This window comes from Rhineura floridana, chromosome 1, assembly GCF_030035675.1.
Source record: "Rhineura floridana isolate rRhiFlo1 chromosome 1, rRhiFlo1.hap2, whole genome shotgun sequence".
NCBI lineage: Eukaryota > Metazoa > Chordata > Lepidosauria > Squamata > Rhineuridae > Rhineura > Rhineura floridana.
Window position 1 is genome coordinate 147,177,176 of NC_084480.1, and position 210,972 is coordinate 147,388,147.

Below are 210,972 nucleotides of genomic sequence, written 5' to 3' on the forward strand. Positions count from 1 at the left end.
CTCCTCTCTCCATCCCCTGTGGTCAGTTTCACCTATCCTAAGCATGATTACAGGGGAGTAAATCCCATTGAACTCAATAAGCATGCAAATGATCGATCCATTCTCAGCAAACTTGCACAGGATCCCATTTCTTACCTCACAGATTAAAAAGCAGAGAAATTCACTAATAGGCAAAAAATCTTGCGGTTTAAAAACGTACCTAGGGCCAACAGATATTTCTGTCAAACTTTAAAAAGCAGGGAAATTGGGCAGCTATAGTGAATGCACCAGGGGAGCAGGAGACCTGACCTCCTCTCTGATATATTGTACTACCTTACACATTTGAAAAAATGCAAACACCATTTGGGTTGGTCTTTCACAGTCCAATCCACTTGCTGTGCAGTTTGGAAGAATTTCATAATGTGCTTCTGAGCATTATTTAATAGGGGTATGTTTTTCATATATGCAAAACTTGGTTGATGGTAAAATTGATAGTATTGTAGAGGAAAAATGGTTCTGAAGATCTATTCAGGCCCTAGCTCCAAGGGCCTGGAATCTTCTGTGTGTAAGGAATTTTAGCCCATATTTTTCAGATTATGGTAAACCATGAGTCCCAAATTGGAGAAATCAGGACATCCTGCTTACGGTTGCCAGATGTCTGTTTTCCCCCCAGATACTCTGGTTTTGGGGGGGCTCTCTAGGTCTCCGGGTGAGTCACCTTAATCTCTGGACTCTTAGCTTTCATTTAAAAAAAAAACACATTTCTAGGTGGTCTGGGTCAAAAGATACAAACCAAAATGTCAGCCCCCACCCCCGTAACTTCTGTTAGTACCAGCTGCTCTAATCCCTGCCCTTTCAGGTTTTTAGCCAATAAGTGAAGTCAGGGTTGTGATTTGCAATAGCTAAACCTCATTTCAGGTTCTGATAACAGTTTCCTTTTCCTGCTTGTCTCACATCAGGAATTCAGTAAATATATAGCTTTCAGCAGCATAAAGAGTACTTTCTCTATACAGAATTTGAACTTGCTTCTGAGTAAACACACATAGGATTGCACTACAACAGATCACAGCAGGATCTTGGTAGGCATAAATGTGTACATGCAGGTTTTTTTAATTACTTGCAAAAAAGGCATATTATACTTTTTATGTTTCAAATAATTTTTGAACAGAAGTTTTAAAAAGTACGTGCTGCAAAGTTACACATTTCTAATTAAGGAATTAAACAAGTTTAAATTTTACTGGACTGTTGAAGAGGGCAGTTTATTTGTCTTCTTCATAACTTGTTTTGAAAACCTTCCCAATATGGGAGATATAGATGTTCAGGGATGCAAACATGGTCAGTGATGCAATAGGACACACAAACAAGAACGTTTGTTTGTCTAGTTGTACATAATGTTTGCAAATGTCAGGAAATGTCACCTGTGGACTTTCAAATGAGAGCACATGGAACAAAGTATTGCCTATAAATAATAGGTTTTTCTACTGTGCAACTGGGCAGAAAATCATTAGGATTCTTGCCAGCCAGCAATATTTCTCAAGTAATGACCTGAAATGTATTAGGTTTGGCAGGGACACACAGATCTAGATCCAACAAGCAAGCCAGAGCATGTTACAGGCAGATCAAAGCACACTCTTGGTTATTTATGGCAAAATTGAACAGCCATCCTTGTACAGACTATCAGAAGAATGCATGTTCTTATTCTGTCCATGGTTGTCTGTATATAGCAAATCTTCTATATGATCTTTCTACACTTTTGCAAAATCAAATGTTTTTCGGTGCCAACCACCACATTTCAATGATGTAGTTACAAAGACTGTTCAGTCTGTGATAGGCAGCCATTTAGCCAGCCTCTCCTGAGGAGGTATCACAATATTGGCTATGTATTAACTGTTGTTGCTGTTAGATTTTCTTCTGGTTTAGAAAATCTGTGATGTTACACTTTTCATGGTCTTTTGTTCAACATGCCTGCTGATGGGATACCAGTCCTCAATATCTGTGAACAGAAAATATTGATGTATTGTTAAAAAGTTAGACACGCAACCGTAATGGGTTTTGATAAAATTGTTTGGATTTATTTTAAGATTATGCTGTATTTCAAATGTTTGCATGTTGTATTTTTTTTAATCTGTATATTTTCTATTTTCATTATTTAAAAAGAAAGAAAATCAGCAACCTTTAAAATATAGCCATATCGGCTCTGGAGGTGATCTAGTCTTGTTAACCAAGCAGAAAAACAACATCTAGGCCAGGGTTTATTTGTTTATTTTTAAATCTGCTCCAGTTCCATGTGGTATGTGTAAAAGGGAAAAAAATTGTCCTGGTTGCCAGAATTTCCTGAATAAAAGTCAACATCATTTTAATTCTTGCTTAAACTGTAAAAGGTAAAGGTAAAGGTGTCCCCGCACTTGTAGTGTGAGTTGTTTCCGACTCTTAGGGTGACGTCTTGCGACATTTACTAGGCAGACCGTATATATGGGGTGGGCTTGCCAGTTCCTTCCCCAGCCTTTCTTTACCCCCCAGCGTGTGCTGGGTACTCATTTTACCGACCACAGATGGATGGAAGGCTGAGTGGACCTCGACCCCTTTTACCGGAGATTCGACTTCCTCCTTCCGTTGGAATCAAACTCCAGCTGTGAGCAGAGTGTTCGGCTGCGTTACCGCCGCTTACCACTCAGCAGAAGACTGTTGATCTCAGCTGCTGTGGGTGAGACTACAAAATGCATGTGTACATGTAGGTTGCTCCACAGGCATCCTCTACAGCAGGGGTGGGGAATCTTTTTCAGTCTGAGGGCCAGATTCCATCATGGACAACCTTCTGGGGCTGCATACGGGGGGGGGGGTGCAGAGGGGAAAAAGTGGGCAGGGCAATGGGTGAGGCTCTTTGTATAGTAGACTACATTCTAGACAAGTAAAGTCAGAGGTTTCTACACATACACATCTCTCTCCATCCAGGTAAGAAAGAGGCATCATCAAAGTTCAAAGACACATTCCAGCCAGGTAAAAGCACTCAAGAAGGGAACTGAGCAGGGCTAATGAGGGGCGTAGCTAAGGAATAGGCATGGTCTGGGGACAGTCCTGAGGGCCAAAGAGAGACAGGCACCTGGCCCCCAGCCCTGTTGTCGAGCAGGGTGAGGGCACAGAAGCCTGACAGCACCAGCTGAGGAGACTGTTTTCACCTCTGTGACTTTGTGTGGACCCTCCCTATAGCCTGCCCTCTGCCCCCACACACACGTACATACATTTTAACATTTTCCTGAAATATTTGTTGCTTTCTGTTATACAGAATTAGTCAACAGCTTGTAAGTTTGACAAGCCATATGTAGTTTAGTCTCTGGGTATTTCCTCCCTTGTCCTCTGGGATGTCCCATGGCAAAATCACCAGTCTGTCTTGTCAGGCTAGGCTACAGCCAGCAGTGAAGAAAAAGAATAATTACTACTGCTACACTTTCTATGTACTTAAAGTGCTTCAGATACATGATTACTATAATCCTTATAACAATATGGTAGATTAGTATTATTATCCTCATACCACAAATAGGGAGCCAGAACTAATAGATCGTGAAGCATCCTCCTTCTCTCCAAATAGATTAATCTGTCTATGGACTGCCTTCAAGTCAATCCTGATTTATGGCTACATTATGAATAGGGTGTTCAGTATTCAGAGGGGGTTTACCATTGCCTCCCTCTGAGGCTAGTCCTCCCCAGCTGGCTAGGGCCTGCTCAGCTTGCCACAGCTGCACAAGCCAGCCCCTTCCTTGTCCACAACTGCCAGCTGGGGGGCAACTGGGCTCCTTGGGACTATGCAGCTTGCCCACGGCTGCATAGGTGGCAGGGCACATAACCCCTGAGCCACTCACTGTGGGGCTGATCTTTAGCTGGCCCTTGACACCCAGGAGATGGAGACACGAGCGGGGATTTGAACTCACAGACTCTGGACTCCCAGCCAGGCTCTCCTCCCCACTGTGCTATACACTGTGCTGTGTCTATATGGTCTGCTTAATCAGGAATGTAGGCTACACACACCAGGTTTGAGGGAGCTCTCAGAAAAAATGCCCTATGGGCCTCCTCTTCCTTGATAGACCCTGGTTGCAGCAACAGTGGCAGGCAGTAATAGCACTCTGAATATATATATAAAACACACACACACAGACACACACACAGAGAGAGAGAGCTATTTTTGTTTCCCATAATGCACCAGACATACTTTTGGTCTAGGGTATTATGGGAGATTAAAATATATTTGCCTAATACTGACAAAGCATTAGCTGCGGGTGGAGGGAGTTAAAATGGGTAGTGCCCAGAGCAAGTATCAGCAGTGGACTTTTCCAGATGGTGAGGCCTTGGCTACTGCCTGGTTCCAGTCCAAAGTATATTATTATTCATTATCATTTTATTATTTTTCTGGAAAAAATGAGGTGCTGGTACTCATGCCTTGATAAAAATACCAGGGGTGCCAGAACAAAATGACTGGCGTGGGCAGCAAAATGAGGTGAGGGTACTCCATAGTAGTGAGTAGTGTCACAAAAAAAGCACTAATTATTATTATCCTGCTTTTCCTCCCAAAAGGAGCCCAGATGACCACTGTCTTGATTCCCCAAAATGCCGTGGGTAGCGTTATACTCAGATAAAATCCTTTGAAATTAATGGGCCTTTATTAGTCATGTCCATTAATTTCTATGGGTCTGCTCTGAGTCGGATATCATGTTGAACTGTTGGATATAATGTTGACTAAAGCCTGGCACCACTCCTGGTCAAAGTGCAACAGTATCTGCTACAACAGACTGGTTCAATGGTTCACAGACTAAAATGGAAATTATTTCTCTACACAAATTAACAAATAAATACTGGTAATCATGTACCGTCCAGTCTCAGCAATTTCCTGCAATTCTAGTAAAGAGCTTATCAAATACCAGGACCTTGGGGAGAAACTTTGAACCCTTCAGGAGAGGACACTTTGAGGCAGAGACAGATTTATGTGAGTTTTGCAAGTTTTAACAGAACATACTTGGTGCAGTTGTATTTAAAATTGGCAGGGCATGCCCAGTCCTGGCTGCTGAGACTGAAGGCAGATGCAAATCTCCTAAAAGGCTTACCTCAGTGAGAACCAGATTAAGCTTTACATTTGACAGGGTTGTAATTAAAATGAGATTAAAAGTGGACTGTGTAATACCAACCAAATTAAAGTTTTATCTGAAGCAGAGGTGGGGAATCCCAGCCCGCTGGCTGGAATACCTTGCAGCTAGATTTCATTCAGCCTTCTGGGTCCCCTTCTGACCATTATTGGTTCAGGAGGGAGTGGCTGAGAGGGCAAAGGGTTTTGACCTTGCACAAAGTTTGCAATTGCAACTCTCTCACTGAAAAAAGATGTGCTGCAAGAAGATCAAAGGAGAGAATTATAGTTCATGAAAGAGGTAGTTTTTTCTTCCTTGCAAATATGCAAAAATTCATCCATGCATTTTGAAAATGCATGCATGCAATTTTGGGGATGCAATTGCATTTCAAAAATTTGAGGCTTGTCATAGCTGTAAGGCTCAGTTTCTTGAAGTTCAGCTGTGCATTCATTCTTCTGCTGGGATTGCTGAGCTGTTTTTACCTTTTGCATAGTCAGGATATACAAGTGGTGTAAGATTGTCTTTTTTTTTTTTAACAGACAAGTCCAGAGCCTAGGGAGGTGAAACTTCAGAAGAGTTATTAAAAATTAAATATATGCCTTTGTTTCTGCCTATGTTACAGGCATGTGATTGTGTGGGTGCCTGGCTCCACCAACTTCTGCAAGGCAGTCCCTAATAGGGTAATGTACCCCCAAAACAGGGTAATTTCCCTAGGGTAATGCACCCCCAAAACAGTTCTCCATCCTTGCTGTAAAGAAACACGTACTCTGTGACTTGCCAATTAAGTTGTATAAATTAAGCATTTTTTCATGAGTTGACTTTACATACTTCATTCTGCTTCCAACATCTTAGGTTTCAACTATCCCACCATTCTTACTTTGCCGTTTTTTTTAGTCCAGCCTCTTGACACCCTCCAGAGCCAACCCCGATTGTCAAATAATTCCTGCAAGTTTTTGAAAACTCTGATGTTTTAAACAGAGCAAAATGGGTAAAGTAAACTTAACATGGGGTGGATCCTAGTGAATTGCTGTCAGTCATGGGGCAGAGCTTGGTGGGTTTTTGGGTGATGAAGGGACAGTGTCTGTGGGGTTTGGTTGGGGGCTGGGGTCAATAGGGGGAAAATATCCTCTGGCGCAAAAATGTATGTTATTACACAAAATGCTCAATACTGAATCTGAGGCAAAATTTAGTTTCCTTTCAGTTTCTCTAACTGTCAGCATTGATACTTGATTCTGTAACATTTTAATTTGATTTACAATAGAAACTTTAGTTGGATTCTTTTTCAATTCTTCCTCTTTTTGTTTTATTTCTTCCAAAATTAATTGCATTTTCTGTTGTTTCTTTTTTTTTTAATTCAGAGTTACATTTAATAAAATATCCCCTCATAAATGCCTTACTTGTATCCCAAACAATATTTTCATTTGTTCCTTTATGTAAATTATGTTCAAAAAACTCTTTTAATTTCTTCTTACATTCTTGTACTACTTTGTCATTCTGTAATAAAGATTCATTTAGTCTCCATCTAAATCCAAGATTTTTTTAAAAAAAAGTTAATATCACAGGATTGTGGTCCGAAAAAGTTTTTGGTAATATATCCATTTTAAAAATATCTTTCACTAGATTTTTAGACATCCAAATCATATCAATCCTCGAGAATGTTTTATGTCTTTCTGAAAAATAAGTAAATTCCTTTGCGTTATCATTTATATATCTCCAGGTATCCACCAATTCTAAATTTTCCATCAGTTCAAAGCAAATCTTCGGTAATTTACCCTGTGTCTCTTTAATATTTTTTTCAGAAAGTCTATCAATTTTTGGTGAGATTACCCCATTCCAATCACCCATGACACACCAATGATCATATGAAAACTCTGACAATTTTTCCATAAGTCCTGCAAGCAGCTTTGATTTTCTTAGATGCTGAGAAAGTATTTGATAATTTGAATTGGAAATTTATGTTTCAGGTTTTGGAGCAAATGGATTTTGGAAACAATTTTATAAAATGGATTAGATCGATTTATACATCTCAGAAGGCTCAGATAATTGTTAATGGAGATTTAACGGATTCATGTGAAATACAAAAGGGTACAAGACAGGGATGTCCATTATCTCCCCTTCTATTTATTCTGGTCTTAGAAGTGCTGCTTAGAGATATAAGGCAAGATAAAAGGATTTCAGGATTAAAGATAAAAAAAGAATATAAACTGAGAGCATTTGCTGATGATTTGATAATTGTATTAGAAAACCCTTTGGAAGGAATTAATGTATTGATGGACAAATTAAAAGAATTTGGACCGTTAGCAGGATTTAAGATCAACAATCAAAAAACAAAGATGTTGGTGAAAAATTTAACTTTAAGGGAACAGAAAGAGTTAATGGACAAGACAGATTTTACAATAGAGAAAAAGTTGAAATATTTAGGTATCATTATGACAAATAAAAATTCAAAGTTGTTTCATAATAATTATGAAAAATTATGGACAGAGATTAAGAAAGATCTGCTAAGATGGGATAAACTACAATTGTCATTAATGGGTAGAATATCTGTGATAAAAATGAATGTATTACCGAGAATGATGTTTTTGTTTCAAACAATACCTGTAATATCCTCTGATTTACCTTTTAAACAATGGCAAAAAGATATCTCTAAATTTGTATGGCAAGGAAAAAAACCAAGAGTTAAATTTAAATTACTACAAGACGCCAAAGAAAGAGGACTGGGATTACCAAATCTGAGACTTTATTTTGCTGCCTGCTGTTTAGTCTGGATAAAGGAATGGATTTTATTGAGGAATAAAAGACTATTGGATTTGGAGGGCCATAACCTGAAGTGGGGATGGCATGGATATCTATGGTATGACAAAGTAAAAGTAAATGTAGACTTTAATAATCATTTTATAAGACGTCCTCTGTTGAAAATATGGAATAGATATAAACCAAGGTTCTATTCGAAAATACCATTATGTGTCTCAAGTCAAGAAGCGTTTTACAGAAGAGAAATGGCTGGAAAAGAGAAATGGTTAACTTATCAAGAACTATTAGAAAATGTACATGGAGAATATATAATGAAAGAGAGAGAACAACTGATAAAGGAAGGATATAGTTCTCAATGGTTTGCCTATTTACAATTGTTAGAAAGATATAAAATGGACAAGAAAATGTATGGGTTTGAAATAAGTAAATCTGATTTTGAAATAGGTTTGTGTACAAATGATGAAAATACAATTGCGAAAATGTATAAACTCTTGCTGAAAATGGATATGGAAGAAGAACAAGTAAAAGAGTGTATGGTAAAGTGGGCAAAAAATTTTGGTTATAACATACAAATGGATCAATGGGAAAATATGTGGAAAAAAGGCTTGAGATTTACATTATGCTATAATCTTAAAGAAAATTTCTATAAAATGATGTATCGTTGGTACATTACTCCAGAAAAGTTGTCAAAAATGTATAGTAATGTTTCTAATGTTTGTTGGAAATGTAAACAACAAGAAGGATCATTTTATCATATGTGGTGGCTGTGTAAAAAGGCAAAATCATTTTGGGCACAGATAAGTAGGATGATGCAAAAAATTCTAAAGATAAATATTCAGTCAAAACCAGAATTTTTTTTATTGGGTTTTATGGATAAACAAATAGAAAAGAAATATGGAAGAATAATATTATATATGATTACGGCAGCAAGATTATTATATGCACAAAAGTGGAAAATGGAATCAACACCAACAACGGAAGAATGGCTATTGAAATTAATGGACTTAGTAGAGATGGATAAATTGACATGTTTACTTAGAGAAAAATCGACAGATACATTTCTTAAGGAATGGAAGCCTCTCTTAGACTTTTTGTTGAAAGATCAAAATAAAATGATATTGGGATTTGACGATTAACTAAGATAGCCTATGGAGAAAAGTGATCCTGTATGTATATATTAAGGGACAGGTTTGATATATATTATATACTTATAGCTGAGCTGCGACAAATCGGAAGTCAACTATTTTATTTTGTTTTCTTTTGTTGTATTGTTATGTTTTTGTTGTTTGACTTTGTTTTGTTTGTCTTTTGAAAAATTTGAATAAAAATTATTAAAAAAAAAATACTGAATCTGAGGCAAAAATGCCTTGTGGTGGTAAGCCTACCAAACTAAAGCATTTGGGGGAAAAGAGCACAGGCAACTGTGTCCACTTTTCTGGGCACCCACCTCTCCCTTTTGTCTTCAGGCAGACCTCCCATTTGAGTTTGTTATTCAGTGAGCACAGGGCACCAAAAGAAAGCATGCCTGTTGTGCCTGCTTGAGGCAGAAACTATACAAAATCACTGAGTTTCCTGTATGGGACAGCAATTTGTATCAGTACCAGCTCTCCCTGACCCCTGAAAGTACTGTTCTGATTACTGTGTGAGGTCTCACAACCGCACCTGCTTTTCTGGTTTCACAGAGACCTATAACAGAGACCTGTATTGGGGTTTTGTTCAGTTTTCATATTTAATCCTCCAGTCAGCAACTAATTTTTAACAAGAGCCATTTTTTTAATTGGGCAAGGGCTGAAGGGTCAGTCACATTTACTCTGTCTACTGTCTTCCTCCCGCTGTAACGTGAGCATTTCACAAAAACTGACCACTTTCTTTGTTCGCTATTTGATTTATATCCTGCCTTTCCTCCTAGTAGGAGCCCAGAGAGACATTAGAGGAGGAAAACTGGACAGCTAAGGGTCTGTATAGACTCAGAGACTTTATGTAAATAATAGGCCACTATCCTGTGAAGAGATTGAGAATCAACTGAACCCACATGGAGCGGATTGGTTTGCATGGGCACAATTGCGACATTTTAAGCCCAGCCAACTACCTCTGAAATTGCCTCCAGGCCCCTGACAATGTTTGAAAGGCAGATTCTGCATTATGATGGAGCTATCAGAGGATTGGTTTCTAGAATATATGTTTGGCTAAAGACACCAGGAGATACTTCTAGTGAGGCTGTCAAAGTGTTATGGGAACAAGAGCTGGGCTTTACAGTGGACCTGGAGGACTGGGATCCAATGTGGTTGAAGTACCCCTATAAATAAATTTTTACCAGGGGTTAGAGAACAATCCTTGCAGGTGATTCATAAATAGTACCTCACCCCCAGGAGGCTTTCATTAATGTGCCCTAGAGCAACTATGAGGTGCTGGAGGTATTGTGGTTCAATTGGCACATATGTGTGTATGTGATGGAATTGCCCAGTAGTGCAAGCTTCTGGATGGAAGTATTTCAGGAGGCAAATTCAATAATTGGACAGTGGATAAGATCTACTCCACAACTAGCACTTTGGGGGTTGTTTGAGGGCATACCTACAGACAGACTTAAAATGTATGGAATTGCTCAGTCAGTTATTTTCAGCTGTGAGAACAGTGATAGCATGGAACTGAAAGGAGTTCAAACAGGTAACTGTGGAACAATGGTATAAAAGAGTTTGGCAGGTTGTATTATTGAAGAAGCTTATGCAAAATCTGAGGGTGGTGAAAGCACAGAAAAAAAACTTTTACAACAGTTTGGATGCCCTTTATTAGGTTTGTTTACAATTATGAAAATCAGCATTCACCCCCAAGTGCCTCTATACATCTGTCGTATGTTTGAGCAGCAATTTAGTCTTATCCTGCTGCAGCCTGGAACATCTGGAAAGAAAATTAGGTTAGAATGAGATGAAAATAGAATCATTAGTTAATAGGTGGCAGTTGTTGCTTGGTCTTATTTACCTGAGCTGAATTTTGATAGAAAGAGAAAGGGTTAGAGTTGTTATGCCCTAGTGCCACCCAACAGGTGCTAGGTGCATTTCCAGGACCCAGTTCCCAACCCAGGGCAATTGATCCTGGCAAACTATCCCCCCTTGCCAAGGTTGAGCAAACCAACACCAACCCTTCAAGGTAGGAACTAAGGGCTCATCCAGACGACTGCAAAATGTGTGACACACCCGCTATGTGTGTTCATTATTTTTCGGTTGTCCAAATGACGTCTCGCGCTGTTACGCATTTTCCCGGGTTAAATCCGCTCCTTGCAATACCGGCAAAAATGCGATTTGCTGTTTAAAATCAGGAATCATCCACTGTGCCTTCAGGAGTTAGGATGCAATACCGTGGACTTTACAGCTGATGGGCGGTTCTTGGGCATTTCCCCTTGCCCCTTCTCCTCATTCCAGCCAATCATGTATCTGCACTTTTGCGCATGTGCGAGAATAAGCCCGGGAAAATTGAACCAATCATGCAATGGTGGGGTGTTGGGGGGTGTCTGCAACTACTGCGCAGTTGCATTTTATTTTTTGCCAGCCTGCAAAATAGGCAGCCGCTGTGGGTGAGATCTGCAATGCACAGCAAGCGAGAAAGGGGTGGCGGTCGGTTTCAGCCTGCCTCCCAAAAGCTTTGTCAATTTCATTGTACTTGTTGGGGTTTTTGCTTCAAATCAGAAAAGCATACATTCACTTGAGTGTAATATCACAAATACAAACTTAGAAAAGGGCTTCTAGTCGGTTTCAAGCCTGCTCCAGAAAGCTTTGTCAATTTCATTCACCTGGGAAGGAAAGGGAGAAGGAGGGTGTATGACACGTTTCTTGCTTTTTTGGAGAAATAAGTGCAATTGCCAGCGTGTGTATCTCCTTAAATATCAATAAAGGCAGAAAGCATACATTCATCTAAGTGTAATATGGCAAATACAAACTTAGAAAAGGGCTTCTGGTCGGTTTCAAGCCTGCTCCAAAAGTTTTGTCAATTTCATTCTCTGCCAGAAGGAAAGGGAGAAGAAGGGGGGGTGACACTTCCTTGCTTTTTTGAGAAATAAGTGCAATTGCCAGCGTGTGTATCTCCTTAAATATCAATAAAGGCAGAAAAGCATACATTCATTTAAGCATAATATCGCAAATACAAACAAGGCAGGCGTGAAACCGACCAGCAGCCTTTCCTTCCAAGGCGAGAACTCCTTTACAGCCATATTGTGCTTAGTTGCAAAGGGGGAGAGGAGCATACGTAATTTTTTTGCTTACCAATTGGTTGATAGGGGGAGGTTTTAGAGGCGGAGCTTGGAAAAGGCGAAAAGAATGTAGGGGTTTTACCGCTGTGGGTGCGGGTGCAAACAAGTGTTTTTTTTAATTGGGAAAGAGCGAACTAAAAGGCAAAGTGAGGACTATCAGATGACAAACCGAATATGGAAACCGTGGATTATCCCGCTCCGTTTGGATAAGCCCTAAATTGCCACCACCCCTTAATCTGAGTAACCACTCTGAGTCAGGGGAAACCCAGAGCACAGAAATAGTTCTGCCAGGGATTTCCAAGGACAAGAGCCAAACTGGCGCTCCTCGTCCTGGAGTCCTAAGCAACCCCAAAACACAGTAGTCAGTGGCCAAGCTACCAGGTTCAGAGCCAAATTTCCCCTCCTGCAAAGAACACACATGGTAAATAAGAAGTAGCTTTATTGAGTAAAATATAAGTGCACCATTAATAGCAGCAAAACAATTCCTTAAAACCCATACCCAAACAGGGGCTTAGGTAAAACATACAAGAGAGTCCAGACACAAACCAAAATAACAAAACTAACTAGCCTACTCTACTTACTTGAAGAGGTAGTTATTGAAAGTGTCGCCTCTCCCGAGAGAGGCATAAGTTGGGTAGTGAAAGGCAGTGGAACCCAACTCAGGTAACCACCCCTGTAGATGGAACCCAGGGGAACAGAAGCTATAGGTTTCACCCCCTATACTTAAGGAAAAGATCCTAGCAACAGACCATACTATTTTAGCCAATCAGGGGGCTTTCTAATGAGGTAATGCTTCTTGAGGCTTCTCCAGTCTTCCCTCCGTTCCCAGGCCTGCTTGACCTTGGTACCAGGCTGTCATCAGATAAACAGGTATCTCTTCTCAGGCCTCCTATTTAACTGCAGCTGAGAAATGAAACTTGGATTTTTCCACTGACTCAGAGGCCCATCTCTGCACAAGATGAAATCCCCACAATTCACTGCATCAGAGCCATGTTACATCGAACCATTCTGAACCATTCTGACAAGTTCATGACAAGGGTGAGATCAAATTGGATTAGTTCTTCTGTGTACTGTCAATCCCATATGGGAGGGGTGGACTGCAAATGTGATGCTATATGTATATTTTGTGTAATTCTGAAATTAATAAAAATAATTAAATTTAAAAATACCGACCACCCAAACAAATGTTTGAAAGTTCGCCAAAGAGGCCGCCCACTGCAGCACTGCATGATTTCCTGCTCTGGCCTTTCCTCCCTTGATTCAGCCTCAGTTAACAGCAGGAATAATTCTGTTGCAACTTCACACAGGATGTAAGTGGATCATTTAGTCATTCCTCCTCATGTAGATAAGCTGCAGAATTCCTTGTACTCAGACCAACATCCTGAAAGTTATCCATTTTACCCATCACTCAACATATAAAGAGACTCTCTTAGATCAGGGATGGGGAACCTTTTTCAGCCTAACAGCTGCAGTCCCTCATGGGCAACCTTCCAGGGGTTGCATGTCAGTGGTAGGCAGGGCCGGTGGCAAACTTGGATGTGGCCAGGGGAAAAAGTAGGCAGGACTACAGAAGAAAGTGGGTGGTGCAACATATATGACTCTTGCCTTTGTACAGTAGGTTCCATTACAGCTATACAAAAAGTTTTTTTCTACACCCACATCTCTCCATCCATGCAAGCAGAAAAGGCATGATCACAGTTCAAGGGCACATTCCAGCCAGCAAAAGCACTAATGGAAGTCACTAAACAGCAGCAACAAGTGGTGTGGCCTGGGGAAGAGTCCTGAGTGCCAGATATAGCCGCCTGGGGGGCCACATTCTGCCCCAAGGCCTGACATTCCCTACTTCTGGCTTAAGCAGGTAGATTTGGGAAATATATACTGCTGGTGATCACAGTTGGGTGTGATGTCCTGCTTATGGGCTCCCTATAGGCATCAGGTTGGCCACTGTGGGAAACAGAATGGTGGACTGGATGGGCCTTTGGCCTGATCCAGCAGGGCTCTCCTTATCTGCAATAAATGCGTAACTGAGAGAAGGAGTAATATGTGAAATATAATAATCCTGTAACTTCTGTACTGGCAAGAAAAGAGGTGCTGCTTGGCATACACACAGTAAGTGGTAGACTGAAGGTTAAGATGACGCACAAACGTCTCCTTTATTAGCATAATGACTAACAAGGAAATACAGGGTTGCAAAACAAATAATGTAACATCAGGCTAACAAAGAATTTCAGTTCCTGGGTAAAGAGAAAAAGAAGCAGCCTGAACGTCATGCAGAATTGCTAGTAAGATTCCATACATCACACGTGAGGCAATTCGACCAGTTGAGAAATGTTCAGAGGTAACAAGTATAAACAGTGAGGAAGTGAGTGTGGTATAGTGGCTAGAGTGTTGGGCTAGGACTTGAGAGACCATGGTTCAAATCTCCACTTGGGCACTTGAAGCTCACCAAATAACCCGGCACTGTCTCTTAGCCTAACCGACCTCATAGGGTTGTTTTGAGGATAAAATGGGGAGGGGAAGAACCACTCCTGAAGGAAAGATGGAAACTAAACATAAGAACAATAATAATACAAACAACAACACAGGTTTACGTGCATTCTGCATGATAACAAACCTAGGTACTTTGCAGAATGCTCCAACCAATGTACATAATGCAAATCATGTCAATTTGCATACTTTTATTTTGCATAATCTGCTTTCACAGTCTGCTACTCACAGGGAGATGAAAGGAGTTTAGGAAGCATGGAAGTCAGCCCTTCAACCACCGGAAAGCTTATTAATTTAGCCACTGCTCTGGCTTTTTCCTGTTATTTCCACAGCATTGCTCATGTACAATTGTTTTAAGAGATTTCTCAGTTATTATGGCCAAGTTCTTACAGTCTGAGTAAGTATGTCTCCCCGCTTCCATACTGGCCACTAATTTCTGTGTATGCCCTTGTCTGCCCAGCTCTAGACCAGTATACAAGTGGTACTTTTCGTCACTGGTACTTAATGTTTTTAGGGGTGTTGTACTGCAGTGTTCAAATTTTGGTTGTGCAAGTTGTTGGGATCAAGCCATAACCCTCAAAAATGGTACCAGAAAACCAGCATATGTTTTTTTCATAATCATACATATATTCATCACCATGGTCATGATTATTATTATAGGTTTCCTATCAGATTTCTCTGACTACTCAGTGGCTTCCCCTGAAGCAGTACCTGTCCAGAATCTTGGACTTGACGAAGAAGTGTTAGTAGCTAGGATATTCTGATGAAATGTTTATATAGGAACTAATATTTAGATTATCTGCCCTAAATCCTATGCATGGGGGGAAAGCAGAACTTCTCTCCCGCATTCACACTGATGTAATATAGATGTCTGTGAGGGACGTTTTCGAGTGGGACCTACTAAGGCCTAGTTGACATGCAATTTTAAACCACAAACCTAACTATGGTTTAAATGTAAATATGCAATGTGCTAGTAACCAGGTGACAATCATAGCCGCTTTTTTTATTCTCCTGCTCCTGCCACACTGTTGGGAGCTAAGCCATGGTTTGGTTTAGTGTTATGTCCAAAGCCAGGCTCATGGTTTGTCTCTCTCCAAACAAAGCACAAGCTGAAAGACTATTTTATCCCTTATATACCCAGTCGATCTCTGCAATCTGCAGGTGAGGGCCTCCTGCAGATACCATCTTATCAGGAGGTCCGTTCTGCACAACATAGGAAATGGACCTTTAGTGTGGCGGCACCTACCCTGTGGAATTCCCTCCCCTTGAATATTAGACAGGCGCCATCTCTGTTATCTTTTCGGCACCTATTAAAGATCTTCCTCTTTCAACAAGCCTTTTGAATTGAGACCTTATCCCATTCTGTGTCTTTGTTGGAATTGCTTTTTAAATGTTTTATAACCTTTTTTTTTTACGTTTTAAACTTTTTAAACAGCTTTAAAAAAAAAGTTTTTAAAGATGTTTTGTTTTAATGTATTTTGAAGTCTGTTGTTAACATGTTTTAAAGTGTTTTTAGTGCTTTTGTTTGCTGCCCTGTGCTCCTGCTGGGAGAAAGGGCGGGGTATAAATAAAATAATAAATAAATAAGCTGTAACCAAGGTTTGTTCTTGGCATGGACTGTTTGGGGGAAGCAAATCAAAGCTCAAGTTTGGACATAATGCTAAGCTGGACCATGGATTAGTTCCCAGTGGAAACAGGAGGAGTGAAGCAGTCGTGATTTTCTCACAGGGCACCAGCGCTCTGCATACTCACCCTCACACCCTAGCTTACCTGTGGTTTAAAGTCATGTGCAAACACTGCCAATGAGAGGCATAGAGAGGGATGATTTGGGTTTTGCAAGGTAACAGGCGAGATGCCACCTGTGAAGATCTGAATATGGGGGAGCAGCAGACACTAGCTGGCTGGCTGGTTGGTTGTTGAAATGTTGAAACTGTGACTCCACCTATGCTCAACTGGTATATATTCATAAATAAGGTCAAACAGAAAACACCAAAAGCCTCCAGTGACTTCCTTCCAAAGGAAACTAAACCTGGGTAATCTCTGTGCCCTGGTAGCAGTTGGGTGTGGTGGAGCAGAGCCAGTAATTGCACCTGGCAGGAGGTGTTATTCATAAGGAAGTTGGTGAAGTGGTTGACGATGCCCGGCCTTTATGCTTTGCCATTTCCTGGTTGAAATATAGTGTTCCCTTCCCCCATTTCAAACACTTGGAGTTTGGCAATGCAATGCAAATAATCCCTGTTCTGCTCCATCGCAAGTGCATAATAAAAATCATTTCCCCCCATTTCCATTGATGAATTGCTATGCCACGGTGGCTTTCAAAAACAATGACCTTTGCAACATGGGAAGAAATTAATAAATTAAGATCCAATGGATGGCAGTATTCTGGATCTGGTGGGTGTGCTGAGATTGGAGAGGTGCAACTATGGCAACCTTCCCCAACCTGGTGCCCTCCAGATATGTTGGGACTACAACTCCAATTATCTCTTGACTAATGGTTATGCTGGCCAGGAAGAATGAACTAGGGCAAGAGAAGGTACAAGACAATGTCAGACCTGCTGTCCAGGAGTAGAAATGGGAGTGCCAGAGCTGGGTTCTTCTCCTAGCCAGAATCTGGCCCTGGGGGTGGATGTTTGTGTTTATTCTGATGCAGCCAGACAAAATCAGGAGGTAGAGAAATGATAGCTGGTCATGGGAAGGAAGGATTTAGGCAGGCAGGCAGGCATCTTGGTGCACTGGGCAAGGCTAGGCACGGAGGAAACCTGGCAAGATTAGAAGCCGTTGAGGTCAAAGCTGTTCAGGTTTTCAACAGAAAAAAACATAATGATTCAATCAATCATTTATTACAGTCAAAGAGCAGCACTATAACATAATTATTTGCTGAGGCCTCTTCTAGAGATTAAAGCTACAACAACTGACAATCAGAGGCTGCGGTCCTGGGTCAGCAATGCCTGGATGCTTGATAATCAGGTTTTCACAATAATCTGACCACAAACAGGACATGTATGGATCTCAAGGCCACCAACTGAATATGGAAAATGTGGATTTTGCGGTTAGGTATAGATGGGCCCTAAGAGTGCCTCTAGACAGGGGCTTAATTTGCAAACAGCCCATTGACATATCACAAATCTCAATGGCAATTAAAAAAAACATATTGGATTTTCCCTGGAAAGTGTAAATTTGGATTAAATGGGGGGAAATGCACAGGCTGGTATTTTGATGCCAATGCTGTGTGGAGCCTGTAGAAAACTTGCATGCATGAGGAGCACCAATTGCACAATAAAACACCTGTCTGGATGCATCCTAAATGGCTCTAGTGTGAAAGCAACCTATGCCTGAACTGATCCATCATATAAATTAATACAACAGGGAGGATTATGCAGTGTTGGTTCCAGTTTTGCAGGACCCTTAGACAAATGACCTTGGTGGGGGCCCCTTCCCAGAGTAGACCCCTTTCCTTGCCATTGTTACTTTCCCCATTTTCTTGCCCCCTCGCTCTGGCCCCCCTCTGCACTTGCCCCAAAGGAGAGGGCAAGACAGACAAGGGCTACTGTTCCTTCTCCTTACTCTTGCCACGGCTGGCATGGCTTAAGAGACAAGGTGAACAGGTAGCAACAGCAAGAAGGAACAGCAGAACCAGGGAGCTTGGAGGCAGGGGGAGAGAGCATCAGTGGCCCCTTACTGGAGTGTATGGGCCTCGGCAATTCCTGACTATGCCAACCCATAATGCCAGCCCTGAAATTATGTGAAATGAACTACAAGTGATCAAATAACTCTTGGATTATTCCTTCTTTCCTTGTTTATGCCCCAGCATGGAAATAATAGATACATGGTAATATTACCATGGAAATATGTAATCATGGAAATAATAGATCCATGGTAATAATAATAATAATACCATGGAAATGCATAGAAACATTCAATATACACCTCAATTCCAAAGAAAGGGGATCCCAGGGAATGCAGTAATTACCGAACTATTGCCTTAATATCCCATGCAAGTAAAGTAATGCTCAAGATTCTACAACAAAGGCTCTTACCATATATGGAGCGAGAAATGCCAGACGTCCAAGCTGGATTTAGAAAGGGAAGAGGCACCAGAGATCGTATCGTAAACATATGTTGGATAATGGAGTGGACCAAGGCATTTCAGAAGAAAATCACCCTGTGCTTTATAGATTACAGCAAAGTCTTTGACTGTGTAGATCATGAAAAACTATGGAATACTTTAAAAGAAATGGGGGTGCCACAGCATCTGATGGTCCTGATGCACAACCTATACTCTGCACAAGAGGCTACTCTAAGGACAGAATACAGAGAAACCGATTGATTCCCAATCAGAAAGGTGTGAGACAGGGGTGTATTTTATCACCCTGCTTGTTTAATCTATATGCAGAATGTATCATACGGAAAGCAGGATTGGACCAACATGAAGGGTGAAAATTGAAGGGAGAAATACATTGAAGGTACATGCCCTGGTCACCTCTCGATTGGATTACTGTAATGCGCTCTACGTGGGGTTACCCTTGAAAACGGTCCGGAAATCACAACTTATACAAAACATGGCGGCTCGACTACTTATGAATAGTCGCCGCCGGGATCACATCACACCAGTGTTGTTTGAACTACACTGGCTTCCAGTTGTTTTCCGGGCCCAATTCAAGGTGTTGGTATTAACCTTTAAATCCCTATATGGTTCTGGCCCAGTTTATCTAAAGGAGCACCTTCAATGCCACCAATTATGCCGCCCGACATGATCAGACACACAGGGTCTTCTCTCAATCCCGCCGACAAAAACAGCTAGATTGGCGGGAACTAGAGAGAGGGCATTCTCAGTGGCGGCTCCCACCTTTTGGAACTCCCTCCCACAAGATCTACGGCATGCCTCTTCCCTTAATGTATTCCGTAAAGCCTTGAAGACCTGGCTTTTTCAACAGGCCTTTGGGACTACCGGGGAGGGTTAACTGCTATGATTAAAATGCCTCTTACCCTGTTTAGTATTGCTTTTGCTGCTGCTTTATTGTATTATAGTGTTTATTGTATTGTATTTTAATGGTTTACATGTACGTCGCCTAGAGTGGCCACCGGCCAGATAGGCGACACATAAATTAAATTTATTATTATTATTATTATTATTATTAATTGAAGATATGCAGACGATACCATACTACTAGCAGAAACCAGTAATGATTTGAAACGAATGCTGATGAAAGTTAAAGAGGAAAGCACAAAAGCAGGACTACAGCTGAACGTCAAGAAGACTAAAGTAATGACAGCAGAAGTGTTATGTAACTTTAAAGTTGACAACGAGGATATTGAACTTGTCAAGGATTATCAATACCTTGGCACAATCATTAACTAAAATGGAGACAATAGTCAAGACATCAGAAGACTGCTAGGACTGGGGAGGGCAGCTATGAGAGAACTAGAAAATGTCCTCAAATGCAAAGATGTATAACTGAACACCCAATCTCTATGTATGGATGTGAAAGTTGGACAGTGAAAAAAGTGGATAACAGAATAATCAACTCATTTGAAATGTGGTGTTAGAGGAGAGCTTTGCAGATACCATGGAACACAAAAAAGAAAAATAATTGGGTGTTAGAACAAATTAAACCAGAACTATCACTAGAAGCTAAAATGACAAAACTGAGGTTATCATACTTTGGACACAAAATGCGAAGACATGATTCACTAGAAAAGACAATAATGCTGGGAAAAACAGAAGGGAGTAGAAAAAGAGGAAGGCCAAACCAGAGATGGATTGATTCCATAAAGGAAGCCACAGACCTGAACTTACAAGATCTGAACAGGGTGGTTTATAACATGCTATTGGAAGCTGCTGATTTATAGGGTCGCCATAAGTCGAAATCGACTTGAAGGCACATAACAAGAATAATAATACTTAACATTTAGCTAGTACTTTGCAGTATGCAAAACAATATAACATAGGTTATCTTGGGAATGCTCACAGCAGTCCTGTAAGATAGACCAATACTATTGGTCGCAATTAGGGTTGCCAGCTTTTCAGCTGGCCTCTGTAGATGTGCTTCTTCTGCTGATCAACCTTTTAAAAATATGAGTGAGACCCACTAGCTGAGCACCTGAGATAAAGTTGCCCCTAGCCTTTCAGCACTGCAGCAGTCCTTCTAACCAATTATTACTACATTTTATGCTTAAGAGGAAGAAAAACTCTTCTTTTTAAAAAAAATCCTCAGTGCTAACTACTGAAGCATAACTTTTTTTAAAAAATACAATAAAATGGAGATGGTGGAAAGCCCCGAATACAGTTTGCCACCTGTGTTTCTGGTCTTGTTCCTATATGCCTTTAACAGCTGCCTGAACCTTAGCAAGTAAACATGGCCTGGGGAACCTCTGGCCCTCTGGGTGCTGTTGAACTCCCATCAGCCCCAGCCAGTGCCTAGGGATGACAGTAGCAGAAGTCCAACAACAAGTGAAGAGCGATTAGATTCCACACCCCTGAAGTAAAGGTTTCTCATAATTTTATCTCAATGCCAGAAAAGGTCTCACCTGCTTAATTTCTGTGTGTCAGGCTGCTGTTAAAGCATAGGAGCAGAAGAGAGTGGCTAGGTGACAAAGAGAGCATTTCAATAAGTGTTCCTTGCATGTCAAGGTACACTTGTTGAAATCCCCTTTTCTACAAACTGTTAAAGGTGCAGGAGCCTTCGCATTTTTTGCATCTGCCCAATGTAGGGCAGAGGCAATAAAATAAAGATGGCAAGCCTAGAGATGGCTGTTCATACTGGTTCAGAATCTCAGGTGGCTCTTAATGTTCTTAGATACCTAATTATCTTCCAAGGTACCTATAATGCCAATCACCATTTCAAAAGTATTGTGTAATGTTTTTTATTTGGTGTATAATTCCTTACCGACTGGGAAAAGGGAAAATCTCAATGGAGACAGCTTAATGGAACCTCCATGTTTAGAGGTAGTTTACCACAAAATCCAAAATGATGGGAACAGCAACACACCCTGTTTGTGAGTTTCCAAAACCCATCTCTCTGGCCATTAAGAGAAACAGAATAGTGGACTAAATGGCCCTTTGATCTGATCCAGGAAGGCCTTTCTTATATTCTAAAGGACAATGTCAGTTTTTTTCTTGTTAACGTTTTGATGTTTGATATCTGATCCAAGCTGTCACTCAATTTTGTGCTTTCAACAGTTATGTGACAGGCAGAAATCTAACAGGCAAAGGTTTCCCCAATGTGGTGGAGGTATGGTTAAGGTGCTGGACTACGACCTGGGAGACCAGGGTTCGAATCCCCACACAGCCATGAAGCTCACTGGGTGACCTTGGGCCAGTCACTGCCTCTCAGCCTCATGAAAACCCTATTCATACGGTCGCCATAAGTCGGAATCGACTTGAAGGCAGTACATTTTTTAAAAACGTCTGCCTGTCATGCGGCTGTTAAAGGATGAGGGATTCTGGCAGAACAGAGAGGGGGTGAGTGAGCAAAGGTGGCAACCTTATATTTGATTTGCTTAACTGGAACCTTGAATATTTTGTGGGTAAGGAAATTTGTTCTCTTTTGGTATTTGACATCACAGCAAAATCGTCTGGAGAGAAAAATGTAGTGCTGCATGTTTGGGACATCCTGTGCCACAGGGTATGAAATACACCAGGAACGTAGGCAGTTCCTGGTATCAGTTCTTTTATCTGGACCATTCAAGGTTCCCATATTATTCAGAATGTACCCTTGGAGCCTTTTTTTTCAAAGTCCCTTTGCATAATCAGCCAGGTTATCAGACACTAAGATTGATACCATTGACACCACCACTGGATTAGTTGGGTGATGTCATGGTGTGTGGGGGGGTTAAAGGGAGAATCAACTGGCAAGAGGTAGATGCTCAACTCTTACTCTGTCCACCAATTCTCCACTTTAATCCCCCCCAGCCATTTTAGCTCATTTCCCCCCACAACTGGGATCTGCTAGTGAGTCAGGCCGGGAATGGCCATGGAGGTGCATCACTGGGGAAGTACCTCCTATTCCCACCCAATTATTCCTTTCAAAATATCTCACCACCAATGCATTTGCATTGCTTTGATAAACATGTGGTTGGAATGTTTTTGCCAAGCATGATCTATACTTAGCGAAGATTGTGGAAGGTTTTCCGTTCCTCAAGAAAACTAATATGGACTTCAATTTACTGTAATCTTTTACTTAAATCTCATCATGCCCTGTGCTGAACATTTAATAGAAATAAATATGTGGAGAAAATAGTATAGAAAATGCAGCCTATATTTCTTCAGAAGTGGTATAAGTGTGATCAGAGCTAATCACAAACATGAAATATAGGCCTAAAGCAATTTCTTGGATCACAGTAACACCAAGCCTAGGTTTGTTTTGTTTTACTTATTAAAGCTGCCAGGCAAAAGAGCCATCAGCTTCTCCCCCACATTCATAACATGTCTAGTTCAGTTAATCAAAGCATTCCCCATCTGAATGGTATCCAAAAGAGCTAACTTTTCTCCTCACAAATATTGTTTTGGAGGTGTAAGATTTTTTTTCTGCTCCAAAGCACTGAGCTCATTGGCTGATAGTTTTGGATCCTGCTTATTTTGTTTATTGTGTAAAGCCATATAGATAAAATGCTCCCTAAACACTAGTTAGAATGCATCCCTGATAGCCTGTACAGCTATATCAAGCCCCAAATCCCTTTTAATTCCTTTCATTAATTCCGTCTCTATATACAAGGTTTGAATGAAAGAGTCTTATTATATCCTTGGGTGCTTTTAGACTATACATAGTTCTTATCTTAGTGAACTGGCGTATAGAAGCCTTTAATCAATCATAGGACTGATTGTCTGGTGTTATCCTCATTGGGTCAAGGCACTTCCAGACAACCAGTTTATTGATATGTTTGCATAAAGTTTGTGGGGAGATTAGAAGATGGCAGCTATTTATTGAGCATTCATTCTGTTTTGTTTGTGGGGAAGTTGTAAGATGTTGCCTCACACACTTCCGTTATCACAAAAAGGCCAATTTTTGGAGGAAGTGGGTTTGTTGTGCAAGAGCAGCAAATCAACTTTAATTGTGCAACCTGAATTTCCTGGTGTGTGATTGAATCTCACTGATAAACAGTCATGTCTAAAAGTGCCTGAAGGTAAAGAAAGGATCTATTGGCACAGTCAGAATGAGAGCTACAACTGTTACTGCTGGGAGATGTGTGTGTGGGTAATTTACACACATATGCACCTGGAAGTTTTACTGCAGCTGCTGGTCGTGGTGGGAAGGAGAGAGGAGGGCAGTGTGTTCAGATCACTGGGGAGAGGAGGAGGGGACAGAACAGCTGAAGCCTTTTGGGGATGGAAGCCTGCTAGTTTTGACCTATAAAGCCTTACACGGCTTGGGACCACAATACCTGATGGAATGCCTCTCCCGATACGAACCCACCCGTACACTACGTTCAAGATCAAAGGCCCTCCTCCGGGTGCCTACTCCGAGGGAAGCTCGGAGAATGGCAACTAGGGAGAGGGCCTTCTCAGTGGTGGCCCCCAAATTATGGAATGATATTTCTGATGAGATGCGCCTGGCACCAACACTGTTATCTTTTTGGCACCAGGTCAAGACTTTCCTCTTCTCCCAGGCATTTTAGCATGTGTTTTATATTGTTTTAAATTTTTTAATTGTGTTTTAAATTGTTTTTTAAAAGATGTATTTTAAATTGTATTTGTTTTTAGTTACTGTAAACCGCCCAGAGAGCTTCGGCTATGGGGCGGTATACAAGTATAATAAATAAATAAATAAATGAATAAAAGGACAGGAGAGGCACAGAGTCCTCCTCCTTCACCCGCCTTCTTACCCTCCCCCCACATCTGGCTTCTCAATCTTGATCATTAGGACAATGGAAATATTTTTTAAAAATACATTACTGCATTTGCAAAAATGTTTTTTTTAAAAAAGGAAGAGGGAACACCTTTGGGGGATGTGTAGTAGCAGAAAATGGTGAGACAGCAATGATGAAAGAGAAGCACTACATCTTTCATGGTTATACTGCTAGCCATTTTCCTGCCCAGAAAGTCTGAGCTCTTAAAAAAGACAGAAGTAGTATGGGGAAAACACAGGAGAACAATTATTTAATGATGTCAAATGTAAATGTCATATGTAACAACCGAGTGACTGGCAATTCTAGAGTAAACACCCAGTGGAAGGATACAAGAAAGGATCGTTCCCCTATGCCAGGCCTGCAAGCTCTCAAAAAATCAAAATCACACTTTGGTGGATTCTGTTCACCTCTGAGAGCCTGGGAGTGCTTAGTGTTCCTCCATGCTGGTCACTGATCAAAACTGAACACTCCACAAAAATGAGATGATTGTTGTGGAATTGACATATTGCAGTAAAAATATGTCAGAGAAAGCATCCTGACCCACATGAGGGTGTAAAGAGAGCACAAAGTTAAAAGCTAGCCAAAAAAAAAATATCTACTCTTATTGATTGATTGATGATTATTTAATTTATATCCTGCCCTTCCTCCCAGCAGGAGCCCAGGGTGGCAAAAGGTCTTAAAGGTCTTTAATAGACAATGGATTATAGCGCAATCCAATACATGGCTACTCAATTCCATTGGGTTCAGTGGGACTTACTCCCAAGTAAGTGTGTATTAGTTTGCAACCTAACCCTCCCTTTTTTGGATGCTCCATGAGAAGTTAATTATTTCCCAAACCTAGGAGAATTTAGAAGTTTTCCTCTGTCCTCTTCTTGATGCTTCTTGCAGGAACATAAGAACAGGTCATTCTAGTCTTAAAATATAAAAAGCCTTTTTGTACCAGCTTGTTCAGATCATTAATACTGAAGGTTAGTTGTGTAAATGCAGTAATCAGTGCTTATTGTAAAATCCTTTATACTGGAGAAGATTGCTGAAAGAGGCTGGAATATCAGTAGAGGTACAGAGAAAAATACTGTGGTGCCATTTTGGGGGCTAGCAGAAGATACAGATTCAGGCCATGGAGGGGGGGGGGGGAAAGAGCTTGCAACAGCAATACCAGAGCATGAATGCCACTTAGTGGCAAAAATCATGATAACAATTATTGCTCTAAAGGATCAGCTATACATAGCAGGAAGTAAAGAGAAGTTCCATGGAAACCAGCCCAACCTACTCTCTACAAAATAAGTGATGAGGATTTCTCTTCATTCTCACATTTCAGCGTCAGTCTCCTCATTGCATCAATTGCACATTCACTAGTTAAACAATAATAATCTCTGCAACTGTTGTGGTGTTTTATGACAATGTGTTTTAAAGTTTGCCTGGAAACAGTAAAATACTCCTTATCTGGCTGACATGATTATGACATCACTGGTGTGTTCCTCCAACCACTGCTATACTTTAGAGCTACTGACCTAGGTTATCAATCTCTCTGCTGCCTGTGTGTGTGTGTGAGAGAGAGAGAGACCTTTTCTGCATGAGGGCTTCACTGTCTCATGGCAATCCATCTGGGGGCCACATGCCAAAAGTGGGTGTGGTCAAGGCAAGAACTCTTCCTACTTCCTTATGCCCCACACACATAAACAGCAAACATCACACACACTCTCTCACATGAATTTACACATGCTCACAGTCACAGCACCAGAGGTGCAGCTAATCTGTGCGAGTCTCTCAGTTAATGGTTGAGAGTAACTAAGAAACAAGATATTAATCGATGGGTGGGGGAGGAAAATGGAGGAGAGAGGGAATGGAGGAAATTGACCTGTACTCCACCACTCATTAATTGGTTCATACATACCCATTCATTCATTCATTCTTGTTATCTCTCTCTCTGTCTCTGCCCCCACCCCATGTTCAAAGTAATGCTCCCCTGCCACAATTATGCTTGAAAAAGCCTTCTGTTGGAGTCCATAGTTTCCCTCCAAACCTAACTGTGGCATTGTGTGGGGTGTTTTAGGTGGGAGGGTCACAGCTAGACTTAACTCCCCAGCTGTGAACCTCCTTCAAATGACCCCCTGAACTACATTTAGGTTTCAAAAGCCCACCTTTTGGAGCCAATGAATGGGTGCTTTGAAGCTTAAAGGCAGTGCTGAAGGTACCCCCCCCCGCTCTCAAATAAGAGGATTTTTTTTTAAAAAAAAAGATGATTCTATGTACACACAGAGAGAGAACACACATGCTTTGCATGTGGAAGGTGTCAGGTGCAATCTCTGGCATCTCCAGTTAAAAAAGGATGAAGACACTCACTGCCAGTCAGACTAGACAATTTTGGACTAAATGGATACATAGCCTAACCTGGTACAAGGTAGCTTCCTAGTTACTGCATTGTTACATAGGGCTCATCCAGACAACTGTAAAATGTGTGACATGACCGCTTTGTGTTTTCATTATTTTTCGTTTGTCCATATGACACTGTGCACTTTTGCGCATTTTCGCATGGTTAAATCCGCACCTGCAACACCACAAATCATGCGATTTGCTTTTTTAAACCGGGAATCATCTGCTGTACCTTCAGGCGCTCGGATGCAATACCGCGGACTTTACAGCTGTGGGTGTTTGATGGGCGGTTCTTGGACAATTCCCCATATCCCTTCCCTCATTCTCAGCCAATCACGTATTTCCACTGTTGCGCATGTGTGCGAATGTGCAGGGAAAGCCCGGGAAAAAGGAACCTATCAGTGAAATGGTGTGGTGTTGCCCCCCCCCCTGCAATTTCTACTGCGCAGATGCAAAAAAGCGCATTTGTGCAGAAGCAGCAACAGCGGTTAATTTTTAGCCAGCCTGCAAACTGGGCAGCCGCTCAGGGTGAGATCGGCAATTGTGGTTGTTTGTAAACCTTTTCAAGAGAGAAAATATTTATCTTTGCCTAACCTCCAGCTCCCACCCCTCACCCCCGCATCAAATGCCCTTCTTGAACGTATTGGTCTTTGCTACCAGGCATCCAGAGTCAAGGGAGAGGGGGGGAGAAGAGAAATAGAGGCTTTCCTCTTGGATTACAGACACTCAGGCACCCTTAGTCAATTTTGCTTTCCTGCCTGCAAGGCTACTCTCTTTGAGTCTTGTCAATTTCAACCACAGCCTGCAGGTTCTCCAGCCCAGCTGAACTGAAAAGCATACAGTCGCTTTTGCAAATATCCCAAAAACAAGTAAAAAACCCACAAGAATTATTGGCATACAAGTGGTTTTGCTAGAGCATCTCAGCCACCCGCAACCATAGAGATTGGTGGTCTACCTTCCTAGACATGACACATGCTACTTGCTGTTCTGGAGAAATAAGTGGAATTGCAATCATGTGTATCTCCAGAAACGTTAAAGGTAGAAAAGCATACAGTTGGTTTTGCGAAATATCGCAAATACAAACAAACAAAAATACAGGAATTATAGGCATATATGTGGTTTGCATGTTTCTTTTATCAGAGGGGACAACGCAAAGCCTGTGCTGGTCGCTTCAGCGCAGATTGCAAAAGCAGCACGCAGGGCTGTTTGCCCGCATTCCCTGCCCGAGCCAAGAGCAGCCACCCGTGGGGGGGCTGTTTGATTCCCTCAGGGGCAGCATTCCTGCCGCCAAGCCACATAACGGTCCGGGGCTGAACCCTGCAGTAAATGAGCCCAAGGGCTTCGGAGGGATTCGCCCGGCGATTACAAGCGCTGATCCCTTGCACTGCCCACAATCCCCCTGGATGGTCAGGGGCACCTGGAGACACACACCCCGGCTGGCACTGCTCCAGAGTGATGAGCAACAAGGAACTCCATTACAGCCACTACTACCAAACCATCAGGAAATTAAACTTTCGCACTCATACGTTTGTTAGGTCCAAACCCAACACGCAAGCCGCCCTGTCTCCCCAACTCTCTTATTACACCCGGGAAGAGTGCGGAGCTGGGTGCAAATGAACCCACTGTCAGAGACCAAGTAACACACAAAAGAAAGCCTTTGCAAAGGGGACCCAATACTTACACGCCAAAGCCTGCGAGCATGGGAACCCCGTTTAATTGGAAGTCAGAGATTATATAGGCTTACCCCGAGGTTTACAATATCGGGTTCACGTCATAATAACAAAAGAAGCAGTTGTCCATAATTACAGTTTCAGGAGCATATGAAAGGAGGTAAAGGGGTACAGGAAAGGGGCACAATTGGAAACATCAAAAACTATCTTCCAGACTTCGTGTCTGCCTATTTCGCATGTCCTTGAGATAAGCACTATGCAGGGATAGACAAAGACAACTATGGAGAGGAGGTCCAGTTGCAACCGGGCGCCCCCTATAAACCAGAGACAGTCATGATATTGCTGTGCTTGCATATCAAAGGAGTAGGACAAGTCAAGGATATGAGGGGCATAGAAACAGTATTTGACATTTTTGTGTAAGGCACATTTGCAACAATAAGCGAGGTTACATGTTTGTGATAAAGAGATGCATAGCAGGGAAGTTTCCAGCTTAAACCGGCTTTTATTATGCGAGCCGCTGGAATGTAGGTAAGGGTCAGGTCACCAGGAAATAAACCGACATTTTATATCAAAAGTCAAGTAAAGGCCACTTTGGTTCTATTTCCCATAAAGCCCAAGTTAATGTTGGCCTAGGTGAACTGTAGTACGATAAAGGAAGCAGAAGATCACAATTATCCTTAACAATTCCCCCCTTTCAGCCCTGAGAGACTGACTAGTCTCTCAGGCAGCTGCATTCTCTTACTTGGGCTGCCAGATCGGTCTCAGCGCCATTTCCACATAAGTTGGTTGTGCCTTTTGAGAATAGGCCAAAGTTAATTTGTTCACACAGGTTGAACCCAACTGTACCAGGTTGGGGATACATTGTAAGCAACAACACACTGTTATTAACAGGGCAATCACTATGCCTATGTACAGTAAGATCTTATGCCAATCGGGCCATGCAGAAAACCAATCAGAGAATCCTGAGAACAAAGAATAATTCCCAATGCGTTCCACCTCTTGGTAAATATTTCCAATATCATTAATATGTTTAATTACATCGGCCTTACTGTCCGTGATGTGAGTACAACATTCGCTCCCTATCAGCGAACAGACCCCCCCGTGAGAGCTTAATAAAAAGTCCAGGGCGAGCCGATTTTGCAGGACTACGGTTCTAATTTGGCCTTGTTCGTTTGTAAGATCTGCAAATGAAATGGCCGAGTCATTCATAAAACGCTCAAAGGCTTGAGACAATTCTATGAGCTCTTGGTAAGTTTTGGCTGCTCCGTACATGGGAAAAAAACCTCTCAGTACTGCCTCTCCTGCGCTTCTTCTGTTGCGACGGCGCAGGGTGGGCAAAGTGGGGGAAACCCGTAGGCCTGGGACCACCCTTCCCAACGTGCAGGTCCAAGAACCTGAAATTGGCAATTTCCTTACCGCTGAGTGTCCACAAAGCCACCAGAGTCCAGCTGGGGTTTGATGATCCACTAAATCCGTAAGGAAAGGCACTAAGTGGTGATCTGCAAAAGTCAACTGCAACAACAGTTGCCAGATGGATAGCCAAGTCAGGCCTTCCACCCTACGCGTTCCATTTATGAAAGTCCAATTGCCCGGGTGTGTTGAATAAATCAAGCCATCGCACAGCATTCCCCCTGTTGGTTGGCTGCCACTGCTTACACAAATGGATTTGGCGATGGGTCCGCTTAGAACCAACCCTCCCTCTAATTCCTGTGAGCTAGAATGCGAGGCGAAGGAGAGATACTCTTTCAACGGCAAAGGGGCCCCTGTTAAGGGGACTCCGGCCTGTCCATGCGGTGGTGTGTGTGCGCATACATAACAGGTGCCCTTTTTGGGGGCTGTTTCTTCCATTAATGCTACAAAGGTGTTACCATCCCACCCATCGCCTATTTTGGTGTTTCTTTGTTTAAACCCACCCATCTTTTTCTCTTTGGGAGGGGCTGGGGTTGCCTGAACGCTTCCGGATTTTTGAACATTTAGCCTGTCTGTTAACCAAGCATAACAGGATGGCATACCTATGCCTACACAAAACTTTGGTCTTACCGCTGACTTGGATTGGACCTTGTTGTTCTGCACCTGAAAAGTAATCATATTATACTCTGTTCTGATGGTATTCACATCTAAATTCGAGGGGCAGCCGTGATTAGGCATGGGGCGGTATTGCCTGCACCGGAGCGCTAGTCTGATGGGCCACTCAATTTCCACCCGGGTGCATTGTGCTACCCAGTTGCCTGTATAGTTATGTTGCAATACAACGGCCGCTTTGTGACACAAACGTCCAGCAATGTCAGCCTTCACTGTTCCATCTTCAATGCCTTGCACAGCGTATAAGAAAGGGTCCGGACAGTCTCGTGTATTAGGTATGGTTCGCCCAAAGTCTTTCAAATATGTATAGTCTTTTTCGCTGCAAATTTTCACATCGGGCGGGCAACATATGAGCCAGGCTGGGTGGAACAGTACACAAACGGCCCATATGAAAACCCACAGCTGTTCTTTCTGCTGGAACATTTCTTACTCAATTTCTGCGTCCTGGAAGGGAAATTGAGTTGCTTGCCACTGTCCTGTATCCTCGTTCCTCTGCAAACGTAGTTTCGGGACCTGGGGAGGAGGAGGCGCCGTTACCACAGCAGGCTTTACATGGGAATGGTGTATCCACGATTTCCGTCCTTCCAGGAAAACAGCGGCTTGTGTAGTTAAAAGCACTTGATGTGGTCCGGTATATCTCGGCTGCAAAGAGTCGCCCCTTACGAATTTCTTTGCCCAGACAAAATCCCCTGGAACGTATGGGTGCACTTGCTCCTCAAGTGGCACTGTTTTAGTGGACCCTGCGATTTTCCACAACTCACGGAGCCGGTTCTGTAAAGAAAGATACTGGGATACAGTTATGTGATCCCCCCCCAATAGTGAAACATCCACATTTGGCAGGGTCCCCCCTTTTGTGGGAGGTCTGCCATACATTAGCTCGTATGGGGAAAGCCCGAGGGCTTGGGTTGGGCGAGTTCGTAAGTGGAAAAGGACGAGGGGAAGTACCTGAGGCCACCTTAAACCCGTTTCCTGAGTATACTTAGCCAATGCCGTTTTAATTTCCCTGTTCTGTCTCTCCGTGGCTCCGGATGACTGCGGATGGTAAACTGTGTGGAATAAATGCTTGATTCCCAACCCTTCTTCTATTTTGGTCAGAATCTGTCCGGTAAAATGTGTGCCGCGGTCCGAGTCGATTATCTCTGGGACTCCAAACCGCGGTATGATCTCTTTCAACAGTAATTTTGCTACTGTTGTAGCGGTGGCGTTTGTGGTCGGAAAAGCCTCTATCCATGCTGTCAGAGGGCATACCATGACTAGGAGATGTTTCTTCCCTTCTGCTTTTGGGAGATCGACAAAGTCAATTTGTACATTCTGAAAAGGTGCGGCTGGTACTGGTCTACCCCCTTGCGGAGCCCTATTTGGTAGGGCTGGCCCATTCGCTTGACAAATGTGGCATGCTTTCACTATTGCTCCACACACTGGTTGAATTCCAGGGGCGTACCAGAAGCGTGTAATCGAGTCTACCAGCGCGTGTGTGCCATAATGGCCTCCGTGATCACGAAACCACTTAGCCGCTGTGTGATATACTGCTCTGGGTAAGCAGGCTCGACCATCAGGCATAACCCAGAGTTGTTGCTTCTGGATCGCTCCCAGCTCTGTCCATTTCTTCAGCTCCTGTGAGGGTATTGAAACAGATACCGGGGGAAGAAAAGCAGTGGTAGCTAAGGCTAATGTTGGCATGCTTATTGGGAGCAATGCCGCTTGGCGTGCGGTTAGGTCTGCCAGTGCGTTTCCCAACGTCACAGGGTCCTGTTCCTTAGTATGTGCCTTGCAATGTACTACTGCTAACTGTGAGGGCTCAAGTATAGTCTGTAATAATTTCTGCACAAGTTCCAGGTGTTGTATTGGTTTGCCCCCTGCCGTTGTAAACCCCCAGTATTTCCATAAGTGAATGTGGCAATGTATAACCCCAAAAGCATACCTGCTGTCCGTGAAAATGGTCACCTTTTTTCCTGTCGATATCTGGCATGCTCTAGCCAGAGCATAGATCTCTGCTGCTTGTGCACCCCATCGTCCCGGGAGTGCTGCTGCCTCCACCACCTCCCATTGTGTCGTTATTGCAAAACCCGTGTATCTCACCCCATTCTGGTAATAGGAACTACCGTCCGTGAAGAGAATGACATCTGATTCCGGTAGCGGTTCATCAGACAGATCCGGCCTGATCTGCAGGGTGGATTGCAAGACTTCCACACAATCATGATCTGGGAGGGGTGGGGGTAGCTCAGGCAAGAGAGTAGCCGGGTTCAGTGGTCCGCAACGTTCAAACCGCACATTGGGGTCCTCCAAAAGTTCCGCCTCCAGTTGTTGCTGTCTCTGGGCTGAAAACACTTGCGTGGTACCTTTGCGCAACAAGGCGGACAATGCATGCGAAGTCCAAACAGTGGTGGAGTGTCCCAGGGTCAGCCCTTTTACTTTGGTCAAAAGCAGGGCCGCCGCGGTCAGTGTGCGGGTGCAAGTAGGGGTTCCGCGGGCTACATTGTCAATCTGTTGTGAGTAAAATGCCACTGGGAAGTGGCTGGGGCCATACATCTGGGTCAGAACCCCGCTAGCCACCCCCGACCTCTCGTGGACAAACAAATGAAAAGGTTTATTGTAATTCGGTGGTTTCAGAGACATCGATGTAGCCACACTCTGTTTCAATAGTTCAAATGCCTTTTCATTGTCCCGGCTCCATTGTATCTGATCTGGAGCTTTGCCTGCAGTGAGCGCATGTAGCGGTTTACTCAATTCACCACAAGATGGCAGCCACGGCCTGCAGAACCCAATCAAGCCCAGGAACCCTCTTAACTGTCTCTTGGTTTCAGGAAGCGGGCAATTCTGTATAGTGGCAACGCGCCCCGGGTCCATTTGCCGTCCCTCCGGTGTTAAAATGAACCCCAAGTATTTAACCCTTTCTGACAGCCACTGGATTTTCTTCGGGTCTATTTTATGACCTCTTGAATGTAAGTATAGCAAAAAGGCCTTACCGTCTTCTCGCAGCGCCCCCTGGTGTCCGTTTGCAATCAGGATATCATCAACGTACAATACCAACACGGAGCCTCCTTTCGGGGTGAACCCCTCAAGATCATCCCTCAAACATTGGCTAAACACCCCGGGACTATCACAGTATCCCTGTGGGATTCTTGTCCACACGAAAGAGCGTTGGTCCCATTCGAACCCGAACAAATGCTGCGAATCTGGGTGGAGAGGAATGCTAAAAAAGGCATTTTTTAAATCAATGACGGTGAACCACTTGGCGTCCCACGGGATCTGACTAATGATCGTCACTGGGTCTGGAACAACAGTATGCAAAGGAACCACATACCTGTTTACCGCCCTCAAGTCTTGGCAAAATCTCCACCGTATGGGGTCTCCTGGTTTCTTGGGTGGTTTCTTTATTGGTAAGATGGGCGTGTTGCAGGGGGTTCGCTGTGGCCGGATGACTCCCTTTGCGATGAATCCTTCAATTATGGGGCGTATACCTTCTCGGGCTTCTAAAGACAAGGGGTACTGTGCGACATTTGGCGGTGGAAGAAACGGTTTTACCTGTATTCTAACAGGGCTTACCGATCGCAACAGTCCTACATCCGTATCCTCTGTACCCCATAAATCCGGCGGCAAGTCGGCGAGGTCTTCTGGCAGATGGTAACCTATGTGTTTGTGTTTAATTGTATTCCCTTCTGGTACCCCCAAAACACTCATTAGTAAGCCCACCCCTTCAGGGGTGCAGGTTAAGGTAGCCTCCAGTTTACACAACATATCGCGACCCATCAAAGAAATAGGGCAAGAAGCAGAGTAGAGAAAAACATGGTTAAACATTTTGTCATTGTATTTCACTTGCAACGGTAACGTGACGCACATGGGTGTGGGGTTTCCGTCTACCCCCATTGTCATTTTTACTTCTCTACTCAACCATTTTTCAGAGACAACATTTATCAAGGAATATGTGGCTCCTGTGTCCACTAAAAAGGTCACCGCTTGCCCCTGTACATTTAAAGAAAGCCTGGGTTCCTGGGTTGGGTGAGAGAGAGAGAGGAAAAGACCTGCCAAAGACATAAGATTCATTAATCCTGTTCCCAATCCCTCCCTCTCCCTAGGTAGTCATTGTTGATTTGGCTGTTGTACTTGACGCCCGCCGTATTGGTCCCATGAAGCCGGTGTTTGCTGAGCTGCAACAGGCGGAGGCGGGGGTGGGAACCCTGCATTCGCATCTGCACCTACATAGTCTGGGTAAAAAGGGTTGTTATTGTATTGTTGCAAGTCCCCTGTCCTCCACGGACAGTCCTTCTTAAAATGAGTGTATTCGCCACACTGAAAGCAAGCCCTATCTCCTTGCCAAGAGCTTCTCATTTGTCCCCTTCCTCTCTGCATTCCGGCTCTTGGCCCCCTCGGAAAGCCTCTACCCCTGCCTCGAAATCCTCTATTTGGTGGCTGGCCTCTTATAGCAAGAGCCAACATTTCAAAGTCCTCTTTCTTTTCCTTTTTTCTCATTTTCTCTTTGTCCTTATCCCAAACAAAGTCCGCTACTTCCAAAATCACAGTCACAGCTTCCCCCCCCCACCCAGGCCTGAAGTTTAAAAAGAAATCCCTCACCGCTGGCTGCGCTTGATGGACAAAATTTGCAATGAGGGTCGGGTGATCCAGCACATTTTCCGGGTCCAGATTGGTATAACTACGTGCTCCCTCTAACAAGCGCGACCAGAATTTCCTGGGAGGTTCGCTGGCCTCTTGTTTGATTGCCATAAATTTAGCTTGGTTGGGGGGTTTCTGTGACATTCGTTCTAAGTGCCTCAAAATCCTATCTCTATCGGTCTGCAACTGAGCGCGGCGAGGCTGCGTCCAGTCTCCCGCTACCCAAGCTGCAGCCGCTTGAGCCTGTTCTGGCCAAGCCCTATTTGCCGCCGCCTCCGCGGCCCACGCAGTCTCCAACGTCCACAACCTGCTACGTTCTTCACCTGTCAAAACTCTCCTCAACAAATGCTCCACGTCCGAGTACGTCGGATTGTGACTTTCAAACAGTCTGGCTAGCAATTCCCTAATTTTTCTTGGCTGTTCCCCGAAGGTCCCAGCCATTGTACTCCATTCCTTTAAGTCCCACTCTAACCAGCTCTTCAATTCCACTACCTCTGTACGCTGGATGCCTCCCCGGCCATCCACATACGGTTGGTCATGTATAACAAGAGGCATCTCCAATGCCTCTGCCTCCTTCCTTCTCTTGTCCTTGTATCGCTGGCGCGTGTCCATACCCCCTGAGGCCCCCTTCTCTTTTTCTTTTTCATCCATCTCATCATCTGAGATAGGTGAAGAACCCCTCTCCTCCAGATCGGGATGCCCGCCCCCGGGAGCTGGTGGCGGATCTGGAGCAGAGGGTATTATAGAACGAGTAAGGACCGTTCTTTTATTTGACGTATCGTCATTAAAATACTGAGGGGGGGGTTCCTCAATGGACAAAGTTCTAACTGCCATCAAAGTAAGACTATCCCATTTTTGTGACCCTATTTTCCATAGGAGCCAAAATTCCAATTGGTCCGGGTGGGTATCCCCAATCCGCCTCCGCACTCCCAGTAACGGAGCGGTTTCGAAGGACCCACCCCTCGGCCACCGTTCACCCGGTGCCGACACTGCAGTCATCCGCGGCCACTCCTCCTCACAGAGCTCTATCATCTTTTTCTTTTTCAGGCCTCTTCTTCTAACCGGCAATTCTTCTTCTTGCCACAGCATGCACATAATTCCCAAGGGGCTGTCCTTTACCGGTACGCTCCCTTTATTTCCCATGGCGTCTGTCAGCGGGTTTTTTTCCTCAGCTGCGCTTTATCCCCAAAATGTCAAAGCCGCCCACTTTATTGATAGCCGAGAAAATTCTCTCGTGGCGCCTGCTATCAAATAAAGGGGTGCAATGGCAAAAAGGGGGTCCGCACAAGGGATCCCGGACGAGCCCCCAATTGTTAGGTCCAAACCCAACACGCAAGCCGCCCTGTCTCCCCAACTCTCTTATTACACCCGGGAAGAGTGCGGAGCTGGGTGCAAATGAACCCACTGTCAGAGACCAAGTAACACACAAAAGAAAGCCTTTGCAAAGGGGACCCAATACTTACACGCCAAAGCCTGCGAGCATGGGAACCCCGTTTAATTGGAAGTCAGAGATTATATAGGCTTACCCCGAGGTTTACAATATCGGGTTCACGTCATAATAACAAAAGAAGCAGTTGTCCATAATTACAGTTTCAGGAGCATATGAAAGGAGGTAAAGGGGTACAGGAAAGGGGCACAATTGGAAACATCAAAAACTATCTTCCAGACTTCGTGTCTGCCTATTTCGCATGTCCTTGAGATAAGCACTATGCAGGGATAGACAAAGACAACTATGGAGAGGAGGTCCAGTTGCAACCGGGCGCCCCCTATAAACCAGAGACAGTCATGATATTGCTGTGCTTGCATATCAAAGGAGTAGGACAAGTCAAGGATATGAGGGGCATAGAAACAGTATTTGACATTTTTGTGTAAGGCACATTTGCAACAATAAGCGAGGTTACATGTTTGTGATAAAGAGATGCATAGCAGGGAAGTTTCCAGCTTAAACCGGCTTTTATTATGCGAGCCGCTGGAATGTAGGTAAGGGTCAGGTCACCAGGAAATAAACCGACATTTTATATCAAAAGTCAAGTAAAGGCCACTTTGGTTCTATTTCCCATAAAGCCCAAGTTAATGTTGGCCTAGGTGAACTGTAGTACGATAAAGGAAGCAGAAGATCACAATTATCCTTAACACGTTCAAGCGCATGTGCCTTGTGCTTTTTTGCAAAGGGGGAGAGGAACATACGTCATATTTTTGCGGACCAATTGGCTGATAGGGGGGAGTGTTATGGGCAGAGCTGGGAAAAAGCAAGAAGAAGTACGGGTCCTCTCGCTGTGTGTGTGGGCGCAAAAAAAGCATTTTTTAATTTGGGAAAGAGCGAACAAACAGTCAAAGTGAGGACTGTCAGATGATGAACCGGATATGGAAAACGTGGATTATCCCGCTCCGTTTGGATGAGCCCTGAGACCTCTTGGAAGTGCTAGCCACACTCACTCCACCAGTAGTGGACAGTGTGCTGGGGTGGCAGTGCTTACCTGACCTCCCAATGAGTTGCTGCTGCTTTCTGGGAGGCGAGCAGGGAGGTAGTGTGGTGCAAATGCACCAGCAGGAGTGACAAATTGGCTCTGCCAGTGAATTTGTACTGTACTGATCTCCCCGCCACCTTGCCCCTTCCACCCCTGGTAAGCAGGAGCGATTCAGATGTCAGGAGGTCAGGTAAACTCTGCTGCCCCACACCACACTGTCTGCTATTGCACTCCACTCCCTCATGTGCCAAGTCTGAAAGAGCTCCCCAACCCCTTCCTGCTTGCAGTGAACACCACAGAGGCTTCAGCAAGCCTCATCCCTTTACTTCAGTGGCTCTTTCCCATTGGCCCTGTAAGCTTCCTCCCAGGAGTGAGCCACAGAGGGCTTCTTCCTGTCATAGCCCCTGTTGTGGTTCACATAAGGGATGGGTAGTTTAAAGAGCCATTTGTTTGCCTTGGCTCAGGAGAAAGTAGCTGAGGTGCATAAGGAAAGGTGAGGGCCATGCTGAGGCCCCGGATAAAAAAAAGCTCTAGAGGCTAGTTTGGAGCCCCTAGCCTGCCAGTTGCCCATCTCTCATCTGAGAGCAGAGATTCCCTTCCCCAGAGCCATGTTTTTCCCCCTGGCACTGTCAAAGTGATAGAGATCAATGCCAAGGTACAATTTAGTCATGAGTAAAGGATTATTCACTGTGAGATTTTAGAAAAAGCACCATCCATTTTATCGTCTAATGGAGAAGTCCTGTAGAGGGCATCGTAAATAACTATGAATTTCCCGCACAAGGACACTGCTTTGGCAAAGGAACACAGTTGGAAAATGTGCAAAAAGGGCTTCATGAAGGTCAGAGAGCTCTTGATCAAAATCACATTTGACAGAACTCTGGCCGTGCACAGCCTGAAACTCTGTCTGCCTATTTGCCCCAGAGCCATTAAGCCGATAAACGAGACACTTGACATCACCAAATAAACTTTGGGCTCATCCAGACGGAGCGGGATAATCCAGGTTTTCCATACCCGCTCTGTCAGCTGAGAGTCCTCACTTGCCCCTTTTCCCGCTCCTTTCCTGCTTTTTGCTGATATTAAAAACACGCTTTTTTACTGGCCGCACACACAGCCCGAACATGCGGCACCTTCTCGCTTTTTTCCTGTCCATGCCCCCGACACATCCCACTATGTTCCGATTCGTTGGGAAAATATGACGTCTGCTCCCCTCTCCCCTTCCACTGCTATCAGTTCTGCACATGCGTGCTTGAACGCGGAAGCGCGAAAATTTGAATTTCCTGTGGGCGCAATGGAGGTCATGGCCCAAACCGAATTTGGAGGAGGGGGCCACGAGTCTTCCCGTAGCCTGTGGGGCCCTGGGCAAAATCATAGGTGGCTGATGAAAGGGCGGCGGGCAGCACAAAGAACCCACTCAGGCAGGGGATTCGCACCTCCCCCCTAAAAGCCGTGAGCACGCCTGCTTCACAGCTGATGAGCCGGAATCGGGCAGCACAAGGAATTCACTCAGGGGATTCAAACCTCCCGCCAAAGTACCTCACACAAACCCGATTCACAGCTGATGAGCAGAGAGGGGGGAAGCTGTCCAGACACTCATCTGGGGATGGGGGGTGCCCCAAGAGCGGGAAGCGGCTTACGAGGCTGCATGGCTACAAAGGAGAAAAACACGCCACAGCCCACCCAGCTTCTCATCGCACACAAACAACACCTATGGTTACGGTGTCCCCCACTTTACAACACCATGTCTGCTTGGCAAGTCTTGCAGAACTGCGCATTCGTGGTAAACCAGAATAGTTACTCCATTTAGCAAGCGGCTTCTTGGATATTTCCCATTTCAGCTTGCCAAACACTCCCTCTGGTTACAGTTAGCCATAAGTCAGGATCGCAGCTAATTCCGTTGCTATGGGCGAAAGGCTATAGCTCTGTGACAGAGCACCTATAGCAGCATATCTGCTTGGCAAGTCTCGCAGAAATGCGCATTCGTGGTAAAGCAGAAAAGTTACTCCATTTAGCAAGCGACTTCTTGGATATTTCCCTTTTCGGCTTGCCAAACACTCCCTATTGCAGCCATTTATAAGCCCCAGCAAGTACATCATAATTTGGGCGCAAAAGTGATTTGTGTTTCCCCTTCCAGTTTCCCCTTCCTTCTGCTGCTTTCACAAATATGCTTTCTTGCATTTCTGCAATCACGTTAATCCAAAACGGTTAAACAGCTTTTCCACCATGACTTCCTGCTTCTGCGCAAACCTGCATTTCTGCACCTGCGCAGTATATCCAACAGCACTGATTGGCCACGTTTTCCCGGGCGACGTTTCCACACAAGCGCAAACGTGCAAAGGACGGGATTGGCTGGAAAAGAGGAGGGGGACTGGGGAACCGCCCCAGGACCGCCCATGCAACACCATCATCTCTTAAATCCGCGGTATTGCGTCCAAGCGGCCGAAGGAACCGCGGATGATTCACACTTTTAAAAAGTGTATCGCATTTTCCACGGTTGTGCGAAAGCGGATTTAACCGCGCGAAAACGCGCTTTTGCACTCGGCGTCATCAGGACGACCAAAAAATAATGAGAACACAAAGCGGTCATGTCACACCGCAGTCGTCTGGATAAGCCCAAAGATGAGAGATGAGATTGTGCAGTCTTTCTTCCTGCTGTTGAGCATCTATGCAAGTGCTCACACTGGAGCCACTGCTTATAGGAACATAGGAAGCAACCTTATACTATGTCAGACTGGCAACAGCTCTCTGGGATTTCAGGCAGGAGTTACTCCCAGCCCTATCTGGAGATGCCAGGGACTGAACACTGAGCTCTAGCACTGGAATAATGCATGAGTCATTTGGCCAGTAACAGACAGTCAAATGTTGCATCATCTGAGACATGGAAACTGTTTATATTGCCTTTTACTAGCAAGCAGTTTGGTTAACAGAATATTTTCCATAAGCCCTACAAGAGCAAACACACTTACCTGGATGCAAATCTAGTTAAAATAAATGGGATTTATTTCAAAGTAGATTTGTTTGGGATTGAATTGCAAGTGGTATTAAAAGAAGAAAGGACAGAGCTGATGAGCCTCTGATGTGATTACCATGCTCCTTTTTTAAAAAAAAAATTGTATACCGCTTAATATGCAAAATCCCTAAGTGGTTTACATAAAATACCACAATGTCATAAAAAAGAATATACATACAACATTATATACAGAAATATATCAGTAAAAATCCTTGGCCATGATTTCTAGCTAGGTGGTTTTCTTCGACTCCCAATTTTGTTGAAGGGGTAGAAAACACCATTGTTTATATCTTGCCTCTCCTCCACAAAACTCAAGGTGCTGTACATGGTTCTCTTCTCCATTTTTAATCCTCATAAGAACCCCGTGAGGTAAGTTAAACTGAGAAACAGTGACTGGGCTGAGGTCACCAAGTGAGCTTAATGGTTGAGTGGGGATTTGTACCTGGGCCGCTCCAGTCCTAATCTGACACTCTGGCCAGTATACTTACTACACTGGAAACCATATGATCATCAACCCCTGAACTAAGGACAGGCCCTGTAAGGCCTCTCTTGTGTCTAGTGAGCTCTTCTACCACTGGTTAACTGCTTCCTCTTCACAGGAGAACCTCCCTCAATTTGTAGGCTGTCATCTTCACCAGTTCCATCATCTCTTACAATACAGTAGGGCCCTGCTTTACGGCGTTCCGCTGATGCGGCGGCTTTCGTTTTTAATTTAAATTTATTTTTTCTCTTTTGTGATGTTTTGCGCCATTTTCACATCATTTTCGTGCGACGTGGCCCATTAAAGTCAATGGGGTTCTGCTTTATGGCATTTTCCACTTTACGGTGCGGGTCCGGAATGGAACCTGCTGTATAAGCGGGGCCCTACTGTATACTGATTTCTTTGCAATTTAGTATCAGATATATCCAAGACTGGGCCATTAAACCTGGCTGTGAAATTTTCTCTGCCTAGTCTTTTTGATCCCACATTGACATTTGAAATGACATCCTTGATTTAATCTCTCCCTTTCTCTGTGAAGTAGTAACTCATGACTTGGTAATGATGGTATAGACACCAGTCAATGTGAAATTGCTCCACTCAGAATTCACACTATGTGCATTCTATAAGGAAAAAAGTGCTAAGTGATGCAGTCAATCAAATCTGACCGTGTGATGACATCACTGAAGGCATGAGAAGGCAATTGTGAGTAAAGACAATTTAAATAAACAAGCAACTGTTTTTGGTAGGAATGCCAAAAGCAGTTGAGGCTGAACCGAATAGTTCAGTGAAGCCCCGTTGAACTTGGTGAGGCTGAGTCTATATGCATAAGATTACATTGCCAAACAGCCCTTTACCAGTGCCACCCTGCTGTGCCTTCGCTATAGGCTTCACTGTCTAGTACTACAGTTTGTCTTGAAAAGGAAAAAGATGCAATTCATACTTTAATATGGGCCAGCACAGGCTGTGGGCCAACAGCTGTAGCATGAGCTTGTCAAGAACATCTGTAACCTCTTCAAATGAATATTCTGGCAAAAGCTTTCTCATGATTAAAGAGCCAAGGGATGCAGTAGGGGAGGAACACTATGGCAAGGAGGTTCGTTAATTTGAATAATTTTATTGTTATTGTTTTAGCATTTTATTTTTCCAAATACAAATATAGTCATCTTTATGCAGTTAAAGTTCAAGATATTTCTCATAAGCAAGCATAAAACTATCTTTCTTGGAGGTTGTGGGTTTTGGAGCCATTATATAATTATCTGTTGGAAATTATTATAGAGAATTTTTTATTAAAACCTGCCCTTTTCTGTATTTTGTTGTTGTTATTGAACTTGAGGCTTTTAGCTTCTCCTTTCTGCCTAACAAAAACACATCCATGTGACTCAAGCTTCCGACAAAACAAAAAGTTGTTATATAAAGAAAATAATGACGTGTTAATGCTAACATTTTTTTTAAAGTCTTAATAGATAAAAGCAACAACCCTGAGTTAATAAAAAAAACTAAAAGCAACTTCAAATGACTTCACAGGGCATGTGTAACTCACAAAAATAGCTTTTCTGGAGAAAACAAGCGGTACACGTAGCCTTGTCAGTCGGAGAGATGTGACGCTATTTGAGGGGAATTTGTTTGCTTGAATATTTATATTTGTTTATTTACCTGCCAAATTGAAATCTGCCTGTACCTATGTGATACACTAAATTCAAGGGTGGCACCCAAGATGGCTGCTGCCAACTCCACACCTACAGGCAGGACTTGCCTGGTGGGGTGGACCCATAGCAATAGCCTCCTGGCAGCAGTGTTGCTGCCACTACTGGGAGGATGGAGAACCCCTTAAGAGGTCCTGGCCCCAAGCAATTTGGGTCCTTAAAAATTAATGAAGGAAAAATGAATTTCTTTCCCTTTATTCACACAAGCATTAAAAGCAAAGCCTGTGTGTAGGGAAAAGCAGAGATAAGGTCAAGCTCACCTTGCTGCAAATTCCTGAGCATCTTTTCTGTGCCAAGAAATGGCTAATGTGTGACCGCCGATCATTACTTTGATATTGTTAAACCAATGCGCACAATCTCTTGATTAATATGCCTTTTTCTGTTTGATCTTGGGAAAGCAAATTATTAGAGAGTCCTGGTTTCGTATGGGAAAAATCTTCATAACAGCCGAGGGGAGATAACATTTGGGCTTGCTACTGATTTTGTAATGTGTTTGATAGAAAGTGGCTGGCCCAGATTTACCCCTTTTTTCTTTGCTGTGTTTCCTAATCATTTTTATATTATGTGGCTTTCATCTATAATATGGTGATTTGAAACTAATCCTTTTCTATAGCAGAGTATAGAATTTCCAGTCGTCTAGGAGGAACTAAAAATTGGCTTTGCATCATGGTATTGTCTAAAGTACAGGCTGTTATGTCCCAGGGATGTCCCAGGCTAGCTTGGCTGATCAGAAGCCATGATGGGAATGGAGTGTAGGGTACACATGGGTCTCAGAACAGTACAAAATCATCAGTATCTATGACAGTAGAACAGGGGTAATATCAGTCAAGGGGGCAGATTGACATTAATCTATGAAAACAAGATGGGAGATGTCTGTAAAACTATGAATATACATGTATTCATTTTAATAAAGTTATCTGGTTTGTTGGAAATATTTCAAGAGGGAAGAACTGTTACAAAGAACATAGGGGATTGGTAAACTACCGTCACATGCTGTAATTTTAAGGTATAAAGATCTGTGCACACCATACCTCTTTGCAGTTCTTCCCAGAATTTCTGGAGGACTAACCCTGCATATGCTTGTAGAAATAAAGGCCTACCTTTTTGCTTTAAGCCTGTGTCACTGATTACTTAAAGAACCCCCAGCAAAAGATCCCACAGGAGAAAATAAAAATTTCTCCATCACAAGGTCAGATCTGTATGAACACACAGGCAGTGACAATCTTGTCCACAGCAGCCTGACCTCACTGTTGCTTGGCCCCTAGCATAAGCTGCTCTTGCAGCCACATTGCTTAATCAGTTTTGGACACATGTTGAGGGCAAACTTAAAAAAAAAAAATCCTTTGGGATAAGTGATAAGCCTGAGTTGAAGAATTACAAAACGACAGCCAACAGAAGCTTATCTTGGGGGGCAACACCACTACCACAGTAAAACCTACTGTGTTAGTTGTATAGTATTAAATGACATACAGTTTGGTGTATAAACCAGCCTTCTGCAACACATCAATGTTAAGAAAATGGAAATAATAATTGAAAAGCCTGTCAAATTCACGATATATGTGAATGTAATGATTGAATTGTCAGATAAATGCTGCTGCTTCAAAGTGTACTAGAGAACTCTGTGGTCCCTTCAATCCTTATTAGGGGTTCTGGGATGCACAGTAGGGTTCAAGTAGCAGGGAAACACTGACTGGAGCCAGAGTTCAGTCTGGAGATGGTATCAATGGGCTCCTACCTCCATGGCCACATTTGTGTCTTCTGTAGCTGTTGCCATGGTGGTAGCACCACCACCACTCCTCGCTGGGCCCCTACATGGTGCCACCCCCTAGATACATAGGCCAGAACATTGTATTTTGTGAAAATCAAGGTGGCTGGCAGCCACCGCAAATAGGGACCAAACTCAACTCCCATTCAGAAGTGGCACTGCTGCACACCCTCTGATAAACTGGTCATCCAGGTGTCATCATCATAATTTTATTTGTATGTGACCTTCCCACAAAAAAATTGTGCTCAGAGCAGCTTACAATAAATACAACAGCAATACATCTTAAAATCAACAATCTCAAGAACCATTTCATAATAATAAGAAGAATAAAACAACAACATAGCAAATGTAACAGCATAGAAATTAAACATTTCAATTCTGTAACATTACACCTCCTGGCAATAGTAAAAATAACAAGTGAGTTGGACAGGTTCACCTTGGTCCTCGAAACACCCCTCCCACAATGTCACAGTTCCTCTCCTGCAGCATCTTCTTACAAGGCTTCCACGGGCAGGGGTCAGGGAATTGGCAACACCCCTCCCATGATGTTACTCAGAACACCAGCAGGGAAGGCAGAGTGGCTGGTGGTGAGGAGGCCTTTTGAGCCCTTAGCCAGTGTTCAACCTCACTGACTACTGGCACTGGGCTAGAGGCCCAATAAATAGGGCCAGCACTTCATGTTAACTGAAAGTGCATCCTAGACACTCTCCAGAACGATCTGCAACAGGCAAGAATTCTCCTGTAGCTGATGTGCAGAGGCTTCTTAGTGGACAAGTGACATACATTCCTGTATTTCCAACCACATGTGGTAATTCAGGAGACAGGATTGCCAATTTCCTTACAGGTCCTGCTCCAGCAGTAGGTATGATCAGCAGCAAGACGGGCCCACTAGAAGTGTCAGGCTGTGCCCACTATAAGTGACAGGTGCCCAGTTGACCAAGTCTTTCCTCATCTCTTCCTGGCATTCATATCTCAGGTGAGAAGTGTGCCCATTGCAAAGTGAGGACACCTGGATGACCACACACCAACATGCATGACTGGGCCATTACAAATATAACACCTCAGACAGAAAGTACCATATTATGTTTCCACGATTGCACTAACCCCTGAAAAAGTGTTATCTGATGAGAATACAGAATCTCATTACATTTCCCCTTCATGACTATAACATTTGACTCTGTTCAGCCTTCAGAATTACGACAAATCAAGACTTGTCCAGGTAGACTTCCTTCTTGCTATGTTAACTGTTAGACACAGAGCAAGATCCAACAAAGCCATAGAGCAGACCCAGTAAAATAAATGGTATGATTAACATTGGATATCAGCCAGAACATATTGGATTTTATCCTATTAAAACAAAACTACTTTGGTCCACATAAGCAAAGTGTTCTTACCAGGTAGCTTGTCTTGACCAAGACTCTTGAATGTCCTCTTTCCCACAGGTTTCCAAGACAGACTGACATGGGTTAGCAAACCCTTGATTTTATGCGTACACTTGCTATTATGATCTAGTCATGCTTCATTATGACAACACAGGGTGAGGGCTAGGGTGGGGGTTGGGGATGGCAATGTCAAGCCCTCATTATGACTTGGAAGAAATGTTGGCAGCAGATCTGTGTCCATGCGTGGACAGAAAAGTGTGGCAGTATGTATGTGTGTATATAAGATAGTTTTCTTTTTAAGTGGCACAGTAATAATGATAATTATGTTTAATAGCTGGGTTCTGAAATAGTCAGGGACAGTAATACATCTTAGGTATGATTTTAATCCAGATATTCAGTTCAGATCAATTTTCAAATATGATACCATGCTTAATATTTTTGTCCATATATGATATATTATAAATGCTTTCTCCCAATTATTTTATCAAATGTTTGACACTGGTGATGGATTAGATGGAGGCAAATATCCTGAAGCTCATTCCAGATAAAAATGGGTTGCTGTGTGTCTGATGAGGAAAGACCTGATAACAAGGGACCTGAAAACCAGCTGTTCTTGGATCCAGCACAGCTGTTGGTTACCCATATGACAGGTTTCATTCTGTAGCACCTTTTTCAGCTTTAGCTGATTTGCCAGTTACGCCCTCTCCCGGAAAAGGGAGACTTTGTAGCCATCTCACATGCCTCAGTAATCTTCCAGTTTATACAGTACAAATGTGAATTTTGCAGAGTTGCACTTCACAACGTTCAGAAACTTCAGTTGGTCTAAAATGTGGCTGCCCAATCTGTTTCCTGGCAAAATTCAAGGTGCCGATTCACACTTTTACATTCCTATAAAAAAGGTGAGAACGAGGGGTATCTTTGAGATGATCTCTCCTCTAAGATTTTCCTCAGGTTCTAAATCTGGTGGGCCTTCAAGTGCTGTGTGATTATGCCTCACCGCAATCTTTCCATACATTAGTAAAGAAAAGTGCAAACTTAGGGACAAAGTTTCTCAGCCTGACAAAATTCAGTCGCTGCATCAACGGGGCAGCATAAGTAGGGCAGTAAAGTGTATATTGCAGCTACATTAGTGCAAAATTTGCTGTTACCTGTTGGAATGTTAAGTGAAATCACGCAGAATGATAAAAGTGCAGACAAATTCTGGTAGAGTTTTTTTGCACAAGCAAAGACTTCCAAAACAACATGTATTAGATGGGCGGGCGGGGGGCGGGGGGGAGAAGCTGTAGCGAAGAGATGCTATATGACGTCACTAAGTCAATAGCCTATTGGGTACCGCTGAAGCCAGCGTTGCCAGGAGAACTCTTGGAAGCAGCAATTTTCGGCGCGTGACACACAAGAACACAGCGACTGGTGGAAAGCGTGGCATATAGGAATCACCACGTGACAAAAGGAGGCACGTCACATTGCGTCAATTCTTATGTGTATCTCAGAAGTAGGAAAACTGAAGAGTCACAATTTTCAGAGGTGCGGCATCATCAGTAGATACTTTGTTAGTCTGTTACAACAAAAATAAGAAAATCTTGCGGCGCCTTAAAGACTAACCATTTTATTACCGCATACTGTTTCGGGATTCGGAATCAGAGTTTATATCATCAGATGCATTAACTTGTACATGGATGTAAAGAAAAAAAACCGTGATGTAGGAGTTACATGGCAACGGAATGCAAAAAGTACATTCTGCAGTAACTAGGTTGTTAGAGCTTAAATGTTTGCAAAGTAAGCACAGTGGCTGTTTACATCAGACCTCAATCTTCTCCATTCCGCCCTCCCTCCGCTGTGTGTATTTTGCCCGTCAATTTAGGATTTTTCATCTGATGAAGAGGCATCTGATCTGTGAAACCTGATATCTTGTTTGATTTTAAGATGCCGCAAGACTTTTGTTTTCACAACAGCAGCAATTGGTGATAACACACCAGTCTTAACATTGCTGAGTAAATTAACGCCTCCAGTTTGGTAGAAGTCATTGTCTCTATTCTGAACCAAAATAGAACTGAACAGTTTCCTGCAGGGAGTTTCCCTTTATTGCCTGGAGATAGAACTGCAGTGCTAAGTTCCTATACGTAGAAGTAAGTCCCATTGAATTAAATGGGGCTGATTCCCAAATATGATTTCAGTTTTGAAGCGGCACCTACCCTTCCCTGAGGCGGGAGTGAATGATGTCCATTGGAAAGACTAGGGAGATTCAGCTTTTTTGAAAGAGAAACTCCTCTTTTTGTGGTTACTTTTTCCAGAGTAGGCACGCAGCTGTTTTCTCGTGTACGTTAAAAAAAAATCTTGACTTCTCCTGAGTATTTCTTACTTTCACCGGGAGGGTTAAAGGAACCCGGAAGTTAGCAATCCATGAGAATCTATTATATAACTCTAGGGAGGAGTATGGAGCGGGGTTGACCCGGAAGAGGATGTGTGGGGTGGAAGTGGCTGTCTGTTGCTGTGTACCTGGGTTTGGAACGCGCCAGGCGGCGACGTGGGGGCAGTTAGTTTATCATGTCGATAGAAATCGAGTCCTCGGAGTGAGTGCGCTGAACGGGTTCGGGGAGAGGGAATGGTGGCGGTGGTGGTGATGGGGGAGGAGGAGGTGGAGAACGTGCCTTCTATCCTACGTGCCTTCTATCCTACGTGCCTGTGTCTTTGCCCCCCATCTGCCCCATACGTTTAAAGCAGCATCATACCACTTTAAACAGTCATGGCTTCCCCCAAAGAAACCTGGGAACTGCAGTCTATTAAAGGTGCTGAGAATTGTCATTCCCTTCACAGAGCTACAGTTGCTAGAATGGTCTAAAAGCGCATACCTCTTCCCGGGGAACTCTGGGAATTGCAGCTCTGTGAGGGGAATAGGGATCTCCTAACAACTCTTGGCACCCTTAAACTAGTTTCCAGGATTCTTTGGGGGAGCCATGATTCTTGGTATGATACTGCTTTAAATGTATAGCACAGATGAGGCCTTTGCCTCGTCCTGACAAGCATAGTTCTTACATTGTGGCAACTCAAAATATCCCTTACTGAAGGACTTGTCGTACGGTTATTGGTACTTCTGTGAGTATATTTGTTCAAAGTCTACACAGAAAACACATGAAAGCAATGCACCACATGCAGTTGTTCTATAAGTAATATTTGGTGTTTGAAATAGAGTAGCACAGTTTGCAAGTTTGAAAACCTTCACATACCTTGATCTATTTACTTGTGAAAAAGTGGCTAACATCAGGGGTGGGCAGCCTTTTGTAATGGCTAGGTCTCGTTTCCTTGCAGGTAATGTGTGTATGGGAGGGGTTGAAGCTATCAGTGGTGAACAGAGTCAAAAGTGGGTGAGACTGCCTCTCCATTGCTTTCTATCATCCCCCATATAACACTCCTTTTCTCTGCCTGTCTTTTTTCTTTTCTCTATCTTTATGACACTTCCCTTTCTTCCTCTTCCTCCATATCCAGCAGGCTACTAGAGAAGGGCCAGACTACTCTTGCCAGACATTTGAACTGGTTGTTCGCAGAGAGCTTTTGAAATTGGATCTAAATCTGTAGCTGGCCACTCTGTCCTAAAGGTTTCACAATAAAAACAGGCCACAATTCAGTTAGCCTCAGGGGAGAAATAAGGATGGGGAACAGGAAAAATACCATTTGACAATATTTTTAATATTCTTGTACTAACAATTTAGAAATAATATAAATTGTAACAAGGTATTTATATCTCACCATGTTTTTCTGTTTCTACAGCTCACATTGCAAAATAGCTTTATAGCACACACAGTTTGACAATATTGATAGTAGTCAAAGAAGTTTTTTAAAAAAGCTCCCCCCTCCCGAATTTGTTCCCCTTATTGTGGGAGAGGGAGGCACTGTTGAGCAGCTTCCAGCTTCTCCAGGGGGAGGGATATGTTTGATACTAGAATTGTGAAGGCTCAGTGAAAAGTTGGGGAAAAGTTTTTTCCTCATTTTTCCAGATTTTTTTTTAAAAGGTTTTGGGATAAAAAGGGGGGAAATGTGTTGTTTTCCTGAATTTTTATGTTTTTTTCCCAGGCCTTCATATCTCTATTTGGTACTTAAGTTGTATGTTTGGGTGAATTGTACATTTGGTGTGTTTCTAATATCATTATTTAGCGGAGATCCTATGTGTGCTTTAAGGTTAAGCAACAAAAATATTTACCCTAAGTAGATGTGGTGTTCTTTGTGGCAACACCTTGAGTTGGTGGTGACTCTGAATATTGTGGGGCTGCTAAGGTTCTGTTAATTTTGGAGAACACTTTGCTTATGCATTAGCTACTATATGTTTCCCCCCTCATCACTCTGTGTATGTGTGAAAGGACTGTCAAACTATACAAATTAATGGTTCTTGCCACTTATTTTGCTCAGTGTAATCCGACTGATCATGCAGTATCTTAAGGAGAACAGCCTGCACCGTGCCTTGGCCACGCTACAAGAGGAAACCACAGTGTCGCTGAACACAGTGGACAGCATTGAGAGCTTTGTGGCAGACATTAACAGTGGCCACTGGGACACAGTGCTGCAAGCAATACAGTCATTGAAGCTACCAGACAAAACACTCATTGATCTCTATGAGCAGGTAAGCACACTTCTTGCAGGAACGTTAGTTCATTTCTGATAGCCTATTTATTCTTCAGAAGAAAATTAACTGATTGCTTCTTTGTAGCTTTGCAGTACATTTCCTTAGTAGGAAGTGGTTCCTACTAAGAATAAAATAATTCTAGGTTTGGCAGCAGTTGAGCCAAACTTTCTGACATGTTTTATTTTATTTTTACATTTTTATTGTGCTTTACAATAAAATATTTTATTTATTTATTTGATTTATATCCCTCCCTTCCTCCCAGCAGGAGCCCAGGGTGGCAAAATACATTACAAATGCATAAAAATGTTCAATATTAACTAGAATGTATAGAAACAGCACTGAAAATGATATTAAACTCTCAGCTTTTAAAGGCTTGGCAGAATAAATAAGTCTTCACCTGTCTTCTAGAGGCAAGATTAAACCTAGCCAGGTGGCTTATTCCTCAACAATAGTAATGGCCCTGCTTCTACTAAATACCAACCCAATCTTAGGCAGAGAGTGTATCTAGAACTGTTTCCAATTGTCATGCACTGCTGAGAATATTATTGGATGGTGTACAATTAAATAATAGCGCTAGGGCAAGGATTAGTGTTAGCGCTGTGGGGCTCCATCCCCTACAAGCGGCCTGTGCCGTCTACATGTCTGCTTCAGAAGGTTGGGGGAACTGTCAGAACAGATCTAGGGGCTGCACAGGGCAAAGAGAAGGGGGAGAAAGTCCCATTGTGCTAGCACTAATTCTTGCGCTAGTGCTATTATTTAGTTGTATAGCACTCATTGTTTCAAATCCTATTTCATCTTCAATGTGGTTAGTATCTGATGAAGGGAAGGTTTCTGTTTGCACTAATCTTTACTGAATTCCAAAATCTAGCCTCATAGTTACCATAAACGAAGACCCACAAAGTTAGACTGGGATACTGAGTAGCTGAAGCATATTTATTTGGTTCTTGATACATGCAAATGGGGTTTGGGGGTGATTCTCCTAACATCAGTTGATGAATTGTTATTTTAATAATGTCCAGTTCAGTATAATGTGTACTTTGGTTATCTGGTCTGCAGCCTTCACTTTCTCAATTCTGAAACCTGAATCAGGCTGTACCTAAGCTGCCTGGAACTTTAACCTTCTGTTTGAGCAGTTTGGTTTTAAACTGAGTATACAAGCCGCTTTAGATGTTAGTTTAATAGTAGAGAGGCATAATAAAAACGTCTTTAATAGTCAAAAAGATTGACATTGTATTCAGATGTTCTCGTTACTGATGCTGTTTTTCTTCTGATATTTCAGGTCGTTTTGGAATTGATAGAGCTTCGTGAACTGGGTGCTGCCAGATCACTCCTGAGACAAACTGACCCAATGATCATGTTAAAGCAAACCCAGCCAGAGCGTTACATTCACCTTGAGAATCTTTTGGCCAGGTCCTATTTTGATCCTCGTGAGGTATACCTCTACTTGCCAAAAAACATACATTTTACATATGTGTTATACAGGCTTTTGATTGATAAAGGAACAAGTTACTTAGATGGGTGGTGAACTTACCCTCACTGGAGGTCTTCAGACAGAGACTAGACAGCCATCTGATGGGAATGCTGTGGCTCTGGATTGCTTGCATTGAGCAGGTGGCTGGGCTGTTTGTTTTATTAAGCTTATATCCAATCTTTCCTCTAAGGAGGTCAAGGTGGCATGCACAATTCTTCCTCTCCTCACAACAACCCTGTGAGGTAAGAGACAATGGCTGGCTCAAGATCACCCACTGAACTTTGTGGCTGGGTGGGGATTTGAACCCTGGTCTGCCAGGTGCCAGACTTGATGCCCTACAAGTTCTCTCCCCCCATACAACTCTATGATCCCCATACAGAATAGGAATTCTATCAAAATGATGCCTGATCATTCCTAAGGGTGTTGCCAGCAATTTCCTTTTTTCAATTGGCATGAGAGCATTGGAGTTCCTGGCTGATTGCTGGCTAAGTAGCCTTCTTAGTACTGTCAGTCATTTTGGGGGGGGTTAAGCATTGCAGACTGTGAAGACCTCTCTTCCCCTTTGTTTGCTGTCCTCCAAATGATGCCTTCATGCATCTTCCACTGCCTGTGTTCCACTGCCAAGTTGACGGGAAATGGAAACAGTTCAAATCTTTGCCATGTCATAATAAACGGAAGGTGTTTGTCGCTGTTGGTCAGACTAGTTTTGTTTTATTCAAACTGGGTAGGGTTTTTTAGAACAGTTGCTCCTAACAAGTTTCTTCAATCCTGAAAGACCTAAACTGAGCCCTTTAATTGAAACAATATATGTTGTACTGATTAGTAGTTATGTCTGTGTACTCAAAACATGCAAATGCTAATCAGTATACATGCAAAAATATTGCTGGCTTTTGAGTAACAACTTTCCATTAAGACAGTTACTAGTCCTTATATTGTTCTATGCTAGGCATACCCAGATGGGAGCAGCAAAGAGAAGCGGAGAGCTGCCATTGCCCAAGCTTTGGCTGGTGAAGTCAGCGTGGTGCCTCCATCTCGTCTTATGGCATTGTTGGGACAGGTATATATATATTTTCTCCTTAGTCTTATATTGTATGAAACTGAAAATAGTGATCCTCCTTTGTAAACTACTAAAGGGTATGTATTTAAATAAACTTTGGTTTAGGAAAACCTCCGTCTTCTACTTCACATTTCAGATGATTTTTTTCATGGGGTGGATTCAATAAATCAGACAATAACCAGGGCTGTGGAGTCGGTACGCCAGACCTTCGACTCCGACTCCTCTGTTTTTCTACTCTCCGACTCCTTCATAAATGGCAAATGTATATTAACTAGTAATAACACATTTACTGTAGTAAAATGGTAGCACAAGGCATTTCATCACTACCACGTGAATCCAGAGCTTGGAAGAGTTACGTTTTAAAACTACAACTCCCATCAGCCCCAGGATTGGGCTCGTGGGAGTTGTAGTTCAAAAAAGTAACTTTTCCAAGCTCTGGATTCACGTGGTGGTGATGAAATGCCTTGTGCTAACATTTTACTACAGTAAATGTGTTATTACTAGTTAATATACATTTGCCATTTATGAAGGAGTTGGAGTCGGTACATTTCTTCCGACTCCACCCAAAATTGCTCCCAGCTCCGACTCCACAGCCCTGACAATAACAAGTTTAAGTGAGTTTACAGAGTAGTGTGGATGACCATAGCCAAGTCTTTGTCGCTGAGGAAAGGTTACCGCAAACATTTCAGATGTAACTTCCCAGTGTAAATATCATTTAGGTTTTAAAAGTGGCCAAGAGCTGTGCTTCAATCCTCTTTGATTTCTCAGGCACTGAAATGGCAGCAGCATCAAGGACTGCTTCCTCCTGGTATGACAATTGATTTGTTCAGAGGCAAAGCAGCTGTTAAAGACGTTGAAGAGGAAAAGTTCCCTACGCAACTGAGTAGGCATATTAAGGTGGGTCCCTAATTGCCAATGACAAGGAATGGGCCAGATTCTTCTAAAGTTTATTTGAATAAAATATCAAGAATACATAAAATGTTATAGAGCAACATTACTCCTTTGAAACTGGCTGCAGAAGCGAGTGCCATGTTGGTTTTTACTGTACGTAGTTATATTCAAGATGGCTGATTACTTTTGGCCTTTATTCCTCTACATTTTAGTAACATGTAATACTACCATTCAGAAAGCCTTCTTACATGTCCATAACTTCTAAAATCTCTCTCTCTTTTTTTTGAGGCAGATTGATATATACGGCTACTGGGTTGTAAGTCTTACTTGAAGTAGACCCATTGAAATTAGTGAGCCTAAGTTAGTCATAGGACTAGCACTGAACACCACCTTGTAAATTGTCTTGTAAATTCTGGTGAATGAGATACAAAATGGATATGAGACCTTTTTGTTGGCTTTTGAGTAATACAGAACTCTTGAGTTTGAATGCCTTTTATAGTTATATATAAGTTGATCAACACATTTATTGCCTTACTCGTAGCTGTTCTTGGACTACAGATGAACTTTTGTATATCAAGCACCTTACAGAAGAATGCTTTGGGGGAAAGGGTGTGTGTGTTATGTTTCTTTCTCAGAATGGAAGAGAGCATCCAGTGGTTTGTAAATCCTCCCATCCCCCGGTGGCAGGAAGGCATAAAATATGATTTTATCATTCAAGACCAGCCAAATTTTGATTTTTTTTATACGTTAAATGTTGTGCACTACAGCTTCATGCTGGTAACCACAACATAAATATTGCAAATGAGATCCAACAGAAGCACCCCACTAGAGGAAGGGGATGAGGTGATTTCCACCAATTCTCTCTCCCCCCTCCCCAGCAGCCCTTGAGGCCAACCTCCCATTTCTTCCACAGGATTTCCCTCCCCCCCCCCACAGCAGCTTTTGAAAGGAAATAAGTAATTGGCAAAAATCACCTCCTTGCTCCCTTCCTTGAGATGAATTAAAACTCTGGCCATTACAAATCTATATCCAATGCATTGTCATTAACATAACATTTACCATTAAAATATCAACAAGACTTTCGTACAGATCTGATATTCAGATAGTACAAAAATTCTAATCTAGGACAGGATCCTATTCCAGCAGTAGAGGATTATTTATATGAGATTGACATGCGTGAAATCCTTTTTCTTCACTTAAAACAGTTTGGCCAGAAGTCTCATGTGGAGTGTGCTCGATTTTCTCCAGATGGTCAGTATCTGGTCACTGGCTCTGTTGATGGATTCATTGAAGTATGGAACTTCACCACTGGAAAAATCAGGAAGGTAAAACTGGACATTCTTGGCTGCCAAGCTGAGCACATAGAGTGCTTTTAACAAGTCTAAATTCAAGAAAATAAGTAACATTTATGATTGGCAGTTTTCCCGAATGGAAAGGGAGTGTAACTGGAAACTCAGAATGCACAGTGCATTTCACTTTGTTTTTTTTAATGTAACTTGGACATTCATCAGCATCATTTTCAAAATCGGGGCCAATACTAGGTGCTACATGGGAAATACAGGATTCCAAACCATTTTTTCTGCCTTATTTGAACTGGGAAGGATAGAGGGGATTTGAAGGGGAAAGCAGATGGGTGTTTCATTCTTGATCTGAGCCTGGAAAGAAACTTAGCTGGGGGGAAATGGCCTGAGGGAGGTTTTTCAGGAGGAAAGTGGGCAGTGCCTCCACATTTGTAGAAGTGGCAAACAAAGAGCTGGAAAATCCTGTATTTGCCAAGTTACATCTACCACTCAACTTATTCTTGATTTGATTGCATTAAGTAGAAAGGGCATGGCTTTGCTTATGATCCCGGGTTCAGTCTTTAGAATTTTCCATTAAAAAGAAAGGCCTTTGACTTGGAGCTCCACTGCTAATCACAATACTGGGTAGATGGACCAATGAGGTGATTCAGAATAAGTCAGCTCCTTATACACATTTGACCATTACTGTTCTGGTGTCTCTTGTTTTTCCTTCAGTGACTGATACTTTGTTTATCATTTCATTTAGGATCTGAAGTACCAGGCTCAGGATAATTTCATGATGATGGATGATGCCGTGCTGTGCATGTGTTTCAGTAGAGATACTGAAATGTTAGCAACTGGAGCACAAGATGGGAAGATCAAGGTATACAGTGTAGGGAACTAGAGGCCAGAAAACCGATCAAGAAAGGTGATCTTAAGCCATGTTTGCTAAACTTCTGAATTGAAACATGCTTCACTGTTATACCCAGAAAGAATAACGTATCTTCTGTTTCTGTAGTCTCTTTCCTGATTGGAAAGAGATTAAGCAGAGAGCAGTAAGTCATGAAGACATACTACAGGCAGCTACCCTTGGGGGTTGGTTCCATAATTCTGCTGCTCCTGTGCATCAGGAATGATAGAACCATTCAATCACACCTGATGGAGAGGCATAGCAGAATTGCTGGCCCTCTCTTTCCACAGAGGTTGATTTCAAAGAGTGAATTGCACAAAAATGTAGAGGGCAGCTTCCTCTATGGGTACTGCGCTTCACATTACTCTGTCTGCTTGTGGTACTCTTGCAGAACACTTATATGGTGTAAGAACCATGTAAGAACCACTTCAAACATCAAAATCAAACCATTTCTAGCATGCGAAGTTAAAATATGTGATGCTTATATAAATAAGGGCAGAAACAAACCAAGACATAATTAAATTAACAAAATCCCTGTTTTGGTATTATTTTTGTTCATGTTGGCCAATAAGTAGGCCAAATAACATTAAAATATCTTAGTCTTTTGGTAGGATGGGAGTAAAAGATCTACTTTGCTCATCTCTGTAAAAGCTGCATACGAAAAGAACATGAATCAGTGTTTCTATTGCTCCATCCCTGTGGGGCAGAACCATTAGTTATATGGAGTACCAAAAAGACCAGCCATCCGGAATAAGAGAAGGAAAATTATTCAATCTAGCCCTAGATATTAAATATCAACCAATTTTTGGGAACTGTCAGGTTATCCAAATAATTGGCATGATCCTTAGAAAAGGCAAAAGGCAAACCAAGTTGAATTGGAGAGCAGTTTTGGGAATTGTGTCTTAAGCTACTCGGAGGCTATATGTAGTCCTTCTGAAAATGTAAATACATAAGACAATATCTGTGCTCCAGTTCCTCATGTTTGAAACACCCTAGTGGGGTTGTCCAGAGGTTTCAGACTCTTGACATTATAATTCTGGCCTAGACTCTGCTTCGTATCAGACTTTTCAATAGCTGCTCACCTGTAATAAGTATTTTTGTTCAGGTGATCTGGCAGGGAAGTTTTACCAAACAGAAAGGTAGTTGTGTTCTTGATTTAGGCTGTTGATGTACTCCAAATGACTGGAATAATGTACTATGGACTGGTGAACTTTAAAAAAAAAAGTATGTTACTTTTGTAGACTTAGGTTGACATAATATAGAAAAGCAGAATAACTGTCTTCAGTTGTCTACTTTTTTCTGTTTGGTTAATCTGCTTATCCTTCTCTGTATGTGTGTGTAAGGGTACCTCTATATCAGTAATATCAATAATTCAATGAATAATAGGGCCTTAACCAACTGAAGTTTCTCACTTGTTCCTCTTGTCTTAAGGTAGGACCAATCTCTGGATTTGTTGGACTGTCTAGGTGGCAGTTGAGTCGCTTTTGACAGCAACTGCTTAGAAATATTTTTTGTTTAAGTGGTGTATAAATCTTGCTAAATAAAGGTAAATAGATAAATAGGAAATTTCTACTAGCCCAAAGTTAGAGGCTTCCCAGTGACAGAAATAAATGGTTTTTGATTCCCTCCTCCCCAAGGTGTGGAAGATTCAGAGTGGTCAGTGTCTGAGGCGATTTGAAAGAGCACACAGTAAAGGTGTCACCTGCCTGAGTTTTTCAAAGGACAGCAGTCAGATTCTTAGTGCCTCTTTTGACCAGACAATCAGGTATGGTTAATATTGTTAACTTCTTCTATTCGGTCTGACTTGGTTGAGTGATATTAATGTAGCTTTTGTGCTGTGACAGGATTCATGGCTTGAAATCTGGGAAGACTCTCAAAGAATTTCGTGGTCATTCGTCCTTTGTTAATGAAGCCACTTTTACACAGGATGGGCACTACATTATCAGTGCTTCTTCTGATGGCACTGTGAAGGTAAGTTTAGCCTACTGACATCTGGCAGCTGTATATTTTGTTTGCTCAGATAAAGTGTTTGCTCATTTCATCTTTGTAAATATTATTCTTACCAACCTGGATAACAAACTTTGGGCAAACCTTGTGCAGTAATTCCACCAAATGCTATAAACCATTTATTTAACAGTGTTCACTTTCTGTCTCAAGTCTTTCTACCTTTTGCAGCTCTTTCAAAATAGGATAAACTTGCATTTCTCTGGAGAGCTGTCATGGTTTGATCCAAGCTGTTTGCTAGAAGACTAGTAAGACTTATCATTGTAACAGGTGGTGCGTGTGAGTGCTCGTGTGTGTGTGTGCGCTGTCAGGATCCCTCCTGCTGCCACAACCTGTCAGGTCCCACCAGTCAGGATCCTGGTTTTTATTTGTTCTCTCACCGGCTCTAGCACAGATCTCGCAAGATCCCACTGCTAGGCAGCACCACCAGCCACGCCCTATTTCACAATATTGCCTGCAGACTTTGCCTTAGTCTCCTTCTGGCTTATTGTTACTTTGTGTCTGGGTGCACTTGCAGGCCACAACGCCCCCTGTATCTTTGTGCCAATAAAGCATACAGCCCTGCGTTGCCCTGGATACTTGATGATACACTATCTCTTCACCGTTGCCACCATTTGATACTGTTTCTCCACCTTGGTAAATACCCTGCCAACCCTTCTGATCTGTGAAAGCCCCAGCCAAGGATCAGGCTTTTGGTAAACCAAGAAAATATTTATTTATAAACACCAGGAAATAACAAGATTACTTATGGTATATTTAACAAGCATATGGTTTCATATATTGTGTTACTCTTTATGTTTCTAGTCATATATATCTGCCTCAATACCAGCCTAATACAATCCAACCCACAACCAACTCCAACCCACAACAACCACCAACCCAAACTCCACCTCAACTAACCAACTCTGTCAACTGTCATCCTCTCATTTATACCTTCAGTCACTCAAACACTCAGCCAATCATCATACAGCATTCTCCAGCATTCTAGCCCATGTACTCCCCCCTCTCACTCAATCCACTTACCATGTATAATTTAATAAACCTGCAATTACCATATTTACAGTAATATCTATATACAGGGACATCACATGCGCGTGTGTGCGTGCTTCTTGTACCTAGAATTGCTTGGGAATTCTAAGAAACCAAAACATCAGTGCAGTTCTGAAAGGTTCAGTCTACCATCTTGATTCAAAATGGCATCCAATTGTATGACTCACAGGAATCACCTCCTTAGTCTCAGGAACCATCATGCCAGATTTGGTTACAATATCTTAAGGCGTGTCCAAATGCATAGCAAACAAACCGCCTCTGTACATATATAGTCGATATATGTTAGATGTATTTTGCAGGGATGTGGGCAGGGGACATAATGTACTCTCTACACAGGCAAACATTGTTATTCCTCTGCATGCCTTGGATTCCATTTCTTGGCATGCTGTTAACGTGTGACAGAACTTGGGAGATTGGCTTATATAATATATGACTGTACTGATCTTCCTTTCTTTTTTACTCTTTTTGCCAGGTTTGGAATATGAAGACTTCGGAGTGCTGTAACACCTTCAAATCACTTGGCAGCACAGCCGGGACAGACATCACTGTGAACAGTGTGGTTCTGCTGCCTAAAAATCCAGAACACTTTGTCGTTTGCAACAGATCAAATACAGTCGTCATTATGAACATGCAGGGACAAGTATGTGATAGGAGGACAAAAGGTTGAAATGATAGTTTAGCCTGTTGGACTTGGAGGATTCTGTAGCTTTAGTACAGATTCCCTAACCTCTCCCTTTTCCAGACCTTCTGCAAATCATTGTGACTAAATACAGTGCTGGTTTGACATTAGGATGCTAAGTTTGATATTATGGGCTCCGAAGTAAAGCTAGTAAGCGCTGTTCTAGTTAATATCCTCAGCAGTGCTCCTGTTTCTCTTTTCCTTTACGTCTAATTATGTTTTGTTTGATCAATGATTTTGTTTTAGGCAAGTGACTCATCTTACTAATGTACTTTGAAGCAAAAGCAAATCTTCTCTAAATCCTCTTGTCTCTCTCCTCTTCTGTACTTCTGTCACCCTATGTCCTCTTGCTCTTTCCTTCCTATAGTTAAATGCCTCTTAAATAAGAGTATTTAGCTTTTTGTACATACAGGCATACCCCGCTTTAACATATGCAATGGGACCGGAGCGTGTATGTAAAGTGAAAATGTACTTAAAGTGAAGCAATTATCTATGCATGTACTGCACCGCAATCGCCACTAGATGGCATTGGCGTCATGCCATTAAGTATCTGCAATTGCGAAGCATGCGTACGTTAAGCGGGGTATGGTGGCGTATGGAACATGTCCGTTATAGCGAGGCGACGTTAAGCGGGGTATGCCTGTATAGCACATCTCAAGTATTTAAAGCACTTCATATATCAGCAGTCCTTACAGCAGCACTGAAAGGTTGACTGACACTATCCCCATGTTGTAGAAATGGCATGTGTCCTGAGGCTAAAGAAAGTGGCTAGACTCGCAATCTTCACCACTGCACTGTGTCAAGAGGACCCCATGCAGCTTTGATGACCACCATTGCCACCATGCACAAAGCTGATTCAACATGCTGAAGGGTAGAGCAAAGGCTCAGGGCTGGACTCCTCAATGCCCATCTCCAAGGGCTGGACTCCCCAATGCCCATCTCCAAGGGCCTCAGGTGGCTAAGCTTGGCACATAGGAAACTGCTCATACCCTGCGTCAGAAGTTGGGGATCCTTCAACTTCCCCTCCCTTAGCATGATTACACACTGAATTTCCCATAACTTGAATTGTATAGTGCAACTGATTTTTAAAAAAATATATACTTACTCTGTAGATTGTGAGAAGCTTCAGCTCTGGTAAGAGGGAAGGTGGTGATTTTGTCTGCTGTGCCCTTTCTCCTCGAGGCGAGTGGATCTACTGTGTGGGTGAAGACTTTGTGCTCTACTGTTTCAGCACAGTGACTGGCAAGCTGGAGAGAACTCTGACGGTGAGTAGCAGAGAAGGGCTCTTGACACCTAAGATAGGTGTGATCTGATCCCAATTTAGAAGTTGAGATGTTAATGCAATCAAATGGGATCCTCTGTCTCTAGAAATCTGCTTGGAAGAAAGGTTTTTTACCCTACACTTTAGCTTAACCAAAAGGCCAAGACATGACTTACATAAAGTTATATGTGGTAAGGATGGGGAAGCCTCAAGGCTTGGGCATGAAATGTGGTCCTTCTGGCCTATCAGACCCACAGAACTCCCTCCCAGGCCACTCCCTTCACCAGCCCTGTTTTGCAGCCGCCTTGACTGCTTTTACCTGGCTGGAATGTATCCTTGAAATCTTATGATAATAATTGCTTGCTTGCCTGCATGGAGGAGTGTGTGTAGAAATACAAAGGTACATTTTACATTCATTAGCCCACCCACCTCTGCTTCCAGCCCTGCCCACCACTGGTGCATAGCCCCTGAAAGGTTGCTCAGGAGGGAATGTGGCCTTTGGGCTGAAGAAGGTTCCCTGTCCAAGCTGCATGGCATCCCTACTTCGCCACCCTTTCCTCCTCTAGCGTTCCTCAAAGCTCTATAGCCACAGACTACTTAGCAAGAGAGTCTTCAGAAGCCTGAACCGTGTCAGAATATGTATTTCTCACTGTGAACTGGATGCGATGGGCAAATTATTTGGACGATAATGAAAATACTCCTTTGTCTTGATCCTAAATCAACACGACACTTTTCTCTCAACTTCAAAATGTTTATTAGGCTTGGAGGGGCTGCAGGTAGTTCATTCAAATTTCTTACGAGATAAAATCTATTTATTTCTCTTTGATATCTAGGTTCATGAAAAGGATGTTATTGGCATTGCTCACCATCCCCACCAGAACTTGATTGCTACCTATAGTGAAGATGGGCTGCTGAAACTGTGGAAACCATAAACTGATTTTTAATTCCCTCCAGTCCGTGCATCTTGGATGCAAGGAAAGGGTGTGTTATGGGGTGGTTCTTTTCAGTTCCTAGGAGGTCCAACAGTTATTTTAACTGAGTATAGATTTCATATTTGAATGTCCCAAAAGAGATATATGTATTGCTTTTCAGATAAGTGTTGTTATAAGATAGTACACTATGTGCTAGTTATGTGCCCAGGTAGCAAAAGCAGTTTGGTGCAAAGAAAAAACTGTTCCTTTAAGATGTGTTTCTTATCTGCTGCTTATTATGGAAATAAACTATAAATCAGTTTATTTTTATTGAATGGAAGTGAAATGGAAAGATGCTTCTGGCTAAGGCAAAATTAAGAAAAGCAAAACTTTGAGTGTTAACCTCTGAAATTGTCTTCATCAAAGTTTTATGTCTTAACAGTCCCTGTCCTTCACTTGCAACATGGAATTAAGGTGCATAGGCACATTTCCAGCCAAAGCACTTTTAACATCCCATCATTTTTAATGGGAATGTTAAGCAAAAATATGGCCCATTGAAAGGCATGGAACATCAAAGCATTTAACTTTGGCTGAGTAGTGTCTCATGTTTTTCAAACTAAGTTGTAATATCTAGTGAGTAAATCTTCTGAACTACTCAAAATGAATCTAGCGACATTCTTGTGGCTTTTTCTGCTCCGGGCAATATGTTCTGACTTTATTCTCCTTTTAGAATATAGATTTGTCCTGATTAGTTTAGAAGTTTTATAGGCTTTTTGATGTCCCAAAAGATGTCTGAGCTTTAGTTAGACTTATTGTCCTAGTAAATAAGCTTCATCCAGCTATTTTCAGAAGTGACAAGTCTTGATCTGAAGCCTCCTTGAACTACTATTAAACTTGTTTTCAGTGGTCATTTTCTGATTTCTAGTTCCTTCCAACTTTTATTTAGAGCCATTTGTTTGCTGGTGGTTCCTTTATTTTTTAAGTGTGCTTCTTCTACAGTACATCTCTTATTACAAAAACATCTGGCTTGCTTAGGGCTCTAACTTTCCTTTGATTCAGAATTCAGCTTGTAAATGCTGTTTGTGTTCCAGCTGCTGACAGTTGCTTATGTATTCTATCTTGAGGTGCTTTTGCTGAAGCACTGTTGCCTTATCTGTGGTTTCAATCAGTCTTTGTTCTTTATAAAATAAGTAAATATTGAGCACATAGGTGTCATTGTATGAACCAGAGTGAGTTTGCCAATTTGATTTTTACACAATTCCTGTATGGTAGAGAAATATATAATAGAACAGAAAGCTTTGCTGGAGTATCTACCAGACCCATATAAAACAAGGTCACCATTTTGTGTCCTGATCCACCACAAGGGCATTTGTTGTTTATTCTAGGCTGTATCCAATGTTACTTATACACAGAGGAGACCTATTAAAATTAATGGACTTGACTACTTAGGCCCATCAATTTAATAGGTCTACGAAGCAAAATTTAGTTGCATACAACGCTCATTTCGTATCCTGGCCTTCTTTCCAAAGGACCTCAGGGTGGCAATGGGGAATCCTGCAACTGCAGGCGGTGGCTAATTTCTAGAGCAGGCGTAGGACTGCAATTTCCATCACCCCTTAGCTACGCTTACTGATGTTTTTGCCTTTGGTCTGGACAAGCTTTCGCTCAACTGCACAATTATAAATCTCTGTAGCTAAAAAAAAGAGGGACCCATCCGAGTTCACAATATGAAGGTGATGGTGGGGCAACATTTTCTCCAAGACTAGCAGCTGTTTTGATGGTGTGTGGCAGGGTATAAGATGACGGGATAAGCATCCTTTTTCTTGGGTGTAAATGCCAATTACTGTCTGATTTAGTATTCTTAACCATATTCATCTACTGTTCTTAAATGTTTAACAATTATCTTGTCTTGAAGAAATTTAAGGCATTCAAGTGCTTAGATTATTATGACAAGCAGTCATTATTCTAAGTGGGATTGCCTGAGAGTGCCAGGGCAAGGTGGTCTGGACAATTCCATGTGGCAGCCTCACCTTTCATGATTCAACAGATAAGCTCACTACAAAAAGTGAAACCAAAATAGGGGAAGCATGGAAGAGTTGGTTGGTCCTCCAAGGCAAGCGCTATAATGGGCTTGTACAAGGGTAAGAAGTTACTGTGATTTTTTAAAAAATAGCTGACCCAAATACACTGAAGTTAAAACACTTTAAAAATTAGTTTGCCACCATTTGTTAATAGCTTAGCAAGTTTAAAGAATGCTTATTGATTTCATGGCATACAGAATGGTCCCCATGCAATACTAAAACTATGGTTTAGTGTTTTGTAAGTGGTATGGCTGTGAAGATACTGGAAGCTTTCAATGCTGCTTTAATGATCAAGCTTTCTCAGACATAATCTGTTGAAACTTCTGATTTATGAAGTTGCCTTGTTTCTATAAAGTTTACGGCCCAAACCATAGTAAAGGGTTTGAATGTAACAAACTGGAAGCAAGAACTTTTGTTCTTGTACCTATGGCAGGAGTTGTATAAACAATCCAGAAGCATGTTTACATCATAGTCTAGCATTCTCCGTACCAGGCCAGTGCCAAGAAACAGCTGTTGCAGTAGGAGCAGAATTTTTCACGACATTAGCATAGACATACTTAGTGTTCTGCTGGTTCCAGTCCATCTTTTTTCTGAAAATAGGGGCACATGACACCAGCTCCACCTCTTTTTAATGTAAAATTGGTGGGAATAGCTTGAGTCCATTTTTTTATTTGTTTCAAAGACATTTTGCAACTGATCAGCGTATTAACCCATTCCCCCTCTAGGTGTAGCCAATGGAAATGCTTTGCCTTAATCTCGTACATGCTTTGTGATTAGCAATTTAGGTTAAAAAAGGAAGCAAGATGAAGCTGTTAAAAGTAAGCACAGTATTTATTTATTCTCCCTATGGGTTGAAACTCAGTTTAAATACAATATCTAAGCGGGGTTTTTTTAGAAGTCACATACTCAATTCCACTATCTCATCCTTATCACAAGGACCATAATTTGCCATATAACTTAATCAACCCCCTGCCAAAGAACAGACTAGAAAGTCAGATCAAAGCCTCAAATGGACAAGATCTGTGTCACAACTACATGAGGAATTAGACTGCTGTAGTTAGCCTACTTGCTCTTTATGTACAGCATGGTGCTGGGCTTATCGCAAGAGGTGTTAGAAAAAAGTCAAGTGTCACCTGAGTTTTGAGTCACAGCTGAGTTTGACTCTTATTAAGCCCCTGCCCCAGTTATCAAGACCCAGGTATGAACTGGAATATAAAGCCTTCAGTAGGCAATTAAGTTATAGGGACAGTTAACATTTTGAAATGGTTAATTGTGGAAGTAGCCCTTTTTTAAAGAAAGTGCACACAAAACTATCTGAATTATTTTGACAGTGTTAGGGGTTTTCTACAACTACTCATGCAGTCTAAGAATTTGAATATTGTTAAAACAGGATCACTGTAAGATAAATATGTAGTAAGATCAAATGATGCAGCTTTCTTATTTAAAGTTGTGTATATTTTCTACCTTTAGTCTACTAATCATGGCACTTCTCAGTTGCATGATTAAAAGTGCTGAGTATTTCCTATTCACAATCTAAGGATTCTGGGTTTTCATCCCACGTGAGCACTATGTAGGTTGAATTCTCAACTCCTTTCACCCATAAGCCATGTTAAGATCCTATATAGCATTAACAGAGCATGTTTATCCAGCATACAAGCTAAAGTTTTTTTGCAGGAGGGCCACAACTTTCCAGGGCAGGACAATACCTTGTAAAGTTGCAACCAACCACAGTACATCAAAAACAAATCAATGTTTTCTAGGAGCAGATGAATACAAAACTTTAATTTCACATCTTTAACATGAATCATAAATACATGTGCATTACTTAAGAAGGAATATAATTTATAATACTAAACAAATCACAGAATACTAAGCCAGTGCATTTGCACACAATACACTTACAATGCACAAAATAAAAAAAGAGAGCAAAGTGGCTTCTAGTTTCCTTAAGAGGCCATACGGCAATAGGAACATCATTCCAACTTGATTGAAGAGTAGCATTTTACTGATTTAAATTTATTAACTTGAATTAAAAACAACTATGTTTTAAATATTACAGGGACAATGGCAAGTTTGAGAGAAAGTTTAGCAATCTTAGTCCTTCACTCATCCACAACTGACATACAGAATAAGCAGCACAAGGGAAATCATGAGGCCATTTTAAGATGTCTGGCACTGGACACCACCTCTGGGTTGGTGCTCATCATCTTCATAGGCTTCCCCATTGTAATGGTGTCTTCTTTCCTGAGATGGGTCAAAGTCCACCAACTCTACCTGATCCATATCTTCAGTTTCTTCCACTTCTTGCCTTGGAGGTAGCAGCTTTTCCAATAGACGCAGCTTATCTGGGGAAAGGAAGCCACTATCTGGAAAGATCACCTGAAATTAGGAAATGCTATTAGTAACAGAAGATGGTAAAACTTTCTGCCAAAACAAGACCAGGAGCATACTTCGGTACAGATCATGAACTGGTAATATCAAAAATCAGAGTAAAGCTAAAGAAGAACAAAGCAATCATAATGCCAAAATAAAATTTAAATAATATCCCAGAAGAATATAAAGATCAAATAAGGAAATAAGGAATATAAAGATCAAATAAGTTTAAACTTAGTTGATAGAGAACCAGAAGAACTATGGATTGAAGTCAGACATTATTAAGGAAGAACGCAAAGACATACCTCTAGTTAAAAAGAGAGAAAGACCTCAGTGGATGACTGAAGAAACTCTTACAATGGTTAAAGAGAAGAAAAGCAAAAGGAGATCAATAGAGCGACTAGTATGTAGGGACAAAGAACTATTCCAACAGTTATTGTATAGAAATAGAAGAGAACAACAAAAAAGGTAGAACAAGAGCCCTGTTCCAAAAGATTAGAGAAATGAAAGGGAAATTTAAACCAAGGGTAGGGATGTTGAATGATCAACAGGAGAACACATTGATTGAAAGGAAGATGGAAGCAATACACTGAAGAACTCTATAAAAGAGATGCAAGAATGACAGATTCATTCATGGAGGAACCGTATGAAGAACCAGACATTTTAGAATGTGAGGTGAAAGCTGCTCTTAAAATACTTGGAAAAAACAAATCACAAGGAACAGATGGCATACCAACAGAATTGCTACAAGCTACTGAGGCAATCTGTCCAAATTTTGACAAAAATATGTCAACAAACATGGAAAACTAAACAATGGCCCACAGACTGGAAGCCAGGCCCTCCCTTAGCACGTGCAGGGCCTGGCACAAAAGCATAGTTCTCCCCCCCCCACATTCTTTATATATTGAGAGAGAGAGATTTTATTTATAAATATATGTAATTATATTCAACACTCAAATGAACTAGCGGCACATTTATAATCAAATTTATGCCTCTGTTGTCTTGGCACTATTTTTTTTTCTCAATGCCAACAGTACTAGATACACTATTTTCACATTGTACTAAAAAAAACCCTCATCAGATGTCCACTTTTACAAGCTTAGAGCATCCAAACATATTTCTGCAACTCTGTACTGAAATGGTCTGCTTCTAGTCAATCCTATAATCTGACAGGGGTTTTTAACACCAGTCTCTGTATCTTCCTTTACTCATGAGGTAGAAGACACGTACCTTACTAACTAAAGGATGAGGAAACGGAAAAAGAGCCTATAAAATTTTCACACACACACACAAGGCAAGACAAATATTTTGTTCTCGTTGCAGCACCTAACCTTAGTGTTGCAAAGGAAAATATCGCCTGTTAATCTATAACCACTGCCTGGTAGTAAGACACAAGAAACTCAACTGGACTCAATGAGCAGGGAGGAAAAGAATTGCACAACTCTTTTGTGGAAGAAAGCCATAGTCAAAACCCCTTCCTTCCCTCTCCCTGCCCTGCTTTATTTGTTTTTAAGCGTGAGAGTTCAATTGCTAGAGGTCACGTCCTCTGAGCTGGCTCCATCACAGCAGGAGAAACAGGAAGGTGAGCACGACTCTAAGGTGCACTGCGAAACTCCTTAGAAAAGCGAGCGGCGGCACCAATGGGACTTCTGCAGCTCTGCACCTTCACCTCGGTCCGGCTCGCTGCCGCCACCACCACCACACTCCTGCCTCTTCCCCTGTGCGGAACGGAGCTGCCTCTGCAGTGCTGCCCGAGGGGAAAGAAGCTTCTTCGTCCTTCTCGCAGAGGCTTTCCTCCCTTTCTGTGGCAGGAAAGCCGAGAGCGGGAGGCACCAGCTGCTAAAAGGGGAAAGGCGCGGGGAGGTGAGAAGAGAAGCTTCCTTGGGTACGCCAAGCACAGGGCCCCCCAAAGTGCAGGGCCGGGGGCAACTGCCCCATTTCCCGGTGCCTAGGGGCGGCTGTGCTGGAAGCATTCAATATATATCCCAATTCCAAAGAAAAGGGATTCCAGGGAATGCAGTAATTATCAAACTATTGCCTTAATATCCCAGGCAAGTCAAGTAATGCTCAAGATCCTACAACAAAGGCTCCTGCCATATATGGAGTGAGAAATGCCAGACGTCCAAGCTGGATTTAGAAAGGCAAGAGGCACCAGAGATCATATCTCAAACATACATTGGATAACGGAACAGACCAAGTCATTTCAGAAGGAAATCACCCTGTGCTTTATAGATTACAGCAAAGCCTTTGATTGTGTAGATCATGAAAAACTATGGAATGCTTTAAACTAAATGGGGGTGCCACAGCATCTGATTGTCCTGATGTGTAACCTATACTCTGGACAAGAGGCTACTGTAAGGATAGAATATGGAGAAACCGACTGGTTCCCAGTTGGAAAGGGTGTGAGATAGGGGTGCATTTTATCACCCTATTTGTTTAATCTATACGGAGAACATATAGCGGGATTGGACCAAGATAAAGGAGGCATGAAATATCAATAATTTAAGATATGCAGACAACAGCATACTACTAGCAGAAACCTGTAATGATTTGAAATGAATGCTGATGGAAGTTAAAGAGGAAAGCATAAAAGCAGAACTGCAGCTGAACGTCAAGAAGACTAAAGTAATCACAGAGGCGTTATGTAACTTTAAAGTTGACAACAAGGACAATGAACTTGTCAAGGATTATCAATACCTTGGCACAGACATTAACCAAAATGGAAACAATCATCAAGAAATCAGAAGAAGGCTAGGACTGGGGAGGGCAGCTATGAGAGAACTAGAAAAGGTCCTCAAATGCAAAGATGTATCACTGAACACTAAAGTCAGGATCATTCAGACTGTGGTATTCCTGATCTCTATGTATGGATGGGAAAGTTGGACAGTGAAAAAAGCGGGTACGAGAAAAATCAACTCATCTGAAATGTGTTGGAGGAGAGCCTTGTGGATACCACAGACTATGAAAAACACAAATAATTAGATGTTAGAACAAATAAAACCAGAACTATCACTAGAAGCTAAAATGATGAAACTAATGTTATTATACTTTGGACACATAATGAAAAGACATGATTCACTAGAAAAGACAATAATGCTGGGAAAAACAGAAGGGAGTAGAAAAAGAGGAAGGCCAAACAAGAGATGGATCGATTCCATAAAGGAAGCCATAGACTTGAACTTACAATATCTGGACAGGGTGGTTCATGACAGATGCTACTGGAGGTCGCTGATTCATAGGGTCGCCATTAGTCGTAATCAACTTGAAGGCACATAATAAACAAGTGCATTCACTTACACACCATTCTATCTCTAGAGATCTAGAGGTGTGTGTAAAATACATTTTGGCAGCCAGAAGTTTGCAAGCAGAAGGCCTATTTGCATAGTTAAATAAATCAGTTTTGGATTTATTTAAAGCACAGAATATGAACCTTCACAAGGTAGCATTCTCTTGCATGTATAGGAGAAATTTCAACCAATCATCAGTGACTTCCGACTTTGGTCAGCTGCATCTTACCTTGAACTCAATGATCAGACGGCCCTTTTCATATGGCCTGCGATAGATTGGCATTCCCTCATTCAGTACACACTTAATATCTCCGTGTTTTACAATATGACCTAAGAATCAAAAGGAAAGAAGGTACTGTCATCAATAGACCTATATTTGCAACCATATTTATCATATACCTAGCATTCTACCGATCTCTGTACAAAGAAATAAGACTACTCCCTATGAGAAATACTTACAATTTAATAGACATAAGAGGGTGAGGAGAAAAAAACATGGAGCAGTCAAGTAAACTTATTTTATGCTGAAAAAGTGTAGTGCAAACACTTACACAGATAACAGCAGTTATTGAAGTGGAAGCTGGTCCAAACGGACAGGCAGAAGAAACCGTGCTTACAAATCAAACCAGGTTCAATGTTAGAGTACTTTCAAGATCTGTATCTGAAAGCTTAATTTCAATTTCATAATGGTGACATTTCTCTATCCATTAATCCAAGGCAAAATGACTCTATCACCACAAAGATATTTGTACACTGCTACAATGAATGCTAGATTTTATGGAAATTGTATTTTGATTTCCTAAGAAAACAAGAGCCCTGCTGGATCAGGTCAAAGGTCCTCCTAGTCCAGAATCCTGTCCTCACAGGGGCCAACTAGGCGTCTATGGAGTCAAGTACAAGTACCTCCACTTGTGAAATATTGCATACTATAATTGTGTCATGCTAGTGGTAGAATACCTACCAGTTGTTGGGAATCACAAGTTTTCATTCCATGGGTATGAACACATTTCTAAAGATCACAATAATTATATACCTCCTTTATAGTGTTCAGTTTCTACAGTGATTGTTGCTAACTGTTAGCTCCAAATATTTATTACTTGAAAGTTTTACCATCAACAATAAATACACCCAGAACACATGTTCTCAAAGCAATATATACTTACCAGGATGAGAAGTAATGATTATGGTTCGATTATCCAGCATAGCAATTGGTTTTTGGAAACCACACAGTGCCTCAACTAGTTGGATATCCATGCACATGACCAGGTCTTCACCTCGTCTGTAGAGAAAAAGAACTATATGCCACAGAACTGTGGGGCTATGTGTCATCAATGGTACAGGATAGCAATTCCAAAATGGCAAGGCATAACTCAGCTGCTTGTGCTAAGACAGTTAAAGGTACTACTGAAATAAGAAGTGGATGTACAGATTCTGAATACAATTATGAGAACAGTCATACAGTCTTTGCTTCTAAAATATAAAAATGTAATTCTTTCCCCTGAAGAAATGAAAACACCCTTAGGATTCTGTAAAGTGACAGGACTTCATAGCTTATTCTGGTCCCAGGTTTTTCCTTTATTTGTTACAAAGGAAAAATAAGATTTTATGGTGTACCAGCCATAAAGAATATTTTGCCAAGCACAACTCTTTGAAATCTGGCCATTAAGTTGCACTATGCTTCTGATGATCAGATTTTGCAATTTGTGAAGACATCCAACTTTTGACAGACATTGAATAAGAGGATAGAAATATACTCTTCCCCCAATGTTGCCCTATTCTGGCTGCCCTCAGAGGTTCACATACACACACAGCATTTCCTTGTCCTAATAGCACTACATGTATATATTGCTTCCTGTGACCAAAGATCAGGGCCGTTCATTTCTGTGCTGAGAATCTACCAACTAGTTAATTTAAAGTTGGGTGGGAAATGCTTTTGTCACTGTGATCTGTTGCTAAAGGCTTAGCTTTGCTATAATAGATACTATAAATGTGAACATAAGTAACTGAAAGGTAACTACATCCAGTCTCCCCTCCTAATTTCCAGCATTTTATCACATCTGCCAAGCCTGTTTTCAGTGAATCAGTGTCATCTAATACAGATTATTAACTCACTAAGCGGCAAGTTTTTTCACCAGATCTCCTTGGTCATGTGTGGTGAGAAAAGTATGCTAAGATTCCCCCCCCCCGCTGCCATGGATTCTAATGCATACTAAAGGCTAATGGTCTTATAAGGCTTCACCACACTAACCACTTGTGAAGTTGTCCTTCCATACTAGCAATCAGTGACTGGTAACATTGAGCAGGGAAGGTACTCTCAGACTATTGAATCTTGCAGCTAGAGTTGTTTCAACAACAGTTTGCTTTCAAAATTTTAAGATTTCTATCTTGCAAATTTTGTTTATGTATTTTTAAAGGTTTAAATATCTGCCATGACTTGAAGTGCTTTTAAAATAATTCTTGTTTTGATGTGTTTGAGGAAGTTATGGTTGTTAGTGTGCTACCTTTCTTCTTAATGTGTGCATGTGCTCACATGTACACTACTACCAACATTTCTCAATTGCCAGCCACATTAAGTATTGTGCAGTTTCCCCCCAGATTCTCTGCATTACATTCATTTTTGAGTTAAAATAATTATTTTACTCCCTTTCATTTTGGGAGGCCACACCCACCTAAATTTTCACCTGACCTGGTATCATATGATGACAGGTGCAGCACAGCAGACGCGCAGCTGCAAAGGAACAGTTATGACCACATTAAGCCCCACCTGTCAGTGTGGCCTACAGAGGACTGGTCACTTTTGGATCTAGCCTTCCATCCAAAAGTGGCTTCTCACCCCAATTTATATCTGTTTCCCCTGTAGGCTTATAGTAGCAACCCTGTCTCTCAGATGGCTACAGTTTGGTTGTTAACTTAGCTATTTTCTGGCTATCCTCGACTCTCACTGAATCAAAACATTAAATTCTTAATTCTCCAACTGCAGCTTCTTCTGATCCAAAAATAAACCTTGGATTGGCAATATATACATTAACCATCCTTTACATGTTAATTAAGCTAAAATTCCTATAGTTGTTTGTTCACAGACCTACCTTGTAAACAAAGAATGGTCTTTCTGATCCAAGACAATGATGATATCTCCTGGCTCCAATCCTGGTTCTTGGTCACCTTCACCATGAAAAGTTATCTTCTGACCATCTTTCATTCCTATTGCAAAGGTACCACAAAAGAATTGATAAACAGCAAAAGATCATCACATACTAGCATGTATTATAGGCATTAACAGGCTTTAGCATTCCTCGCTGCTGCAAAAGAATTGTACACGTTACTAAGTTTGGCAGTATGTGTAAAAGTGGCAAGATGTTAATTAAGAAGGGTCAGAGAATGAGAAGGTTTTTGGGAGACTAGGGACTTGAAGAGTTGGTATGGCAGCAGTAGAGGTATGTGTTTTTATAATTAAGCCATTATTTTATATATGGTCTGAGTTTTATTGTGTTATTGGCCTGGCTCCTTGCTTAGGTTTTCTGTATTGTGACCTGTATTTTACCTGCTACTCTGTCTGTTTTCTTACTATTTTTAATTGTTGTTTGATTGTTTTTATGTAAGCCACCTTGAGAATCTTAAATGTGAAGCAGAAAGGTCGAATATAAATATTTTAATGCATGTTTCTCAAAATTTTTCCATCCAAAAACAAGAAGATCTAAACAGCCATCTATGCCAAGCATTTGAACAGTTAACAGTGGCAGCCACACTCCTCTCCCACAATACTCTTAGGAACCACAATTAATGTGATTATGTGAAACACCTTCCATCCAATTTTCTTTTTTTAAACTTTGCTTTTCAACAGATACACCACTTCAAGGGGAAAAAACAAGCCTGAGCAAAGGGTGTCTCACAGAACACCCACAGTAAAGGAGAGTTGTATCCAATGCTGCGCAAGTGGGACTTCTCCTACCTTTCCTCTCTCACACCCCAAAATCTGCTCCAGAGGGCTCCATAACACTCTAGAACAAATTTTGAGGGTTCATGGTGGGCTGCAGAGGTCTCATTGCACAAGTACAACAGCAGCATTTGATACAAGCCAAAGAAATTAACATCCATATTCCATCATAAAATATTTCAATATACTGTGGCTTCCATCCAAGTTTATGAACTTCCATGTCCTGCTTATGCCTCTTGCACAACAGGGGAGGCACTTGTTAATATTTATTATGGTCTACATGATTGTCCTTTGACTGACTTAGCTCACTCAGCTCCCCTTTAGGGAGTTGATAACCAGGATCTCCACCATCACCACAATCATCATTCCCCCCTTCTTCAGAAGGTCCCAGGGCAGGTCACAGCAATGTAAAGTAGAACATTAAAAACAATTCAAAACAAATGACAACTACAACCACAACTAAAAATATGTATGTCAAGTGTCAAAGGCCAGGGTAAAGAGGTGTGTCTTCAGCATATGATAAAAGGTATACAATAAAAGTGCCAGACACACCTATGTGAGGAAGGAGTTCCACAACTTAAGGGCTGCCAAAGGAAATGCCCTCTCCTGGGCCAACCCTCTCCCCTAGCTTCTGAAGACAGAGGAACATCTAAGAGAACCCTCTCTGCTGATCTCAACCACTGAGAAGATCCGTAGGGAAGGAGGCGGTCTTTCAGATATTTAGGACTTAAGCCATTTAGGGGTTTACACACAAGTGTGAGCACCCTAACTTGAATCCACAAACTGGCAACCAATGTAAAATAGAGATGTGAAGGCGGGGGGGGGGAATGCAGGGAGGAAGTGTCCACCACTTACCATCCCCTCTGGGCTGGTTTTCAATTTTTCCCCACTGGAAAAATTTGAAATTTTGGGGAATACTGAAAAAGCTCTTACAACTTTTTAAAAAATGATTGAAATGCTTTAAGACTTTTTTTTTTACTCATTCAAAAATGTGTTGTATAAAGATTTTTTTTATTTAAATGACTTACAGCATTGGAGAATGAATTTCTGTGTATAGTATATAGACATATACTATGCTTACACCCAAGATGCATTTCTGCATCTAGAGGGTGCTGCCATCTCTGTAAAAACATACAGGTTCTTTGTTTTCTTCCACTGCCAAGAAGATACGCAGTTCTTCATATTTCTTGCTGTGTGCCTTTTTCTGGTGACCTGTGATCTAATCTGGTGATACCACATTTTAGAAACTAATATCTTGCAACTGCCATCCTTTTGACCTACCCCTTCCCTTGTGGTCAAGCTTTTTGTATCTCTCCTCAACTATTAACATGTATACCCTCCTGCAAAACAGAGCAATTTTATGTCTATCTACTTAGAAATAAGTTCCCTCTGTGGAACTTCTCTCAGAAGCTCTAAAACATTTACTAGGCTGCTACCACCTTCTTACCTGCTGTTACCTCAGATCATGTCCCACTAAATAGAGAGTATTATTTCCAAGTAAACACAAAGGATTGCTCTGTACATTTCATAAGTATGCCAAATAATTAACATATAACTTTGTGTAATAAATAAATAAATCATAAAAGATTTTATGCTGTTAAGCAGTAAAGTGCATGTATTTCCATCTACCCAAAATCTCATCTTCCTGCTCATCTAGCTCTGAACTTCAGCAGTCTAGTACCATCACACTATTTCCCTACAGAGTTGGCTGTTGAGGGTCAGGGTCAGGAAAGCCTCATCTAGCCTCAATCCTGAGTGGGGTACTCTTCCCTTCCCTGTAGCTATACAGGAGTTTCAGGGAGACATGTATCTCAAGGTGCATATCTACCAACCCTGTTTTAACCCCATCTCCCTCATTCTTGGGAGCCTTTGCCCCCTCACAACTGGAAGCCCAAGAGAGGCAATTAGATAGGACTGAAGAAACACTTTTTCTCCAACCCTAATAAATCTCTCTGAGAACTCCTTTAGATTATTTCCTAGAACTCCTCCAGGATACTATGTAAATGGTTTGGGCAGGCTAGTCTTCTCCCATTCCTCACAACTGCCCAATATTTGTGACCGTTGGCATGCTCAGCTCTCAGGACGTGGCAATCTCATTCACCATGGCAATTGTTCAGCCAGCTTCTAGTGAGCAAAACAATCCCAAAGCTTCCTCCCAATAATGGAGCAAGCAGAAGGTCAAAACAAACCTTCGCATCATCTCTCTGGTTCCAAAATGCCTGCTGGGTGCCTCCGCCACCACTTGATGACTTGGTGCTGGAGGGACAGCAGAGGAACATCAGCTTGTCCTTGATGTCATGCTCCCAAATTTCTGGTTGCCCACGAAGGCCCATTCAAATCTGTCAGCCCATTAGTCCTCATTAAGCCTGTTAAACATTCTAAAACATTACTTTTTGTATGCCCCAGGAATCCAAGTATGCAGAAATACATACCTTGTCTGTATATTGATCTATTTTACTGCCCTACTGACAGGTCTGGGGCATCCAATTGAGCTATTAGAAGGATCTACTGCTTTATTTTCCATGCAACTTATTTTTCTCTTCTGCAGGCTTTCCTGCAATTCTCTAGGTTACCAAGGTTCTCTCTGGTGTTTGATTCAACATCAACTGATTGGCTTAAAATACTTCCAAGCTGCTTCTCTTACCAAGTAGGCTGCAACAGCACAGATTCCTCTACAGCATTTGAGAGTTTCTGGGTCAACTTCCCCCTACTTACTCACACAAAGATAACTGGATTTAAAAGAAGTGACCCAAAATAAGACACATACCTTTATCAATATGGACTTCCAGAATTTTCTTCTCTCTGACAATCTTCCTTCCATTGCAACTTTTACACCTGTCCTTAGGACTAATGCGCTCCCCGTGGCCCTGACATTCCATACACACAGACTGGATTTGCTGAACCATTCCAGGTCCTATCTGGTGAATTCTTATTTGCATGCCTGTTCCTCTGCAATTAAGGCAGCATTCCACTGCACCTTTCTTGCCTCCTCGGCCTAGAGAACAGCATTTTTAAAAAAGCACACAAGTCATTAGGCAATGGTTTTCCTCTCAACAACTGCAGTTTGTATTGAATGTGATTTTTTTCTATTCCACAAAAAATAACAACCAATGTTTATCAGCATACCTTCACATTTGTCACAAATGACATTCTTCTGTAAAGCCAGCTTTCGTGTTGCTCCATTGTACAAGTCTTCTAGAGTTACTGACAACTGATGAACAACATTTTTACCTGTAAGAAAAGGCATGTTTTTGAGGACTGAAATGACTGCCAAGAGAATAATTTCAGTTCAGGCTTTCCTTTTTTGGGATTCATCAAATTTCCACTTAACAAAGGCATCTCAATTTTTTAATTCTATTTTCCCCACACTGGGAAGTCATTTTAATTACAGCTACTTGATGTTAAACAAGTTTCGTCCCCACCACCACCACAGTAAAGTGAGGGAAATCTCTACTGCTTGATCTTTAAAGGGAAAGCTGGATTCTTGAAAAATGGGCAGAGCAACCCTAACAAGGGGCTGGGGAGGAGCAACATGGCACATCCGCCAACACATCCAAATCCCTGCTAGTTCGCGCTGGCAAGGACAGAAAGTGAGGGAAGGTCTCTTTTTTGCTACGCCAAACGTAGGAAAGAAGCTTAACTATTAGGGGGTCTTGTAGGACGTTGGATCCAGTAGAACCAAAAACACTGGTGCCCCACCATTTCAGGGCACACTGCTTGCTACTGCCACAGAACTGCTGATGGTAGCTTTCCACCCAGAAGGCAAAACTGGCACTTCTGTCATGATAGAGCCCCCATCATCAGTGGTGCTCCTTTCCACTATGAAAAAAAGCCTACGCTAAAAATGGGAGGTGAGGTTTGCACTCTAAGGTTGCAGTTTTCAGCACATTTACTAGGTATTAAGTATGACTAAAAAGTGGGACATTTCCAAGTAAACATGAATAGTTTACACTTAAGTTAGGAAACCCATGTGGAACGCTTTGTAAACTAGTTGTAGGGGTGTTTTTAATGAACACATTTTGCAGCCCAACCTTTACCATTTATGTAGCTGACGTTTTGTATTTGTTACTTTAAAATGTCAGATACTGCAATTGGAGGCATTTTATGAATAATACAAATGGACATTTTAATAAAGTTTAAGTCATTAAGACTGGGATTTCTTTTGACTGGAGCCTCCAAAGCAACTCGCAACGTTCACAAGATATAATCGATCTTATATTTTAAAACAAATAAAAAACTCAGTGTAGCTGAAGCAGGGGTTGGCCATCTTCACTTTCACACTGATTTCTGGGAAGCCATTCTTTGCCTATGTTCAACCAGTAAGAGCTGAAAAAGTTCGATGTTACCTCTTCTCTCTCTTTGCATTCTTCCACCTCCTCCAAAGAACATATCAAATATATCCATTGGTGATCCAAAACTGCTTCCAGTACCACCCTCTTTTATAGCTTGTTCACCACCTTTATCATATAACTCTCTTTTCTTGGGATCAGAAAGTACTTCATAGGCTTGGGAAATCTGTTTGAACTACAAGATTTTAAAGAACAACTTAGGCTCTTTACAGAAGATTACCTGTACTATTATAACATTTATTAAACACCCCTAGCTGAGCTTAATGCTGCACAAAACCTAGGTGGTTAAATGCACATGTTAACCTCTGCACAACTTTAAGGTCAACTTTAAGGAAATACCACTCTGCACCCAAGTTCAAGACTAAGGTGGGACCTTTTAAATCATATTTGGCTTTAATGTGTGAACTTAAATATTAAGATGTTCAGCCTTCTAGTTGTGAATCTTTAGAATTAACGTGATTGCAGCCAATCCTTTGAACTTAAGTTTTTCAAAGCTTCTCAAAAACAAAAAACAAGAAATTCAGTCTTAAAGAAGCCTTGAACTGAATTGTATCAGTGTTTTGACATCCCTGTTTCACTGTAACAGTTTTGGTTTGTTTGCTCCACAAGGGACAGGCAAAGTGTCATAAAGGTAAAGTGGTGGCAAATTACCAGCAGCTTCTCATTTAGCAATATTAGCTCTCTGCTCTCCCCTTCAAATTCAAGAGTGCAAGTCACATGCTCAAACTAATAGCACAGAGTAATACATCTACATAAGACAAAGAGATATCAAAGGCATTTAGTTATGCCACATTCTGGGGAAAAGATATGTATTATAGCCTGGCTACCAAAATTCAACCCATTCTAAATTCATAGCCATTAGGTACAATACAAATGATTATCCTAAAGATAAAGCACGGTCCACAAAAGTAATGAGTAGAACGCCTCGCACACTTGCCTTCTCGCCCTCATTAGGATTCTTATCAGGGTGATATTTCAATGCCAGTTTCCTGTAAGCTTTCTTCAACTCCTCTTGGGAGGCATTAGGCTTTACCCCAAGCACATCATAGTAAGTGGTCTCCTTCACCATGGTTCAGTTGATACCTGTAACAGGATGGGGTGGACAAAGTTAACAATGGAAGTGAGAACAGGAAAACACATCAGACAAACCCAATAAACTAGAGAGCTCTCCAGTCTCCCCCACACTTTCACATTTCTTGGTCACCCAAATGCAGCAGCATGACTGCTCACTGGGGCAGGGTATCACCAACATGTCACCCTACTGCTGAAAGAATTGCATTGGCTGCCCATTAACTACTGGGCCAAGTTTAAGGTTCTGGCTTTGGTGTACAAGGCCCTATACAGCTTGGGACCAGAATACCTGAAAGTTCATCTTACCCTTATATACCCAGTTGATCACTGCGCTCTGCAGGCAAGGGCCTCCTGCAGATACCATCTCATGAGAAGATCTATTCTGCAACTTTCGTTTGTAGTACCTGCAGTGTTGTGGCAACTACCCTTTGGAATTCCCTGCCCTTGAATAGTAGACAGGCATAATCTTTGTTACCTTTTCAGCACCTACTGAAGACCTTCCTCTTTCAACAAGCTTTTTTTAAAATATATGTTTTAGGAGATGCGTTGTCTCGATATGTTTTTAAAGTTGCTTTGTTTTAAAATGTTTTAAAGTCTTTCATTTTCAAGATGTTTTAGAATAGTTTTTGGCGTTTTTGTTTGCAGCCCTGGGCTCCTTCTGGGAGGAAGGGCAGGATGTAAATTTAGTAAATAATTAAATAATAAAAAAGGAACCTCTTGCAGGACTGCCAGATGTTTTTTGCCCTCAAAAGGAATCTCCCCAACATTAACTGAAACTGAATAACAACATGGCACCTTCTTGTATTTCTGCCCTTTACACTTTCAAGTGACAAGGTGGGCTACCCAACCACTCCCCTCAAAAGCACCCTTTGTTTTTCTTAAATTTGATCTGGCAACCTTCATCTTCCCAGCACATAATCACCTGTCTCTCGTAGGACAACTATAAAGATGCGTCCTGTAGGCCTGGCAACCAGATGTCCCTCATCTTCAAAGGAAGTCGTTCTCCTCCTCCGTCTCCCCCCACACCCCAGCATCACCTTTTTCCTACAGATTACCCAGAGGGCAACACTTCACGCTTCGGAAGACAATAAGTCACCCAATAGCTTTCGTAGGGCTCCCCTTCTGGAAGCCTTAGCGTGGGATGACTCAAGCCCAGCTCCAAGGCGAAGCCCCCTATCAGCCGCCCCTCCCCCGCGAAAAGCCTAGGGTGGGGTTTGTCATATTTTTCCGCGCCACCCCACCCCCTCCGCCAGTTGATCAGGCGCGCGCCAGATCTGCTTTCCCTCCTCCCTTTCTTTCAAACACAGATGCGGGGCGCGCGCGCGCAACCGCCCGCCCGTTCTCTGTAGAATAGCAAAGGCTTGGGGGAAGGAGGGAGAGAGGTGGAGGAGGCGCGGGCAGCCCTTTTTGCCTTCCGCTCACCATTCGCTCGCGGCAGAAAATAAAGAGGCTATTTTCTCGACAAACCTATCACCGCAGCAGACGAGTCCAACCCTCACCGGCCTCTTTCTCTCTCACACGCAAGGCGACCACGACTTTTCTAGAAAGTTCCGAGCCGGTCTCAGGCTAGGCAGTATCCGGGGAGTTTTCTCTTTCAAGAAAGCCCCGCCCGCTCCCGGAAACACTGCCTCCTCCCCTGCCTAACATCGACTGTCATTGGTATTCAACGACTTTCTGGAAGCGGAGACGCAAAACCAGTTCCGTTTCAATAGCCTTTCTGGCAATTACGTCATCACCGAACACTACAAATCCCGTCATGCCCTACAGGTAGCCCGCTCAGCTTATGCCTCTATTCGGCCCGGTAGACTAAGGAAAGACTACGGCTTCCAGAATGCAATGGGGCTCACACTGACAAAGAAGCCGGTGTCCGCTATGGTTGCAGTTCGCTTCTCGTCCAGGGGGCAGCTTCGTTAGTTTACAAGCCCAAGTCAAAGATGTCCGCTATATTTTAAGATCGTGTTGTTTCGTACCGTGTAGTACTTAGAACAGCGGGATTTTAATTGTCTGTCGTTTCTTAAATGATATATAAAAATATAGAGCTGCCCGGTTTTGAGTTGCCTGATCATAGTCCAAGTTTTTTTGTATAAGTTTATTTCACACGACCATTTTAATAGCTCAGCCTACCACGCGATCTATATGCGGCACTAAACCGGCCACGCAACAAAGTCACTATCTGCAAATTCCAATTGAGTTGGTATCAAGTCAACCCAGTTTTATAAGAAACTCATTAAAGTTGGATCGGGTTGAAATGGCCCTTATTGGTTACAGCAAGACCATTGAATCTCCACCAAACCTTGCTCGCTTCACGTAGGGCTACAATTCTATACAGACCGGCTAGGAAGTAATAAAAGTTTTAATACGTCAGGTACTTAGCTCCATTGATTACAATGGGTGTTGTTATGTGCCTTCAAGTCGATTATGATTTATGGCGACCCTATGAATCAGCGACCTCCAACAGCATCTGTCGTGAACCACCCTGTTCAGATCTTGTAAATTCAGGTCTATGGCTTCCTTTGTGGAATCAATCCATCTCTGGTTTGGCCTTCCTCATTTTCTACTCCCTTCTGTTTTTCCCAGCATTATTGTCTTTTCTAGTGAGTCATGTCTTCTTATTATATGTCCAAAGTATGATAACCTCAGTTTTGTTAGGTCCAAACCCAACACGCAAGTCGTCCTGTCAACCCCAACTCGCTTACACCCGGGAGTGCGGAGTTGAGTGCAAATGAACCCACTATCAGAGATCAAGTAACACGAGACAAAACCTTTGCAAAGGGGACCCAATACTTACAAGCCGAAGCAGGTCAGCATGGGAACCTCGTTTATTGGTGTCATAGGGTTTATATAGGTTCACCCCGAAGTTTACAATATCGGGCACACGTCATAAAATATAAAAGAAACAATTGCTAGATGTAATGGCTGTAGGGCATATGAAAAGAGGTAAAGGGGTACGGGGGAAGGACAAAGGTGGAAACATTTAGACTATCTCCCAGACTCTATGTCTGCATACTTCGCATGTCCTTGAGATAAGCACTATGCAGCAACAGACAAAGGCAACTATTGAGGGGAGGCCCAGCTGCAACCGGTCGCCCCCTAAACTGGAGACAGACATGATATTATTTTGCTTACATATCAAAGGCTTGTAGAAGTCAAGGTTTGTGGGGCAACGGAACAGCATTTAACATTTCTATGCAAAGGCACATTTGTAAAAATAAGCAAGGTTATAGGCATAGATGTAATACAGGAGATACATAATAGGGGAAGTTTCCAGCTTAAACCGGCTTTTATTATGCGAGCCACTGGAATGTAGGTAAGGGTCAGGTCACCAGGAAATAAACCGACATTTTATATCAAAAGTCAACTAAAGGCCACTTTGGTTCTATTTCCCATGATGCCTGGACAGATTCAGGTATGACAAGTGAACTGTAGCTTAACAGGTTAAGAGAGATTTAAATTTAATCCTAACAGTTTCATCATTTTAGCTTCTAGTGATAGTACTGGTTTTATTTGTTCTAACACCCAATTATTTGTCTTTTTTATGGTCCATGGTATCCGCAAAGCTCTCCTCCAACACCACATTTCAAATGAATTTATTTTTCTCTTATCCTCTTTTTCACTGTCCAACTTTTATGCCCATACACAGAGATCGGGAATACCATGGTCTGAATGATCCTGACTTTAGTGTTCAGTGATACATCTTTGCATTTGAGGACCTTTTCTATTTCTCTCATCACTGCCCTCTCCAGTCCTAGCCTTCTTCTAATTTCTTGACTATTGTCTCCATTTTGGTTAATGACTGTACCAAAGTATTGATAATCCTTGACAAGTTCAATGTCCTCATTGTCAACTGTAAACTTGCTTAAGTCTTCTATTGTCATTACTTTGGTCTTCTTGACATTCAGCTGTAGTCCTGCTTTTGTGCTTTCCTCTTTAACTTTCATCAGCATTCGTTTCAAATCATTACTGGTTTCTGCTAGTAGTATGGTATCATCTGCATATATTAAATTATTGATATTTCTCCCTTCAGTTTTCACACCTCCTTTGTCATGGTCCAATCCCACTTTCCGTATGATATTTTCTGCATAGTAAACAAATAGGGTGATAAAATACACCCATCTCACACTCTTTCTAATTGAGAACCAATCAGTTCCTCCATATTCTGTCCTTACAGTAGCCTCTTGTCCAGAGGATAGGCTGCGTGTCAGGAGAATCAGATGCAGATTCCTGCAGTTAACAGCATGGCATTCCATTAAAATCACATCCACACCATACATTTAAAGCACATAGCTTCTTGCAAAGAATCCTGGGAACTATAGCTTGTTAAGGTTGCTGGGTGGCTGTGAAATGCTCATCCCTGGAAAACATGCCTGGCACCATCATTGTTTCAATATATTGTATATTTCTTATTGAGATTTTTTTTAACTTATTGTTTTGCAACTGAGTGAATTATGTAGCTTTTTTCATGCTGTGAGCCATCTTGAGCATAGATTACTATGGAAAGGCAGCATACAAATAAATTATGACAATTATCAGGTTTTTGGCACCAAGCTAAGACCTCTTTATTCACTCAGGCCTTTGGTAACTAAAGTGGCAGCTATGGTGGTACCCCTCTTTTCATGGGGTGGGTAGGAATTGTTATTATGATATTGGATAAGCATTTTAGGTATTTTATTCTATATATTGTTTTACATTTTCTGATGTTAATTGCTTATACTATTTTATCTTAAGTCACTTTGAGACTTTTTTTGTAAAAGCAACTAACAAACGTAATAAGTGATTATAATTGTAGCTCTGTGAAATTACAGTCACCAGGAACTGTCTGCATTGAGGGCTACAATTCTATGCAGAGGGGGTAGTTTAAAGGATGTAAAAATTTAATACATCAAGTGCTTAGTAAGCACAACACAGACATGAGGATCAAGCAGCCAAATGATCCTTGCATGCCAGTCCTGTACAGAGTTAAATGGGTTTAGATGTATCTCATTCTGTACAGGATTGGGCTACTAGGAGTTATGGACTAGAGACAATCTGCCCTGTAACTTGTATCCCAAGGTGCTAAAATAGTCAGGTTTGCTTTACTCCAAGGATGGGGAACCCCTGACCCTCCAAATTCTGTTGGATTCCAAATTTCATTTGGTCCAGCAAATGTAGCCAATGGGTATAGATGACAGGAGCAGTAGTCCAAACATATCTGGAAGGCCAGAAGTTTTCCCTTCCTGCTTTACTGAATATTCCCAAGTTTAATAAAATTTATTAAAAGTGCAGTCTATACATATACAAACCTGAGAGTTAAGTCTAGCTGAACTCAGTGGGTCTTATTTCTAAGTAGCTGTGTATAGGATTTTGCTACATGACTGCAAACTTATCTTATTCTGCAGTGAGGCACACTAAATCCAGCAGAACATTCTTCTGAATGAATAAGCATACTTATCACCCGGATGCACAAGTTATTAAATAGTAACAATAAATATTTTATTTTATTAGATTTATATCCCACCCTTGGTGGCAGATGTAGCATAATACACTGATGTAACATAAATATCAGACACAATGTACATATTTCAGGACCAGCAGAAGGTGGAGTTTTAAATACTACTTTGAGAGGAAGCTTGCAACATATCTTAAATACTTCTACCAGATACAAAAGAGGGCAGGATCCTGCACTTTTCATAGTTGCATAGGAAGGGGAATTTCAGCAGGTGTAGCCACATCTACTAAGATTCCCTCTCCTACACAACCATGAAATGTATAGCAGCCTGTCGTCTTTTGCATCTAACCACCCTACTGGAGCTGGGATATCTGAAATAAGAAATGCATACCAGTACAAAACAAAGCTTCAGTGAAATTCTGTAAACATTTATTCTATTCAATAGCACAGAGGTGTTGTGGAATAAGGGATGAACATCCCCCTTTTTTTTCTTACAGTCCTATATTTACTGAGAATTCCTGACTTAAAATATGTTATGATTTATAATAGCAATACAATATAAAATTATATTAAGTATATTATTTGTATCGTTAATATACCTTGGTTATATATAAAATTACGAGGATGGTTCTTTAAAATAATTCAGGCAATTAAAGCTTTTGCTTTCACAAAGTCAAGCTAAGAGGAAAACAAGCCCAAGACTAGCAAAGAGCAGAGACTTATCCTTTTAAGAGCCTGGGAATACGTTCCAACCGGCGCTACAGTGGTCACATGCCATCAACAAAGCGGGTCTGATTGGTCTCAGGGCAACAAAGAAAGCGACTATTGGACAGGGAGGTTTAGACGGGGCGGGCGATGATGGCAGCGTGGAGGTAAGCGGAAATACAGACGCGCGTAGCTTGGTAAAAGGAAGGAGGTGAGGGTGGGGACGTCTGGTGTACCGAAGACCGGTGGGAAGGGGAATTGATGAGGGCATGGAGAGATTGGGGTGAAAAGTGACGAGCATGGAACTGTATTTCCAGCTAGTTCAAGTATTTGGTTCTCATCCTTCTAAAATGTCTTTGGTCTAAGAACATAGGAGGAGCGTACGGGATCAGGCCAGTGACCCATCTAATCCAGCATCCTGTTCCAACAGTGGCCAACCAGATGTCCATGGGAACCCCGCAAGCAGAACTTAATATTTTATCATGCTAATATGTGGGTGTATCTTTGTGTGCACGCAGACAGTGTCTGGTTCTAACCAGAGGGGCATCAGCAACCAAGCCTGGCTGCGAGCGGACCTTCCTCATCTGCAGCTTCTAGTTCTTTATTATTTCAGGCTGAGCCTGTTTGTGCATTGAACTCATTGGAGGTTTTGTTGTTATCTGCCTTCAAGTCGATTCACTAATAGGCAAAAAACCTTGCGGTTTAAAAACGTACCTGTAGCCCACAGATATTTCTATCAAACTTTAAAAAGTAGGGAAATTGGGCAGCTATAGTGCATGCACCAGGGGAGCAGGAGACCTGAACTCCTGTCTGAGATATTGGACTGCCCTACACATTTGTCAGAATGCAAACACAATTTGGGTTGGTCTTTCACAGTCCAATCCACTTGTTGTGTAGCTTGCAAGAATTTGGTAACGTGCATGTGGTGAGTGGTGGCAACACCTGCCATCTCCAATGATAGAGAATTATATTTGTGTATGTTTGTTGGTGTTCTTCTTACTTTGCTTCTTTCCTGTGTTACTAATGTTTCTTCAGAGAATCTAAACTAGAAAATTTTATTTCCCTCATTCATCCTAGAAATCTGTGTCAAATTTATTAATTTCAAAGCCTTTTTATTGGTCAATGTCATATGATGGTGAAGACAGCCTTTTGTGTTTCAAATTGGAAGTTATGTTCTACTTCTATTTTGGGTGCATTAACAGTTGAATTTGAAACCGCAGTTTGATGTAAAATCAGACTGATTACAGTATGTTGCTTCTTCAGCAATGACTCTAGCTGTGGGAAAAAAGAGGATGCATGCTTTCAGCCGGCTATGTTTAAACCACTTCATTTAAGGCAAGGTGGGCATGGTCAAAAACATACAGCACACCTAGAATTTTGCTAGAATATATTCTCCTCCCACTGTTTTATCTTGTGCATATTGAGACACTCCTGAGGTCCACTGGAGACTATTCTGCAGACGTCAGTGCCATTATTCCACAATTATGTTTGGAGGTTTTTTAGTGCAAATTTTGTTCTACTTCACATATTCACAGAAATAGAAACAATAGAAAATGATTTCCTATAGGGAACTTCACTAAAATTGCAAGGTAAATCAGACATATTCAAAGTGACCATCTGAACTATATCAACTGTCTTAATAATGTTGCTTCTTCCCTACTAAAACAAGATCAGCACAGCACATGTCTTCTTTCTATTATTTGGGCTGATTGCAGGTGTTGCCACCACTCACCATATGCTCAGAGGCACATGTTACCAAATTCTTGCAAGCTACACAGCAAGTGGATTGGACTGTGAAAGACCAACCCAAATTGTGTTTGCGTTCTGACAAATTTGTAGGGCAGTCCAATATATCAGAGAGGAGGTCAGGTCTCCTGCTCCCCTGGTGCATTCACTATAGCTGCCCAATTTCCCTACTTTTTAAAGTTTGATAGAAATATCTGTGGGCTATAGGTACGTTCTTAAACCGCAAGGTTTTTTGCCTATTAGTGAATTTCCCTGCTTTTTAATCCGGGAGGTAAGAAATGGGATCCTGTCCAAGTTTGCTGAGAATGAATTGATCATTTGCATGCTTATTGAGTTCAGTGGGATTTATTCCCCTGCAATCATGCTTAGGATAGGTTAAACTGACCACAGGATGAGGGGAGGAAACACAGAGGGGAGGACTGGGATGGGAGCAGGCAGGATGGGGATGGAAGAAGGACAGGTTTGATCATTTGCATGTTTATTGAATTCAGTGCAATCTACTCCCGTGCAATCATGCTTAGGATACGTAAAATTGACCTTGACCGGGGGGGGGGGGGGAGGAGGAAGAAGGAAGAGAGGAGGAGAGGAGGAAGGAAGTGGGGAGGGAAGGAGGGAAAAAAGCAGGTCTGATCATTTGCATGCTTATTGATTTCAATGGGATTTACTCCTATGCAATCGTGGTTAAGATAGGAAAAACTGACCATGGGGAGGGGGAGGGGGAAGGACCGTATTGGAGGGGGAAAAGGAAAGGGGAGGGGTGGGCAGGTTTGATCATTTGCAGGCTTATAGAGTTCAATGGTATTTACTTCTGTGTAATCATGCTTAAGATAGGTAAAACTGACCATGGGGAGGAGGAAGGGGAGGGGGAAGAGGAAGGGGAGGGGGAGGGGGAAGGGGAGGGGGAGGAGGGGATTGGAAGGGGTTGGGGATGGGGAGGGAGGGGCAAAGGAAGGGGAAGGGAAGAGGCAAGAGGGAGGGAGGAGAAGGGAGGGTGGGTTTGATTGTTTGAATACTTTTTGAGTTTAGTGCGATTTATTTCTGTGCAATCATGTTTGAAAATGGAAATGGACTGCCTTCAAGTCAATCCTGACTTATGTTGACCCTATGAATAGGGTTTTCATGGTAAACGGTATTCAGAGGTGGTTTTACCATTGCCTTCCTCTGAGGCTGAGAGGCAGTGACTGGCCCAAGGTCGCCCAGTGAGCTTCATGGCTGTGTGGAGATTCGAACCCTGGTCTCCCAGGTCATAGTCCAACACTGACCTGGGGGAAGGGGAGGAGATTGGGTGAGTGGGTACTGGGCAGAAGAAGCCCCTTTCCTTTATTTATTTATTATTTGATTTATATCCCGCCCTTCCTCCCAGCAGTAGCCCACGGCGGCAAACAGAAACGATAAAAACACTTTAAAACATCACAAAAAACCTTAAAATACATTTAAACAAAACAACGTTAAAAACATTTTTAAAAAAGCTTTAAAAACATCTTTTTTAAAAAAGGGTTAAAAACATTATTAAAGAAAACATATTAAAAGCAATTCTAACACAGACGCAGACTGGGATAGGTCTCAACTTAAAAGGCTTGTTAAAAGAGGAAAAGTATTCAAAAGGCACCAAAATGATAGCAGAGAGCAAAAGGAAAACATTGTGAACAGTATCATTGCTTTTCAGTGTTTCCCCCACCTTTTTATTCTACAACAGGCACATCCAGTGCACATTTAAATCAAAGCTGTCCCTGGCCACATCCACACCAGGCCTTTATTTCACTTTGGACAGTCATGCCTTCTCTCAAAGAATCCTGGGAACTGTAGTTAGTGAAGGGTGCTGAGAGTTGCTAGGAGACGCCTTGTTCCCCTCACAGACCTTCAGTCAGAGTGGCTGACTGTTAAACCAGTCTGGCCACTGAAGCTCTCTCAGTGGAACAGGACTCTGATCTACTTACTCAGGTTGCATCTACATGTCTGAACTTAATAAGAAACTGGGAATTACAAGAAAGAACCTAAGAACTTCCTTTAGTTTTGTTCTTGTCCCATAATCCCAAGACCTGACAGTGGTTACTTAGTGGAAAAAGAAATTAAAGATGCCATACCCATAAGCATTTGCAAAATTTGGATGTTCAGGGGATGAGTTAGGGCATTTAAACAGGGTCCTCAGGCAGAGCTCTGGTTAAAATTAAAGCAAACTAAGATTTATTTTCATTAATTTTCTGGATTTCCAATGTCTGAAACAAAAAACATATGTACTTGGAAGTAAGTCCAGTTGAACTCAATGGGGCTTACTCCCTAGTAGATCTGTTGAGGACTACAGTTAGAATTCATTTGTTTAGCTTCTGTTCACATTCATATGAACAGTTACTTCTGCTTAAGCTCAGTATTCATGGAGTATACACACACACACTCACAGCACTGCACCATGGTTAATAGTCACAGGCCAAGCTTAGAACCTCATTGACCAAAAATCCTAAATGTGCATGTGAGATGCTGCCATGCCTGTTCTGGAGAAGCAGGTTCCCAGCCTCTTGCTACTGGAGGAAAATGAGAAAAGAGCTTTCTTCTCTTCTTGTTGAAGAAGTTCTCTTGCAGGAGACCAGTATTTATATGTGGGTTGCTGGCTGGAAGCTGTTGGCATACTTCAAAGCTTGTTCTATAGGCTATATGCAAGGGTAGATGTTTTTATTTTAAAATATGCTTTTATCATGTGTTTAGTCTAGTTCCTGCCAGGGCTGTGGAGTCGGAGTTGGGAGCAATTTTGGGTGGAGTTGGAGTCGGTAGAAATGTACCGACTCTGACTCCAATTCTGACTCCGACTCCTTCATAAATGGCAAATGTATATTAACTAGTAATAACAAATTTACTGTAGTAAAATGGCAGCACAAGGCATTTCATCACTACCACGTGAATCCAGAGCTTGGAAAAGTTACTTTTTAAAACTACAACTCCCATCAGCCCCAGGGATTTATAGAGGAGTTGGAGTCGAAGGTCTGGTGTACCGACTCCACAGCCCTGGTTCCTGCTTCTTGTCCTCTCAGGATATAGAATTGTGCACTTTCAGTTTACAGATCGTAAACATATTTACTTGCAATTAAATCGTACTAGCTCCAGTATGACATTTCTAGGTAAATGTCTCAAGGCTTGATAGATCTTCTGCATATAATATTTGAAAATATTTTGTATCTTAATGCCATTTCTGAGCTGACAAAATGTTTGTGTCCTGTAAGTTATTGTTTTCTTCCAGTGGCAAGTGGAGAGTTTGAATTCTAAATATTAGGCTAAGACCCATAAAATACAGACTTTCTGCGTAAGCTGTGACTCCCATCTCCCCCAGTTGAATCTAAGCTTACTTAGTAAAACTGAGTCTTTTTTTCTTTTCTCCCCTGAGCACAATGCGCATGTGCTGGCTAGTGAGCAAAGATAGAGGCTGTCAGCAAATTAAACTGCCGCACTTAGAAATGGTGGTGATAGGGCGTGGCCCTGAAACGGAGATAACAGACAAGAAGTGTTCACGAAGACAAGGTAAAGTAGAGATGAAGGTTGCAATCCTAAGCATGCTAGAGAGTAGCTCCAATTCAGCTCAGTAGTCCTTACTTCTGAGTAAAAATGCTGTAAGATTTTTTTTTCTTTTTTTGCATAGAGTCATAAGTGTTTCACTGCTAAATAGGTTGCCAAGATAGCTGCTCTAGGACTAAGAGAAAGCTTAGGAAAGCTCTGGTTTGGCTTCCATTTCTGCTAAACTTACTGAAGCTGCCATCCTAACCCCACTTACCTGGGAGTAAGACCCACTGTATTCAATAGGACTTATTTCTAAGTAGACATGGTTAGGATTGCACTTAGGTGACCTCCATCAGCAACATTGGAATAATAAAACCAACATGGGTTGCAACACACTCTAAAGTTCTCATGCTAAGTAGCATTATGATCTCAGACTTTCTAACATTTCACAGAAGAGATGAGAAAGCTGGGAATTTGCCATATCGAGTCAGACCATTGGCCCATGTAGCTCGGTAATGTCTACACTGATTGGCAGTGGTTCTCCACAGTTTGACAGGGATCTCTCCCACCCCTAACCTGGAGATGCTGGGGATTAAACCTGAGACCTTCTGTATGCAAAGCAGGCGCTCTACCACTGAGCTATGACCCTTCCCTGGACACACCTATTCTCTAGAAGCCTGGGTTGCCCCTGCCCACCTACACATTGCAGAAAGCTCTTTCCTACTTTTTGCATATCATATTCATTCATAGACTGCAATAGCCTGTCTTGTATTGGCTTCTGACACAGGGTGTATTGGTGACCTGATCGTAATGCTTAATCCCATAATGAAACTGGTTGTCCTTATTCTAGAATAGCTGCAACGTTAACACATTCAGCAACATAGTTACTATCTGGGAAGGGATGAATGGAAACCAGTACACTGACATTTCATGGCTATACTTCTATAGTGGTGGTGGCAGAGCTAAAATGCAAAGGGCTCTAGTGTGTGCACGCTAACAGCACTTGGAAAAGGCACAAATGGGACAGGTGTTTGGCTGCAACAGGCCCCAGAATATGAAGACCATCCCTGGTATATGGGACAGGTGGAGAACGTTGGTTGAGTACAACATTGTACATGCAGAGCTCTGTTTGAGCAACAAGACTTTCCCTTCCTCTCCGTGCACACCATGAAATGCTGCACTGGAGGGTCTTCCAACCCTCTGGAGCAGATCTTGAGGGTGTGCGGAGGATTGAAGGAGAGTGGGGAGGGGAAGGAAAGCTCCCTTGGGCAAGTGGAAGTCTGTTGCATGAATGGAACAGCAGCATTGCATATGACCCTATGAGTATGAGATTGAAAGCTAGGTATCAGTAAAGCATGATAGCATTAATGGAGTCATATTTTCCTGACTGGATTTGTTTTTCAGGCTAGTAAAGCAGGCCTTGATTTTCCCCAGCTCAGTAATAAAATTTATGGACACTTGGCTCTTGCTTTCTGTCAGCTCTTCACTGAGACAGCAGTGTCGGTGGGGGTGCAGGCAGGGCTGGAGATTCCTTGGTAATTGCCAGGCCGTAAGTCCTCAGCCAGCAGCTTGGCTATAAATCTGCCAGGCTAGCAAGGAGGAAGCAAGATATGGGCAGAGGCCATTCAAAGCTTACGTGCCAAGCCAGAAATCCAGAAGAGACGTCTGTGAAGGTCCGGGTCTAGTTTGCTGAGAGATCAGTCCAAGTCAAGGTTCAGGGAATAGGAAGACACACAGTGGTCACACCTAACATTGTAGTCAGCAACAAGCTGAAGCCAAGGTTTGACTTTTAAGGAGCAGGTTTGTCAGCAGGTGTGAGCCATCAGCGTTTTGGCCTTAAGTGGACAGGCCTGCCCCTCTTCTGCCTGACCGTCTGTTGTCTACGTTCTGCAGGTGAGAGGGCAGTATCCTGTTCACTGTCTGCGTCTGGCTGAAGGGCTTCAGCTGTGTCTGGGGTGCTCTGCAGCTGAGGGGTAGAAGGAGCTGGGTTCTCAGGAGTTTCCTCCATTTCTCCTTCTGGGTCTGCTGCTTCTGGGTCTGCTGCTGTTACTCCCGAGTCATCCTCGTCTGATGAGTCCTCTGACGGGGCCATGACACTTTCTAAATTTAGTAAAATTAAATTGCATTAAGGTGTTTGCAGTTTTGGGCTGACCTATCCCCACTCCTTTGGGGCCCTCTTATTTATTTTATTTATTATTTCAATTTATATACCGCCCTTAGCAGAATAGCTCTCAGGGCAGTGAACAAGCAAGATAAAATACAATATATCATAGTAAGAAATCACAAAAACATGTACAAACAAACAACAGAAAGCACAACAAAAACGAAATACAACACAAATTAAGAAGGATACATGTTAAAAGTAGAAAGATTAAGAAAATTAAAAGATTAAAATGCCTGGGAGCATAAAAAGGTCTTTACCTGGCGCCGGAAAGATAGAAGTGTAGGCGCCAGGCGTACCTCTTCGGGGAGGCTGTTCCACAACTCAGGGGCCACCACAGAAAAGGCCCTAGATCTAGTAACCACCCTCCGGGCTTCCCGATGAGCTGGTACCCGGAGGAGGGCCTTAGATTCTGAACGAAGTGAACGGGTAGGTTCATAGCGAGAGAGGCGTTCCACAAGGTATTGAGGTCCCACGCCGTGTAAGGCTTTATAGGTCAAAACCAGCACCTTGAATCTCGCCCGGAAGCAAATAGGGAGCCAGTGCAGACGCGCCAGAATAGGTGTTATATGCGAAGACCGACTGGTCCTCGTCAATAGTCTGGCAGCCGCGTTCTACACCAGCTGAAGCTTCCGAACTGTCTTCAAGGGCAGCCCTACGTAGAGCGCATTACAGTAATCCAATCTTGAAGTTACCAGAGCATGAACAACTACAAAATGTTGGGGTATGGGCCTAACATCATTCTCTGTCACTTTTCTTTTCAGTACAGCTAAAAGCAGACTGCAACAAAGGGTATGTCAAGGTTAAACAGGTATGTGCTTTCCTTGTCGGACAGCGTTGCTGAGAGCTCTTGCCACATAAAGCTTGAATAGAAGGGTAAAATACTTGTGTTCTGCAATTCAGCCAATTTCATTTGGTTTGAAAGTGTAACGTAGCTGTGCAGTCAGAAATTCAAAAGAGATTTGGGTGGGGCTTTCAGAGGTCAGGGACTAGCACAGCCTTCACCAGTCTGGTGTTCTCCAGGTGTTTTGGACTACAACTTCCATCAGCCCAAGCTGTTCCCCTTCTGTTCCTTCCTGCTCTTACCACAACCCACATTGATCCATTCTCCTGAAAAAGACACAGACTTCAGGAAGTAAAATCAATAATGCAAAACGTGTAAATATATGCACATTTCCTTGATCCAAGGATACTGGAGATAGGTGCAGGATTATTATTTTTTTGCTGTTACATAATTCACATGGCCCTGACTAAGGGAAGGGTAGTGCATTTGCTGCCAGTCGTAGATGTAGAGTTATTTTACCCCTTTCTCCCTGCAAGGGTAATTTTTTTTTTAATAAACACAGGACGGCAATGGCTGCAGCTGCAAATGAATTCTATCGCCTTTCCCCAGCAAAATCCAGGAAAATAAGTTGGCAACTTCTCATTGCTGTGTTTTGGAAAGATTTTGCACCAGGCTTGGAAAGGATGAAATGCCTTCACTTATAATTGCCCATAGTCAGGTTCAACCTATTAGCTGATGTATCTTTAGAAAATTCTTCTCCTTCCTTAGTCTGAGCCCGGCCTTTTTGTTCACTTAGACTTCTCTGCCGTTCTCACCGCTGTGCTAGGTCATTGCCTAGGCAACCAAAGTAGCAAGACAGCCACATGCTACTTGACCTGAAGGAAGGAGGCCTTGGCGAAATGGAAGCTTGGCTTCTTTTTTTGACAAAAGGAAAAGGGTGGACTGTGAGGGGCTGATGGCATAATTTCCCTTGCATTTGTTTTGGTCAAGCTAAAGGCTGATAAGGGGATCTTTGGAGGCTGGAGGGAGGGGCTTGGTTCGTTCTCGGTCTGAGAGTGGATTTCAGTGAGGAGCCAACATTTAAAACAACAACCAAAGACATAATTCTCTTTTGTTCAGGGTGCGCCTCTTTACTACCTAATATCTGATAGATTGGCCTTGAATTTGACTGGCGCTGAGAATCAACAATGTTGCCTCCAGTTGAGAGGAAATAACCTGTGCTACCTGGAGCCCATTTCTCTGTTTGCTAATATTTTATTGACTTTATAGGTAACAGTGCTTAACAGTTTATTCCTTTGGCCAACCAGTTTCTGAGGCCTACCCCTGCTTTGCGGAAGTGTATTCCACTCCGCCTCTTTTTAATTGTAGTAAACCTTCATCCAGAATTCATACCATATTGGAAGGTACAGCCAAAGTAACCTGAAATTCTTTGATTCCCCCCCCCTTGATCCCTATAAGAGGCTTACAGTGTAATCCTATACACGTCTACTATGAAGTAAGCCCCATTGAGTTCAATGGGACTTACACCCAGGTACATGTGTAGAGGACTGCAATCTTAGGCTAGACTGGGGGTAGAAGGCAGGTAGATCAGGACCTATTGGTAGATATCTGAGTGGTTTGCAGTAAACGGACAAGGGTTTCTAACTCCCCGGTATTTAACACCAGCAAATAAAATTGCAATTAAAAAAACCTCCTCTCTGCCATTACTGGCCATTTCTCAGCCTTAAGTATGTGCACCTGTAAAGTATGTGCATTCATTTCTTGCATTTAAATATATACTTGCCTTTAATCAAGACTTTGATCAACTCTAGTTGGCTAGTTGGAAATCCTGCGTTGAAAATCCTGATCAGTAGTAATTCAGATGTAGAGTTGTATATTCGTGTTCTACCAGTGTATGACTCTTGGGGTGTAGTCGGCCTTTGGTACTGCCTCCTGAGCCACCCTTCATCTGGCTGCATACTTTGAACTACTGTTTTGCACTTGGCTCTGGTAGACAGACTTCAGAGTTCCAGTGAAAAGTGGGGGGGAAAGTAGATCTTTGTGGAATTCATTTTTTTTTTTTAATGTTTTAGAGAAAAACATAAAAATGAACCATTTCAATCAATGGAAAACATTTTACAAATCATAGAGCATGGTCAAGGATTGTAAGAAATAATCTACTATTACATAATCAGTTGGAAGAATTGAGCAGGCAAATGAAAAAATATCTAGCTTTTTGACAAATTCAAATTAATAAGCATCTTCCTTGCAAGCTCCAGGCTAACCTTGACTCCCTCCCAAACCAAAAGTCATTACTATAACCACAAATGAGAATATGCTGCAGGCAGGGGACAGCCACACACACTGACTCTGGTATACTTCAAAACAATTCTATACAGCTGCAAACTTAGCCTGTCCCAGACAATTTTCATCAGGCGGTAGGACTATTCTTAGACTTTTACCACTTTTAGAAAGTAGGTGTGGGATTGTATTTTTGAATGCTCCTCCGGGGGGGGGAGGAAGCGATCTCCCTGTATGTACAAAAAGAACATGCCAAAGAGAGGACAGGTCTGGAGCCCTGTAGCATTGTTGAAGCTAAGCAGCTGTCATGGGCAGGAGAGCACTAGAATTTCTGCTTGAGTCACTTTTCTAAAGAAAAGAAGAGGAGCATATGATACAGAGGCAGTGTGGTGTAGTAGTTAGAGTAGTGGACTGGGACCAGGTTGGTCTTGGTTTAAACTTTGGGGCAGTTGCATACTCTCAGCCAAACTTAACTTCATAGGGTTGTTGTGAGGATAAAATGATGTACACCACCACTGAACTCCTTGGAGGAAGAACAGAATAAACATGTAGAAAAAAGATAGAATTGTAAATAAATATGCACATGCAAGCCATCATTTGATGCAGCAGTTATTGTCACACAACAAATATGTACATGTGAACTGTCCTGTAGATGCCACTCATTATGGCTTGGATCCCAAGATAATTTAACTTAGGAAAGGTTACAGAAGAAAAGCTTGTTATCCCCTCCTTCCTACTGCAGTCACCTTTGATCTGCCCCGAAAAAGCTTCTCCAGAGGACTGCCCCCCAAATACATGATGGGGCATGGGGGGCTATTGAGGAAGTGATAGAGTTTCCATGTTGTTCAAGCCCCCTCTTTCCTCCAGAAGACTTTTGGGGGCTGGGCAGATGATTGCAGTGGAGGAGAGGGAACAGGAAACTCTTTCCATTAACTTCCTTAAGTTAACATATAGCATCCAAGCCAATATTCCTACTTGAAGTTTCATGCTGGTGTGGAGAATGTGCTGGATCACCTATAGCAAAATAGACTTGTAAAAGTGTTCCTTCCACTCCGGTTATAGTCTGCTACTAAAATAGCATGTTTGGCAGCTCACAATGTAGGGAATAAAGCATGTCCTTCCAGGAATGTTTGTCTTTTGGGGTGTGTAGGTCTTCGTGCAGTAACTAATACAAATTCTGGCATTTTCTTTTGTTCCAAAGATTGGAGTCAACCCAACCAGTATTGATCTAGTGAATATTGGTAAGGACCAGGAAATTAAACTGAAGCCAGGACAAATTCTCCATATCGTCAATAATCTGTACCCCTACACTGTGCAGTTCTTGGAGGAAATGGGAACATGTGGTGGTAGGGAGGCAGTGGAACCTAAAGGTGAAAAAAGACCACAGGATGGATCTGAGAACGGTGGTGTGGAAAACATGCCAGGCAAATGTGTAAAAATGGAGCAGATGGACCCACAAGCCTGTGATTCAGGCTGCAAGCTGAATAACAGCAGTAGTTCACTTTCTTCATCCGGAAGCTCTTCCAAAAGTCAGGTGAGCCAAGAAGCATTAGTGGTAACTCCTGTTGTAGATGGACAAATTAGGTGAAGCTTTGTTCTCATCACAGGACCTGAGTGGTAGATGAGATAACATTAGGGGGTTATCTATATTACAGGCTTAAATTTATTTAATAGTCATCTGTTTTCTCCTTAGAGCTGTAATTCTGTGAAGTAGGCTAGAGATGTTTAATAGAGGGATTCTCGGCAACATCACCAAGCAGTTCCCAGAATTCTTTTGAGGGGAGCCATAGCACTAAAACTAATATAATCATGTTGATATATTATAGCATAGAGATGCCCTGGGTTCCTTATTTCGGATATTGTAGTACGGGCAAAGCCTGTACAACACCTTGAAAGGGGGCTTGACTGCTGGGTTCATGGAACAGGTGGAAAACCTTTAAGAGTGCTTTTAGACCTCACAGTTTGTGGTTAATTGGCATTCTGAATTGGATCATTCATTGCCTGTGAGCCATTCAAATAGGGCAGGGTTGGTGAGCCTGTGGTTTTCCAGATGTTGTTGGACTCCAGCTCCCATCATCCATGTCCATTGGCCATCCTGGCTGAGACTGATGGGAGTTGGGAGTCCAGCAACATCTTGAGGGCCATAAGTTTTCCCCACCCTGGGCCCTGCCATGGTGCAAGGGGAGCAGTCACCATTTGAGTTTCTGCTAGTCTTCAATTATATTTCCTCCATTCTGGGCTATTTTCCTATTATAGTTACTCTCAGGAATGATCTCAAAGTTGTGAATATGTTGGAGTTCTGTGCGCTCCAGAATATGTTCAGAACCCCAAGTGTCTCCTAAAATTATTTTAACTATCCTTGCAATGTCACTTGTCTCGTTGCAGTCTTAAGCACACTTACCAGGAAGTGTGCCTCACTGAACTTACTGGGATTTATTGTGTGTGTGTGTTTTTTAAAGCCCATAGGATTTAGACTCCTTTGGAAACTACTCTTTTGTTTTGTCCTTTAGGAGTGTTTTGAGTACTGGGCTCATGGTCTGAAGGCTTCCATGCAAAACCCAGATATGCAGGTAAGGATCTCATGCTTACTTTGGGTCGGTATGGTGCTTTTAGTATACAGTATACGCTCTGCGATAATAAAATCAGTGTAAGATTGTAGTAATTCTTTGTTTCTCTACCAGGTTTACAAGGATGAGAAGGCTGTAGTTATAAAGGATAAGTATCCAAAAGCTCGCTACCACTGGCTAGTGTTGCCATGGAAGTCTATCTCTACCTTGAGTAGAGTAACTCAGGAGCATGTTGAACTTCTGGAGTACATGCATGCAATGGGAGAGAAGATGGTCCAGCAGTGCCCAGAGAAAGACACCTTACGCTTCAGACTCGGCTACCATGCCATTCCCAGCATGAGGTAATCCATGATTGTGCTTGGAACTGTTCTAACACTGGCCAACCGCTTGTGATCCCCTGCAACTGGTATTCAGACACATACATAGCCATCACGGTTAGCAGCCATTGTACACAATTTGGAACACCAGGGGTCCCTAGTGACAACTATAACTTTAATTGTGGCAACTGGGTGGTGCCCAGTTCTGTTCCTGCCAGATGTACACTAGAGATAATTCCCTATTTTGGGAATATGCTTCAGCAGCTTGGATAGTTCCTTGAAAGTTTGGACTAAAACCTGGAGCTGATTCCACTACCCCACTAACACGGAGCCCCTAGCCGCCACTGTGTACTTTGCCCCACAGAAGGGAAGGGAGTGCAGCAGCAAATTACCAAAAATAATGGTTAGTTTCAAAGCCCAGCCAAAATATTCGGGCCCAAAAGACCACCTGTGTGTACCATGTGTGTGCCTTTGCTGCTATTTTGGGAAACTGATCTTGAGTTTAATGAATACTATGGGGTGTCTTTATTCTTAAGTGTTATAGCTCTGCATTGGAAACTTATGCATCCTTGAATATCCCGTTCTCAACTTTTAGCAAGGGTACTGAAGCCCGCGGGTCACAGTAGCGAAAGATGAAATTCTAAGCATGCCATTGAAATGGGAGCAAATTCATATGTTGCGTGGTAGTTGTGTTTGCTGCATGTCTGCTGGTGTGTGCTGTGATAAATGCTCATGTGAATTTGGTTCCAGTAAAACTGGTGGAATTAAATTCAAAGCAGATCCACTGTTTATGATTGAGGTTTAAGCCCTCAAAATATTTTAAAATGACAAAATAATTGTTTTAATACAGAGTAGGCTAACTTATTTTGGCCTGAGGTCTATATTCACCTCTGGCCAACTGTCTGAGGGCCATATACCAGTGGTGGATGTGACCACCTCATAGTTTTTTTCCTTTCTTTCTTTTTCTCCTTCTCAAACACACCCATTCTGCATGCAGATCAGCTGAGGAGGAGGGTTGTTGCCTCCTTTGTGCTCATCTAATAATTGACCTGATGACTTTAAAGGGGGGTAACTTGCATCCCCATCAGGCTGCTGGGCTTCACCCACCCCAGCACTGTTGCCCAAACCAGTGAGGTCTTGGGGATCAAAAATATTGGGGGACCAACCTGTTTTGATTTATTAAATTCCAAAAAAGTAGAAAAGACCTGTGCTTAGGATCCAGATACAATGTTCTGGAAAGGTTCAGGAATTTGAGAACTCTTGTACATATCATCGGGTCAGCAAAATGCCTGATTTCATGACTGAAAGACTTGTATATTGTAGTGTGCACATGAACGCACATGCAGTGCATTTTTGTGCAGCCTGTGTACAGAGAGAAGTATTGCATCCCTCCTGTGGAATCTCCCCTCCCCCCCATATTAGGAATCTAGTGCTAGTTTTCCCTTCACTGCTTCCTCAGGTTCAGCACATTATTTTTCCTCTTAAGAGTGAACTCCCTTACATGACTTACAGCGCAACCCTAACCATTTCTATTCAGAAGTGAGTTCTATTTAATTCAAAAGAGCTTACTCCCAGCTTAGTGGGGCTAGGATTGCAGCCTTATTGCATGTTTATGGTAGAAACTATAGCCTTGCTCATTGTCCCTGGAGCCCTATCTGCATAGCCCCATAATGAGTTCTGTTTCTTGGTCACTAGTGGGATGGATTGTTGGTAACTGGATTTTTAAAATACAGTATAGATCAGCCTTCTCCAACCTGGCACTCTCCCAATGTTTTGGACTATAACTCCCATCATCCCCAGCCAGCATGGGAGTAGTAGTCCACAACATCTGGAAGGCACCAGGTTGGCAAAACCTAATATAGATGGATTTGAACATCCTCACTCCATCAGAGATGTCAAACTTAAGAGCCCAGGGCAGCCCCTAATGTAGCCCATAGGACATCTACCGTATCTCATGGAAGTGAACTATCTTCAGGGTTAGGAAGCCAGGGCTCAAGTAAAGGACTTGCCATGGCTGCTGCTATCTGCTCTAGCATTAGTCTCCCTCCTCCTAAGTCTTTCTCAACTAACATTGTGGGATACAAGGAGGTAGAATGAGTATAGGGATGTGGAGTGGAATATAGTGCCCTGGAGCAGAGCATGGAATTCTTTAGCATTTGCACTGTAGAAAGGCAGAATAGGTGGTAATGATAGGCTGGAACCAGCAGGGGAAAGAACATAGATGACAGGGATGTTTGAGAAAAGTTTATTTTGATTTTATGATTTTAGGGTTGCGTTGAGGCCGAAAAATTATAGATTTGTTACATGGCCTACTGCTGTGTGGGAAATTCAAGTGTCCAATCCTTGGAGTTTGACACCTTGTAGTGGAGCCATTGCAGTCAAGGTGTTGAGTCCAGGAGATCTGGATCCAACATGAGCCATGAGTTTATGAGCTGGATTTAGGCAACTCACTGCTCCTCTATTTCTGTTCTCCTAAATTTGTAAAGTGGGAATAGAAGTGGCCTATTTCACAAGTCCATTATGACAACTTACAGTTTTACAACTAGATAAGTCTATTTATTAATGGACTAAATCAGTTTGCATAACACCAAAAGCTCAATATACTGTATATGCTGTTTGAGATATATAATTATGAGATTCTGCCACCCTTGGTTAGAAGGAAAAGCCGTCTTTAATATTTTGTTGATCATTCCCTGGTACGCTAACATACACAAACTACTTGTTTTGTTGTTTGATTTTCTCAGCCAACTGCATCTTCATGTCATCAGCCAGGACTTTGATTCCAAGTGGTTCAAAACCAAGAAGCATTGGAATTCTTTTACAACACAGTATTTCATAGACTCCAAAGGTAAACATTTGGGCTGTCTCTTTTACACATTACTCATACCTCTCAAGTGTCTGTTTATTTGTCTGTCTTTGGACTTTGGGTTTCCTCCATGAAACCTAGAGTCAAACTAGCCATGACAGCAGCAGCTTTGCTTGTTTAATCGCATGTCTGCATCATTCACATATAAAGTGAGAGGATGGACAAGTGCCTGATTTTGACATCAAAAGAGGCATGAAGGTGCGGTGGTGAGCTGAATCCTCCCCTGCGGTCTGTCACTCCAAATAGTTTTCCCCCCCACATCTTCTCTGATACTGCAACTGAGTTAGGAGAAAAGGGGAAGGGAGGGTTCAGGACCCCTCCAACATGTCCCTCTTAAGATGGCACAAGCCCTTCATTTTATAGGCAAACAGGCTGGACACAATTAAACAAACGTAGCTGCAGCTAGCGTGTGTAGTTTGATCGTTACTGCAGGATTAGTCTCTAGAGCAGTGTTTCTCAACCGGTGTGCCTCCAGATGTTGTTGGACCACAATTCCCATCTTTCCTGACCATTGGCAATGCTGGCTGAGGCTGATGGGAGTTGTGGTCCAACAACATCTGGAGGCACACCGGTTGAGAAACACTGCTCTAGAGCAAGTTTCCTGGATAACCCCTTCACATTTTCACATGTGTGCAGCCATAAGAATAACTGTAGGCCATAGATGCCCTACAAATGTTAACTGTCTCGGCTGCTTCCAAAGAATCCTGGGAATTGTACAGACACAGACTGCCTTGATGGTTATTGTTCTTTATAAGCTGCTGTGGGAGCTTTTTCAGCCACCAAGCAGGATAAAAAAGTTTACACTAAATAATTTTACCTTGGTGAGGGGTGCTGAGAATCAGCTATGAAAAATCAGTCACTTCCTCAAGTAATCCTCTGCCCCAAATTTCCAGGGTACCTCTGGGATAGAAAATTATTATTAAGCATGTGTGTGTGATGGAGAGATGCTCCTAGGTGTTATTCCATCACTCCTTGGCCGCAAAGCATGATGTTGGAACTGGCTACCATTGTTTTCCAATGCATTGGCATCTTTGGGTAGATATAAAAGCTGTGTGGGGCCACCTGGTGTTGGCTATAAATTGCCAAAAAGAAATCACCATCACACGGAGAAAATTGCTTGACCCACAGCTCATGAACAAATCACCATGTTGAGACAGCTGGCATCTGTATGACCACTAATGTACACATCTTAGTTTTCCATAAATGAGAGTTGCTATAATAACATGCAGGTGTGTATGGCCTAGTGAAGCGAAGGACTGTTTGAATACAGAGATCTCAGTTTTTGGAGGCCAAGCCATCTAATCTCAGGGGTAATATGTCAGCTGCAACGGACTCACTCCTCTGGTCTTGTTTTTTTCCCAATCCACCTCCACTGCTACTGAGAATTCTGCTATGTCTCTGCATCAGATATCTGTTGAATCATTCACTTGTTTCTGAGGCACAGGCACAGCAGATTACCTATCAGAGGAGGCTTCCCTTTATGTCTCTGATTGAGTTAGTGCTCCAGGCACGCCACCTTCCAATCAAAAGGCATCTCCAGAACAGCAACTCATGAAGAAACCCTATGAGTTGGGACCTACTGAAGATGAGTGGTTCTTAACGTTTTTCACTCCAAAAGCAAGCATTTTCAGGTTTGAGGTTAGAATGATGTGTTCCTCCCATTTTAATTCAGAAAAAAAAAGTGCCTCCACTATCAGACATTTGGGTCACACTGTATGAGAATGTAATGGAACTGGCAAAACATATATATTTAGATAGATTGGTACAGGTATAAGCAGCTGTTTGTGGTAAGCATTAAGAGGAATTTGCTTATTTCCTATGCAGACAGAACTAAGCCAATGGTGCATGTCTCATAACCTTAACAAAATGGATATGGCTGAACCTGTAATTTCACATGTATTATGTTTGTCTCTCCTCTCTCCCCCCTCCTCAATTTTCAGATGTGATTGTGATGGTTAAGAAGAAAGGGAGAGTAATTGTAGACAAGGAGATTGCCAAACTCTTGAACCTGCCTCTGAAGTGTCATGTGTGCAAAAGGCAGCAACCAAATATCCCTCAGTTAAAGGAGCACCTTAAGGAACATTGGCCAAAATAATCTGAGGAACCTCTGTTTTGATCCACTCACTACATTTTACTGACTACTGGATTATCCTAATCCCATGTTAACATGCACATTTTAATTTCAAGCCTATACTAAGTTGTCTTATTAAGAGCCCCAAACTGCAGGTATTTAAAATTACAAGACAAATGGGGGGGCGAGAAGGGGGGCTTGTGTGCAGTAGGATGTCCCTGATAGCTTGCATATGGTGTCCTTTGTTGGGTGAAGCCAAAACAAGTAGCCCCAAAACTTTTTTCTAAGGAAATTTATCATTTGGGCTGTATGGCTGGAAATCAAACTATTGGTTCTGTCTCCTGACCAAAACCTCTTCCCCTTGCAGTATTGTACTTGAGCTGAGTTTCCCCAAACCCATAACAGCCAGCTGAAAGTAGTAACTGATCATCTTTTGACTTGCATCACTGGTGTTCTCATTATACAGGTGGGAAAGTTAGTGGCTGAATTCATATATGAGTTCTGGTCCTTAGTGAAATATTGGCCTGGTTTGCACGTCAGACTGAGCTAAACCATGACTTAGCGTGAACATATAGGTTCTAGGAAAGGAAACTGGTTTGCTCCTTCATGGTTGTTCTGCTGCCGCGCGGAGCTGAGCTAAGTCATGGCTTGGCATGTCATCTGAACCCAGGCTAATGGCTGAGCTCTCTCCAGGCTAACCACAAACTATGGTTTGTGTGGGAGAGCTAAACCAACAGGCTAGGTTTGGAAAGCCCACAAAGCCAAACTGTAACTTAGCTCGGCACAGCAACACAACAAGCAGGGAGAAGCAAAGCAGCCACAATCTCCTTTGTTGCTGAGCCATGGTTTGATTTAGTGTGACAAACCAGGGCTCCGATTGCACAAGAGGGAGCCAAGTGGTACATCAGTTCTTTTCAGGCTTCCTGTTGATCATTTGTCATGCTTTCTGGCAAGGAGTACACTCCAGTCCTTATGCACAGGAGCCATGTAGAACAGTCAATGCTCCACTAGAAGACAAGTACTGACCATTCTAGAGCCAGCTGTTGTATGTCCCAAAGACTTCATCTCTGTGCTTGCTTCCCAGTCACTGAAGTTTTAGTAAAAGTACAGCCTGTCAGTGGCAACCCACAGATGCACATATCTCTGCCAGATATATTGCAACTGATTAAACGTGTTGAGGGGGTCAGCTGTAGGAGCAATCTGTTCCTCAGTTTATAGGATGAGGATGATATATAAGATAAGCAAGAGATCAAAAATGCCTCCACTTGTGGCAGAGCATGGTGACTGGTGTGTGGTTTTCTTTCATACATGGGGCTTCTGCATGTGCCAGTCTGGGGCCGAATATTGCCTTATCTTAGAGTATCCCAAGCAACTTTTCAAGCAGATGTTTCTTCTGGTTTTCCTGAGAGTTCTTTAGAGATAGATAAATAAAATAAAATAAAATAAATGACCATTCTCACTGTTCTGTATTATTCTAGCTGTCCCTTTGAGTTCAGTGAGGGAGACTCTTACATGCATCCTGCCTCTCTTAGGCACATTTGGCTAAGATGCATGGGAAATCCTTCTCTCCACAGTGGTATCCAGGTTATGGAAGTCCAGTTTGGCCTTATGTGCCTTCAGACCATGCCCTTGAATACAGTTCAAGAGGCCTTGCTTCAGATACTGCATTGCAATGTATTGTGTGCATGCATGCACAAACACACACGGTAAAATGGGTGCAGAGTTCAAGCTGGTGTTCAAACTTCAGAATCTCAAAGTCAGATATATCGTTATGCATGCTCCATTTTGGCTGGTTCTCGAGTGCAGAGGCAGAGGTGGAATCAAACTTGAAATGTAGAATGGTGTCCCAAATATGCCCAGTAAATTTCATTTTGATATTTCTGTCTCCAAGAGAGATCTTGCTACAATGTTATTTTTTTTCCTTCTCGCCCTACTTTGAAAATGGGTGCAGGAGCGCAAACATGAAATGTGGAATGGTAACCTGAACCTGTGCACCAACATTCCAGCATCTCAACATTCAACACCCAAATGGAATGCCAAATAGACTACTTAAATTACAGGCCTCACTTTAATTGGCTAACTAGCTATAAACAACTTATTGTTTGCAACAGAGCACAGAGGTGTCTCAGATAAGGATAGTTCTCAAGAAATCCTCCTTCAAGAAAAAACGTTGGACTTGCAACAGATTATTTATTTATTTATTATTTGATTTATATCCCACCCTTCCTCCCAGCAGGAGCCCAGGGCGGCAAACAAAAGCACTAAAAACACTTTAAAACATCATAAAAACAGACTTTAAAATACATTAAAACAAAACATCTTTAAAAACTTTTTTTTAAAAGCTTTCAAGAAATCTTTTAAAAAAAGGTTAACTTTTTTTTAAGTTTCAAAAACATATTAAAAAGCAATTCCAACACAGAGGCAGACTGGGATAAGGTCTCAACTTAAAAGGCTTGTTGAAAGAGGAAGGTCTTCAATAGGTGCCGAAAAGATAACAGAGATGGCGCGTGTCTAATATTTATGGAGAGGGAATTCCACAGGGTAGGTATCCTAGGTATCATTTAAGTATCCTAGTCTCAATCTGAGCCAGGAAATACAAGCAAGCCAGTGCACTTGAATGAACTAATATGGAACACTATCCAAGGGACCAGCTGCATAGGATACATTACAGTAGTTATACTTCAAGGTGATTTGAAATGGGTGTAAATCTGGCCTGATCTGCCTTGTCTAGAATGTGAGATATTTGAGATACCAGTCTAAACTGAATAAGGGTAGAGCTGCCATTTGAACCCCCAGAGGCAAACATGTTGGGTCAGGGAGCAATATCAAACTGTAAACCTGATTCTTCAAGGGGAGTAGAATTCTATTCCTCAATCCACATTTGTACTGTCCAGGAGCACGTCTGTCTTTTTGGGATTAACCTTCAGTTTGTTAGCCCACATCCAGTCCTTCGATGATCTCTGATATCAATTTAGAATCACCATAGCCTCCCTTGAGATGAGTTGGAAGTGAGAGATCAATAGCATACTGATGGCATTGAACAAATGTCCTTCAGCACTTTCAGCGTGAATTGGAAATTCTTATTAAAAGCACTGAAAAAAATTCAATTTGGCTCTAAATTCATCTCAGCAATGCAAACCATCTACACTTTGTCCACCACAAATATAAAATATAGGATGGAATCTAGAACTATAGAGTTACAAGCAGGTACAAAACAAGGCTGCCCACTGTCTCCTTTGCTTTTTACTCTTGTGATAGAATTTCTGGCTAGTAGACTTAGGGAGAATAAAAAAATAGCTGGAATTAGAGTGGCTCAAGAAGAACATTTTAACAGTTTATATGCTGATATGTTGCTTATGCTATCCAATCCAAAAGAAGCTTTGCCACACCTTCAAAAAGAACTGGAGGATTTTGGGGGATTGGCAGGTCTAAAGATAAACTTTATAAAATCAGACCTCATGTGTTATAATATCCCACCTAAGGCACAAATTCAAATATCTCAGGTTTTAGGAATTCCATTGGTACAGTCCCACCTTCGCTACCTGGGAGTGAACATACCCAGAAACCAAAAAAAATATTCCAAATTAATTATACAAAAATATGGCAACGAGTAAAGGAAGATCTTTAAAAATGGGCAAAAGTTAATATGTCACTATCCACCAAAATAGCAGTTGTCAAAATGATGATAGTCCAGAAGTTTACATATCTTTTCTATGTTCTCCCAACGCAAATTAAAAAAGCACGATTGACAGCCTGGCAACAGAAAATTGAACAATTTATTTTTAAATCAAAAAAGCCCAGAACAGCAAAAAAATATAGATACAAGGGAACAAGAGAGGGAGGGTGGGGAATCCCAAATTTATTTCTTTATTATGCAGCATTTCAGATTCGTCACTTAATCTCTTTTATGGACCTCAAATCTGAAAAACATTGGGTACACATAGAGAGAGATTTACTAAAACATCACCATCCTAAAGGCTTGCCTTTTATTAAACAGGAAATAAGAGAAAGCGCCAAAAATATAAATACAACCATGACACCAATTTTTGAGGTATGGAGATATAGGAAAGAGATCTTACTTCCGGGAATTTCCCCCTTAATCCCTGTTTGCAATCACCCTGAGTTTTACAGGTCAGACAGAGAAATAGAGGATAAAAGCCTAATTGACAATAATTTATACAGATTGAAGGATTTTTATACGCATGAACTGCCTTTATCACGAGATGAATGGAAAAATAAATTTAAGGAGATGGGTGTGTCATGGATTTGTTGGTATCAACTTATTAGGAAACATATTATAATGCAGGGTACTAGACAATTAACAAAAGGGGAAAAACTAATGTTAAGTATGGAGGGAATGGAAAAGGGGGTGATTTCAAAATTATATAGGTTTTTGGTAAATAAGGATATGGGTTCCAACTCAATTTTAAAACAAGTATGGGAATCAGACCTGAAATGCCAGATCGAAGAAGAGGACTGGAATGATATGTGGACAAAATTCCCATATAGAGCTATTTCGACTTCCTCTGATGAAGCAGCCCTAAAAGTTATACAAAAATGGTATTTAACCCCTCTGTATTTAGCACGGATCTCTAAAAATAGCACACAAAAGTGTTGGAGAGGATGCGAAGTACAAGGCTCATATTTACACATGTGGTGGGAATGTGATAAACTCAAGGGGTTTTGGCAGGAGGTGTGGGAAGAAATACGGAAATTGACAAAACAACAATGTTACTTCAGGCCTGGATTAGCTTTATTGAACATTTTTATGGGACAAAACACAAATCCACAATATAAAAGACTTATAGGATTTATGCTGGCGGCAACCAGATCGACGATTGCCAAATATTGGAAATCTCTGGACGGTTTAACACTACAGAACTGGCAAAAGAAGCTATGGGAAATCACTCTCTTAGAGAAGTTAACACAGAAAATAAGAATGGCGGAGGGGAAAAAGAAAAGTAAAGACTCTTTTGAAGAGTTGGTGGCCTTTTATCTTGGCTGCTACATCGGACACTAGTTTGGGACCAGTGCCCTATCCTTTCAGATCGTTGTGGATATCTTAAGAATTGAAGTTTCTCAGAGAAGAGAACTACAAAATAAAATCTTGAAAGTTAAAGTCATTAGGGGAAAGGGAGGGAAGGGGAGTTAATTGGTTTTTGTATTATTTTGTAACTAAATACATGTTAATGCAAAATGGAAATAAAAATAAATTAAATTATCCCACAAGCCTGAAGTCTGCCAACCCCAAAGAGCTTGATAAGGCTTTGGGGTCTTTTGTTCAACATCCCTATCACTAAATTTGCTTTGCCTTATTCCTGGAAGAGACCAGGGTATTTGAAGAGGGATGTTCACACGACATTCTGAGGCATATAGTTTCACAACATATTCTTAAGGATATTCCACAGCTGTTAGCAGCAGGCCAGAAAAACTAACAACTAAGGTACCAGATATTTGCTCACTTTGGTACTTGACATACCCAATAAATTAAAAATCAAATCAAATCAATAGAGCACCAGCAATCATTTTTCTATGGCAAACCCCAAATCAGTCTTAATTCCTTTTGTGTGGACACGTTTTATGACCATTTCCTCCTTGAGTTTGCAGCATGGATGAGGTCATAATGCACAATGCCAGTGTCATCAAGGTTCTAAAACCATTGTGCCCATTCCTGCCATTTGAAATGGAGGCCAGCACATAGAGAATGGATATAAATGAGAAACAGGAAAGATGTCGAGCAGAGGAAGTGCAAGTTCTGGCTCTGTGCCATCAAAGAGGGGACCAATAGTTAAGTCTGACTTCACCAAGGCTAGAGAGGAGGGAGAATCAACTCCAAGAAGAATTGTGAAGGAGACCCGAGCTGTTGTCATAGACATTGGTACTGGATCCTGCAAGTGTGGTTTTGCTGGAGAACCTAAGCCAACCCATGTGGTCTCATCTACCGTGGGGAAACATATCCAGGAGACTGCAAAAACAGGAGACAATAGGAAAGAAACTTTTGTTGGCAAAGAACTTCAAGATGCAACAATCCCCCTGAAGCTTGTCAACCCTTTGAGACATGGGATAATAGTGGACTGGGATACCGTTCAAGACATATGGGAATATCTTTTCCATAAGGAGATGAAGATTCGGCCTGAGGAGCATGCGGTCCTAGTATCAGATCCTCCCCTGAGCCCTACCACCAACAGAGAAAAATATGCCGAAATGCTCTTTGAAACCTTCTGCACCCCTGCCATGCACATCGCTTACCAGTCGAGACTGTCAATGTATTCCTACGGCAAGACGTCGGGTCTTGTTGTGGAGAGTGGCCACGGCGTCTCCTATGTGGTCCCTATATATGAAGGCTATACTCTGCCAAGCATTACTGAACGGGTAGACTATGCTGGATCAGATGTCACCCAATACCTCATGAAGCTATTAAATGATTCTGTGAACTTGTTCACAGAGAAAGACTGGAACATCATGGAAGATATCAAAGAGAACCATTGCTTCACTTCCCTGGACTTCCAACAGGACTCAGCAGCACCTTCCAGGAAACATGAGATTGAATATGTGCTTCCTGATGGGCAAATTATAATTCTCGGCAAAGAGAGATTCTTATGTTCCGAAATGCTCTTCAAGCCATCCTTGATAAACTCGCAGCAGCTGGGTCTTCCACTCCTGACCATGACTTCCCTCAATAAGTGCGATGTCACTCTCAAAAAGAACCTGATGGGCAACATCTTGTTGTGTGGAGGCTGTACCACGATAAAGGGGTTTGCTGACCGCTTCCAGAGAGACCTGATTAAAATGTGCCCAAATGATAATCCCATTTCATCAGCCTCCCTTGAGAGGAAAACATCTGTGTGGACTGGAGGCTCCATCCTGGCCTCCCTCAAGGCTTTCCAGCAGCTCTGGGTTCACAGGAGGGAATATGAAGAACGGGGTCCTTTTTACATCTACAGGAAATGCTTCTGAGTTCTCACCATTGAGGAATCTCTTCTTATATTTACACACACTGCTCAGCTAGATTCAGATAGGTGGAAGAAGCCTCATACATTCTTTTTCATCAGTACCTGTCAGAAAGTTACTTGGTCTGTGAGCGCTGATGGATTGCTTACTTTCTGTTCTCCCTGTATGAAAAGCTCATAGTAAACATTCTGCAGTTATAACTAAGTGGTTTTCCATTTCTTGAGGCAAGTGGCAGATCTAAGGCAGAGCAAATTTGTACCCGAGTAAGACCTTCCTGTCAGTTCAAATCTCATTTAAGTCAGTCGGATTTCATTTCTAGTCAATAAGTGTAGGATCAGTCTGCACATCTTGCCTTGTAGAAGAAACAGAAACAGACAACCTAAATTATTTTATCTGACATGCCAAATAGTAATGGGGTTGAAGAGAGGAAATATATACAAACAAATTTATTAGGCTACATCTTTCAAATATTTCTCTATGGGAAAGAGACGAACCTTTTCACGTATAAGTACAAATCAGTCAAATCTACAGTCATAGTAGTGCTTCTGTTCCAGCCAAAGAATAGCAATGGGCAGCAAAACAAATGAAAAGTAACCTTGATATATCAAGATTGTATTAAAAAAATCAGACATGATCCAGCCAAAGTTAAACACTTTAGGCTGCAATTGTATAAACACACACTTACCTGGCTATAAGTCCAATGGAACTTGCTTCTGAGTAGGCATGCATAGGATTATGTTGTTAAAAGTCCCAGTTATTTCAGTGGGAGAATAAACCATGTACTTTCCCCCCATTGAAATCAATGGGACCTACAAATGCTTACATTTTGCTTCAACCAGATTGTGGGCAATCAGTATTAGGAAGGTTCACATTTTGACATTATGTTTCAGTAGTAATGGATAGTAGCCTGATAATGGAGGCATACTTGCCTTCTTCCCTCTGAACTAAAAACAGGAGACACACTTCACCCTTAGCAGTGAGGTTTATTTTTTTAGAGAGACAATTATCCACTTTCATAGAAATTCATCTAATCCCCCTGTGTTTCTGTATGAGTCAGTATTCTGGGGGATGCTGTTGACTGAAAGAAAGCTAGCACCAGGCAGGGACTCATGCAGAGAAGCCATGGGCTGCCTCCTCTATGGATAAGTTCCTGACAGCCTGTGCTTACTTTACTCAGGAATCTCTTACACCGGCAGCCCCTACAGCACAAAAGTGTGCCGTGCCCACTGTCTGGAAATAGGCCAATATCAATACTGATATAGAGCAATATCAAAGGACTGCTAGTGACAAAAGCATAGGGCAGGAGAGAGGCCAAGCACCACTACTGTAGTATGAACTCTTGGATGAGCTGCATAAATGCTGTCCTTTGAGTTCTTGGGTGGAAAGTGCAAAGCCATAGGGGCTGTATTTGGTGTATTTTTTATCTTGCTATTTCAATTCTGCTGTTGGTTTCATTGAATTATGTTTTGCATTTATTCATTCTATATTTTAATATTGGCTTTCTTGGTTTTATACAAAATCTGGAGGTTTGAAGGAGGGGGAGTATAAAACCTCCCCCCTCCCCCACCTTTTGGCAGAAGATTCTCCCTATATGGGAGCAATGGGGGATGGTCCATAGCCCACTGGAGAGAACATGAAGAAGATGGCAGCTTCACTTCCTGGCATCGCCAGTTAACAAGATCTCAGTCAGGAGGGCTGGAATATTGCATTTTAGAATCTAAGGCAGCTTCATAGGTTCACATAACTGGGGACTTTCCTCCTATAAGCTGAAACTCCAAGCCCTAGGCTTGTAGTACTCACAAAATTCCCCCATAAGCGGATTCCTTCTAAATCTAGTAGCTAGAAGACATAGCTCCTGAATCAGAGCCTTAAAAACCTGGACATTTGATGTCAGAATGGATTGTCCGTAGTCCAAACACAGGCACAAGTGTAAGTGAACAGTCCCCAAACAGCATGCCTTATTAATGCATTGCCACTGAACTATGGCTCTCTCCTTCCTTTTAAGCATGAACAGTAGCTTGTCTTTGCCTCTGTAGCAGGACTATGATGATGACTATGTTCCACCTCCACTTTCGGAAGCAGTATGCCTCTGAATAACAGTTGCTTGGTAACGGCAGAATGGGAGAATGCTGTTGCAGCCAGATCCTGCTTGCAGGCTACCCATGGACATTTGCTTGGCCACAGTGAGAGCAGGATGCTGGACTAGATGGGCCTTTGGGTTGATCCAGCATGGCTCTTCTTTTGTTCTTAAGACTACCCGCTATGAATATTGGATATTTTGCTACTTGTGCTGGGACAATGCTAGCGTGAGTATAATGTGAATGAAAGTATCTGTTTTGTATCAGATTATCTAGAAAGGCCTTTGCAATAAGAAGCAGAACAAGCTTCATGTATATTACCTTTTCACTGGAGGGGTCAAGCAGTACCCTACATGCATACACCTGCAACAGGGATTTTTTCCCTGGAAGCACTTTATTTAGCAGATGTGTACAAAATTAGACACAGCTGATCTCAGAAAAGTTGAATCTAGAGATGGAAGGGCACATCAAGATGATTAGTGATTATGCTGAGCTATGAATGATTTGATCCTATGGAATATTTAGAGATGGAATCTCTTAAAAAGTAACACCAGCACTATGGGCCAGGATCCATCAAGCCTAGTTCTCCAGCAAAGGAAGTCAAATTCTGTGTCCTGGATTAATTATGGAAATGAGCTTCCAGTCCAGGAGTGCCACACATTTCTACTATCTGTGCCACAAGTTTACTCTCACATACATTATTTAACTATATCCTTGCAGTCATACAAGGGCTCAAGAATTGCTTTAAAAATAAAATGAAAGCTGAGATTCTTAGGGATGAATTAGACACAAGAGTCGTGTAGTTTTGGCCCAAGCTTTCCTGTTAAAAAAATGCAGTTGTGGAGGCCGCAACCTGCAGCAGTGTGTCATACACGCAACTCTTTTCTTAAGGATCTGAAGACAAGAATTACCTGGTACCCAAGAACAGGTGTCCTCAGGTTTAGTTTAAGGGCACATAATGCAGCCATTTGGCTGAAACTAGCAACAACCAGTCTGGGTCTATGCAGTGCCTGGATGTGGAAGCCCAGGTATGTCACCTTGAGTTCTGTGATGGAAGAAAGGTGGTATATAAAAATAGTAAAACAAAAATTAATTAATAGTGTAAGATTCTGGTTTTGTCCCTGGGAACCAAATTTCCAGAAAAGGATTGTGTGCCCCCATGAGTCAATGGTTCTTCCACGTAAATTTGTTTTTAAATGTGAAGTGATTCTGATCAACTGCAGGCATAGAATAGACAATTCTTCAGAAGAGCATCATCATCAAAAGTTCTGAACAAAAAAAGTTACAACAAAACTTTATTAACCTCTTTCCCCCTTGGTTTTGAGAGAGTTCTTATAAATACTAATTTTGTCAAAGCATGGTGTTTCAAAGTTAATGTCTGAAAATCCATAATCAGATATACACAACTGATACGTTTGAGGTGTATTTGTACCATGTGAAGAGCTGAGCCCTTGAGGGCATTAAAAAACAAAATGTATCTGGTTCAGCAGTGCTTCACTTTTGCCATGCAGGGTAACTGGTGTCCGTTAAACACATACACACAAAGAAATCCACGTTAGAAAACCACAATGCAAATAACTCAGTAGCTCTGCTTTTAAGTTTTGAAAGATCAATTGTATCTAGCAAAAAAGGAACTGAAGAGCAAAAACGCTTCTTTGAGACAGCACAATGGAACGGATTAAAATAACTGGCTTGCAGTGGCTGTGCTTATGTGCTGTGTGTCTGGGTATCCAGGCAATCCACTGGAATTGAGCAGCAGAGAAAAGAGGAGGAAGGAAGGCAGGCCATAACTAAGACAACCCCTTGTCATTTCAGGGTATAGTACATGATCTATTGTGAGATATGGGGAGGGCACTGATTTCAGAATGAGAAGAAGCATAAATGCAGATCCTCAGTCCATCAGCGGCTGTGGGTCTGGATTACTGGAGAAGATTCAGCTTCCACTGGATGCTTTTGTTGAGTTTGGGGGGTATAAAGAATTCAGGATCTGGGATGGGAAAAAAGGCAAAAGATAAATCTAATAATACAATTGCAGACAAAATACAAGCAGACAAGCAAGCATGTGTTACATATAATATGGGAGATACAGAAAGATCCAAATATCAAAACCTCACACTAAAAATTATATATATATATATATATATATATATATATATATTTTACTCTTAATTTATTTTAAGTATCTCTCCAGTAACAGACAGAATGGTAATAGCGACTTTCACACTGGCAAGTTTCCTCCATATATATAAATGGAGGAAGCTTGCCAGTGTGAAAGTCACTATTACCATTCTGTCTGTCACTGGAGAGATACTTAAAATAAATTAAGAGTAAACTAAAAAGCGGGCACTCCTGTTTTTTACCCCATTGCTATCTGATCAGCAGAGCTGGTTTTGGGAGCTTTACTAAATGCTTAATGTTAACCACATTTATTTATTTAAACAAGATTAATCAACAAAAAAGTAGTTTACATAACACAATATTAAATATTCATTACAAATACCAATAAAATCAAATGTTAAAAATAAGTTGACATAAAAATCCTCTAAATACAAAAACAGCAGTTTTAAAAACAAATATGATGGGTAATGAAATTACATGTTAAAATTAGTTAAAATTATTTTATTAATTTAACAAGATTTATATACATATACCCTAATCTGAGCCATAGTTCAGTAGGGATCAGCTCCAGAACCAGTTCCGAATGTCAGAGCTCATCCCAAGAACATATGAAGAAATACAGTGCCTCTGACCATATGTAAAGCATATTCCCCTCAACATGCGTAATCAGCAGCAGCTTCTTCTACCCCCTTTGGAATTAGAGGGTTTCCAGTCAAGCTTAAGTTCTAGCATTTATGTACGTAGAAATTACTCTGGATTCAGTCATAATATCATCTGATTTGTGCAGTGAATAATTTCTCTAGCTCACCTTGTAATACAGGAGCCGTTATCTTTTGTTGGTTGTAGGCAGCAGTTATGCTATTGGCAGTTGAATTGGGACCCAGGATCTACAATGGGTAAGGATTGGAAAAAGAAGAATTAGTCTATGGCTTAATTTGCACATAATGCTAAACTAAAAGAGTAGGAAGGAGCAAAGCAGCTGCAATCTTCTCCAGGAATCTGCATGCTTGTGTGTTCGTGCTAAACTGTGTTGCATGTGAAGTGGGTCTATGAATAACAATTAAATTACAACATTTCAGCAGAAATAAAGCTTGGCTTGTGTCCTGCAACAACTTCCTGGCATTTTTAAAAATTTCACAAGAAGGCTGTTATCTTCCAAACAGCTGAGATACTCTCTCTCGATTCAAAAGGGAAACAAGAATGTTTTGCTTCCTTGCCCCTCCACCTTCTCAATTTGTGCTTACCCACAAGTAGATTAGCTGTTAAGAAGCCCTTCTCAGGCAGCAGGTCTCTTTAGACCAGCCTTTCTCAACTAGTGGGCCACCAGATGTTGTTGGACCACAGTTCCCATCTTTCCTGACCATTGGCAATGCTGGCTGAGGCTGATGGGAGTTGCGGTCCAACAACAACTGGTGGCCCACTAGTTGGAAGGCTGCTTTAGACCAATCCCAAATTGACCAATGGAAATTGTTGTCCAAAACATGTGGAGAGCATCAGGTTGGCGAAGGCTGCTTTGAACAAGGCAGAGAAGTGGCACACTCTTTTTACACACTTCACAGGGACCTAGTTCCCAGTGTACCTGGTTACACAACACAGTTCGGGTGGTGGCAGTTACCCTTGGATCAATCCCCATGCTGATACCGACACCAAGTGCACTTCTTAAAAAGTACCACCAGAATAAGGACCGCAAGAGGTTCAGTATTTACTTCTAACTCAGGATCAAACTATATCGTACATTAAGTATACATTCCTTGAAAGGCTGACTCAACTGACCATTTTTATTTTGATCTGGAATATGCTCCCATTCCAGATCCAGATTAGGGGCCACATGAAGCTCCATCTCCCATCCTAGCTTCTATTTGCCCCAAAGATGCTGTTTACTGCTTTACTCCATGTAGCAGCTTCAACAGCAAATAGAAGACTGATGTGGTGGTCAACAGGAAACCGGCATGAAAGCCCAGACCTGCCCAGCTTGGGAGCACATGTCAGATCAGAGCCCCACGGCTGCTTATTCTTCCAACTAAAAGTGGCCAGTTGGGGCCTCAGTAACGTACCAGTGAGGGTGCCAGCAGTGTTTAGGTTCAACACTATAAGCAAGATAGACAGTCAAGGCAAGACAGAGTTTACAGTGAACTTCTTACTGGGTTGGCTGGGATCTGCTGCACATCTGGGCTCCAGATTTCAAGGAGGGAGTGCTCCACCAAGTGAAGGGTCTCCTCAAAGGCTTGCTGCAACTTCTGGGCTTGTCCGTTATAGCCAAAGAGGATTAGATGTTTTAAAAGGCTGTGTACCTCACCTTGGGAAGAAAATTACCCCCCCCAATAATTATATGTTAAAACTGCAATTCTTTAAGTGTGGGAGATAATACACAAGCTTGCTTTTTTGCCCTCCATACCCAGCCTGAAAATACTGGAAGATCTATTCAGCAGAATCCTTCTCTCTGTTGGGCCTGGACATAACGAACAGCTGTCTCTTCTCTCTGAACAAACAGCCATGGGGCCTCCTCTCTTCAGGGACATTCCAGCACCCTTCCCTAAAAATACAGCTTTCTTTCTTTAAAAGGCTGTTTAAAAAACCCAATAGTCTTTTGCTTATTGAGATGTAACGGGGGAAAGTGCAGGCTGTCTTGTACCCAATGGCTCAGTAAGAAGCGAACTTGCTTCCAATTTGTAGTATTCAGGCTCTGGGCATGAGAGTCAAAGTACATAGCACCTTACACATTTAATATCTTTCCCTAAAATTACTTATTAAAAGAAATAAATATATTGAGTGGCATTCAATGCTAGTACTACTCAGAGGACCCATTGAAATTAGTAGATATGGCTACTAATTTTAGGTTCAATAATTTAAATGGGCCAACTCTGAGTAGGACTAGCATTGAGTACAATCTACTGAAATTAGAAAATAATCAGACTACTTATTACTTGTTTGTCATTTTACATTGATTTGGGGTTTACCTTTAGGCCACTCCACCATAACATTTCTGGCTACAGGCCTGATGGCTGACTAGTAACAAAAGCAAGCCAAGACAAAAAGGGGGGAAGCCTGGTAAGTGGGTAACAATTATTTTAATAGAAAATAATTAGTCCTGACATGTTTGAAGCTGGGGTGCTTTCTTCAGGGGATGTTGAGAACAACGACAGACAAAGCTTGTCTCCTCAGCACTCAGGCTTCTTTAGGTAGTTAGCTAGCTAACCTTAAGAGTAGTTTTAAATCAGAATTCTCTAGCAGTGAGATGAAGATAGGCCTCAATGCTAAGGCACCTAATTTATTTATTTATTTATTGTATTTATATACCGCCCCATAGACGAAGCTCTCTGGGAGGTTTACAGTACCTAAAAACACTAAAAACACATATACAAATATAGAAGACATCTTTTAAAAACAACTTAAAACACAATTTAAACATTTAAAACAATTTAAAAACACATGCTAAAATGCTTGGGAGAAAAGGAAAGTCTTGACCTGGTGCCGAAAAGGTAACAGTGATGGCACCAGGCGCAGCTCGTCACACAGATCATTCCATAAACTTTGTTTTTTGGTGTGTTTTTGCATATCTGGATTTACCATTTAGACTCATCCATTAATGCAGGCAGCCTGTAATTCCAGGCCAGAGCACCTCATCGCTTAGAAGCTCTCACTGGAGATTGTTAGCACCTTGCTCTTTGTGGGACCTTCTTCCCAAAAAGCACACAGAGGCTTTCTCAGGATCAGTTCTGAGTCTCTTCCTTCAGACTATATCAAGTGTTTGGAGAACCTCAGTGACTCTCACCTTTTAGACTGTCAATATTCCGAACTATTTCTCCTAAAACTTCCAGGAGAGCGACATCCTCTAAGGGGCTTCCTTCCTTCAGGCTGTGTTTCTTACGCTCTGCCTTGCGACGGTTCTTTGAAGAGCGTCTACAACAGATGAAAACGCCATGAAACACATACCCAATATCAAAGTTGTTGCTGCTGTTTTTGTTTTGTTTTTTGAGGGGAGGGTGGGAGAAGGTGGTAAGAGGGAAACCAAAAATGGAAAGGCAGGTTCAGGAGAGCTTGGTTTTGTTGTCGCATAGACAAAGTTTGAGTTCGCCTGCTTAGGCCTAGTTGTCACTGAGGTGGCAAACCTGATCTGGTCTGTACCGTTTCAGACAGCAGGTGAGAGCCCACATGATTGAATGCTTTTCATGCAACCTGTGACGGTCCTTCCCTGGCTCTCCCTGTCAGGTTACTACCTGCTCGTGGCTACTGCCTGTCACTAGGCACCACCAGGGACTCCACCAGTCCAGACCGTCCTCTTTTTTATGGTTTCTCTCTCCGCTCTAGCATAGACCTCACCAGATCCCCCTGCTAGGCAGCACCACCAGTCACGTTCTATAACCGGTATCCCCAGAGACTCTGCCTGAGTCTCTCTCAATCAGGTTACCTCTGTGACTGCGTGCTCAAGCTGTCCCACTCCCTTTGTATCAATGCAGATACATATATTTCTGGTTTGCTCTGAATACTTGTGGTGTTATTCTTCCCTTCCCCGCTGCCACCATTTGTCACTCTTCAGCCGTGGTATTTACCTTACCCTCCCTTCTGGTCTGTGAAACCCCAGCCAAAGATCAGGCCTTTGGTAAACCAAATATATTTATTAAATAACAAAGATAACAAGATTTCTTTATAAAGGCACTTAAGCATATGGTTTCATCTATCCCTGAGGTACTGGTCTTAGTATTAATCCGAACTCCACCCTCTCCTCACATCCACCAACTCTCCACACAATCTCCTCTCAAAACCCCACCAAAACAACCCACAACGTCCACCTTCCACCTCACATCCACCCAGATTTACCTGTCATCCTTCCATTTATACTGTCAGCCATTTTAAACATTCAGCCAATCATCTAGCATTCTACTGCCCATTCACTCCCCCCTCCTCTTTCATTCCACTTACCATGTATCTCCTATACAAACAGCACTTACCATATATACACTAATAGAGGAACATCACACAACCCTCCACCCAAAAACCTTTCCTGTATTGTAGAAAACTAGCATGTTAGGAAGAAGCTAGAAGAACCCCTTTCCCCAGACATGCTAGTTTGTTATGTGCAGGGATATTGGTTTGGGGAAAGGGGTTGAAAGGAGAAGCATTCCATCTTGTGAACCTACATGCAATCTGAAGTGGTACAGCCCAGACCCAACCACCTAAGTGATAACTAGCTTTTAATCTCAACCTCTTGCAGCTATTAATCTGTCCCCTTAACAATTGTATGTTTTCATAAACACCTGCCAGGGACCACCCCAATACAGACATTTATATTTTCCCCACTACTGAAGGCTGAATCTTTGGCTAAAGTGTAAGTCAGGACCACTGCCATCTATGCAAGAGACAGCAAAGATGGCCCACCCATTTTAAGTATGTATATGGGCGCCACTAGTCTGGGAGTTGGAAGCATGTTGTTTAGCCGCTTCATATATGGGCAGGCACCATAACAAACTCAATACCATCTAATAGTAGGGTTTTCATGCTTATACAGTGCAGGTGCTCAGGTGTGCTCAGGGCATGACATATAAAAGCCAAAGAGAGATGTAATGTTAAAATGTGGGGTGTCTCTCTCTGTCTCACACAGATGAAACTAGGCAAATGTTTGGAGGAATGTAGAAATTGCTTTCTGACCTCTTGGTGATTAAAGGCCTATTACAGATCATTAAATAAATGGGATCTGCAAAAGAGAACCAGGCACAATCTTCATTTGATGTAAATATAATACCAAAACTTCCCACTTGAGGCAAGAACAGTAGTCAGACTGTCAGAAAGCTTATGCGAAGACAAAGTACATACGCAGATATTCTTGAGTTACTGTGGGTGTATTTAGAACTTGTGTTGGTAGCCGTTACCATGCTGCTGGCATCAGAAAAAAGATCCAATTCTGGACAGTTCGGCGATTCAAAATCTGCAAAAACCAATCACCTAGATCAGAAGAACAAGAACAAAATCCCCATCCTCCCTCCCAAATCCTTTGTTGTTTATTTTGGTAACAGTATTTCCATGACACTTTTAGTGGATACAGTGCTTGACAATCCTTTCCCTTCAAAAATATTCTGCCAGAGAGCTAATTACTGCTGTTCCAGTCTCAAGGAGGGATGACTTTACTCAGCAAGTGAGCTGTGATTAGAACCTGGGATGAAATTGATCTGCTATAATCTCAGTTTGAACCTTGTTCTCCATGGCTCTAGTCCATAATAAGCGTATAAGATGATCTCTCTGGATCAGACCGTAGGGCTATCTAGTCCAGCCTCCTCTTTCCAATAGCATTCATCCAGATGCCTCTGGGAAGCCCACAAAGAGCATGAAGGCATTAACTCCCCCCCCGTTGTTTATTTTTTAGCATGAGGCACTCAGGAGATAATATTGCCTGTGAACCTGGAGGTAGCATATACCCATCATGAATAGTAGTCATTGACAGCCTTATCTTACATGAATATGTCTACTCAACAGGCAAGGTCCCCACTCTATTCATAACACAGCTTAAGTAATTAACAACATGAAACATGATTCAACTCCAATGCATACCCAGGAACTCATTTCGGGCTTGCTGCTTCAGCTCTCTGACCACAGAGAGGCGCTTCTGATGGTGAGAAAAAGCTGCTTTCTGCGTCTCCAGGAACACCAAATGATTTTTTTGAACTATTGAGGGTGATAACAGTAGAAAAAAGTGTTTTGTAGCAAAATTGACACAAACGTGTTAAAAACTTTGTCTAAGCAAGGAAAGGTTTTTAAATCCTAGAAACAAGAGAACAGCATTGTACAATGTAATGCAGGCTGCCAAGTTGAATCCTCCCTATCCCTGCACCCAGAAAGGTAGCATATAATCATTTTATTATTTATTACATTTATTCATTGCTTTTCACGAGAAGATGTCGCAAAGTGACTTACAAATCCATAAAACATAAAACAGCTTGGTAAAACCAAATACATTAAAAAAAATACAACAGAGCAAAATTCCTAAAAGGCTCATCCAACAATAACTGTAAAAAGTACGAAACCTGCCTCATCCCATTAAAAATGAAGCAATATTTCATCTTGAAACAGAGTTTGAGTATTCTCTTTGATGTGCTAGCTTCCCATGAGCAGGAAGGGTAGTTTTACATGGGGGAAGCATTCAAACACACAATTTCCTACCAGCAGTCTGAAGTGGTACAATCCAGAAAGAACTGTACTGCAGCATGCTATTTCTGTACAATGACACCAAATGTATCAATATCCATGCACATGCGCTGACCTCAGACCAGTAGAATTTTCCCCACAGTATCCTGACTTGCTACTTCCCCTGGAATCCAAATAGGCTGATACATCCAAGAACAGCCAGCTCTCAGCAAGTAAGTGGACCTTTACCTTCTAGCAGAGACGGCCTGAAGTTGGTCTCCAGAATGTCAGTCCTGTTATATTTGTAAATCTGGAGGAGAAAAAGAAGAAGAAAGGGACAGAAAACCTCATCAAAGGTGTTATCGAGTGACAAACACAAATTCTTTCAACTGGGAGACAACGAAAAATGGATCAACGTTGTTAAGGATCTCACCAGTCTTAGGGCCTCATCCCAGGCAGTCCCTTCCAGGAGGAACAGGATGGCCTCCTCATAATCCTGGAAAAGGGGAAGCAAAACATTCACTGTCATTCACCAATCAAATATCATCCCTGACAATGGGGAAGGAAGGTTCTGGACAATGTCAACTTCACTGGTGCGGTCCCCAGTATTTGAACAATCTGTAGTGAGAACCTTGCCTGACATCCTGTGTTTCAATTACAAGCCTAAGGGCAGACTCTTACCACTCAGCTGATCAATCCCCACCGTGTGTTGGCAGAGCCAGTGCAGTGTGCACAAGATTACATGCGACACGAGGGCTTCATGTGAACAGCCATTCACGCACAGGCTTGTTAGCATGGTCTTCCCCGTCACCATTTTAAAGGGGAAGAATCACATGAACTGGGTCACAACCAAGTGGACATCACTTGCTACCTGATGTTTTTATTTATTTAATTACATTTATATCCCACCTTTCCTCTGAGGAGCTCAAAGGGGCGTACATGGTTCTCCCTCTCCATTTTATCCTCACAACAACCCTGTGAGGTAGGTTATACTGAGAGTGTGTGACTTGCCCAAGGTCACCCAGCAAGCTTCATGGCTGAGTGGGGATTTGAACTCTGGTCTCCCAGGTCTTAGTCCAACACACCAACATTACACCAAACTAGCCCACTCTACTACCACAGAAGGAGCTTTTACATCTAGCTGTAACTAATCTAACATCACAGCCAGAACGTTTGTAGCATTTTGAGTGAGGAAATGGGGGTGGGGTGGGGCTATACCTTGGCATATTGTTCCAGCAGTATTGCTGCATCTGCATATTTTCTTTTTTCAACAAATTTTCCTGAAAGAAGAGCATTTAATGTTTCAAGGGGAAAAGAAAAATAAACCTTTCTTGATGAAATAAACTCTGCCTGTGTTATCATTTTAATATAATGCAGCCTCTAATTTCTCCCTTATACATGATCTCTACAAATTAAAGAAGCCAGCCTTTAGGTTAGATCAAGTCAGCAGCAGAGGATTTCATTCATTCATGTTGCTTGGCAAAATAATAAAACAACTGCACCCTAACATGAAGTGTAACTGGAGTTGTGTCTCCTCTCTATCAAGGCATAAAAATTTATTCACCATGGCAACCACACTGTCTTTGCACAGAATTATGTAAATTAAAATAGCTACATAGATTTAATTTACATTAATGAATGCTTGGGGAGGTCTGGCAAAAATTGAGAATGGCAAAGAAAGGCAGGCAGGCCGGCAACCGGGAGAGAAATGAGGCTGTGCAGGGCATTGAAGTTCTCCTTCCAATTACAGGTGCCCTGCCCTAACATGTGCTTTGGTTTTTTTAAGTTCTTGTTCAGTAATTTGCTGGCTGGATTGAAAACAGGGCAAGACTAAAATGCCCTCAGACTATCATGTTCCCAGCTCTCTGTTGAACAAAAAATAGCAAATGAATCAGGAAATCCCACATTCCATCCTTGGTGAGGAAGTGGGAGACCGGAAGCGGGGAGGGCAGGGCGGGACACAGGCCTGAGGCCTATTCCCAAACTCCTCCCAGCTAGAAGCTTGTGGCGGGGTGGGAAAGTATAATCTGAACAGGCCTTGAGTTTACAACAGACACAGCAGGCACATGTTGAAGTTATTCTCTACAACCATAAAGGCCGAAAACCCACCTCAAATAAAGCAGAGGTTTTAATTTTTTATTCCAATTCTACAAAACCTGTGAACCACCAAGCCAAATGTAGCCCACCAGCTTTTGATGCATTGACTGGAAAGTGCTTGAGAATCCTCCTCAGGTCTGGCCCAAGACATTTTGTTACCTGAGGCAAAAGATGGTGCCTCCCCCTGCATTCCACCTACACAAGATAATTGGACTGGCAGCTGAATCTTACTTTAACCGTGCAACAGGACTGTGTTCTCCACCATATCTGAGGGCAGCAGATTAGTTTAGAGGATGATGACGTTGATTTATTGAATTTATATTCTGCCATTCCTCCCGAAGGAATCCTTGAAGGATGTAGGACAGGCTGTGTGGCACACCCAAGCTTTCTCTTCCAACAGAGGAGAACGGCCACGGAGGCTCAAGAGAAATGGTTGGAGGGCTGCCACTGATGCTCCTGCCCCCATTATCTGCTACCTGGAGCAGTTGCCTCATTCTGCCCAATGGCAGGGCTGATGCTATATAAATAATATTAATGCTACTAACGACAAGAATTTTTTTATATGGGATATTTTATTAAACATTTTGATTTTTCTTTGGGAGAAGCAATTAATGACCTGTAAAAAAGATAATTACAAAAACAACATGCAGGTTGCCAAATTACCTGTCATAAGTAAAAACCCAGCCTGGAGCACCACAAATTTAGAGGTTGCAGGCAATCTGGATGCTCACCTGCCATGCTCCTCGCCAGGTTGGCCAGCTTATCTTCGGTGTAACAAAGCTCACCCGCTGCACACAGGGCCAGCTGCCAATTGCCACTGCTCAGAAAGGCATCCAGAGCTCTTTCAAATGCACCGCAGCGGAAGAAGATCAGCCCCGCTTGGTCAGGGAGATGCTTTTGGATCAAATATTCTCCGTAGGCATAGCTGACAGTCTGCAAGACATAGACACTAAGTAATGGGGGGGGGGGAAGAGGGATTGCTGCTTTTATCTGACCTGAGGAGCATTAGACCAAACACGTGAAATGTCCTAGTTTGGCCCAAATTGGTTTGAGGATTTTACAAATAAATGGCAGCTGTTGAAGCAAAAGTTAAAAAAAAAAAAAGATTGGGCAATTGTTCCTTCATACTGATTTGTCTGCCAAAGAACCACAGTACCCTTGTCCTGTGTGTTGCAGATGAGTCTGAGAAGCATTCTACAACAGGGGAGGGAACCTCAGGCCTAGGGGCCAAATGTGGCCCTCCAGACCTCTCTATTTGGCCCATGGAACTCTCATGAGGCATCCCACATCAGCCCTGCTCTGCACCCTCCTCAAGTATTTCTGCCTAGCTGGAATGCATTCTTGAACTGTGCTGATGCCTCTTGCTTGCATGGCTGGAGAGATGTTTCTGTGTGGGTGCAGAAACTTCTGTGTGGCTGGAATGTAGCCTACTATACAAAGTAAGAGGCATATCTGTTGCCCTTCCTAGTTTCATCTCTGGTCCTCACCTATCACTGGTATGCAGCCCCTGGAAGGTTGCTGGCAAGGGAAAGATTTCCCCACTGCTGTTCTATGGTATGTACTCAGTTCATGCAGGGCACTAGCCAGACCTATTTCGCCCACATTGTTGCTTTGTGTAAACAGAGTACACTCCAAAAGAAAACAAACCCAACGCTCTCTTGCAGTTGCATATTGTAGGGGAAGATTGCTATTACAGCCTGGGCAAACTGTCCTTTAGAGAAGTTAGTCTACGTTACAGAGCTTCTCCTCAGGAAACCCTGATAAAAGCTAGGAATCCGTGGAAGGCAGTTTGAAAGCTACCGTCTTATCAAATTCCAGACTTTACTTCCTGAACGGTCAAAAAAAAAATCCAATGAAAAACCACAGACAAAGGATTTTTACTGAATGTTGAATCTTATTTGGATGTGTACTAAGACTCTTGTATGCATTAGGCTATGATCTTGTAACTGTTATTTTTCTTCTTGTTATATAAATAAAAAAGGGTTTTTTTTAACCACACATGAAGCCACAGAGCTTAATGTTATGCAGTAGAAGCTGGTCACCTTTGGCTTTTAAGTGGATGCAGTGGTTTGGAGTACCCTGCCAGGGCCCAGCCTGAAGCCTGCAGTCTTCAGCATGCCTTTTATCACTGCACTAGGGCAGCCTGTTTTCACAAGGAGAAGCTCACTAATAAAACATGCACGCCAAGCAAAAAGTCCTTTGCACACCTTGTACTCCTGAGTGTCTGGCAAATACAGCTTCAGAGCTTCATTATATAAGTTCTGATCCACGACCAAGTTCAGGAACTCTGAAAAATGCTCTGGTCCTGAGAGGAAAGCAAAATACACTTTCTTGTGAGGATGAAAAAGCAAAGCATTGCACATGCTTGCATGCACCAGTCTGGGCTTATCTGGGTGGGGTTTGGCTAGGCAAGTCCTAGTGCAAAAGCAAAACTTTTGAGTTACCCAGGAACAAGCGTTAGATGGAGAGTGAGAAGAGTAAGTCTCAAGTATTCCAAAAGAAAACTAGTTTAGATATGTTCCCCCAGATCAATGGTCCAGTTAGCCCAGGATTCAGTCCCTGAGAGTAGAAAAGAAGAAAAACCCCTGATAATAGTGGCTGCTTCAGACAATCATATGGCAGTTTATTAAGTCAAGATATGCACAAGCATCTTGCCCACATGTGCAGCTCTTTTGCTTCTCCCTTTGCAGGGAGCAGCATAATGGAGAAGTCTCTAATTAACCATAGTTTCCCATTTCATCATCTTAATATCCTGGCTTGCTCCAAAGCTGGTAAGCATTGTTTTCCTGTTGTGAACAAAATGAGAAAGTATGGCTACCAATCCATTCATTCATTCACCACTCCCCATGAAACATACTGAAGCAATTTAACAATAAAATTATCGACTATATCAAAACAATTTCTAGGTCAGTGCAGATAAAGCCTGGGGGGAAAAAACCTCCACTTAAAAGGTTTGTTGGAAGAGGAAGGTCTTCGATAGGTGCTGAAAAGACAATAAAGATGGTGCCTGTCTGATATATAATGGAAGGGAACTCCAAAGGGTAGATGATGTCACACTAAAAAGTCTGACTCCTACATCATACAGAACTGACTTCCTGATGAGATGGTATCTGCGGGAAGCTCTTTCTTGCAGAGCACTGTGATTAATTGGATATACAAGGGGTGACACAGTCTTTTAGGTCTTTAAGTGTCCTAGTCTGAAGCTACATAAGGCTTTGTACACCAGCATTAACACCTTGAACTTATCCTGGTAGCTAAGCAGCAGGTTCCAATAGCTACTTAGAGGTCTTGAAGCTAATTGCTTTTCTCATTGTAAGTATTAAGTGCTGATCAGGATAGGAGAGATTTGATTAGTGACACAAGGTTATTGCCCTACTGCCTGCTCAGAAGTTCAGCAGAGCAGATGCAAAACCCACCCCCAAAGGCTGACGGGCTGTGTAAGTGCAGAATGCAGTGACTAGACTGCCGATGGGGGCAAATAGCTGATGGCATATGACACCTCTGTGAAAATATCTGCACTGGCTGCCCATATCCTACCAGGCCAGGTTCAAGGCTCTTGTACCGATAAACAAAGCCCTGAACAACTTGAGTCCAGGATGCCTTAAATACAATCTGAGCCATTATATCCCAGCCCCATCACTCTGATCATCCGGTGGAGTGTTGTTAGTTATCCCCTGTGTTGCAAAGGCCCAAATGGCCTCAGCCATTTAGTTGGGCATTTAGTGCTTCATTGTGATTCATTGCTATGGAACACCCTTCCGGCACAGATTCGGCAGGCATCCTCACTTTTGACTTTCTCTTGAAGACTTTTTATGCCGACTGGTCTATGCACCTATTTAAAACATTTTTCGAATAGCCAGTCATTTTAGTGATTGTTTGTATTGCTTTTAAATATTTTTACGTTGCTGTACATCACTCTAATGCTTTGTGAGAAGGTGGCATATAAATATTTTTATAAATAAGTACTGGCACCCTCTCATACTGCGGACCTGTTATGAGCCACACTTGCAAAAAAGACTGACCCTGACTGGTTTTGGTCATAATATATTATTACGGCTACCAGAAAAGACGCTGCAAAAGGAGCCTTTGCCCCAAGAGACCATACTCTCAGTGTACCTACCACATTTACTCAGATGGTGGAGAGCCTTTGAATACCTCTTCAAATATTTATCTATAGAGTATCGCTGGTAATTGCTTTCCATTTTCTTAAGCTTGTTTAAAAATGGGAGATATTCCTTAGGATCCTGCAAAAACAACATATTTTTATTTTTGTGAAAGGCATGAGCTGTAGTTGCCATGTTCTCAAAGAAAGTGGGAAACATAATGGCTTGCATAGCACCTCCAAACAGCTACAATCTAGATCTGAGCAGAAACTATTTGCTTTATTTTATGTTTGCTGTTGTGTCAAAAAGGACCTTCTATTTTCAGCAATTTCCAGCTTTTGTAAACACGTCCTCTCTTTCTTTTTAAATACTGTTTTCCGCTGTTTTCCTTCTTTTTATTGGCTCTCACTGTTCTCTGCCTTTTTGTCCAGACAGTCATTTTACTCAACTGGCTGCGAAGACGCATATGATTTTGTTGACTGAGGTCATGACATTGCTTCTGCCATAGGACATTGTGAACACTCTCAACAAAACAAAAACCATTTGGGTCACCACAGCCTGGTGCCCTGCAGATGTTGCTAAACTCTGGCCCCCATCAGCCTCACCCCAGCCAACATAGCCAATCATCAGGGGATGCTAGGTATTGTAGTCCAGCAATATCTGCAGGGAACCAGGTTGGGGAAGGCTACCACAGACGATTTATACAGCAGCATGGGAAAATGAGGCAAAGGATAGTGAGGGAAAAGAAGAAGAAAACTGGCATTGAGAAGCAGATATGATCTGTAAGAACCGCACAGAACGGACAATCATGTGTGTTTATGACAGCTGAGGAGTATGGGTGGTGGTGGCAGCAACTCTTGGGAGCGCATTTTAATAAAATTGTGACCAATTTCTTTCAACAGCTTAGACAGGGCAGTAAATGAGCTATGGAGAAACAAAGCACAAAATTACCTTCTGAGACTTCTCAGCAACCATAATAACTAAATCAAAGTCATACGTCCCCAGAGAATGATCATACAATTCACTGACATCCACCAAGTACAGCAGGTATTTCAGAGCTTCTTCTGCACTGACGGATCCAGCAGTCACTGAAGCTTGCTCTGGAGTGGAAAATTATTATTTTTGAAAAGCCAGAATCCACTTGCAAAAGGCAACTGTGGATTAGATTGATGACCAAAATAAACGGTCCACAGAAACATATGTGCTCATGTAACAAGCAAGCACTATTATCACAGATTTATGACACATGCATTGTATCCCTGGCTTTGCATAGTAGGATGTTGTTTACAAGGATACTAAAAGAAAATAGAGTGGTACCTCTGTAAGCAGACCTGCCAGCACACCAGTGTATACATTCACATGAACACATATCTCATTCTTGTATTTACTAAAAGGCTAATTTTGGGGAATCAGCAATACTACTCTTAGGATCTTTACTGTAGATGATTGTACACACACAGACAGAATTGCATTTGCTTTGCTAGCTTTGCTTAATTTGGGGGATTTAGCATGGACCAACATCAACGTGCTGGCTCCAAGTGCTGGGATTATTGTTGACTCACATGCTAGGGCCTTTCCCTCGCTGCGACAATGATATTCTTATGGCTCACAGCAAAGTCAAATTACACACACAGTCTCAGGGCACATGGTGAGCTCCAGCTGAGCCAAGCTTCTTAGCAACAACTCTCCCCATGGAAACAACTTAAGAACACGGTAAATATATCAAAAGAAGATTGTCTTCTTATGATGTGGTTGTGCCCTAAAGGAGGGAGTGCTAACTAGCAGGCCATGGATGACATCTTGCCACCCGCCACCATTTTCTGCAGCCCCTTCCACATAGGGCTTGCAAGCACTGCTTCTCACCTGTCAGGCAACACACTGAGTGGTAACTGAGAGGCAAGTTCTTATTTCTGCTCACAGGAGCACCTGTCAAGTGAGAAGCAGCATGTCACATGCTACTTTTGAAGTGGTCAGTACCACTCCATAAGCCATGTCAGCTGCTGTGTGTGTGGAATGGGGTTGGATTCTCCCTTCATAAATTGCTATGGATTGGAATGATGTCATCAGCAGGAGACTTCCAGGCCATTAAGGGAATATGGTCTCACCCAAGCAAAGAGGTTAACCATTTCTGCTCTACAGAGGAGTTCTGGAGTGCGATAAAACTTGATACAAAGGTATTGTCAGATCGAAGGACTTGTCTCCAGAACTATGTGAAGAACTACGTAGCAGCAAGTTCTCATGACTACTTATTTAGTATTACTTTAATTTATATCTTATTTTTCTACTCCAGTTGGCTAGCGATCATAGTAAAAATGCTACAAAAATATATAACAATACGTAACAATACTTTGTTGCTGTTCTATGCCTTCAAGTCGATTACAACTTATGGTGACCCTATGAATCAGTGACCTCCAAGAGTATCTGTCGTGAACCACCCTGTTCAGATCTTGTAAGTTCAGGTGTATGGCTTCCTTTATGGAATCAATTCATCTCTTGTTCGGCCTTCCTCTTTTTCTACTCCCTTCTGTTTTTCCCAGCATTGTCTTTTCTAGTGAATCCTGTCTTCTCATGATGTGTCCAAAGTATAATAACCTCAGTTTCATCATTTTAGCTTCTAGTGACAGTTCTGGTTTACTTTGTTCTAACACCCAATTATTTGTCTTTTTTGCAGTCAGTGGTATGTGCAAAGCTCTCCTCCAACACCACATTTCAAATGAGTTGATTTTTCTCTTACCCGCTTTTTTCACTGTCCAACTTTCACATCCATACACAGAGATTGGGAATACCATGGTCTGAATGATCCTGACTTTAGTGTTCAGTGATACATATTTGCATTTGAGGATCTTTTCTAGTTCTCTCATAGCTGCCCTCGCCAGTCCTAGCCTTCTTTTGATTTCTTGACTATTGTCTCCATTTGGGTTAATGACTGTGCCAAGGTATTGATAATCCTTGACAAGGTCAATGTTCTCATTGTCAACTTTAAAGTTACATAAATTTTCTGTTGTCATTACTTTAGTCTTCTTGACTGACATTCAGCTGTAGTCCTGCTTTTGTGCTTTCCTCTTTAACTTTTATCAGCATTTGTTTCAAATCATTACTGGTTTCTGCTAGTAGTATGGTATCGTCTGCATATCTTAAATTATTTATATTTCTCCCTCCAATTTTCACACCTCCTTCATCTTGATCCAATCCTGCTTTCCATATAATATGTTCTGTGTATAAACAAATAGGGTGATAAAATACACCGCTGTCTCACACTCTTTCCGATTGGGAATCAATCGGTTTCTCCATATTCTTGTCCATAGTATAGGTTGCGCATCAGGACAATCAGATGCTGTGGCACCCCCATTTCTTTTAAAGTGTTCCATAGTTTTTCATGATCTACACAGTCAAAGGCTTTGCTATAATCTATAAGCACAGGGTGATTTTCTGCTGAAATTCCTTGGTTCGTTCCATTATCCAACATATGTTTGCGATATGATCTCTGTTGCCTCTGCCCTTTCCAAATCCAGCTTGGACATCTGGCATTTCTCACTCCATATATGGCAAGAGCCTTTGTTGTAGAATCTTGAGCATTACTTTACTTCCATGGGATATTAAGGCAATAGTTCGATAATTACTGCATTCCCTGGGATCCCCTTTCTTTGCAATTGGGATGTATATTGAATGCTTCCAGTCTGTGGGCCATTGTTTGGTTTTCCATATTTCTTGACAAATTTTTGTCAAAATCTGGACAGATTCAGTCTCAGTAGCTTATAGCAACACTATTGGTATGCCATCTGTTCCTTGTGATTTGTTTCTTCCAAGTATTTTAAGAGCAGCTAATTTTCTGTGGTATGTATCTTAGCAAATTTAATTTAAAAAAAGAGAGGGCTAGGTTGATTGCTTGCATCCACAGATTTACTACAAAGACATGGAATAATATGTAATGCCAAATTCAGAATAACGAGAAGCGGAGCTTTAATGTAAAATTAGCAAGTTTCTTGCCCTCATTGTTCATTAAAAAAAAAACACCTTAGAAACTTGAGTCCAGTGTTTGGTGAAATCCCAAGAGGTAAGTGAGGAGGAATGAGCAAAGCTTCCACTGGTAAATGTGGATGTGGCCTAAAAGTCTATATAAATCCTTCCCAACTTTACAACCTGTAACATCTCACCAAATCAATTCAACTCTAGTACTGTACCTCGAAGCTCACGAATTCTCTGCAGAGCAGTTTCCAGTTCTGGGGGACTCTTTTTCACATGTGAGGTCAGTATGGACAAACAGTATCTAAAGATGCCAGGGAGAAAAGACAGGTGTTAAAAACCTCTGGACTTTGGTGCTTTTTTATTTCTCCCATATTTTGCTTGATGTGGAATTGCAACTGAAATTTCACACTAAGCAGAATTCAAAAATGAATTTGAGAGTTTTGTCTCAGGGAAAATAGCTAATAATTTTTTGACAATTTTGATAGGATGAGCAGAATTTCTTAGGGACAGGGAAAACATTCCTACAGATCTAGCTCCAGGGGAAATTGGAAACTCCAGGCTCCAAGCAAAGAGTTCTTTGGGAAGAAAGACTGATTATTAATCTAATCTGAGAACTGTAACTCTGTGAGGGGAATAGGGGTCTCCTAACAACTCTTAGCACCCGTAGCAAACTACAGTTCCCAGGATTCTTTGGGGGAAGTCATTACTATTTAAAGCAGTCATGATACTGCTTTAAACGTATAGTGCAGATGGGGCCTCTGTCACTGGAATGAAAAGAGCAAATGGAGGGGGCCAGGATTGCTTTCCAATCTTTCCTCTGCTTATTGATACCCTGAGGAGTCACAGCCTGCAGGCCCTGAGAAAGGAGACTCACCACTGCTTCAGCCAGAAGCTGCATTCCCTTCTCTCCCCAAACACTGAACCCCAAGCTCTGAGGATTTCTGGTGGACGTGGGGGAAAAATGTGTCCTCCTTCCTCACAACTCTGGCAGACTGGTAACCCCAGCCGTTAAGAGTCAAGCCTTTTCCTTTCTGCATAGATCCTGCATCCCTGTTTGCATTGGTTCTGGTTCTTGGTCACATTGACCACAATGTGATGGAATATTGGGTATCATGGCTTTTATAAAAAGAGATGAATAATGGCATGCTAAGTACTTGGGAGCACTGATGTTCTCCATGGCTGCTCTCATAGCATCACAGATGAGGTCAACCTTCTTTCTATCAGAGTTGCGCAGCTCACGGACACTGGCCGGATCTAGAGGTGGATACATAGTCTTTGTGAAGTCTTCTTCTCTAGGAAGGAGCACATAACGTAACAAGAGAGTTGAGTCTAGTTACATCTCTAATACAATTATGTATACAGGGTAAACATAATAATTATACTTAAAGAGTTGGTAGGGGGTGTTTGTATGTTACAATTCATCAAAAGCACAATGTTCCAGAAGTTGAGGTTGGAATTATATTGTTCACAAACCCTCCGCATAGCAAGAAAAATCACAATACATTTTGCACAAATAACAAATGTCGAATAATAATGCAAAAAGAAGAAGAAATCACAACAAACTGAATCTGCATAATTTACACAGATTGCAAATGCACCTTTTCTTAATGCAGAATTTGGATTTTTAAAAAATTGCATGGTACACCCAGTCCTATCAGTACTTTTCTGATCATACATATTTAAAGGAGTGTGACTTCCCTCTCAACCAGTCCTCATAAAATTATGAAAACATAGCAAATTTCATCCAAAATATCCAATTCCTTCTCCTGGTTACCTGAGCCCCTGTAGACAGCCTGAATGATTTTGTTCCTTTTCACTTTAATATATATTGTATTTACGCTGCTATCTTGAAAGATCGCTCATTTCCTTTCAGCAATCTAAAGATTGTAGCACAAGAACTTGCTCAATGCCTAACTCTGTGTTACACACTTATGCAGACCTCACCAACCTGATGCCCTCCAGAACAGTTTTTTCTGACTAACACTCCCATGTAGTTAAAAACATCTGGAAAGCAGCAGGTTGGCAAAGTTTATGCTAAATAATGCATGCAACAGAGCCCTGCCTTTGGAAAAGTGGAGCAGCTTCAGCAGGGGGGAATTCAGAGCACTGTTTTTTCTGCTCCAGAGGAGAAATGACTTTGGAGGACCGGGTTTGAAATGGAAAAAATGATAAGATGGAGAAAGGGTTAAGCACTCCTCTCCTCTGCTTCTCTAAAAGCCATTTTGCATTTTTAAAACCAGCATCCAGATTTAACTCAGTCTTTAACTCAAAGGATATTAACTAGGCACTACTCACTTCAACTCGGTGAGGAACAAATTGATATAATTCACTGAATCAATTTGTTTTATAAATGTTTCCACGTTTTCCAGGAAAACCTGAAATGAAACCAAGAAGTATTAGCTTCAACCTATTAAATTCATGCTCCTATTTTATTATGCAAAATAAATCAAATGCAAATTTTATGCTAAAATGGGCTTTCACAGACCTACTATAAACACCGTACAGATGGCTTACAATGGATAAACCTGTGGAATTCTCACACAACCCAGATAGGTATCAGAAATAGTATTAGGAGGAGATGTTATCTAAATTTCAGTATGACCTGATGCAGAAGTCATATTTCCTGATCGCCTAACTTAGGTCAAGAGATAGGAAACACCCCATCATCTAATAAAAAATAAAGTCTGCTACTTGCTTCAGGACAATTGTTTTTACGTTTATGCAGATTGAAATTGATAGATGAATCAGTTAAAACTTATACAATTGATTGATTAGATTTCTTTAGCTGGATGACAGCCCTAATGACTATCAACCTCCTGCAAGCATTTGTGATGTTCAGGTTGCACCCAGGCAAGTGCCGCAATCACCACACCCTGATAATGAGAGAATATATTTTTTGTTTATAGGCATCCATTCACAATCTTCACTCCCCAGCCCCCAATCAGATGCAGCCTGAGTCAAATGACAATGGCTTTACTCAAACTTACCTTTGGATTGTGGTCATAAATGAGGTTGAGATTGATTCGGAGCTTCCTCATACATTCAAATGCTTCTTTAAACTGGAGGCTGGTAGAATAGGCAGAATGGAACTAAGTCAGTTCTAATACAGTCATAGAAAGAGAAAAGCACTTGTAAACAATATGCTTCCAACACCCTTCAGGCAGGGAAGCCAATCAGCGTGACTCACCCATCCAGCCACTTGCGGACTTGGGCCAAAACAAGGGCACGATGGTGAACTGTTTCCAAGTTTCCTCTTGGCATCTACGGAAAGATCCTAATATAAATTTGCCACCTTTGATGCTAACGCCATGATCATGTACTGCCGATAGCAGCAGGAGGCAAAGACTGTCCCTTTTGCAGCCACTTGAGACAGCATTCAGACCTGGTCACACTTCAGGGAAAGCTTGGTTAAACAAAAAAGATTGTAGCAAGTGTCTAAACAGAGGGAGTTTGCCTAACATACATAGAGGACTTTAGACTGCAGGTGGGGGACATAACCAGGAGCACAGTCATCCAGGGTCGTGTGTGTGTGTGTCACAGACCCGTTACTTTTTGGAGACCAGGGTCCCAGCCAGGTCACTATGTATGAGCCAATAATCATGAAAGGGGAGCATGTTAGCCACAGAAGAGTTCTTGTCTTTTTATGCTGACTGGAGTCAATTAGAGTGAAAAGAGGTGAGTCAGCCACTGAGAAGACTCTTCTTAGTGGCTAACACAGCATCCCTTTTTGTGCTGATTGGCTCTTAGCGATGTTTGTTGTAGTGGAGTGTGGACTCATGGAGGGACCCTGCATTTCTGAATTTGCCCCTGCTGGACATAGCATGCTTGTATGCTGCCCCATGCATATTCTTATTTCTAAACAAGAATACTGGCACATGAGGGAGAATGGTGCAGCCCTCCTCAGCATGCTAGTTCTGTATGTGGGGAATCATTCAGACATGATCTACCCAATCTAATTTCTGAATGGAACACTCAAGCAACAGTTGTGTGACATAAGTATTCTGTTTATGTAGCCCAGTTATTTTTTTCCCCATGCAACAAATAAAACCATATTGGAGCAAGGTGCTTTGGGCATAAATGGAGAGTGCTCACCTGCAATATTAGCTTTGTCTCCTGTGGCACAATTGTGACTATCCGGGATCCTCTTTCCACCTTGCGCAGCGTCTCGCTATTGGGGACAGAAGAGTTGCCCAAACCTGACTGCAAAACTGAAAATGCCACAGTTAATAGTACAAAAACTCAGTGCAAAAGACAGAACTGCTTGTTTATTTTTTTATGAAGGAGGAAAAGGTGCCTAATAAAAGGACACTGGATTTACACCCCAAAGCCTGACATGCTGAGCTGTATCCAACAAAGTTGTGCTGTTACCACTAGAACTTCCACCTGCACAATGGGACTTCCTCTCCCTCTCCTCATGCCTTCCCCCACCCACCCCCAAAAATCTGTTCTGGGGATCTTAGAACAGTCTGGTTTATAAAGTCTGCAGCAAGCTATGTTCATCCTCTTTATGCTGCTGTAGGATGGGAAAATGAGATAACAAAAAGACGGTGCATCAGCAGCCATTTTGAAGAATCAAAAGCAACAGCCATCCATAGATGGATATCTGTGCTTAGGAGAGGTTTAGGAAGATGTGAAAGAAGAAGATGTCTGAGAAACAACTGACCAGAACATCCTCCATTGGTAGGCATGTTACCTTTCAGGGATGTGTTCCTCAGAGACAGGCACTGGCAGGTATGAGCATGTGTGGTCAACAACAGGAACTCATCATGGACGGCAAAGGATGTGACATTTGAAGCAACCTGTGGAAGGCAGAGAAGAATCCCTGCTGTAGATCATTGCAGGGAACGTTATGTGACTTTTATAGAGGAAGGGCCTAGCTCAGTAGCAGAGCATCTACTTTGCATGCAGAAGGTCCCAGGTTCAACCCCCAACATCTCTAGGTAGGGCTGCCTGAAACCTTGGAGAGCCGCTGCCAGTTAGTGTGTACACAATACTGAGCTATATGGACCAATAACAGTCTGACTCAGTATAAGGCAGCTTCCTGTGTTTCTATGTTCGAGAGGCAACAGGTGAGAGAGAGCTGGAGGAAGAGCTGGTACCTCAATGTCATTAATAAAAAAACGGCATCTGTCACTCAGGCCAAAGATGGTTTCCTAAGAAGAGAAAAAGAAGAAGAAGAAGAAAAGGCAAGGCACAGGGTTAGAAAGCAAACAAGCCACAGACTGGTGATCTATGAATTCTGTGCTAGGAATCAAAATTGGGCACCAAGTTAATCCAAAGCCTAATTAAAAAAACCTGGGTAAAATCTATGACTTGTACAAATCATCTGAATATAACGTATTTGTATAAAAATCAACATATTTTTCAGAATTTATTCTGCTTCTGCTAGATATGGGCATGGGAAGACCTATGCAGGGAACCGAAACTTCACGGCCCACAACCCCTGACAATTTTATTTTATTTAAAATATGTATATACCACCCTTCATTATCAAACTTTAGGGCCATTTGCAAGATTTACTAAAACAACAAAAACTCAAATATTAAATAAATAAAACACCCATAGTAAACAAAATATTAAAACATTTATTTTATAACTATAGTTGTATACCGCTATTTCATTTAAAAACATCGAAGTGGTTTATATCAAGTTGAAAAAAGTCCAGTAAACTGCCCGTCATTCGATTGCTCAGTGCTGGAAAAACCTAGATGGACTATCACTGGACCAATGGTATAGAAAATTATGGGAATGGACTGGATGAGGGCCAATAAACTGAGTCTGAATCCTAGCAAGACAGAGGCGCTGTGGGTTGGTGGTTCCTGAGTTCGGATAATTGGTCAGTTGCCTGCTTTGGATGTGGTTGTACTCCCTCTGAAAGAGCAGGTCCGTAGTCTGGGGGGGGGGGGGGGCTCCTGAATCCATCTTTGACCCTAGAGGCCCAGGTGACCTCTGTGGCTAGGAGTGCCTTTTACCAGCTTTGGCTGATAAGACAGCTGCGGCCATTCCTGGAGCAGGATAGCCTGACCACTGTTGTCCATGCACTGGTAACCTCTAGGCTGGATTACTGTAATGTGCTCTATGTGGGGCTGCCCTTGAGGTTGGTCTGGAAGCTGCAGCTAGTGCAAAATGCAGCGGCGACACTGCTCACTGGGGCAGGGTATCGCCAACATGTCACCCTGCTGCTGAAAGAATTGCACTGGCTGCCCATTTGCTACCGGGCCAAGTTCAAGGTTCTAGTTTTGGTGTACAAAGCCCTATACAGCTCGGGTCCAGGATACCTGAAAGACCATCTTACCCCTTATGTACCCAGCTGATCACTGTGCTCTGTAGGTGAGGGCCTCCTGCAGATACCATCTTATCAGGAGGTTCGTTCTGTACAGACCTTTAGTGTGGCGGCACCTACCCTGTGGAATTCCCTCCCCTTAAATATTAGGCAGGCATCATCTCTGCTGTCTTTTCGGCGCCTTTTGAAGACTTTCCTCTTCCAACAAGCCTTTTAAGTTGAGACCTATCCTAGTCTGCGTTTGTGTTAGAATTGCTTTTAATATGTCTTTTAATATCTTTAATCTTTTTTTTTAAAGATGTTTTTAAAGTTTTTTTAATGTTTTTAACATTGTTTTGTTTTAATTGTATTTTAAGGTCTTTTTATGATGTTGTAAAGTGTTTTTAATGTTTCTGTTTGCTGCCCTGGGCTCCTGCTGGACGGAAGGGTGGGGTATAAATAAAATAAGTAAATAAATAAATAAAATAAGTCGTAATCGACTTGAAGGCATATAACAACAACAAAACCTCCAATGAGTTCAATGCACAAACAGGCTCAGCCTCAAATAATATTGAACTTTTGACTTAAAAGCTCATAACATGGACATGAAAGTGAACAGGGAAGAACCACCAGCAAAGGATTCAAACAAGAAATATTCAGGTGGAGGACACAACTAGTGATGTGGTCTAAAATGTCATGCTTATTGTTTACTTACTTCACCACCAATTACAGTCATTGCAGTCTGCATACAGGGTGAAGGAAACCGGACAGCTGAACCACTGCTGTTCAGCCACGGGGTGACAACTGGTGTTTCAGCTCCTGAAGCGGGAGGGAGAAGACAGATCAGGTCTATGTGATAAAGGCCACATTCACATGATACATTTATTCCACTATTATTCCACTTTAAACAGTCATGGCTTCCCCCAAAGAATCCTGTGAACTGTGGTTGGTAAAGGGTCCTGAGAGTTGTTAGTAGATCCTCTATTCTCCTCATAGAGCTACAACTACCAGAATGGTTTAACAGTCAGTCCCTCTTCCCACAGAACTCTGGGGATTGTAGCTCTGTGAGGGGAGCAGGGGTCACATAACAGCTCTCAGCACCCTTTACATTCAGTCATATCTTGGAATGGTGCTGGACAAGCTAAGCTATCTCTCACAGCGCTAGATTAGGGGATGTCCCAGAGGCACGTACATGATAATTCAAAATTTACAGGTATACTATGGGAAACACCAGGGCTATAGTGGTGTTTCCCAGGGGAATCATAACATGTGGAGCTGCCTAAAGAGCAAGAGAAAACAGCAGGTCCCATAGACAAGCTGGTCCCAGGAACAGCCCATTCTACTTGGCATTAACTAGCCCAGGCTCTGGAAACTTCTAGTGATGTTACATAGCAGCCCCAATCTGGTACGCTCCAGATGTTTTGGGGCTACAACTCCCGTCATCCCTGGCCACTGGCCATGCTGGCTGAGGCTGACAGGAGCTGTAATCCAATACATCTGGAGGGCACCCAGGTGGGGAAGGCCATTATATAAAATACACACCTGCACACAACTGTATGCAACAGAATACATGCACAACACGTTACACACTGTACCATTTGGCAAATGAAAGCATGAAATGTGCTAGATAAGGCAATAAGTCAGCTCATGGATTTTTACGGCATGTGAGCATATGAAGTTGCCTCACACTGAGTCAGAACACTGGGCCATCTAAGCCAAGTATTGCTTACTCTGGCTGGCAGCAGCTGCCCTCAAAAGTCTCAAGTGGGGGTCTTTCCCAGCCTTTTTACCAGAGATCCTTTTCACTAGAGATGGAGCCTGGGCCATTCTTAAGTTCAAAGTGTGCACTCTGTGCAAAGCTACAGCCCCTTCCCATGTCTGTACTCCTCCGCCTACCCAACTGGATATGTGAATACCAGTGATCATACGTACCCCAGAGGTACTTCATTATTTGGCCATCAGAAAGTTGCACAGCCACTACATTGGTCTTTGGGTTGCAACAGAGGCTGATTACAACTCCATCCACAGTCACAGGTGAACTACAATAAGGTGTACAAAAGGGAGAAAGTTGATTGTGCAGTGCTTAACTTGAGCTCAGTCATTTTTGCAGCAATAACTGTAGAAGGTGGGGTGCAGAGCATAGGTACTGGAACCCCAAGTTAGAATCTGGACCGTTCTTTAAAATGATCCCTAAAAAAGGAATAATCTGACTAGCAAAGTCTCCGTAACTCTTACTGACAATATTGGTCTCTAATATTATTAACCATTGTAACATAGACTGTTAAAATGCATCAGATCCATGTATGGTATAGGAGACAAGAGTAATGGATTTGGATTAGGAGGACCCAAGTTCAGATTGCCAGTTCAGCCTTAAACCCTATAGGATGGCCTTGGGCAAGTTACCATTTTTCTGCCTAGTGGTTTATTTTACAGAGGAAAAATGGGATATCCCTTAATGGGATAATTGCCCTGAGCTCCTGGGAAGAAGAGTGTGATGCAAATGTGGGAAATGAATACATGTATACAATAAAAGTACACAACAAGCATCTTAGAAAGTAAAAACATAAAGGAATGAAACAGAAGATTTAAAGAAACTCGGCAACAACTTTGCTATGAAGTTGCTGTCAGAGACTCAAAAATTACAAATGAGGCCACGGAACAGGAAGTGGTTTGTGCAGGCTACCAAGCTGTGCCTAACTTTCTGTTCAGCGAAAATGAAAGTTAGCTACCAGTTTACAGAGTCTGGCTGCAATATTGTACCTAGCTTCTCATACAGACCCCCAAAGGGTCTTACTCACACTTAATTTATGGCAGGATCGCACCCTTTGCACATCACCAAGAAATATATAGGAAGGTTATCAATAAAGGTGCCAAGCAAGATGAACAATCTCACAGTCTTTTTGTAAGTGTTCTCTCACCCACTAATCTTAACTGGCTATTCTGCTGCAATGTTGCTTTTTCTATACATCAGAAACACCTAAATGGGCTACAATGAGACAAGAAAGTATATAAATGTTGGCTTTCCACATCACCAGAGCAATCCAAAGCCTCTGCAACTGCTTAACCAGCCAGTCGTTTCCAAAAGGGCATTAAGGTAGTAGGCTGCTTTAACATTCCAAAACCACACAAAGCAATTTCTAAAATTAGCACCACAGGCATAAAATCCTGTCCAGTACCAGATATCAATGCTTCCCTTCTCTGCTGATGAGGATAGATTCAGATGGTGAATGACAGTGTGAGCCGGGAGGAGCCCCTGGCTAGCAGCCAGCAACAGACCATCCTGCAACCAGGTGAGAAGGCGAAACCACAGTGGATTTCTCCCATCTCTGTCGTCATCAAGGGCGATTCTGTTTCCAAAAGGATGAAGAAAAAAATCTTCACATAGGTACATTAACCATTCCCACCTCCACACAGTTCAAAAGGTTTCTAAAATACACCTGAGTAAACAATGGCATAGAGTACAGACAATATTATTCTCAATCTTCTTTGGAGGAATTTTCTGTTAGCATGAGGTAACCAATTCTGGCAAGTAAGAAGACTCTACAAATGCTTTTGCAAGGTACATGCTGCAGGTTACCTTAGCTTTCATAAGCTAAGGGCTGCATGTTCCATCACATGTCATCAAGAGATGACTTGACAGGAAAATTCTACCTCCTCACCTCAGTTAAGCTGCTGTTAAACTGAATTAGTTTAAACACGAATATGCAGTAACCCAGCATTAAGAAATCAAGTGAATCTTGTTTGAATCAGGTCTGTGGGCTACTTTTCACCCATTATAGTATAGTACTGGGGTGTACACCCAAGGTGGTTTAAGATCTGGTTTGGAAAGAGAAATTAATCCACAGTTCTTTTTCACATGCAAAACAAAACTACAGTTTGCTTCAGCCAGGACTGAAGTACAGAAGCCAGGATGCAAAGGGAGGAGAAGCATGTGGCCCTAATTCTCACAGGCTATGAAGCTGGGATTGCTAGGTCCAAAACGGCCCATAACGTGTATAACCAGTGAGCTGGCCAGAACAGTGGAGAGCTCAAGGTGCAATCACACGTTGCCCGAGACATCAGGGAGGGATGCATGCAACTCCTCTGCCTTCTCTACATGATGCTTATGAAACAATACAGAAAGTCAAGTGAAAAGCTACCCTGGTAACCAGAGGTGGTCCAGAAGCATTACCCAGCCTCTAGCCAACGGTTCCACCTAAAGGGATTTCTGATATTGGCTTCACAGTCCTTCAAGAACAAATATTTTGCCCCAGCCTCCTGTACCTGTATGACTTTTCCAGCTGAGGGACAGCAGTTTTACATCTATTTCCACCAACTGCACCAATTTTAACTGTAGCGTCTGTATCTTTATGGCCATCTGCAAAGAGAATGTGTGAGAGACCTACATCAGCGTCAGCCTGGGAAGTTGTATCTGCTCTGTTTAGTCACAAGATTGCTGTTTAATTAATGAAGGCATGTAAAACGTCCAGGTACCTATTCTTCTCTGGTACCCATCAAAGTAGGTCCTCCTAGTGTCTGGGTTACTTAAGAGTACTGCTGTGTGTGGGATCAACTCTTACTTCCCTAGCCCCTGACTAGCAACTACTTGCCAGAGCAGCTACAGGGAACCCTCCAAGATGTTGCTGGATTCCAGCTGCCAGCAGCCCCAGCCAGCATGGGCAATGGTCAAGGATGATGGGAGTTGGAGTCCAACATCTGGTGGGCCACGGGTTCCTCATCCCTGTGCTACAGGAAGGACTTCCAAGATATGATTTCAAGGCAGGCTTGAACTTCAGCTAAGTGCCGCCTGAGGGAAAAAAAGTGGGAGAGGAGAGCCTAGAATACATCAGCACAAGGATTTGTCCTCCTGCTTTTGCTGGTTTTTTTTACAGTTGCAATTTTTTTTTACACATTTCTAAAGAAGGCTCAAGAAGTAAAAGAGTGTTGCTTGCTATGGTTGCAATAGACTTATTCACACTCTACCTTGATGGAGTCTAATCTTCATTTGGCATCCAACTATTGCATTGGAATTTCATCTTTTCTTCCGTCTGTCTAGTACAGACTCCCCACTTCCCCTTTTTTAAAAAAGGAAGTAACATTGGGACATCAGAATGAAGTGTGCAAATTAATGAAGTTTGCTGGCTTTCTAACTTTGCCTGATTTATTCCCAATTCTGAATCTTAGTTATCTGGTAGTAGAAACTGATTGCTCTAGATAAACTGACCATAAATCAATCTTGAGACAGAGGCAAACTAACCTATGTCCATCTCCCTCTCAAAGGAAAGAACAACACTCCCATGGGTGGTATTCAGCTAAATTCTTGTACTAGTGGAATTACTTCAACTAGCACAAGAGGATTTCCCTCCCTTCTCCTCCACACGCATCCCAAGCCATCCCCAAGTCTACTTCAGAGGCCTGGGGGAACCCCAGGAACAGATTTAGGGGGTGCATGGGGGAGGGAAATGAGAATGCTCCATTGCACAAGATAAAAATCCTTTCACTGAAGGAATGTTCAACTTAGCGCTATGTTGAATGCAACTCAGAGTCTTAACCTTTAACCCTCTCCTCTCATCCCCTCTGCGTGCCTGGAATGAAAGATGTTAGACTGACAGGCACACGGGAGCCTTCTCAGCTGTGGCCCCCAAGCTTTGGAATACCCTACCCCAAGAAGCCCGCTCTATGCCCTCCCTGATGGTTTTCCGGAGACTTCTGAAAAGAGCCTTTGGGAGGGACTGAGGGTAGAGCCTGACACTGATTTTATGCCTTCTATGTTAATTTTTACCTCTGTAGCCCCTTCAGTACCGCTCCCTATATATATGTGTGTATGTGTGTATATACTGATTGACTGACTGTATTTTATGTATTTTAATTGCATTTTATGTATTTTAATTTATTTTAATGTTTTTGTTATTTTTATTCTGTACATGTTCCATTTTATTGTAAGCCGCCCTGAGTGCCCTATTGTAGGGGAGAAGGGCAGAACAGAAGTATTTTAAATAAATAACTAACCCCAACCTGTAACAAGGGACCCAATTTCAATGCTGTAACTTTTAATGTTCTCCTTTTTATTTTTCTCCTTCGCTCAAACTGTGGTGGTGCCACTTAGCTCAAGGCTTTACTCAGGTTTTGATGCTGACTTAGCAGCTGAAGACTAAATCCTTCCTAGTTCAACGTTCATACTGTATGCTAAAGACCTTTGGAAGCTTATCAGAGACTTCTCAGTGGCAAACTCAGTAATGACAAGCAGGCTTCCTTCAAAGATAGTTTACCCATCGCTACTGATCTTCATCTGCAATATGTAGCTGCTGAGAAGGAGCGGGCTTTCCCTCCTATGTGGAACTCCCTCCTCAATGAGGCTTTATGATCTTTTAGGCATCAGGCTGAGACCTTTTCTTAGGCATTTTAATGGTCTGTGCTTTAAAACAGTGTTGGGAGGATGCTACATTTTAAAACACTGGAACTGAAGTTTTTACTTATTGTATATTGTGCTAATTGTGTTCTTTGTTTCTTACCTTGAATTGTTTTGTTGTATTATTATTAAATGTATTATTGCATTCTTTTAAATTACATTGTAAATTCCCCTCGAATAAATATTATGAAGTCAGCATATGAACATCTTAAATAAATAAATTGGCTGTTCCATTCACGTGAGGCAGTACTGATACTGAACAGACTTGGCCAACCTCCTATATGAACTGACTACATGCCCTAGAAGATGCCACAAAATCCTACACAATGCGTAAAGATCCTGTGGCAGGTAAGTCAACATGGAAAAGTGTTCCTTGAAGCCAGGAAGCTGGAAAACCACTGCCTTACTTCATAGGATTGTACTCAATGAAGTAATTGTGCTCATGAAACAACTTCCACTCACACAACGAAAGTTCCCCTCCCTCTCTTCCCCCCTGTGTGCCCCACCAAATCTGCTCTGGGGGTTCTCCCAACCCTCTGGAGCAGGTGTGTGTGTGAGAGAAAGAGAGACAGATGGGGGGGGGAGTGCATCAGGAGAGGAGAGGGAGGGGAAGTCTTGTTGCACAATCAGAAGTCATTCAACAAGCGCAATTATTTCTTTGGATACCCCCCACAGTTTTTCAAATATAGCCACCAGGAATGTTTAATGCACCTACCAACCTCTTGACTTTTAAAAACAGACTTTACTATTTTGCATTATATGGAAAAACAAAAACAAGGAGTGCAATCCAAAAAGCTGAGGTTCACCCCCAATAGCTTCAAAACGGGTCAACTTTCAAAATTATGGCCGTACCTGTGGCCATAAAGAAAATGCAGGTTGAAAGTCACCATCCTAGCTGCTGTTTAGAATGCACAGATTACCCACCTGATCTGTAAATGGAAATCCTATTATTCGTATCCAGGACAGCAAGATCCCCGCTTCTAGAGGGCTCCATAAGGAAGGCAACTTGATTGACAAAACAGGGGAGATGGAGCTGATATGTACAAAGAGGCGGGGGGACCACAGCATGCCGGAAGGCTGTCAACAGTACCTTGTCTTTTAAACAGGAAGAGGAGAGGGAAAAATCACTTAAACAGGCATCATCAAGGCAGAGACTTTGACAGGCAGAGGTTGATATACAGAGACAGAGTAATTTGAATGTCTTACTCTTACTTAGGCAATATGCAGAATTTTTGATGTTTAAAAATCAAGCAACAAGATTCAGCAGATGAGAAGCTGCAGCATGTTGGATATCAGTCTGAGGAGCAATACTTGGGGAGATCTGAAGCAAATTCTCTTCTCTTCTCTCTGGTACGATCTGATATAACACTGTGACCAAGGCCGGCCTCAAACATACAACCATCACAAACAGATTTTTTTCTTATGGAAAGCTAATACTTTCCAGTGGCCAGTTGTTAAGTGTACAGTAATCACTTGAGCTAAGAGTCTGAGCAGGCAGGTCCCAGCTTCAAACCTCTAACCTGGTGGCCTTAGGTAAGCCATTATATTCCTGCAGACTCAGCCCCATCAGCTGATAATCATACCAAAGTAACTTGAGGGATAGCTCAATAATAACCTTATCAGGCTGTTGTAAAGATTATTGGAAGACACAGAAAATTCTATATAAATACTAAGAAGTATCATTATCATACATAGACAAGGAAGAGAAATAACTATTTACGTTCTTTACAACTGTATTATCAGTTTAGACAAGGTTTCTTTAGAGTATTCCTAGGTTCCTTCATACCAACATTTCACTCATGTTAATAAGCCCTTAAACAGGGCCATGTTGTGTATTCTGCACAACTAAATTTTGTGGCTTGTTTAAATCATGTAAAATTAAGCATATGCCTATGTTATTTGCTTATTTATTCCTCTTCTGCTTGTTATGGGGAGGAGCCTTGCATAGCTGCACCCCAACTACCGGATGCCTGACTGTACCCCTCTGACTTCAGAAGCGTCACTACATATTGTCTATACAGCTATATGGACTAGAACCTTGCTTTAAAACAAAAACAAAAACCAGCCAGTGCCAAGATTGCCATGACGCCAACTACCAGGGTGAACACCAAATTCTAGAGGGTTGGATTTTGGGGTGGTTTTTTTGCACACTTCCATGGAATCAGAATGTAAGAACTGCCTAACTGGATCAAATCAAAAGTCTACTTTGTGCAGCGTCCTTTTTCTTCCTACAGCAGCCAGCCAGATGCTTCTGGGAATCCCTGTGTACTTGCAGCCTTACCCTGAAATCACGTTCATTTTATTATTCAAAATGTTATGGGAGAGGATGGAAAGGTGAGGGTAAGAGAATAAGTTCAGATTAAGAGTTTACTTCTATGGCTTTCTCTGCATTCATAGTCCACCTTCCAAAAAAAATTCCTGCTCTGTGGAAACATACCTCCATCAATGACTGCCACGCTAGCCAAGTCGCTTGCCCCCTCGCCAGTGCTGCGATCAGTATTCCACTTCCAGTCACAGCAGAGGTAGAGCCACTGTTGACAGAGCATGTGGAGTCGATAAGGCCTCTCTTGGTCCCATGCCAGGGACACAAGTGGCTGCCCGCCCTCTGAGCTATCGAAAGGCAGGCTTTGCTTCAGATACCAGTGATAGTTTCCTGCTGTCCACAACTGAACTGCACACAGACACACAACGATTACAGAATGCAGGACAGGGAACTCCAAATTGTACATCAGACCCACAACCAGAAACAGTACGGACCCCAACTCTGAATCTCTCTAGCCTCTGAGATATTAGAAGTTCTTCTCAGCCCAGTTGTGTGGCACTCAGTCCAGATTGAAAACAAGAACTTCCCAAGTGCTGGTAGCTACCACCATGTTATTTTGTCACAGGCATCTCTTTCTCCACATCTCTTTTGCCTGGAGTTTGGTAAATGGGAGGCTAGGCAGAACCCCTAAGGGGTGTATGTCAGGATTGGCCCAGGTGCCTCTGGTTGCTGACCCCTCCCCTATGTGGTTCTGAGCAGATGCCAAGTCTCTCTAATTCTCCCTTTGCCCCATTTTCCCTCCTCTGAGAATTCAAAATGCATCTCCTCAATTGCACCCATCACACTAATTGGTGCATGCAAGTACATGCACTTGATACAACACATCCTCCACCTGACTGGGGGCAGACAAATGCCTGCGGGCAGTCATGCACCAAGATGGTTGGTGGAGGGCACATCTAGGCAGTTTTGCTATACGAAGAGTCAGATAATAATTCTATGCTCTTACCATATGTCTTTGGTTGAGAGTTATCCTCAGTTTTCAGTTCTTCCAACCATACCGCCAATATCACAGAGTCTGAATTCCAGAGCAGCTCATTTACCTAAAGCAACAAGTATCATATTAAGCCAGAGCCATTTTCAACAGAATGTATTTTTCTTCTGTCGATAACATCTCTACAATCTACACTGGCTTCCAGTTATTTTCCGGGCTCAATTCAAGGTGTTGGTATTAACCTATAAATCCCTGTACGGTTTCGGCCCAGTATACCTGATGGAGTGCCTCCAACGTCATAAATTGTGCCGCCCTACAAGATCTGCCACTCAGGGCCTCCTCTCAGTCCCGTCAACTAAAGTGATTGGGTTGGTGAGGACTCGGGAGAGGGCCTTCTCTGTGGTGGCCCCCACGATTTGGAACTCCCTCCCAATAGATCTTCGACATGCCCCTTCCTTATATATATTTCGCCGAGGCCTGAAGACTTGGCTTTTCCATCAGGCCTTTATGAACTTGAGACTTCTAAGGTGAACTCGCTTCAGAATTGTATTACTGACAACTCTACTAAATATTGTAATTTTGCATTGTGCTGTACTGGTTATATTGTTTTTCTTGTATCATATTTTACCATGTATTTTATCGTGCTTTATTGTACGCCGCCTAGAGTGGCCATTGGCCAGATAGGCGGCCTATAAATTAAAGTTTATTATTATTATTATTATCTCCTTCACATTTAAAAATAATGTTTCCAAAATAATTCTAATTCCCTCTAACGAGGGGCAAACAGCATCAGAAAAAGAATCTTTGGATTCAGCTAACTGAGAAAGAGAGCCATCCTACCTTGACTTGGCCTTTCTGGAAGGGAAGTGTGAATTCACCATGAAGGAGTCCATTTTTTTCAAAAAACACAACATCATGCTTGTTGGCTTTCTCTTGGGTGGATGCAATCAGACTTCCAGAGGGCCTCAATAAAGAAAATAAAGACAAAAATTTAAGAAAATAAGGTTTCAGACAACAATTGCTAAAACATGCATTTTATAAAGAAGAAGCAGTGAAATGCCTGCCATAAGGTGGAAGGTGAGGGGTGGGGAAGGAAAAACCCATATATCGCATGGGATTCTTAAGAGTCTTACGTTCTTCCATGTGTCCTAGGGAGCAGTCCCATAGAACAAAATGCCAGTCACTGAGAACTGCCATTTTCCCTTCCAGCACAGCTCCATCCACAAGATTCCACAGGCATCTTTCCAGGTGGAAGGGGCAAAGCAAACACTCTAAACAAACATAACCAGCATCAGAGAACAGGTCTATCATTTCTGGTAGATCTGGTGCCTAACAACAACGAGGTCTGGGCACTAGGTCTATTGAACTGGGTAGCCTTGGCCTCTGAGAAACTTATAGATGAGCCCCATCCCTTCATTAGTGCTCAATGGGTAAACATGCTGCCTGTCTATGGACAGTAAACCAGAGCTTGGAAAAGTTACTTTTTTGAACTACAACTCCCATCATCCCAATCCAGTGTCCATGCTGGCTGGGGCTGATGGGAGCTGTAGTTCAAAAAAGTAACTTTTCCAAGCTCTGCAGTAAACCACGTATAAATTTGTTGTTGAGTAAGTGGTATATAAATTTTGTTAAATAAAATATTAAAAAGGCCTGAGATCCAAAGGAAGTCTTTCCACCTGCTGCTGTAACACTGACTTCTTTCCCTGGTTCCTTTCATCTTCTCCAGCCTTTAATTAACTTTAATTAACTTCTGTGACAATCAACTTCACAGCTCCCTGCTTCACCAAAAAAGACTAATATAATAGCATAACAACATTGGGCTACTCTGTTTTTTGTTTGCTTGAAATAAGAACCCAAATTAGAAAGATCGCGATCTCCTATCTTTGCTGCTACCTTTCATTTTTGGGTAAACATACTATGTCTCCCATGCTCTTTAATATCTATATGAAATCACTGGGAGAGGGCATCTGGAGATTTGGAGTTCAATGTCAATATGCTGATGGCACACAAGTCTATCTCTCCCTACCACCTGATTGCAGGAAGGGAGTGCTCATCCTAAACCAGTGCCTGGAGTCTGTGAAGGGCTGGATGTGGGCTAACGAACTGAAATTTAATCTAGACAAGACGGAAGTGTTGCTGGTCAAGGGGAGAACTGCCAGGGATAGGGCTGCAACCTGTTCTGGATTGGGTTGCACTCCCCTTGAAGGAGAAGATCCACAGTTTGGGAGTACTCCTGGGTCCTGCCCTGCTGCTTGAACATCAGGTGGCTGCGGTAGCCAGGAGTGCTTCTGGCCAACTCAAACTCATCTACCAGCTGCACCCATACCTGGAGGCAGTTGACTTAGCCACAGTGACACATGCATTGGTGACATCGAGGCTTGATTACTGTAACACACACTATGTGGGGCTGCCTTTGATAATGGTCCGGAAATTGCATTTGGTTGAAAATGCAGCGGCCAGAATGTTAACTGGATTGCGGTGCAGGGAGCATATCACCCCTGTGCTTTATTGACTCCACTGGCTTCCAATTTGTTTCCGGGCCCAATTCAAAGTACTGGTTCCGACCTTTAAAGCGATAAACAGCCTTGGACCAATGTACCTGAGGGACCGCTTATGCTCATATGTACCTGCCCGGGATTTAAGATCATCTGCCTCTGGTCTCCTCTGTGTGCCTGGAATGAAAGATGTTAGACTGACAGGCACGCGGGAGAGAGCCTTTTCAGCTGTGGCCCCCAAGCTTTGGAATACCCTATCCCAAGAAGCCCACTTTGCTCCCTCCCTGATGGCTTTCCAGAGACTTCTGAAAACCATCTTGTTCCAGAGAGCCTTTGGGAGGGACTGAAGGTAGAGCCTGAACTGATTTTAGCCTTCTATTTTAATTTTACCTCTTTAGTCCCTTCAGTACCACTCCCCTATATGTGTGTGTGTGTGTGTGTGTGTGTATATATATATAATTTTATGTATTTTAATTGTATTTTATGTATTTTAATTTATTTTAATGTTTTTGTGATCTTTATTGTGTACAATTTTATTATGTATGTGGTCGATTTTATTGTAAGCCGCCCTGAATGCCCTATTATAGGGTACAAGGGCGGAATAGAAATATTTTAAATAAATAATAAATAAATAAATAAATAAGCATACTACTGCTTAATCGTAGCGATATTAAAATACTGAATATCCAGATTGTTTTCTGTGGGGCAGCAATACTTTCTCTACCAGGGAAAAAGAAGGAGGGGGGGAGGCTTTAAAATGTACTCCAAAAAAGTCCCTTCTCATGACAATGCCCTTTTCTTTGTCTAATATTTTTCTAGATCTCTGGCTAGATCTTTTCCCTAAATGTCAATAATTGCTATGATTTCATTCACTGGCTACAACACTAAAAGGTGAGACCAGGCTGGTTTCTCACAAAACAAACACCTGCACATTTTGCATCCTATCTCAGGTTCCACAATGGCTAGCTTATTCTTTTTGGTTATTTTTATTTTTTAAAAAGAAATTCAGCAATCACATGGGTGTGGAACTGCCCCTCCCCCTTGTGGCTGCCCATGCATGATAGAATGTGACAAATCCAGAAGTGGCACCTATGTGTCATATAAATCAAACAGAAAGCAAGATACAGTACTTCCACCACTATCCTGCAACACACTGTACAAAGCCATCCTCTACTTAATTTTGAGTGCTTGCTAAGGGCTGAACGAAGGGATGGGTTGGAGCTAATTGGGTTTCACAGGGAAGTCACTGCCTTTAAAATCCTAGGCTGGTGCCGTTATAATGGGTACACGTGAACAGAACGCAAATCAATTGCACACCACAAACAGCAGCTCTTCCTTACTCACTTCCAGGCCAGTGCTTGTTCTAGTCCTGGGACAGGCTCACTTGTAGACTGCAAAACAAACTCTCTGCTCCACACTCTGACTTTCCGAGCACCTGCATTTTTAGAAAGGATCAGGCACACATACACACACACAAACACACACACAAAGACTCATTAGAACAGTTTTCTAGGCTTCAGGAACCATCGACAATGTTTCACCCATAAAGTCTTCCAAAGAGAATTCCCTTTTCTCTTTTCTACGAAACTGGTGAAATGCCTATTATTATGGCTGAATGTGTACATGTGCATGTGTGTGTACAAATGTGCAAGGGCTCCCTAGGTTGTGTTTGCATGCGCAGACTGGAAGAAGGTGCGAGATATAAATCTAATAAATAAAAACTAAAATATACAGTTATGTGCTCTGCACCCATGTGGCCCCTGTTGGTGGAGGTTTATACAAAGTGCAGAATGTAAATCTAATAAACAATAAATAAAATATACATGCATGTGCTCTTTGCACATGCTTATTAGTGGAGGTTTATAGATCCAGAGTCCTCACTGCAATATAGTTTCCAAGTGCAACACTGCAGCCATTCACATATGGGAGAAAGGAAAAGGGTGCACTCAGGGATCCCACGGATGATCTCAGCATCTGGGGCGGAAATAGATTTTGTGATTTCTTAACTGAGTATCAGACTGTGGCCAGTTTACTTTGTCCCAAGAGTTCAAGAAGAGCCAGAGCTGCAACAGCACATCTACATCTGTCTCCATGGGGCTTCATCTCTTGGTGAGGCACCAGAGTGAGGACAGAACCACGTCAAATACTGTATCATGGTGATGATGACTGAGTATTCTTACTTTTTAAAATCCTGATTTTTATCCCTTGCTCAGCCCAAAGTTTTTAGCACTATATTGTTTTTAACGCAAACCAACCTGTCTCTGGACAAATAGTGCTCACTGCAAAATACTGTCCATCTCCTCTCCAGGTGATTCGAGGTCTATGGTCATCCCATGACAAAGCAGGCAGCACTTCCTGGGAAAATAAAACAATGTGCACTTCCTGTTCACCCAGAAGCAATAGAGGGATGGGCGGGTAGCTGCTCTTCAACTACACATGCCCTGTCTTGCTAGCCCCCTCTCCCCTTGGATGCCAGATTAATTTTTGGATAGATGAGGCTGGAAAATAAAGGGGGACCTATCACTGGCTAGATTCATATGCCATGGTAAATAAGCAATAGTGAGTGTGAGCAACAAAGCACAATCTCTGGCTTAGCAAACTGGGGGTCGTAGTTTGTTTCACTCTAAACAATCCATGATCTGAAGCCAAGATTTGTTCTTTGCTAAACAATCATGACTTGGATAAGCAAAACAAACCATGATCTCTGGTTTAGATGTAATGCTAATTTAGGGATTGACTTGTTGCTCCTGCCCATGCTAGGAGAGCAATGAAGCAGACTCTAGAAGACCGTGAGATAAATTAGTCTAAGAGTTTGTGTATGCGACTTCCGGGAAGGGTGATTTCACCTGTGCTGCCTCTGAGACAAGCTCTTGTCTCAGAAGAAGCTTTTTCAGCTTTAATCAGTCAGAATGTTTTTTTTTTGACTGGTTAAGATTTTCTCCAGGTCAGGGAGAAACGTGAGATTAACCACAAAGCCTGTTTTTGTTGGAAGGACTGGATTTCATTAATTTATGAGAGAAAGTTCAGCCAGCGAATGCCGGACGGACTTCCATCAAAGCTCTTGCTGATTAAGCGACACGTTTATCTTTTCTTCAAAGAAAAACGAACTAACAGGCAAGCATCCTTCTTTCCATTTTTTTTTTACTTGGTTTAAATTGTTGCACCAAAAAGAGATTTGTCAATGAATCAGCTATAAAGAACTGCTGGGTGAGTTAAAAATTTTCTCTTTCACTCATGAAACTAAGGAGGAAAGAAATCGAAAAAAGCTTATCTTTGTTTTTATTGCAAAAAGCGGGCCTGGAAGTGCATTCTAAAGATATTAACGGAAGAGGGATTTTTATTTCGAGGAGGGGGAAAAAATAAATAATTTTGATTTATGAACTTTGGAGTATTATGTCTGGAACTATTTTTTTTTTTGGTCTATTTCATTTTGACGAATCTGCTTACTCACGACGCCACTAACTGTTTGAAGCTGGGAACTAAACTTGTTTTGTTTTCCTGAATATATAAGAGATAAGGCAGGCTGTATTGATGTCTGCAAGCCTGAAACATTAACCCAATTGTGGCTGAAATAATTTTTTGTTTTTGTGGTTTTAAGAATGACAACCAGTAAAGTGACTGAGACCATGGAAGAAATTATGTTTCAGAAAATAATGAGTGAGATTGAGATAATGAAACAAACCCTGAGACAGGGCAGACAGGAGATGAAAACTGAACTTAGCAAAATGATGCAGGAGTTTAAAAAAATAGGGGATTCTGTGAAAGAGGATTTTGATGGGATTAGAGATGAGAAAAGAAAAATTAAAGGGAAGATACAAGCCATGGAGACTGGAACAAATGAGGAATTGGATAAAGATCTGGAGTTTACGGATGTTAGAAATAAAGTTTACTGTTTGGAATTCAACGTTGTCTCTGAAGAAACTAATGAAGATATTAGTGATAAAGTTATCAACGTCTTGGATAATTTTCTTGACTGGAATGATGTGATGGAGCTTGACATAGAAAAAATCTATGGAATTAATTACAAATATGTGACAATGGAAAAACTCTTAAGCGATGAGCCAGTGCATTTTGTAAAAAAGAAGAGCAGAGAAGTGACTTTACAACAATATTTCAGCAACATATTCAGAATTGATGGCAAGGACATATTTGTGAAGGGGGAAATTCCCATCAGACTCTTGTTATATGACTATGGCTATGACAGCAAGATCATCATGAGATACTGATAATGGATGAATGGATACTGAAACCACTGGATTTAACAGGACTATTGAAGATGGAATTAATATTGATAATGGAAGAATGGTTATGGAAATTATTGGACCTAATAGATTTGACGAGATGGATTAATCGATATGTTTATTTGGATTATGGCTATGACAACAAGATTATTATGGGATACTGATAATGGAAGAATGGCTACTGAAATTACTGGACTTAACAGGATTATTGAAGATGGAAGATGGAATTAATATAGATAATGGAGGAATGGCTATTGAAATTATTGGACCTAACAGATTTGAATCAGATGGATTAAGCGACATGTTTATTTGGAGAAAAATTGAAAGATATATCTCTCAAGGAATTGAAATCTCTTTTGGACTTTTTGTGGAAAGAATAAAGTAATGTTTATGAGATTTGATGATTAATTAAGATAACTACTGGAGGAAAGTGATTTTGTAATATAATTTTAGAGACAGGATTGTTATATATTGTAGACCTATGGTTGATCTGCGACAAATCGGAAGTCAACATTTTATTTTTTTTGTATAATTGTTTTTGTTTTGTGTTGTTTTTTGTTTTTGAAAGTTTGAATAAAAATTAATAATAAAAAAAAAGAGTTTGTGTATGCATGACTTCCCACGTTAAGCAGGAAGACCTGAATGGAACTTCTAACTATGTCCAACTCAACATACTTAGAAGCCTCCCCAAGATAAGGAATTCTGCATTATCACGGTTCCCAGTTGTGTGGAAGCTTCCAAGTCTGTTCAGTTGGACACGGTTAGAAATTTCCTTCAGACCTTCCCGTTCAGTGTAGGAAGGCTAGGGATGCAGCTAGTGTGTCAAGCATGTGTCCCCTGGTTTCCAGACGCTTTACACCCTCGCGTTTTCAGGCTCAATGCCTGAATAGGCCTAGTGACCTTCATGGCTAAGTGGGGATTTAAACCCAAATCTCCTCAGCCCAAATGCAACACTCTAATTGGTACAGCACACTAGCTCTCTGATCCTATTTATTGCATGTATTTTAATATGAGTAATTTATTCAGTAAGAGTGTTCATTGCTTATATCAAGTGTGGGGAACCCTTGGCCCTGTAGGTGTTTCTGATCAATACTTCCATCAGGCCCAGCAGGCTTGGCCAAGGACAGGGATGATGGGAGTTGTAGTTCAGCAACATCTGACATTTGGCTTACATCTATTGCCTTGCCTCTGTATCCTTTTTATCCTTTTGTGTGTATATATAACCAATATATTTATAATGAATACAGTACCACTGGCTTGATGCGAGCTGCCTGCTTGCCTTCTGATCCGTGGAACTGTGTTTCCTTTTTACCCCAACCAACAGTAATAAACTTCCCTAGAAGTAAACCAGACAGCAGAATTTGCAGTGTGGCATTTTAACAATCTGACAAAAACTTATTGCCCCCACCCTGCAAACTTTTACAATAGTTCATTCTAGTTCTTTACAAGTCATCATATCACCATGCCAGCCACTTGAGGTCCATTTCATTGTCCAGGACCAGCAACAAGACTTTGTGGTTTTCATGCAGATTTGAAGTTTTGATTCAGATATCAATGTGATTTTATATATATATATATATATATATATGCTACACTTTCACTGGGCTCCTCCTAATGGTTTACCATCTAAGTCAGGCTTCATTCAGTTCTACCCATGCATTTCATCCACTTTTGCAAAAGTGCAGGCATGTGTTTTTGAGCATGCAGTATGTGCAGCGCAACTCACCTTCTCCAAAATCATCTTGGTGGATCTGACTTTCTGTAATTGGTTCGAAGTCTCTTGTCATCAGAATGAGAGTCTGCTGACCTATCCCAGTGTAAAGACACAACAGGCTTTAAAATTAAGACTTTCTTGCTCTGCTGAGATGAACGAATTGAGCATACTCATCACGCCACAGAACTCCAACCCTGTGTCTGTAGCTGTTAGCACAGCCCTGCATTCTATTTTTCCATGCGCTGCTCAGTTTTACTTATGTAAGATTTTATACATTATATAGTTTTCTTCCGTTCTTGGGAAGTTTTACTGAATATGCACTCATACGACAATGATGTTGCTTCCCCCCCCTTTTATTTATTATTTATATTTAGTTTATTTTATGTAAACCTCCCAGAGATCCTACATATTAAATGATGGTATTTAATGCTAGAGTAGACCCACTGACGTTAATAAACACAACTGACTTAGGTTCATTAATTTCAATGGGTCTACTCTGAGCAGGATTTAATTGAATACAATGCATAGTGTAGAAATTAAATAAATAAATAAGCCACACGTGAGATTTAGGCTGCAATCCTATGCATGCATATCTAGGAGTAAGTTGCAGTGAACTCAGTAGGACTTTATCCTAAGTGGACATGCACTTGATTGCTCTGTTAAAGAAGAAAGTTGGGATGAAGGTCAAAGCTACTTCTGAGCAGAACAGTGGTGGAGTGAAGTAAGCAATTACCAATATTTGAAAGAAGATTTTTATATCACATGCCAAAAACTTTTAAACTAGCAAAGCTGTCAACACAGCAGCAGAATATTAACTGAGCCATTCTCATGCCTGCATTGCCACTGAACGTGAAAGGCGACTCTGTTCCTTCAGTATCCCAAACAGGAACTCCTGGATCCTACACAGAGTACAAAGTTCTTGTGTAGATGTACTGCTTGCTCGCTGCAAACTTGGGCTTGCAAATTGTGAACCAGGTTCAGAAACAGATATGCTCGCCCCATCCATCCTGCTCTCCTCAGCAGGAATTCCCTCCTTCCTTTTAATACTGATTTAATGTTACACAGGTGCACTGATGCTAACCATTATTAAATGCTAAGCAAGTTCTCTTGTTAAACCAGGGCCTGAAGCCAGGGTTTGAAGTTGGTTTACAAACCTTGGTTAAGAAGAGAATCAGATTTGTGTTAAATCACGGCTAGCATCGGTGCACCTGTAACACTAACCCAGAAAGCATGTGTTTCCAAGGCTTGTTACAGTTTTGCAACCAGCCAGTGACATCTGCACTGGAGCAAAAGGGAAGGAATGAGACTGACATGACTGGCTTTGGCTTTGCTCCGCACCTGTAGCAAGGAGAACAAGCTCTTGGTCAGGACTCCAGCTCATCACAGTTAGACCGCTGTCCACACTCCCGACACACTCCAACTGCAAAAGATCAGAGGCTTTAGACTAATGCTGCTCCTGTGCCGTTAACATCAGCCTGACACACAGAAATGAAGGAGGTGAACCTTTGCCTGGTAATTGTGACAGAAGAAGCTTGACCTGCTGAAATATTGCTGAGTCAGGCCAGTGGTGCTCCTGTCCTAACATAGTCCTCCTTAAAATCCCCAAATACTTCCACAGTATTGCATGAGCCTCCCTCAATGGTCTTGAACTGGTGATTATGCTCCAGGATAAGGCAGGTTGTACTACCACCATTCTCTTGTTAAGTTTTTTCTAAAGAGACAACTTCATGGAGGATTTGACAAATTCATTGAGGACAAAGCTATTAATGGCTAGCAGTAATAGGGATGGCATGCCTCTGAATACCAGTTGATGGGAGGACAAGTTAGTACAGTGCTGTTACACTCCTATCTTGCTTACAAGTTTCCTATAGGCATCTGGTTGGCCAATGTGAGAACAGGATTCTGGACTAGATGGGCCTTTGGCCTGATCAAGCAGGGTTCATCATTCTTATGACAGGAAGAAAAAAGTGTTTAACCATTACAATTAAGATCAGGTTTGGCATTTCCATGTGATATGAAGCCATCATTGGCTGTGGCTTCCCACTGCATGTGCGTGGCGAACTACACATGAGTGGCAATTTCCATTTTCCATACATATTTTCACTCTCATATGCAAGAAATTTCAGGAAATCAATATACTACACTAAAAGAAAGGCAAATACTAAATACCCTGTTGAGGCTAAAAGCATTAAGGCAAGAACATTAAGAATATCCCTGCTATACTTCAGGCCTTACTGTGAGGTTACTGGAGCCTCTCCTGCCATACCTGGTTTGTGTTCAGATTGCACAGTATAACATCTCCAGTTGCTGTAGCCACGCAGACAACCTCTTGATCTGGCAAATCCTGAATACCCACAATGCACCCGCTTCCATCTTCTGGTAGGAAACCCTCAGCTATCAAAGAGACTTCACTTGCAACCTTTAAAACAGAGACACATTGATTTGCTTGTGTGAGTTAGCTCTTAGCGAAAGACCACTGCCAACACGCGTGTGTGAAACTGGCACAAGCATCCTAGCAACATGCATATTTATCTGCCATTAACGCTACAATAATCTGTGGATATATCTTGACTGTTGATGATTTTACACAATGAATTGGCATCTAACACATAGTAAATTGTTAAGTGTACCTATGTTTATTGTTTTAATGTTCACCGCCCAGAGAGCTGTTGCTAGTCGGGCGGTATATAAGCTTAATTAATTAAATAAATAAATAATAAATTTAAAATGCTGATAATGTTTACTGGTTTTAAGATTTTCATGTTAATTGCTGCATTGTATTTTAACAAATAATGTTGTACACTACCCTGGAAACTTTGAGTCAATTGCGGGTTACACACATAATATTGTTTAACACAGTGGGGTTTATATTTGTTTTCTTAGGAATCTTGAAGTCCTTTGGAAGTCTATCAAGGCTTCCGTACTGAAAAGGTCAGTAATATAGCAGCAAAATTTAGTGAAAAACACTGTCATTGACCTTTCCTGAAAAGCATAGCCATGGGGAAAACACTGGACACATTCTAGGTGCACATTTGAATCATGAATTCAGCAAAACTCCAGTTGGTAGCCAGCAGGACCCGAGAGCGTGTCCTAGAATATATCCCAGAATCCTTTGAAATGTGCAGACGTTCTATAGCAGAGGCACAGAAACGGTTCATCAGCAGACAAATCAACGTGGCAAGGATTTCCTGGGAGGGGCACATTTGAACTCTGCCACCTTGCAAGTTTTGATGTTAATCTCCATTCTAAAAATCTATAAACAATTTGAAAAAAGTCTTTAATAAATCCTGCCTACATGTTTTCTGTTTTGTAACATTAGGCAACTCAAAGATCTGCCCTGAACAGATTTAATCCCAGAAATTAAATCTTTGTGGGGAGAGTAAAAACAGACATAAGCAGACTCGATTCCTCCTATGGTATACATAATGCCATTTGAAATGACATAAATTACAAAGTTTATTATGCCCATTCACTCACATCATTAGACCTAGCCCTAAGAAAAGCCAAGGGCTCCCTATGGACAAGAAGGAAAATGAACCGGCGATGGACACTTTTAGTTCTGCAGCAGCTGCTCGGCAGGCAATTCTCAGAACATAAAAACATAACTGACACGTGGCATCTCACCTCTTGTGTGACGGGATCTACCTCCACAATTCCATACTCTGTGCTGACTAATAGCGTCCCTTTGTCCACACGGAGAGAGAAGCCCTGAGGAGTTCCAGCAGTCTGGACTGGCTGGCATTCCCACGTTCTCAGTAGTCTGAGATTTCTCATATTGTCCTCAGTGCACACAGATAAAGAGATAATCAAACTAACAGACTGTACCTTTAAAAAAAAATGAAGAAGTAGGTGACGTTTTTAATACTTGAAAAATGTAATACTTGAAAATGAATGTTTGAAGCACTGTGAGAAAATAGTGAGAAAACTAGGATTGTTGGTGCTTCCATTCCGGGGCTTAATATTGATATCACAAACAAGAACACTTTTTTAAAAAACTTGCATGCATGAGGGGTACAGATCCCACAATAAACACTCGTGTGCGGTGATGTGGTACTGTGATGTTGTGATGTCCCAGTGAGCGATCACCACACCTCTATTTTCATTGGCTCCTCACCTGATCACAACCTAAACATTTTGTTTCTGGGAACCAAAACAATACAAGCATGCCTATTTCCACCAATACCTACGTACAAAAGGATCACTGGAATTTCAACTACCCAGTCTGGAGGAGCTGTTCTCTCAAACTGTAAACACATGTGGAGGATTACATTGGAAATTGCAATTGCAGTGTACACATTGGGACTTTTTATTTCGCATTTTTAATATAGAAGTCTTGTACAAGACCTCTATCAGAATTTTGGTATAGCTAAGTATCAGTTTTGCACAAGACCTCTGTATTAAAAATTGAAACCAACGGACAAAAGGAAATGGATGTGTGTCACCCCACTCCTGCCAAAAACCCACAAATTTCCATTGTGCCCATAGGGAAACATGGCTTTGCTCTTGCAGAGCTCGTTTGGGGAAAAAAGTTTAACTTGTATGCACACAGGTATAGAAATATTGCACACGTGCCCAGAATGGAAAAATATAGTACAGGGTAGGGGAGAATTGGCTGAGTGGAAGGGCCAGTAAATGTGGCATGGGAACATTCCATCAAGGACTACCCACTGATGTGGATAGGAAACGGTGGAATACTTATGAGAAAATCTAAAACTGGAAAATGGAGTGTGTGGATGATCGCATGCCAATTGTGCACATAGAAAAATCAAGTCTGAACAATTCATTTATGGCATAAAGTCCCCTTCTGGTAGCACCCTAGGACAGAAGAATGTCCCTGTCCAAGGCTTTACTTTCCACTCACATAAGAAAACTGCCATTCAGTCATAGGGTAAGTGCACAAGGGAGTGAGGAGGCTCTGTATAAGGGAAAAGCCTGCCCTTCACCCCTGACACTGAGTGGCCTGCCCTCACTGATAGGGAAGCCACAAGCTTTCCTGTGGCGTTCCACAGAGTTCCATCTTTTCCCCCATACAGTAGGGCCCCACTCATATGGCGGGTTACATTCTGGACCCCTGTTGTAAAGCAAAAACTGCTGTAAAGCGGAACCCATTGAATATAATGGCATGCGATGCCTGAAAACCACCGTAAAAGCGGAACAAGCGCCGTATGAGTGGGGCTTTAGTCTAATTGCATCTAATTGAGACCGCTGTATTAGCAAATCGCTGTAAAGCGAATCGCTGTAAAGCGGGGCCCTACTGTACTATTTATCATCTATGTATCAAGCCACTGGGAGCGGTCAGCCAGAGTTTTCGAGTGAAGTGTCACCAATATGAGGATGACCCTCAGCTCTACCTCCCTGTTCAATCTGAATCCATTTGAAATACTAGACAGGTGTCTGGACGCAGTGATGGGCTGGATGTTGAGCAACAAATTGAAGGTGAATCCTGAAAAGACAGGTAGTATATGTTCCAAGTTCTCAAGTCCAGGAGATGAAAAGACAACCTTCTCTGGATGGGGTTACACTCCCCTGGAAGGAGCAGGTTGATAGCCTGAGGGTACTCCTGGATCCAGCATTGTCACTGGAGGTTCAGGTGGCCATGGCTAGGAGTGCCTTTTTCTAGCTCTGGCTGGTTTGTCATCTTCAGCTCCTTTTGGACATAGATTACTCTGCAACAGTACTCCATGCTCTGATAACTTCCAAATTGAATTATTGCAATGCGCTCTACATGGAGTTGCCCTTGAAGATGACTTGGAAACTTCAACTGGTCTAAAATGCAGTGGCCAGACTAGTGACTGGGGTTGCTTTTAGAACTCATATAACCCCTGTTCTAAAACAGTTGCATTGGTTGCCAGTTTATTTCCAGGCCCAATTCAAGATGCTCACATTAGCATTTAAAGCCCCAAACAACATAGGCCCCAAATATCTATGAGACCGCCTCCTTCCCTACAAACTCTCTTGGGTGTTAAGATCAGGAGAGGGGGCCTCCTCGGTAGTTCCGCCACGCTCAAGTTCAGGGCATAGTGGCCCAGGAGAGGGATTTTTCTGTGGCAGCCCCTAAGTTGTGGAATTCCCTCCCTACAGAGGTGTGTCTGACACCTTTGCTATACAGTTTTCGGTGAATGCTAAAGATGAACCTCTTTACCCTGGCCTTCGGCACTTGAGATGTATGCTTTCAGGACATACTCTATTCCTGTAATGTAATGCGTTTTAATGGATTTTAATACTGTATTCTAAATTTCTGTAACCCGCCCAGAGATCTAATGGTGAAGGGCAGGCAATCAATAATAAAATAATATAATAATATAATAATAAAATAAAATAAAATAAAATAAAATAAAATAAAATAATAATAATAATAATAATAATAATAATAATAATAATAATAATAATAATAATAATAATAATAATGTGTGTCTTTACATCATATGAGCTGGTATAGCACAGTGGGGAGGAGAGCCTGGCTGGGAGTCCAGAGTCTGTGAGTTCAAATCCCCACTCATGTCTCCTGGGTGTCAAGGGCCAGCTAAAGATCATCCCACAGTGAGTGGCTCAGGGGTTACGTGCCCTGCCACCTGTGCAGCCGTGGGCAAGCGGCATAGTCCCAAGGAGCCCAGTTGCCCCCCAGCTGGCAGTGGCAGACAAGGAAGGGGCTGGCTTGTGCAGCAGTGGCAAGCTGAGCAGGCCCTAGTCAGCTGGGGAGGACTACCCTCAGAGGAAGGCAAAGGTAAACCCCCTCTGAATACCGCTTACCATGAGAACCCTATTCATAGGGTAGCCATAAGTTGGGATCGTCTTGAAGGCAGTCCATTTCCATTTTTACATCATATACTTAAGAGACACGCATCACACACATATCATGACAACAAGTGTTTTGGAAGGTTAGGTTAAAATGTACAGATGTTTAAGGAGAATAGCTTGGAGAACTTTGCCTAGAATGCCCTAGGAGGAGTTGTTTTTTAACTAGCCTTGCTGCTGTGCTACCCAACAGGCATAACTTTAGTAGACAAAAGTGTTGCCCTCATTTCATATGCCGCTATTGACATCATTTGTACACTAAGACAAATCTTCTCTCTCTTATCGGTAGAACTTGGGTCATCCAACTAAACTAATAGAGAGTTTCAAGACTGATCATTCAAGATAGAAGTGCTTCTTCATGTGTCACATCTTTAAGTTATGGAATTTGCAGCCACAATATTTATTTTAAAATATTTCTAGGCAACCTTTCTAAACTGTGTCTGTTTAAAGCAAGTTAAAGCAGTAGAAGTTTATGATATATCAACAATATAAAAAACTAAACCTTTTCAATTGGAAACGTAACAGGAGCTAGTGCTGCTAGCACAGAAGACGGGTTACTAAGATGCGGTGATGACTGCGAGCTTAGACAGCTTTAAAGGGAATTGGCCAAATTCATAGCAGAAGATAGGTCTGTCAACCGCTGTTACTCATGATGGCTACATGGAACCTCCCCATACAGAAGCAGTACCCTGGAATACCAGATACTGAGAGCCAATAACAGAGGGTGGACCGTTGCTTTCAGGTCCTGCTTGAAGGACTCCTGGAAGAATTTGCCTTTAAACTGTTTGCTTCTTTTCTTCTCCCATCCCTCAAGGCTCAAGGGGGAAATTACCCAGTGTGCTTTACGGCTGCACAATATCAATACCTGGGAACTAGTTTTAACACATCTTACCCTCCACAAGTGTGAGAGGGTCTGAACCATGTTGTTTTTTAAAAAATGGGCGGGGGGGAGTTCTTTTGCCATTAAGGGCCTTGTCATTTTTGTCCTCCATCTATGTACAAAGGGATAATTTGTATAAACCAGAATCCTCAGGTGGAGCAAGGAGAGAATCTCTAACCTCTGGGGTGCTGGCTAACACCCCCTGCACTTCCCTCTTACCTTCCAACAAGCTGCTCCCAAGTGCACGCGCGCAATTTAGCTAGAGACGCAGCGCGCCTGCCATATTAAAGCTACTGTGCGGGCAAAGCAAGCGTAGAGCATGCTCAGAGAGACAGTGAAGCCGAAACGAATGAGGGCGGCTGTGCCTATACGAGGCGCATGCTCAGTGACATTCTGAAGCCAAACCAAGTGAGGGCAGTAAAGCTAACAGCACACCCTATCCAGTCTATTATATTTCAAAGAGCGTGATGATTTATTAATGGGCAATCCCGCTCCAAGACTTAAGCGATTTGCGCGCCCGTTCACCAGCCTTTTAGCGTGGGAGAGGGGTTCTTTCCATTCATAATCTTGTATGAGAAACTGCTTAATTTTAGGAGACATCTTGCGTTTAGCTTTTCTGTTTTTTTTTAAAGTAACCAGCATAGCAAAAGTAGAATACAGATTTTATGGACCCAGCGAATAATGCTTTATCGCATAGCAGTATAAAGTTGTTAATATTAAATAAAGGATGATTAGACGCAATTTTTGTCGTATTAGTGAAACTGCTGAACGAGAATAACGAATATGATACTAATTTTGAGTTTGCAAGAATAAATGAATGGCCCATTAATTTATTTCAATTAGTATTTCTTCCAAATAAAACACGCTTACGAGTACAGACTTAGGCTGCACTTCAGTACGCATTTACCTGGGCGTAAATCCCACTGAACCCAACTGAGTTCTCTTCTGAGTGGACATGTGTTGGATTGCAGCCCATTCGTCACTCAAAGACGCTCTGATCTTTAGTTAGCAGGATTTAGGCTGCAGTCCTACACAATTACCTGTAACCGCGTCGAACTCAACGGCACTTTCTTCCGATTTACAGTATAGATTTTCGGTGGTATTGGTTGATATCGCGGGAATCAAGACTGTATCTACTAAATCTACATCATACCTGGACTAGTAAAGAAGCAGATGAGTGAATTCAAGCATCACACGCAAAATAAAATGTGTACGCGCAACGCATTTGACTGCGCAAGATTTGATCCGGTATAACTTGTACTGGCCTGCAGAGTAACCGCTGCGCGTCCTGCTAGTACAGAAAAGGTAGCATACCTTTTCCTTAACAGAGGACAAAAAACATAGGCAGCCGTATTGATCTAAGAGGGGTGGGAGAATCTATAGTTGGGCAATACCTTTATTAGGACCATCTGAAGTGTCGCCGCAAAATAATGAGCATGCTTTCGAGATCTCTAGAATAATTCATCGCCAGTCGGAAAGAGGAATATTTCTTGGGGAAACGGCACAAGTAACAAGACGGCCCCAAAGAAGGGCGCCCCTCCTGCTTTTCCGACCAAACAGAAAGCAGCGGAATGCATTGTGTTATTTTTCCGGCCGCCGCTCAGAGCCAGCGTGCCAACGCCGGGACTGCCTGGCACCGCCCCGCTCCTAGCCCGACCAGGAAGTAGCTGCCCGCTCGCTCCTTGCACCATCAGAGTTGCTGCCGTTTGATTAGGAAACGGATCGGGCATTTTATAGGAGCGGCGGCTAAAGTCCCCTGTTTGGAAAGAAGGTAGGAGAGTTGATAGTGGCTTGCTCGGGGAGATTCGAGGCTCTAGGCTAGCGTGACTTCATACATATTTACACAGAAAATCAGTCACAATTCTGTTTAATTGGGGTTTCACTCCCAAAATGTGCGTGTGCAACAGGAGAGTTGTCTTGTCTTGTAGTGTTGAGTTGCTTGTTGGTAGCGTGGCCACTTTTACTGCAGGGGCACTTTTAAGAAGAAAGCAGCTCAACAGGTGCAGTTTATCACGGCATGGAGGTAGTATGATGGGTGAGGGAAGCAGCATTGTTCAATTTTTGTCAAGTGGGTAAGATAATGAGAGCTAGTGTAGTGATTGCTCTTAACTTGAGATTTCTTCCCCCAATTTTATCTCACCTCAGTCATGAACTCATTAGGTGGCCTTAGCAAGGGCCTCCATTTCTTAGTTTCACCAGCCACTTCTCTTGCATTAAGGGGATAATATTACTGGCCAACCTTACAAAGTGGCTACATAAGTTGTTACTGGCCCTCAAGACACTGCAATCTTGGCCTGTTTAATGCTTCAGAAATATCACCTTGAAGTGCCCCTGGAAATAAATAAAAAACCAACAAGGATGGGATAATACCAGAGTTGTATGCAGCAACCAGCCTCAGGCACCACTCTGATACTGGCATTTTGGACCAGCTGAAGTTTCAGGATGCTTTTCATGGGATGCTTTTAAATGTGGCTGAAAAGTGTCATGTGCATTAATGGTATTACATCCTGGCAAACTGCCCACATACTGCCACCAAAGCAATCATGGGAAAGGGGAATTCTGCCCTATAACTAACTATTTCAGGGAGGTGGAAGCAGTGGGGTGATTTCCTGGGCCTTCTTCCATTTCTTCATGCAGTCATGGCTTTTTGTTGTCTCAGTCGCCATGAGAGTAGCCGTGATTATTTTGGTACATGTGAAGCAGTTATTTAGAGAAGCAGAAGTGCTCTCAGTTTGGGGTTATGGAAGGAAGTTTGCAAGAAGTTAATCTTTCTAATAACCAGCAGATTCTTAGACTGTGGAATTTACACTACTGTACCATAGAGGGCATGGTTTTTAGGTAGTCAGCAGCATCAACTGCCCGAGCAAATGTTGCAAAATTACTTTTAATTCTACATTAAAAATTGTTTGCAAGACATGAGCAGTAAGCTCCTTGCAAGGGGATCTGTTCTTGCATGTATTGATTTGCTGGTGACAACTGGTGCTTATGCTTTACTATATCCTATATAAAAAAAACTATACTGTTGCTAACCTTAATTGACAACAGTGTAGACTGAGCTTGTTTAAAGCTGTTCAAGGCCCTAAAATAAGGGATTATCTCCCTCCCTCCCATACACCCATTCAACCCACATTCATCCCTTTCTGCTTGGAGCATCCTCTCAAAACACCTGTTTTTTTAAACTGTGCTTCATTGTTCTTCTCCAAAACTTTTCTCAGAACTCATAATTGTTCATTAAACAGCCAGCATTGTCTAGTCTCCCTGCAAACTAATCAGGATGAATACTCAATAAACAGGTTGACTGTGGAAGTGCCATCTGTGCCCTTTGCAATTGTTCACTTTTCAGACAGCTAAAAAAGAATCTGTTTAAAGTTTGGTAGTAGAAGATTTATTTTAGGCATTAAAAAAAAAGTTCCCCATTCCCAATTGCATGTAGTTAATGTGTATCTTCCCACGAAACATTTCTTGGGCTGTTTTGTCTTTTGCTGTTCACATTCCAGCAACAAGATCTGCCCTGCAGGGGAGTATGGAGGCAGATTCTGAGAGCAGAGATTGCCTCGTGGCTGGAACGTCAAGTAAGTCAGAAGAGGGAAAAGCAGTGCTGGACACTGGGAGCAGCAAGGATTGTGCCATAGAAGGAGATGGGCCTCCTTGCCCTGAAGACTGGGAAAATGTATCTCTGAAACATGGCAAGGAAACCCACAAGAAACAACTCTGTGGCTATTTAAATAAATTTTCTGCAAAAGCACCAATCAAGGCCTGGAAGTCGCGTTGGTTCTTCTATGACAAAAACAAATGCCACTTACTTTACTACAGGACAGCGCATGACGTCAACCCTTTGGGGAGCATAGAGATTTCCAGTGCTAGCTTTGATCTTAAGGTGGGAGCAGATGAGGGCGTTTTTGAAATCAGGACCCCCAGCAAAGAATTTATTCTTAAGGTATGTGAAAGACATTGCTGGCTGGTGGTGGTGGGGAATGGTGCATCTGATGTTGTGGCTGGTGGCAGGCATTGAGACTTCAGCCCATGGACAATTTTGAACTGGTGACCGAAAGGGATCTTGGGCAGTGAATCATCCTTCGTGCCTAATCCCAAGCAAGAAAACAAAGGGAGACCAGGCGCACAAGTGTTGGCAGATAATTTATTTGGATTCCTTGTCCCAGAGACTCAGCGTGCTTGGGGTTTTCAACAGAACTGTCCAAGAGGACATACATGGGGAGAGAGAAACACTTAACTTTAGCCTTTAACCCCATAGGGTGGGGGTAGCCAACATGATGCCCTCCAGATGTTCCTGGGCTACAGCTCCCATCAGCCCCAGCCAGCATAGCCCATGGTCAGGGTTGATGGGAATTGTAGTCCAACAACAACAGAGGGCACTACGTTACCAACCACTGCCCTAGTGTATCACCACCATAAGTCACTTTGCCTCAGGAAAGCATCTTAGAACAATATGACTGCTGCACTCCTTGGCATTTCCCCCATCACCTCAGGAAGCAGTGGCCACCAGAAATATCAGAGAGCTTCACGCCTAACTGTGTATGCACTATAAATTTAAGGCACATTCCCCTCCCCTGTGAAAAAAAAGAATACTGACAGCTGTAGTTTAAGGGTGCTGGGAATTGTAGTTCTGTGAGGTGTAGATTACAGTTCCCAGGATTCCTCAGAGGGTGCTTTAAACGTATGGTGTGTGCACCAGTGTGTATCCTTTAAACGTATGGTGTGTATCCACTTTGTTCAAAGATTTGCTGCAAGATTTCTGCCTCCGTCCTCCTGCCCGATCTGCTCTCTTGCAGAAAATGCAAACAGCATTCTCACCTCTCCCACTCCACTTTGCCAGTGCCACTGGAGGCATAGGCCGCAGTCCACCCAGCACAGCCTTCACAAAACAAGGGAGGCCCTAGGTGCTGTTGTTGCAAGGATCTGCAACCAAGATCCCTCTTTTTTTATGTGGCAAACCACCCCTGACTGAGGCAACAACAGCAGTGATGCAGAGAAACGTTTTCTTCAGGCATTCAACAGACTTGCTGCTGTCACTTTGGACCTGCAGCTGTGCTTCTCAAGCTAGGGCTGTGCAAGTCTGAATCTGTGTATATGTGAATGAATGAGTGCAAAAAGACTCTTCTCTCATGCCTTTTGTACCTATCCAAAACGCCTTGCATATCTGGCAACACTGAATCACATCAGCTAAGGAAGCATCTGTGTACATAGGAAGCTGCCTTATACTGAGTCATTGGTTCATCTGGCTCAGTCTTGTCTACACTGACGGGCAGGAGCTCTCCAGGGCTTCAGGCAGAGCACATTCTCAGCCCTCCCTAGCGATGGCAGGGATTGAACCTGGGACTTCCTGCAGACAAAGCAAATGCCCTTCCCCGAGCTACATTTCTTCACTGTGGTAGAGCTGAACACTTGAAGAAGTCAGCTGGCACTCTGAGCCTTTATAAAAGCTTTTGAATCTCACATGTCTACCAGTCTGAGCAGGGATCTTTGCTGTTGGTGGCTACGGTCTGCCTTTGTGTGTCTGATATCCTAGCGCCGTTTCAGCCCATCCACACCAAACATTTAAAGCACTCTTATACCACTTTAAGAATCATGGCTTCCCCCAAAGGATCTGGGGAACTGTAGTTTGATTAGGGCACTGAGAGTTGTTATGAGACTCCTCACTGTTCCCAGGATTCATTGGGGGGGGGGAACCTGTCAGCTCTTCACTGAGACAGTAGTGTCTGTGGGGGTGCAGGCAGGGCTGGAGATCCCTTGGTAATTGCCAGGCCATAAGTCCTCAGCCAGCAGCTTGGCTATAAATCTGCCAGGCTAGCAAGGAGGAAGCAAGATATGGGCAGAGGCCGTTCAAAGTTTACATGCCAAGCCAGAAATCCAGAAGAGACATCAGTTAAGGTCCGGGTCTAGTTTGCCAAGAGATCAGTCCAAGTCAAGGTTCAGGGGATAGGAAGACACACAGTGGTCATGCCTGACATTGTAGTCAGCAACAAGCTGAACCCAAGGTTTGACTTTTAAGGAGCAGGTTTGTCAGCAGGTGTGAGCCATCAGCGTTTTGGCCTTAAGTGGACAGGCCTGCCCCTCTTCTGCCTGACCGTCTGTTGTCTACGCTCTGCAGGTGAGGGGGGAGTATCCTGTTCACTGTCTGCGTCTGGCTGAAGGGCTTCAGCTGTGTCTGAGGTGCTCTGCAGCTGAGGGGGAGAAGGAGCTGGGTTCTCAGGAGTTTCCTCTGTTTCTCCTTCTGGGTCTGCTGCTGTTACTCCTGAGTCATCCTCGTCTGATGAGTCCTCTAATGGGGCCATGACAGAACCCATGACTTTTAAATTGGTATGATACTACTTTAAATGTATGGTGTGTGGATGTGACTTGAGTTACTTGCAATGCCATCCTAAGCATGTTTTATTTGGAAATTAAAAAAAAATGAGATGGACTGCTGTCAAGTCGCTTCCAACTTAATGGCAACCCTTTGAATAGGGTTTTCATGGTAAGTGGTATTCAGAGGGGGTTTACCATTGCCTTCCTCTGAGGCTGAGAGGCAGTGACTGGCCCAAGGTCACCCAGGGAGCTTCATGACTGTGTGGGGATTTGAACCCTGGTCTCCCAGGTTGTAGTCCAACGCTCTAACCACTATACCACACTGGCTCTTGTATTTGGAAATAAAAGGTAAAGTAAAGGTATCCCCGCACTTATAGTGCGAGTCGTTTCCAACTCTTAGGGTTACATCTTGCGACATTTACTAGGCAGACCGTATATATGGGGTAGGTTTGCCAGTTCCTTCCCTGGCCTTTCTTTACCCCCCCAGCGTATGCCGGTACTCATTTTACCGACCACGGATGGATGGAAGGCTGAGTGGACGTCGATTCCTTTTACTGGAGGTTCGACTTCCTCCTTCCGTTGGAATCGAACTCTGGCCATGAGCAGAGCTTCGGCTGTGTTACCGCCGCTTACCACTCTGCGCCACGGAGGGTCTATTTGGAAATAACTCCCACTGTGGAGCTTTTTCCTTAGTAAGCGTGTTTAGGACTTCAGCCTTAGAGACCGAGATTTTTACCTGGGTCTTGTGGCAAGCAAACTCCAGGGCCTTGCCTCCTATGTCACTGTGTCTGCCAGGGAGCTTACAGACTGAACTGCGTTCCTCAGAAACATCAGCTATGGAACATGACAAATTCCACCAACTTACTTGGCACTGAATCAGGTGATGAAGGGAACCAGGCCTCTTCCTCCAGGCTCTGTATAACTTTGATTCTGGGGACTGCTTGTCATCTTCTAGAGGAGCCTTTCCCAACCTGGGGATGATAGGAGGTGTAGTCCCGCAACATCTGGGGACCCAAAGGTTGGGAAAGGCTGTTGTAGAGAAAAAATACTGCCTACCTACTTGGCAGCCTCTCACACAGTAGATCCTGCACCTGTCTGCTCTATGCTCTTTGCTTCTGGCCTATCGGCTGACTAGCTGCTATATGAGAACATGGCACTTGCCTGTCTTAGGGCTAGCCTCTGGCCTTGAGCTGACTGATGGCTCCATCCCCCCTCACTTTAGTATTGTGTTATCTCCTGGAATTATGAGCCCAGTGAACCCTGATAGTTGCCAAGTTGCTGTTCTTGCTCTACGGCTGGGGAACCATTGGCTCTCCAAAGGTCGTTTGGACTCCATCTCCCATCAGCCAGTGGTCAGGGATGATAGGAATTATGGTCCAGCAACAGCTGTGTAAACATTACCATGTACTCTGCATCCAGTGCTCACTCCCATTGCTAGTTTTTGAAGCTGCATTCACAAGACATTAGCCACAATCCATATCGTAGTTTCTTGATAAATACTGCTGTTTGATGTGTTTTCCTCAAGCCAGCTTCAGTCCAACTGGAAAACATAAGCCACATTCACTTCACAATTAAGCCAGGTGTGTACATTTGAGACTGCTGTCATGCATGCACAGATGAGCATTTAAATGACAGCTTCATGGACAGGAGTTCTGGGTGGTTTGCAGGGGTGGGGAAACCAAACAGGTGTTGGGTTAAGACATCCCCTTCCCCTCTCTGATGTGTACCATTACAGTAGGGCCCCACTTACGGCGGGTTACATTCCAGGCCCCTGCCAAAAAGCAAAAACTGCCGTAAAGTGAGACATAGCGCGCAATCAGCTGTACAGTATAGCTGATCGAGCACTATAGCTGATCGCTGTCAGCTGGAGTGCGGCGGCTAGAGCTCCCCGCACTACAGCTGATCAGCTGGAGCACGTGATCAGCTGGAGCGCGGGGAGCTCCAGCCGCCGTGCTCCAGCTGACAGCACTTGGCCCTTGAAGCTCCCTGCGCTACAGCTGATCATGGGGTGAAGGTGGAGTTGAACATAAAATACATGTTATAACCACAACTTTTTGTTGTTGCATTCAAAGACTTGGGAACATTTATAAATAAGAGAGATAAATATATTTTGTCCCATTTAACACCTGTTTTCAGGTCACTATCAGCAACACCACCAAGAAGCCAGGATTCTCTTGATGTAGTTTACGTGGCTACATCCAATTATAGCTGAGTGTCCAGTTAAGTGGAATCTCAGTGTTCTCCCCTGTTAGACATTTAATGATTCATAGCTGGAGGCTCTTGGAGGACAAAAAAATGAAATAAAGTTAGCATACATTTTATTAACACAGAGCCAAGTTTAAATACTGATCCTTTTGAGGCTTTATTTTTTAATAAATAAAAAGGCAGAAAATGGCTGGAGTGGAGTTGGAGGCTTTGACTATGTTACTGTCACAATGTTATCTTTCCCTTACAAATGTATCTGTGATGAGGAGAAAACTCTTGTCTTCAGGAAATTGCTGTAAGCATGGTTTCCTTGTAATTCTTTCTTAAAGCAAAATACTACCCTCATGATACATGGCATATGTTCTGAATGCCTTTTCCCAAGACCTTTTGCATTCTCTGCATGAAAGGAGTTGATATTATTGAAACAAAATATGTTACGTGCTTATCAATCAGATGCAAAATGTAATTTTGCTGATTGGTGGTGGTGAAGATTTTCTTTCTTATTATTATTCTTTTATCCAGCACATTCAGTGTGCATGGCAGTTTACATTGGCTGCGTTCACACATGATGTTCAGCCATGGTTTGTACAACAAATCATGAGTTGTCTCACAGATAACCAAACAAGCTACTGTTTGTTTTGCCAAAACTTCCAGTCACTCTTGCCTCCTGCTTCTGTAGCTTGGCAAGCATCTGGGGTGGGATGGCCAAATAAACCATGGTTAAGCAAGGTTGTTAGGTTCATAAGACCATGCCATAGATTTAAAAAGCCATAGTTAGTAAGCCAACAACAAACCATGGCTTTAAATCATGTTCTATTACCAGAAAGTAAACCATGATAAGACTGCTAGGCTGGGTTTGGATGTTCAGAAAAAAACACATTTTGGCTAAACAAATCATGGTTTAATTAAGCCATTTTTTCATAAGTAAAAAAACCCCAAGCTGTCAACTACAGATGGACTGACCTACGTCTAAAGGTTTGGTGGACCAGATTTTTGTCAGCTCAAATGCCAACCATACCTTCTGGAATTTGTGTGGATTCTTGTGGCTCCCTAGGATTTGCCAAAGCACTAGACCTTGCCTCATCAATGAGGCCTCTGCATCTGCATGGTAAACCAGACTTCACTGCATCATAGAACCTCCCCAATTATAATGTTACCAAGCGGGATTCTGTTCATGGTCTCTTGTTGGATTTGTTGCTGAATTCTATCTGTTGTGGAATTTTTGCTTGAATTATAAAGATCCTGAATTTATTTAATTTTTTAAAAACTGTAGGCTGTCAACAAACCAACCATGATGTACTGGTTGCAACAGTTGCAAATTAAACGCTGGGAGTTCTGTAATAACCAGCCTAGGAGTTTTGTAGAGGATGACACTGATTTTCCTCCGCCTGTGAATGAGGCTGAACTTGACAATGGTAAGCAGCAGCAGCACAAATATGTTGGTCTCTTTCCCAATAGGAGGCAGAATTATTTCATCAGTGCCTGTTTAGTTCTTGCTGTACAAATTAGGCCATTTAGTTGGGCTTGCTTCTCCAAATGTCAACACCAACAGAATTCCTGCATGGCTGAGACTTGTTCAAAACAGACTATTTTTTGTTAATGCAGAAGGAGTTTAGTGAATTACATATCTGGATTTTATTTTTTGCCCTTTTCATAACTTAAGAAGAGTTCTACTGGATCAGATCAAAAGCCCATCTAGTTCAGCATCCTGTTCTCATTATGGCCAACCAGAAGCCTACGGGAAGCCCAAAAGTAGAATCTGTGCATGACAGCACTTTCTTCACTTGTGCTTCCCAGCAACTGATATTCAGAGGCATGCTGCCTCCAACACTGCAGGTAGAACATAGCCACCATGGCTAGTAACCTAGCCAAGCCATCCTCCATGAATTTGTCTAATCTTCATTTAAAGCCATCCAAGTTGGTGGGCATCACTGTCTCCTGTGGAAGCGAATTCCATAGTTTAACTATGCTCTGTGTGAAGAAGTATTTTCTTTTGTTTGTCCTGAATCTTCCAACATTCAGCTTAATTGGATGTCCATGAGTTCTAGCATTATGAGATCCATCGAACTATACCTCTTTAAACCTCGGTTCCTTGTGAGTTTGCAAGCCAAGTGCCCTATGTAGACCTGATGCTATCTGGGCCAACTTGCAATGGGAACTAGGATCATGCCAGCCCTGCCCCATCACCAGTGCACAGGCCCCACTTCTGGGCCTGCCTGGCATGTGCCAATGCGACAGGAGTTCAAGATGTATAGGACTGATCTACGCTATTTCTGGCTCTGAAATTGGAGAAGAGGGGTGTAGACATTGGGCCTGTGTTGATGGATCCCACATGCGTAGGTCCCTGTTTCAGTGGATAGGCAGATACTAGCAGGGGGTGGATGTGATTCTGCTTCCCCACATTCACCTTTGCCCAGACCTCCAAGGGCTGCATTCCAGTAGTGGGTGTGGCCACTCCACTCACACGTGTGCAGGACACACACAACAAACAGCTTTTTATTCTCAGCTGAATCATGCAGATCAGCTGAGGAGCAGTTCATCACACGATCAATGTGATGACCACGGACAAAGTGATCTGCATCCCTAGCAGGGTGCTGGACTGGCAAAGACATTTAAATCTCTTCACCCACCCTCATGCTGTATCTAACTTTTTTTCTTTCTTCTTGCTGTCGCTGCCAAAATTTGAAGGTAGGGGGAGAAACTAGACCCCAGGCTAGAGTGTGCCATGGGCCACTAAACTCACAAACAGTAGAATAATGCCTGTATTAGAGCCAATTAAAAGGCTCTAAACTATGAAGCAAGCTTTTGAGTTCAGCAGAGCTCTTATTCAAACTGGATGTTAAGCAAAATAGCACAAAAAGAGTGGGTGAGGGGAGAGACAAATATAGAGCAACCTTTCCCAGCCTTTGGGTCCCCAGATGTTGCTAGACTACAACTCCCATCAGCCCCAGCCAACAGCCAGAATGTATGAGAACAATAGTCCAGCAACATCTGGAGTCCCAAAGGTTGGGAAAGGCTGATAACAGAGGCATGACGAAAAGCTGAAATCTTCAGTTTTGATGGAAGTCTTGCTGAAATGAAGATGTTATGCAGACTTCAGCCAAAACCTATGTATATCAACTCTGACATAAGCCCCACTGAGTTTAATGGGACTTAACACCCAATTAAATGTGTCTAAGGTTACAGCTGTACCTCCTGCAGAGAGATATCTGGACACAATAAGAGGTATGTTGAGCCTGAAGACAATGGGTACTCTCCTTTTAAAAATACACAAGCTAGCAGTCTTTTGGATCTGTCAAAAGGTGGGGGCTCTTCCACGGCCGGCCTGTTTTCCAGTTCCAGGCTTGCCTGGGCATGCTAGAATTTTTGAAGTCAAAAGTTGACCATCCCACCTGAAGCTGGCTTTGCTCTCCATACCTGCTGCAGAAAAAGTTCAACCAAACAAGATTTCCGTCTCTCATTTGCCCAAGCGGGGGTTATGGTATTTGTGCAACCAGCAGTAGAGAATGCTCTGATTGCTTTCTTTTTATACCTCTTGCTCTGCCCTGATGCACCTGAGCCAATGTAACTTTAGTTTAGGTGTGTCTGAATTCCACCAATCATGCTATAGTTCTCTCTCTCTCTTTTTAACCTTTGTAGCAAAGACAGAACATGAATTTTTACCCCCTGTGAAAACGCCCACAGATGTAGTTGGCATAGAGGCAGACCCTCTACGAGCACCACAGCAGCCTTCTGTTGCTCTTCAGAACATCTCTCTCAAGCATCCTTGGATTGAAATACAGTAACTGTTTCATATCTTTTAAATTCCAGAAATGTAGCTATGCTAAGCCTGTTGCAGCAATAACAGCAGAGTCTTTTTTTTACATCTTAAGGACTAACAAATGCTCTTTTGTGTCATGAGTTTTGAAAGGCACAAGAGCTGACTTGATCAGATGCATGAAACAGACACCCGGGTGGGGATGTGGGTGTTGCTAGAGAGAGGGAAGACACTGTTATGGAAGGTAGCTTTTTACACTTATAAATGTATTAAGATACTCAAATAGATATTTTCGCTTCATTAAACAAAGGAAAACATCTGAAAGCACAGAATTTGCATTGATTAAATCTTGTTGCTTCAATAAACCAATAGATGTTGTGTAAGGACATAAGGATTCTGGATCAGACCAAGGATCCCTCCAGTTAAATGTCCTAACAGTGCCCTAGAAGGGCTTGAGGAGAACATTGTCCTCTCCACCATCCACCCATTGTTTACCCCTAGCATCAAGGGGTGGGGAGTTAATCAGAAGCAAAAATATAGCAAAGTAAACATTGTGCAGGAGCAAATAGAGGTTTTTTGCCCCCATCCACCTTTCTCTTTATTCATGATATATTCTGATAGGATCTTTAGATGTGATTATAATGTCTCTGTTTCACACATGCTTGTACATCACATGATTTCTCTACATTTGATCAATGTACACTTGATGATTTGCTGCCGAATGTGAACCAGCTCTGGTGAAAATCATAGTCTCTGAAGCAATGTAAGGGTGATGATGTAGTCATTGGATGATAAGCATGCATGTATGAACTGGCCGTAAATGAACCTGGCTCATACTAGGAACGACTACTAAATCAAAAATCTGATGAAGTCACTAGGAAACTACTGAATGCCATTGCAGGTGGATGCTGCATTTGTGACATAAAGACCAAAAATAGCCATGGTATCATCCAGAACAAAAACAGCCATGGTATGATCCGGACAGCTTCACCACCTCAGTGGTATTCAAGCCTTAGTAACTCACAGCTTCTTTCTAACCGCTTCCATTCGATTCTGTGCTTTTAGGAACAAGGTGCATAGTCTTTGTGGTAGCCGGTGGAACAAAAGGGACAATGGGGGCGTATCTGGTTTTGAGAGGATCCAAGATGATCTTGAAAATGTAGCTGATGAAGAGCACTTACAAGCAGAAGTGGGAGATACAGGTGTTGCTTTCGACATTATGATGGAAACATTAAAAGCTTTGTTTATTTGGGATTCTGCATATCCCCTTTGGTATGTGTCACTATGTTGTGAGGGAGAAGTGGGGGTGGGGCGGAATGAGCACAAACCAACAACAGTCTGATTCTAAGGATGCTTACTCTTAGGTAAGTCCATTCAAGTAGATTATTCCGAGTAAATATCAGGGTGAAAGCCTCATTGAAACCACTGGGGAAATTTTATTTTTATTTTTATTATTTGATTTATATATGCCCTTCCTCCCAGTAGGAGCCCATTAAGTACAGGGGCATTTCTAGGCATGGGGCCATGAAACAAATTTGCATCAAATTAGCACATGCTAATTTACAGATATAGATACAAATTTAGGCTGACTTTCAGAAGGGAAAAAAACAACAACTCTGCCCTTTGCTGTCATGGTTTGCTGTAAGGTGCCAACAGGATTTTTGGGGTCCAGTACACAGTATGTTGATTGGGCCTTTTCCTCCACCTGCAATGTGTTGGCAAGAACTGCTGCTTATGTATGTTGGAAAAGTAAAACAAGTCTTGTCCAGTACCTAACATTACTTTCTCTCTCACACTCATGCACTCTCTTCCTTCCTTATCCTGTCCAGCTATTGTCTGTACTTGCAAGTCGCCTGTCACCACTCGATACCATCCATCCATGATAACCAGTAACCACAGATCAAACCAATCTGGGCCCCAACTGGAAAGTAGGAAAGTGCCCTATGTACAGAACAGCTAACCTGAGAAAGTAGAAATGTAGGAAGCTGCCTTATACCGAGTCCAACGTTGGTCTATCTAGCTCAGTTTTGTCTACACTGACTGGCAGCAGCTCTCCAAGATTTCAGGCAAGGGACATTTGCAGCCCTACCTGTAGATGCCCAGGACTAAAACAGAGACTTTCTGCATACAAAGCAGATGCTCTGTGACTGAGCTATGGCCCTTGATGTGTATTATATCATCAAGGAATTAAACATGTAGAAGACTTTTCAGAAAACATCTGTTCAGAAATGGCAAAATCTAGAGCAGATAGTGAAGGCTTTTACTCATCTTCCTCAAAATCTATCCAAACAGTTGCCCAAACCCATTTGCTTCTTCCACGGCAATGAGACGATTCTTCACTCTTGTATGTTTCCCCTTCAGTCACAGCAGAGCTGCAAAAAGACACAAGGATGACGCTAAAGGCAGCTTTGGTTAGAAAAAACAAGAAGACAAACAGCAGTTTCCACCGCTTTGTTGAAGGGACAGGAGAGGAGAAAGCTTCTCTTCAGCACCAAGTTTTGGTCCTTGCAGAGGAAATCAAATCTCAGAAGGTAAGCCTGTCCTTGAAATGTGTATCCACAACTTGAACTACAGGAACTATTAATCCACAACTTTTGAACTATAGGAAAATGTCCTGATGCTTATAGCCGTTGATCTTAACACAATATTGTATACGAAGGTGTTTTCTGGTGTGGCTCTGGCTAACCTGATCCTGGTGATGTATAATTGTTGGCAAGAGAAGAACAAGGGCAAACAAGTTGGCTGGGAAACTGGACAACAGCCTTGAAAAATACACAAACAAAACTAATGTATAATGATAAAGATATATATACACACAATAAGTATCACTATAATAAGAAAAAATACAAAACAAAAAACCTGAATGAATGGATAGACAGTCCACAAGGTGTATATACAATTGGGGGGAAAATCGTATATTACAGTAGAGCAGATACTTATAACAATACTTTAAATATGTCCTCTATAATAGTAGATATCCATAACAGTGCAATAAATGACAGATACTCCAGATTATGTTTCTGTTTCAATACTTCATCAGAAGAAGCTATTGTATTGCACGGCAGCCATCCTTGACACTCCCACTAGATTTGCTGTAACTTTTCCAAAACTCAGGGCAAAAAAATGCAATTCTTCCATGGAACAGTAGTCCCATCCACATGCCTCCAAGAAAGAGCTCATTAAACTAGATTTGGTACAGAACAGAAAATGTAAATTTATTTCGCAAACAAAAAGCTACAGTTAAGAAATTGCCATTTTAGTTTTTAGCTACATTTTACCTGTAGCCTTTCCAAAACTCAGGGCAAAAAATCCACAGTTCTTCCAGGGAATAGTAGTTCCTACAATTAAAAATTTAAAAAGCCCAATGTAATACAATTCCAGAAACTATTATGAAAATAAATTTTGGAAAATTGCTTACCAGCCATATGCCTCTGAGAAGGCACAAAAGGAGGCGGCTAGAGGCTGCTTGTAAAATGCTACTGGCCATGACTGGTTATATGGGAAATCAAGGTCTGCTGGTGTGAATCAGTTAAAGAAACAAGGTACAGTGACAACCTCATCAAACAATAAGTTCTATTAAAAAGGTTCACTGACTACAAGGGAGGTTCAACATCTCTGGACTAGTTCACAAAAAAACACAGATAAATCTGGGTGATAAGTTTAATTTATGGATGTGTAAGTAGTAGTATTTTACAAGCAGCCTGTAATGAGGCATTTCTTGCCCAGCCTTGGTAAGGTGGTGGTGGGGGACTAACAGGGAGAAGGAAGTGACCAACAGGGGTAGAAATGACAGTGTGGCAATGATGGTAAAGCTTGTTGTGTGGCTGTCAGCTGGTCACTCCCTTGCAGCCTAACTTACCTCATAGGGTTGTTGTGAGGTGACACAGTGGGCATGGGGGAACCATTAGCGCTGGAACACAGGAAGCCGCTTTATGCTGAATCAGACCCAGTGGTCCAACTAGTTCAATATTGTCTCCACTGACTAGCAATGGCTTTCTAGGGTTTCAGTCTCTGTCAGCCTTACCTGGAGATGCTAAGGACTGAACCTGGGATCTTCTGCGTGCAAGGCAGGTGTTCTGCCACTGAGCTATGGGCCTTCCCCTTGAACTTCTTGATAAAAGTGTTATGAATAAAATGTGTCTGGGGAGTTTACAAGTGGGATAATGGCACTTTCCAGTTGTTTGTCCCCATCATCTGGAATTCAGAAAGAGAGACGGCTGGATAAAAAGAAATCATTTGTACATCTCTCAAGCCTAAATATTATGTTCCCATCTCTAAAAATGGTCAGATGTGTTCTGGAAAGTCTTCTGCATGCTTAATTTTTTGATGATATAAAGCACAGATAGCCGATATGGTGCCTTCCAGTTGTTGTTGGGACTCCAGTTCCCATCAGCCCCAGCCATCATGGCCAGTGCTCAACTCCCATCATGCTTGGAGTCCACCAACAACTGGCAGGCATCACATGGGCTATCCCTGATATAATACATATTGTGTTGGCTAACTTTCTTGAGTTATCTGCTCTGCACATAAGACATTTTATTATTTCCAGTTATGTCGCAGATTGTTTTGATCTGTGGTCGCTGGATTATTATGCACAGATGGATAGCACTGAGTGGTGATAGGGGGGCTTGTGAGTACATACAGTAGCTAGATGGGGTGTGAAAGGAGAAATGTATGAGTGTGAGAGTGATCATGTTAGACGTTAGACAAGGCTTGCCTTAGTTTTGAATATGTACATAAGCAGAAGATCTTGGCAAGAGATTGTGGGTGGGGCAGTGGGCCCAACCCACATACAATGTACTGGCTGGCCCCATAAAATTTTGTTGGCACCGCATAGCTCAGATTAAGCCGATAGCAAGAGGCAATAAATAAAAGTGGCAATTCCTTTCCACCTGTGGTATATTTGTCCTTTAAGAGAAACGGAGGAAATGCTGGCTAAGACGGGGAAAGTATTTAATTAACCAAGCTGCTGAAGTCTAGCAGTCTTGCTCTTAGAGCATGTGCTTAATTAGTTCTTCTGTATGTGGACATTATTAAATGCTTACAAAAGGTTTGGATGTTTTGTCTGACTGCATGTATGAGTAGCAGGCATTGGGCATGCACCCCCATAGCCTACCTAATTGAACTGAATTGAAACTTTATTTTTACCCCGCCCTTTTTCCAAACTGGAACTCAGGGCGGCTTACAAACCTACATGTAGTTAAAAACAGAAAAACATACAATTAAAATACAATTAACCTATGCACAACCTTAAAACCGTAAAAGGCACTTAAAAATCTAAAAACAATTTAAAATAATAATATAAAACAATAAAACAAGCCTTGTAAAGCCCAATCCTAAACACCTTCTATCCCAAAAGCCTAACTCGCTGCTAAGAGCTCATACCTACACATGGTTCTCCTGCTGTCAGAATTCCCTGACAGTATGATAGAGGCATGCATGAATTGCCGTTGAGCCCTCACAGCTTTTGACATTTGGCTGTGGGGAGGCAGGGTTTCATTCTGACACTGATATTTTGCTACAGGGAAGAGACTCTCTCCTATACTTTCTTCCTATTTAGGCTCCTTCCTGGTCAGCAGTCAGTCCACATGCCTAGTTTGCAGTTTAAAAGGAGTGACAATTATTTCTTGTATTGTTTATAATCCTGCCTTTCAACCCAATTGGTTCCCAGGTGGAATTTTCTAGAAGGGAAGTTCCACAAGGAAGACCCTGGCTCTAATACTATTTCAGATGGACGAGTGATCCACCACCGTGCCTCTCTGGATCACATATGGGCATGGGGGCCAGTGTGTTGTCAAACTAGGACAGAAGACACTCAGGTTCAAATCCTTGGCCATCACAAAGCTCAGTGGGCAACTCTCAAGTCTAACCCACCTCATTAGGTTGTTATGAGGATAAAATGAGTGGTCAGAGAGGAGGATAATGGATATTATTGCCAGCAGCTTGAAGAAAGGGCGGAATAAATCCACTGTTCTTCAACCTTGGGTCCCCAGATATGTTGGACTACAACTCCTATCATCACCAGACAGTAGTTAATTGTCAGGGATGATGGGAGTTGTAGTCTATCAACATCTGGGGACCCAAGGTTGAAGAACACTGGGATAAAACTTGTCATGTAAATGGGTGACTCCAGCCTTCACCAACCTGGTGCACCCCAGGTGTGTTGGTCTACAATTCCCATCAGTTCCACCCAGGACTGATAGGAGTTGTAGTCCTACATTAGTCATGGGAAACCTTTGAATCTTCAGATGTTGCTGAACTACAACATCCATCAGCCTCAGCAAGCATGGCCAATGTCTAGGGATGATCACTGTAGTTTAGCAACATCTGGAGGTTCAAAGGTTCCCCACACCTGCCCTAAATGTCTGGAGGGCACCAGGATGGTGAAGGCTGGGCTAGAGGACATTATGAAAGCAAACATTCCTTCAGGCTAAAACGGATCTCCTGCTTATGCCCTACAAGATGTTTCTAGCCTGTGAATACTGTGTCCCAATTCACCTTCTAAATTGTTTCTTTTCTAGGCTGTGGTAGAGGGGTGTTTGTGGAACCATGGCCAATGAATACGGCTGGAATACATGTGCAGTTGTGTAATGCAAAACTGTTACAGAGTTACAGCTAAGAGGGATAAGGCAGTGCCAGTATATCATAAAGAGCTGATCCTCCCCTTAGTAAGTCATTGACATCATTCTACACTAGCCCACCAGTGTCAGACGGGAACACAATCTGAGCAATTGCATCAAAAGGTGATGCAGGCCCTGGTTTCTCTACCAAAATCCCCCACTGAGAGATGTATTTCCTGTGGATCTGCCGAAGGGCAACTTTGTTCCTGATACTTTGGAGGAAAATTGAAGTTAGAACACCTGAGCTGTTACAAAATATGAACTAAATGTTGACCTTTTATCAATGCTCTTGGGTACATTCATGGTGAGGATGTAGAAATACTTCTTAAAAAAGAAATGGAATTCATCATTTTGTGAACAACTGCCAATCAGATTTCTATTTTGTGCTAATCACTAAATGCCTACATAGGAAGCCTGAGCTCAAAATGTTTGGAATTTATTAATAATGGACATATTAACACAGTAAATTAGGACTTTACAAGGGGGAAACAGAAATCTAATTGTTTTATGGAAGACTGGTGGTGGCTGTATTTGGAAGCTGGAACTGAGACATGGGACAAGCCAAATTAATGCAAATGTACAGTTGGGTACTAATTGTGTCAGAAGATATTGCATTCTGTTTGTTTTGTTTTATGCTAAGTGAACCAAAATAAAAGGGAGGGATAGGGTAATTGTACATTGTTTTTGTTACTTGTCAGGAAGGAAGGGATTTCTGTATTACCTATAAGTTATAAAACAAGCGTCTGCACTTCTTGGAAAGGAAGCATACTGTGTATTTCTTGTGAAGAAAACAAAAAAGATGAATTAACCTCAGGCATTCTACCTCAGCTTGCTCTCTGTCTATGCAAGATCGATATTGGCATGAGTTGAAGGCCACATTCACACCATACATTTACAGCAGTATCATACCACTTTAAACAGTCATGGCTTTCACCAAAGAATCCTGGAAAGTATAGTTTGAAAAGGGTGCTGAGAGTTTTAGGAGCCCCCTATTTCCCTCACAGAACTACAGTTCCCAGAGTAGTTTAATAGTTGATTCTTCCTAGGGTTCCTCTGGGAATTGTTGCTCTGTGAGGGGAATAGGGGCCTCCTAGCAACTCTCGGCTAACAACCTACAGTTCTCAGGATTCTTTGGAGGAAGTCATGAGTATTAAAAGTGGTATGATACTGCTTTAAATATATAGTGCAGACTGGGCCTTTTCCATTTCCCCTGTTGTTTCTTCCAGGACACTTTCAGAATAATATTGGTGATCATTTGAGTTGTACAGTTGTTGCTTGCAACTTCGTTTAATTGTGTTGCTGGTGTAGATGGTATGGCAGCTCATCCCTTAACCACAGCAAATAAAACAGCTTATTAAACTGTGTGTCCTTCCATTCTCTGGCATAAATTTCCCCAGCTCTCTCCATCTGTGATTAGAGGTTATGTTGGTGCTGTGAATGGCTAATGCTGACCTGGGTTTTCTGACAGGATTTAAAATTTGAAAGAACAGGAGGGAGAGGTGGGAAGCCATTTCATAGGATCTGCTGAGAAACTGGCTTCAGGTGGCTCCGCCTCTCCCTCGACTGTTATCAAGCAGCAGCCATTCCATCAGGCTGCAGTTGAGGGAGCAGTGAGAAGCACGGCCGGTCCATCGACTCTGTGAGACCAACTCCAGTTGGCTTCCACTCTCCCTGAAGTTAAGGTGTGCATTTTAAAAGAACTGATGTTTAGGATTGCTTGTTTTCCTCTTCTTGCCTTACCCCTTTTACATTGTCTTTTAACGTGTAAGTCTCAGGGCAGTGTAGATGGGACAAAATCTCTTCCCACATCTGTGGTGCACAGTGATCTTCTCTAGCAGGCAGCTAGTTCCAATTCAGTCAGAAAAATAGCACTATGCAGGGATTTTTCTTTCTAACTAGTTGGTGTTAGAGTCTGACTGGATGAATTGTATGTGTGCTTCTGCTTTTTACTTTTTTGCATTATGGTCTCTGCTTTGATGCTGTTGTGCTTGGATTTTATTTGTTTAAAGTTTTAATAGTATGTACGTTGCCTTGAATACCTAAAATTGGGAAGGCAATTTCTTAAGGTTTTTTAATTCACATTGTGTTAATATCTAGTATTCGCCATTTTAAAACTTTCATACTTTTAAGACTAGTGCCTGGTAAAAACAATAAAGTACAGCTTTATTTACAAAAGGCAACACACCCGTTTTTCATGGCAATATTCATTTGTCAATTAACAAGCAAACATGTGTACTCTACAAATATTACATCTATGTTGAATCTTATCAGTCTTGCAAAACCAAACATAATTATATATGAAATTCTTAAGAAAAAAACATACATCCCATTTTAACTGGTATTCAGTTCTGTTTCTTTATTTATATATTACCATTTTGTCCAGGACTGATGTAAGTTTGGAAATGGAAATGGACTGCCTTCAAGTCGATCCCGACTTATGGCTACCCTATGCATAGGGTTTTCATGGTAAGCAGTATTCAAAGGGGGGTTACCATTACCTCCCTCTGAGGTTAGTCCTCTCCAGCTGGTTAGGGTCTGCTCAGCTTGCCACAGCTGCACAAGCCAGCCCCTTCCTTGGCCGCAACTGCCAGCTGGGGGGGCAACTGGGCTCCTTGGGACTATGCAGCTTGCCCACGGCTGCACAGGTGGCAGGGCACATAACCCCTGAACCACTCACTGTGGGGGTGATCTTTAGCTGGCCCTTGACACCCAGGAGACACGAGCGGGGATTTGAACTCACGGACTCTGGCCTTCCAGCCAGGCTCTCCTCCCCACTGTGCTGTACCAGCCTGCAATTAACATCTCATTTGTGCTTCTAGAGTATTGGCACAGTGTCAGGTCTCTGAGTCTTGTCAATGTACTCCAGAACTGTATTTGATGATTCATTTTGGTATACTGCCATCTCTAATTAAAGCTGGAGTGGAAAATTAGTCCATCTTCATATGACAGAAATGTATCATTCTTTTTCCTTTCCAGATCCAGATGTTTGATCACATTTGAACCCTGTGCTTCCTCCAGGGAGCTCAGAGTGACTTACAAAGCTGCTTTATACTGAATCATACTGCTGGTTCATCTAGTCTAGTACTGTCACCTCAGAGTGGCAGTGGTTCTCTAGGATATTGGGCTGAGACCATCGGTCAGCCCTGCTTCTTGAGACCCTTTAACTGGAGATACCAGGAACTGAACATGGGGGCACTTACACATGCAAAGCATGTATATCATTGAAATATGCATCTTCCTTAATCTGTATGTGATAGTCCCATTTTACCCTTACATCTATCCTGTAAAGTAGGCCGGGCTGAGAGAATGACTTACCCAACATCTCATGTTTGCTGTGGCCAAGTAGCTATTTGAACTGTGGCCAAGTAGCTATTTGAGCCTATAGCTCTTACTGCTTATGGGAGTAATGACATGGTAGCTTCTTAAAGGGATTTCCTCTTAGCCAGCCTTGCTCTACAGAACATGGTACTATTTACTCAAACGAAGCTGACACCCAAGTCAGGTTTTTTATGGGTCAGCTATCTGAATTATTGACTTCTGGTAATGTGGAACATGACCTTGAAATATGGGACTCAATGAGGAACAATGAAGCTTCCTTTAACCATAAATGTAGTTGTACATTTATCAAGGAAAAAGAACTATTCAGCTTCCTGTGTAGGCTTTTTGATTGTTACGTAGTACAAAGCTAACGACTAGAAATGCCACTTCCAGACCAAATCTCTCCCACAAAACTGTGACTATTACACGTACCAGCAAGTTTAGGTTTGCACAATGGGTGGATTAAAGCACTCTCGTGCAACAAATGTACTTTAAAAAAAAAATCTGACTCTTTGAAGTAAGGGAAGTAACAGGAAAATGCACCAGAAAATGTGAGATAAAAGAGATAACAATTGAGGAGACGTTGTATAATCTCCACACAAACAAATTAGAATGAAGGCTCAATAAACAAGTCATCTGAAAATGACACGTGTGGATTTCATCATGTGTGAATTACGCTAGAGAAAGAGAGAAGCTTCAACTGACTTGGTGTTTCTGACGGTTAACTTTATACTACATAACAACCAGAAAATCTACATGGGTTGGGGAGCTGGCAACTCACAGGCCTCCTTGCCCTGTGCCCCGTTGCAGTAATTAGGCTTGAAAAAGTCTTCCCATTAGAGCCAATAGTAGCCTTCCCCCTCCCAAGCTGCATGAGGGGGCTGGGAGATATTTGTGGAGAGTGTAACTGGGGAGGGAATGTTAACTCTTTCCTCTGCAGCTGCATCTCCATGTAATTCACAACACCTCTGACAACTAGGTTTGAAAAAAGGTTTGAAAAAAATTAAAAAAGCTGGTGGGAGGAGAGAGCAGATCTGTGCATATTTATGTGGTGTGTGCAAATGCTGTGTGTGTTGTATGTGTACCTGCCTTGGCCCTGCTGAGCACTGGTATGCAGTCTTCAGAAGGTTGGCCATGAGGAAATACTTTAGACTGAAAAAAGTCCCTCACCCCTTGATCACTTGGTGGCAATGCTCAGTGACTTGCAATGAATTTATAAACTATTGTGGTTTGAGGTGATCTGGCGATATGCAAGTTCTCTCCGTTGTGCTGTGGCATGGAATAGCTAAGTTGGACACACCACTATTTGATACTATAGTATTCGAATGGTGAGAAGTGCATATGTAAATCAGGTCTCTCCGCTCCTCTTTTTTTCTCTTCATGTGTATTTATTTATTTATTAAATTTATATCCCTCCCTTCCTCACAAAGGGAGTCCAAGGCAGCAACGAATAAGCGATATAATACTAAAAACATCTTTTTAAAAAAGTCTTAAAACAAAACATCTTTGAAACAGTGAATTGGCACAACATGGCTTCTATGCCACTGTGCCATTTTACCGAAACTCAGACAGAAAGGAGAAACATGTTTCTGGAAGGCTGAACTGAAATAGAATACAATCTATTTCTGGTCACTCAGGGCAACAGTGGTGGTTTTGCCCATGCCTGAGCCTGTACAGATGATCAAACTACTCTAGAGGTCTCTCATCCCAGGATAGATTGGTCATCTGTCATCCTGCCAAAGCATAATCCAGAAGAATCCATGTTTTACCTTGCATCAGATGTGGATGTGTCAGCAACAGATGTTTGCAACTATCTACACCCTGTACATCATGAGTGACTAACTTGTGGTCCTTCAGAAATTGTTAGACTACAGCTTCCCTCATCCCTGACCACTGGCTCCAGTGGTTTATGTGCACCTCTGGACCCCATGACTCCGCCATCTCCCCCCCTTCCTTTGGAAAAGTGGCACTGCCCTGCAACACTTTCTGCCTGTGAACTGCTGTAACTATAAAGTAATGTGACATAAAAGAATGTGTTGTGGAAACCTTTATATTTATGTACTAGATGTACCTTTGTTTTTTTGCCCTCAATGATCCACCCACCTTTGAGTTGGGGGGATTTTGCTCCATTGATTCTTGTGCGCCATGCTTATACACTTTTGTACAATGTAGTTTTGAAAATCAACAAAAAAGCATCTGTTAAAAATAAATAAATCCCTGATCATTGGCCATGCTGGTTGAGGTTGATGGGAGTTGTAGTTCTGGAGGGCCACGTTTAGCTACTTACATACCTCCATCAATATGCAAACTGGAAATGGCTGAGTGTTGAACCACAAGATAGTGAAGAGAATTGTTGTCATATCTGCTTCCGCAGGAGTTGGTTAAACTTCTCCACAAAGCCCTGGAGGCAGCCCAGCAGGAGAAGCGAGAGTCCTGCAGGTACCTGGCTACGGCAAAAGAGGAAGACAGACTGGAATTGGTGCGGCACAAAGTGAGGCAGATTGCTGAGCTGAACAAACAGGTTGAAGTGCTGGAGATGGAGAGAAAAGAGCTGGAGCAGGGCGTCGCTTTGAAGGAGGAGCACATCAGAGAGCTGAAGGTCCATGTGCAGGTCTTGATGGACAAAAACCAAGCAAAGCAACAAGTCATCCTGAAGCTGACGGAGCAACTTGCCAGAGACATGCCCGATTCTGTTGGGGAGGCAGATGCCATTGCCACGGAGACCTTGTATAAGCAGCAGGAAGAGATTGAGCATTTGAAGGTACTCTGAGGCAAAGCCACACAGCTAGGCTCTGATAGTGCAGTGGCAGGGCTGGCCCTACTGTTAGGCAGAGTGAGGCGACTGCCTCCGGTGGAAAACAGGAGGAGGGAGTAGCAAATACCCCCAGCTGTTCCTGTTGAGCACTACAGCCATTCTGCTCTGCTGCCACATGACCTGTCCTGGGACCCCTAATCTGGCCTGTTGCCTCAGGTGCAGTGGAATATACGATCCCATAACTGTCAGTCTATATTCAGTAATACAATAAGCTGTAGTTTTGGCATACTTTCACTGTCATCTCTGATCAATTATTGTTTTTGAAGTGCAACAACACTGGACAACTGGACACACACACACACACACAGAGGATTACAGTGCCATCCCTGTTTCATGGATGCAAATATGTATATAGTAAAAAATAAACTACCAGTCTAGTCAAGTTTTGTGTATGGAAAGGTGGGGGGCATCATCGCATCCTTTACCTGGGGTAGTAAAATGCTTTGGGCTGTGCCGTGGGATATAGTAGAAGGTGACAATTCTGATCTCACACCTTCTACAGTTGCACCTTGGTGATGTATTATCCCACAGTTCCATGTTTTGGTTTACTATTTTTTTGCAAGAGTGTATCGTGTGTATCATGATACCATAGGAGCGCCTTAAAAAATAGCGCAGAATATGAGATTGAGCAGAGGATTCCATTCCTAAAACAACAATAGCACTGGCTTGGAGCCAGACTTAAGTTAGTTGAACATGGTTCCAACAGAAATCAAAGCAACAGGTTATTCATGATCCATTGTTTTCAGTGGGAACCAAGCTCTACTCACTTAATCTGCATCCCGTCAACTTCATTAAAAAGAAAAAAAGCAAGCTTCATATGTCTTGGGTAGAGTAGGTAAAGCCACAGCTGCAAAGGAGAGTGCAGTCCTGATTATTCCTTTGAAGCTGCATCACCAGATACCATATGATGTCAGGTGACTGACAAGTGGGTGGCCCCATACACCTGTTGAAACTGACTGCGGAGAATGGGCCAGTTCTGGAGCTGGCCCACTGGTTGGATCCAGTTCTTCACCCCTGCTTCAAAGTGTGTGGACAATGCCTGCCGAAAGCTTGTAAGCCAGAGGTGTGACTTAGTAAGATTGTGCAGATGTATTCAAGTTTGCATAGTTTATACAGATTGCACAATTACGTTTTTCTTAGTGCAGAATTTGGATTGCCTTGGGGTTTTTTTAAGTTAAGATGGACTACAACTAGTCCTGGCCTGAGGTGAAATGCTGTGGGGGAAGTCCATGCGGCACTCATTACATTTGCATAAAAGGATATAGTAGGGCCCTGCTTTCCAGTGGCCCGCTTCCAGTGGCGTTCCGCTGATATGGCAGCTTTCAATTAGAGTAAGGCCCACTCATACAGCGCTTGTTCTGCTTTTATGGTGTTTTTTGGGCGTTGGGTGCCATTCTATTGAATGAGTTCTGCTTTTTGGCAGGTTTCGCTCTTAGGCGGGGGTCTGGAACATAACCCGCTGTATGAGCGGGGCCCTACTGTACTGTAGTCCTGACACCTCCTTCCATCTTCCTCTTCTCCTCCCCCCCACAATCACTCCTGAAGTTGGAAGCTCTACCTGCAGTTTCATCTTCTCCAGATAGGAGCGAAAGAAACGCTTGTCCATTCTTCCTGAGCTGAAGAGCTACCTTATAGCTTTACAAACAAGTCCACAAAATCTACTAGCTCCCCTCCCAAAAAATTTACTAGCGCACCAGCATATACTGGCTAGGGATGGGGTCCATTGGCCAGTGCTGGTTCAAAAGCATTCTGTTAACATAACAGGCTAGCATCCATTCCAGTTCATTCTGTATCCGCTAGCCACTACTTTTACTGATCCGTGTGTTTTTTGGCTCAGAAAAAAAATCGATACTGATATTTTAAAAAGAAATGTTGATGTTTTGAAGGAAATACCAATGTTTCCTTTTAAAATATTAATATTTTAAAGGAAATATTGATAAACTATAATTCTACAATCAATGTTTTAGAGTTTTTTTTTTATTAAGTCTATTTTCAGTAATAGCTACAGAAATTCGCTGCATTAAAATCTGATCCTCAGCTATTGAGAATAAGCTTATTAATGGAAAATTCAGTACCAAATCCAAACTGGGCGGAATTCTAATACATCCCAAATATTGACAATAATAGCTATGTCTGTTTTAAAAGTGCAGAGATCCCAACATATGTAAAGCTTCCCGTCCTTGTTGCCTAGGGCCCAATTTTAGGGCTAGTTTTCACTCAAGTGGTAAAGCAATGTCTGATGCTGGGCTGAAACCAAGATTAGATTACCAATGGAGGCTTGTGTGACTTAATGCTCTTCCATTTAAAAAGTTCCTTCTGCATAGAAAATGAATGTCAGAAGAAAGAGTTCTAGCCTACCTTTCCCACTGATGAAACTAGTTGACTGTATTACTCCACCGCCCTCATGGAGTTAACCCCTCAAGTCTGAAGTGTTACAATTTGGAGACGTAATTGTGCCACCTCATGACACTTTGTTTTCCCCTCAGAGACAACTAGGCTTTGTCACTAACAGTTGGGCTAGTAGCTTTGTATGAGCCTGGAACAGTACCCGTGCAGGCTCAGAAAGAGTTCTGCTTCCATCTTTATCAGTCCTCTTGCTTCAGTAAGCCAAAACTAAGCAAAGAGCTCCTCCCAGCTAGATTCTGAAAAAGCATCCATATTCCCTTTGAGTCTTCCACTGTACAGAGGAGTTCCTATCCCTGATCTCCATTAGCATCCCACTGAGACAGCCTTCACCAACCTGATGCCCTCTGGATTTTTGGACTACAATTCCCATTGGCCCCTGTCAGCATGATCAATAGTCAGGGATGGTGGGAGTTGTATTTATTTATTCATTAAATTTCTATCCCTCCCTTCATCCGAAGCTGCTCAGTCCAAAACATCTGGAGGGCACCAGGTTGGGGAAGACTGCATTAAGAAGTCATTGTCCAGGTTACCTGTCTGACTATAATGAACAAGGACTTGTTGCTTATTGTCACCAATGTCCTTGGCCTGTTTGAGTAGCCATGGAAATATTTCTTTACTACTACTACTATTACTACTATTACTACTACTACTACTACTAAATTTTTAAACCTGCCTCTTTCTTTTTGTTTTAGGACACTGTTTGTCTATCTTACAAATGTCAGTTGTGCTGACAGGTTGATTTTAAATATTTTCTCTTGTCTTTTTGCCAGGATGACCTAGAAGCATACAAGACTCAGAACCAATTTCTGAACTCTGAAATCCACCAGGTTACTAAAATCTGGAGCACAGTGGCCCAGCGAGAGAAGACCCTCCTGATGAAAGTAAGAAGCAAAGCTCTCGAGGGGTCCAGCATTTGTGTTTTAGATTTTGCTCTTTCTGTTTGCTGTTCTCTCCTACTACTGTTTTACTGCTTTCACTGCCGCCCTTCCAGGTGTGTGTGGAAAGAAAGGTCCGTATGTTGCAGAGATCACCAGGATACAGTGCATCTTCCTGCAATTTACACATAGAACATATTACACCATTCTGTAGGATCGCTGTGGGGGAAAGCATAGAAGAAATTAACAGCTTCTAGTTCCCTGTGTGTTTGCCTGTGATCCCCTCCATCTTTCTAGGGGTCTCCAGAGGAACAAGTTTTCTACTGTCCTGGATTATATGTGGCTGCTTTTGATGTGATGAGTATGATGTGAAGCCAAGCTCATATTGTGACTGCCACGCTCTTGCTTATTATATTACAGTGTGCCCGTCTGCAAGCCCACAACTGCCAGATTGAAAGCAAGTATCTGATGATTCTGCGGAAATTGCAAGGACTACCAGACTTGGCCAGTGAGCATGTGGAAATGCTGAAGGGTCTCATACAGGAGGCACTTCAGTGGGATGTGAAGGAGGAAGCTGTGATCCCTATACAGCTGAGCCCAATCAAGTAATGGCAAGCGTGTGTGTGTGTGTGTAGATATGTATGTATATATGTGTGTGCCCCACATCTAATATGTGTATGCGTACACATGCATATTGGATGCGGGACTGTTTTATTTTCACAAGCCTCACTGTTTCTAGAACACAATACTAATCTAGTTTGATCTTTGCCTGATCCATCAAGACAATCCTTATATTCTTACTGTCTGTGAGCTTTAATACATTATTACTAAAGTTTTAGTTGATAGTCCTGTTTTTAATCCACAAAGGCAGCATGTTCACCTGTGAGGCACATTTGCGTATCTTTTTTAGGCTACTTTTGTTCTGACGTGTTACTGTAATGGGGAAAGGGGGAAAATATTAGCTAGTTTTCCTTCTAACTCTCAGTGGCAGCAGGTTTTTTTTTACTTGCTTCAATATGTCAAAAGGGCACCTACATTTGAAGTTTTGGGCAAGATGCATTTTTTTAAAAAATAATTGGTTAGTAGACTGGTTACTAACTTTTTTTCATCAGTCGACAGCCCTAGTAACTTGATGTTTTTCCATATTCTGCTGTTTTCACTGTTCAGCCAATATGACGACTATGGGTTTGTGACAGTTCCTGAGTGTGATGCTGCAGACTGGAAGCTTCTGGCAAAAATTCAGGCCCTGGAGATCAAATCCAGTAATCTCCTGAACCATGAGGGCATGGAGAGGCCTCTCTTTGACCGGTGGAATAATCTTGGAGAACTGACTCCCTCGTCAGAGCTAAAGAGCTTACTGCGCTGTGGTGTCCCAGCAGAGCACCGCCAAAGAGTGTGGAGATGGATTGTGAGCCGCCGGGTACAGCACATCCACTCTCCTGGCCATTATCAAAACTTGCTCAAGAAGTGCGAAGTTGCTGAGCACCCAGCTTCCCGACAGATTGAATTGGATCTGCCCCGCACACTCACTAACAATAGGCACTTTATGTCACCTGCCTCCCCGCTTCTTCCCAAACTTCGAAGGGTTTTGCTTGCATTCTCTTGGCAAAATCCCACCATTGGTTATTGCCAGGGATTGAACAGGTGGGGGACTCTAGCTCATTGCTTACTTTTTTATAACTGTCCTATGTTTGCAACAAATACTGAGGTCAAATAGATCCCAGTTTAAGCATAATGTGAAAAACTACAATAATGAGATGTATTTGACAATGACCCCAATATGAAATTGTGTGTTCTGATGCACACAGCCAGAGACTTTCTTGTAGTGTCCACTGCACTTGTGCTACTGAAAAGATAAGTAGCTTTTACATGGGGGTTGCCAATGTTTTAAGGCTACTGGGATTTTTGAGACAGTGCCATGGCTGCCTGTCACAAAATGGGTGCCATAGGGTGTGTACATAACACAAAATGGCTGTCTCATCTTGAAAGTGCAAGAAACAGGCAAGACCACAAAATGATGTGGACGTGCCCCTCCCCCACATCAGCCACCCCATCAGTAGGGGTGGAAAAGGCATCTACATCAGCTATCACAGAGATACGCTATTTATACCTCTGCTTTGTTCAGAACAGGTGGGTGTCCAATCCTTGCATCCATTGAAATGTGGCCATGTTTAAGGGGGGTGTTGTTCAGTGTAGGAAAAACTGAGCCATGCAAACAGAAACTGAGCAGGAAGCGCAAACAGTCTCTCATGCAAGTCTCTTGTCTGTTGTAGATTTTTGAGGGAATATTTACTGAAACCTTTTGTGGGCACCATAGGAGGTCCTGGGGGGGGCAAGCTGTGTTGGTGTGTGCGTATAGAGATCATACAAAGAAGAAATTCTAGGGACGCATAGATCAGTAAATAAGCCAGGCCAGGCAAGTTTCTTGTAAGAGTCTTTACTGACAAAATAGTAAAGCACAGTTCTCTCACTCCAAAACTACTTTCCCCCACACCAGAGCTTCTGCAAGTTCCTTCTTATCTACTTGCCCCCCAGCTGCTGACCTTGACAAACCTGGCGCTCTGTTCTGCTCTGCTTAACCCGTTTATTGCAGGTTTCCTTCTCTCACTAAAAATCCCTGTCTGTGAGTCTCATAGCATGCTTTACTGAACAACAGCCCCCACCTGAGACTCACAGATTACAAAACTACACGTTCATTGTTACATTCATATTCAATACTATTTTTCATTTCAATACACATCAAGTACATGTTTCCTTACAGTATCTATTTACATTTCCATTTCAGTTTTTGTTTCTTTATTCATACAAGTTTTACAGAGTTTTGTTCACTTTTATTTGATACCACTCATTTATATTTCATTCTTATCACGCACGTTAAGCATCTGTACTAGCGATTGATACTTATCTTCACTGAGTGGTTTCGTCAGTATGTCTGCCAACATATGCCTTGTGTCACAGTATTGTAGCCTAATGACTCCCTGTTGTATACAATCGCGAACGTGGAAATATCGCACGCTGATATGCTTTGTTCTTTTTGTGTTAGCTTCCGATGTTGCCAATGAGATACAAGTCTGGTTGTCCTCGAATACTGTTATGGGAAATATAGTATTCACATGCACTTCTTGAGCAAGTTGTGTAAACCATTGGATTTCATTACAAGCTGCAGACAGACCCACATATTCAGCCTCAGCACTGGATGTTGCTACAATATTTTGCTTTCTGCTGCACCAATCCAGTGCTGAGCCATGCAATCTAATTATAATGCCTGTTGTAGATTTTCTACTGGCTAGGTCTCCAGCATGATCTGCATCTACATAACAGTCTATGCCTCCTTGTTTCTGTGCTGACAGCATTAATCCCTTTGTTCTTGTGCCTTTCAGGTATCTTAGCACACTTTTGACCCCAAGCCAATCATGTTCTGATGGTTTTTCAACTTTTCTACATAAAATGCCCACGGCATTACATATATCTGGTCTAGATACCTTCACAAGGAATTGCAGTTTCCCTATAACATGTCTGTATAAATCTGGCTTTTCATATGCTTTGTTGCATTCTTCTTGCTGGAATGAAACTGTCATTGGTGTACTCACAGGATTGCATTCACTCATGCCGCAAGTCTCTAGCAAGTCTCTATCTTCCCTGTCTGCAATAGGGCAAAACCACCATCAGTATTGTGTATTATTTCCGTTCCTAGATATTGTGCAACTGGCCCTAGGCGCTTTGTGTCCACTTGCTGTTGTAAGCTATCAAAGAACTGTCTTTCTTCTGCTTCTCCCGGGCAAAAAAACAGAATGTCATCAACATAAATAGCACAATACGTTTTCTTGCCATTTATGTTCTTCACATACACACACGTATCAGCAACACATCTGGAAAAACCCATATCTTTTAACACTTCATCCAATCGCGTGTTCCAGCACCTCGCACTTTGACGCAAGCCATACAATGATTTATGTAATTTACAAACTAAGCCTGGTGTTTCGGTGAACCCTGCTGGCTGTTCCATGTAAATGTCTTCTGTTAACACTCCATGGAGAAAGGCAGTGCTGATATCATAGTGGAACACCTGCATTTGACTTATAGCCGCAATCTTTAGCAACAGCCTGATTGATTCGAATTTTACTACAGGCGCAAACACATTATCATAGTCAGTGCCATAAATCTGTGTGTAGCCCTTCGCTACTAAGCGGGCTCTATATCTTGTGACTATACCTGCACTATTCCTTTTTCTCTTAAATATCCATCTACATCCCACAGCCTTCTGGCAATGTACATAGTGACCATGTTTGGTTTTTCTTTATGGCATTTAGTTCTTCTTGCATTGCAGCCTTCCACTTTTCTTGCTCAGCATGAGGTAATTGAGCAATATCCGCCAAATTAGAGGGATCTCCTGATGTATTGATTGAGGCTGAAACGGCCTCCTGGGATGGTGGTTCTACAGCACATTTCTTCACATCAGCTTGTTTAATATCATGCACCTGTCTTATGAATGCACCATTTTTGACATTTTTGACACCAAGCTTGCTCTCTACCATAAACATTTGGTTCTGTAATTTCCCTTGCATACAGATTTCACCATCTTTTCTTACAAAACATCTATCCCCTTCAAATGTAATTTTACAACCTATTTGAGCTAGTTTTTGTACTGATAGAATGTTATATTTTAAACCAGAAACTAATAACACATCTGTCAATATAGTTCCCAAATTACTTAACTTAAGCATGCCTCTTGCAATTGCGTCCTGAGTCGATCCGTCAGCCAGATAAGTCTTCTCCTGCACTGGCTTTGATGTGTAAAATAAACTAGAGTCTGTGATCAGGCAATTAGACGCTCCGCTGTCTAACAGCCATTTAGAGTTGATTAGTTTATTGTCCTCCTTAGTAATAAAGTTCACGCTTGTTCTCTGACGTCCAAAGTCCCTGTTATTTCTCTTCTTACTTAAACAATGTCTCTGTATATGTCCTCGGGACCCACAAAAATAACATATTTTATTCTCTTGCCTGTTTCTTTGATATTGATGTTGTTGTACAGTCTCAGTCTCTTTTAATTCAATCTTCTTACTCTCTTGTCTCCTATTCCATTCTTGTTGAAGTTTTTGTTCTACAAAGTCCAGACTTAAATTTCCGTCAGGTAAAGTTTCTAAGCTCGAGACCAGTACATCCCATTTTCGATCAAATGAAGATAACAGTATATAGACCATCTGAATGTCACTATGATGCACTCCTCTTTTTTGAAGTTCAGCAAACAATCTACGAAATTCAGCCAGATGCTCTGTCATAGTCACTTCATCTGTAAAACGCATCTGATAAAGTTTCCGCGCTAAACACAGCCGGCTCCCTGCGGTTTGCTGCACATGAGCGGCCCTTAGCTTCTCCCACATTTGATTAGCTGTCGGCTCATTACTCACCAGCAACAGTTGAGAATCAGACAGCCCCAGAGTAATAAAAGCCTTCGCTTTCTCATCTTTCTTCGTCCACGCTGCTGAAGGAGCTGCCGGAGGGGGTTTTTCTACGACATCATTCAAATCTTCTTTAATCAGAACTGCTCTCATTCTCCATTTCCAGCTGGAGTAGTTTACAGCATTCAGTCTCTCCATCGGCATCCCGGATGACAGGTTTACAGCCATGTTGTCCACTCTTACTTGCCTCTTTCTTGCACTTTCTTTTCTCCCTGCAACGTCACTTGAACCCCTTACTTTGTATGGTAAGCTGGGCCCATAACCCCTGTCGGTGTGTGCGTATAGAGATCATACAAAGAAGAAATTCTAGGGACGCATAGATCAGTAAATAAGCCAGGCCAGGCAAGTTTCTTGTAAGAATCTTTACTGACAAAATAGTAAAGCACAGTTCTCTCACTCCAAAACTACTTTCCCCCACACCAGAGCTTCTGCAAGTTCCTTCTTATCTACTTGCCCGCCAGCTGCTGACCTTGACAAACCTGGCGCTCTGTTCTGCTCTGCTTAACCCGTTTATTGCAGGTTTCCTTCTCTCACTAAAAATCCCTGTCTGTGAGTCTCATAGCATGCTTTACTGAACAACAAGCTGGCACCTGTGGGCACCATGTTGGTGTCCCTTATTTTACAGTTACACCGATAAATGGGCTGCCTATTTACCACACATGATGTAAGTTTTGAAAGAAACCTCCTGCCTCTTCACCATTTTCCTCATTTGGAAACTTTCCAGCTTGAAGGACCACAGTTGTAAGAACTGTTTCTGTTGGTGCCTGCATTATTTGACAGTAATATCTTCTCATTCATCCCAGATTGGCAGCCATTGCCCTGTTAGTTCTAGAGGAGGAAGAAAATGCTTTTTGGTGCCTGGTTCATATCACTGAGAACCTGATGCCTCCAGATTACTACAGCAACACACTAATAGGCTCACAAGTAAGTCTGGGACTCCTCACTATGCCAAACAATATAATAGGACAGTTGTAGGTTAATTTCTTTAAGAGTTACATATTATTATGATGGATATGGTCCTCCTAGAAGGAAAAACTCCAAAGCATTTTACATAGGTCTTTGCAAAAGACAGCTTTATACCATTCCTTGATTGCGGCTAATCTAGCCAGTTGATTATTTAACAACATTATGGAACTTCACACCTATTTCTTATGATGTTTTTATGATTTCTGTTTTTATGATGTTTTAAAGTGTTTTTAGTGCTTTTGCTTGCCGCCCTGGGCTCCTGCTGGGAAGAAGGGCAGGATATAAATCAAACAATAAATAAATACTTCAGTGGCTTACATAACGTCAAGAACTGAATTGTCCTTAAAACTGATTAAGGCTGCAATCTAATACACACTTACCTGGGAGTAAGTCCCACTTGAACCCAATGGAGTTTATTTCTGAGTAGACATGTATTGGATTGCAGCCTAATTCATTCTTGCAGCCAAACTAGTCTGGCATAACATTATATGTGACCCAGGCCACTGTAGCTAATACCAGTGTAATCATCACTACCATGGGACCCTTTTAATGCTTTACCCCAACTTTGTAAAGGATAAATTTGAAGGGGCACAAAAAACCTTCTGGTATTAAAGTGGAGACCTATGGGATCAGTCAGTTTTTAAAAAAGAAATATATATTTTAAATGCACTTTTTAAACAATGGACAAATTTGGTTGGTTGGGGGCTTAGAGGGCCACAAAAAAACCCCAGTTGTCTGCACTGTATCAGAGTGGGGGACCTACAGAAGCAGGTTTTGTGTGCATTCTCTTGGTTTCGTTTCCATTTCAGAAAAATGCTTCAATCATAGTGTGTGTGTATTTAAATGAGAGTGTTGAGCATGTACTTAATTCCCTTTGAAGTCAGTGGGAATGAAAAATGATTAAATTGGATTGGATTGTATCTTTGTGTATTTTTGGTGGTACATCTTGAAACATTGTTAAACACAAAGAAAAAACATATTTTAAAAGAACATTTAGTGCAAAGGTTGATTTTGTTAGATAGGCCAGGTGATTATGAATACATTTATCCCTGTGATTTGGAAGACACTGAGAATTACTGATAAATAGCCTTTTAAATATTGTTATTCATAATTGTTGATGTTTTTGCTGATTCCAGGTGGATCAAAGAGTCTTCAAAGACTTCTTGTTGGAGAAGCTGCCAAGGCTGACAGCTCATCTGGAGCAGCATCGAATTGACTTGGGCCTCGTGACCTTCAATTGGTTCCTGGTCATATTTGTAGATAGTCTTGTTAGTGACATCCTCTTCAGGGTTTGGGATGCCTTTCTGTATGAAGGGACAAAGGTAGGAGTATCCCTCCCATCTATCCTACATTCTCATTGATATATTGATCTCCAGACAGGTGTGTTAGCAGACAGGCATTTAGGCCAGTCTTACAGTGCATTTATTGAACCTGTACCTTCCTACCTCAATGAAGTCACCTTTTATACGCTATGTGGGTTTACTTTTAAGGTATTCCTCCTGTGACATATGACCCTCAGCCACATTTTTCTTTGCCCCCAGGTGATATTCCGTTATGCCTTGGCAATTTTTAAATACAATGAAGAAGCGATACTGAGGATCCAGGATAGCCTGGAAATTTACCAGTACTTTCGTTGTTTTACCAAAACCATCTGTGATGGCAGGTAAGGATGATAATGGAAAGCATTTAGGATGGGGATTGTGGTAGCCAGACCCCTGTCAGAAATTGCCTTGGAAAAGGCCAGTTATGATTCAGGGAACTTGAAAAATTCAAAAACTGGGATCCAGGCAAGTGGGCATAGAACAGGAATAAGCCACAGATTGAATGCTATATTTATCTGAGGCAAATCAGAGCTGAGTATAGATTCACTAATAGGCAAAAAACCTATTTAGTAACATGTGCCTCTGAACATATGGTGAGTGGTGGCAACATCTACCATCTCCAAAGATGGAGAATTACATTTTTGTATGTTGGTGTTCTTCTTATTTTGCTTCTTTTCTGTGTTACTACTGTTTCTACAGAGAATCTAACCTAGAAAATTATATGTGTTGCTGTACTTCACATATTTACAGAAAGAGAAGCAAAAGAGAATGATTTACTATAGGAAACTTCACTAAAATTGCAAAATAAATCAAACTTATTTTAAGTGACTATCTGAACTATATCAACTATTTTAATATTGTTGCTTCCTCCCTGCTAAAACAAGATCAGCATAGCATATGTCTTGTTTCTGTTATTTGGGCTGATTGCAGGTGTTGCCACCACTCACCATATGCTCAGAGGCACATGTTACCAAATTCTTCCAAGCTACACAGGAAGTGGATTGGACTGTGAAAGATCAACCCAAATTGTGTTTGCATTTTTACAGATTTGTAGGGCAGTACAGTATCTTGGAGGTCAGGTCTCCTGCTGCCCTGGTGCATTCACTGTAGCTGCCCAATTTCCCTGCTTTTTAAAGTTTGATAGAAATATCTGTTGGCTATAGGTACATTCTTAAACTGCAAGGTTGTTTGCCTATTAGAGAATTTCTATGCTTTTTAATCCGGGAGGTAAGAAATGGGATCCTGTGCAAGTTTGCTGAGAATGGATTGATCATTTGCATGCTTATTGAGTTCAGTGGGATTTACTCCCCTGCAATCATGCTTAGGATAGGTGAAACTGTCCACAGAGGATGGGGAGGCGAGGGGAGGAGGGAGTTGGGAGAAGGCAGGAGGGGGAGGGGAGAAGGGCAGGCTTGATCATTTGCATGTTTATTGAGTTCAGTGGGATTTACTCCTGTGCAATCATGCTTAGGATACGTAAAACTGACCATGGGGAAGGGGGCCTGGAGTGGGCAGGGGAAGAGGAAGAAGGGAGAGGGGAGGGGAGGAAGAAGGGAGAGGAGAGGGAAAGGAGGTGAAAGGTAGGTCTGACCATTTGCATGCTTATTGAGTTCAATGGGATTTCTTCCTGTGCAATCATGGCTAGGATAGGTAAAGTTGACCATGGAGGAGGGGGAGGGGAGAGTAGAGGGAAGGAGGAAGGGGGGAAAGGGGAGCAGAAGGAGGGGATTGGAAGGGGAGGTTTGAAGGAAGGGGGAGGGAAGGGGGAAAAGGGAGGTGATGGGAGGGTGGAGGAGGAGAGTGCAGGTTTGAACATTTGCAGGTGGGCACTGGGCAGAGGGGAAGCCCCCTTTGCAAAAGGAAAACATTGTGAACAGTATCATTGTTTTTCAGCGTTTCCCCCAACTTTTTTATTCTACAGCAGGCACATGTAGCTTCCCACTCAAATTTAAACCAAAGGTGTCCCTGGCCACATTCACACCAGACCTTTATTTCACTTTAGACAGTCATGGCTTCTCCCAAAGAATCTTGGGAAATATATTTAGTGAAGGGTGCTGAGAGTTGCTAGGAAATGCCCTGTTCCCTTCAGAGACCTTCAATCAGAGTGACTGACTGTTAAACTACTGTGGCCACTGGAGCCCTGTCAGGGGAATAGGAGTCTCCTCTCAGCACCCTTCACAAACTACATTTCCCAGGATTCTCTGGGGGAAGCAATGACTGTCTAAAGTAAAATAAAGGTCTGGTGTGGGTGTGGCCCCCTGATTAGGCAAGCCAAGCAGCTGTGAGTCTGGCTTTCAGAACACTCACAGTTGGTTCTTGCTGAGCATGCCTGCCCTTATCATTGAGTTCAATGCTAAAATTCTTAAATTAATTGAAAAATCAGCCAGACATTTTTTAACTTTTAAACTGCAGAAGATGAAGGTCAGAGTATGGGGCAAGGTCAGTAATAGGATTACAGGTTCTCTGTGAACATGGGTGATTTTTAATTAATTTCAACAAATTATGAGAACTCTGACAGAAAAAAGTCTAAAAGGGGTCTGGTTTTCTTTTACACTTTGAACTCTCGATTCTCTCTGACTGTTTTGTGTATCGCCATGAAAATTTAGAGGGTTGTTAAGCAAGCGTTTCTGAGTTCAGGGCCATAAGTTTTGTAAGGTTTTGTTTTGAAATGAGCTTATGGGAAGCATCAGAATGACATGGGGGTATTTTCAATTTAACACTGCGAAATGCGAAAAGTCCATGCTGACTATAGTATACAGCCACTGTCATGGCTGTGTAATAGATTGGGAGTAAAGCAGGTCCTTTCTCTCTCTCTCTCTCTCTCTCTCTCTCTCACACACACACACTCACACACACACACACAAAGAGAGAGAGAGAGAGAGAGAGAGAGAGATGTTGAAGCCATTTCCCCCATATTGATGTATAACACTGGGAATGAGGTGTTGATCAAACGGAAATATTTACATTCCAATTGTGAATAATACACCATGGCCTGGTGTATTAGAAGAGAGCCTGAGGCAACATGAAAACTGCATAAATACTCCTTTTAAAAGATCCATTTAATAATCTTGAATATATCCAATAGATATTCAAGGCCCTCGAGCCTTGATGTTATGTTTTTATGTAGTCTGTGAGTATTTTAGGATGTTTCTGTTCTTGTTTTTATATCTGTTTTTAATATTGTAAGTTGCTTTGAGTTTCAATTTCAAAAAAAGCAACTAATAATAAATAATAATTTATTTCTTAATGCTCACCCTCTTGCAGGAAACTGATGAACATTGCCTTCAGCGACATGAACCCATTTCCCATGAAGGTGCTACAAAATCGGCGCAGCGTGTACAGATTAAAACTGGAGTCTGAGATGACAGAACTGGAGCAGATAAAAGCCCAGTATGCTAAGAAACAGGCAGAACATGCTGACAGTAATCCAAATGGAGCTGTGAGTGAAGATGAAGAAGAGATGTAACTCCTGTTTCCTTCTTTTCAGTTTGCCTTCAGACATTACCTTTTCACAACGTATGAAGGGGAAAAAACCAAAAGACAAACACTGTTTGTGCAGTGTTAACACTTCCAACCCATGAGCAATGAATGAAGATGCACTAGTGCAGTGATTCTCAAACGGTGCGCCGGGGCACACTGGTGCACCGCAAGAGGTGGCTAGGTGTGCCGCGAATATTGTGAAAGTATATTATTATTAAGTTATTTTTATTCATAGTTTAAAATATATTAATATATTTTTAATTTTGTACACCAAGTGCACGAGAAAATTTTTATATGTTTTACAGTGCGTCACGAACCAAAAAAGTTTGAGAACCACTGCACTAGTGTTTGTTGAAGCCTCTGGATTGGCTAGGCCCACTTATACTACAGGCCTGGCCTTCTGCCACTGACTAGTTAACAGCAGCATCTTATGCCTCCTGCATTTCAGGCCCCAGCATAGCTGATCTCAGGAACTGGGTTTAAGAATACACACTCCAGGTCTGGATTCAGGTATGGCTCCTGAGGCCTACCTGGATCTGGCAAATGCTTGCCACTGTGTAGTTTAGCTTGGTCCACAGAGGTGTAGTGCGACTTTGGCCTTCCTGTTTGGACTAGCACTCCATAGCTATGCACGTCTGACTCATGTCTGCCTAGCAGTTTTTGCTGGCCTCGATGCTCTTTTGCCTATTCCTGTCAGTCTTGGCAAGTTTCTTGGAGTGTAGCACGTTGCTCATGCTTTGCCATATTCTGAGTCATAAACTGAATCTGTTTGTCTCTTACATTCCATGGAAATGTCATTATATCCCTTAATTACTAATTCCTTTTAAATGCATGGTGTGTGTATCCATTTGCACACACCCCATTTTGACTGCACTGACTTTCTGTATTTATTGCTGTGTATGCTATTTCCTTCTAACTCCAAAAGGGGTTCCATACCAATTCCCAAATGTTTCAGGAGGTCCAGGATTCACAAACAACTTTTATTTAGTTTTGTTCCCAGTCAGTCATGTCATTCTTTGCCTTAAGAGCATACTGCTGGTCAAAACAATGTTCTTTCTTTACAAAGCAAGTAAAATTAAATCATGGTTGCTTTTGATGGAGGCCATTTAACATTTTTAGGCCACTGGTAGAGCTCTGGAAGCCTCAGGGAGTTGCTTTATGTGAGGGGCAGGAAACTTTGCCAGACTGAGAGCTACATTTTCTTCTAGGCAACCTTCTGGGGGGGGGCACATTCACACTATACATTTGTTCCACTATTATTCCACTTTAAACAGTCATGGTTTTCCCCAAAGAATCCTGGGAAGTGTAGTTTGTGAAGGGTGCTGAGAGTTGCTAGGAGACCCCTATTCTCCTCACACAGCTACAATTCCCTGAGTACTTTAACAGTCAGTCCTTTTCCCCAGAGAACTCTGGGAATTGCCGGCCTGTAAGGGGACTATGGCTATCCTAACAACTCTCAGTATCCTTCACAAACTACACTTCCCAGAATTCTTTGGGGGAAACCATGACTGTTTGAAATTGAATAATAGTGGAATAAATGTACAGTGTGAATGTGGTCTCTCTCTCTCCTCCATCCAGGGCAAGCAAGAAGCATTATGGGAGTTCAAGGACAGATTCCAGCCAGGCAAAAATTCTCAAGGATGGTGCAAAGCAGGGCCAGTAAGGGGCATGACTGGAGAGAGGTGTGGCCTGGGCAGAGTCTCAAGGGCCAGTCAGAGAGACCTGGAGGGCCTCATTCAGTCCCTGGGCCTGAGGTTCCCCATCCCTGCTTTATATGAAAGTAGCCCATAACGCACCAACAATGTATACTCCTGCTGACAGCAGCTATCCAGGGTCTTGGGCGGAGGCCATTCCCTGCCCTGCTTTTTAGATCTTTTTAACCATCAATACTAAGGATTGAACTTCTCTTTATGTATGCAACGCATGTGCTTTACTAGTAAGCTGTGGTCTCTGTTTCTCTCTCTTGCTGTCTCGGGTTAACCTTTATATAGACTGAACGTCCAGTGTGTTTTGAAAATGTAACTAAACTAAACTAAACTAAAGTGAGTAATATTTATCTTCGTACTGTAACATTCCTGGGCACTCTTCTTATTTGCACTGAATTTGCTAACTTTTATTACTCCTTGTACAACAGCCTCCATTTCCTCCACCTTTAATGTTGCTGCTGAAAGATGTATTTAAGCTGTTTGGTATTTCTTATCTCCACTTTCAAGTACATGCTGCTTCTTGTAAGTTCCAACGGGGGGAAATAAAACTACAGAGCAAGTAGCAATGCTGCGTGGCGAGCTGTCTACTGTTTCTTTTTTGCAGTTTTCTGCATTCCACTCTACCTTCTGTGGTTGTCTCAATATTGTCTGCAAAAAGAGCTGGTTCACACATGCATGTATACCACTTGATTGGCAGTGGAATGTGTGAACTGACTCCATTGAAAGGCATTTGTATTTGAGACTAATGAAATGTTTGCCTGTTGGATCGTGATGACTCATGCGTGCCTCCACATAAGTTTTAATCTATAAGGCTATTTGTTGGCCCTGTCCAGGACCCAATTGGCTCTGTGCAAGCAGGCAATGAGCTCTGTGCAGTCCTTCCATGTTTGCAACATGCGTTCCATGCATTCTTCTGATTGCTTATGCTGTATTGGAGTTCTCCTAGGGGCACGCCATGTGACCTGTTTTATTGTACATTCATCCTAATTTGCAAATGCAGAGGTTAGGTTATATCCAATCTTTATTAAACATTCATTCTGATTTGTTTGTGGGGGTAGTTATACAGCAATCAGCATTTGTCCTGTATTCATCTTCATTTGCTTATGAGGTATGTATACGTCTTCCCATTAACCACCCCACACTTTTCAATGCATTCCCAGTGTGATGTGGTGGTTAGAGTGTTGGACTAGGACCTGGGAGACCAGGGTTCAAATCCTGACTCAGCCATGAAACTTGCTGGGTGACCTTGGGTCAATCACAGTCTCTCAGCTTAACCTTCCTCACTAGGGTTGTCATGAGGATAAAATGGAGAGGAAGGCAGAACTTGAACTCCTTGGAGGAAAGGTAGGACAAAAATGCAATAATAAATAAACAAACATTTCCCCATCACTTTCCAAACCACAAAAATTCCAGGTGGTCCCCCCCCTCAAGTGGATTTGTTGTGCTAGGGTGACAAAGCATTTTAATCCACTTCCATTGTGCAAATCTGAAGTTCCGGTATGTGCTTGAATCCCTCCTACAACATAGTGACAGTCTGGAGATACCCCTAAAGTTTAGGACGTAAAAGTTTTTGAGCTCCTTATTGGCCAGATGTGGACTGTACTGGGGTTGGGGAGAGAGGGTGGTCTCTGAGCACATGGTCTGATAAGCTGCCTCTTAAGAGCCAAGCATCTATCTAGTCTGGAATTGTTTCCAACAGCAGCCAGCCAAATGCCTCTGGAAGCTCCTATGAAACTGCCATGATATGGATTGAAGCCATTGGACTTTCTAGCCCAGTATTTTGTACTCTTGACTGTTAGCAGCTCTCCGGGGTCTTTCTCATCACACCTACTAACTGATCCTTGTAGCTGGAGATGCCGGGGATCAAATCTGGGAGACTGGGAACTTCTGCATGTAAATCTTTAACTGCGCTATATAGCCCTTTCCCAATAAAGTGTACAGAGCTTTTAATGGGATTAGAACTTGCAAGCCCTGCTTTAAAAGACAGCGTCCAGATCTGTAAGCAGCACCTCAACAGGACTGTTCCCAGCATCTGGGTGTCAGAGGAATTTTGGTTCTGTGTAGTGATCACGGATAACAGTCACCGAAAGACCGATTCTCCATAAAGTTTGTCTAACTCAAGGATGGGGAATCTGAGCCCCCCATATGGTGCTGGACTACAATTCCCATCACCCTTTGACCAATTGTCTATGCTGGCTGGGGCTGATGAGAGTTGGAGTCCAAGAGTATCTAGAGGGCTATAAGATCCCCAGCCTTGGTCTAATCCTTTATAAAAGTCCCTTTTAAGGTAGTAGCTGTTGCCATCTCTTTTAATACCAGTTTTCGTATTGCTTTGTATTTACTGCTGATCAGCTTCATTAACTGGCCCTAATTTCAGCATTATGAAGGCAGGAGCAATGTTTTCCTCTGTGAAATAGGCAAGCAAGTAGAAGCCCTCTTCATAGCCCCCTTAGGTCAACCTTTCATGACTGACCTTCTTGCCCACTTACTCTGTATATATTTCTCTGGAACCCCTTTTATATAATTCCTTGGAACTTTGTCTTCTGTATAGCTTCTTTCAACCCTTCAAACACCTTCACAGGTGCTTTGGTGACTAATAAGATCTACCAACCGGAGCCAGGTGCAAAAGACAATGGTTAGAATGAAAGAGTGGGGCTACCCCTGAGCCTAGATATTTGTTTTCACACAAAAGTTCCATTCTGGGTCACCCTAAGCTTTCTTAGTTTCAGCAACCTAACGTAAGTGCGGGGAGGCACTTAGAATCATAGAGTTGGAAGGGGCCTATAAGGCCACAGTCCAACCCACTGCTCAATGCAGGAATCCAAATTAAAGCATACCCAACACGTGGCTGTCCAGCTGCCTCTTGAATGCCTCCAGTGTTGGAGAGCCCACCACCTCCCTAAGTAATCGGTTCCATTGTCGTACCGCTCTAACAATCAGGAAGTTTTTCCTGATGTTCAGTTGAAATCTGGCTTCCTGTAACTTGAGCCCATTATTTTGTGTCCTGCACTCAGGGACAACGGAGAAGAGATCCTGGCCCTCCTCTGTGTGACAACCTTTCACGTACTTGAAGAGTGTGATCGTATCTTCTCTCAGTCTTCTCAAGGCTAAACATATGCAGTTCTTTCAGTCTCTCCTCTTAGGGCTTTGTTTCTAGCCCCCTCATCATCCTATCTGCCCTCCTCTGAACCTGTTCCAGTTTGTCTGCATCCTTAAAGTGTGGTGTCCAGAACTGGACGCAGTCCTCAAGATGAGGCCTAACCAGAACTATACTTCTGTTAATGCAACCTAAAATAGCATTTGCCTTTTTGGCAGCCACATCACCCAAGCTCCTTCTTGCATATAGTATTGCTGATCCAAGTATCTCCCATCTAACTGTGCATTTGGTTTCTTTTTCCTAGGTTTAGAACTTTGCACTTACCCCTGTTAGATTTCATTCTGTTGTTCTCAGCCCAATGCTCCAGCCTCTCAAGATTCCTTTTAATTTTGTTTGTCTTCCAAGGTATTAGCTCTCCCTCCCAATTTTGTATCATCTGCAAATTTGGTAAGCCTTCCCTGCCCCTCCTCAACCAAGTCATTAATAAAAATGTTGAAGAGCACTGGCCCAGGACCAAGCCCTGTGGTACCCTACTCGTTATCTCCCCCCAGTTTGAGAAGGAACCATTTATAAGCACTCTAAGTATGATTCTGTAGCCAACCGTGGATCCACCCGATAGTTGTCCATTCAGCCCCCATTTAGCTAATTTGCTAATCAGAATATCATGGGGCACTTTGTCAAAAGCTTTGCTGAAGTCAAGATATATGTCCACAGTCTACCCGGGAGATTACCCAATCAAAAAATGAGATAAGATTACTCTGACAGGATTTGTTCTTGATAAATCCATGTTGGCTTCTAGTAATCACTGCATTGTTTTCAAGGTGCTTATAGATTGACTGCTTTATAATCTGCTCCGGAATTTTCCCAGGGATCGATGTCAGGCTGATAGTCTGTAGTTCCCAGGTTCCTCCTTTTTGCCCTTTTTGAAGATAGGGACAACATTAGCCCTCCTGAAGTCATCTGGCACTTCACCCATCCTCCACGATTTTGCCAAGATAATAAACAGTGGTTCACAGAGTTCTTCAGCCAGTTCCTTCAATACTCTAGGATGCAGTTCATCAGGCCCTGGAGATTTGAACTTATTCAAAATGATTAGATATTCTTTGACCATTTGTCTAGCTATCTCAAGCTGCAATTCTGCCCTTTCACGTTTCTTAGGAGAATCATAGACCCTGTTTTTGGAGAAGACTGAGCCAAAGTAGGAATTTAGCAGTTCTACCTTTTCTTTGTCATCTGTTATCATTTTGCCATCCTCATTGTGTAGCTGTGCCACCATTTTTCTCTCTGTCTTTTACTATGGATGTACCTGAAGAAAGGTTTTTTGTTGCTTTTAGCATTTGTTGCTAACCTTGCCTCATTCTCAGCTTTAGCCTTTCTGGCGCGATCCCTGCAATTCCATGATACCTGTCTGTACTCTTCCTTTGTGGCCTGGCCTTCCTTCCACTTCCTGTATGTGTCCTTTTTTGTTTTCAGGTCATCTCTAAGCTTTCTGTGAAGCCACATTGGCTTCTTCTGCTGTCTTCCCCCTTTTTTCCTTGAAGGAACTGTTTGCAATTGTGTCTTTACAGAACTTTTTGTTGTGGTTCCCACTCTTAAAACAACTGAAAGTAAAAAAACACAACCAAACGTGTTGATCTACTACAAATCAGCCAGATCTCCCAGTTGATCCTCAGCCACCTCTTGCCTGCCCCTGAAACAAACTATACAGAGCTGAAGGGCTTTTGACAGCCTCCTTGGCAAGTACTGCACTGACCTCTAGTGTTCCCATTTGCAACTGCAGCCTTCTCTAGAAAACAAGCTGAAACAGTCACAAGAACATGAGCAGGGCCCTGCTGGCTCAGACCAACCATTTATGTTTGTAGTCTGGCCATTCATGGATGCCCATCAGAAGCCCACAAGGAGGTATGGAAGCACCAGCCTTCCATATTGTTTGTCCCCTAGCAATTGGATCCAGAGGTACACTGCCACTGTACATGGAGGCTTGATTTGGCTTTCATGGCTGATAATCATTGATAGACCTATTCCCCCGTAATGTAGCCCCTTTTGTCAAATGTGCCTCAAAGGATTGGGAAAGCATTTGCTGAGTGTACAGCAAAATTTAATAGATATGCCTCCAAAGGTCTTACTAAGGAGAGCTGCTCTGAATTATGCAGCTTTTTTCTCTCTCAAGCCACAACCTCCATGACCAATTTCTGTCTTGCTATAGTAGGTAGCTACAGAAGAGATTAGTGGTTACAATGATCACATAGAACAGTTAAAGCAAGTGAAACACTTATTGGAATTTTTTTTTTTTAAAGCAGTGTAGTGGTTAATGCAGCCTTTCCCAACCGGTGTGCCTCCAGATGTTGTTGGACCACAACTCCCATCAGCCTCAGCCAGCATTGCTAATGGCTGAGGCTGATGGGAGTTGTGGTCCAACGACATCTGGAGGCACACCGGTTGGGAAAGGCTGGATTATAATGAATAAATTGCCCAGGCTAGGGCAGGCCACACTGGTAAAATGCCAGGTCTCTATCCTTCCAGCTTTTCACAAATAGTTGCCACAACTATTATTTTCATATCTGACTAAGAAAAAAAAAGCAACACTGCAAGAA

General features: G+C 42.3%; 6 protein-coding genes across 22 annotated transcripts; 4 read left to right on the plus strand and 2 right to left on the minus strand.

The window, feature by feature from the left end:
* The first annotated feature begins 47,417 nt into the window (after positions 1-47,417).
* On the plus strand, positions 47,418-62,998 carry SMU1 (SMU1 DNA replication regulator and spliceosomal factor). 5 transcript variants are annotated; one of them, XM_061636045.1, is made up of 12 exons: positions 47,418-47,483; positions 50,361-50,571; positions 51,854-52,006; positions 52,992-53,102; positions 53,871-53,999; positions 55,199-55,318; positions 56,040-56,156; positions 57,821-57,948; positions 58,028-58,154; positions 59,710-59,877; positions 61,029-61,181; positions 62,011-62,998. In XM_061636045.1, the coding sequence occupies exons 1-12, from the start codon at positions 47,437-47,439 to the stop codon at positions 62,107-62,109; spliced, it is 1,563 nt and encodes a 520-aa protein (XP_061492029.1). In that variant the 5' UTR covers positions 47,418-47,436; the 3' UTR covers positions 62,110-62,998. The 5 variants fall into 5 exon arrangements, with proteins under 5 accessions (XP_061492029.1, XP_061492041.1, XP_061492055.1 ...); XM_061636057.1 differs by lacking the exon at positions 47,418-47,483 and adding an exon at positions 48,378-48,529; XM_061636071.1 differs by lacking the exon at positions 47,418-47,483 and adding an exon at positions 48,780-48,923.
* A 1,983-nt stretch (positions 62,999-64,981) lies between these two features.
* On the minus strand, positions 64,982-80,870 carry DNAJA1 (DnaJ heat shock protein family (Hsp40) member A1). Of its 3 annotated transcripts, none has more exons than XM_061636100.1 (9): positions 80,606-80,870; positions 79,050-79,195; positions 78,110-78,287; positions 76,890-76,994; positions 76,531-76,758; positions 72,916-73,030; positions 70,993-71,108; positions 70,059-70,159; positions 64,982-66,548 (listed from the first exon to the last, which is right to left on the minus strand). In XM_061636100.1, the coding sequence occupies exons 2-9, from the start codon at positions 79,179-79,181 to the stop codon at positions 66,330-66,332; spliced, it is 1,194 nt and encodes a 397-aa protein (XP_061492084.1). In that variant the 5' UTR covers positions 79,182-79,195; positions 80,606-80,870; the 3' UTR covers positions 64,982-66,329. The 3 variants fall into 3 exon arrangements, with proteins under 3 accessions (XP_061492084.1, XP_061492074.1, XP_061492093.1); XM_061636090.1 differs by having other exon boundaries at positions 80,651-80,869; XM_061636109.1 differs by lacking the exon at positions 80,606-80,870 and adding an exon at positions 80,106-80,318.
* A 4,522-nt stretch (positions 80,871-85,392) lies between these two features.
* Positions 85,393-105,041, plus strand: APTX (aprataxin). 4 transcript variants are annotated; one of them, XM_061636123.1, is made up of 8 exons: positions 85,393-85,480; positions 90,433-90,566; positions 93,468-93,514; positions 96,969-97,301; positions 98,278-98,337; positions 98,449-98,675; positions 101,396-101,499; positions 103,458-105,041. In XM_061636123.1, the coding sequence occupies exons 1-8, from the start codon at positions 85,464-85,466 to the stop codon at positions 103,610-103,612; spliced, it is 1,077 nt and encodes a 358-aa protein (XP_061492107.1). In that variant the 5' UTR covers positions 85,393-85,463; the 3' UTR covers positions 103,613-105,041. The 4 variants fall into 4 exon arrangements, with proteins under 4 accessions (XP_061492107.1, XP_061492117.1, XP_061492127.1 ...); XM_061636133.1 differs by lacking the exon at positions 85,393-85,480 and adding an exon at positions 85,486-85,524; XM_061636143.1 differs by lacking the exon at positions 85,393-85,480 and adding an exon at positions 85,557-85,639.
* Positions 105,042-109,318: 4,277 nt separating this feature from the next.
* LOC133383360 (actin-like protein 7A) lies at positions 109,319-110,545 on the plus strand. The gene has a single exon (XM_061623964.1). It carries the CDS (start codon positions 109,319-109,321, stop codon positions 110,543-110,545), a length of 1,227 nt encoding a protein of 408 aa, XP_061479948.1.
* A 3,349-nt stretch (positions 110,546-113,894) lies between these two features.
* ELP1 (elongator acetyltransferase complex subunit 1) lies at positions 113,895-165,686 on the minus strand. 3 transcript variants are annotated; one of them, XM_061636176.1, is made up of 37 exons: positions 165,441-165,686; positions 159,996-160,196; positions 158,638-158,790; positions 157,710-157,791; positions 156,384-156,464; positions 155,908-155,993; positions 152,672-152,771; positions 151,761-151,851; positions 148,762-148,885; positions 147,937-148,030; positions 147,105-147,338; positions 145,592-145,762; positions 142,543-142,636; positions 141,456-141,626; positions 140,212-140,318; positions 138,995-139,098; positions 137,117-137,170; positions 136,711-136,816; positions 136,110-136,225; positions 135,205-135,278; positions 135,005-135,083; positions 134,313-134,392; positions 133,172-133,309; positions 132,233-132,318; positions 129,003-129,151; positions 128,069-128,192; positions 126,156-126,253; positions 124,680-124,881; positions 123,070-123,131; positions 122,285-122,347; positions 122,101-122,161; positions 121,279-121,392; positions 120,547-120,658; positions 118,508-118,635; positions 116,877-117,031; positions 115,544-115,622; positions 113,895-114,604 (listed from the first exon to the last, which is right to left on the minus strand). In XM_061636176.1, exons 1-37 carry the CDS (start codon positions 165,453-165,455, stop codon positions 114,537-114,539), a joined length of 4,056 nt encoding a protein of 1,351 aa, XP_061492160.1. In that variant the 5' UTR covers positions 165,456-165,686; the 3' UTR covers positions 113,895-114,536. The 3 variants fall into 3 exon arrangements, with proteins under 3 accessions (XP_061492160.1, XP_061492150.1, XP_061492168.1); XM_061636166.1 differs by lacking the exon at positions 165,441-165,686 and adding an exon at positions 164,954-165,061; XM_061636184.1 differs by lacking the exon at positions 165,441-165,686 and adding an exon at positions 164,266-164,436.
* TBC1D2 (TBC1 domain family member 2) lies at positions 165,034-205,036 on the plus strand. 6 transcript variants are annotated; one of them, XM_061636207.1, is made up of 14 exons: positions 165,034-165,351; positions 167,544-167,983; positions 173,831-173,972; positions 176,197-176,338; positions 177,380-177,516; positions 178,676-178,845; positions 188,627-189,013; positions 192,244-192,354; positions 192,769-192,953; positions 193,516-193,992; positions 198,611-198,731; positions 199,910-200,095; positions 200,315-200,436; positions 203,360-205,036. In XM_061636207.1, exons 2-14 carry the CDS (start codon positions 167,570-167,572, stop codon positions 203,559-203,561), a joined length of 2,796 nt encoding a protein of 931 aa, XP_061492191.1. In that variant the 5' UTR covers positions 165,034-165,351; positions 167,544-167,569; the 3' UTR covers positions 203,562-205,036. The 6 variants fall into 6 exon arrangements, with proteins under 6 accessions (XP_061492191.1, XP_061492181.1, XP_061492211.1 ...); XM_061636197.1 differs by lacking the exon at positions 165,034-165,351 and adding an exon at positions 165,373-165,817; XM_061636227.1 differs by lacking the exon at positions 165,034-165,351 and adding an exon at positions 165,373-165,817 and having other exon boundaries at positions 167,860-167,983.
* The last annotated feature ends 5,936 nt before the right edge of the window (positions 205,037-210,972 follow it).

Coding starts and splice junctions, on each gene's coding strand:
- LOC133383360 (XM_061623964.1), top strand. CDS start 109,319: ATGTCGAGCAGAGGAAGTGCAAGTTCTGGCTCTGTGCCATCAAAGAGG.
- ELP1 (XM_061636166.1), bottom strand. CDS start 165,022: ATGGGCTGCAATCCAACACATGTCCACTCAGAAGAGAACTCAGTTGGG. Junction 123,132..124,679: donor CCTGGCGAGGAGCATGGCAG/GTGAGCATCCAG, acceptor CTCTTCTTTCAG/GAAAATTTGTTGAAAAAAGA. Junction 120,659..121,278: donor AGCCCGAAATGAGTTCCTGG/GTATGCATTGGA, acceptor TGGTTTTTGCAG/ATTTTGAATCGCCGAACTGT.
- TBC1D2 (XM_061636207.1), top strand. CDS start 167,570: ATGGAGGCAGATTCTGAGAGCAGAGATTGCCTCGTGGCTGGAACGTCA. Junction 192,355..192,768: donor AGAAGACCCTCCTGATGAAA/GTAAGAAGCAAA, acceptor ATTATATTACAG/TGTGCCCGTCTGCAAGCCCA. Junction 193,993..198,610: donor TATTGCCAGGGATTGAACAG/GTGGGGGACTCT, acceptor CATTCATCCCAG/ATTGGCAGCCATTGCCCTGT.
- APTX (XM_061636123.1), top strand. Junction 93,515..96,968: donor GGTATGTCAAGGTTAAACAG/GTATGTGCTTTC, acceptor TTTGTTCCAAAG/ATTGGAGTCAACCCAACCAG. Junction 101,500..103,457: donor GTATTTCATAGACTCCAAAG/GTAAACATTTGG, acceptor CTCAATTTTCAG/ATGTGATTGTGATGGTTAAG.
- SMU1 (XM_061636045.1), top strand. CDS start 47,437: ATGTGTATCTCAGAAGTAGGAAAACTGAAGAGTCACAATTTTCAGAG. Junction 54,000..55,198: donor AACTGAGTAGGCATATTAAG/GTGGGTCCCTAA, acceptor CACTTAAAACAG/TTTGGCCAGAAGTCTCATGT. Junction 55,319..56,039: donor CCACTGGAAAAATCAGGAAG/GTAAAACTGGAC, acceptor CATTTCATTTAG/GATCTGAAGTACCAGGCTCA.
- DNAJA1 (XM_061636100.1), bottom strand. CDS start 79,181: ATGGTGAAGGAGACCACTTACTATGATGTGCTTGGGGTAAAGCCTAAT. Junction 71,109..72,915: donor GACCATTCTTTGTTTACAAG/GTAGGTCTGTGA, acceptor TTTTCTCTACAG/ACGAGGTGAAGACCTGGTCA. Junction 70,160..70,992: donor AATCATTACTTCTCATCCTG/GTAAGTATATAT, acceptor TTTGATTCTTAG/GTCATATTGTAAAACACGGA.